Below are 288,358 nucleotides of genomic sequence, written 5' to 3' on the forward strand. Positions count from 1 at the left end.
TCACCCTGGACATTGTTTTTTTTTCTTTCTGGGAGAAGATACATGAGCTTGAAAGGCCGGGCATGTGGACCTACTCCCTCCACATAAGATCTTTGCTCCACACTGTTGTCATACTTTGTCAACCAATACAAAGGACCCTGATCTTGAAGCCAATAATAAATGTTCTCGAATATAAAGTTGCATGTCTGTGGTGATTTCTCGAGAAGGAAGTCTGCTGTTTGCACAACGCCTGACTGACTTTTTGACCCCGGTATAAAACAGCAGCAAAGTATGTCATGGCTTGGGTGTCACAGTCCATCACAGGGTGAGATAACTTCTGGTGGGACGCACAAGTAGGTGGGATTCCAGCTAAACGGAGTCATCCCGCTGCCGGAAGTAGGTGGGAGCTTATTTAAGAAAACTTTGGAGAGCAGAAACGGATCGTCGGCGAGCCGTCAGAAACAAGCCGAGGCTGCAAACTCAGGCAGCGACCGTGTCACCCGCAACATGCTCCTCTCTCTACTGAGCGCCGTCTTCCTCCTGCTCATCGCGGACAGCGGCACAACAGCAGGTACAACACACCCGGGGGACACGGTGTAAGGGAAAGGGGCATTTGCTAGTTTGCTTCCACGCTGCGATCAAACTTGTTGATCGGTCGGAATGGGTGGCTTCTGTGTTAAAACACCGCGCAAGGTGCGCCAGCCCTTCCCACTTTAGTAATGTGCTGGGATTGGAATGCTGTTGGGATTGGTTTGATAGTGAAACCCCCAGGAGTGTAGCAACTACAGACACGTCCATAGCAGAAACATTAAAGAGCCACAAGGAACTGCAGATGCTGGAATCCTGAGGAAAACATAACGTCTGAGCTATAGGGAGAGGTTGAGTAGTCTGAGCGAAAGGGAGAGATTGAGGCTGGGACTCTATTCCTTGGAGTGCAGGATGAGGGTTGATCTTATAGAGGTGTATGAAATCATGAGAATACGTTGGGTATGCAAACAAGAGGGGAATCGAGGACCAGAGGACATAGGTTCAAGGTGAAGGGGAAATGATTGAATAGGAATCTGAGAGGTAACTTTTTCACACACAAAGGGTGGAGGGTGTATGGAACAAGCTACCAAAGGAGGTAGTTGAGGCAGGGACTATCCCAACATTTAAGAAACAGTTAGACAGTATAAGGATAGGACAGGTTTGGAGGGATATGGAACAAACGCGGGCAGGTTGGACTAGTGTAGCTGGGACATGTTGGCTGGTGTGGGCAAGTTGGGCCGAAGGACCTGTTTCCAAACTGTATCATGCAATGATGCTATGATTCTAAGTGCTAGAGGAACTCAGCTGGTCAAGCAGCATCTCTGGAGGGAAATGGACCTGTGACATTTCAGGTCAGGACCCTTCTTCAGACTGATTGTGGGTGGGGGGAGGGAGAAGAAAGCTGGAAAAGAGAGGTGTGACAGATAAAAGCCTGGCATGTAGTTGAGGGGGGTGGGGGTGGTGTTGAATAGCAGGTGGGTGGAGAAAGTAACAAAGGTTAGAGGTGAACTGGAGCCAACGGGGTGTCAGAAGAATATGGCTGAAATGTAAAACCAGAAAGAGGGATATGTGGAATGGGACAAGGGGGAGGGGAAAGAGTAGAAGGAATGAGTGACTTGGGGATAGGAAATGGGTGTAAAGCATATTCGAGCACTGGTTCACATTTTATGAAACTTATTCACTGTACACCATAATGTAGGGATTAGAAGTACAGAAAAGGGCACAAAGTGCTGGAGTATCTCAGCAGGTCAGACAGCATCTCTGGAGAAAGCAGTCAAGATGTGGAAACAAGAGACTGCAGACGGTGGTCAGGTAACCTCCAGCTGCCTGCCCCGCAGAGTTACTCCAGCACTTTGTGTCTATTTCGTAGGGCTTCCTCAGCATGGTGACAAAAATACTTGTATTTAAATATTGCCCTTTAAGGGTGACTTGAAGGGCTACACATGCACTGGTGTACTTTTTGAAGACTAGTCACCTTATTGATGTAAGGATTATCATGGCCAGTTTGCTCATAGCAAGTTCCCACTGACAGCAAAATGACAATGATCAGGCAATTTAGTGACATTGATGGAGAAAGGAATATTGTGCAAGATTTTGGGAATAATGCCCCTGCTTTTGTGAATAGCACCATGGAAATGTCAAAATCCACCATGAAACAGCCTGAGTTAAATGTCTGGTACAAAAAATAGTATTCCCAAATGTGAAGTATTTCCTTTTTACCACACTGGAGACCGACTATAACTGAATTGAATTGAATTGAACGGAATAAATCTTATTAACCAAGTACGTAAGCATACAAGGAATTTGCCTTGGTGCTTTGCTCGCAAATAACAACACGATATACAGTAGACAATTAAATATCAAACATTATAATTTAAACATGTGAAGAATGAAATAAAATACTAGAGCACAAGGAGGCTGCAGACTTTTGGCTGTAGAGTAGAGCTGCTGCTCATGGAAAAACAGCTTGTTATTATGTCTGGCTGTGGCGGCTTTGACAGTCCGGAGTCGCCTTCCAGAGGGAAGTGCTTCAAAGAGTTTGTTGATAGGGTGAGAGTGGTCAGAGATGATCTTACCCGCTCTCTTCATGCCTACTATATTCTGTTGTGCTGAAGCAAAGCAAGAATTTCATTGTCCTATCTGGGACACATGACAATAAACTCTCTTGAATCTTGAATCTTCCTGGCCCTTGCAGTGTTAGTTCGTCGATGGGGGGGAAGGTTGCAGCCAACAACCTTCTCGGCTGATGGAATGATGTGCTGTGACAATTTCCCTGCCCTGAGGCAAAACCACAACCTTCTGACTCAGCAATGAGAGTGCTTCCAATTGAGCCACAGCTATATTAATACATACATCAATGGCAGACTTCATACTTAGGACTAAATTGTCTAGTTTGAAGCAATATGGTTTGGCATTTTTAATTACACTAACAATATGATCCATATTTGGCCAACATTAAGTTAAAGGAAAGTCCAAAAACCCTCCTTCTTAAGTACTTTTTATGACCATATCATGTGAACATTTCTGGATATTTTACAGCTAAAGAAATACTTCTGAAGTGGGGTTATTTTCCAGTTTCGCGAATTATTTGTCCAGTTGCCAATTGCAAACTGAACTATCTGCTGACTATGGCTTATTTTTATCAAGAGGAAACAAAAACACATTTAAATCCTTTGGCCCTGTATTGGTATGCATATTTAGTAAACTCCCTGTGAACTATGTATTTTCAATCCCAAATGTTTTCCAACAGCTAATGAAACTGCCCATGGAAGTATCAAAAGGAGGGATGGGTTTGGGAAAGATAAAGAAAGGTTGGATAAACTGAGACGGGTTTCTGTTGGAAGCTGAAGAGAGTCCTGATAGCATATACAATTATGTGAGACATAGGTAAAATAGATAGAGACTTTTCCCATGAGTGGAAAAGGCCTAGAGAATGCTGCCTAGAACATACTGTCAGAAGAGGTTTTGGAAGCAGATATAATAGTGAAGTTTAAAAGGCATTTAGACACTCGTGAACAGGCAGAAAATGAAGGGATATAGACCTATAGTTTAGCTTAGTATCATGGTTGGCAAAGGCATGGTGGGCTGAAAGGCCTATTCCTGTGCTGTATTATTCTATGTGTAGAAAGAAACTGCAGATGCTGGTTTAAACTGGAGATGTACATAAAATGCTGGAGTAACTCAGTGGAACAGGCAGCATCTCTGGATAGAAGGAATGGGTGACGTTTCGGGTCGAGACCCTACATCAGACTCTTGACCCGAAATGTCACGCATTCCTTCGATCCAGAGATGCTGCCTGTCCACTGAGTTACTCCAGCATTTTGTGTCGATCTTTTGTACTGTTCTAAGTTCTATGTTTGTTCTATAATGCTGTGTGGAAAGAGGAACAGAGATAATGTTTCAGGATGAAAATTCTTCAACAAATTCAAGGATAAGCTTGGTAAATATGTCAGGTATAAGGAATAACTTGTATGATGAAATGTGGTGAATATTGTGGACCAATTGAGCCGACTATGACACTGCCCCAGTTATTAACACTAACATTGTGATATGTATGGTTTTGCTGTTTTAACTAAATGTCTATTTTGTCATTTGTGTGAAATTTTCAGGTCAGATCTTGTTGGACCAGTATGTCACTCGTAACCCTGCATGAATGTGCTTACCTGTGCTGGGTTTGGAGGGATAGCTTTATTCCCCCCGCCCCGCCTCAAAGCCATTTAAGGCGGCATGGTGGCACAGCAGTAGAGTTGCTGCCTTACAGCACTAGGTTCGATCCTGACTACGGTTGCTTGTCTATACGGAGTTTTACATTATCTCCGTGACCTGCATGGGTTTTCTCCGAGATTTTCGGTTCCCTCCCACAATCCAAAGACGTACAGGTTTGTAGGTTAATTGGCTTAATATGAATGTAATATTGTCCCTGGTGTGTGTGGGATAGTGTTAGTGTGCGGGGATCGCTGGTTGGTGCGGACTCAGTGGGCTGAAGGGCCTGTTTCCATGTTGCATCTCTAAACTAAAAACTAAACCTCCCATCTCCTGATCTCCAGGTGATGACTGGACATTGGGTGGCAGAGTACATAGGCCCCCCACCGAAACATCCAGTCAGGCCTTGACAACATGCAGAGCTACATATGGAACTTCTTTATAATTGATATTAACAGTTTTTAGGTGAGACATTATGGAAGTAAATAATTAAAAGGAATAACACTGTGAAAAGGTTGAAGCCCCATCTAAAATATTAAACCATATTATTAAATAATTGTTCAGAGAATAGCTTGAATTTTTCTAAGTCTCCAGTTCTGCAGCCCCGAAATTCTAATTAATTTCACTGGAGTCACGGAACTTTTGATGGGTGAGTTGTTGCATAGAAACATAGTTTTTCTGCAATAGGGTCTGGTGTTCCTGTTCATGGCGAGTCATAATACCGGGGAAACCATCCCAATCATTTGTTGGCCTCGGCAGAAACACGTAGAACGATGTTAAAATCCACAAAGGTTTCCTTTGACATGCGTGACATCAATCTGATTTTTTTTCCATCTGCGCGTTAAGCAATGAACAGGAACACCAGACCCTATTGCAGAAATGCTGTTAATGAGTTAACATGGAATCATAGCTGAGGAAAGTGACACTATTATTACGAAGAGGTCTACTGAAAGGTTGTCAATGACTGTGCATTAGTCTTCCTTGTGTTGGTGGTGTACTAGTCAGCTTTATATATCATTCAGTTTCAGGGCACCTTGAAAATCTTTCTATTTCTGAAGATCAAAATAACTTTATGCTGGCTGCCAATAACGTTTCACTCCAGAAATACTGGAGTTCACAGTTCAGAAATTTTCCTATCTGCAAGTCATTCGTTCCTACTGGCAGGCCACGAGAGGTCAAAATGATTTTGTTGTACAGTACCTTTGAGAATTATTTCAGATCTGTCAGAGATAACCCCATGAGAAACAGCAGAGGACTACACACAGGAACTAAGGCACATATGTTGGGGAAAGGAAAGGGAACATTCATAAATCAAGGTCCTTCACATTTAAAAAATATTAATTATATATAATTAACAGCGCAACCTTTTCACGCAGATGGTGGTGGGTATATAGAATGAGCTGGTAGAGGAGGTATGTATAGGAAGGAACTGCAAATGCTAGTATAAACCAGAGATAGACACAGATTGCTGGAGTAACATCAGTGGGACAGGCAGCATCTCTGGAGAGAAGGAGTGGGTCAACGTCGCCCATTCCTTCTCTCCAGAGATGTTGTCTGTCCCGCTGAGTTACTCCAGCATTTTGTGTCTTTGGCAGAGGAGATAGTTGAGGCACATACTATCATAACATGTAAAAGACATTTGAACAGGTACATGGACAGGAAAGGTTTAGAGGGATATGGGCCAAATGTGGACATTTGGGACTACGAGTGTAGATGGGGCAGCTTGGTCAGCATGGGCAAGTTTGGCTAACGCGCTTGTTTCTGTGATGTATGATTCCCTAAGTCTCCTTATTATGCATCTGCTTGGGATCAAGAATAACACGCTTCCAGAGTGATTCTGTGGGTTCTGAGGTGACTGATGAGGATGAAGTGGGAAGCGCAGACACTTCCATGAATGGGGCAGGAGCTGCCTTGCTACCCAAGCCCCATTACATTTTACAGGGCTTCTCTGTGTTCCCAGTGATTTGACTAAAGCTTTTAAATTCCGCACTGAATCCTTCATCTCCATGTGGACTGGTCAGGGGCCAGGATTCCCAGGAGTCAGTGGAAGCGCAGCATTATTTTTAGAGAGATTTTGTGCATATCCTTGAATCTTTTCCTTCGTCATCATGCTAATCTCTTCCTGTGATAGAACTCCATGCAAAGTATCGGGTTCGGACGTTTTGTGTCAGGCCTCCAGAGATATGGCTTAATGGTGGATGGAGAGAGTGCTGGAGGCTCAGCAGTTTAACATGCAGTTAAGTTCTGCAGTGCTGTCAAGACTATCTATGGCCCAAATACTCAAGGCCCTCCCCCACTGGGAGACAGGAGCAGAGGTGAACTTATCGAGGACAAATTGGTGGTCAATGCCCACTGAAAGGATCATTTTAAAGACTCCCAGTTGCGATTGTGTCTCCGAGTAACCTTGACTCCATCCCACAGTCGTCTGTTCAGTCCAGCCTTGCCAATACTCTTGACCTACAAGAAGATGAAGCAGCCAGCCATTAGCTAAACATATAACAAGGCCTTCGGAGCAGGCTGCACCCATGCTCAACAACAAAGAGCTTCGGTCACAGACACCTTGAAGATGACATAATCATGGCCAACTCCAAGAAAACCAACAAGCCTGACTGTGTTATCTATAGAGAAGTGTCCACAGTGCTTGTCACTGTGATATCACTCACAAGTTTCTCCTTGGTGGCTCTCAGTGGCCATTACCAAATTGTAGTGCAGATTCTGGCCATCTAGTGGCACAGGGGATATTTTTCATAAATTGATTGCACCTTGTCTGTAAAAATGAAGATTTCCCCTACCTTGTCATAGAAACAAATTTTGCTCTGTCATCTTATTAATTCTGCATAGGCCTAATTGCTCTACAAATTTTGCGACTTAAAAACGTAAATAGAAGAATTACAAACTCCTTTATAATAATTTAAAGTGTTTTACATTCAAAAATGTTTCAAACCCAGAACACTGCACTTGAAAAAAATCTAAAGCAAAGTAAAAGGTTAGAAATACTCAGCAGATTAGTGAGATAAGAGTAAATGTGTTAGATAACTTTCATTAGGATATCAAAATAATTCATCGGCAGTGAACTGTTTTAAGGTGGTATCTAGAGTTGTTAAAACGTGATATGAGTACAAGGTCTGCTTATTGCTTTAATCAAATGTTGTGTACGTGCTGAGATTGATCCCAGCACAAGAGGTTTCCAAACAGTGCCAGAGACTGGGTCCGATCCTGATCTCAGGTGTTGTCTGTGCAGAGTTTGCGCATTCTCCCTGTCACCATGTGGTTTCATAAGTTCACAAATCATAGGAGCACAATTAAGCCATTCAGCCCATCAGGTTTCCTCCACCATTCAATCATGGCAGATCTATCTTTCCTTCTCAACCCTCTTCTCCTGCCTTCTCCCCATTACATTTAATACCTGTAAAATGACTTACTGCACACACAAGTCTTTTTACTGTAACTGTTTATTAACTGAGAGTTAACACTAGGCTGTAGCTGTCCGTGGTCATCACTGGAGCTAGAGAGCGAGCTAGAGGTGGGGACACTACAATTATACTGGAGACAATGGGGAGTGGTTAGTAATGGGGAGGTCACTATGGTTAAGGGAACATGCACTGATCTACAATACCCTTACTAATCAAGTATCTGTCAATCTCGGCTTTAAAAATACCCAACAGCCTTGGCCTCCCCAACCATCTGTGGCAATGAATTCCACAGATTCTCCACCGGCTTCCCCAAAGATGTACAAAGTTTTAAGTTGATCGTACCGAGAATGTAGGGCGTGGAAGCAAAAGTGGAATAACATCGAATTAGTGTGAACGGGCGTTGACTTGTTGGGCCAAAAAGCCTGTTTCCATGCTGTATCTTTCAATCAATCAAATTCATTTTTTGAAAAACGTTTTTTTATTTGAACATATCATTGAACAGCAAATTTAATACATTCATTGAAATGTAAAACCCCCACCTAGAAGTCAATTATCAGGTATTCTGAATATCACATATTCTGAATATCCTGGTACATCAGTTATTTATGAACATTACCTAATTTTCAACATTCATGTTAAATGTATGTTATTTGTCACTAATCAGTCAGGAATTGGAAGGAACCTGGCAGCCGCATCCTACAGGCAGTCTGGCTTTCAATACCCCCCTCAATCTGCCGCTCCTGGAGTTAAACATTTCATTATCTCTGAGTTTAATTATTTTTCTTTTCCTCAAATTGTGAGTGGGTTATCCCCATCCTCAGAGCAAATGATTGCCTACCTTACAACTTATAATGTCCATACTCAAGGGGAGTCAACTGGTAGGTTAGCACTTTAAGAACTGTGCAAGATGCAGCAGATTGCGACAGATGCAATTTCCCTTGAGATAGTTTTTCTGAGGCATTGATGTGCCTGTGTGTGCATTGTATTGAGAAAAGCTCTGTTAGGGGAAGCCTGACCACTGTATGTTATCAGCATCAGTTCCGACATACAGGAACCCAGAGGACTGAGCCAATTCACTTATTATACCACGGGCTTAAAGATTTTCTGGGCATTCCAGATTCTGCATCTTAAACTGGCAGAATTGTAGTTGAATGCATATCTCTGGAATTAATTTGTCATGGATGGATACTACCTGATAATCATCACATTATAGACTAATAAGAATCAGATTGTGGTGACAACCTGAGTAAGTTGCAGAAATGAAAGCTTGTAGTCTTTAGAAATATAGGCAATTCCATTTTTAATCAGCATCTGTGCTTTTCTATTTGCTTGCCACAATTTTGTGCTTATTTTCTAGTTATCAGAGATAACCAAGATCCCCAAACCAGTGGAAACATTTTTTTTGCTATCAGTTATCCTTAACGTCTTGAACATTTCAATCAAAGGCTATAATCTTCTCAATCCAGAAGATTGGTTTCTGTCATCACTGCTGTAATCTAGCCCTTGGACCTCGGATGTATGTCGAGTAAATCTATGCAGTGCTTGGACTAACAAGTTTATGTTGGACTGCAGTGACCCCAGAAGGCAAAACACCTTCTCAAGGACGATTAGAAATGAACTAAAAGCATCAGGTTTGATTAAACATTGAATATGGTGGCACAGTAGTTAATGTTGCTGCCTCACTCTTCCAGGGACCTGGGTTGAATCGACTTCTGTTTGTACACATTTCAGATTCTCTCCATGATTGTGTTGGCTTTCTTTGGGCGCTGGGATATCCTCCCACGTTCCAATGATATGCTAGTAGCTGAATCAAGTGTCGTACAATGGTCTTTAGTGTGTGTAAATGGAGCAAAGAAAAAATAAAAGGGGAGTTGACTGGCATGTGCGATACAGAGTAGGCTGCAGAGGTTTTGGAGAAATAAAGAGAGGGGGAATGGGCCCCAAGGGAATGTGTCCTTGAAAGGTTTCATGAACTCAGTGAGCTGAATGAGACCTTTCTATGTTGTTAGAAAATCCAAACAGCTTCCTATAAGACCAATAATAAGACTAAGCTGTTGTCAGGCAACTGAATCTTCCTACCACAACCAGTGAGCAATCCTGAACTGCTATCTAGCTCATTTGTGACCCTCAGACTATCTTTGATCAGATTTGCTGGCTTTATCTTGCACTAAACGTTATTCCCTTATCATGTATCTATACGCTGTAAATGGCTCGATTGTAATCATGTACTGTACTGTCTTTCTGCTGACTGGATAGCACACAACAAAAGCTTTTCACTGTACCTCGGTACATGTGACTATCTAAATCGTAGCTGTAACTGTAGCAATATTTCCTTCATTAGATGTGTCAGTCAGAGAACTAAATTTCCAAATTCCAGTTGTGGTTTAACCACAGTTTTGTATAGTTGGAGCATGATTTTTTTTTTGCCTTATCTTGTAGCTACTTGGATGAAAAGCCCAGCATCCCTTTAAACTTTGATTGTAAAAACACGATGAGAGGTTTTAATAAATCCATTTCGGCCACCATGTAGTAGTAGGAATAGAATGGTTAAATAGTTTCCCGAATCCTCCCAGGAAGTCTTCAAAATATTTTTTTCCCCTTTAAAATTTTGCTTCTCCTCATTTTCGGTGCTGCAGAGAATAGTTCACAATGACATTGGTGATGTTTAGGGGCTGGCAACAGGTTTGGACATTTTCATCAAGAATCCATGCAGTAGAATATTGAAAGCTGAATTCAGAAAATAAGATAAGTCCAACAATGCCAAGGTTGTAATTTATTATGGTCAATAAATGCTGACTGTGCCAACAATACTCCCTTCCGCAAAAACTACTTTTAAAAATGACTGAGAATAGCTGTTCTCGTGTAACATTTTCTGGCTTTGGTGCTTTGTGGTTGACTAGTTTGCGTATCAGCCTGGGTAGTATTCTCAGCCTGCTCATTTCACTTTTCTTTACCAAACCAAACAGCTTTTCCTCAATACCTACACATTAAGGGGAGAATTATCAGGTGTTAAAAAGGCCCAGATGAAGTTTGTACATAACATGGGCGGCACAGTTGACATAGTGATAGAGGTTCAACCCGGGTTCGATCCTGACCATATAACCATATAACAATTACAGCACGGAAACAGGCCATCTCAACCCTTCTAGTCCGTGCCGAACACGTATTCTCCCCTAGTCCCATATACCTGTGCTCAGACCATAACCCTCCATTCCTTTCCCGTCCATATAACTATCCAATTTATTTTTAAATGATAAAAACGAACCTGCCTCCACCACCTTCACTGGAAGCTCATTCCACACAGCCACCACTCTCTGAGTAAAGAAGTTCCCCCTCATGTTACCCCTAAACTTCTGTCCCTTAATTCTCAAGTCATGTCCCCTTGTTTGAATCTTCCCTACTCTCAGTGGGAAAAGCTTATCCACGTCAACTCTATCCCTCTCGTCATTTTAAAGACCTCTATCAAGTCCCCCCTTAACCTTCTGCGCTCCAAAGAATAAAGCCCTAACTTGTTCAACCTTTCTCTGTAACTTAGTTGCTGAAACCCAGGCAACATTCTAGTAAATCTCCTCTGTATTCTCTCTATTTTGTTGACATCCTTCCTATAATGCGACCAAAATTGTACACCATACACCAGAATTGGCCTCACCAATGCCTTGTACAATTTTAACATTACATCCCAACTTCTATACTCAACTTCTATACTCTGACTGTGGGTGCTATCTGCACAGAGGTTGTATGTTCTCCCTGTGGCCATGTGGGTTTTCTTCAGGTGCTCTGGATTCCTCCCACATTCCAAAGATAGAAACATAGAAGCATGGAAAATGAGTAGGCCATTCGGCCCTTCGAGCCTGCACCGCCATTCAATATGATCATGGCTGATCATCCAACTCGGTATCCCGTACCTGCCTTCTCTTCATACCCTCTGATCCCTTTAGCCACAAGGGCCACATCTAACTCCCTCTCCATTGACAGTCTCACAGCCTTCTGTGGCAAAGAATTCCACAGATTCACCACCCTCTGACTAAAGAAATGTCTCCTCATCTCCTTCCTAAAAGAACGTCCTGTAATTCTGAGGCTATGACCTCCAGTCCTAGACTCTCCCACCTGTGGAAACATCCTCTCCACATCCACTCTATGCCTTCCATAATGCCATTCACACCTGAGGCATCACCCATGTACTTGGGCAGCTGATCGATTTAAATTATTCCAAGCATGACCCATTCTGGGTCCCTATTCTCCCGACCATACAGAAACATAGAAAAATAGGTGCAGGAGTAGTCCATTCGGCCCTTTGAGCATGGCTGATCATGGCTGATCATCTAAAATCAGTACCCCATTCCTGCGTTCTCCCATATCCCTTGATTCCTTTAGCCCTAAGAGCAAAATCTAACTCTCTAGTGGAAACATCCTCTCCACAACCACTCTATCTAAGCCTTTCACTATTCTGAATGTTTCAATGAGGTCCCCCCTCATTCTTCTAAACTTGAACTTATAATTTACATAAAATATGACAGAATGCAATTTTACCTTGAAACAAATTATCTGATTTGTTTAATCTCACCAACCCTTTCTTTTTATGCAGAAGACATGCTTCCTGATCTGCCATACGGCAATGAAATATGTGTATTCCGTGCGGACCCTGGACGCTGTAATGGTTTGTTCAAAAAATATTTCTACAACATCTCAACCCTGAAATGTGAAGAGTTTATCTACGGTGGATGTGGTGGAAATGAAAACAACTTTGAAACCAAGAAACAATGTCTGGCCAAATGCAAAGCGAAAGGTAGGTGAACTTATCTCAATGAGATTTTTAAGTTGGTGAATTAAGGTCTTGAATCTGGTTATCTAGGTGCCACTGAGCTGAAGGCCTGTAGCCGGTAGTGTAAACTTCTGTAGATTCTTACAGTCGCTCCTGTCAGCCTCGAACAAGGTTCACTGCTGTTTGCTAATCAAACCTGTGGGAATTAGCAAACATGTCCGTGACTCGTTAAGTCATCTGATTAAAGAATCATTATACAGCCTTGCAGACTCTGAACCAGGAAGTTATAATATTAAAGTATAATGTCAAATCTGAACAGATCTGAGCAAAATATTCACGGATTACAAAATCACGAGAAGGAGAGAGGAAAGGTATTGGGGGAAATAAACAGAAATGAAATAAACGTAAGGTCATTCAAATGTTAATTAAATCTATATTTAATTATCACTAAATAAAATCTGAAGGAATAAGACTCTGTATCTGTCAAAATTAATTCTCAAGATCGACACAAAAAGCTGGAGTAATTTAGCGGGACAGGCAGCATCTCTAGAGAGAAGGAATGGGTGATGTTTGGGTCTGAAGAAGGGTCTCGACCGAAACGTCACCCATTTCTTCTCCAGCTTTTTGTGTCTATCTTCGGTTTAAACCAGCATCTGCAGTTCCTTCTTACACAAAATTAATTCTCAGTACAGTTTGGCAATTATTAAGACTTATATTGTTGAAAGTTGCTTATTTTGGAATGAAAAAACTAGAACCTTTTCTGGCAGGTATAACTTCTATATAAAGGTCCCTGATATACAGTATCCACGGGATAGGATACAGCTTTTGTGGGGCTTTAGGATAGGATGAGCATCTCAGAGTACAACTTTTTTTTTTTCTGTGATTTACAGAGGCTTGCATTTAGTGTTTTAAGCCCTGTTAGTCTTATTTTTATTTCTACCACAAAATCTAGCACCTACTTTTAGAGGGATTTATGGAAGAATAAAAAAATAAGCCAACGTTTGCTATCAAGGTAATGGTGAGAATACAAGAAGATGCCTTATTCTGCAGCAACAGTTCTGCAGCGTTTGGTGGAGCCATATATGTAAATGGCTAGATGTAATGTTGCAAAAATAAAAACATTGGGCAATATTTTCTGCTGGCCCATTAGGTTTTAATAGAGACTGTTTACAGCAAGCAAACAGGTCATTCAGCCCACATGTCCTTGATCATGTTTATGCTCCTCCTGCTAGCCATCTAGTTTCCTTTTTCTCTTTCACAATTAATTTTGTGAAAAGAACCAATGATATTCCTTCCTATGATATGTAGTCTATATTGTGGTTGCCATATTGATGGCATGAATAGCAACCACCTTGATATAAAAGATCAAGTCATGTTCACCCCTCTCTAAAGTGTATTTTAATGTGTTAACTACTGTCAGTCATTCTTTCCAGCACAAAAAATACTTAACCGCAAGTGTGAAGTTTTAATCCTACAGGTTTAATACCTGTTTTTTTTAATGTGATTTTTATATTAGGAACCTTTTCATGGAAAGGAAAGGTTAGTGGGATATGAGCCAAACATGGACAAATGAGACTTGCTTCTAAGGGGCATCTTGATCGAGTTGGGCTGAAGGGCCTGCATGGCTATGACTCCATGATTTTTAACTTTTTGTTTATCTCCTTTTTCTCTGCCTTCTAAGAGTGCGTGACTCTTTTCTGATTACTCAGCGTCTTTAGCCTTTGGGAATAGGTGGGACGAGGCAGGCAAATTTCAACCAGTGGGATTGTTGTGCACTCTCATCAGACTCTCAACCTTAAGATAGATGCTATTTAACTTAACATCAATATGTTTAAATGTCTCTTACAAAATAGAATCAAGCTGTTTTATACTCGGTCAGCTTAAAATATCCATGAGCAAAATGCCCATTAATATATTCACTGGGATGTTGACAAAATGGATAGGTTATTTGGCTGATGTTGTTCACATGTACATGTGCTCTCAGCAACTAGCAATTATAGATATTGGGTTATTACTATCACCTATACGGCGATACAGTGTAAAATGTTGTTTGTTTGCTATTCAGTCAATTCTTAATATACACGAGTACAATGAAGCCACACGCAGGTACAATACGTGGTGCAAGGAGAACAATGCCAGAGTGCAGAATATAGTATTGCAGCATAATAGTGTTAGAATAACAGGAAAGTGCAGATGACAAAAGTGCAAGGGCCACAATAAGTGATAGGAAAGGAATTTGGCCATTCGGCCCATCAAGTCTACTCCACCATTCAATCATGGGTGATCTCTCTCCCTCCTAACCCCATTCTACTGCCTTCTCCCCTTAACTCCTGACACCAATATTAATCAAGAATCTATCTACCTCTGCCTTAAAAATATCCATTGATGGCCTCCACAGCCTTCTGTGGGGTAGGTTAGGAGATCGGGACCATATGCTTTGCTTAAGGGAGGATCGGTCAGTAGTCTGATAACAGTGGGAGAAGAGGTTGTTCTTGAATCTGGTGGTATATGCTTTCAAGCTTTTGTATTTTCTGGCTGATGGAGCCAATACATGCAGGGTTCCTTTCAGTAACCAAACCACTGAAACCAAGCATGGCCAATCAAAGTTATTGATGGCCCCTGGAAATGGCTGTTCGCATTTCTTTTCCGCTGGATGCAAGATATCCTATTCTTGTTCTTGCAGTAGTATTGCTAAATAAATCACCATAATCCAATGCTTGTTGCCTTAGATGATTAACCCATCAATCTTATCCAGCAAACAATTACACCGAGGCACATTTAGCAAAATGGGTAAAATTGAAAAACACTAATTTTAATTTTATTATATTGAGCGATGTAAGCTTCTTCTGCCCAAAATCAACAACCACCCCCTTCCCACCACCACCCCCACAATTAAATAATTAAAAAATAATGCAACAATAGAAATTTGGATGTAAATGAAGAAACTGCTCATTTTATTAACCATTAGAAATGATCTCCCACAGATGTCTCTTGCCTCATCATCATGCAATGACTGAGCAGTATAAACTCATGTATAAATAGAACAGATAATTCCAGTCATGTTGCTTCCCTCATCGTAGAAAAACAACAGCCACTGGCGTGTTTCTGCTGACCATTTGCTTTTGCTCTGCTAATCAGTGGTATTGCAACAGGACAATAATGTTGGAACTTACAGTTTGAAGAATGTGAAGAGACAGGGGAAGCTGGATCAATACACAATCTGAAACCTGTGGAAACACATTTAGGAACAGAAAAATTCTGCATCCCATGAAATTGATAGAGCAAAAAAAGTTGATTATGGCGCAGACACAAACCTTTTCAATTGCACAACTTAAATTTTGGCAGCGAAACTGAACTGGAAATGTGAGTGAAGGAGAAGCAGCCAAGATTTTCACGTGTATAAACAAAATGAACAAACTGCGCAGACTGGTAGTACATATCTATCTTAAACCAAGATAAGTCACTTGTGAATATTTAGGAAGAAACATAAACCAACGCAAAGCAAAGAAAAGAGGCTTGTGATGGCAGTTTAGGTTAGTTTAGAGATACAGCACAGAGACAGGTGCTTTGGCCCACCGAGTCCGCACTGACCAACAATGCCCGCACACTGACACTATTCTATACATGCTAGGGACGTTTTACATCTATACCAAGCCAATTAACCTATAAAGCTGTGCATCTTTGGAGTGTGGGAGGAAATCGGAGATGTCGGAGAAAACCAATGCAGGTCACGGGGAGAACGTACAAACTCTGTACAGACAGCACCCGTAGTCAGGATCGAACCCAGGTCTCTGGCTTGTTAGGCAGCAAGTCTACCGCTGCACCACTGTGCTGCGGTAAATAATTTCCGTTTGTCATGCCATCTTGATTTATTATGGTTTTTATGTCATTTGATGTTATGGTTGCTATGGTTATATCACGGGATCATGTTGAATATGTGGGTGACTGGTATGCGAAGACTGACGCATTTTACTGAGTCAATTGATGTAACACCACAGTAACATCGATAGTTAGTAATTGTTCCCACCCAAATATTCATCCTTAGTCAGTTCACGTCATACAGTAATTGCCATTGCTGTTCCAATCCCAGAGTGTTAATGTAGCATTTTGGCTTTCATCCTGAGTTGATGTGAAAAGACAGGTTCTGTCAAGAGCAGCTATACATTGTCAGTGAGGTTCAGAGGAGTGATTCATTGAGTTGAGTTAAACGATCAAAATTAATATCTGAGCCCTTTTTTAACACTGGTTGCTGCACTACTAGTGCTCATCCCAGCAACTCTCACCCAAGGATTATAGGAATTGTTTTCTGGGCCACATCAGCATACTCGGGGCAGCTGCAAGCTGATGAGTCTCTTGCCTCTACAGCAGTGGCTGTCAGGTACAATTTGGGGCAGACTTCACTTCCGAGGAAAGTGTTTTCAAAGCCAACAGAACACTGATGAACGATCAATCTTCTCGGATCTCCGTGGGAAAAGCTTTTATGTACAAAAATCTTTAGTACTTGACAGTCATTGAACTTTGTTTCATTTATTGTATCACTTACCAAGAGATCCTACAATGATCTTTCCCGTTATTTATGGGATTCCCTAGTCCACTCATTAACATTTTCAAGTGATGCTTTGAATAGAACGGGTGTCAGGGGTTATGGGGAGAAGGCAGGAGAATGGGATAGAGAGGAAAAGATAGATCAGTGTTGATTGAATGGCAGAGTTGACTCAATGGGCCGAATGGCTTAATTCTGCTCTTAGAACTTATCATAAGCTGAATTCAGAGTCTCCTAGGAATGCATTCAATGGGTCTCACAGGCTACAGAATGGGGTTAAGACCTGACGGAAGATCAGTTAATGATGGGACAAGAATTGTTGATGTGACTGAACATCAAGTATCGCTCACTCAACCATCCCAGAGCCATCATGTATTCAGCCAAGCAATTCTACCTGGGTTTAATAGTGAGAACCCTCTGCCTCACTAAAGAGCTCAGTACTTTCTTTGGATCCCAGATGGTGGACAGATTGTGGCTCAACCTCTCACATTGAGAAGTTTGCCAGAATATGAAATATTTCCATGATCACATTCTTTCCGAACTATCACTGGTGATGCATGGTATCTTAGACAATTGCTTCAAAGTGAAATGCATTCCTCACTTTAACCATTGCATTCAGGCAATGTATCAATACAGCTTAAAACATATTCTGAGAAAGAGAACATGAGAGAGGGGAACATGGCAGACAGCAGCAATATACCATGCAAACTATTCAACTTAATCACGAGCTCCGGCCTAGTATGTTACCTCCAAGTGTTTTTGCTCTCGATCAAAGCACCAAGACATCCATTTTTTCCAGCCATCAATGGCTTCAGGAATAGACTCTGTCTCGTGTTCCACATTGGACTTAATTTCATTTGTCTGTTTTTTTCTGTCACCGTTTCGCCTTTGGCAAATGTTTGAAATCAATTTCTCTGCTTGTAGAATTTGCTTTTATAACAGTTGATGGCACTGAAATATTCTCCTCTTTAAAATGTATTTCTGTTCAAATACGTTATCTGTCAGTACAGCTAAAAATGCAAAACCAGAGCAGAGTGGAGGTATTGCGAATTGCACAGTTAAGGTGACACCAGGACAGTGGGTCCCATCCTCATAGTGCACTGCCGAACAACTGTGGTCTGATCGCCTCTCACACAGTCACTGGGAGAATGTGCAAACTCCACACAGGCAGTAGTGGAGATTAGGATTGAACACGGGCCATGGCAGCTGCGAGTTAGCAGTGACCCAGTGATGCAGTTGTCCCGCTGAGTTACCCCAGCATTCCGTGCCAATCTTCGGTGTAATCCGGCATCTGCAGTTCCTTCCTACACACAATTATATAGTTGTGTAGGAAGGAACTGCAGATGCTGGTTTATACCGAAGATGGACACAAAATGCTGGAGCAATGCTGGAGTGAAATAGATATTGATCCTACACTCGAAAATTGTGCTTTAGGCTTTACAACTACGCAGCTTTAGACCGGAGCATGTGTACTAATGAAGGAGTGGCAAGCCACGTGATGCAAATAAAGCATTTAGAATTTATGGAAGACAGTACATTATTTAAGGCAAAGTTCGAGCCTGCATTGCTGATTCATGGAGTTATACAGCATGGAAACAGATGCCAGGACTCAACCCCTACATGCTGACAAAGATGTCAAAGTTCATCCCTTTTGCCTGTGATTGAGCCATATCTCTCTAAATCTTTCTTGTCCATTTATATGTCCAAATGCTTTTTAAACATTGTAATTTTCCCATCTCTGGCAGCTCGTATATGTACCACCCACATTGTCCCCATAAAATCTTGCCCCTCTCATCTTAAACCTAAGCCCTCTAGATTAAGACTCCCATAAAAATGACCACCCTAGACTGATGCATGCAATGTGCTATATCTTGTCAAAATGTATTTTACTCACTACACAGCCAAACAATGGTCTATGTTCTATTCATATAATATCATATAGCTATCATGGAATCAGTGAATAGTTACAGAAAGAGGCCACTCGGTCCATTGTGTCTGGACATCTCTCTGGTTCCACCACCCGGCCTTTTCTCATTGCCTTGCAAGTTTTTTCTGTGCAAAGGCATTGATATGGTAGCCAGTCAGAACTTTTTTTCCCTGGGTGGAAATGTCCAAAACTAGAGGGCATTTTCAAGAGGTGAGAGTGGGAAAGATGAATGGAGATGAGCAGGACATGTTTTTCTACCCCGAGAGCAGTGGGGGGCCTGGAATGCATTGCCAGGGTTGGTGAAGGCAGGCATGATAGTGGGGTTTAAGAGGCTTTTAGATAGGTACATGGAAGTGCAGGGAGTATAGGGATATGGACCGTGTACAGTCAGATGAGATTAGTTTATCTTGGCATCATATTCGGCACAAACATTGCAGGCTGAGGGGCCCTGTCAATCCTCACCTTGATTCGATTATAATAAATATGCATTCCACACCATTAAATACAAACGTGCTGTTTTATTCCCCCATCAGTTATTTTCCCGCCAACATTTGTCCTCCTGGCCTTTCTCACAAGTACAACATGTATAACATGTGATGCATTTCAATACATCAGTTACCATGACATCCTCTTTCCCATGCTGTTCTGTTCTAGTACATTTCTGAAGGACACAATAGAACCTCCTTTGATCACACATGTAGACTGAGGAATTCCAAATTCCAATCATACGCTGCATAAAAGATTCTCCGGCCACTGTTATGAATTCTCCTCCCCATTATTTTGTACCTGTGACACCTAACCCTCAAACCCTTCACAAAGGAACAAACTGCCCACCAGTCTCTAGGTCCATATTTCTGTCGATTATTTCCATAGCCTTTTCTCCAACTATGAAGTTATCTCAGTCCCTGTCCCTCACTCCAGCAACTGATTTTTTTCTGGATCATCTCTAATTTCTTCACATTCTTCCTCGAATGAGGCAACCAAATTGAATATCCAAGTCAATTTGAGGCTAGACCAATGTTTTATAAAGGTTCAGCATAACCTTCTTGCTTTTATCAAAACCAAAGTGTACCGGAGCAGGTGGAGGGAATGGATTGGAGATGATTTGGGTTGGGACCCTTCTTCAGACCAAAATGTCACCTATCCATTCCTTCCACAGATGCTGCCTGATCCACTGATATACTCCCCCACTTTGTGCTAAGCTGCTAACATTTGCAGTTTCTTGTCTTTCCTTGTTTTTATATTTAAACTTGTGAAATAGGCTTTTCAGCCACTGAAGCTGCTTCACCCTTTAAGCGTCCATTTTTGAAAACTGAACCTACCCTGACTCATTTTAACTCCCTCCCAGATTCTACCATTCATTCTCTAAACTAAATTAAATTTGTGCATTGGGGTAAAATAAAATGGACAGTGAACACATCATTCTGGAGATCTCTGAGAGGAGAGAGGAAGTTGGAGCACACTAAGGAAGCCCATATATTCACCAGGAGGACGTGAAAACTCCACACAGACAGTACCGGAGATCAGGATTGAACCCAGCTGGTTGGAGTTTTGATTCAGCAGCTTCACTACTGCACCACTGTGTTATTGGTGCCAGCAGTGGCTGAGTGGTGTAGATTTTGATCCTGTACTAGAAGGCCCTAAGAGTTACGACCTCGGACAGCAAAGTGGTGCAGTGGTAGAGTTGCTCCCTTACAAGGCCAGGGACCCGAGTTTGATCTTGCCTGCGGTGCTGTCTGTACGGAGTTTATACAGTCTCCCCGTGACCATGTGGGTTTGCTCCGTGTGCTCCTGTTTCCTCCCACATTCCAAAGACATACAGTTTATTGGTTAGACAGTACAGCCAGTACACTATGAACTACAGACATACAGGTTTATTGGAGGAACAGCATCTCAAATTTCGTTTAAGCAGCTTACAACTCAGTGGTATAAAAAATGATTTCTCTAACTTCAAGTAACCCCCGCATTCCTTCTCTCCATCCCTCCCCACCCAGGTCGCACCAGCTTTTTGTTCTCACAGAGCAAACATCTAACAATGGCCTGTTTCCTTTATCTTTGTTACTTTTTTTGCATATCTTTCATTTCATTGTTCTATATCTCACTACATTACTGTCTATATCCCTTGTTTCCCTTTCCCCTGACTCTAATCTGAAGAAAGGGTCTCGACCCGAAACATCACCCATTCCTTCTCTCCTCATATGCTGCCTGTCCCACTGAGTTACTTCAGCATTTAGTGTCGATCTTTGGTTTAAATCAGCATTTGCAGTTCCTTCCTAGACAGGTTTTTTATGTTAATTGACCTGTAATTTGTCCCTAGTGTGTAGGATAGAACTGATGTGTGGGTGGTTGCTGGCTGGCGTGGACCCAGTGGGCTGAAGGACCTGTTTCTATGCTGTATCTCTAAACTAAACTAAACCCTACAGCTTTCGGCTGGGTCTTTATGCAGTAGCGAGGGAGTGGCATGTGTTGAAGGTATCAGCTCTTTTTTTTCAAATAGATTAAGTTGAGACTTCTGCTCTCGTGTTCCTGGCAGGTTAGTTGCAATGTTTTTTTAATTGGTATTTTTTTAATCAACATTTCCTGATGCAGTTTATTTGCGTGATATGCACCTGGAGCTGTGATTTTGAAAATTCATAAATGTTTTAATTAGATTTTTGTTGGTATTTTTCTTATTTGCTAAACAAGGTCATTTCATGATCACCCCGTTTCTGGAGCAGTGTTCCAAGTGACTGTAGTTTAGTTTAGTTTGGTTTAGAGATACTGTGCGGAAACAGGCCCTTTGGCCCACCGGGTCCGTGCCGACCAGCGACCCCCACACATTAACATCATCCTACACCCACGAGGGACAATTTTTCAGTTTACCAAGCCAATTAACCTACAAACCTGGACGTCTTTGGAGCGTGGGAGGAAACCGAAGATCTCGGAAAAAACCTACGCAGGTCACTGGGAGAACGCACAAACTCCATAGCACCCCTAGTCGGGATCAAACCCGGGTCTCCAGCACTGCATTTGCTGTAAGGCAGCAACTCTACCGCTGCACCACTGTAGAAGCTAAAACGTTCTGTTGAACTAGTTCAGATCATATAAAGATTAATTGTTAATCATAACCGCCAACTGTAACTCATCATTACTCCAGTATATTTAGATTCATTGCTTGATATGAAATTGATCTTTTAATTTTTTGCCTTCCCCTGCTTCATGGGTCTGGGTCTAGATGTGTTGCTAAAAGCCAGGCTGAGTCAACAGTGACATATTCCACTCCTCAGGCAAGAGTTAACTGTCTGTCTTAATTCTTCGGTTTATTGGCCAAGACATGAGTCCCAATTCGTGCTGTGCAATAATGTTTTAATAATTAAACAGTTATGGTGAAAACATGCATTACTAATTCTTTCCTGATGGAGGCTCTATGTGTCCGGATCTTGCACAATATCAAGCAACATAACAACCAGAAAATTGAAAAACCACTAACCTCAGCTTTTAGTTTAGTTCAGTTCAGAGTTAGTTCAGAGATACAACACGGAAACAGGCTCTCAGCCCACAAAGTCCGCTCCGACCAGCGATCCCTGCACACCAACACTATCCTACGCACACAAGAGAGAAATTATAATTTTACCAAGTCAATTAACCTACGAAACGTGTGAGTCTTTGGTGTGGGATGAAACCGGAGCACCTGGAAAAAAGCCACGCAGGTCACGGGGAGAAGGTACAAACTACATACATACAGGCAGCAGGATTGAACACGGGACTCTGGCGCTGTAAGGCAGCAATTCTACAGCTGCGCCAACCTGCCACCCATTTGGTTTAGCTATGTCATGCTTCATGCTCTTCATAAAAGATCATTAAAAACAGGCACGACACCAGGGCAGCAACTGAGACAGAAGTTGGACTGCTGGCTCAGAGACTTGGTTTTGATCCTGACCTCAGATGCTGTCTTGGTGGAGTTTCCATGATCCTCCCTGTGGCCCCGTGAGATTACTCAGTGCTCCGGGTTCCTCATGCATTCCAGTTAATTGGCTATAGTAAATGTCCCTAATTTACAACAAAACTATCAGGAGTTTATGCACTTGAAAGAGAGAATAATTTACTAGACTACGGGGAGATAAGAGGAGTAGGATTAATAGGATTCTCTGTTGGGACTCAGTCTGGACTTGTTGGCCTATTAGGATGCCCCATCTAAACGAGCCCCATTTGCCTGGGTTTGGCCATATTCCTCTAAAACTTTCCTATCTAAAAAAGAGTTTGTATGTTCGTATGTTCCTGTCCGTGACATTTAAATGCTGTTTTTGTACCTGCCTCAACTACCTCCTCTGGCAGCTTGTTTCATATACTGACCAGCCTCTGAATGAAAAGTCGCTCCCCAGGATTCATTAAATCTTCCCCCTCTCACCTCAAACTTAAGTCCTCTGGTTCTTGATTCCCTTACCCTGGGCAGAATGTTCTGTGCCTTCACCCTTTCTATTCCCCTCATGATTTGATGCACCTCCAGAAGATGCTCCCTCAGACTTTTGTTTTCTAAGGAATAAAGTCCTAGTCTGTCCAACCTCTTCCCATAGCTCACTCCTTTGAGTCCCAGCAACGTCCTCGTAAATATTTTCTGCACTTTTTCAGGATTGATGGCTGAATATTAACACATAGTATATATATTTTAATAAATGTTAAAGTTATTGTTGAGCAATATTAGTAATATCATCGTGTATTTCTTTAACAGATCAGCGAAACCCCTGTGATTTGGAATCTATTAGTGGCCCATGTCGAGCGTATTTTCGTCGGTACTTCTATAATAAATCTACTAAGAAGTGTGAGCTGTTTATATATGGAGGTTGCTTGGGAAACAGGAATAACTTCAGAACTGAGAAACATTGTCTGAAAATATGCCAAAAGAAAGGTAAGCAAAATTATCCTCAATTATTTGACAATAGACAATTGGTGCAGGAGTAGGCCATTCGGCCGTTCGAGCCAGCACCGCCATTCAATGTGATCATGGCTGATTATTCCCAATCTGTACCCCATTCCTGCCTTCTCCCCATATCCCCTGACTCTGCTATATTTAAGAGCCCTATCCAGCTCTCTCCTTAAAGTATCCTGCGAACCGGCCTCCACCACCCTCTGAGGCAGAGAATTACACACTCACAACTCTCTGTGTGAAAAAGTGTTCCCTCGTCTCCGTTCTAACTGGCTTGCCCCTTTTCAAGCTTGCTATCATTTGGAGATTTGGTGTATTAAAAGTATTTTTTTTAATATTTATTTTATTTATTTTATTTTTTTTGTTTATTTTATTAGAAGTTAATACAGTACAAAACAGTACAGTGGAACCTAATTTTAGGTGCCAACTATGTCATACCATAATCCATTCCATGTACAACCTCTAGTTTTATGTTATGAGATGGAAGTAAGCAAGACAAGAAAAAGAAAACAATAGAAAGAAGAAAAAGTGGAAAAATAGATGGTAGAGAGTAGAAAAACGTGAAGTGTGTATATAAAAAATAAAAAAGGAAGAGAGAAAGTGAAAAGTAGAAATAGAAGAGAAGGCCTCTTAAAAGAGAATTTTTCAAATCTGTATTCGGAGATGTAGATCTATCCACGTCATGAACTGAAATCAGCAATCTTTACGGTACCGCTGCATCACATGATTCCAAAAAGTCGATGAAAGGAGACCAACTCCTTAAGAATTGGTCATATTTATCTATTAGTCGGAGTCTCATTTCTTCAAGGCGTGCTTAGTCCATCATATTCCTAATCCACATTTTAACAGTTGGTATGGTTGTATTTTTCCAAAATTTAAGTATCAATTTCTTTCCAATTATTAACCCATAATTAAAAAAAACATTTTGGTCTTTATTTAAATTGATATCTTCTCCTATTATTCCAAATATAATCCATTCCATTTTGGGTTCTATTCTTGACTTGAAAAGCTTTGTAAATATATCAAATATATCACTCCAAAATGTATTCAACTTTGTACATCCTACAAATGAATATGTTATATTAGCGTTTTGAAACAAACATTTATCGCATCTGGGAGAGACGTTTGGATAAAATTTATTCAACCTCGTTTTTGAATAATATAGTCTATGTAATAATTTGAATTGAATTAAATTATGTCTTGCATTAATAGAAGTTATGTGTATTCATCAAATACTTTTCCCATCTATCCTTCGAGATCTTTATCATTAGCTCATGTTCCCAATCTTCCCTTTGTGCTTCTGTTGAGGGTGATTCTCTATTTAATATATTATTATAAAAGTATGATATTAATTTTTGTGAATCAGCCTTAATATTCATTGCTTCTTCTAAAGGGTCTAAAAATATATTTTGAAATCTATGTATATATTTCTTCATAAAGTCACATACCTGTATATATTTAAAATATTGATTATCCTTCAATTTAAATTTTAATTGTTGAAATGATAACATGATATTTATTTTATTAGAAGCAATTGTACAAGAATAAAGCAATCGGCATGAGTTATACAATTGTCGTACAGCTTCATTTTTAACGTTTTATAAATTGATACGTAAATTGAGAAAAAGTGGAAAAAGGAAAGAATGAAGAAAAAGAAGAAAGATGCAAAAGAGAGAAAAGAAAGACCCCTGATCTACCAAAGAAGTGCAAGAAGAAAAAAGAGAAAAAAAAAATTAAAATGGAGATGTGCCCCACTGTCCTCCCCCACCCCCGCTCACCCATCCCAAGCATCGGTTTTAAATTTGTGTTCAACCATTCTGTTGTTGAAGAAATTCAGTGACAGGAGACCATGTTTTGAAGAATTGGTCTACTTTATCAGCCAAAGCAAGCCTAATTTTTTTCTAAATGTAGTGTCTCGGACATTTCAGTAATCCACATCTTCACTGTGGGGACTGTTATCTTTTTCCTGAATTTGTGTATTAAAAGTTGAATAGATATGTCAAAGATATTCCCAAAGTACCTTATAATTTTGATAAGGTTTTAAGAAATAAAAATGCATTTATGTGGATTGTACCAAACCCTCATTGACTTAAAATGCTTTGCAGACACAAGAAGTAAAACATATTATGATGGTAGGTCACTAAATAATGGGGGTACGTATTATGTCTTGTCTTTCATTTTGATCACAGAGGCAGATTCGTTAGATCTGGTTAGATTTTAGAGTTAGTTGTCTTTCATTTTGATGGCAGAGGCAGATTAGTTAGAGTTTTGGTTAGAGTTAGATTTATCTCTTCGGGCTAAAGGAATCAAGGGATATGGGGTAAAAGCAGGAACGGAGTACTAATTTTTGGCTGATCAGTCATGATCACATTGAATGGCGGTGCTGGCTCGATGGGCCGAATGGCCTACTCCTGCACCTATTTTGTTTCTATTATGGGGCTCCGTATTTGTCTAAGATGGATTTCCTTCAGATCCAATTCTTTCTGAGTAACATGTTTAAGCACTAGTCAATGTAGTGAGCCAGATAATTTATATAGTAAAGTTCTGTAACATTATTTGTCAATTGAAAATAATGTTGTTTAACTTTAATTAAGACCATGGTAAAATATAGCTTAAGAAATGAATGTTCTTTGCGCTGTGTAAGGCAGATGGCATTGTGTTAATGTAGGCATGGATTAACCAAGCATCAATATCTAGTCAGTGTTAATTCCTTTCCATCTAAATCGATCAGGAAATAAAAATTGCCTGCGGATGAGTGTATATTCTCTAATGAAAATACACTTGGGCCAAAAGCAATGGTTGCTGACACCTAGATACAAATGTTTACAAAAGCAAGCTACATGTTGAAGCTATGGGTCACTTTAACACTTTAAGATGCTATTCTCGTGGGCATTCCTCATAGTTCACTTTTGCCAAGTTGAAAGATACAAAAATGAAACTGATATTGTTGAATTGATATTGTTCATGCAGTAAAACTGTACCAAGTATGCTTGATTTAAACACTGGAGTGTTTCCAATTAAATTATAAATACATTTCTTTTGACTTGAATCTAACAATTAATCATTTAATTCCTGGCTCTGAACTTTTCCAACACCAAATCCCGAGATGAAGTCCCAAATGAAGTTTGCACTAAAGTTTACAAGGGAAAAGGGATCAGACAAGGTGACCACTGAGCTGGTGGTGCTGTTTTACATTTGGTAATGAAAAAATAAAGTATCCCAATGACTTAAAAATTAAAGTACCCAGGGCTATATGTATATATTTATGTATGTACTTAATCTATGAACCACTGTTGCATAATGTTAGTACCTCCACCAATGTAAAGCACTTTGGTCAACGAGAGTTGTTTTTTAAATGTGCTAAAGAAATAAAAGTGACATGACCTGACTTACAACTGAATGAGGTAAACTGGGTTGAAATTTTATTTGACTTCTGAAAGGATGATGTAAGTGGGAAAAAATAAAGAAGAGAAAGGATTGTTATATTTTCTCTGCAGATGTTGGGGGTTTCTATGGTTACTGACCATATGAATAATCATGTGTCATCCTGTTGTTGCTTTTATTGCACCCATGCTTACTCCCATCCAGAATATTCATGTGTGGACAATTCAAACATTGGCCTGTGCTGTTTTTGTGAATCATCATGCTCCTTTCTCATTGAAAATCATGTGAAATAATCAGTAGGGTTCATAGTCTGTGGTGTCACAAAGTAAAAGACTCCTCAATTTCCTTCATTGCATTGAGCACAAGACTAGGGAAGTCATGTAGCTCTGTAGGACTTTGGTTAGGCCGCTCTTGGAATATTGCGTGCAGTTCTGATCTCCCCATAACAGGAAAGATGTGGAAGATTTGGAGAAGGTGCAGAGGACATTTAACAGAAGGCTGCCTGGATTAGAGGGCTTCAAATACAGGAAGAGGTTGGATAAACTTGAATTATTTTCTTTGGAAAGTCGGAGTTTGAGAAGTGACTTGATTGAAGTATATAAAATTATGGGAAACATAGATTGGGTAGACAAAATCTTTTTCTCAGGGTAGAAATATGTAGTTATAGCTAAAAGGTGAGAGGGGTAAAGTTTAATGATGTGTGGAACAAGTTTTTAACGTAGAAGATGGTGGGGACATCGAACACATTGCCTGGGATGATGGTGGAGGCAGATACAATTGTGGCGTTTAAGAGACTTTTGGATAGGCGCATGGTAATGCAGGGAATAGAGGGGCACGGTTCATGTGCGGGCAGATGAGCTCAGTTCAGCTAGGCATCATGTTCGGCACAAACATTGTGGGCCAAAGTGCCCATTCCTGTGCTGTACTGTTCTATGTTTCATTATATGTAACCTGTTTCACAACAATTGAATTAGGGATCAGCTGTGGTGGGCAAGTAGTCCTTTATCCAGGAAGGCCATGTGCATTGTGCTGGTACTTTATTGACATTTTTCAGTCAATGATTTTGCAATCCTAACTCCCAAAGGTAGGAGGGTGCTGCTCACAGTGAAACTGACACTCACCATTGAATTGATTCCTCTATGCTCCTTGATAGTGTTGAATTCAATTGGGATCATCAGCTCATCTTTTTTAACATGGTGGCACAGTGGTGCAGCAGTAGAGTTGCTGCCTTGCAGTACCTGAGACCAGGGTTCGATCCTGATCATGGGTGCTGTCTGTATCTAGTTTGTACCTTTTCCCTGTAATTGCATGGGTTTTCTCCTGGTGCTCTGGTTTCATCCCACATTCCAAAGATGTGCAGGTTTGTAAGTTAATTAGCTTCTGTAAATTGTCCCTTGTGTGTAGGATAGGAGGATTATACGGGTTATCGTTGATCAGCGCAGACTCAGTGGGTCGAAGGGCCTGTTTTCACGCTGTACCTCTAAACAATCCAGTTGTAATGTATACCTTTTTATGTTGGCAGCAGCCACATACTGAGATTGGACAGAATTTCAAGATCATCACCAAGTTTGTATACATTTCTTTCACTGCAGTCACATTTTGTACTGGGAACTGAGAGATGATGGAAGAGTTCGAGGTGGGAAATGATTCAGGAGACAACTGCATGAGTGGCACATGCCACATCTATAAGTGATAGTAACAATAATCTATCACACTAGCTTCTGCTGCTGTATTACATTAAACACCACCCTTAGCTTTCATCTAAGTTTGCAAGAGAGCTGAGGATTTGTGAATTTCTGTGATAAACGATAGAATAAATCCCAAGCACAGTTTAATCGATTCCATTTCCAACAGCAACATAAATGCGACTCTGCTTAATACACAATAAATTAATGACTTAAGAGGAAAGTATTTTGATTTATTTTGAAATCAAAGCTTCATTAATTTCTGATACAAAATTTAATATTCTAATTTAAATGACATTCCACTAGGAAATGATTATCTCAAATTCAAGTTGTTTTCTGTGAAGTTTTTTAACTATTTTATTTACAAAGCATACACCCCTTACTCCCATTCAGAACAGTCCTTTCTATAGCATGGGCAACGATTGCTAATGATGATACTGAAAATACAAATGGCAAACTAAATTTAGGAATATGCAAGTGGGAACAGTAATTTGCAAATGGAAACAGGCACTGAGATAGAAGATGGATCTTGCCAGTGCCGATTTTACAAGCACAAAGTAATCATAGTGTTGAACTTTAAAATAATGCTGGCATTGTGAGAAATAAGATTTAGGTTTATAATTGTCCTGTCTAAGGAGGTGCAATGAAAAGCTTTGTTTTTCATGCTATCCAAACAGATCAGATACATGACACATATTACAATATGGTCAAACTCGAGCAATAAATGGAACAAAGGGGAAGATACAGAATGCAGAATACAATTCTCAGCATTGTAGCACATCAGGTCCATAGACAAATTCCAATGTCCACATGAGGAAGAGGTGAATTGGACAGTACCGCAGTTTATGGAAGGACCATTCGGAAGCCTGATAGCGAAGGGGAAGTAGCTGTTCCTGAGTCTGGTGATGGGTGCTTTCAAATAAGGACATCCTGGAATACTAAATTAGTTAAAATAAATGTTTCCAGGTTTTAAGGTAAGGATGTCTGAACAGTTATAAACGAAAACTGACTTGGCCATTATATAAGTATCCTAAATAGTTTGCAGACTTTGTATCTCCACAAATGAAGATTGAGTGTTTGCTTTAGGAACCTTCTATTTTCAGCCAGATCAACAACAAAGATGAGACTGAGATAGGAAATAAATTGGGAATCTTGTGTCTTGGTGTCCGAATAACAATCTAATCCTTAACGTCAGCAAAATGAAATCATTGTTTGTTGAGATAAGGCAGGGTGGAGAGTGGGATGAATTCAACCCTGTCCTTGCCAACCCTGCCCTCATCAATGGAGCTGCTGTAGAGATGGTCAACAGATTCAAGGTCCTAGGCATGTTTGTCACCAGAAACCTAACCAGCTCCCTTCATAATGATGTGGTGATCAAGAGAGCGCATCAGTGAATTTACTTTCTTAGGCATCTGAGAAGATTTGAAATGTCAGAGGATTCTCTTGAATGTCTACACATGCGCTGTGAAAGTATTCTGATAGGGTGCATCTCTGCCTGGTATGGCAGTTTTGCTACCGTCTGACCTAGCACATAGTGGTAGACATTGTCCAGTCCATTAGAGGCTTATTGCTTCTTTCCATCCAGTCCATCGTGACGGCACGATGCATCACCAAGGCTGGATATATCATAAGGTCATAAGGAATAGGAGTAGAATTAGGCCATTCATCCCATCAAGTCTACTCCGCCATTCAATCATGGCTGATCTATCGTAGACACGAAATGCTGGAATAATCAGCGGGTCAGGCAGTATCTCTAGAGAGAAGGAATGGGTGACTTTTCAGGTTGAGACCCTTCTTCAGACTGATGTCATGGAAGGCCAAAGAAAGAATCGGAGACAGTAAGACTGGTGGGAGAATTGGGAAGGGGGAGGGGATAAAGAGAGAAAGCAGGGGTATCTGAAGTTAGAGAAATCAATGTTTATACCGTTGGGGTGTAAACTACCTAAGCAAAATATGAGGTGCTGTTCCTCCAATTTGTGCTGGGCCTCACACTGTTAATGGAGGAGGCCTAGGACAGAAAGGTCAGATTGGGAATGGGAGGGGGAGTTGAAATGCTGAGAACCGGGAGATCAGATAGGTTAAAACGGACTAAGCGGAGGTGTTCAGCGAAAGATCGCCGAGTCTGCGTTTGGTCTCGCCAGTGTAGAGAGGTTGACACCCGGAACAGCGGATACAATAGATGAGGTTGGAGGAGGTGCAAGCAAACCTTTGCCTCACCTGGAAAGACTGTTTGGGTCCTTGGATGGAGTCGAGGGGGAAGGTAAAGGGACAGGTGTTGCATCTCCAATAGCTGATCTGTCTCTCCCTCCTAACCTGTCTGAAGAAGGGTTTTGGCACGAAACGTTGTCTATTTCCCTCGCTCCATAGATGCTGCTGCACCCGCTCAGTTTCTCAAGCATTTTTGTCTCCCTCCTAACCCGTTTCTTCTGCCTTCTCCCCAAATTCATCAAGGATGTTTGCCATCCCGGCCATTCCCTTTTCTCTCTTCTATCTTGGATAGAGTTTGGATACCCAGATGCCCAGACTTAAGAGCAGCTGTTCCCCCACTGCTATGAGACACCTGAACCTATCACCTTTTTCACACCCCCTTCCCGGAGATGCTGCTAACGGACTCTTACTCTTAATTCTATCTAATTCACTTATTCAATTATTGCACTTTAGTATTGTAGGGGATCAGAGGGTATGGAGAGAAGGCAGGTACGGGATACTGAGTTGGATGATCAGCCATGATCATATTGAATGGCGGTGCAGGCTCGAAGGGCCGAATGGCCTACTCCTGCACCTAATTTTTAGGTTTCTATGTTTCTATGTTTTACCCTCCTTCAGATTGCACTTCAATCTTTATACAATTCTACTGTTTTGCAGTATGATGGAACTGTATGATGAGTACAGTTTATCATATTGCTGTATTTATCATTAATATAGGTATACAGCTTACTCTGTGGGCTTCATGCAAATCTAGAATGTCATTCTACGAAAATGACAGTATACTCATGTGAATCTAAATCTACTGTGAAATTCAGTAGCAATAAGTGGTGCGAAGACTAAGGAGCCTTGACTCAGGAGTCCTCTGAAGCTGCAGCAGCCTTTGACAAATTTATTTCCTTGAACTCCACATCCATTTATTTTCCCCCTTGTCAACCTGGCTTTATTGCTTAATTGAAATCCCAGGGAGCGAATTTGGGTGATGACTAATGAGACAACTGGCACTACAGTGACAATGTTCAATTAGAACATAGACCAGTGCAGGATAGGAACAGGCCCTTCGGCCCACAATGTCCATGCAGAACATGGTGTTGTTAAATTAATCACCACTGCTTGCATGTGATCCATATCCTCCCATTCCCTGCATATCCATGTGCCTAATAGCTTCTCAAATGCCACCGTTGTATCTGCCTCCACCACCAGCAGCACATTCCAGGCACCTATTTCTCTCTGTGAAAAAACTTGTACCACACATTTCTTTTATATTTTGCCCCTCTCACCTTAGAACTATGCCCTCCAGGTGATGATGGTGATAGAGCCGAGAAGCATATTGAAATGACAAAAACACTTACACTGCGCAAGTATAAATATACCGCAAAAGATACGATGTTAATGAGGGCCAAAGCCCAGATTCTTGGACTTTGCATGTTATTCAGGGTTTGTGCAGGCTTCCTTAGGAAGATATCCATTGAATTTTTCGATTTTACCTTTAGTTGAGGGAGCAATCTTAACTCTTTCTGTACGGTGGCCATTTTCATGATCAGTATGGAGTCAATGGAATTGACTTTTTAATTGACTGCTGTACCTTACCCGAGAATTATTTGTGTATTCATCGATTCCTCATTAAGAGTCTTTCTCAAACACAACCATGAAAAAATGCTACGACGGTCCCATGCTATTAAGGGATAACTATCTGAAAGTAATCTTGAAATCGTGTCGGTAATTTTTCTGCAATTGCCACAGTTGGGGGTTTGACATTGTGGATCCTGTTGTCAGCCTGCAGATATCAATACAAATATGCTTCAGCAGCAGACAACTGCCTCTGTCTTCAACCTCTGTCATTTTGTTTTCTACCCGCTGTAAATTGGAAGGGAAGAGATAGATACGGTTTAAATGGAACACTGCAGAAGGTATTGAGTGACAGCATTTATGAATCCAACACACCAACTGCAAAGTTTTTTTTGAAACTCAACATATTCAATGTGTTTAAGATATTTGTAAAACACCCAGTCAAATGGATGGCATTGTGTTTGTTGTCTACTGCGACAAACTCGGTTGATTCAATGTTGCGCTGTTGACCTGAGTTTCAATGTTGTTGCTTCGTCATCCTTCATGAAAGGGGAGTGGACTTCTCCCACGTCTAATGGAATTCCACCAGATGTTGGACATTTATGGAGAATGCTCTGCCTACAATCTCTCTTGAACTGAGGAGAATTTCTTTGGCCAGAGGGTGGCGAATCTGTGGAATTCATTACCACAAACGGTTGTGAAAGTCATGTCACTGGACATTTTGAAAGCGGAGATTGATAGGGTCTTCATTGGTAAGAGCATCAGAGTGGAGAAAGCAGGAGAATGGGGGTTGAGAGGGATAAATAGATCAGCCATGATCGAATGGCGGAGAAGACTTGATGGGCTGAATGGCCTGATTCTGATCCTATGTCTTGTGGTCCCATGTAAATAGCGTAAATACAGAGGAAGATTTTGGCAAATGTGGATAATGAGGTCCACTGCTGGACTGTTGTCTCCCCCAATTCTTCTAACCCCACCTCAGAGCAGCACTGGCTGCTCAGCACTGTTTGCCACATACACTTGGTAATGGCGATAAATGCCCAGATCATGGGGATTTTTCCTCCTTTCCACCTCACTGACCACATCAGTGGAAGCTAGTGCAGGCACCAGCAAGTAGACTCCCCAGGCATAGGAGACACATTTATTGTTAGCCTCTTTTTCTGCTACTTTATCCCCCAAAAAATGTTTTTGGATGTGCCTCTTCCTACTTTGAGGTTATATCCCATCTATTGCAGTGGAACTAGAGCCACATTTTTCTCCATAATGCGAAATGCCCATAAGAATATGCAATTGTCAGTCAGTTCTTGGGGGTTTGCTAACAGCATCTATGGAGCAAAGGAAATAGGCAACCTTTCGGGCCGAAACCCTTCCAGGTACGAGATGGAGGCGCAGGCAAGTCCCGAGGAAGCAAATGTGGCTGTGGTATCGGGTCTGGGTTAGGATGTGGCTGTAGAGTTGGAGGGAAGGGGGAATCACGCAGTCAGAGAGGAGGTTGTAAAACTGTGCTTCGATTGGAGGAGGAAAACTTCTTCAAAGTAGGCATACCTTGAGGAGATTTTGCAGTGGAGTAGACAAAGTATTTAAGAAGGAACCGCAGATGCTGGAAAATCGAAGGTAAACAAAAGTGCTGGAGAAACTCAGCATGTGCAGCAGCATCTATGGAGCGAAGGAAATAGGCAACGTTTTGGGCTGAAACCCTTCCCGAAGGGTTTGGCCTGAAACGTTGCCTATTTCCTTCGCTTCATAGTTGCAGCTGCACCTACTGTGTTTCTCCAACACTGTTGTCTACCTTCGATTTTCCAGCATCTGCAGTTCCATGCTAGCAGTTTAATACTTGCATCTCATTTCTCAGTTCTACTGAGAATTATAGAGTGATACAGTATGGGAACAGGTCCCTCGGCCCAACTTGCCCACACCGGCCAACATGTCCCAGCTATACCAGTGTCACCTGCCTGCCCTTGGTCCATATCCCTCCAGACCTGTCCTATCCATGTACCTGTCCAACTTTTCTTAAACGTTGGGATTGTCCCAGCCTAAACTACCTCCTCTGGCAATTTGTTCCATACTTCCACCACCATTTGTGTGAAAAGGTTGCCTCTCAGATTGCTGTTAAATCTTTTCCCTTTCACCTTAAACCTATGTCTTCTGGTCCTCGATTCACCTACGCTGGGCAAGAGACTCGGAGCATCTACCCGATCTATTCCTCTCGTGATTTTATACACCTTTATAAGATCACCCCTCATCCTCCTGCTCTCCAGGGAGAATGTGCAGGCTCAGCACTGACAGTTCCTGAGGTCAGGATGGAACCCGGGTGCATGGTAATGTGAGGAAGCAGCTCTATCAGGTGCATCACCGTGTCGCTATAACAAGAGAGTATTTGGACAGAATAGCTGAGACATTTACCGTTTCCCATTAGTTTTGTGTGGGAATCGAGATATGTTGCTGATGTCGGGATGATTTGCTCCTCTCTTTGTGTCATTCACATCCAAACATAATTCCCACCACTTTTAAGCTGGCATCTGGTTCTGTTTGCAAAAGACGAGATTAAACATTCACTTGAACAAAATGATAAATTTCAGCATTGTTTAACATAGATCAAAAAAGTATTTTAATTAAGATGAGACCTGGTGATGGAAGAAATGCAGGAATGCTGCCCAAAGTTATCGGATCCTTCTTGGTATTTCTTCATATGTGTATGCTGTTAAAACTGGTTTATTTAACTCATGCCAGGATAATCAATGGAGCCTGTAGAATCTTACCGAGTGCAATTAATTTTGGAATGGAAGATCATTTCAGTGCCAACTTCTGGTTTTCAAATACATCAGGCTTAATTTTTTCTGTATCTTTGCCTTTGAATTCAGATTACCAGAATATCTGCATGGCCCCGGCAGATAAAGGCAACTGCTACAAACGCATAACTAGACACTTCTACAACAATTCCAGTCTCGTCTGTGAGACCTTTACCTACAGTGGGTGTGGTGGAAATCAGAACAATTTTAGAAACAAAAAGCAGTGCAAACGGACGTGCAGGAAAGGTAGAAACTGTAATGTCTGTTCTTGTCTGACTTAATGTTGTTATTGAAGCTAGTGTGGATAAAGGATCTGAAATAGAAGATGATGAGCTACGTTGATGCAATGAACACAAACTTCTTAAAAGTAATAATAATGATGTGATAAAGACTGACAGTAATAGACCAAGCATGTGTTTAATGGGCAGCCCAATTATTCTAAGCAGTTGTAATGAATTTTCATATTGACTTGAACTTTGTGGGAAATATATTGAAACTGCTAATGTCAGCCCTGCAAAGTTGCCAATGTGCCTCGGATTTCTGCATATGTACATACAAGCACACATATCTTTAGGATTCTATCACCAATTCCTTTTCTCCAGTGATGCTGCTTAACCAGCTGAGTTACTCCACTTTCTGTGTCTATATTTGGTTTAAACCAGCATCTGCAGTTCCTTACTACACTTACATCTTAAAGTGGCTGTCAGTGGTTTGGTGCTGTCTGTCAGACAGTTTATATTCGTTCCTACGGGAGGATTACTGCAGATCCATTTGGATTTATTTATAAAATCATGAGAGGAATAGATTGGGTAGATGTACAGTCACTGCAATGCCCAGAGTAGGTGAATCGTGGACCAGAGGACATAGGTTCAAGGTGAAGAGGAAAAGATTTAATAGGAATCTGCGGGGAAACTTTTGGTGGCTGTATGGAACAAGTTGTCAGAGGAGGTAATTGAGGCTGGGACTATCCCAACGGTTAAGAAGCAATTAGACATGTACATGGATAGAACAAGTTTGGAGGAATATGGACCAAACGCGGGGAGGTGGGACTAGTGTAGCTGGGACATGTTAGCCGGTGTGGGCAAGATGGCTGAAGGGCCTGTTTTTACACTATGACTCTATGACTAGCAGTGAGTGCGAATGTTCAACTACAAATACTGTCCTGATAAAAATAAATCTAAACAGGACACACCAGGGAATTTGGCTGCATCTCCCTAAATGCAAAGTAAGTGTGTTTTGTTTCAGGTAGTAACGGTTTACCTAGTGATCTGCATTTTTTCGCAAGCCAACAGCTCCCTCTGCTGGTGGATGGGAAAATCACTAAAGCTTTTGGCTGCCGTATTGTGTATGTGCCTTTTGCTTGTTGCCAGCAAGGTCGATCCACTTACAAGATCTTGTAAGAATCACAAATGCTATATTTTAATGTGGTGCACTTTCAGCAGATTGGTCAGGATGCCAGCCAGTCATGAATGGTGGACATGTTTGGCAGATTAAAGACTGATCTTGCAAATCTTTTATTCTGACGCCAAATTAGGTTGCAATGACCTAGTCATTCAAGAGTCAAGAGCATAGGAAGGAACTGCACATGCTGGTTTACACCTAAGATAAACACAAAAAACTGGAGCACTCAGCAGGACACGCAACAAATCTGGAGAGAAGGAATGGGTGACGTTTCTGAAGAAGGGTCTTGACCTGAAACGTCACCCATTCCTTCTCTCCAGAAATGCTGCTTGTCCCGCTGAGTTACTCCATTTATTTGGGTCAAGAGTGTTTAAACGAGAACTTACCGTTTGAAGTTTGATCTTTATTTTATGAGAAGTTAGAGTGAGAGGCTACGTGAAGAACCCATGCGCGTCAATCTTCAAAGCAACTGTATGAAACCACAGACCACTTGCATGAACTTAAACTATAGAAAGATTAATAATGCTTTTACCGAATAATCTTTATGAGAATGAGGGTTGGGAGTGGAGGGCACGTAGTCTCTTACTCCAACTTCTCATAATATAAAGATCAAACTTCAAACGGTAAGTTCTCATTTAATCTTTCTATTTTATATCAAAGTCTCATGATGAGACAACATGAAGTTTTCTGTGGTTTCATGCAGTAAACCAATCTGTATGTGAAAAACACTAAACAGATAAACCATAAATGGTAGAAAAGACATGGGCCATTAACAACATGATGCTAACTTTACATACATGTACATTGCCCTTAATCGGACCACAGTCCCAAGTGCCTTTGGTTAGACAATAGCTCATGCAACACTGCACAGAACTCTATCTGCAATCATCCAGTCATGTTCAACGAAATTTTATAACTTCTGGAAGTCCGCTCATCTGAGCCTCCTGCTGTTGCAAGATGATCAAAAGGAAATATCCATTCTATTGGCTGCTAAGGAGCCAGCCCCCCCCCCCCAGTAGAGTAAGACTTGAAATTATTTGAATTCACTCCCGCTTTTAGCTGCTTACACTCTATCCATATTGAAATAGTCTGCAGCAACAATCTCTTGTGAAACTATTAAATGACTATGAAGAAACTACCCTTCATCTCATAGGTACTAGTAAGCTCAATGTACCTTTTTACATAATAAACACCCCCAATCTCCGATCTGGTGGGTATGTTGTCAACTCCAACTTGTACACAACCGTGCCCGTTTGCTATATGAGTTTATTCCCATAAATAGCTACCCTTATGTCAGAAATGACCCAGAGATCCGGACGGAGATTGTGCTGAAATCAGTTGTCATGAGCATAATTAACTTAAAAGATACTGCTTCAACATTTAGAATATAGTTGATGAATATCTGCATAATAATTTATACTGATTACACATTCCACACTACTTTGAATCTAGGCTTTAGAGTGTTCATATAAAAGACACTTTCATAACCTTCGTTAACAGTGGGTGAATAACCAATCATATGTTGTCCCACTTATAGAACTAGACACAATGACAAAACAGCAAGAACAGTGTCAATTGCGCTATAACATAATCGTTTCTCTTAAACCCAAACTAAAAACCACAAACCTCTGCTACTTCTATTTAAAGTAGCTCACATGTATCTCTTCACAAACTTTCCATACAACCATGCAGTGATAGATGTACGAGAAATAGGCTGAACTGGCTACCACTCGTGTCTTCGAGCAAATATAGGAGATTCTTTCAGCAGATGTATCTACAATGGAAGCCCTGGGTGAGTAGGCCAAAATGGCACTACCATAATTCATGTCGTCTATAACCTCCGTGTCAAAATGCCCTTTAGATCTGAGTAGGGCAGCATTAACTTTAGAATCTTTATAAATAGCCTAGGACTGAAGTCAAGCCCCTAGGTAGAACCTAAAATTTTCAACACTGGCCTTGCCTTAAAAGACCAGATATATCTGTGCCTCTCATGTATTGATATGGAAAAGTATGCATCTTCACGATCAATTGAGGCCCTAAATCCTCTGTAATCAGCTAAATTGCTGAATGACAATTATCCATCTTTACCAACCACATGATCAGACCAGCCAAACCCAAGCCTGATTTGGCATCCTCCATTTTTCTTCAACCTTGAGAAAATATTATAAATATACCCCTCTAGTTCTTGGGCAGACTGCTCTTCCATTGTGAGATGTCTCTGTTTCCACTTGGATAGCCATAGTTTCCTCTTTGAACCATAAGTACGGAAATCTTGGCTCCTCTTGCCACGGAGGAATTATTCAACCAGAAAACTGAATCTTACAACCGTTTATGATTTGTAAAGTGGAACATTTGGAGGTTATCTGTCCCCACCTGTTTGTCGAACCGTTTTACCTATCTCCGATTTGAATATAGACAGCACATCTCATGCGACTGATGTAATAATATTCCGACACTCAACAGCCTCCACCTCATTGTTGCTTTGCTGTCCATGACGAGACAGACGGTAACTAAATGTGATCAAGGCAGTTTCTGAGAAAGCACTTGCTAATAAAATAATCGACAAAAGGTGATTATCACCCCCCCGCCATGAAGATCCAGCAATCCCTGAGACAGACACCACCAAAAAATGGCCTCAGACAGAAGACTAATAGTCAACTGATCCTAGACTTTGCTCTATCTCCTTGCACAGACATCATGACCCGCTGGGAACAATACTGAGTATGAGCAGAGCGCTGCATCCATGGTGATCGCTGAAACCTGCGAGTAAAAGCCCTCTGGCTTGGTTAATTGTGCGGGCCTGGTGCTCCAAACCAGCCTCAGTGAAGCGGTATCTGCCACTCACTTGGTAGAGATGATATGTATGCATGTAAATGGGAACCTTACCCCCAAAGGGTGTATTTACCACACCCACCGCAGCCTTGAAACTCTCTTCCACTAAATTAACATAAATTGGGTAGACCTCCGGCCTATACCATCCTAACACAATTGGGTTTAGACTGCAAACTACACAAAAGTGCTAAGGTGTCTACTGTAAATCAGACAGCAGAATTTCCTCTACTGACCTTGCAAAAGCCAAATCCTTCCCTGAGAAAACCCAGAACTTTCTGGGGTATAAGGCTTTTTGACTCAACCTGTTCTTCTCCAGAGACCATGAAAGATACTAGACAGTCTATGCTGCCAGTAAATCCAAACCAGACTGCTCCATTTCGGAGTTTTTACGGAGGTTAGTATTCAAGAGACCTTACCTGCCAGCGTCTCTGAGCCCAGGTCGACCTCCTTGTTGGAGCTTCAGCGAATTTCCATTGCAGACCATGTCTGACCACATCTTCTGCATGCGGGCTGACGGGTTCTTCACGTAGTCTCACCCTATTCTGACCCTATTCTGCCTTCTCCCCATAACCCCTGACACCCGTTCTAAACAAAAATCTATCAATCTCTGCCTTAAAAATGTCCATTAACATGGCCTCCACAGCCTTCTGTGGTGATGAATTCCACAGATTCATCACCTGGAGGCTAAGAATCCCACAGTAAATGAATCTATCACTACATCCCAACGCTTTTACATGATCCACAAATTCAGGAAAGGATGAAATACTCTACCGTTACTTGGATAAGAGCAGCTCTATAAGAAGCTCAACAACATATTGGGTGCAATGACCCACTTGATTAACAACCCTTGAAAGATGCTGAATGTTGGCACCTTCCACCCACTGCAGCCCCAGTGTGTGCCAGGTACTAGGTAGATAAGTCTTTGAAAGGGAAATTTTGCAGGTCTATTGGGACAGGCTAGGTGATTGGGACTAGCTAGATTCCTCTGATACAACGCTGGTATGGGCTAGTTAAACTGAATGGACCCCTTTTCATGCTATAATCTTTATATAATTCTGATTTGTGCATTGGATCTATTGCAAACAGCGGAGAGCCAATCTTCAAACCTGCAAATTCTTTTCACTGCACCTTCGGGTGTATGTGACAAATAAAATTGACTTTGACTTTGCACAGTCCACCAAGGCCTACAGGATCTCCCAGTTGCTCACCATTTTAACTCCCCTTCCCATTCCTTCACTGGCCTTTCTCCCCTGGGCCTCCTCCATTGCCACAGTGAGCCCACTGGCAAATTGGAGGAGCAGCATGTCACATTCCTCCTAGGCAAATCTCAACACAACAGTATGAACTTTGAATTATCTGATTTTAGGTAATAATTCTTCCTTCCCCCCTTCCGTTTGTCGCCCTCGTCCTCACCCCTTTCTTCTCCATCCTCCCCTGTGCTGCACCTGGACTTGCACCTATTTTTTGTGTCCCAACCCCCCCCCCCCCCTTGTTACCTAAACATCTTGCTTCAACATAATTAAACAGAAACAAATGTAACTGTCTTATAATATTTAATGTATAATTATTGTGTGGTTAATGTACCCACATCTATTGTGCCATATTCCTCACTAGCCCATCCCTCTCTCACACACATACACACTGTGATTCCCTTCCTCTATCACCGACTCAGCAATGGAATTAAATAGTTGATGATAAATGTAAAAATAATTTCAGTGGTTTCAATGGTTTCTTTACAGTCACATGTACCAGGTACAGTAAGATACATGTTTTGCGTGGAGCAAAATCCTTGTACACAAGCACAATCACCCGGATCAGTACATTATGCACAAAACAGCCCACTGAGTCCATCTGCAAGTAATTTAGTGAATAACATTAAAAAAAATAGTATATGGAATAAACTTGTATTTCCCAAAATGGTTCTTCCCATTCCCAGGGTATGGACCACATTGGAATAATACATGCTGACTTGTTTTAAAGGCAGAATTTATTTGTAAATGCAAATGCTTTATCACAGTTAAGTAAGTTGCATGTGTTGCTTCTTCATTGTTGCTTTGATTTGAGGCATTTTTATTACTTGGTGTTTTTGACTTCCACAAATTTGTAAGTGTGGATGTGAAGAATACCCTGTGTAAGGACTGCAGAGGGCTCTCTGACCTTGCTGCTCAGTTCTACCGAACATATTATTGCGTATGGTACACAAAAATCCTGGAGAAACTCAGCGGGTGCAGCAGCATCTATGGAGCGAAGGAAATAGGTAACGTTTCGGGCCAAAACCCTTCTTCAGACCTGAAGAAGGGTTTCGGCCTGAAGCGTTACCTATTTCCTTCGCTCCATAGATGCTGCTGCACCCGCTGAGTTTCTCCAGCATTTTTGTGTACCTTCGATTTTCCAGCATCTGCAGTTCCTTCTTGAACATATTATTGTGTATATCTGTTTTTATGTTTCTCAATGCAATGGTGATCACCTCAAACAAGAAGAAAGAACCTTGTGTATTTCTTCGAGCTGGTCAAAATAAATTTCACAGTTATTTTTTTTTTATCTTTCAGGAACTAGATATCACAATCCTTAAAGTTGGCTGAAAATATGAACAACTTTCAAACAAACTTCGATGAGAATCAGATTGTCACAGGAAGTCTTGCAATCGTTTGGAATTAGAGATGCAATAGTTTGCACTTTTAATATTTTTGTTTTAATATTTCTGCTCAATCTGTTTAACCAGTGTAATTTAACCCAATGCCACAACCTTGAAACTAGTTAACAATATTTGTAAGCTTAAATCAATCAAAAAGGACATGTTCCCAAACCATGCAGGCAGTGAAAAAAAGATGCAACTACTATTGGGTTTGGGACATTCCTCAAAAGTGCTGCAAATACTTTTAGGGAATTAGACATGACACATTTTTGGGCAACTGGCATCAGATATCAGGTGGCTCAGTGGTACAGTTGCTGTCTTACAGCGCCAGAGACCCGGGTTCGATCATGACTATAGGTGCTTTTCTGTACAAGTCTGTATGTTCTCCCTGTGACCACGTGGGTTTTTTCCGGGTGCTCCGGTTTCCTCCCATGCTCCAAGGACGTACAGGTTTGTAGGTTAATTGGCTTTGGTAAAGATTGTAAATTGTCCCTAGTGTGTAGGATAGTGCTAGTGTATAGGGATCGCTGGTCGGCGCAGACTCGGTGTATTTCCTCGCTGTATTTCTAAACTAAACTAAACTAAATCATGCAAAGCCATGTGTGGCATATCTGGACAAAAACATTGACAAATGGCCATCGGATACCTCATTCACTTGAAATTATCCTTTTGTGTTCCACAAAATCAGCATTTTTTTTGTCAGTAATAAAGTGGCACAATAATGTTTATGTGTCTGAATTATATATTTCCATGTAAAATCCAAATTGCATTCATCATCCAATGAACAAACAAAAATAATTGTCTAATTACTGCTTGTAAATGCTGTGACCTTATAATTGTGAAGGCTGTGATTAAATAATTTGGCTACACAGTGATCTCTGTTGTAACCTACAGTATTAGACTTCATGTTTTTCCTCTGTACTCATCCTCTTGTTTCAACACAAAGATCCTTCATCTTTTTAAACAATGTGATAAAATAATTGAGACCTGTTTGTTGCTGGTATTGCCATGTGGTAGCATTATTTCAATGTAACAAGCATTGGAATAAATAAGCATGATCACACAAATACAAGCTGCTGTTACATCATGAGCTTAAGGTTGTTGGCCCTTCCAACTCATTAATGTTTTACTTTTATAAGATTGTAATTCTTGAAAAATAAAAGTCATCATATTATCAATGACAATGCAGTTTAAGGATGTGGAGCCTGATAACTACAGACTTGCATTTTGAAATGAACTGACTTTCTTTTAATATATGTGCATATCAGGACAGTCGTTGCCATATTGATTGAAGATCAAAAGCATTCTATCATGCATTAATAACACACTTAATATGTGCAATGATCCCATAGTTTACATGAAATAAAGTATTTTAAAACCAATCAATGTGTGTTTAGCTTTATTTATTTTTTTTATTTAAAATTTTTATTAGAAGTAAGCACAGTCATATGGCACCAAAGTGCCTAATATATATTTTCATAATACATTTTATGTACAACTTCTTTTTTTTTTGTTACATTGAAAAAAGATGAGAATAAGAAAAAGAGGTTAGATAGTAAAGGATAGAAAAATGTGAAATATATAGTGTGTGAAGAAAGAAAACGAGTAAATGAAGAAAGTTGAGAGAGAAAATAGTGAAAAGAAAAGGAGATCATTATTTATAGTCTTGACCAACCCTCGTCCAGTCCTGAAACAGTTATTTTTTACAATTGTGTTGCACCATATGATTCCAAAAAAACGACGAATGGAGACCAACTCGTTATGAATTGGTCTGATTTATCCATTAGGAGGAATCGCATTTCCTCAAGATGAGCGGTGTCCAACATACTTGCAATCCACATTTTAAGCGTTGGTATTGATGTACCCTTCCAAAATTTAAGTATTAGTGTTTAGCTTTATTAAATGTTCTTGGTATTTCATCTGATTTACTGAAAAAGTTGTGAGATAACTGAACAATCAGAGTAAGAAGAATGTTATCGTGAAACCTAGCCTATCCTTTTTCTCCAGAGATGCTACCTAGCCCGCTGTGTTACTCCAGCACTTGTGTCTATCTTTCATAAATTCATAGGGGATAGGATCAGAATTGAGCTTCGACTAGGTCATAGGTTGTTGCAGCTTGTCTTAGACATAATCGTAGGATGGGGTTTTTCCGCGATCTGACAAGACAATGACAGCCGTCGGCAGTCGCCTAAAAAACACCTAAGTGAACCAGGCCCATTAGGCTATTCAGCCCATCGAGTCTGCTCTGCCATACGATCATGGCTGATCTATTATCAACCCATTCTCCTGCTTTCTCCAAGTAACCTTTGACACCCTTACTAATCAAGAATCTATACATCTCTGCTTTAAAAATACCCAATGACTTGGCATCCACAGTCATCTATGGCAATGAATTCCACAGATTCACCAGCCTCTGGCCTCCTCATCGCCACTCTAAAGGTACGTATTTTTACTCTCTCCTCGTGTATGTTGATAAGGCCCCCGGGGTTCTATATGTTCAATCAAGTCACCTCACATTCTTCTAAACTTCAGCATATAGTCAGACTCTCCAGAGAGGCACCTATCTCCAACCTTTCCTCACAAGATAAACTGCCCCTTCCAGATGTAGGCCCAGTACACCTTCTCTGAATTGCGATCAATGCATTTACATCCTTCTTTAAATAAAAAGTGTACACTTCTGCACGTTTTTTTTCTCTACCAATGCCCTTATTTATTGACCAATAATCCTATTACTGATGTTTTTCTTTCATTCCCTTGGCAGCAAACAAATAGTATATTGTTAATTATTGACAGCATGCTAAGCTTTTATGAATTGTGCACTAGAACACCCAGGTTTTTCAATATCCCAGAGCTTTAGATAGCATAGGTTTTCATTTTATTTTCTATCAAAATGGATAATTTCACATTTTCCCACATTATACTCTTTGCCAGATCATTGCCCTTCCACTAAACCTATCAATATTTCTATCTAGTCTCCGACATCCTTCTCACACTTACTATCCTACCTATCATGTTTGGTCAGTATTCGTTGGGTCACAATCTCAGTTTATTGTCACATGTACCGAGTACAGTGAAAAGTTTTGCCAATGTCACCTACGTCAATAATATAAATTGTAAAAAGTTGTAACTGCAACAATGATCCATCCCTCTGGCATACCACTGGTTACATCTTGCCAACCAGAAAAATTCCCAATTACGTTTTTTTTGTGTTTCCTAGTAGCCAACTAATCTTCCATACCTTGAACTTTTATTTTCTGAATCAACATTTGCGGTGGCACCTTACCATTGCTTTCCTGATATCTATATTTAGTACATTCAGAGGTTCTCTTCTATCCACAGCATATGTTATCAACAACTCCAATAAACTGGCCAAACATTTTTATCCTTTTATAAGATCACGCTGGTTGTTTGATTACGTAGATTTGATTTTATAGCCCTGCTAAACATAGCTTCTAACATATGTTCCAATACAGATGCTTTGCCAACTGACCTGTCTATTCCTGCTCACTGTCTCCCTCTCTATTTGAATAAGAGTTACATTTGCTATTTTTCTGATCATCTGGAACTTTCCTGGATCTAGGGGAATTCTGGAAAAATAAAACCAATCCATGACCTACCTCTTAATAGTCTAGGACAAAATTTACTTGGACACAATTTGTCAGCTTGCAAGCCTCCAAGAATTTGCTCGGTCAGTTTCCCGGGATGTTGTAGTTTTCGAGAGATTTTCCCTCCCTTCCATTTCCTGATTTACAGCTATTTAAGAAATAGTGCAAATTCTCCTACATAGTGAGTACTTTTGCAAATTACCAGCTTCACACATATGCTGTGTCCTTGCTTTTCATTATGAACTCCCCATGCTCTCTTTCTACAAGAGCCATGCTCATATTGTCAAAACTTTTTAAAATACTTGTAGAAATTGTCACTGTTTTTATATTTCACTTCAGTTTAGTTTATTGTCACGTGCATTGAGGTAAAGTGAAAGGCTATTTGTGGTGTGCTAACCAGTCAGCAGAAAGACAATACATGATTACAATCAAGCCATTTACAGTGTATTTAGTGTTTAGTGCAAGGTAAAACCAGCAAAGTCCAATCAAAGATAGTCTGAGGGTCACCAATCAGAATCAGAATCAGAATCACACTTTATTCACCAAATATGGTTTGCAACATACGAGGAATTTCATTGACCAGGTCAGCCATACAATTAAAAGCAACAGATCACTCAAAACACATTTTAACATGAACATCCACCACAGTGACTGCTACACATTCCTCACTGTGATGGAAGGCGAAATAAAGTTCAAGTACTTCCTTAGTTCTTCCTCGGTCGTGGGCCTCGAGCCCCCGTTGACGGGATGATCTTAACACCTGTAGCCAGTGGCGTTCAGGCCCTCCGCGTCGAGGCGATACGCTCCCGCATCAGGGGGGATGTCAGCTCCCTCGCGCCGGGCGATGGAACCTCGCGTCGGGGCTGGTCGAACCTTCCGCAACGTTGGAGCTCCCGACTCGGTCTCACCCGAGGCTGCGAGCCCTTGGTGTTGGTTACACAGTGGTCATGGAGGTCGCGATCCCAGGCAAGGGATCAGCTCCAATGTTAAGTCCACGCCCCGCGGTGGGGCTCACGACAGTCCCAGGAGGCCTCCAGCTTCATCGATGGTAGGCCGCAGAGCCCAGAGAATGTCATCCGAAAATCAATCACAACTCCGGGAAGGTAATAACCTGAAAAAAAGTTTCCCCGATCCCCTCTCCCCTCCCCCCACATAAAACAAACCAAAGAACATTAAAACAAACTTTTAACGCACTAAAAAATAACAAAAAGAAAAAAAATATTAACAGACTGCCTGCAGGGCTGCCATCTTCCCGGAACCCATGGTGGTAGATAGTAGATTAGCTCTGCTCTCTGGTTGTGGTAGGATGATTCAGTTGCCTGATAACAGCTAGGAAGAAACTAACCCTGAATCTGGAGATGTGCGTTTTCGCACTTTTGCCTTTTGCCTGATGGGAGAAGAGAGAAGAGGGAGTGGCCATGGTGTGGCATTGTTGATTTTGCTGCTGGTCTTGCCGAGGTCTAAATGGAGTCAATAAAAGGAGGTTGGTTGGTGTGAAGGTCTGGGCTGTGTCCACAATTCGCTACAATTTCTTGGCTGCACCAAGCTGTGATGCATCCTGATAAAATGCTTTCTATTCTGGTCAGCTTTGGTTATTCTGGGCATTATTGCTTTGTTGGCAGGTGTCAAGCAGAATCATGTGAAAACCATTGACTTGCAGTGTACAATGTTATTCTTTGAACCACAGTTTACTTACCCTGGGAGAAAAGATGTACTTCATCTCATTCAAGGGTTAAGAAGAAATAACATCACCTAAATTGGTCCTCACACTAACAGTGCCATGACCACAGCTCTACCCTATTAACTACATGTATATTACCTTCTAATTAAAAAACAACCAAGTTAGTAATGCAGTAAGTAGTCAGCTGTATTTGAAAATATTAAAGGAACAAGAATTCGCACAACCTCAGAATGAAAGGACATACATTTAGAATGGAGATCAGGAGGGATTTCTTTAACCAGAGGGTGGTGAATCTGTGGAATTCATTGTCACAGATGGCTGTGGAGGCCTTTTTATGTTGAAAGCAGAGATTGATAGCTTCTTGATTAGTAAGGGCATCAAAGGTTATGGCGAGGACGCAGGAGAATGGGGTTGAGAGGGAAAAAAGATCAACCATAATTCATTGACGGAGCAGACGATAGATCGAATGGCTTAATTCTGCTCCTGTGTCTTATGGTTTTATGGTTATCACAAATAATACATTAGATATTATTTAATATTTCTTCAATAGTATTCTCTTGGTTTTACTGGAAAACATTATCTATTGCATCTGACAGGTTGAATCATAAGATCATAAGTGATTGGACCAGAAATAGGCCATTCAGACCATCTAGTCTACTCCATCCATTCAATCATGGCTGATCTACAGTACCTCTCCCTCCTAACCCCATACTCCTGCCTTCTCCCCATAACCTCTGACACCCATGCTAACCAAGAATCTATTTATCTCTGCTTTAAATACATTCACTGACAGCCTCCACAGCCTTCTGTGGCAAAAAGAATCCACAGATTTACCACCCTTTAGTAATGATTCAACAAGATAGGTTCCTCACCACAAATGAAGTTAGATTCTAGATCAAGAGAAGTGTTTAAGAAGGAACTGCAGATGCTGGAAAATCGAAGGTACACAAAGTTTCTCCAGCATATTTGTGTACCCTAGATCAAGAGAACATTTTAAAAGAAGAACATCTATGAGTAAGAATTATCCTTCCTTAAACCAAAAAGAACAGATGAAGTGAAAGATTTTAGTATTTGAATAATGTTGCATTTTGATTGTGTCTGAATTTCTTAAAGTGTTTCGAACTATGACAATGCCAAATGATATTTTCCTCTATCAAGCTTTAAAATGTATTCATTGTGACTACACATTAATTCATCAAATATAGCTGACAGATAAGAAAAAGGTTGTAGGTATTTGACAATATTAAACAACATTAAAACAGAAAATGATGAAAGCATTCAGCAGGTCAGACAGTTCTGTGGAAAGATGAACAGAGTTAATGTATCAGGTCAAAGACTGGGGTGGGAGATTGCAACCTTCACGTGATCCGCCCTGTTTCGACGAATGCAATCAACCTGGCGTGCACAATCAAATAAGATCAAATGGAACAAGTTGTCCTACAACTTTAGGCTGCGCACACCATTGGCAAGATGAAGGAGAAGGCCAAAGACTCTTGATCAGAGCACATTTGTGAAGTAAGACATCCAATATCAATGAAATGCAGTTTGTGACCTAGAACTTTTAAAGTCTGCTAACATTTATATGCATGTAAATTACAGGAACCTGGTTTAAAATTCATTCATTGAATATGCAGTTCACATTGCATTTGCCGTTAGTGCTCTGTGTATAATTAGACACCAGAGGGCACTCTCTAATAACTTTTTAAAATTTTAATAAATTCATGCAGAATAAGTTGTGCGCATTAAGTAAATTTTGGTAAAAATAGGAATATTTCTATCTTTTGCATAATGTAATCCAATCACCTCCAACATTTGGCACATATTCAGAATAAATGAATTATTTAGATTCAGATTTATACATTCATGTCGTTCCAATTTGTATGAACTTCAGGCTGTGACCTAGAGAGGGAGAAATGTAATCTAAAATCATGGATAAGTAAGCCTGATGTGTTTTACATGATCTCTGCTGGTTGCCTTGGTAATCAAAGATGCTGGTAAATTATATACGGTTCTAAAAGCAAGCAGATAAAGGCCAATGTGGCATACCAATATGAGAATGGCCGACACTATACGTGCAATACAATCATATTAGTAAGAAATGTACATGCCCAAGCCAGTACGACATTCACCTCTGCGTAGTTATATGGTTGTCAGAGTCAATTTCCCAACGATTGAGATAAACGCTTTTGAAATTGAACCAAAAAAGCAAGAACCACTCGCGTCATCGCTGGCAATAAATCAATGTGTAATTGTGGCAATCGTCTGGTTGTCAATTTCCAGGTTTCAGTGAAAGATGGATTCAGGAAAAAAGATATGCAAAGCAGTTACATGGCTTTCTCTTCCCTAATTCAGTAAGGATTTAACTGTCAGAGCTTTTGGAAGGGGACTAATATCAGTCAAAGAACGATCTGTTTCTCAATCATAAATTTCCTGTATGAACATTCAGTGGGAATCTGCAGAAGGACTTGGACAGGTTGGGAGGGTGAGCAAAAAAAAAGGCAAATGGAATACGGTGTAGCAAAGTGTATGGTCATGCACTTTCATAAAAACATATACTATTTTCTAAATGGCGAGAGGATTCAGAAATCATAATTGTAAAGGGACTGGGGAGTGCTGGTGCAGGATTCCCAAAAGGTTAATTTGCAGGTTGAGATGGTAGTAAAAGGGGCAAATGCAATGTTAGCATTCATTTCGAGAGTACTAGAATATAAAAAGCAAGGATGTAATGCAGAGGCTTTATTCTGTAAGATGCTGGTCAGGTCACATTTGGAAAACTGTGAGCAGTTTTGGGCCCCATATCTGAGGAACAGTGTGCTGGCGTTGGAGAGAATCCAGAGGAGATTTATGGGAATTATCCCAGGAAAGATTGCGTTAAGGTATGAGGAGCGCCTGTACTCACTGGAATTTAGAAGGATATGAGGGGTGGATCTCATTGAAACCTACCAAATAATGGTAGGATGCCTGGATATAGTGAATGCAGAAAGGGTGTTTCCAATAGTGGGAGTGTCTAGAAGCAGAGAGCACAGCCTCAGAATAAAAGGATATATCTTTAGAATGGAGATGAGGAAGAATTTCATTAGCCAGACGATGGTGAATCGGTGGAATTCATTGCCACAGACGGCTATGGAGGCCAAGACATTGGATATTTTTAAAGCAGAGATTGATAGGTTCTTGATTAGTGCGTCAAAGGTTACGGGGAGAAGATTGGAGAATGGGGTTGAGGGGAAGAAACATATCAGTCGTGATCGAATGGTGCAGACTCGATGGGCCGAATGGCCTAATTCTTCTCCTATGTCTAATGATATCCACCACCTTGTGCGTGAAAAAAATCCACGATACAATCCGTCTCTATGTTTTATGATGCTGTAAAAAACGCTACAAAATACAACTCATCCGGACGCAAGAATTCTGCACAGCCTCATCAAATCACCCCTCTCCTCCCATCCATATTATATCTAAACATCTTCAAAAGCGTTAATGCTTTACTCAGGTCCTCGTTAACTGTTCGCAAGATAGACACAAGATACTGAGGTAAAGGGCCTGTCCCACTTGGGCGTAATTTGCGCTTCACTGCATACGCCACTGCGCCTCACCACGTGCCATGCGCGCGTCATGCGCGTGTCACGAACTGCCAACCAATTTTTAGGATTTTTAAATGAGGCGCAAATGACGCCCAAGTGGGACAGGCCGTGAACTCAGCGCGATAGGCAGCATCTCTGGAGAAAAGGAATAGGTGACGTTTCGTGTTCTCCAAAGATGCTGCCTGTCCTGCTGAGTTACTCCAGCTTTTCGTGTCTATCTTCGGTTTAAACCAGCAACTGCAGTTCCTTCCTACACAACTGTTCGCAAGAGGTCGATGGCAAACTCGAAGCAAACAAGATGCTTGGTAAATCTGAAATCCTTTCAAACAAGTGACGATGGTCTCCTCGAAAACCTCGTGTTAACGCGATAATTTTGAACAACAACCCCGCGAGGAAGAAGGGGGGTGCGGCGAGCTTTGGACATAGAGTGGCTTCCCAGACTTGGAGGCTAGCGACACTAGGAGGCGCCAGTCACCACAAAGTGGTGGGAAGCTTGGGTGCGATGGCGAGGCGGTGGCCGGTGGAGTAGAGTGGCATTTCCACCTGCTGCAAAAGTTACCAAGCCCCACTTTATTACAGGATTGTTCAGTTAAAACCAGTCGACGGCACATTCATTTTCCCTATTAAATGCAATGCTTTTCTGGGGGGAAAAAAACAGATTATAATGCAGTCTGGGCAATTCGTCAGTAAAATAGACTGTATAGTAATATATTGACACTGGAGATAGACACAACGTGCTGGAGTTACTCAGCGGGCCAGACAGCATCTCTGGAGAGAAGGAATAAGTGATGTTCCGGGTCAAGACCCTTCTTCAGGCTGTCCTGCTGAGTTACTCCAGCATTTTGTATCTATCTTCGGGTGTAAACCAGCATCTGCAGTTCCTTCCTACACAATATATTGGCACTGTTTGGATGAATATGGATTATATTTTGCAGACAGGTAATATCTCTGGAGAGAAGAAATGGGTGACATTTTGGGTCGAGGCTGAGAGTCAGGGGAGAGGGATAGTCTCCTTCTCCCCTGACTCGCAGTCTGAAGAAGGGTCTCGACTCGAAACGTCACCCATTCATAACATTCTCTCCAGGGTTGCTGCCTGTCCCGCTGAGTACCCCGGCATTTTATGTCTATCTTCAGTGTAAACCGAAGCATCTGCAGTTCCTACACATTATATTTTGCAGGGTTGAATCAGATTTCTCTGAACAAGTGTCACAATGTCTATCCCGCGGTCCAGCTCCCAATAGTGCAAGGAAATGCCCGGCGTAGTTTTAAAACTGCGGCAGATGGTGAATCTGTGGCCGCTGTGTCTTTAAACAAGAGCAGAACCGTGTAGAGAGAGTTGCGCGGTCCCCGGGGCGGCGTCTGTGGAAAAACAAAGCGCTTCCTTAAAGCCAGTGTATCATTCAGTGCGGAAAGTCGGCACAGCAGAGAGGGTGGGATGGGAAGGAGGTGGGGAGAGACGAGCGGTTTCCGAATCAGCTTCACCCTTTGCCGACAGGAAAGCTTCCAGCACGTCGAACTGTTTCTGAGGCTGAAATCATAACTCACAGCAGAAATGGTGACATCTGCAAACAGATCAGATGAACCGCTCAAACCTGTATCTGTGGAATAGGAACCGTTTAGCTTCTGATAGTTGGTGTAATGTTCTGATGCTGCGGCTCTGTGAGCCCTTCTCCACCTGTTCTCAATGCTGGGGCGTCCTGCAGAGCGCTCGGGCGGGTCAGTCATCACAGTGCATTGCCGTATTGCACAAATTCACACAAGTTATATGAGTAAAACTAGGCCATTCGGCCCATCGAGTCTACTCCACCATTCAATCATGGCCGATCTCTGACTCCTAATCCCATTTTCCTTCCTTCTCCCCATAACCTTTGGCACCCATTCTAATCAACAATGTGTCTATCTCTGCCTTAACAATATCAACTGAGTTTGGCCCCCACAGCCCATTGGGGAAATGAGTTCAACAGATTAACCATCCTCCTGACAGTTCCTCCTCACCTCCTTTCTAAAAGAATGCCCTTTAATTCTAAATAACCTCTGGTCCTAGACTCTCCCACCAGTGGAAACATCCTCTCCACATCCACTCTATCTATGCCTTTCATTATGCCTTTCACACCTGAGGCATTGCACATGTACTTGGGCTGCTGACTGAGTTAAAGAAATTCAAGCACAACCTACTATGGGTCCTTATTTTCCCGAACATATAAATGATTTTGGATAAAAACACTTTAAACGCTCAGAAAAGTACATCTGCATTTCGACGTGAGGTCAAGATGGTGATCAAGAGGAAGTCAAGAATCAACTGTTTTATTGTCATATGAAATGAAATGGAACAATTAAAGGTCTTGCAGCAGCACAACAGGCTTGTAAACACTGTACTCAATAGAAAACATAATGAACAAAAATGGTTCAATTATATTTATAGTGCAAAACAAAGCCCTAATTCCCTGGTCCGCCCAAGATAGTTTGTAGTTCGGAGTTTAGTTAGAGTTGCTAGTGTTTAATAGGCTCATGTTTATTGGGAAGAAGCTGTCCTGAACCTGGAGGTCATAATGGAAAGTGAGACTAAATTCCACCACTGAAGAGGCTACAGATGGTGGAATTTAGTCATGATGCGATGTCTCAACCCAAAACATTGAGCACCCTCTGCCTCCATAGATGCATAAATCCTGACCCGCTGAGTTGGGATTTTTTGCAGCAGTTTGGTTATCTTTTTGCAAGGAGAGAAAGAGACCAGCAGAGATGGACACCAGCAGATGGGAACAGCAGCAGAGATGGACAATAGCAGAGATGGGGTTCAGCAGAGATAGCAACAAGCAGAGATGGACACTAGCAGCGATCCACATCAACAGAAATAGACACCAGAAGTCAAAATAGCATGGGTGTACATTAGGGGATGTGGACACCAGCAGAGATGGACATCAGATGATGTGACACCAGCACACGTGAGCACCAGCAGAGATGGACAATAGCAGAGAAGGGCACCAGCAGAGTTCTACACTAAAGCAGAGAATACCATCATAATTGAGCACCATCAGAGTTGGGCACCAAAGCACTAGGCTTTCTTTTGTCACATTTAGATATTATAGAATGTTCCAGACCACATATACGATCAGATTACTTTGATACTGTGAGAGGGTGGAGACTCATTGTATTGACCCTGAAACATGAATTGGTTGGTGTGTGCTGTTGGCTTACTGTCCTTCCAGAGGTTAGTCAGTGGCAGTTCCTTTACTTCAGCACATTGCACAATGCCAGAATTAATGGTGCATATACTGGGAGTTAGTATAAAATTATAAACTTCCCAACTGGGGGCCCTTGTCAGAGAAACTGCCCAATAGACTCAGTATCCTAATTGTACTGTTCCCCTGTCAGCCAGCAGTGATGTTGCCACATCAACACTGCACTGCAGTAAGGTGTCACAACTGCCCACTGGCTTGGGAGCCTGGTACCACCTTTATCAAACAGTGAAGTGATACATGTGGGAATCATGGTTTATAGTACTGTGTAAAATGAGAGGGAAATCGGGAAATACAAAAGAAGAGCATGGCAGATGAGATAAAGGGGAATCGAAAGATATTCCCCATATATATTACAAGCAAAAGACAAACTAAAGCGAGAATAGCTCCACTTCAGGATCAATATGGTTGTCTATGTGTGAAGCCACAGGAGATGTGTGAGATCTTAAATAAATAATTCTTGTCAATAGATATGGTGGAGAATGTTATGGAAGCTGGGGACCTCAGGAATGAAAATATTAATGGATACCTTGAAATACGACCATATTAAGAAAGTAGAGTAGTGGTGTTCTTATAATGGTGGATAAATCCTCAGGGTAATACCATGTGTATCCAAGGATATTGTAGGAGGCTCATGAAGAAATAGCTGAGAACCTTGGAGAAATATTTATATCGTCTTTAGCCTCGATTGAGGAACCAGAAAACAGGAGGTTTGCTAATGCTGTGCCTTTATTTAAGAAGGGCTGCACAGCCAAGCTGGTAAGCCTGACCGAAGTGGTGGGAAAGTTACTAGAGGGGGTTTTGAGCAACAAGATCTACTTTCATTTGGAAATGCATAGCCTATTCATGGCTTTGCAGGTGGTTGATACATATACATCGATAGATGCTCCTGAACACATCATCAGTGATGTAACCTAGGGTCATTGGGTGTTTCGGGTCTTTCAACATCAGACACCCTCACTCAGGCGACCCAGCCGTGGTTGATCAGACCACGACTTGTGTTCAGGTGGCATTCGCTCCTCCCCATGGACCTCCTCTCCTGATCTAGAGCCATCTTGATGCCTTCTCCATTGCCTCTGCGGTTTTCTTGATGGCCCTTCTCCTTGCCACTCCGTTGATGCCCAGTGCATTCAAGGCTTTGTAGAGCGATTGCCCTGCAAAACCTCTGCAGCCAACCTCGATGGGCATACACCTTGCCTTCCAGCCCTGTTTACGGCAGTCTATGACCAGCTCTTCATACTTGGCCATCTTCCTCTCGTGGGCCTCCTCCAGACGGTCCTCCCACGGCACTGTCAGTTCCAGCAAGACGATGTTTTTGGTCGCCTCTGAGACCAGGAGGATATCTGGCCTCAGGGTGGTCGTGGCAATGTGCTGTGGGAACTTCAGCTCTTTCACCAGGTCTACGGAAAGCTGCCGGTCCTGCGCAGTCACCAGGATTCCTGACTGATTCCTGGCTGCTGTGGTTCTTGGCAGCTGCACTCCGGCCTTCACGAAGTGGGAGAATGTATCTTGTGAATTTGATTTAGTTATTTGAAGAGGTGACCAAGTGGACTGACAACGATAGGAGAGTAGATGTCTACATGAACTTTAGCAAGGCCCTTGTAAAGGTCATGCATGGTAGGCTAGTCTGCAAGGTTAGGCAATAGACAATCGGTGCAGTAGTAGGCCATTCGGCCCTTCGAGCCACCACCTCCATTCACTGTGATCATGGTTGATCATCCACAATCAGTACACCGTTCCTGCCTTCTCCCCATATCCCTTACTCTGCTATCTTTAAGAGCTCCTTCTAACTCATTCTTGAAAGCATCCAGAGAATTGGCTCCCACTGCCTTCTGAGGCAGCGAATTCCACAGATTCACAACTCCCTGGGTGAAAATGTTTTTCCCCATCTCCGTTCTAAATGGCCTACCCCTTATTCTTAAACTGTGGCCCCTGGTACTGGACTCCCCCAACATCGGGAACATGTTTCCTGCCTCCAGCATGTCCAATCCCTTAATAATCTTATATGTTTCAATAAGATCTCCTCTCATCCTTCTAAATTCCAGTGAATACAAGTCCAGCCGCAGAGATATCATGGAATCCAGGGTGAACTGGCTATTTTGCTTGGTGGTAGGGTGGTAATGGAGGGTTGTTCTTCATGTTGGAGACCTATGACCAGCAATGTGCAACAGAGATCCATGTGCAACAGAGATCCACTGTTGTTTGTCATCTATATTAATGATGTGGATGTTGGTGGCATGAGTGGTGAGTTTATTGGATGGCGTCAATATCGGTGGTGTATTGGACAGTGTAGGTTGCTTAAGATTACAAGAGGATTTTGATTAAAACTGAAAAAGCGAGTCAAGAAATGGCAGATGGAATTTAACTAAAAGTGTGAAGCGTTGCATTTTGGCAAGTTAAACCAGGATATACCTACAAAGTCAGTGGCAGGACCCTGGGGAGTGCTGTTGAAGAGAGAGCAACTTAGGCCGCATACATACATTGTTCCCTAAAAGTGATCACACAGGCAGATAGGTTGGTGAAGTTACAGTCTTCATCAGTCAGTACAGTACAGGAGTTAGGACGTCATGTACGAGACATTGGTAAAATCACATTTGGAGTATTGTGTGCAGCTCTCAGCACCAAGCTATAGGAAAAATGTCATTAAGCTGGACAAAGTGCAGAAAAGATTCATACGGATGTTGCCAGGATTGGAGAGCCTAAGTCATAAGGAGAGACTAGATGGGTTGTGACAATGGGTTGTTTTCCCTTCTTCAGACTGATAAATGTTATAGTCTATATTAATAAACTAAATAATAAACTAAACTCAACGAAATCTTGAACAAAAATACTCTTCATGAGTCTGAAGAAGGGTCCTAACCCGAAAGATCCTCCTAAGCTTTTTCTCCAGAGATGCTGCCTGACCGCTGAGTTACTCCAGCACTTCGTGTCTATCTTTGATATGAGCTAGCACTTGCAGTTCTTTGTTTCTACATTTGTTCCCCTTATTGCATTCGGGAACATCGGTTAACATAACCCATGAAACAACCCAAGTAGGTGATCTGGAGACTTAAGATGCTGCAATCTTGATGAAAAAGACCTTTCATGAGTCTGAAGAAGGGTCCTCGCCCGAACTTTGTTCATTTCCCCACACAGATGCTGCCCGACCCACTGGGTCCTCCAGCACTTTGTTTTTGTTTTGCCCTCACTAGTTGAGCGCATGAGGGGGAACTTCTTTACTCAGAGAGTGCTAGCGGTGTGGAATGAGCTTCCAGTGGAAGTGGTGGAGGCAGGTTCGCTGGTATAATTTAAAAATAAATTGGATAGGCATATGGATGAGAATGGAATGGAGGGTTATGGTATGAGTGCAGGCAGGTGGGACTACGGGAAAAAAAGTTGTCGGCACGGACTTGTAGGGCCGAGATGGCCTGTTTCCGTGCTGTAATTGTTATATGGTTATATGTTAACGCTCGCCGGCGACTCCCTCTCTCTACTGGCAATATCGCCTTTCTGGTTATTCTCCTTTCCTCTGGAATTAATATTTCCTGCCGGTGAGAGCGACTGTGATGCCAAGTCATGTCGCACCCTCTGGACAACTCAATCTCTGCCCGGTTGTGTGCAGGCTTTCATTGGTCAGGGCTAATTGTGTTGGGTGAAGGGTATTGGCAGGGACCCGCTGTTGCGGCTGATCATGCTGCCGCGGCGCCTTGTTTCTCCGGCAGCCGAGTGGGGTGAGGGTTTGCAAGCTGCATTTTGGATACAGAGGGGCTCCCGAGCAAAGATCGAGTTTCAGCTCGCTGGAGACTGATGGTGAGCTGAAGGCGGGGTGAGAGTGATGTAACAGGAAGCCGGAGGCTTGGCTGTTAACGATGATGCCCTTGCCCTGATCACTCACTCGCCCGACACTAAACTTAAAGCAGGCAGCCCGACAAGAGCTGTCCCATTGCGAGAGTGCACAGCGAGCTGACTGACTGGCAGCCTCTGTTCTGGATTACCCACTCGGTATCCTCTAAACAGATCAATTTCCACATCCGAGGCAGGGGGATCAACTTGGAAAGAAGCACAAAAATTCTCCGCCCTCTCCCCACCCTAACCCCCTTCCTTGAGGATCCAGTACTGCTCTGGTTGGTAAGTACAGCACACACACACTTGTTTGTTCTGTCACCTAAAACCAGATTTATCCGGAGATCCAGGATCTCCCACGAAAGCCATGTCTTGATATATTATACACAGTATGTTGACTGATCTTCCGCAGCGGAATTAGCATCTGTAAAAATAACCGCAGTTAGCAAAGTGAGTCGCGGTTCACTAACTCGTCCCCCGACTTGCAAGCACGCTGGTTCCTCACGTTTGGCGTTTGACTTGTAGGGGACAGATTATATCGTTTGTCTGTTTTCTGCAGACTGTGAGGCAAACGGGTTGTGTGTCTATGTTTTTTTTTCTTTGCGTTTGTGAAAGGAAACAAGGGTTGACTGTTGAAAGCGGTCGGGATTGTAACATACCTTTCTATTTTAGACCCCAGACCGTATTCTCCGCCTGTCCTGGCAGAACAAGACTTTAGCGACCTATAGCAAACAGTAACGGATTTCCACCCCGTCCGTCCTCTGTGCAACAAAACAACACGCTGCAGTAAACGCTAACACATCGCTTCACCGAAACAAATAGGTTATTCCTGCATATAACACTTTAATCTGATCTAAGGTTGCGCCAAAATTACAATATCCGTATACATCCATGCAAGTATTTGTTTATTTAAAGGAAACTGCGCGAGTGATAGCAATTGTGTGCCACTTTCACTTTTATGTAAATATTGGTGCGAATATAATACCATTGGCTTTGCAATCTGCCCAAGCTTGAAGTATTAACATGCGGACAAGCATGAACGAAGTGTTTAACTAATTTGTACGCTGCCAATGGTGTGTCTTTAAAAAGAAAAACAGCGTGGAACACCCACTATAAGTCTCTTGGGTCGGAACTTAGACGCTCGAATTAGGTTCCCAATCGACGCGGATACAGAACAGGAGATGCCTAGAAAGAGATCGGGGTAGGATTCATTGCTTAAGAATAACATTCAGAAAATGCCGGAGTAACTTCACAATTAGTCCATACTTTTGGCAATCAGACTGGAACTTGTGTTTACTTTAATTTATGGTGCTTGTAATCATCCTCATCCCAATAGTAACGCTTTAATGCTTACACGGAAGCTTACTTTTCTCGTTGCATGACTGGAGTAAACGGAATATTAATGCAATTATAAAAACAAAACATGACACGCTGGTTGAATATAATGGCAATTCTCACAATTAGAGCCGGTCGTTTTTACAGAGAGATTGGGGGTGGCTGCAGAACGCAGTCTACAAAGCATTGGTGAAGAAATTGGTTTAGCAATAGAAGCAAATGTTGACTTGTTTCAGTTGAGATAAATCTGCAGCAGCTTTGGTCCGGATAACTATTTAACTCTTCACGTCATGTAAGCATTCCCAATTGCGTTGCAGTACACGCTGCGACCTCGAGGGGGAGTCTAGAGGTTTGTTTTATGAAAATACCCCAGATAATGTGTGATGCCCTTCGTTAACATGTGAAGAAGTAGCTCTCGGCAGGAAAGTAATATACATGTTTATTGGTGTAATCTTCGCTTTGTAGCTTTGAATTGATGGCACACCATATTTGTGAGGGATGATTTTAATCTATTTTTTGAATTAATTAAACTTTGTGTTGTTTATTATGGTATCTACTGAATTTTGTTTACATATTAATTGTGCTGCTGCAAGTAAGAATTTAATTTCGGTTTCGGGATAGGTGGTAATAAAATACTCTTGACTACAGCAGGTCTTAGTGAGAGTTCACACCTAATACACTCTGATTGCAAAATGCTGTTATTATATAAGGATAAATGTAAAACATATCTATTTCTATTAAGAAGAAAGGGGTAAACTAAGTATATATTGCGTGATATGTCTTTCAGTCACGGCTCATGTGATAGCACTCAATACAATCTGCAAAACTTGATGCACAACTTGTTACGCAAGGCTCAGGAATGTTAGTGTAAAAGATATTACCAAGCACAAAAATAACTTTCATTTGCATAGTACCATTGCTCGAACTGGATATTTCCAGGAATTTCATGGAGATATCATTTAAAAGCAAATGATTGCCAAGCCAAAAACCAAGATTGCTGGGGTTGTTTAGCATGAGCAGGATTGTCAAAGTATTCAGTGGGCTATAAACCAGCTACTGAAATGGGCAGAGAAATGACAGATGAAGTTTAATACAAGCAAGTGTGAGGTGTTGCAATTTGGGAGGTCAAATGAAATGGGGGAAATATATATAATTAATAGCATGACCCTTAACAGTATTGATGTTTTAAAATATCTTGTGGCCTAAGTCCATAACTCTGTGAAAGTGGCAACATAAGTAGATAGTGATAAATAAGTCGTATGATATGCTTGCTTTTGAGCATTGAGTGTAAGAGTCGGGAAATCACGATGCAGCTTTTTAGGACTTTTTAGGTTGGGCTGCATTTGGAATATTGCTGCAGTTCTGGTTAGCCCATTACAGGAAGGACGTAGAGGGTTTGGAAATGTTACAGAGGAGGTTAACTAGTATGGTACATGGATTACTCTGGAGTTTAGAAGGATGAGAGGATATCTTATTGAAACATATAAGATTATTAACGGTTGGGGCACGCTAGAGGCAGGAAACATATTCCCGATGTTGGGGGAGTCCAGAACCAGGGGCCACTGTTTAAGAATAAGGGGTAAGCCATTTAGAATGATGAGGAAACACTTTTTCACAAAGAGTTGTGAGTCTGTGGAATTCTGTGCCTCAGAGGGTGGTGGAGGCTGGTTCCCTGGATACTTTCAAGAAAGAGCTAGATAGGGCTCTTAAAGACAGCGGAGTCAGGGGATATGGGGAGAAGGCAGGAACGGGGTACTGATTGGGGATGATCAGCCATGATCACATTGAATGGCGGTGCAGGCTCGAAGGGCCAAATGGCCTACTCCTGCACCTATTGTCTATTGCCTATTAGGGGGGCATTAGCTACAGGAGGAGGTTGGGCAGACTTAGATTATTTTCTCTGGAATGGGTAGGGTACAGCTGACAAAATATATCATTATGAGAGGCATAGTTAAGGTTGACTATCAGAACCTTTTTTCCCAGGATGGAAAAATCAAATATTATTACAAATAACAAGAAGAGGAGCAGTAAAGTTTCAAGGACATATACATGGTATGTTTGATTACACAGATGGTCTGGGAACATGTTGCCTGGAGTGGTGGTTGAGGTAAATACAATAATGGCATTGAAGAGACTTTATAAAGGGATATAGATATGAAGGGAAAGGATGGCTATGGATTATATGCAGGCAGATCTTGGTATCATGATCGGCACAGACATTGTGGGCAGAAGTGCCAGTTCTTGTGCTGCGATATTCTATTTTCTATAAAATTAGACAATTTAGTTGAAGAGCTGGAGTCTAATCTCGTAAAAGATGAGTTAGTTGCAGAACATTATGCTTCAACATGGTGGGGTAAAGGGGGTGAAGATATGAGTCGGGAAGAGGGAGATCTGAGGGAGGGGAAGTTGTATTGCCTGGGGAAAGGGTGTTCGAGTAGATGAGGAAGTAAAGTGTTTTAACTATGGGGATCACATTTTAAATTGTTTGCCTTGGTAAGTAGGAGTGCGGGGGTAGATACTGAGGGCCCTGGATCCTGTATATGTCAGGATGCGGGGTTAATGAGTGTGTAGTATGGGTGCAAGAAGGCTCGTGCATAGAACCATTTACATGACAGATAAGATAATCAGAATGTTTTCCCCAGCTTCGAAATGTCAGAGAATTGAGGGCATGGGCAAAGTTTAAAGGTGATGTGTGGAGCAAGTTATTTTTTACACAGAGAGTGGTGGGTGCTTTGAACACGCTGCCAGGAGTGGTGTTGAAGGCAGATGTGATAGTGGCATTTAACAGGCATTTAGAGAGGTGCATGGATATGGAGGGACATGGATCGTGAGCAGGCGAGGGACTGGTTTATCATGTTTGGGATGGACATTATGAGCACCGTTCTATGTGTAGGAAGGAACTGCAGATGCTGGTTTAAACCGAAGATAGACAAAAAAGCTGGAGAAACTCAGCGGGTGCAGGCAGCACCTATGGAGGGAGGAAGAATAGTGATGTTTCGGGCCGAAACTTCTTCAGATATTTCTATTCGCTCCATAGATGCTGCTGCTACCCTCTGAGATAAGATTCTTTAGAAATGTTTGGGATGGACAGAGAGACCACCGTTTATCCTTTGGATTGTATTTAGGAACTGCAGATGCTGGTTGAAAAGGGTAACATAGCATGAGACAAAAAAGCTGGAGTGAACTACAGTCTTGTTCAAGAATGCAGTAGAGGCAGTAATTGGCAGAATGTAAAGTCTCACAACTGAAGTGCTCACTGTAGGATGCAGGCAGAGACTTGCTGTGAATTTGGCTCCTGGCAGTGGGTGTGCATCAAGCTTCCTGCAAGTGAGGCGTGCACCAGGAGCGGAGGTGAATGGGTTTGTGCGACTGGGTCAGCAATGTCCTGTGACACTGAGGTGGAGCTGCGCTGGTTCATTATCAGGTAGGATAAAACAAACGTTGCCATCGATTTACTGGTAGCTTTCACTGTTCCTTTTGAAACACAAGCCTGAAACAACAAAATAAGTGTAACATGCGCACTAGATGTTCCACCCAGCCTCGGCTGCATAAAATAAAGTCTCACAACTGAAGTGCTCACTGTAGGATGCAGGCAGAGACTTGCTGTGAATTTGGCTCCTGGCAGTGGGTGTGCATCAAGCTTCCTGCAAGTGAGGCGTGCACCAGGAGCGGAGGTGAATGGGTTTGTGCGACTGGGTCAGCAATGTCCTGTGACACTGAGGTGGAGCTGCGCTGGTTCATTATCAGGTAGGATAAAACAAACGTTGCCATCGATTTACTGGTAGCTTTCACTGTTCCTTTTGAACCACAAGCCAGAAACAACAAAATAAGTGTAACATCGCACTACATGTTCCACCCAGCCTCGGCTGAATTTGATAGCAGAATCCTACTATTGCTAGTTGGGTCCTGATTGCTATAGCTGGGCGTATTGGGCTCTTGGGAATTTATGCCTATTAGTGCGTGGGTTTTCTCCACCTGCTCTGATTTCCTCCCACACACTAAAGACGTACAGGTTTGTAGATTAATTGGCTATGGTAAAATGATAAATTGTCCCTAGTGTGTGTAGGATAATGTTAGTGTGTCGGGATCATTAGTTGGCTTGAACTCGGTTGGGCCAAAGGGCCCGTTTCCACGCTGTATCTCTATACTACAATTTCGCATCTGTATGGATTTGATCTGATGAAGGAAGAATTATGCTGCTATTAAATAAATATTCAAAATACTAAAACAATTGATAATCATTTGGAAAAATGTCAGATTGATTCTTTGAGGTTTAATTATTCACCAGAAGCTGATTTTCTGCATTTATGTTAGATGTGCGAGTTTAAACCTCTGGTTTTGAACCTTTGTTACATTTTATTCTAAAGCCTCAGTCTGCTATGAATCACAATATTATTGTGGCTGTTGTAAGCTTTAGACATTCGTTTGTGTTCAGTAGAATGATTTGCCTATGTAAGTGGCGGAATAGACTCTCTTTGCCAAATATCTAATTATAGCTAAGCCCAAGGGTGAAACAATTCTATGGTCACATGATATGAACCAGATATTTGTGTTTTTGGCACCTGTATAGAATGCCTTCTAATTTTTCCAGTTCTGGATTTAGGCAAAAAATATCCCGTGAGATGAGATTGTTACAATTATTTATATTTTAGAATCTGCTTGCAATAGCTAATCAAATAATTGGACTGGTTTCCACTGTAAATAAGAGATATGCACCTTGAGGCTACTCTGACATTCAATAAGGTTGTGGCTGATCCAATTTTCTTCAAGTCCACTCCCCCCTCTCTCCCCAAAACCCTTGATTTTCTGACTAAATTAAAGTCTACATCAGCTGAAAATATTATCAGGGAATTAGCTTGCAAATATATCGAGGGCAATGAATTCAAAGGACTCAGATCTTTCAAGAGTTTGTTTTTTCTTTTTTCAATTTGAAATAGTTTCCCCTTATTCTGAGACTCTGCCCACTGGTCCTAGTATGTTCCATGAGACTGAACATCCTCCCAGCATTTAACCGACACAGTGGCGCAGTGGTAGAGTTGCAGCCTTACAACGCCGGAGACACGGGTTCAATCCCGACTAAGGGTGCTTGCCTGTATGGAGTTTGTACGTTCTCCCCGTGACCTGCGTGGGGTTTCTCCGAGGTCTTGGGTTTGTAGATTAATTGGCTTGGTATAAGTGAACATTGTCCCTACTGTGTGTAGGATAGTGTTAATGTGCGGGGATCGCTGGTCGGTGTGGACTCGGTGGGCTTGTATCTCTAAAACAAAACACTCCTATATGTTTCTTTAAGATCACATCTCATTCAAATAATCTTCAATGTGTATATATCCAATCAGTTAACCTTCCCTCATTGCACAATGTGTTGATACCCAAATACATCCACGTTAACCTTCTCCAAACCGACTACAATCATGAGTCTGAAGAAGGGTCTCGACCCGAAACATCGCCTATTCCTAGGCTCCATAGATGCTGCCTCACCTGCTGAGTTTCTCCAGCATTTTAGTCTACCTTCGATTTTTCCAGCATCTGCAGCTCTTTCTTTCATGATATATCTCTCCTTAAATAAGGGAATTAAAACCATTTGAGTACTATGCATGTACAGTTGTAGCAAGACTTCCCTAATTTTATAGTTTCCTTATAATAAAACCATAATTGAATCTGTCTTCTCATTTGCTTGCTGCATCTGTGCTTATATTCCATGCTTCGCATGTGAGGACTTTGTGCTGCAGCTTTCTCTTACCATTTAAATAATGATCGTCTTTTATCATTCTTACTTCCAAAGTGAACAACTTCACAACTTCCCAAATTATACTCCAGCCTTTTACATGCTCACTTAGCCTATCAACACCTCCCTCTAAATCATTCATGTTCATTGCCATAAGTTATAGGAGCAGAATTAGGCCATTTGGCCCATCAAGTCTATTCCACCAATCAGTCATGGCTGATATATGTTTCCTGATCAACCCCATTTTCCGAAGAGCCTTCTCCCCATAGCCCCAGAATCTGTCAATCTGCACCTTAAAAATACCCAATGACTTCGCCTCCACAGTTGTCTGTGACAATGAATTCTACAGATTCACTACCCTCTGACTAAAGAAATTCCTCCTCATCTCCTATCTAAAGGTATGTGTGTTTTTATTGAGGCTATGGCCCCTGGTCATAGACTCTCCCACTGGTGGTAAAATCCTCTTCACATCCACTCTATCCAGGCCTTACACTATTTGGTAAGTTTCAATGAGGTCCCCCCTGGGATGGACCACCAGGGGGCGCCGTACGATGGCTGCCTCACCAACGGTTTGTATTTGTCTTTTTCCTTTTTTTTTGTGTTTTTAGTTTGTTGTAAAATGTATGTTTTAGTTTATCTTTAGTTTTGTATTTGTGGGGGGCGGTGGTGTGGTGTGGGGGGGGGGTTCAGGGGAAACATTTCTTATCTCTTTCCTCGACGGAGATGCAACTATTTCCGTGTCGTATTTCCGTCTGCACTGCGGTCTAACATCTTGGAGTTGGCGGCCTCTTGTTTGGGACTTCTAGAGCTTGAAAACTGCAGAGCCTGTGGATTTTAACATCTTCGAGCAGGCGATCCCTTTACCAGGGGTCGGCCTTTGGTGCTCCAACCTGCGGGAGCTGTGGACTTTAAAATCCTGGAGCTCGCGGTCCCTGGTTAGGGACCGACTTTGGGTCCGCAGGAATATCGACTGTCCCAACGCGGAAGCTTAGATCGCACCGATGTGGGAGCTTGATCGCCGGCTGCAGATGGTTCGACTCCCCCGAGGAAAGGAGGAAAGAGATAAGACTTTATTGCTTTCCATCCATCACAGTGGGGAATGTGGAGGAGCCACTGTGGTGGATGTTTATGTCTTTTTTTTATGTAGTTGTGTGGCTTGTTGCTTTTTTGGTATGACTGTATGACAAACCAAATTCCTCGTATGTTGCAAAAAATACTTGGCTAATAAATGACGATTATGATTATGGATATGATCCTTCTAAACTCCAACGAGAGATTGTTTGTATTCACAGCCTGCATCTCACTTATTTTTGGTTTCTTTCTTTAAATTATGAATGTAGGCTGCAAACGGCCACTGTCCAAGCTCAGATTACCCTGTATACTGCATTTCGTTGCAGTATTGAAAAAAGTAATTTGACTCATCGAGTCTATTCTGACTTTCAGAGAATTCTCATCAATCCCTTCCCTTCACTTATTTTCCTGTAACCTATTCATTCCAACATGTCCATTTCGATTCAACTATGACTAGGTAGGACTAGCTCATTTTATTTGACAGCAGGGCAAATGAGTGAGAAAGATTGCTGGGTTTGCAAGAGTGATTGTAACACGACTAAGTTCCCCACACGTCCGATAAATCAAGTGAAACAAAAGAATGTGACCAGATATTTCTTCCCTCGGTATCCAGTATACCAGAAATTGCCACCATTTCTCTATCCTTCAGCACTCCAGCATTAAATAAGGTTTTCCTGCAGGTGAGATATGTTGAATACTTCTCTAGCAGTTAACACCATTTAGATGGACTTCCAGTGAAGTGGAAAATGCCACAAAAAAAAAACAAATTCACAGTTGGAATCAAGTTTGAGATATTTTTCACACAAGTGGTGGGTATATGGAATAAACAGCCGGAGGAGGTCGTTGAGGAAGAAACTATAACACCATTTAAAGGATAGGTACATGGATAGGTAAGGTTTAGGGGGATACAGGCCAAATGCAGGTGGGACAGGTGTAGATGCACCGCTTTGGTCAGCATGGGCAAGCTGTGCCAAAAGGTCTATTTCCATGCTGTATGATTGTATGACTCTGTTGGATTACGTAAGATGAATACTTGGCTTTCCAGTCAGATTTGAGGGCTCCCACAAGTAAAGCCCTGATGTTGTCTTGTGAATTGATATGACGTTGTGGCTTTCGTAGTTGGTTACTCAACAGAAACACTTAAACAGGGATGCTTAAAATGTAAACAGATTTACAACTGCAGCTCTTGGGACTGAAGAAGCTGGACATTGAGAGGCCACTGGAAGGTCACGACAGCTGCTGGGAATGAGCTCAAAGCCAAACCAATTCGGGAGGTCTTGAGGAATGTCTGATCCAATTCGAGTTCCTAAACATCTGCAATAACTAGCATAGTCCACACAATTTAAGTCAATGGCCTTTCAATGTTGAAAGTTCAAGTCTCCTGAGCAAACCCGTGCCTACAAACATGTCAATTCAAACTCCCCTTAGTTTCAGCAAAACACATGAATATCTCAACAATATTTCTCACCCCAGCAACGATGTTAGAGTTCTGAAACCTGATAACATTGCAAATGTTATTTTTGTTCCCATTTGGATTAAGTGATGCTCAAATGTTTGCATTCTGGGATCTGGGCAGCTGCTCCCAGCCTCTGACTTTCTTGGGATGGAGATGCTTGTCATAAAAACATAGAAATTAGGTGCAGGAGTAGGTCATTCGGCCCTTCGAGCCTGCACCGCCATTCAATATGATCATGGCTGATCATCCAACTCAGTATCTTGTTCCTGCCTTCTCTCCGTACCCCCTGATCCCTTTAGCCACAAGGGCCACATCTAACTCCCTCTTAAATATAGCCAATGAACTGGCCTCAACTACCTTATGCGGCAGAGAATTCCAGAGATTCACCACTCTCTGTGTGAAAAAAGTTTTCCTCATCTCGGTCCTAAAAGATTTCCCCCTTATCCTTAAACTATGACCCCTTGTTCTGGACTTCCCCAACATCGGGAACAATCTTCCTGCATCTAGCCTGTCCAACCCCTTAAGAATTTTGTAAGTTTCTATAAGATTCCCCCTTAATCTTCTAAATTCTAGCGAGTACAAACCGAGTCTATCCATGCTTTCTTCATATGAAAGTCCTGACATCCCAGGAATCAGTCTGGTGAACCTTCTCTGTACTCCCTCTATGGTAATGTCTTTCCCCAGATTAGGAGACCAAAACTGTACGCAATACTCCAGGTGTGGTCTCACCAAGACCCTGTACAACTGCAGTAGAACCTCCCTGCTCCTATACTCAAATCCTTTTGCTATGAAAAAGGGATTTACGAAGGGATGAAACCACAACAGATTTTTCTACAGCTTAAAACTTTGTCTTTATCCCGTCTGCCCTGAATTATATCTGAGCAGAAAACCTTCTAGTGCTTTTAGAAAATAAGTCTTGGAAAGAAGCACTATCTTCAAGGAGCCATTTACGGCATCATATAGAATGCACAGCATGGGAAGAAGATAATTCTGTTCATACACAAACATCTTCTGCCCTGTTTAGTTAATCCAATTTATAATCTTTGTTCCATTTCATATTTTTGTATTCATCCATTTCTCCTTAATCGCAAGTTATAGGAATTAAAAAAAAATTAATGTATAAAACCTATGAGAAAGTGCATGCTAATATTTTAGATATTTGGAAAAGGACACAGTGGAAATCCGATAGATATTATAGGTAACAGCATAATAATTTACCTACAGACATTTTTATTCTGTGTACTGAGAACAGAGATTCTGCAGCTGCCACTTGCAACATTGCCCACTCCGTGCTGTTAACAAACTTTCCTTGTGACACGGATGTTGGATAATGCCACCAACGAGCCACATGTTCTTCAATGTAATTTTAAATCCACTTCCACCTCCTCCCTATTTTTTTTACTCTAGTTTGACAAGCATCACCCAATATTTGCTAACATGCGATAAGCTAGCTCTCCAAGATGATTGGTGAGATTTTGTTGAAAATGCCAGCATGATAGTGATAAAACAAAATTTGGCGTTTTAGCTCTGGTTTATAAATTACATGCACAGCATTTAAAAATATAAAAGAGCACGGTATACATTTATCCTGCAATACACTTCATGAATTATTAATTAAACATAGAACAGTACCGTACAGGAACATGCCTTTCAGCCGACAGTGACTGTGCTGAACATGATGCCAAGAAAAAATAATCTCATCTGCCAGCACATGATCCATTCCCTCCATATACACGTGCTAATTTAAAAGCCTTGCAAACGCCTCGTACAGTATCTCCTTCCAACCCCACCCAAGGCAGCGTGTTCCAGGGACCCACCACCCTCTGTGTTTAAAACAACAACCTTTTGCCCGCACATCTCCTTTAAACTAAACCCCTCTCACCTTAAAGCTATGCCCTCTAGTCTTTGGCATTTCCGCCCTGGGAAAAATGTAGTATTTCCGACACTATCTGTGCCTCACATAATTGTATATCCATCTAGCCTGAAGCCTTTATAAATTAACAAGAATTATCATAGGTTAACATCTAAACATACTTTAAAGCCAAAGCCTTCACATCCTTCCTGTACTGCGGCATCCAGAACTGCACACTATTCCCTAAATGTGGACTGACAAAGATTTTACACAACTGCAACATGTGTTGCCAAACTTTTGCCCTCATACCTTGATCAATGAGTATACTTTCTTTATAATACACTTGAACTGTGTTGCCACTTTCAGGGAGCTGTGGACTTTCACCCCAAGAACCCTCTGTACATCAATGCTCATTAGGATCTTGCCAAGTACAGTATTCTTTCCTCTTGCAATTGAACTTCCAAAGTATAACACATCACACATGCCCTGATTAAAGTTGACATTTCTCTGCCCGTATTTTCATTTAGAAACATAGAAACATAGAAAATAGGCGCAGGAGGAGGCCATTCGGCCCTTCGAGCCAGCACCGCCATTGATTGTGATCATGGCTGATCATCTGCAATTAGCAACCCATGCCTGCCTTCTCCTCATACCCCTAGATTCCACTAGTCCCAAAAGTTCTATCTAAAGGGTGGGGCCGGTCCCACTGAGAAGCGCGGAGGGGTATGTAGTTGTGTGCGACATCGCGTGGGGCTCCGAAATCTTTGTAGCGAACAAAATCTTTGCGCGTCAATGGCCTGTCGCGTTATGGACGGCCAAAGTGGGACAGGCCCAAGACTCTGGCGCAACGCAACGTCTCACCTCCAACAGCAGCAGAAGCGGGCAAACGATCGCTGAACTCGGCCTGGGGCTCATGGCCGTTGCGGTCCAAATCGCCCCCACTCCTACTCCCAGAGCTGGGCCATGAAAATTGAAGATAGACACAAAATGCAAGAGTAACTCAATGGGACTGGCAGCATCTCTGGGGAGAAGCAATGGGTGACGTTTCGGGTCAAGACCCTTCTTTCAGACTGAAGAGTCTCAACACCTAACGTCACCCATTGCTTTTCTCCAGAGATGCTGCCGGTCCCGCTGAGTTACTCCTGCATTTTGTGTCCATCTTCAAATGACGTCACGCGTTCCAGACACAGTGCGGGCGCATGAAATCGCGCGCGAACATCGCAGGACCGCGCCTCAACGCGACCACGAGGTTGCATAATTAGCATGCCAAGGATACGTAAGTGGGTCAGGGGCTTCACTCTCTTTTAAATTAATCCAATGAATTCGCCTCCACTGCCTTCTGTGGCAGACTATTCCACAAATTCACAACTCTCTGGGTGAATTTTTTTTTTCTCATATCTGTTTTAAATTGCCTCCCCTTTATTCTTAGACTGTGGCCCCTGGTTCTGAACTCCCCCAACATCAGGAACATTTTCCCTGCATCCAGCTTGTCCATTTCTTTTATAATTTTATATGTTTCTATGAGATCCCCTCTCATACTTCTAAATTCCAATGAATACAAACCAGTTTTTCCAATCTTTCCTCATATGACAGTCCCGCCATCCTGGGGATTAACCTCGTGAACCTACGCTGCACTCCCTCAATAGCAAGGATATCCATCCTCAAATTAGGAGACCAAAACTGCACACAATACTCCAGATGTGGTCTCACCAGGGCCCTGTACCCTATACTCAAATCCTCTTGTTATGAAGGCCAACATGCCATTAGCTTTCTTCACTGCCTGCTCTACCTGCATGCTTTCTTTGATCTGTATCCTTTGTATCTATATCCTGATGTATCCTGCTGCATCCTTTGACAGCCTTCTTCACTAACCACATCTGTAACAGTTTAAGTTGTCTGCAAACTTACGAATTGGCCCATTTTCATCACACATATATATAACAAGCAAAAGATCCCAGCACTAATCCTTGCAGAACACCAATGGTCACAAATCTCCATTCAGAGAAACACACTTCCACCATTGCCCGTTGTCTTCAATGGCAGGTAAGGTATAACATGGATAAATGTGAAGATATCCACTTTGGTAGCAAATTCAGAGAGACAGCCTATTTTTAAATGGTGTTAATGTACAAGAATATGTGGTGACCTGCTGTATCAGTCACTGAGAACAAACATGCATTGACAGTGAGTAGTTAAGTAGACAAATGGTATGTTGCCCTTTAATGCAATTGGATTTGAGTACAGGAGCAAGGATGTTTTATTACATATACAGGGAGATCATACATGCTGAGGACATACATGGAGAATTGTCTGAAGAAGGGTCTCGACCCAAAATTACACCCATTCTTTCTCTTCAGAGATGCTGTCTGGCCCGCTGAGTTACTCCAAGAATTTTGTGTCTATCATCTATTTAAACCAACATCTGCAGTTCCTTCCAACACACTTGGAGTATTGTGTACAGTTTTGATCTCCTTTTCCAAGAAACGATATTTTTTGTCATCAAGGGAATACAACACAGGTTCATCAGGTTGACCTGGGATGGTGGGATGCCATATGAGGGGAAATTAAATCAACTGGAATTTAAATAGATATGAGGGGATCTGATGGTAACTAACAACGTTCTGGGATGGCTGGGCATATAGAATGTGGGCAGAATGTTTCCTCAGGCCCGAGTATCTGGAATGATGTGTCATAATCTCGGGTCAGAGGGCAAGAGATTCAGGACAGAAGTGGAGACACATTTCTTCAATTGGATGGGGTGAACATTTTGGGATTTCCTTCTAAAGAGAGACTGCAGAGGTCAATTTGTTGAATGGCCTATTCCTGCTCCTATTTTCTAATGCCCCTTTGTCTTTGTGTGGTTAAAAGAACATGGTAGGTATAATCTTGCGTTATGATTATAATTTTAATTCTGAATGTATTATATTGACATTGTGGCTGGGAAGCCGTGTAATTTTGAAGCACAACGCATCTGTGTTTACAAACCCCTGTGGCAAGGCAATAAACGTGGCACTTACTCAATTACCAAAACAAAGCAATTGAACTTTCCAGGGATATGATTCCACCAGGATAATGGTAAATTGTGTGTTCTGCGCCTTCCGAACAAAGTTACGATTCGCCAACTAAAGTGGTCAGAGAGAAGAATCAGCAGTGACAGCTTTAAATTGTAAATGGAAACTTGAAATTGCCAATGTATCACCAATGTATCACATTAGTTTCCAGCATTGCATCGGGGCTGTGAAGAGTGCAGTTGACTGCCCACAAGAATCCATCTCCATCTTGAGTTTGCTTCATGACACCATCCCGACCAACAATGCCACATGTGCCAGTCTCCGGGCACTCAGGAGTCAAAGAAGATTGGGTCATGGCCCTGACTCAGTTCAGTTTAGTTTGTTGTCCCATGTACCGAGGTACAGTGAAAAGCTTTTGTTGCATGTTAACCAGTCAACAGAAAGACAAAACATGATTACAATCAAGCCATTAACTCTATACTGTAGATACAGTACATGATAAAGGAATAACGTTTAGTGCAAGGTAGAGCCAGCAAAGTCCAATCAAGGATAGTCCGAGGGTCACCAAGGACTTTTTTGTTCAACCTTCCTTGCTACAATATAACATCTGACACAAGCAGCTGCAGGAGGCCAAATCTGCAGGATCTTGCATGAGACTCTCCAGTCTATCTGTCTCCAAGATCATCCATCCGCAGTAACCAAGACGCTGTGTGAAGACATCGCCTGCAATTGCACACATTCAGAGGACGACCTCACCAGGTCATGGGAGGCACGGGATCATGAACAAAGATTTTATTTGTTGAATTATTTCTTCATGCCGTAGTGTACATTTTTGGAACATTCCTAAACTCGATTTAAGCCGTGAAATGTCTCCCAAAAGAAACTCCAGCTGCTGCAGCCACAGCTGTGACGATAAAGCACAGATAAACACAACGTGCTGGAGTAACTCAGCTGGTCAGGCAGCATCTCTGGAGAAAATGGATAGGTGACGTTTCGGGTCGGGACTATTCCTCAGTCTGGACCTGAAATGTCACCTATCCATTTTCTCCAGAGATCCTGCCTGTCCAACTGAGTTACTCCATCATTTTGTGTCTACCTTTGGTATCGGCAACTGCAGTTCCTTTTTTATTACATGATAAAGCAGAGAAGTCAGCACAGTGGCGCAACAGTAGAGTTGCTGCCTTACAGCGCCAGAGACCCGGGTTTGATCCTGACTATGGGTGCTGTCTGTATGGAGTTTGCACGTTCTCCCTTTGACAGCATGGGTTTTCTCCGGGTGCTCCGGTTTCATCCACATTCCAAAGTCGCACAGATTTGCAGGTTAATTGGCTTCGGTAAAATTGTAAGTTGTCCCTAGTGTGTAGGATAGTTCTAGTGTGCAGGGTGATCGTTGGTCGGCATGGACTCAGTGGGTCGAAGGGCCTGTTTCTATGCTGTATCTCTGAAGTCTAAAGTCAGAGCATTGCCTGACTGCAATACAATGCGCTTGGCTCTTTCCAGATGGCTGCTGGATATGGGAGTAACATCTTGCTGCAGATCAAACCGGAGCAGAGGAGGTTACTGTGAGTTATTTTTAATCGCATACCCCTTTGCCAGTGATGAAAAAGTGTAGTATGTGCTGGATACCTCTATAATGTATGTTGCCATTCACTGTCTAGGTATTGCCTTGAGTGAGTGCCTCATGTGAAGGCTGTGCAATTAGTCCGGTCTCAGGCAGTGACTTCAATTCATTTGGCAGCAATCATGGCAACTGCTTTGGGCACACCAAGGCAAGTCGAAAGTTGCCGTCTGGCGATCCATACATAACATTGCTCAAGCCTCAAGTTGAGAACCCTCTGTCATTGGTAAATTTGGAAACAAAATGAAAAGGAGGAAGAAAGAATGGAAAAAAGGAAGAAATAATGAAAAAGGGAAGAAAGATTTATACGGTCCTTTCCATTACATTAAGATATCTCATAGCGGGGCTATAATGAGAGCTGTGCAGCCATAAGGAACGTTATGACTTTGGTTCCTCAAGCAATGGTGCTGCTGCCTTGACTGCTGTGGAGGATGCTGTGGAGGATGCTTTCTCAGCTGAATGGGTCTCTGGATTCCCAGCAGCATATATTACTGCAGAATTATGTATGAGGGTTTAGGACTAAACATTATTTGTCAGATAGTAAGCTGAGGAGAAGCAGTACGAGAAAGAGGAAGATATGGAAGTAGTATTCACTACTTTGAAAATAAATAAGAAAGTACAGCTGGAAGTGGAGAAACAGGAAAACAATGGACTGTTTGCACCGTCAAGTTTACTGTCATAAGTACAAGTGTGGTGAGCTACATGTGCAGTGGACAATCTTGTTTACAGCAGCATTGCAGAAACATAGACACAAACACACAAAAACCTACATAAATTACAGTGCCCTCCATAATTTTTGAGACAAAGACCCATCATTTATTTATTTGCCTCTGGACTCCGCAATTTGAGATTTATAATAGAAAAAAATCACATGTGGTTAAAGCGAATATTGTCAGATTTTATTAAAGGGTAATTTTATACATTTTGGTTTCACCATGTAAAAATTACAGCTGTGTTTATACATAGTCCGCACCATTTCAGGGCACTATAATGTTTGGGCACATGGCTTCACAAGTGTTTGTAATTGCTCAGGTGTGTTTAATTGCCTCCTTAATGCTGGTATAAGAGAGCTCTCAGCACCAAGTCTTTCCATCACCTCTGGAAACTTTTATTGCTGTTTATCAACACGAGGACCGAAGTTGTGCCAATGAAAGTCAAAGAAGCCATTGTGAGACTGAGAAACAGGAATAAAACTGTTAGGAACATCAGCCAAACCTTAGGCTTACCAAAATCAACTGTTTGGAACATCATTAAGAAGAAAGTGAGCACTGGTTAGCTTACTAATCGCAAAGGGACTGGCAGGCAGGCCAGGGAAGACCTCCACAGCTGATGATAGCAGAATTCTCTCTGTAATAAAGAATTATCACAAACACCTGTCCGGCTGATCAGAAACACTCTTCAGGTGTGGATTTGTCAATGACCACTGTCTGCAGAAGGCATCATGAACAGAAATACAGAGAACAATTTCTGAGGAAGAAAAAGTGGAAAATGTAATTACTGCAAGATAGCAATTATTATAGATCATTTATTTGTGTGTTTGAGGTAAATATTAATTTGTATTGCGGAAGCCTGCTATTGATTCTTAAATGACGTTTGGCATTATTAGTTTTGTGTCTGAATTTTGATACAATTCTGGAAAAAAATGTTCTATCAATATTGTTGTTTCTGTGGGAACGCGATACAACATTTAGGCAGCATATCGCTGATCGCACTCATTCAAAATGCCTCCAGTGTCATTTGTGAAATGGATCTAAAATTGGTCCATCTGCTTTCTCCAGAGATTCTCCATGAACTTTCTTATTTTACTGATCCACTGGCTAATTTTTAAGTTTAAAGTTGATTATATTCTTTAAGGCTGCATGTGGTTTATGTTTTGTAGATAAAATAAACAAAAGAGAGAACTGCAGATTTTAGCTATAAACATTTGCTCTAAATAAGAACACAGCAACATTATTGTACTGTGAATACATAGTACAATGCTGAAAGTCTCTTCATTTTTTAAGTTTTCAGTGATAATATGCATTTTTTTACAGAGCTAATATGAAAAATATACTAATTGAAAATACAAAATGAGGTGCTGAGATAGAGGAGGAATGAAAGAAGGAAGGACTGAAAAGGTGGATTTATAAAGTGGCTTTTAGTATCTTAGGATGTCCCAACACACACTGCAAACTATGAAGACCTTTTGTAGTGGGTTCATTTTGTAACATAAGAAATGCAACAGACAAATTACAGACAGTAATGTCTCACAAATATTAATGATAGCCAAATAGTCTTTTAAAGTCTAAGAAGGAACGCACTGAAGATAGACACAAAATGCTGGAGTAACAGACAGCATATCTGGAGAGAATGAATGGGTGATGTTTTGGGTCGAGACCCTTCTTCAGAATCTTTTAAAGTGATGTTGGAGAGTGAAGTACGTCAAGATACCAGAGAAAACTCTCTTGTTGTGGAATCATTTAAGTCTACACGAGAGAACATCCAGACCTTAGTTTTTCCATATCCAAAGTGACAGGCTTGCAACAGTTTGGAATCAATACCCACCAAGTGCTACGCTGAAGTATCAGCCTAGATTATGTATTATTTCTCAGTGAAACTCCAATTGGTGTTGTCAAGGTTGGGCCACAAAATGTCAGAGTTCATATGTACAAGATTTGACTGCATCCTTTTGTTGACAATGTGCATCAATGATTTACTTGATTTTTCCAATTTAACAATGTTCTAGTTTCCAAGTTTTGTTATTAACAGGTTAAAAGGGAAGGTCTTTTACAGCAGTTAAGCTTGCCAGCACCAGCTGCTTTCACCACCCATGCACTAATGCAAACCATCTGCATTAATTGAGACAATTTGACATATTGGACTATTTTACATTACAATCGGCATCTGATTTTCAAATGTTGCTGTGCGTGGGAAATTAATTAGTTGACTTTTACATTACATCAGACTTGTAGAAGCACACCCAGTCTAACAAATCAAATTATCGTGTTTATTAACTCCAATCTCTTTCATAAATATTAAATCATTAATTATGCTAGATTATCAGAATATCGGTACTTTACAACATAATTGAACTTCAATGAAAACCATGTGTGTTAATTTAAGGAGTGAAATCCATGATCGAGATTTTCAAACATACTGTATAGTCCTGGGCTGTTTGTAAGAAGAGAGGTGCACAGAGACCGATAATAGTTGCATTTGTGGCACAAGAATGTATCTTATATTGTTTATAAAATGGTTTCATATTGAAATGATCTGTAGCCAGGCAGCTCAGCAATTCGTTCCATTTGCCATCAACTTTAAAACACTTGTGACCTCTTGGTCATTCTCAAATTGTTGACTCTGACTTTGGAAAATTCAAAGTGCGTCACAGATGTGTTTTCTGTGAAGGAATAATCACATTTAAATGCAGCTTCCTGTCGAGTTCAACAGATTTATTTATTGATTTATTTTTGCATGTGATGATCAAGGTAAGGGGAACGATCTACTTTTCCGTTTCGCAATTAGGGTCAAGTTGCATTAATCAAAAGCAATTATTCAGTGGTCCTCGTGTGTGTTATACAATGACGTCTGGCTTTTCATCTTGCAAATTCTGGGAGATATTCAATATAGAGGTAGTCCGTGTGTTACACCAATTGGAATAATGGCAATTTGCCCCTACAGAATACATCAATCAACACACAAAAAATTGAGATGTGCAATATAACGTGCTAATTCATGCAAACAAAAAAAGAGCACAAAATGTAAATCTTGATTTCAATTTTTTGTTCATTTATCGATTTTCCCCACAAGTTCCTCAAGACCTAGTTTTACCCCAAAATAAAAGTAAATAAATTAACACAAAATATATTTTGTTTCAACATACTTTGTGATCCCCCACTTAAAAGGACTTGCTCCTGTACAATGGGGAGGCTCCTGTACTGTCTAAGCATTCATGTATTCTGTAATTCTAATGGGACTGCAAGGCTCAGATTGCCACATGTAACGTACATCCAAGTGTGACAGTGCCCTCATTTACACTATTTCAACCAGATTACACTACCAGATACAGATTTCCCCTTCCCCTTTCAGCTTTCTGAAGTGAGCGTGGCTTTTGTCATTTGGTAGCATACTTTAACCAAGCACTGCCCTTCGCACGGTACTTTTTGAAGGAGATGCAACCTCTTCCCTTCCCGTTCATCAGCCAGGGAGCCGTACAATCCTGCAGGGTCATTGTGACAATATCCATGTAATTTATGCATTTGAGAAGTACTCATTCTCGCATATGCTCAGTAAATCAGTCGGTGACATTTGACTTGGAAATAAATCATTCCTGTTTTTGATCCCAACATGAGCGTGTGTGCAGCCATCTTTCTCCGTATATTATGTGCTAGTTTACTTATTTTGTAAGCAGGCATATATCAAAACATCTATGGAGCGAAGGAAATAGGCAACGTTTCGGGTTGAAACCCTTCTTCAGACCTGTAGAATGAGTCTGAAGAAGGGTTTCGACCCAAAACGTTGCATATTTCCTTCGCTCCATAGATGCTGCCTCCTCACCTGCTGAGTTTCTCCAGCATTTTTGTCTACCTTCGATTTTCCAGCATCTGCAGTTCCTTCTTAAACATATATCAAAACATGGTGGCAGCGGTGAAAGTGAACAATTGTGAATCAAATAGACACTATGATGATTAACAAAAACGTTTTGAAAAGCTTCCAGAATCAGTGATTCAATGCTCAGCGACCGGACTAGCTGCATGCGTGAGAGGAATGCAAGTCAGTGAGCACACAAAGATAAGACGCTGCTTGTAAATCAGTGCCGTGGGAGTGGAAGTTTAAAACCACGTGCTCTGGGAGACTGCCTGGCGAGGTCAAGTTGGTAACTAGGATGGAGGATGTGACCCCGTCACAGTGTTCTGCAAAGCCTTCACCTGTAGCCATGAAAGAGAAGATCATGAATGGTCTCATGAAGCTGGTCGAGCAGGACATCTTGACTAAAGTCGAAGAACCAACTGAATGGTGTAGCAGGCTGGTCGTTACGGAGAAAAAAGACAGCACAGAGTTGAGGTTCTCCATAGATTCTAGACCCCTCAACAAAGTTCTAAAAGGGGAGATCCACAGGCTACCAGTCATAGAGGACGTACTCTCTGAGCTGTCCAAGGTGAAGATTTTCTCCAAATTTGATCTGAAGTCAGGATACCTCCACTGCAAACTAGATGAGGAGAGAAGTTTCTTAACAACCATGAACACCCCTTTTGGGAGATATCGCTGGAAAAGGTTGCCATTTGGACTGAAAGTAAGTGCAGAGATCTTCCAGAAGAAGCTGCAACAAGCCCGAGAAAGATTAAAGGGAGTAGAATGTGGTGTAAATGACATCATCCTATTCGGAGTAGGGGACACCAGAGAAAATGCGGAAGGGAATCACGATACAGGACTGCAAGATCTTCTTCAGCGATGCAGAGACAGAGGCATCGAGCTGAACCTGAATAAGTCGGTAGTGAAAACCACTTGTATCACATTTCTAGGACATGTAGTTACAGATCATGGCTTGAAACTAGATCTGAAGAAGATCCAAGCTATCCTAGAGATGCCCAACCCAACCAATCCAACAGAAATCCAAAGATTACAAGGCAGTGTAAACTACTTAGCAAGATTCCTGCCACGGTTGTCAGGCACATTCAAGCCTTTGAGGAGATTGGCCCACAAGGAAGCAGAGTGGGAATGGTCATCAGAACATGACATGGCAATGTCAATGATCAAAGAGCTGTTGACAAGGGCACCTATCCTGGCATACTACACACCAGACAAACAGCTGACCTACAATGTGATGCAAGCAAGGCAGGTCTAGGTGCAACACTTCTGCTGAAAGGACAACCACTGTCCTATGTGAGTCGAGCATTGACGCCAACCGAGCAGAGATATGCTCAGATTGAGAAGGAAGCACTAGCAATAGTGTTTGCCCTCGAGCGCTTCCATCAGTACACCTACGGACACAGAGTGTTGTTGAGAGTGATCGCAAGCCATTGGAAGTCATAGTCAAAAAGCCTCTGCATAGAGCACCAACGTCTTCAGGGCATGATGATGAGGATTCTACACTATGACATTGAGATCAATTGGGTAAAGGGAAAAGACATGCATCTAGCAGATATGCTCTCCCGAGCATACCTCCATGACACCACAGGATCAACCAGATTCACTGATGTCAATGTAGTTGAGTCCTTGAGCATGGGAGAGGACAAGGTCAAATGCATCCAAGCCCACACCAGGGAAAACGAAACACCACAAACAGTTAAGAGGGTAATCCAAAAAGATGGCCAGATAACAAGGCATAAGTTCCAGAGGCAGCACAACCGTACTTCAAAGTCATAGTCGAGTGTGCAAGACGGCCTAGTATTCAGAGGAGAGAGAGTTGTAATCCCTGTCACTCTACGCAGAGATATGAAGGAGCCACTCCGCACCTCTCACCTGGGAGTGGAAGGAACCCTCAGACGTGCTAGAAAATGCATTTTCTGGTCCGGAATGAACTGATGTGAAACAGTTCATTTCAAACTATGAAGCCTGCAGGATGTACAAACAACAGAATCAGAAAGAAACTCTGATGCCCCATGACCTCCCAGATCGACCATGGGAGAAAGTGGGAACCGATATGTTTGAACGAGGGAAAGCAATATTTAATCACGGTTGACTATCCATCTAATTTCTGGGAAATAGACAGACTGTACAACCTGAGCAGCAGGACAATCATTGTGCAACTCAAGAACCATTTTGCAAGATACGGAATTCCCAGCACTGTAGTGGTAAGCGACAACGGGACACAGCTCTCATCAGAGGAGTTCGCCAAATTTGGCAGGAAATGGGAATTTGACCACTACACAATTTCTCCAAGACATTGCCAAGCTAACGGTAAGGTGGAATCGGCAGTCAAGGCAGCTAAGCGAGTGCTGAAGAAAACTAATCACTCCAAGACAGATGTTTACTTGGCAATACTGGAATTGCGCAACACCCCTGCGCTAGGATTGAACAGTAGTCCTGCACAAAGACTACGTGGAAGGAGAACAAGGACGACACTTCCAACTACAAGATCTAACCTCCTCAAACCACGTGGTGCTGAGATACTCACAGAAGAGAGGAAAAAGATGAAGGATTTGCAAGGAAAACAGTCAAAAATCTACAACCGACATGCCAAGGATCTGCCAATCCTGGAAGAAGATGCTGTTGTAAGACTCAAACCCTATAAACTAGGAGATACCAGGTGGAAGAGAGCAACGGTTCAGAGACGACTGGATAAGAGATCATACGGTTGAGATAGAGCCAGGACTTCTAATCCAACATAATCGAGTGGATCTGAAGTAGACCGGAGAACTACCCCCACACATAACTCCAGAGAAACCACCAGACGTGGAGAAGACTGGGACATCTTTGCAACCTCAGCTGACACGGAAAAAACCAACACAACATGCATCACCGGAAAAAGACGCAACTCGTGTAACTCCTAACACAGAGAAATCTAAACAAAAACAAGGTGACACAAGAGAAGAAACTAGAAGTGATGCACAGAGTGTACCTACTGAAACTAAGGACACATCTGAAAGAAACACCATCACAAAGACTAGGGCAGAAAGAACTGTCAGACCGCCGGAAATGTACGGCGAGTATGTCACAAAGTAATGTGTTTGGTTGTGATGTACCGACATGCTTATGAGAAGAAAGCATGTGACCATTATTTTGTATTATTGAAATGTCACAAGTGGGGCTTTGGTTGAAATTGTACAATAAGACAGAACAGTTGTTTTATTCTGATAAATTAAACCATATTACTATGGTGCAATATTATGAAAAGTGTTTAAGTTTACTTTGTTTTGGGATCATTGTAATGTAATCCCAAAATGTCAAAAAGGAAAGGATGTGACAAATCCATGGAATTTATGCGTATGAACTGTACTCATTCTCGCACATGCTCAGTAAATCAGTCAGTGACCTTTGACTTGGAAATAAATCATTCCTGTTTTTGATCCCAACATGAGTGTGTGTGCAGCCATCTTTCTCTGTATATTATGTGCTAGCTTACTAATTTTGTAAGCAGACATATATCAAATATATCAAAACTTTTTTCAACTTTGTGTACTGGGTTCATTATCCACAATGTGATCTCCTCTTCATTGGAATGACCAAAGACAGATTTCAGGATAGTTTGGCGTTTGATTCATCGGAACACCGTTAGGATTCTGATTGCCTTCCATTTTAATTTGTCATCCCATTCTCACTCTGGCCTATCTATTGCTTTCTATACTATTACAACGAGGCACAAAGCAAGCCTGAGGAACAGTGCCTCATCTAATGGGCATGTTGCAGCCTTCCGGATTCAATACCAATTTCATCAACTTTGAATTAATTAGTCTCTGATTTTTGACTTGTTTTTTCTCCATTAGCACAGTCGGACTTGCAATGCATTTCTTCCATCCTGCTGTCAGCAACAATAACACAGACATAGAAACATATTCACTCTCCATCTACCTTGTTTAGCTTAGTTTAGAGATACAGCACGGATACAGACCCTTCGGCCCATCAAGTCCGCACCGACCAGACAGGAAAAGGCAGGAACGGGGTACTGATTGTGGATGATTAGCCATGATCACAGTGAATGACGCTGGCTCGAAGGGCCGAATGGCCTACTCCTGCACCTATTGTCTATTGACCAGCGATCTCCACACATTAACACAAGCCTACACTCACTATGGACAATTTACACTTATATCAAGTATATAAACCAAAGCCAATTAACCTACAAACCTGTATGTCCTTGGAGTGTGGGAGGAAATCGAAGATCTCGGAGAAAACCCACACGGTCAAGAGGAGAATCTACAAACTCCATACAAACAGCACCCGTAGTCGGGATCGAACCCATGTCTCCAGCGCTGCAAGCGCTGTAAGGCAGCAACTCAACCGCTGCACCACCGTGCTGCCCACTTATTGATCCATTTAACTTCTCTGCAACATACCATTTATTTTTCCTCTTTCTTTTTCAATGCATATAACTGGTTACTGACCTAAAGTATTAATTGTTGCACTTTCTATAGATGCTGCCTAACCTGCCATGTATTTCTGTTTTAATTGTTACACTGCCCTATTCAGGTTGCTGCCTTTCTGTAGCGCACAATCAAATTCTATGTTCCAGAAATGTATATTTAAGTTATCAGTGATCATGCCCATTGGCTCCAGGGTCATATAAAGTTTAGTATCTGCAGATACCAGGATCCACATATGCTGGAATCTTGCATAGTTCACAAAGTGCTGGAGTAACTCAGCGGGTCAGGCAGCATCTCTACAGAGAGCACCGTGGGAGAGGAAAAAGAGAGGGTCTCCTAGAACCCGATGGAGAGAGGTAGAGAACGTAGGCATACTATGAAGAGATTTCCCAGTGGAGCAGCAAAATAGAGACACAAGGATCTGCAGATGTTAATCTGGGATCTCAAGGACCTATCCACATCCCTGAGAGATGCTGCCTGACCTGCTGGCTCCAACACTTTGTGCTCTTAGTATAGCTGCATGTGGGTTTGGCAAAACCATCTATGGTGAGCATAGATCTTCCAAATCCAAAAAGAACTCTGTAAGCGCACTAGATTACAAGCAGAAGTGGGCCTTGCAAGCCTTTAACACACTCTGTTATTTAATAAGATTGTGTCTGACCTGATTGTAACCTCAACTCTGTATTCTTGTTTACCCATGACAACCTTGTATCCCCTTGCCTCATAATTATATAGCTATCTCTGCCTTAAAGTAAATTCCACAATTCTGCTTCCACCTCTACTTGGGGCAAAGAGATCCAAAGATTCATAAGCCTATGAGATAAAATTGACTTCCTCTCTGCCTTAATTCAACAACCCCTCATTTTCAAGCAGTGACAAATTTTTATTGAGTCATAGAATCATACAGCATAGAAACCAACCCTTCACCTTGCAATGGTTCAATGGTTCTGTATGGTCACATGTACCAAGGTACAGCAAAATTCCTTTTTATTCATTTCAGTTCAGAAAAAGTATTACCATACATAAGCACACTCGTAATTAAGCACAAGTGTATAGGAATAGTACACCGAGACAGTATACAAGAGTCCCATGTTTCAAGGTTGAAATCTGAACGTTGTTTTGAAAGTAGAGTTCCTAATCTGTCCATAAAGGGCCATTGCTCTAGGGGTGTTGCAGGGTCGCCTGGCCAAGCAAAGTTGTTGGTGTCCTAATTTGAAGACCAATTGCGTATCTGTACTAATCCTATTTACCAGCACTTGGTCCATACTCTTCTATGCCTTGGTGATTCAAATTCTAGTTCAGATGCTCCTTAAATATGGCAAGTGAGTTGCACTCATCACCTTCTCAGGCAGTGCATTCCAGATTTTATCCAGCCTCCTGGTGGGAAGAAAAAGTCCTCAGATCTCCTCTTTAGATCTAACAACTCACTTTAAACATGTGCCCTCTGATCTGAGATGCCTCTGCCACGGGAAAGATTTCTCATCATTTTGTATATCCTTATTAGGAACCCCCGCCCCCCCTTCCTTAGCCTCCCCTGCTCAGATTTATACTATTCAGACGCTTGTCACCCTGGCAAATCTCCTCAACACCCTATCTAGTTAAATCTTGTCTTTCCTACAGTGCAATGACCAGAACTGCACACAATATTCCAGCTGTGGCCTAACTAACATTTTTGAAAGTCACCCAAGTTCACAAGTTATAGGAGTAGAATTAGGCCATTCGGCCCATCAAGTCTACTCCACTGATCTCTGGCTCCTAATCACATTCTCCTGCCTACTCCCCATAACCCTTGACACCCGTTCTAATCAAGAATTTGTCAATCACTGCCTTAAAAATATCCACTGACTTGGCCTCCACAGCCCTTTGTGGCAATGAGTTCCCCAGATTAACTACCCTTTCTCCTTACCTCCTTTCTAAGAGTGCTCTTTAATTCTGAGGCTATGACCTCTGGTCCTAGACTCTCCACTTGTAGAAACATCCTTTCCACATCCACTCTAAGTAATACACAATCTCCCTGCTCTTGTATTCTGTGCCGAGATGCTGAAGGCAAATATACTTCATGCCTTTTTCACCATACTGTCACACTGTGTTTCCAATTTAAGGGATCTTTGACTATAAAACCATAAGACATAGGAGAAGAATTAGGCTATTCAGTCCATCAAGTCAACTCTGCCATTCAGTCATGGCTGATCTATTTTTCCCTCTAAGCCCCATTCTCCCCATAACCTTTGGCCCCCTTCCTAATCAAGAACCTATCAATGTCTGCTTTAAAAAATATCCAATGTCGTGACCTTCATAGCCATCTGTGTTTGTTACCTCATCTCCATTTTGAAGTTGTGTCCTTTTATTCTGAGGCTGTACCTGGGTTCTAGACTCTCCCATTATGGGAAACATCCTTTCGATAGTCCAATCTATCGAGGTCTTTCAGTATCTGGTAGGTTTCAATGAGTATATTAACTTGTACACTATCTTCTCTATCTTCAACACCACTCCCTCTGGCCTTACCATCCCTGTTATATGTCCTAATTGACTCCCCAAAATTCATCATTTCATGCTTGTCAGTATTAAATTCTATTTGTCATTGCACTGCTCAATGTCTGGGCCTCCATAGCTGATCAATATCATTCTGTAATCTAAAACTGCCCTCCTCATTAACAACTCGACTGATTTTCATGTTGACAGCAGACTTACTAATTATATCTGCTGCATTCACATCCAAGTCATTCACGTGTATAACAAACAGCAAGGTTCCCAGTAATGAACCATGTACATTGCAGGTCATATAAAGCAGCCCTCTACGTCACCCGCTGGCTCCTATTACCAGGACAATTTCCAGTTGCTCTTCCTTACCCTTCGAATCTTTCATCATGAGGCAATACCTCCCCCAACCCCATTCCAGTTTCCAGTTTAATAAATGCTCACTGGACTGCCTCCAATGCACTAACTTACTTCTTTAAATAAGGAGATTAATACCTTAATCTGAATATGGTTCGAACAATGCTCTATCTAATTGAAGCCTCGATTACCTGCCTTGGCTTTGTCCTGCTCCTCCTCTCTTCCAGCTTTCTCCTCCCTCCCCCTCTCCCTCCCCTTTCCCACCTTCCCCTCCCTCCTGTTCCCCACAATCAATCTGATGAAGTGTCCGGACCCATAATGTCACCTATCCATGTTCTCCACAGACATTGCCTGACCAGCTGAGTCACTCCAGCACCTAGTGTCTTATTTTGTAAACCAGCATCTGCAGTTCCTTCTTTCTATTTAACTTCCCTATTTTGCAACGAGAAAAGATCTGCAGTAAAAAGTGTTTACTTTCATTACAAACTTCATTTTTCTTGGAAATGGAAGATTCTTTATGATTTTTAACTAATATCACCCCTACTAAGATCACGACAGACAGTATATTGGATCCAACTGCTAATGATACAGAATGAAAACTCATCCACAAATTGTAGAGTATATCTTGTAGTGAAATAGAGTTTGATATCACTACAAACTGTGTTTTGTAACTTGATGATGAGGTATGTACAATCAAGGAGCCAAGTGGCATGAGATCATGCAAAGGTAGTTTTGCACCATGGGGAAGACTCCTAACGACCATCCTAAGGGAAATGCTTAAACTTCTCTTTGCAGCTATTAAATATTCACTGGCTTGCAGATGTCAGTGGGACCTGTTTTTTCCCAGCCGTTGTCTGATGTGAAGTGGCATTTCACATATTGCACAATACAAGTTATCCCAGCAATAATGTGATCCTAGATTATTACAGTGTTTATATTTTAGTTTTAATTTTAGAGATACAGCGCAGAAACAGGTCCTTCGGCCCACCGAGACCGCACCGACTAGCGATCCCCACAAATTAACTATCATACACACATTTACACCAAGCCAATTAACCTACAAACCTGCACGTTTTTGGAATGTGGGAGGAAACCGAAAATCTCAGAGAAAACCCACGTGGTCACGGGGAGAACGTACAAACGTTCAGACAGCACCCTTAGTCAGGATCGAACTCGGGTCTTTGGCACTGCAAGCACACTGTAAGGCAGCAATTCTACCGCTGTGCCACCTTGCTGCTCTCAAATATAGGATGCAATATTGTATGAACATTTAGGATTCTAATTCTATGGAACATGTACCTTGTGAAACACATAATAGTCTCACAACGTTTGACACATTTAGCAAAATTGTGGGTGGAATATCTCACTTGTTTCTGTTGTATTCAACTGTTCAGATGAAAGTTCAGAGACAAAAGATACAATGAGCTGATACATTGAAGAAAACTAATTAATGTGAATAAAATCTTTTTTACTCAATGGATGCAATTACTTTATGAAAATTGGTAGGTGATGCATTAATGAATTGGAGTTTCGTGAACACTTAATTTGCTTAATAACTAATTAACTGGTGGTTTGAGAATGAGCTGCACGCTATCAATTTGTATAGTTGCTCAGACCCTGTTGCAAGTTTGCTGGTAAATAGTCAGAGCTATTTTGAAATACGTCAAAGGTGTAAAGCACGTTATGCTATCTTAAACTGTTCTGTGGTGCAGTTGCACTTGACATCTGAAACCCTTTCTGAAGGGTGACCCATGCTCCTTGAAGCTTCAATTGCCATCTGGTAGTGATACTGCACAAATTAAACAAAGCCTCAAATGTTAGATTTTCAACAGATGCAACCCAAAGTTACATCGGGAAGTTGTTAGGGTAAAATAAAATATAGATGTTAAACCAGCTGCTCACATTTTTCTAATTTAAACTGATTGTATTTTGTACATTGGTATTCATTATTTCCGATGGAACAATAATACTCAGGTTAGAAATGTGATTTCAAAGTAGGAAATATACAAAGCGATCATTGCTCAAATTTCTTGTCCATCACGTGAACACATTTATGTGTTATCAAATCTGAGCTATTCTGGCTGCTTCATTTGATTGCCATTCCAGTGATATCGAGGAAGTCAGTTGATTTTTGCAGATGAGATGTTAACCCAATGCCCATTTTCTCTTATATATTGTTACAAAAGATCGAATGGCTCTATTTAGAAGAAGAGCAGAGGGTTACCACAATATTCTCCATCAATCAATATTATTAAATCAGATTAGACTTTACTTTAGATTTTTGAGATGCAGTGTGGAATCATCCCCTCCACTAGCATTATCCTAGACATTATGGATAATTTACATAACCCAATTTCACTACAAACATGTACATCTTTAGAGTGTGGGAGGACACTGGAGCACCCGGAGAAAACCCACGCGATCACAGAGAGAATGTACAAACTCCGTGCAGACAGCACCCATAGCCAGAATTGAACCCGGGTCTCTGGTGCTGTAAGGCAGCAACTCTACCACTGTGGCACTGTGCCACACAGATCATTTGATTACCATTCCAATGCTGTTTACCGGATTATGCCATGCACAAATTGACTGTAACATTTCCGACAATATTGAAATGTGTTCCTTGGCAATAATACACTTTGGGGTGATGTGAAAATGTTTTATAAATTCAGGTCTCCCTGTTCCTCATCCATATCCATTACTCTGATATTGCCTTTCCAGCAATTTGTGGGTATTCCGTAGCTTCTGTTCCTTACTGTATCTCTATAAATGCCTCCTTAAGAATCTTTCTAGCTCTTTCAAAATTGGGATATTCTTAAATTATACATAGTACAGTATAGGAACAGGCCCTGTGGTCCACAATGTCTGTGCCAAACACGATGTCAAGTTAATTACTTCTGCCTGCACGTGATCCACATGCCTCATATCCCCGCATATCCATGTGCCTATCTAAAAACCTCTTCAATGCCACTATCATCTGTTTCTGCCACCACCCCTGGCAGCTCATTCCAGGTACCCACCACCGTCTGTAAAACCAAACTTGTTCTGCACATCTCCTTTAAACTTTGCGTCTCTGACCTTAAAGCTGTACCCTCTCGTCTTTCCCATTTCCACCCTGGTAAAAAAAAAAGGTTCTGACTGTCTATCCTCAACCTCCAATGCTCTGGAGGAAAAGCCTATGTTTGTCCAGCCTCTCCTTATGGCTAATACCCTCTAATCTAGGCAACATTCGGGTAAACCTCTCTTGATACCTTGAAATTCCATAAATATTTCCACCAAAATGAATGAGATTCACTTCACGTGAATGAAAGTTGTTAGATTTGTTCAACAGAGAGATAGGTAAAATGTTCATCATGCAGCAAAAACAAGTCGAAGATCATGAATCACTGGTTTATGGTATCCAAATGAAATCCAAATCTGTAAAGAGATAGCCATCAATGAAAACTTAAAGAGCAATGCATCTTAAACGGCTTTGGTGAAAATTAAATGGAATAATGGAATTGAAAGGCTTCTTTGTAAATGGAGCTAGACATTTTAATTGAAGTCTTTGGTTCAATGCTAATTAACTTGTTGCCACCTACCAATAGCTTGACATTACAAGAACACCACTCCATCACGGGGAATCTTGAAGAAAATTTGTTCTGCAGAATGTTTCACTCTCGTTGAATGCAATACTTAATCTTACTTGTAATTGTTTGGAAATCAGATAGAAAATATCACGGCACTTTACTGGAAAAAAGCAATTGCCCATCAAAGAAATTCAGTTAAAGATTAATTTTAAGTAACAGCAGTAATGCCCCTGTCCCACTTAGGAAACCTGAATGGAAACCTCTGGAGACTTTGCACCCCACCCAAGGTTTCCGTGCGGTTCCCGGAGGTTGCAGGTGGTTGCCGGAGGTTGCAGGTAGTGGAAGCAGGTAGGGAGACTGACAAAAACCTCCGGGACCCGCACAGAAACCTTGGGTGGGGCGCAAAGTCTCCAGAGGTTTCCGTTCAGGTTTCCTCAGTGGTACAGGGGCATTACTCAATTGTGACAGAGACAAGAGGATGAGGTTGCACGAAAATAAAAATTTAAACAGTTCTTTACAGTGCAAACAGAAAATGCACTCGGCAGATCCAGGACTGAGAGGCAAAGATGGTGAACAAAAATGTGATGCCTTTTAATTAGAATTTTGTTAGCAGGTTTGTCAGCATTTCCTGGGCAACTATCACTGCCATTGCGATTTCTGCACATGCATACATGAGAGCAGACATCCCTGAGTTGCAGTCAGCTGTTTTCTGTGATCTTTCAGATCATGCTGTTCCATCAGACGCCATGCAGAGCTCAATGTACAATAAGAAATTGCCGTGAGGAAGCTGTACAGAGTTCCTGCATCAGGTTTGACCCAGCACAAAAAAACAACAGGGTTGGAATATCTCTTCTCTGGAGGATGTGAATAGACAATGCTTAGGGTCAGGACCTTGCTTCAGACTGATAAATCTCTTCCCCTGGCTTCACATTTCATGCCTCTTTTCTCCTTATCTCACAGCCTTTGCACCCTTGCTTCTAGCCTTTGCCCAACTAACTGCCAATTTAACCCCCCTCACTGGTATCCATCTATCACTTGCCTGTCATTGTCCTACCCCCATCTCTCTTCCCACGTTCTCCTCCTTCAATCAGTTTGAAGAAGGATTAACCTAAAATATCATGTGCTGATGTCCTCCAGATATGCTGTCTGACCAGTTGAGTTACTCCAGCACTTTGTGTCTTTTCTTGTAAACCAGCATCTGCAGTTCCCTTGTGCCCACCTTGACCTAGCACAAAGATGGCTCCTCCATCTATTTCAACGAGGGCAATGACCATAAGGGAATGAGGTACATATTTATCATTTTGTTATTTTTAATTATTTTGTGAGTTTATAAATATTTTAAAGCATATTCAATATTGTTTGGTTTTCAGAGTTGTTGAAAAAGGATAATTTGGCTTTTTTTAAAATAGTTTTTGATTGCAGATGAGTTTCGTAGACATTCAGTCCATGACTGTTCTGGCTATGCGAGGGGGAAGTCTTAGTCCACTGTCACACTTTATTTCACCCTTATTATGGGTGGGGTTTGTCCTAATTCCTCTCAGTCCCCGACCACATAATCCCATCACCATGTGGAAGGCTGTTTAGCCATGCAGGGGCTCAGCCCAATGACTTCTGGCTTTCCACCACAAGTTGGCATTGTCTGGATTACCTGAGAAAACTTTGCCATCTATATGGAAGTCAGCAATGGGCAAAGGAGGTTTTCTCCAAAGATAGACACAACATGCTGGAGTAACTCAATGGGTCAGGCAGCATCTCCAGAGAACCTGGCACTGAATTCTGATCTGCAAATTTGCTGAGCACTTATAGTACTGCCTATATTTATGTTGTAATTTATTTGTCTGCAGTATTTTGCTTTTGTTTTGTCCTTTTTTTTTTTATAGCGTTTATCTTTTTTTTTCCTTGCTATTCTACTTTGTTATGTGGGCACCTCATATTTTACGCTTGATATTTGCGTTTTGAATTTTTGGAATAACATGCTCATATTTACACCTGGCAGTGTAGTCGCATGCATGTTTGATTCACACAATTTGAAATACGTGCTGCATTTTAAGGAAGTAACTCCTGTGGAAAAACATGAACTGTCTGTACACTGAGTTTGCATTTTGCATAGATTTATTTTTAATGGCAGTTAGATTCTCATGAAAACGTCCATTTGGTTGTAATTTAAATCCAGGGCAGATGACGTATATCAGAGCCATTGTTTTATTTTGTTTAGAAGTTAATCACCACTTCAAGCGCAAGAGTGATTTACCCAAACAACGTCAAATTACTCTAAATCATGCATGTGGACACTGGCCTGTTTATCAGCTGTTAGATCCAACAGATGTGGAACTTCTGTGCTTCTGAATGCAACATTTCGAATAAGATAAACAGTTCTTGGATGGGATACAAAACATATAAATAACGTAGGTTACACAAAAAAGCTGGAGAAACTCAGCGGGTGCAGCAGCATCTATGGAGCGAAGGAAATGGGCAACGTTTCGGGCCGAAACCCTTCTTCAGACGTTATAAATTATAAATTTATTTATTATAATAACGTATCTGCTTAAATGCTGTTGTATGCACTGTTTATTCACTAGCAGATCTCCCTTTAGGCAATCTATAGTGGGAACATTATATGGTTGTGCTGAAAAAAAGATTTACGTTTGATGCCAAGAACATGTATTGCACTCTTCTTATAAAGGAGGAACCCACGGTACTTCTCCAATAGATGGAAGGCTATGGGTTTAGAGTTTGGGAAGGAAAGCTTTGAAATAAGTGTGGAAGTTCAAGTTTTGTTCATATGTTCATAAGTTATAGGAGCAGAATTAGGACATTTAGCCCTTCTACTCCGCCATTCAATCATGGCTGATCTATCTTTCCCTCTCAATTCCATTCTCCTGCCTTCTCGCCATAACTACTTAAACGTGCCAATATAACAGTGTCTAAACACTACGTATCATATCTGCCTCCACCACCATTCCAGGCAATGCTTTCCAGGCCATCACCACTTTCTGTAGAAACAGAACTTCCCCTTCACACCTTATAGCGATGCTTTCTAGTGCTGGACCTTTCCATTCTGGGAAAAAAGTTTTAACTGTCTACCCTATCCATATTGAGTCATAGAGTCATATGACGTGGTAACAGGCCCTTTGGCTCAACTTGCCGACACCGACCAACATGTCCCATTTATTCCAGTCCCATCCGCCTGTATTTGGCCAATATTCTTCTAAACCTGTCTTCTCCATGTACCTGTCTAATCATTTCTTAAACGTTACAATAATCCCTGCCTCATCTACCTCCTCTGGTAGCTCGTTCCATAAACCCACCACCCTTTGTGTAAAATAATTACCCCTCAAATTCCTATTAAATCTTTCTCCTTCACCTTAAACCTATGTTTTCTGATATGCCCTTTATTCTGAGGCTATTGCCTCTGGTGCTAGACTCTCCCACTGGTAGAAACATCCTCTCCCCATTCACCCTAGCCAGGCCTCACTATTCTGTTTCAATGAGGTCCCCCCTCAACCTTCTAAACTCCAGCGAGTGCAGGCCCAGTGCCATCAAACCCTTATCAGATGTTAACCCAATCATTCCTGGGTTTGAGAACTATTTTGGTCCTGGAGGTATTTAGGAAAACGTTCTAGAGAATTGGAACAAGAGGCATATGTTATAAAGGATAAATAAGATAAGGGATAACGATCGTAAACTGAAGGTTTTATATAATTGAAACAGAGTAAATCATAGATTTCATTGCCATAATCCCATTGCTCACATTTGTTGTTCCCATGAACTTACTTCAGCTGAATTCAGAATGGCAAACTTGCTTATTCAGAAGGTTCTGGAATTGAGGATCTTGAACAAAAAAATGGAGTAACGGGCTGGTCAGGCCAACTGACACCCCTGGAAAAAAATATTAATTTGTACCATAACTAACTCAGTTGCAGTTTAACAGATAATGTAATGAATGAATAAAACTACATGGGTTACCTGGTGCCAACCTCAGCAGCATGCAAGGCAACATTTCCCCCCCCATCTCCCCCTATTCATCACCTTTGTACATAGTCCTCATTAACATCTGTGGACAAGGATACCCCTATAAACATGAAGAAAACATAGGAACAATGTCACTTGCATGCTCCATGTAACGCACCACCCTAGAACATAGAACATAAAACTACAGCACAAGAACAGAATCTTCAGCCCACAATGTTTATGCCGAACCTGATGTCAAGACCATATCTTATCTACTTGTGCATAATCCATATCCCTCCATTCCCTGCAGATCCATATGCCTATCCAAAAGCCGCTGAGCGATATGCCCCACTGTCCATTGTCACCGTGCCTTAATCCAGTAACTCTATACCCAGTAGCCCTTTGAAAATATCATTAAGGGCCTGTCCTACTTGGCCGTCATTTGCGTGCCATTTACGCACCTCCAAAAATGTGGTTGTCACGTTGTGACGCATGGGTAGGGTGTGGGTAGCGTGGGACGAGCGCATGGAGAGGCGTGGAGGAGTGTGGAGTTGCGCGCGGTATCACGCGGCGCTGCACGAAATCCTCACGTGCCACCTGCATGATGTATCGCGTACGCATGCTGATGCATTGGGTATGCATGCTGACGCATTGGCGTATCACACGCTGGCGTCCCGACGTTTCACGTGTTTAGCGTGGTGACGCATGGTTACGTCACCTTGCGTAACCACGCATCACCACACGCCGCAGGGTATTCTAATGACGTCACGTGCACCAGACGGCATGATGACGCGTGATTTGCACGTGACGTCGCACGTAACGACGCGTCACCTATTTTGCATATGATGCGTAAATGAGGCGCAAATGACGGCCAAGTGGGACAGGCACTTAGATTGCATCTGTTCAAAATATGTCTCACCAGTATATTTTCTAGGTCAATTCGGGATGACAATAAATGCTGGTCATTACACTAATGCCCGTTTCCTGAGAAATGCATAAGTCTAGATAAAAAAATGATGCCAGCTGTTGAAGTCTGGCCCAGGTTTTGCTGGGTGACAAAGACATTAAAGCTATAGATATTTCTGAATTCATCTTATACTCGGGTATGTTTAAGAATTAGGATGTAATACAAAATTTAAAAAATAACTTAAAACTCCAACAATTAGATAAATGCTTAACAATTAATAAATAACTATTTAACCCCATTAAAGTCAATGAGCTCAGGGTCCTCTGGGTCTAACCTGACTCGGGAGCCGTAAGCAAGTTCTCAAGCACGAAGAAAGGCCTCAACCCAAAACGTCACCTATTTCTTTTCTCCAGAGATACTGTCTGGCCTGTTGAGTGGCTCCAGCTTTTTGTGTCTATCTCAAGCATGAATGTTGTAGATTCTCAGCATGATTCATCTCTGCATCTGGGCTCCAGGGAGAATCTCGCTGTGACTTGCAGCCAGGAAATTATATTCCCAGATTGACCTGTACGTTGGGGATTTATTCACTCACACAAACTTACTTGGAGAAATGCTGAAGCTCCTGTGTGAAGCTGTTTGCATTTAAATATACAATCTAGACCAGTGCATCTGATGATAAGGCACAGGTATTTTTAACGGGACTTTCTCTAAACTAGTCCAACTTTATAAGTTGATCACTCACTGCATATAATTCAAACACAATGCAAAATTGTACTGAAAAATGGGTACAAATGCAAAGGAATTATGATTTCATTGATATTTTGATATCTACTTATTTTGAGCAGTCGACATAACGGAAAATTCTATTGCAAAATGTGTAAAGGACTTGTGTTGTAATGAATATTTATTTGATATTTGCTTTCTTTGAATAATTGGTTTTGACGAGCTGCCGGTGAATTAAACCATGGGAAATGTATGACTTTCCCAGTATTGCTTCCTTACGATCTCTCTAAGGTCTTTCCATATTCTCACCAATCGTCAGTTTCCAATTTCTAAGACATCAGCTCGCAACTGCCTGGACTGACATATGAAAATCTTATTTGTATGCGTAAGGCTGGAGTTCTCATGAGAAAAGTCTATACATTTGACAAGAAGAAAACCTATGAAAGTCTGAATTGCGTAATGAGGAAAATAATCAAACATTATGGGTGGGTTTGAACACTTCGTCATGTAGTTCAGCAGCCGAATAAGTCTTCTTTATGGAGTACATTTCACATTGTTTATTTTATTTTATACTCAATGGCTTTGGTAGTTAATACACGTGAATTGTACATTCACAATCTGTTCTTGGTCTGTTGCAACGGGGGAGATTGATACAGAGATAAAGATTATTTGTTTGTCATATGCACTAGATATGAACCAGAAGAATAAAATTCGTACTTGCTGCGAATCAAACACGATGACAACAACAAATATACAATACATTATCTATTATTGCAAGTAAACCAGTCCATGATAGTGCTGAGGCAGGATTGTGATTAGGGTTGTGCAGGGTGCTTCAAGAACCTGAAGATTAATGGGAAGAAGTTGTTTTTGAAACCTGGAGGTAACAGTTCTCAGGCTCCTGTACCCTTCTCTCAATGGTTGCAGTGAGATAAGAATGTAGCCAGGGTGGTGTGTATCCTTGATGACATTAGCTGCCTTCTTGTGGGAGTGTTTCTGGTAGATCCGATCGATGGTTGGGAGCTCAGTCATTAAGAGATATTAATCTAGGTCGTCGGTCCTAGACCTCCTCCATTGCCAGAGTGAAGACACACACAAAATGGAGGACAGGTACTTTCCCATGCAACTGCTGGATATGTAACAGCTGTCCCTATACTTCCTCTCTCATCCTCATCCAGAGACCCCAGCAGTTCTTCTGGGTGTGACAGAGGTTTATGTGCACCTCCTCTAAACCTATCTACTGCATCCGGTGTACCTGTTGTGGCATCCTGTACATCAGCGAGACCAAGCGTAGACTTGGCTTAACTTGTTACTAGCATTGTATTCATTCTTGTTACTGAGAAAGTTGTATCTTATTAAATTGATTCATGACTGCTCTGACTCTTGAACAGTAGTTGATTCAGACAGGAATAGATTTATTTATGATAAGTTGTCTTTGTGGCTACAAATGTGAGGCCTGCTCTGTAGTAACATAGATCCAGATGCAAAGTATTTCACTCAGTACCATATGAAGATTACTGCATAAGATATGAGTGCATGGGTTGCCATTAATCTAAAGATATTGTACAAGACATTGGTGAGACTACATTTGGAGTATTGTGTTCAGTTTTGGTTACCCTGCTATAGGAAACATGCTGTTCAGCGGGAAAGAGTGCAGAGATAATTTATGAGGATGTTTCCAGGGCTTGAGGGTCTGAGCTATAGAGCGATGTTTGGCAGGCTAGGACTTTATTCCTTGGAGCGAGGAGGATAAGGGGTAATCTTATAGAGGTGTATAAGATCATGAGGAGAATAGATAGGGTAAATGCACTGAGTCGTCTACCCAGAGTAGGAGAATCAAGAACCAGAGGACATAGGTTTAAGGTGAGAGGGGAAAGATTCAATAGGAAACTAAGGGCAAATTTTTCATACAGAGTATGGTGAGTATATGGAATGAGCTGCCAGGGTAAGTAGTTGAGGAGGGTACAATAATAATATTTAAAAGACATTTGGACAGGTATGGATAGGAGAGGATGTGAAGGATCGTGGCCAACCGTGGGCAGGTGGGACTTCTGTAGAGTTAGGCTGAAGGGCCTGTTTCCCTGCTGTATGACTCTATCACTCAATTATAAATTCAAAAATGATCATTATTTAAATGGATTGAGACCACAAAATGTTGCGCTACAAGGGAATCGAGGAATCCTGATGCATGAAACCCTAAGGTGCCTGCCTTGGAGATTCAGCAAATTGGAAAGCTGATGGAACGTTGGCCTTTATTGTAAGATCCAAGGAATATAACAGTAGGGAATTTATGCTGCAGTTTGACAAACCCCTGTTGAGACAGTCCCTGGTTTTAGATCCATATTTAAGGATGTACCTGCTTTGAAAGTAGTGCAAGAAAGGTTCACTCTATTGACTCCTGGGAATGAAAAGGTTAACAAATGAAGACTGGTTGAGAAGGTTGGGCCTGCACTCATTATGCAAGACATAGAAAGATATAGATTTTGAGGTCGATGGACACGGTGAGGATGTATTTCCTCAGTATCTAAAAATATGAAGCATAGTTTCAGAATAAGGAATTGACCATTTACAATAAAGATGACACGGGCCTGGAGAAGATTTACATAGAAGCATAGCAACATTGGCCCTTTGAGCCAACACCGCCATTCAATATGGCCGATCATTAAAAATCAGTACCCCGTTCCTGCTTTCTCCCCATAGACCTTGATTCCGTTTGCCCCAAGAACAATATCTCTTGCAAACATCCAGTGGATTGGCCTCCACTGCCTGCTGTGGCAGCAAATTAACAACTCTCTGGGTTTTTCCTCATCTCAGCACTAAATGACCTACCCCTTATTCTTATTTCCAAGGATCTTGCTGGGACACAAGGGCTTGACCTACAGGGAGCAGTTGAATAGGCTAGGACTCTATTCCTTGGAGCGCTGGAGGATGATGGATGATCTTATAAAGGTGTACAAAATCATGAGAGGAATAGATTGGATAGATGCACAGTCTCTTGCCCAGAGTAGGGGAATCAAGAACCAGGGGACATAGGTTGAAGGTGAGGGGGAAAGATTTAATAGGAACGTGAGTGGTAACCTTTTCACACAAAGGGTGGTGGGTGTGTGGAACAAGCTGCAGGAGGGTGTAGGTTGACACACAATTCACTATCGCAACGTTTAGGTAACATTTAGACAAATACATGGATAGGACGGGTTTGGAGGGTTATGGGCCAATGCAGACAGGTTGGACTAGTGTACATGGGACATGTTGGCCAGTGTGGGTAAGTTGGGCTGAAGGGTCTGTTTCCAGGCTGTAACTCTATGGCTCCAAGAGGAGCTTATGCCCTCAGTTGGTCATACCAATGACGGTCTGAGGGCTAAAACAGCCATCACAGAGGGGAAGAAGTAACCTAGCGGATAACTTAACAAAATGCTGGAGGTAGTTACATGAAGGGGTAATTAATGATCTGTGAGGCTTTATCACAAATATGGAGGTTGACAGCATGTCAATGAATTGTCTAAGGCACACAAAAATGCTGGAGAAACTCAGCGGGTGCAGCAGCATCTATGGAGCAAAGGAAATAGGCAACATTTTGGGCCAAAACCCTTCTTCAGACTGATGGGGGGTGGCGGGGAGAAGAAAGGGGAATGAATTGTCTAAGCCTGATTGATCATGGAATTCTGAAATGGGATTTGCTTTGAAGAGCAACTTGAGGCAAATAAAGACTCTGAAAATAAACAAACCGGGAATGGACCTGCGACAAGATCAGAGACAACGTGTTTAATCTGAAAATATTTTTGATATAACCCATGGGTACACAACATGCATAGGCCTTTTCCATGCTAAAGGAGATAACCAGAAACCTGGGCTAAGACTAGTAGTTGTGCTGACACCCGGGCACAAGGGCGGAAAATCGATGGAGAGACTGAAGTCCTTGTATGAGATGAGTAGAAAGGAACTGCAGGTGCTGATTTAAACCAAAGGTAGACACAAAATGCTGGAGTAACTCAGCGGGACAGGCGGCATCTCTGGGGAGAAGGAATGGGTAACATTTGGGGTCGAGACTCTTCTTCAGACTCTGTTTCATCTGCAGATATTATAATGTCATGCAGATAGTCTGAAGAAGGGTCTCGACCCGAAACGTCACCCATTCCTTCTCTCCAAAGATGCTGGCTGTCCCGCTGAGTTACTCCGACATTTTGTGTCTATCCTTGTATGAGGTGATCATCTTGGCTTAATGATAACAGGGCAACAATCATACCCTCCTCTGTAGCCAGTTGCTTTTAATGAATCTGCCCTTTCATAAGCGGGATAATAACCTCTAAAGGAGCCAAATAAATATGATGAAACTATCTTCCCTGTTTAGACACCAATTCTGCTGGTATTCCATATATTGTAGATGTCTTAACACCTTCCAAATCTTATCTGAGAAAAGATTTAAAACTGGCTCTGATTCCGACCAATGTTGGTGATTGTGCTCTTCATCAAGTGATCCGTTCCCCGTAATGGAACTGTTTATGGCCGGGTTAGTTACAGCTGTTATGACTTTCCATGAATCGTGGCTTAAAATCTTAATGCCTTATGGTACAGTTGCATAAGTCTGATGTTCATCTGACATCTGCAGAGATTATAATATCGTGCAGATGACACATTCCCTTATTATGACTTGGTACGAGAAATTAGTTTCTGCTGAATAGTTTATGCTGATGACAGATCAACAGATACACCACTGCTTTGCCCTGTGTTTTGATGTGCATGTCATTACCTAGTTTCTTTATTCTGACATGATTAGCTATTAGACTCTTTAAATGAATAGGCATGAAAGAATCGTTTGGTACATTTATAACCATGACTTGTGCCTTTTGCAGTGTATTAGACAATAGACATAAGTCTATTGACCTCTATGCAGGTCAATAGACTATAGGTGCAGGAGTAGGCCATTTGGCCCTTCGAGCCAGCACCGCCATTCAATGTGGTCATGGCTGATCATCCCCAATCAGACCCCGTTCCTGCCTTCTCCCCATATCCCCTGACTCCACTATTTTTAAGAGCCCGATCTAGCTCTCTCTTGAAAGCATCCAGAGAAACTGCTTCCACCGCCCTCTGAGGCAGAGAATTCCACACATTCACCACTTTCTGTGTTTCCTCGTCTCCGTTCTAAATGGCTTACTCCTTATTCTTAAACTGTGGCCCCTGGTTCTGGACTCTCCCAACATCGGAAACATGTTTCCTGCCTCAAGTGTGTCCAAGCCCTTAACAATCTTATATGTTTCAATGAGATACCCTCTCATCCTTCTAAACTCCAAAGTGTACAAGTCCAGCTGCTCCATTCTCTCAGCATATGACAGTCCCGCCATCCCGGGAATTAACCTTGTAAACCTATGCTGCACTCCCTCAATAGCAAGAATGTCCTTCCTCAAATTAGGGGACCAAAACTGCACACAATACTCCAGGTGTGGTCTCACTAGGGCTCTGTACAACTGCAGAAGGACCCATTTGCTCCTATATTTGATTCCTCTTGTTATAAAGGCCAACATGCCATTCACTTTCTTCACTGCCTGCTGTACCTGCATGCTTACTTTCATAGACTGATGAACAAGGACCCCCAGATCCCGTTGTACTTCCCCCTTTCCCAACTTGACGCCATTTAGATAGTAATCTGCCTTCCTGTTTTTGCTACCAAAGTGGATAACCTAACATTTATCCGGATTAAACTTCATCTGCCATGCATCTTCCCACTCCCCCAACCTGTCCAAGTCACCCTGCATTCTCATAGCATCCTCCTCACAGTTCACACTGCCACCCAGCTTTGTGTCATCTGCAAATTTTCTAATGTTACTTTGAATCCCTTCATCCAAATCATTGATGTATATTGTAAATAGCTGTGGTCCCAGTACCGAGCCTTGCGGTACCCCACTAGTCACTGCCTGCCATTCTGAAAAGGATCCGTTAATCCCTACCCTTTGTTTCCTGTCTGCCAACCACTTCTCTATCCATATCAGCACTCTACCGCCAATACCATGTGCCCTAATTTTGCCCACTAATCTCCTATGTGGAACCTTATCAAATGCTTTCTGAAAGTCCAGGTACACTACATCCACTGGCTCTCCCTTGTCCATTTTCCTAGTTACATCTTCAATAAATTCCAGAAGATTAGTCAAGCATAATTTCCCCTTCGTAAATCCATGCTGGCTCGGACCGATCCTGTTACTGCTATCCAAATGTGCGGCTATCTCATCTTTTATAATTGACTCCAACATCTTCCCCACCACCGACGTCAGGCTAACTGGTCTATAATTCCTCGTTTACTCTCTCCCGCCTTTCTTAAAAAGTGGGATAACATTAGCATCACGTATTGATGCTCCCGTTCCTTGTTCCTGAACCCGAGCTTTAGGAGATGTTGATCAGCTATGAACTATTATAGCTGTGGCTGGTGGTGCATGCTATAGCCTAGCATTCTGTGCTGCCTTCTTCAAGGAACAATCTAACACATCTAATCAAATATAAACCCTTTTCTCACTTTATCTGTTTTGATGTGTGGGATTGCAATTTTCTTGATGGATACGTTCGTCTGTTAGTCGACTGTGGGATATCTTTCACTGAGCCAAAAATGAACCCTTTTAATCTAAAATACCTTTATTGAGTGTCTCGTGTGGGCATAGGAGCAGATGTAGGCCATGCAATAGATCAAGCCATACCTGATTGCAATTGCAACTTTGTGTGTTGTATAGAATAAGAAGTGCCGGAGTAACTCAACAGACCAGACAGCATCTGTGGAGGGAATGGACAGGTGATGTTTTGGGTCGGGACTATTCTTCCGAGATAAAGTCCCAACCCAAAACATCACCTATTCATTCGCTCCACAGATGCTTCCTGACCCGCTGAGTCACTCCAGCACATTGTGTTTTGTTTAGGATTGAATCATCTGCAGTTCCTTGTGTCTGCATTCCGTCTATCTTTGGTATTGTTACACCCTTTTACTTACTATGCATCTATCTACATCTGCCTTAAAAAATATTCAATAACTACTTCCACTGCCATTTAGCCAAAGGATGGTGAATCTGTGCAATTCATTGCCACAGCTGTCTGTGGAGGGCAAGTCTCCACTTGGTATTTTTAAAGCAGAGGTTGACATGTTCATGATTAGTAAGGTTTGCAAAGGTTATAGGGAGATGGCAGGAGAATGAGTTAGAGAGGGAAAGACAGATCAGCCATAATTGAAAGCAGTCGACTCAATGGGCTGAATGGCCTAATTCTGTACCAATGACATATGAGATTCATGGCCTCCCAAGAGAAAATTTTTACTTTGTACTTATCTAAAATGGTGAGGTGAGCGTAGCTCTAGGTTCAATGGCAAGAGGAGACAGCTTGTCCTCCTCCCCCCAGAAACCTCTCAGGAATGTGCTCCTTTCAACTGTTTCGTCATCTTTTTAAGTTCTGGTGGATACAATCCGAGTTTGTCCAACTTTTCCTTAGAAAGTCAACCCACTATCCTGATTTTAGTCCAGTATATCTGTTAATGCATTAACACCATTCTTTGAATAAGGAGACCAATGCAATGCAGAGTGCTCCAGATATGGTCTTGACAATAGTCCATACTAATGAAGCATAACAGGATTGATGTACAAAGGGATTTTTCGGTCCAAGTCCACAGTTCCCTGAAAGTGGAAACACAAATAAAAAAAGTGGTAAAGAATGTATATGGCATGCCTACCTTCATCAGTTGGAGATGGAGTTTAGGAGTCAGGAAGTGATGTTGCAGCTACATTGGGAAGTACTATGTGCAGTTCTTGTCACCCCCATTTCAGAAAGGATGTGGAGAGGGTGTAGAAGAGATTTACCAGAGTGTTGCCTGGATTAGAGGGTATTAGCTATAAAGCGAGGTTGGACAAACTTGGATCGTGTTCTCTGGAGTGGCAAAGGCTGAGGGGAGACCTGATAGAGGTACATAAAATTATGAAAGGGTAGATGGGGTAGACAGTCAGAGCCTTTTCCCAAGATGGAGATGTCAAAGACCAGAGGGCATAGATTTAAGTTGAGAGAGGGAGATGTTAGTGGAGACATGCTGGGTAAATCGTTTACACAAAGAGAGAGATGGGTGCACTGCCAAAGGTAACGGTGGAGGCAGGTACACAAGCAGCATTTAAGAGGCATTTGGATAGGCACACGGAAATGGAGGGATGTGGCCAAATGCAGGCAAAGGTTTGTGTCCTGCATAGATATTGTGGGCCAAATTGCCTATTCCAGTGCTGTACAGTTCTGTGTTCTATAACCTCTCTTCACTGCAATAAGAGTAGAAGAGCAATATAAATACAATCTTTCAGTATGAGCTTTATTCTGTTGGGGAATTGCAGAGAGTTTTATGGTTCTAGCTGATCTTCCCTACTGAAATGATGATATCTGTATATTGAAACTGCTGGTAATGATATTAGAATGCATTCTATTCCCCTGCCAGTAAATGATAACTTTTTTTTAGCTTTCTTAATTACTTGCTGTACCTACACACAAACCTTTGGAAAATCACGCAGTAGATCAAACCTCTGCAAACTCTCGCCATGTAGAAAATATGTTTTTTTTTATACTATTCTTGACAAAGTGGACAATTTCATGTTTTCCCACTTCACACTTGGTTTACCAGATCTTTACCCAATTGCATAACGTGACTATATCCCTTTGTAGATACCAGGGGCAGCAATGTCTCAGAATAAAAGGATGTACCTTTAGAAAGATGAGGGGGAATTTCTTTAGTCAGAGGGTGGTGACTCTGTGGAATTTGTTGCCACAGACTGCTGTGGAGGCCAAGTCATTGGGTATTTTTAATGTGCAGGTTGACAGATTATTGATTAGTAAAGGTGTCTTGGGTTATGGGAAGGCAGGAAAATGGGGTTGAAATGGAAAAATAGATCAGCTATTATTGAATGGTGGAGCAGGCTCAATGGGCTGAATGCCCCAATTCTGCTCCTTTGCCGTATGGTCTTAAAGTCTAGTGGAGTAACTCAGCAAGTCAAGCAGCACGACCCACTGAGTTACTCTGGCACATTGTGTGGTTTTCCATATCCCTTTTGTATTTTTCTCATTTTCTTTTCACAACGTACTTTCCATCTTTGCGCTATCAGTGAATTTATCAACCATAACTTTTGGTAGCTGCCTTCCAAGTCATCACTGACAGATCCTCCCAGCTTTTGTTGCACGAGCTGCATTCATAGCTTTCTCAATCTCAAACAGCTTGGATTGTTTTGGACTGTTTCCATGCTTCCACAAACACATTTTTCCAAAGAGCTATTAAATTAATGAATGTGCAGCACACTTTGGGACTAATTTCTGTTAACAATGTTGCTTGCTTTCTTTCTTTCTCTCGCTCACTGCTGCATACAATATCTGCATGTTTTCAATTCTATGTTCCAGCTTAAAAATATTATTGGACATGCCAAACGTGTTCCTTCCCACTATCGGACGTGAATGACTCATTGTACAATGGCCTCGGGACGTTCATTAAGCCTGCTTGTACTTGTGCTGCTATTATTTTGTCTACCCATTAAGACAATGTCACAGCACTCAAGCCACGTGTGTGTTTGCCCCTTTCCTCTCAGTTCATCTCTTTAATACATTACGTACTTTGGTCAATTTGAGTAGCATGAAGAATAACTGTTGTTCTCTCACAGGATAAATTAGTTTTATACTGACCTAAAGGCACAAAACCTCCCTCACTGAATTGGGAAATTCAGCTGTGGGGCCCATGTTCTTCTGTGTTTTTGCCAGTATTGCCTGCAGCTCTGGAGTTTTTAACAAGAGCACTTGAATAAATAAATTTGCTGTTAAAGATATACTCATTCCAGCTTTTTTTTAAACCAGTTTTAATTTCAAGTGGACTTTTCTGATCCACTCCACCTTTTATGGACCATGGATACTGAACTCTGGTAATACCTGCTTCCAATAACGTTGCAGTGCAAAATAACTTAAAACAAGGTTCTTTAGGAAGAAACCGCAGATGCTGGTTTACACCGATGATAGACACAAAATGATGGTGTAACTAAGCGGGACAGGCAGCATTTCTGGATACAAGGAATGGGTGATGTTTTGGGTCGAGACCCTTCTTTATACCAGAAACGTCATCCATAACTCAGTTGCCTGGCCGCTGAGTTACTCCAGCATTTTGTGTCTGTCTTTGGTTTAAACCAGCATCTGCAGTTCCTTCCTACACATAGACGTAAAATGTTTGAGTAACTCATTGGGTCAGGCAGCATCATCTCTGGAGAAAAGGAAAAGGTGACGTTTTGGGTCGAGTCAGAAGAAGGGTCTCGACCTGAAATGTTACCTATTCAGTTTTTCTTGAGATGCTGCATAACCCTACTGATTTACTCCAGCGTTTTCTGTCTATCTTTGCTTCCAGCAAATTCCAGCTTGCTTTACACAAATTTACCCAGCAAGAAATTCACTTGCATCATCAATACATATGATATCATTATCATGTACTCGTAAAAGACAATTACATCATCTTATACTTGCTGTTGTCATTACCATCATGTGATGACCATGTGAAGTTCACAAAATGATCATCCAATACTCCCAAATGCATTATTAGGTGATAGTTTGAAAAATAAGTTTCATCTGAAGGAAGCAGGAGTGTGGTGTTTAAAGGGAAATAGTTTAACACTACTTTTTGGTGATTGTATTGCTGAAGAGGTTGATTGCTTCAGCTTGAGTAAAATGAGGGAGCAGATTTCTGGTCATTATTTTGATGAAGCCACCATTTGATTTCTCTAACTTCAAGCAATCCTTGATTTCCCTCTCTCTCCTTCCCTCCCCAACCTAGTTCGACTAGTTCTACTGTCCTCCTGATTAAATATTACTGATTCTATGCCTCATTGTCACCTTCCCCTCACCTAGCAATAAACCATTCTACATTTCCATTTCAACATCTGCTTTAATCTGTCATTTTCACACTTTACTCTTCCACATCTCTAAACTCCTTTTCTCCTGACTCTGTCTGAAGACGGGACTCGACCCGAAACGTCACCCATTCCTTCTGTCCAGAGATGCTGCCTGGCCTGTTAAGTTACTCCAGCATTTTGTGTTTACCTATATTTTTCGTTCAGAGAACTTGTAATCTTTGGAGTTCGCTTCCTCAGCTAATCCTCCAGTTCTGTATGGGAGGAGCAGATGCCTTCTCCAACATTGGTTATCAATTCCGAGTGACCCGACTAGACTTGATTAGTACGGGTGTCAGAGGCTATGGGAAGAAAGCAGGAGAATGGGGTTAGGATGGAGAGAGATAGATCAACCATGATTGAATGGCAGAGTAGACGATGGGCCGAATGGCCTAACTCTTCTCTCATCACTTATGGCACGATCTTATGAAAGTATCGCCTATCCATGTCCTCCAGGAATGCTGCCTAACCCACTGAGTTACTCCAGCATTTAATGCTTTACTGGGTTATCACTTCACCTGAGATAACTCTTAGATTCAACAAGGGTTTGGAAATGTTACTAAGAGATCTAGCCAGCACGTCACAAAGGTTAATTTGTGACTCCTGAAATGACGTAAAGCCTGTTTGTGCATCAGTGTGTACGTGTACAATGCTTTAATGTACACCCACGAAAATATTCTGCAGTGATACCGAATCAAGCTAACAAGGTTCCCACGCACAGTCATAATGCTTTAAGAGGCCATGAATTTCTAGATATAAATTCCTTTAATATTCCATGAAGCTGTCATCCTCATTTATAACATTTTAGTAGTTGCAGGAGTTTAAACAATGAAATATTATGTTTTTTATAAAAATCAAAATTTCTATTGTACTAACTTATTTGTGATCCATCACAGAAGCTGCTTACATTACACTGAAGCTAGTTTATAATACTTTATAGCTGAGAGTTACATTAATTATTTGCAACGTTTACCCGTTATGTAACATTGAATGTGTTTATCAGATTTATGTGCATTTTTACAAAGTTAAACTTTTTCTATCCACGTAACCCTGTTTAGATATTTTTTAGACATTGTAATGTTACTTGTTTTAGTTTCCCCGATCCTGTGAAAAAATCTATGACTATCTACCTAATTTATCCTTCTCTTGGTTTTATATACCTCTGTAAACTGTGTATACCCCACAGCGTCTTACATTCCAGGGGGAAAAAAGCCTCGTCCTGTTTTGCCTCTCCTTATAACACATACCTTCAGTCATAATACTATCCTCATGAATTCTTTCTCCACTCTTTCTAGCTTAACACCATCCTTCTTAGAGCTGGGTGACCAGACACAGCCAGATGAACAAAAGGCCAATGTTTGTTTATTTTAAACATAGTAATTGTGCTAATTTTGTTTGCTCAATCATTAGTACAGCTAAGGCTTGTATGTAAAAGTAAATTTTAATCTTGCATGTTATGGCTAATTAAAATAACTAGGGCTGATTAATCATGCAGATAAGTATAACCAATTATATAAAGATTAAGCAGTCAGTAAATAGTCTGCTGTGCAACTTCTTGGCCAACACACTGTGCTGTGATGCAATTGACCCAGACTGAAGTAGATAATAAGGTTCACTATTGGAGATTCAATATTATTGGCACAAGGGGTTGAAGGAACACGTTTCCTAAAATATTGTAATTCATACATGTTAGTTTTAATCGCACTGATTTTAGATGACCCCTTGAGATTATATCTGGTGATGGATTTAGTATCACTACATGAGTATTATAAATATCTACAAATAACAGAGCAAGCACTAGTGTAGAAGGTATGAACAAAGTTCGTATTGCATAGAATCCAATGTGTGACATCTTTGTAGCTGTCACATTCACTTGACAAAGCAAGCACCAATATATGCTGGAGTAACTCAGCGGGCCAGGCAGCATCTCTGGAGTGAAGGAATGGGTGACGTTTTGGGTCGAGACATGTCTTCAGACCCGAAACGTCACCCATTCCTTCTCTCCAGAGATGCTGCCTGTCCTGCTGAGTTACTCCAGCGTTTTGTGTCCATCTTGGTGTATAACCAGCAGCTGCAGTTCCCTCCTGCACACGTACCACTCTATATTTTTCTTACAGATAGATTGAAGTAGATTTTTTTAATGAAATGTACGGTTTGTGATTAAAGATTCTAATTCAGATTAATATGACAGAAGCTATCGAGGAAAGACATTCATCAGTGGAAGAGATTTAAGCAAACGGTGCCAGTGAAGGTGTCCCTAAGATTTGAGTTCATTAGGAAAATCCTGGGTGAATTGTTGAATACTTTACCAGAGTTATCCATATAAACAGTTTTGGGCCCAATTCAAATATGAATTACATTAGAAAGGAATAATAGGAATGCTTGGGATTTTGTATGCTTATCTGAATCCCCATAATAACAGGTGTCACAGTGGCGTAGTGGTAGAGCTGCTGCCTCACAGCGCCAGAGACCGGGGGTTTGATCCTGACTACAGGTGCTGTCTGTGCGGAGTTTGTACATTTTATTTCTGTGAGTGGGTTTTCTCCGGGTGCTCTGGTTTACTCCCGCATCCTAAAGCCATGTAGGTTTGTAGGTTTGGCTTCTGGAAATTGCCCCCAGAACGCATCGATGTGAAAGCAGGATAACATTGACAACATAGTGTACAAGTGATCGATGGTCGACAAAGTCTCAGTGAGCCGTAGGGCCAGTTTTTACACTATTTCCAAACCAAACTAAACAGACAGCGTATGCAACATTTCATCGGGTTTTAATGGATGATCGTCTCGTATTCATGTTTGTACATACACAGCTCAGTTTCAATCTTGCCATAAATCATATGAAAATGAATTTACTACTTCAGATTTCAGACTCTTGAATGTGCGGCATTTCTTGATTGAATATTTTGTAATTATGCCAATTAATTCTAGTTTTTCATGCCCATAAAAACTCGGCACTTAGTAGCTGTCACTCTGTATCACTGCGGCAAGTTTCTTTTAGCCCTTGGGTGCAGTAAAATTGTAAGACTTTCCTTATAGAAACATTTACGATTTTGAAGCAATTGGTGGATAGAGCAAATTCTTTTTTTATTGATTGCTTTTATAACTGCCCAAGGAAAAATAATCCGATGAACCACCAGAGTAATATCAACAAACTGCAGTAAGAGGCTCCTTTAATTTTTTTTTTTTGCAGTTTCTGAATAGCTTGAAAGGCCTTGTTGAACTATTTGCTGTTCTGTTTTTTTCCTAGAAACTTAATTTGCAGATCCAGTGTTTATAAACTCTGTGCCAATCTTACTGTGACTTTTGGCACAAGGAGAAGCAGAAAGCACCAGAGGGAAATCATTATGTGACATTTTGTTTCTGGTCCATATTTATCATTTGCTATTCTTATGCTGTATTGGTGGGTGGGCAATTTAGATTTCAGTCTCTGCTAATACCATTCCCTATTTATCCCTCCCCGTCCTGTGGGAAGTGATGAACGTTTCCGTGATGCATCTCGCAATATCTGAGGAGATACTCCAACCCTGCTTAATTTATAGTATTAGAGATACAGCGCGGAAACAGGCCCTACGGCCCACCAAGCCCGCGCCGACCAGCAATACCTGTGTACTAACACTAACCTACACACCAGAGACAATTTACAATTTTTACCAAAGCCAATTGGCCCACAAACCTGTACGTCTTTAGAGTGTGGGAGGAAACTGGAGCACCTGCAGAAAGCCCACGTGGGCACGGAGAGAACGTACAGACAGCAGCCGTAGTCAGGATCGAACCCGGGTCTCTGGCACTGTAATGCAGCAGCTCTACCACTGCACCGTTGTGACGTGTGTCTCGCAAATGACAGTAAGCTGTCGCATCAACTAACTCAGCTTTATAATTTTCATTAAAAAAGACACAAAGAGCTGCCATAACACAGCGGTTCAGGCAGCATCTCTGGAGAACATGGCTAGGTGATGTTTTGAGATGGGACCGGGGTGGGGTAGGACAAAGCCTTGCATGTAATAGGTTAATACAAGCGAGTGGGGGGGAGGGGGGTTGTGGTTGTTAGACAGATGGTGGACAAAGGCCAGAAATGAAAAGACGGACGGTGGGAGACAAGGGTCAAGAAAAGTTGCAAATTGTGAAGCTAGAGGAAGGAACAAGGGGTCACAGCTTAAGGATAAGGGAGAAATCCTTTAAAACCGAGATGAGAAGAGCTTTTTTCACACAGAGAGTGGTGAATCTCTGGAACTCTCTTCCACAGAGGGTAGTTGAGGCCAGTTCATTGGCTATATTTAAGAGGGAGTTAGATGTGGCCCTTGTGGCTAAAGGGGATCAGGGGGTATGGAGAGAAGGCAGGTACGGGATACTGAGATGGATGATCAGCCATGATCATATTGAATGGCGGTGCAGGCTCGAAGGGCCGAATGGCCTACTCCTGCACCTAATTTCTATGTTTCTATGAATGTAGGTGGAAGGGGATGGAGAGGGGAGAAATTGGTGTGAGTCCATGTGGAGAGTCAGTCTACCCCCTGCCAGAAGGGGGAGGAGTTGTACAGTTTGATAGCCATGGGGAAGAAGGATCTGTATTGGGTATATGCCGATTTTATTAAAACAGCATTGATGAATGATATTCAAACCTCCAGAAACAGCTCTGAGGTCTGCAGGGAGAAGCTTGGCCAGTTGGCTGGATCAGTGACAAAGGATTCTCAGTAGAATAGAGGAGCTGCTTGGGGTCAGGATAATGTTAGTTGGCTCTTTGGATTAGCCATTGGCAGCTGCTGTTTTAATATGTATTACAGGCCGAATCACTTGTGCCACTGAAGGCTGCATCATAAGGCAGATACATAGCATTTTATCTATTGGTCGTCATTGTTCAACTGTCTTAATGTAGAAACCAGGAACTGCAGATACTAGTAAATGCACAAAAGGACACAAAGTGCTGGAGTATCTCAGCAGGTCAGGCAGTCTGAAAAAGGGTCTTGACCCAAAACGTCACCTATTCATATTCTCCAGAGATGCTGCCTGTCCCGCTAGGTTACTCCAGCACTTAAGGTCCTTCAACTGTCTCAAGATCGGTAACTTGTTGTCATGATCGGTAACTTGTAAATAAGCTCAGGATTGAGGAGCACTTCAACAACAACTCCGACCCCCGACGCATGTGGCAAGGCATCCAGGCCATCACGGACTATAGACCCCCCACATCCAGCGACGCCTCCTTCTTTAAGGAGCTTAACCACTTCTATGGCCGCTTCGACAGGGACAATCTAGAGACAGCCATCAAGGCTGTGCTCCCTGCTGATCACCAACCCCTCACACTCACCCCCTACGACGTGTGCGTGGCACTGAGTAGGACTAATGCACGTAAGGCTGCTGGCCCTGACGGCATTCCCGGGCGCGTGCTCAGGGCCTGTGCTGCGCAGCTGACAGACGTCTGGACTGACATCTTCAACGTGTCACTTGCCCAAGCAGTTGTCCCCACGTGCCTTAAAACCACCTCCATCGTGCCGGTGCCAAAACACTCCACTGCGGCAAGCCTCAACGACTTCCGCCCAGTTGCACTTACCCCCATCATCACCAAGTGCTTCGAGAGGCTGGTCCTGGCAAACCTCAAAAGCTGCCTACCCCCCACATTGGATCCCTATCCGTTTGCCTACCGCAAGAACAGGAGTACGGAGGATGCCATCTCAACGGCACTTCAGTCCGCCCTCTCCCACCTCGACAACAGAGACACTTACATAAGAATGCTGTTCATCGATTACAGCTCAGCATTCAACACCATTATACCCTCTAAACTGATCACCAAACTCGGTAACCTGGGCATCGACCCCTCCCTCTGCAACTGGATACTGGACTTTCTAACCAACAGACCCCAGTCTGTTAGGTTAGACAAGCACACCTCTTCAACCCTCACCCTGAACAGTTCCACAGGGCTGTGTGCTGAGCCCCCTCCTCTACTCCCTCTTCACCTACGACTGCACACCTGTACATGGTACTAACACCATCATCAAGTATGCAGACGATACAGGTGATTGGCCTCATCAGCAACAACGATGAGCTGGCCTATAGGGAGGAGGTCCAGCTCCTAGCAGCATGGTGCGCTGACAACAACCTGGCCCTTAACTCTAAGAAGACCAAGGAGCTCATTGCAGACTTCAGGAAGTCTAGGGGCGGCACGCACACCCCCATCCACATCAACAGGTGGAACATGTTTCCAGCTTCAGGTTCCTGGGGGTCAACATCTCCGATGACCTCTCTTGGACCCACAATACCTCAACTCTGGTCAAGAAGGCTCACCAGCGTCTTCTTCCTGAGGAGACTGAAGAAGGTCCATCTATCTCCTCAGATCCTGGTGAACATCTACCATTGCACCATCGAGAGCATCCTTACCAACTGTATCACAGTATGGTATGGCAGCTGCTCTGTCTCCGACCGGAAAGCACTGCAGAGGGTGGTGAAAATTGCCCAACGCATCGCCGGTTCCTCGCTCCCCTCCATTGAGTCTGTCCAAAGCAAGCGTTGTCTGCGGAGGGTGCTCAGCATCGCCAAGGACTGCTCTCACCCCAACCATGGACTGTTTACCCTCCTACCATCCGGGAGGCGCTACAGGTCTCTCCGTTGCCAGACCAGCAGGTCCAGGAACAGCTTCTTCCCTGCGGCTGTCACACTACTCAACAATGTACCTCGGTGACTGCCAATAACCCCCCCTCCCCGGACACTCCTCCCACAGGACTATGTCTGTATACATGTAAATAGATTTATTTATTGAAATCATATTCTATGTCGCTCTTCCAGGGAGATGCTAACTGCATTTCATTGTCTCTGTACTGTACACTGACAATGACAATTAAATTTGAATCTGTATCTGAATCTGATCTGAATCTGAATCTGAACTTGACTCCTAACCTGGGAACCACCTGCAGTGTTCAGGAACCATCCCCCTGGAAATAATCAAATACTAGATGGCAAGATGAGAGGGGGAAAGATGAAAGGTGATGTATGGAGCAATTATTTTTTACACAGAGGGTGGTGAGATCCTGGAACATGGTGCCAGGGGCGGTCGTGGAGGCAGATGCCATAGTTGCATTTTGGATAGGCACATGGATACACATGGATACACAGGGAATGGAGAGATATGGATTATGTACAAGCTGGTAAGAGTTGATCTTGGCATCATGTTTGGCACAGACATTGTGGGCCGAAGGGCCTGTTCCTGTGCTGTACTGTTCTAACTGTTAATAATTTTGATTATGGCTTGAAAGCCCACAAACACGATATCTAACATTTTGTTAGTTGCTTTAGATAGGGAGCAGGGGTAAAAAAATATGGTTAAGATAAGAGTCATTAGGTCATCAGCAAACCCGTGATTGTGATGACAAAGAAATATTCTAAATCCCCACAGTCTTCCTCACCTCCTCTGCAGTCAGGTTATCAGCTAATGAAGGAGAAAGTCAAAGTCAAATTTATTAGCCACATGCACCAACCAAGGTACAGTGAAATTAATTTGCCAGCAGCAATACAATTGGGGAAAAAAGAACACACACTACACAATAAAATCTAACACAGACATCCAGCACAGCATTGTCGGGGCGGTCGAACAAACTCCGCAGCTTGGAGTGCCACTTTCCTACCAGAGAGCGCGGCTTCAGGATGCTATCGGCTGCAAGCTGGAGGTCGGAGATCTTCTCCAGTGATCCCCGGCAAGGGATCCCAAACTCCGGATGGTAAGTCCACGCCACGCCTGCAGCTAGAAGCTCCGCAGACCACAGCCCCATGATGTCAAAGTCACCAGGCCAGCGATCGGAGCACTCCTGCAAGGGTTCGCCCCTGCTGCATGATGGAAAAGTCCACGCTGCGCCCGCTGCTGAAGCTCTGAGCCGACTCTGAGAAAAATCGCTCCAATCCAAGCTGTTAGGCCGCGAGAGGGGAGGTGGAGAAACGACATGGAAAAAGTTGCATCTCTGTCGAGGAAGTGACTAAAAAACGGTTTCCCCCTTTTCCCCCCCCCACCACCCCCCACATAAGACACATTGAGAGACACTAAAACAAACACTCGGACACACCAAAAAAAGTTGAAATAACTAACATGCTGCCGGTCGGGCAGCCGATTCACAGAGCCCCCAACTGAAGCTGCAATGAAACTCAGGCAAGTGAAGGCAAGGAAAGACAAGTGGAACCCTTTTTCAAAAACTCCCCAGGCAATTAAAACCAGTCCACAATAGGGCAACTAGTAGAGTCTGAAGTTAAACTGGAAAGGGTGCACAGGACATTTGCAAGGATGTTCCCAGAAATCAAGGGCCAGATCTATGGGGAGAGGTTGAGCAGGCTAGGACATTATGCCTTGGAGCGCGGGAAGATGTGGGGTGATCTTATAGAGGTTTATAAGATCAAGATAGGGTAATAGATAGGGTAGACAGACACAAAATGCTGGAGTAACTCAGCAGGTCAGGAGCATCATTGGAGAAAAGGAATAGGAGACCTTTTGGGTTGAGACCATTCATCAGACCAAGAGATAGGGTAAATACATTGAGTCTTTTACCCAGAGGAGAATCAAGAATCAGAGGACATATATTTAAATGTACACCATTCCTCCATGGCTCAATAGAAGCAGTGATTATGTTTACTTCTGGCTGAAATATCGTAGTCATAAAATAAGAGATTGACCCCTCGGAGCAGAGATGAGAGGGAAGTTCTTCTCACTGCGGAAGATTAACTATCTGAAATTCTCCGCACCAGAGGGCTGTAAAGGATCAGTCACGGAGAGATGGCATTTTTGTTAGATATTAAGGGAATTAAGGGATATAGGTTTAGTGAAGTAAAAATGGCAATGAAGTAACAGATCAGCTATGATGATATTGAAGGGCAGCACAGGGATGAAAGACTGACTCGCTTCCTTCTTACGATTTTATATTCTACTAGACCAAGTGCAGACCCGTCGGGTCTGTTCCCCCAACGTGCGGTTGTGGGGGGGGAGGTGGCATGCAGCGTCACACACACTAACTATCTCTCTCCCCCCCCCCCCCCCCCCCCCCCCTGCATTCACGCTAATTACCCCCCTTGATATTATATGAATATTATTCATTTGCTCCTTTTACCCCATAAACACCCTATCTAGGAGAGGGGGGGGGGGGGGGCAGAGAGGGGGAAAGAGGGGGAGAGAGGGTGTGCTGAGAGGGGATGGGGAGAGGTGGGGTGCAGGGAGGGAGGGTGGAGGGAAGGGGGTAAGGGTGTGTGGAGGAGAGGGGGGTTTAGGGGAGGAATGGTGGGGGAGGGGATGGAGGAGAGGGGGGGAGGAAAAGTGGAGTGGGGAGGGAGAGGAGAGGGGGGAGAGGAGAGCGGGGGAGAGAGAGAGGGGGTGGGGGGGGAGGGGGGGGGGGGGGAGGGGGGGGGGGGGAAAAGGGGGGGGGGAATCAAAAAAAAACACATTCTGCAAGCATTGTAGAACCAAAAGAGACACTTTTTGCAAGCATTGTAGAACCAAAAGAGACACTTTTTGCAAACATTTTAGAACCAATAGACACATTCTGCAAGCATTTTAGAACCACTAAGGACACTTACATTTGAGTAGACATGTGTTCAGTGTTATTCACAGCTCAGAGAAACGTGACCCTCTGCCTTCCTCCATCTTGAAGAAACTGTAAAGCACACCACTTCCTAGTTTTATAGTCCCTCCCCCCTGCTGCCAGCGTGGGCCGCAGAGAGGATGGGGAATTTTGTTAAAACATTAATATATCTGTCATTTTTCATCAACGGGAAAAATCCTCGGCACACATGCGGCGGAGGGGGGCTCTGAGCAAGGTGGCCAAAAATGACAGCCGTAGGTGGTGGCGTTCTCTCACAAACCGCAGCACAGATGGCCAAAACCGGTCAAGAACAGACTTTTAGTAATATAGATATTAAAACAGGCATTTAAAAAGATGAGAGGGAATCTTATAGAAACATATAAAATTCTTAAGGGATTGGACAGGCTACATGCACGAAATATGTTCCTGATGTTGGGGGAGTCCAGAACCAGGGGTCACAGTTTAAGAATAAGGGGTATGCCATTTACGGTTGAGATGAGGAAAAATGTTTTCACCCAGCGACTTGTGAATCTGTGGAATTCTCTGCCTCAGATGGCAGTGGAGGCCAATTCACTGGATGTAGTCAAGGGACAGTTATTGTAGATATCGCTCTTAGGGCTGACTGAAGCAAGAGACATGGGGAGAAAGCAGGAACGGGGTGCTGAATTTGGATGATCTGCCATGATCATACTGAATGGTGGTGCTGGCTCGAAGGGCTGAATCGCCTACTCCTGCACCTTTTTCTATGTTTCTAAAAGTCCTATAAGACTTGTTGCTAATATCACTTAGACTTGCTGTAGCTACATGAAGAGAGCAGGGTTCTACGCATATCTAAAAAATTAATCATTATTTAACTTATTAATAATAACTTATTATTTGTTGATTATTTGTTTATTATTGGCAATAATAAACTAATATGCAGTTCAGTTTATCTTTGTCACGTGTACAGTCAAATCCTTTTTGCTGCGTGCTATCCAGTCTGGGAAAAGTCTATCCATGATTGCACTCAAGCTGTCCACTGTGTGAAGATACTTCTTGGGTTTTAACGTAAATTGACATCAATATCCTAAGATGTGTGTTAACGGGAACCAGGGATCCAAGGATGCAGTGCAGTACAGTACAGTACGGCAAACTCTTTAAGCGTAGCGGGTGGCCACTGATTTTCCCTTTAACTGAAGAACTGAAACTCGGTCTTCCAAATACTATTTTTAGTTTTTCTCAGTAGAAATTCTGTATGAGAATCTCTTAATCCTCACACTTCTCAGATCTTATTTCAGAATCCACTCCGAGTTTAAATTACAATCAACATCTCCAGCATCGCATGACCAAGTTCATTGCCACTAGCACAGAGAGAGAGAGAGAAGAGAAAAGTCTGCTGCACTTCTTTAAGAAACCTTGTAAATAGTGCCACTTGTTTACAGCGGACATGCTTGGGGGAAACCTTTGGCCCTCGGTGCATCAATCACACATTCTGGAGTACTCTGACATGTCTCCCATCCTATTTTAAAAGATGCTACCGATCCTGTGCTTTAAAATATATCTTTAAAAATACTTTCTAAATGAGGGAAACCATGTAAAATAAGCGCATGCATTTGTAAATGCTTCAAATGTTCTTCTTTTTGAATGTGCAAAATAATTTGGGCGTGCAGCCAAGTTATGTGCATGTATTTAGAATGTAACATGAATCATGAAGTTAGGTGATTTGCTGCTAGGCAGCAAGAGGATGTCAACATTCTGGTGTACAGATTATAGAATTGGTTTTAGGGAGTTCCGGGAGGGGTGGATTATGCAGTAGATTTAATGATATGGATGACAAGACAAATGTCTGGAAGTGTTTGGAATTCCTCCATGCTCAAAAACAGGTGCATCTGTGCATAGTGATGAACAATCAGTTGGACAGCTAGACCGCTGTGTTGGATTAAAGTTATTCTGCTGCATTATTCAAACCATCAAGATAAACACATTTCAAGACAACTATGACACTTGGTCTTCTACTATGTTTTCCCAGAGGGTTGTGGATGTAGTCCAGTCCATCACACAGACAAGTCTCTCCACCAGTGACTCCATCGGCACTTCACACTGCCTTGGAAAAGCAGCAAAGACAATCAAAGCTTTGTCCCACACCGGTCATTCCTTCTTCTCCCTGCTCTCATCTGACACAAGGTACAGAAGTTTGAAAGCATGCACCACCAGACTCAGGAACAGTTTCTTCCCCTGTTCGCAGACTTCAGAACGGTCCTTCCATTAGCTAAGGTACTGTCCGATTCACCTCTACCCCACTGTGGACATTGGACTTTGCCTCTGGAACTGATGTGCTACAATACTGAGAACTATATGCTGCACTCTGTATCTTTTCCTTTGCTCTTATACCTGAGTTTGACTTGATTGCATTGTATTATCTGAACTGATTGGGATAGCGTGCAAAATGAAGCTTTTCATGTACCTTGTAAGCAAAAGATGTACATTGGTTTTGTTGAGCAGTAGAGCATTTATGAAATATGTCATGTGAAATTACACCTGAATGTAACATTTTAACAATAGGAAAAGTGCAGATGTAAAAATCTGGACACCCCAAAACATTTAAAATTCTACGTACACCGCAAACTCAACTCCTTACCTCTCCCATCAGGATCCCGCTGCATATCATCCCCTCCTGACTCACCTTTCCATCTCACCTCCTTTTACTTGCCACCTTCCCTCTACTCTCTCTGCCCTGATGCAGGGTCTGAACCTGAGATATTGACCTTCATTCTGGCTCCACAGATGCTGCTTGATCCATTAAGTTCCACCAGCAGTTTGCTTTTTACATTTGTGCGCAGGAACGGGGAAGTAGGAGGCTGGGGTAGAGGGTCTAATGGAACAATTTTAAAATGCAGATTGACTGCCACATGGAAATATATTCCATCCTCGGGCATGAATAGAGTGAGGATATCTCCGCCATTGTGTTCATGCTGTTCCATTTAGGAGTTAACTCAAGACCCAAGCCTGTGTGTTGCACTTGTGTTAAACGTAATTCATCTTTTCTCATTTCACCTTCATATCTTCTACTTTAGTATGCTATGTATAAATAGTATTATTGTAATCATAAGGCCATAAGTGATAGGTGCAGAATTAGACTATTCAGCCCATCAAGTCTACTCCGCCATTCAATCATGCCTGATCTATCTCTCCCTCGTAATCCCATTCTCCTGTCTTCTCCCCATAACCCCTAACACCCATACTAATCAAGAAATCTGCACGTGCATATGGACAGTGATGTTCGAATAATGCAGGAGATTTGCATCATTTTGCGTAGAAGACACACATCGTTAATATAATGTGGACTATTTATATGCCAGATTTACGGTTTGAGATGTAAACACATCTGACTGCACGCTTGCAGGTTTTGCTTGTAATGTCCCTAAACTGCAACATCTTTATTTAAATGGATTTATAGTTTCACACTTGCCTAAGCAATTATCCAACAACTACTTATCCAAACAGCTATACTAGAATGAACGCATGCTATATGTCAGAGGTAATATGTCTGGGGATTTACTTTTGTTTCGTTTCTCAGTGTAAACTTTACAGAAGATGAAGGTGACAATGTTGGGGTTGCTGTAGGAGTAGGGTTTGGTTGTGGAATATAGTAGACAGTATAGTGGAATATAGTTTAAAACAGCAAACTAATAAACTCATTTAGAGTCATAGAGTGATACAGCATGGAAAAAAGGCCCTTTACCCCAACCTGCCCACACCAACCGACATGTCCCATCTACACTAGTCCCACCTGCCTGCGTTTGGCCCATATCCCTCCAACCTGTCCTCCTCCCAGAGGCTCAACCTCAAAAAATAACATTTATTGAACAAGTTTTTTATTTGCTGACTGACAAGGATGATCACTGAAAATAATATTTAGCCCACTGTCATTTTCAGATTTAGGTTTAGATTTATTATAGTCAGATGTACCGAGGTACAGCGAAAAACATTGTTTTGCATTCTATCCACTCATATCAGGTACTACTATACATAAGTATAATCAAGTCAAACTCAAAGTGCAATAGGTAGTGCAAAATGAAAGATACAGAGTGCAGAGAATAATTGGCTGCATTGCAGTGCTCCAGTTCTGAAGACAAAGTCCAATGTCTGCAATGGAGTAGAGGTGAATCAGACAGCACCCTAGTTTATTTTTACATTGGCGTGAAACAGAAAACACTTCAACCCTCAAGCAGATGCATCTTTAAATAGGCAAGTGCCAGCCGTCTTTCCTGAATTTAAATGAGAATCAACTTCTGGTACTTCAAACAATTGAAGTGGCATTCAGTGTTTAAGTTGCTGAACCCTTTTTGCTATGTAATGCTAAGTTGGAAAAATAGACTCGCTTACCTTTGTAATATTAAGCAGGAAAATGTAGCATCTCTGACATACGATACGTTAAAATCAGCAGAAAAAGTGTACAATCCCAATTCATGGCGAGTGTTATTTGAATGTATTCCAGTTGCTGTTTGTCACTCAAGCTACATTCGCCTTTCACTTTTACAGGCTGTCATTTTCAAGTGTGAATTACTCAAGACGGTGCCTTCGATGGAAGGAAAACTGGTGTTTCAGATTCTGTTCTTTATTTTGGTTTCAAAGGTGAGTCCTAAAGATTCGTGCAGTTAACTGAATTTGTAGGTGTAATTAAACTTAATTTAGCTTAGTTTAGCAATCGTCTACTGTAGTGTACCGTGCATAAATATTGTTAATGTAAGGTGCATATAACGCAGAAGATTTGGATCATTTTGTGTAGAAGGCGCACATAATTTTTATAGTGTGCACTATTTGTATGACAGATTTACGGTTATGAGATGTAAACACATCTGACTGCATGCTTGCTGGTTTTGATTATAATTTCCCTAAACTGCAACATCGTTGTTCGAATGGTTTTTTAGCTTTGCTCTTGCCTAGTCAATTATCTAGTAACTACTTATCCAAATAGCTATATTTGAGTGAACGCATGCTATGTGTCAGAGGTAATATATTGCACCATGTCTAAGGGATTACTTTAGTTTTTCAGTGTAACCTTTACAGAGGTTGAGGGTGACATTATTGTTATTGCTGTTCGAGTGCGGTATGGCATGTGGAATGTAGTCTACAGTTTAAAACGGCAAACTGATAGACTAATTTCCCGATGCTTCAGAGTATTGTTGTGCAACCTGAAAAAATGTCATTTATTGAACAAGTTTTTGCATTTGGTGACAGACATGCATGATCCCTGGGAATGCTATTTAACCTGCTGTCTGCTCCACAAACCCATGTAAGCAGTGCACGAGAGCGCAATTTGTTTTTGGCTACTTGCATTAAGCAACCAATGTAATAGTCTCTATGTTGAACGTTTAAATCCACTTGCAAAGTTCAGCTCGATTGAAATCAATAGAATTGAACTTCAAAAGCAGGAAAACAATATGCCGTACAATATGCATATATTGGTATATTGAGTGTTTTGCATCACCAATTATGAACAAATTTCCCACTCTTTTATGTCTCTAATATTGTATTTGTTTTATAGCAGCTGTTTGCAGCCGCTCAGACGAGTAACAGTACAAGGAATGTGACAATACAACTATACAATGGACTTGGCTTCACCAGGGAAAAAATAATGATTGCACAATATGAGTGCTATCAAAAGATCATGAAGGTGGCCGTGTACAGCAGAAATGGTAAACTGCTGACCTATCCTTCGCGTGATTTTGTGCACCTCTTTAGGATCGCACCTCATCCTCCTGTGCTCCAAGGAATAGAGTCCCAGACTGCTCATCCTCTCCCTGCAGCTCAGAGCCTTGAGTCCTGGCAACATCCACATAAATCTTCTCTGTACCCTTTCCAATGCAGTTGAGTCGCTGAATTGCTTTTATAACGTAGAACGCCGAACACTAAATGTTATTCCCTTTATCATGTAGTTGTTCACTGTGGATGGCTTGACTGTAATCATGTATAGTCCTCTGCTGACTGGATAGCACGCAACAATAAAATGCTTTTCACTGTACCTCAGTACATGTGACAATAATGCTAAACTAAACTAATCTAATATAGCATAGAAACAGACCCTTTATCCCACAATGCTTGTGCCATAAATTATGTCACATCTGCCTGTACATGATTCATATCCCTCTATTCCTTGCATTTATAAGTTCATGAGCTCAAGGAGCAGAATTAGGCCACTCGGCTCATCAAGTTTAATTCCTGGGTTAATTCCCAGGGCTGTCGTATGCTGAGAGAATGTAGTGGCTGTGCTTGTATACTCTGGAATTTAGAAGGATCAGAGGGGATCTTATTGAAAGATATAAGATTATTAAGGATTTGGACACAATAGAGGCAGGAAACATGTTTCCGACGTTGGGGGAGTCCAGAACCAGGGGCCACAGTTTAAAAATAAGGGGTAAGACATTTAGAACGGAGATGAGGAAACACTTTTTCACACAGAGAGTTGTGAGTCTGTGGAATTCCCTGCCTCAGAGAGCAGTAGAGGCAGGTTATCTGGATACTTTCAAGACAGAGCTAGATAGGGCTCTTAAAGATAGCAGAGTCAGGAGATATGGGGAGAAGGCAGGAACATTGATTGTGGATGATCAGTCATGATCACATTGAATGGCAGTGCTGGCTCGAAGGGCCGAATGGCCTACTCCTGCACCTATTGTCTATTGTCTCTTGTCTACTCTGCCATTCAATCATGAATGATTTATCTGTCCCTCTCAACCCCATTCTCATGCCTTCTCCCCATAACCACACCCGTGTGCCAATCTAAAAGTATGTTAAACACCACAATCATATCTGCTCCACCCCCACCCCTGGCAATGCATTCCAGGCCACCACCACTGTCTGTATAAAAAAACTTGCTCTGCACATTTCCATTAAACTTTTCCTCTCACAGCTTCTAGCTATACTCTCTAGTGTTGGTCATTTCCATCCTGGGAAAAAGGTTCTGACTCTCTACCCTATCTGTATAAAGTCATAGAATCATATGACTGGAAACAGGTCCTTTGGCCCAACTTACCCACCCAACCAACATGTCCCATCTACACTAGTCCCACCTGCCTGCATTTGGTCCATATCCCTTTAAACCTGTCCTATCCATGTACCTGTATAATTGTTTTCTTAAACATTGCAATAGTCCCTGCATCAACTACCTCCTCTGGCAGCTTGTTCCATACACCCACCACCCTTTATGTGAAAATGTTACCCCTAATATTCCTATTACATTTTTTCCCCTTCACCTTAAACCTACTTCCTCTGATTCTTGATTCCCCTACTCTAGGCAAGAGACTCTTTGTGTCTACCCGATCTATTCCTCTCATGATTTTATACCCCTGTATAAGATCACTTCTCATCCTCCTGCGTTTCAAGGAATAAAATCCCAGCCTGCTCAACCTCTCCATATAGCTCAGACCCTTGAGTCCTAGCAACTTCCATGTAAATCTTCTCTGTACCCTTTCCAAATTGACAACATCTTTCCTATAACATGTTGCCCAGAATTGAACACAATACTCTAAATGTAACCTCAACAATGCTTTATACAACTGCGACATGACCTCCCATCTCATAATCTCAAAGTAATTATCTCTCAAAAATCAAGTCTCAGAATTCAGGGAAACCACCTCTGCACCCTCTCCAAAGCCCCCAGATCCTTCCTGCAATGGGTGACCAGAACTGCATGCAAAACTCCAACATTTCTCGGGCTGCATCATGATCTTTCAGAGCTGCGTTATGTTCACATATCTGCCCCGCAATCTGCTCAATTAATGCAACGGACATTCTCAATGTTACAGCAACAGGAACGAGAGTCATTTAATAATATCACAACAGTCAAATAGTCTGTTGGCTTCATGCTCAAAATTTGAAGGATCTGCAACAATCTAGGAGTTGAGAGGAGATAACGTTAAAGGCTATTTCTGTGGTGCTACTCGCAAGGATAAGAAGTACTCGTCCATCTTTTGCAACTTGTTTTTAAGGCTTCATGAATCAGATCCAGGGAACAGGTATGAAGCAAGCTTGGGAAATGCTTTGTACACAGAATGGGACAGGTGTAAGAATATCACGTGAAAGGCAAATCTTTTAACCATTTTTATCTATTAGTAAAACAATCAATCAGTCTGGGCTCGTAATGAGCACCCAGTTGTGCACCGAATTAAGTGAATGTGTTCAGAACACTGAGTGTTCAAGAGTCAAGAGTCAAGTGAAGAGTGTTCTATTGTCATATGTCCCGGATAGAACAATGTAATGCTTACTTGTTGCAGCACAACACGTTTAATACTTGACAGATAACATAATAAATGACTAAAAGAAGTTCAATACATAAAAAAAACCCAATGTAGTGCAAAAAGAAATCCAAAGCCCAAAGTCCCTAGAGCGATCAAGGCAATTTGTCGTTCACAGTTTAGTTGGCGTTTGTAGTGATCAATATGCTGATGTTTGGCGGGAATATGCTGTTTCTGAGGAATTTTAAATTAATTGGTTAAAGAATAGAGGAAACAGAACTTTAGGTTGAAACTACCACGACTTGTCTTAATATTTCCTGCAGAAAGAATGCAGCAAGTGAAGGGCAGTTGTGCACAAAATCATTCTCTGTCTCTTATAGGGTGTACTTGCCATGCTTAGCAAGAGAGTGCAATACCTCCATCATTTTCATTGTGACTGAAAATAGCTTTGGCACCATTTGTAATCTCTTTTATTTTTGGGAAGCAGCCATTAAAATATCAACTGGCTTGAGGTTGCCACTGAATGAAGTTCCGGCTCTTATTTCAGATATATTTAATTTCCTTAGAGGCCGGTGCCTATCTCAGCCTAGTTAAACTGGAACCTAAAATAATTATACGTAATGTACATCACTCAGCTCCCTGTACCGTTGTTTCCAAAGGCTGGAAAAAGTGATCTAATGTGGAAGAAAGTGCTGTAGTCATGGATTCAACTCTGCAGAGCCTCCTTTGTAAATAATTGTTGGTTCAAATACTAAAAGTATCATGGCAGCATTTATGCTCTGCCTATGTCGATAACTAGCAGTCGTGCTGATGATGATACTTTATTGTAGCTAGCTAGGTGCAGTGAAATTCTTTGTTTTTGCACATAAAGTACACAAAAGAGTCACCACAAATGTGCCAACAGAGTTTTAGTGTGAACTCTTCACCACCACGAAGACTTATTTTCCTTTTAAACACTAAGATCAATTTATTCTTCAAATATTAATTAAACATTTACTTATTACTTATTTAGTGTATTTGCTTTTATTATGCAGTATTTACTTGTGTTTTATTGGCATTAATGTAATTTGTTACAGTTGTTATAAGCAGTGCGGTGAATATTTGTGCTGTGACAAAGGTTATTGTGTTTTGTGCTGCGGAGTTTGGGAAGCATTTGTCTGATGAGATGCAGGCGAAAGTCTCGTTCCAGTTTTTCAGGCCTGTCTTTCCTTTCGGATCAGGGAAAGTGGCACTTTGCCCTCAGAAATCTAAAACTGATTCCCGATGTTCCCGATGTTGGGGGAGTCCAGAACATGTTCCTGATGTTGGGGGAGTCCAGAACCAGGGGCCACAGTTTAAGAATAAGTGGTAAGCCATTTAGAATGGAGACGAGGAAACATTTTTTCACACAGAGAGTTGTGAGTGTGGAATCCTCTGCCTCAGAGGACGGTGGAGGCCGGTTCTCTGGGTACTTTCAAGAGAGAGCTAGCTAGGGCTCTTAAAGATAGTGGAGGCAGGGGATATGGGGAGAAGGCAGGAACAGGAACTGATTGGGGATGATCAGCCATGATCACATTGAATGGCGGTGCTGGCTCGACGGGCCGAATAGCCTATTCTTGCACCTATTGTCTATTGATTTTAAAATTTATCTCATTTAGAATTCCTGTGGTTGGCAAGAAGATGTTTATTAAACAGATTATCTGTAATTGCTGGTGGTAGCTTGAATAAGAAGAATGATATGATTCCGCATTACCTTAGTATGATGTATCTTCCTAAAATACAGGAATTGCACCTAAATGTGGTACTGTGCCAACATTAGCGTTATTGAATAATACAATGCAGAAGTCCCCGACAACTGATATAGTTCCTCCTTATTTACTTTTATGAGTGAACATTGTGTACAATGTTATTCTTGCTTGGAGAGGCAGAAAATAACTGACCCACAATGTCATGATAATTCTTTAACATGATACATCCCAGCAGGTTACATGTTGTGAGGTCTCACAAAAACTGGAGAACGTGCATGGATGAATTTTCAGGTTCAGTCCTTTCTTGAGGCTGATGGTAGTAGGGAGTAGGGAAAGCAATGGAAGTGAGGTGGGGGCAGGACAAAGCGAAGCGAGTGATAGGTGAATACAGGTGATGGGAGTTGATTGTCAAATGGGTGGACAAAGCCCAGAGATGAAAGGGAGACACAGGGCTGTGAGACAAGGAGTGTGAATTGTGAGACCCAGATGAGGGATGAAGGTGGAAGGGGACGGGGAACAGTAGGGGAAAGGACTGCCGGATAGTGAGGGAAATGGGTGGTTGGTGTACCATTTCATGAATGAGAATGTTTTGTATAAAATAAAATGTAATTCCGCTAACAACTGCGCAAAGGTTGTGAAAAGGTTGTAGTTAATAATTGTATGGGTTGGAAACATTAGTAATTACTAGACATGTCAAACATACTTCCTCTTTATCAGCTACGAGCCCCGTATGTAGCAGGACGTGGGACGGGTGGCTATGCTGGGAAGATACTCCTCCTGGGGCAGTGGCTGTGCAACGATGCCCCGACTATTTTCAAGACTTTGATCCGCAAGGTATGAATACTCATTCCTCACTGAAGTAATCACTGTACTAACATTTGGCAAAGTTCAGGCTAAGATTGATCATTTTAGATTTTACTTTGGCCTTTAGAGTTACATCGCGGAAACAAACCCTTCAGCCCACAGAGTCTGCACTGACCAGTGATCACCCCGTACACTAGCATTATCCTACACACTGGGGACTGCACGTCTTTGGGAGGAAACCGGAGCACCCGGGGAAAGCCCATGTGGTCACAGGGAGAATCTACAAACTCTTTACAGACTGCAGCCGTAGTCAGGATCAATCCCGGGTCCCTGGTGCTGTAAAGCAGTAATTCTACTCTGCCGCCCACCTGATATACAATCACATCAGAAAAAATATATATATTATCTCCATCTTAAGTAATATATGCTGTGTAGCCCTCCATTCACATGCTGTGTAACTCTCCATTCGTTTTGCATAATCTCATCGGCAGCTGTGCCACATATTTCCTTTCATAACTTCTCCTTCATGTGTGACAAGCATGAACAGAGGAAGTTCAGAGCTGAAATGTGCTGGCCCTGAATTAAATGCATTTTTAAAAATTGGCAAATGTATCACAGGAAGGCTGTTTCTTTGGCCGTACCGCCAGGTTAGTTCAGAGCTGCAAGTTGAAAGAAGCAGCTTCTGAGTCAATTTATTGAACAAAAGGAGGAATTGCCATAAAATATTGTGAAATTGTAGGATCTCTGTGAATGCCTCCCTTGCATTGCCAGACCACAAACACTACGCTTCACACCGCCCACAATTCAAATGCTGTCAGATAGGGATGATGTGGGTTTTGTCCCTTGAGCATTCATCAGACTTAAAAGATTAATTCAAGGACAGAATGGATCGTATTTATTTTATTTATTCACATGAGTTATTGGATTTCATTTTGATCAATCGTCAGAGTGCTTACAGTATTTAACAACATTTCAGTTATGGCAAGAAGTATATTATTAGAATTGCAAACTAAGGATGAACTCATTCTTTGTGCAGCACCTCTGATTTAACTCCAGCAGAAAAAGAAATACAACTTGGAATCTTAAGCAAGCATTAGACAAGGTCTTAGTAATCCAGAGCAAAGCAAAATATTGCATTGGGCTCAACTTAAGCTAGACAGTCACGTTATTCAATTTTATGTTAAAAGCTCTGTTCGAGTTTGACAATAATTTGAGCATGAGAACAGCACCAAGAATTTGCTTATGGCTGAATTTAATTGTAATTGTATTATTAATGTTGACTTTTACCAGTAAATGTCATCTGCCAGTAAGAAATTACCTTTATTGGAAGGTAGACAAAATTGCTGGAGAAATCCAGCGGGTGCGGCAGCATCTATGGAGCGAAGGAAATAGGCAACGTTTCGGGCCAAAACCCTTCTTCAGACAGGGTTTGAAGAAGCGTTTGAAGAAGGGTTTCGGCCCGAAACGTTGCGTATTTCCTTCGCTCCATAGATGCTGCTGCACCCGCTGTGTTTCTCCAGCAAATTTTGTCTACCTTCAATTCTCCAGCATCTGCAGTTCCTTCTTGAACATACCTTTATTGGAAATTCACCTTTCCATATTGTGTTCCTAAAATTAGAAAAACCGTACACTGAACAGAGTGAAGACTTTCAATGTAAATCCAATATAGACACTCCCCGGCTTACGCAAACGGGTACTTACGTAAACTTGCATTTTCGTAAACAATTCTGTACTCAGTCCCTAGTGCAATCAGGGCAGTTTATAATTTCCACAACACTTTACTCAAGCACAGAACTCATTGGACACAAGCCGACAAAGGCCAGCCAGAAGGCCAGCCAGCACAGACAGTGCCCCAATGGCAAGGGTCAGTGATTCCGACTTACATGAAATCTGACTTGCGTGAGGTTTCATGGAATCTTATGTAAGTCGTGGTGTGCCTGTTCCATAAATTAGTTGATTAGAAAGATAAACTACAAAAAAAAGCCCACATAACAATCATCACAATAATCACAATTATCACAAAGTAATATTTTTTAAATGATTTTGATATATTTCAGGCTGAGAAGCGGAATATATGTACATACTTTAAGAAACATTGTTTATTATTTGATACCTGATGGAAACTGAGGATATCATATTTTCTCGTTCCATTAATAATGTACAGCTAGAGAAATTCAATCTGTGGCTTCAGGCCATTTTTGGATGATTAGTAAATACTGCTCTTTGTCAGTAGATACTTGTGACTGGAAAGAAGAAAGTAGTAATGTAATTACTATTTATCCAACATAAGGTGGTTGCAGCAAACAGCACATTCAACATTACTTTTTTTGCTTATCTTTCATTCATTGTTCTTTATCTCTCCACATCACCATCTATATCTCTCGTTTCCCTTATCCCTCCCCAGTCTGAAGAAGGGTCTTGACCAGAAACATCACCCATTCCTGCTCTCCAGAGATTCTGCCTGTCCCACTGAGTTACTCCAGCTTTTTGTGTCTATCTTCAATTGAAACCAGCATCTGCAGTTCCTTCTTACACATTATAGTTAAACCTGTAAACTGCTCCTTAGCCTACTGGCTTACTTGCTGATGGAGTTCACTTGTAATGGACTGTTCGAACTATTTCCACCGGCAGACGTTACAAGGCCTTCTACGCCCGAACCTCCAGACTCAGGAACAGCTTCATTCCCAGAGTTATAGCGGCTCTGAACCGGCCCTGCTGAGTGCCCCCCACCCCCATGGACTGTCTCCCTCGAATGGTCACGTCGCACAGACACATCTGCACTTTAGTCTGTTTGAACTGCTTTGAATATTTTACTGTTGTAATGTTCTTTTTAGAAACCATGTTCTCGGGGTATCTAAATCTAAATTTTATTAGTTATTTAAGTTATGACATCGGATGGAAGCTGCATACCAAATTTTGTTGCGCTTATGTGCAATGACAATAAAATATATTATTATTATTAATATTATTATTATTATTTAACCTCCCATTTCCATTTAGTGTAAGTCTGCAGAAAGTTTTGGTTTGATACATATTTTATGGTTTGGAGATATTTATTCTGACTGTTTGTCAAATAGAGAAAGCAATAAAGATTTGCGATGAAACTGGGAAATGGTTTCGACACCCGGAGAGCAACAGAACCTGGACAAATTACACACTGTGTACTGCATACACAAAGGAAAAGCTCAAGGTAGAATTTCTGGTTATGATTCATTGCATACATGATAAAATAACAAAAATAAGTACGTAGCAATCAACCTTTTTTTTGTGTTTTCGCAAAACAGACTGCATTGAATTTATTGTACCTGGCAGTGATTGGGCAAGGATTATCAATGGCTTCTCTGCTGATTTCTCTCAGCATCTTCTTTTACTTCAAGTAAGTATTTCACAGTTCATTTTACTGACATAATATACGTTAAGTGGATTTTCTTTGAGGTTGAACTAAAAATAAGTGCAGTGTCATATACTGGAATGGTAGATTAAGTATCCAAACATAAAGACTGCTCATGATGTGATATTGAAACTAATCAAATATAAAACTGATTTCTTTATGAAACATGAACTCCAATATATGCCACTTTCCTATTTTAATATTATTTAAGTAGCAAGCTAAATATGGAGTGCAGTATGTATTTCGCTTGTACTCAGTGCAGAAGGTGACAGGTCAGCGGGCTGTTCCCAGAGGAGCAAACTAATCAGTTTACAAAGTCATAAATGATAGGAGGAGATTTAAACCATTCGGCCCATCAAGACTACTCCGCCATTCATTCAATCATGGCTGATCGATCTCTCCCTCCTAGCCCCATTCCCCGCCTTCTCCCCCATAACCATCGTAGAAACAAGGGAGTGCAGCTGCTGATTTACAAAGAAAGAAAAGACTGAAGCAGTCTAAAGAAGGGCCCTGACTAGGAAAATTACCCATCCATGTTCTTCAGGGAGTCTGCCTGACCCCACTGATTTACTCCAACATTTAGTGTCTTTTTGTTTCATCAATTTCATTTCCTCTCTTATTTCCCTGTGACCCAGTTATTTATTTTCTACACACATGGCCATTAACTAACTCCCCATTTGATTCTTGTTGCCATTTACCTGTACTAAGGCTAATTTACAGGAGCCAACTAACCTGCTAACTTGAAGATAGACACAAAATGCTGGAGTAACTCAGCAGGACAGGCAGCATTTTTGGAGAGAAGGAATGGGTGACGTTTTGGGTTGAGACACTTCTTCCTACTAATTTGCACGCTTGTGGGATATGGGAGGAACCGGAGGAGCCGGGAGGAAACTCACATGGTAACATGAAAAATATGCCAACTTCACACCTTCAACCTGGAGGTCAGGATTGAATCCAGATCCTCGGAGCTGTAAGGCATCTGATATATCAGTTGAAAGTAAAAAGGAAACTGCATTAAAATTAAATTGTGAGTTTGTACTCCCTAATAGAATGCTACACCATTAAGGTTTGTAAAGGCAAAAAACTGCCTGAGTTTACTTGGTGTCCCCAAGATAGGTACAGAAGAGTGTGCGAACTTTGCTAATTAAAAGAAGAGGAAAGACAATGGGTTAAGACACCAGAATTATTTGCCAATAATCTCATCTGAGTGAAGGGTCAGAGATTACTATTCACTCCCATTGAAAACAATGATGGTTGTTTACTTTAGATTTATCTGGGGACATCATTTCCTTAAAGTAGACCTAGAGAGGAAATGCTGCAGCATGTCATTTGTAAAAGTCCAATGGTCATCTTTAGACACTGATTTGTTTCCTGACATTTGCTGTGTTGAAAGGAAAATGTGTTTTTAAAGATTGAGTCAAATTCTTTATTGCTCCAGTATTTAGAAAGTCAGAGGAGTTATTAGGTACGATCCCCATCACCAGGCAAAACAATGTGTTTTAATTCATTCAGGAAGTGGGTGTCAGTAGCAAAGTGAACCTTTATATCCATTGTTAACTGACGCTGAGTTAGACATACAAAGCTGGAGTAACTCAACGGGTTAGGCAGCATTTCTGGAGAAAAGGAATAGGTGACATTTCGTGTCAAGTTCCTTCTTCAGACTATTGAACTATTGCAATTAGCTTATTTTTTAATAGTGAACTTTGATATTTGTACCCAGCATAATAACAATATGTTTTACATGTTAGGATGCTGCACAGCTTGGAAGGTAACTTGTAGGTGATGGTTTTCCCATTTACCTCCTGCCCTTGTGCTGGAGGTCACAGGGTTGGAAGTTTCTGTTGGAAAACCATTGGTGATTTGCAATTGTACATATACAGATAACACACAGAGTAGCCAATGTACAGCCTGCTGCTGGAGGGAGTAGATAGTTATGATGGGCTGATTGGGTGCCAATCCAGAATGATGTGGTTCTGTCCAGAATGGTGCTGAGCTTCTTGTGTGCAACGTTGGAGTGGACTCCATTTTATAAATTGAGAGTATTCTGTTGTACACATGGACTATGGATTGTGAATGTTGGGAAGGTTTTGTGGGGGTGAGTAACTTGGTTCAGTTATATTTGGCCTTTCACTCATATTTTTGGGAAGATGCCAGTGATGTAACTGAATTAGAACAACTTAGCTCGATCTAAAGATAGTTCTAGAGCGCAACTCTTCAACACCACAGCTGGAATATTGTCAAGTCTCATTGCTCTCAGCTATTTCCTAATATCATGCGTAGTGAATCAAAATGGCTGAAAACTGTCTTCTGGTGTAACATGAAGCTCAGGAGTAGGCAGCAGTGCCCAGTCCATCATCGGCTCTGACCTCCCTACCATCGAGGGGATTTATCACAGTCGCTGCCTCAAAAAGGCTGCCAGCATCATCAAGGACCCACACCATCCTGACCACTCACTCATCTCCCTGCAGCCTTCAGGTAGAAGGTACAGGAGCCTAAAATCTGCAACATCCAGGTTCAGGAATAGCTCTTCCCCACAGCCATCAGGCTATTAAACTCAACTTAAACGAAACCCTGAACATTAATAGCCCATTGCACTTTATCTGATTATTTAAGTGTGTGTGTATATATATATTCAATGATATATGGTCACACTGATCTGTTCTGTATTTATTTGAGCCTACTATATTCTGTTGTGCTGAAGCAAAGCAAGAATTTCATTGTCCTATCTGGGACACATGACAATAAACTCTCTTGAATCTTGTATATCAGGCTCAGGAGTAGGCAGCAGTTGATTACTTGATTAGTCTATCTGGCTGAAGATAGTTGCAGGTTCTTCAGCCTGGTGGTCTGCACTCATGTGCTGGAGTCTACTAATGTTATAAATGTTTTTTTCAATGGAGCTTTCTTTACCCATTAATCGCTTAATGATCCAGTGCCATTCCTGGATGAATGAAGCCGAGATCCCGTGTAATTAATGGAAACAAAGTGCATTCTGGTTAACACACAAAGTGCGAGAGGAACTCAGCAGGTCAGGCAGCATTTCTGGAGAACCTGGTAGGGGAGATCTCAGATCTGAAGAAGGGTCTCAATCTGAAATGTCACCAATCCATGTTCTCCAGCCATGCTACCTGACCTGCTGAGATGCTCCTGCGCTGTGTCCAGTGTTATTTGGCTCGTTTGTCTTTGTGTGGTGTTTTTATTGTTTAATGTGGAAATGGTTCTGTGTAATAGTTTGATCGTTTTGATACATTATTTAAATTTGTTCCGTGAGATTGCGAAACAAATATTTTACATTTCTTCCAGAAGACAACACCAAAGCTATAAATGGAGGAATGATAGAAACATAGAAAATAGGGGCAGGGGGAGGCCATTCGGCTCTTCGAGCCTGCACGGCCATTCATTGTGATCGTGGCTGTATTGCTTTTTTTTCAACCAGCGCTGAAATTATAAACCAAATAGTGGCCCATAGGCACATGGGCAGCGCATGGCTACCATCCAGTGCCAGAGACCCAGATTCGATCCTGATTATGGGTGAGGTCTGTACGGAGTTTATATGTTCTCCCTGTGACCACATGAATTTCTACGGGTGCTCCGATTTCCTTTCACACTTCAAAGACCTATAGGTTTGTAGGATAATTGGCTTTGGTAAAATTGTCCCTAATGTGTGGATAATGTTAGTGTACTGGGTGATTGCTGGTCAATATTGTCTCAGTGGGCCAAAGGGCTTGTTTCCATGTTATATCACTGGTCTAAAATATGGCCTCCATCCATGTCATAAATATTATATTATTTTATGAATTAGGGTTAGCTCCCTGACTTGATAGTAATGGTATAAAATGTTCAAAAATATACAGACCATGTTGAAATAGAATTACATTTTTTTGGTGTTGGTAGACTGTACTCTATTAGCTTCCAAATCTGTTTGTAATTTAATTTACCATGGTCTATCAAAGGCATCCAAACAGATATATCAACAATACGTAAATTGGTGGCAGAGAATATGTAGTTTTATCCAGCGGTACAAATATTGACTTCTCTAACTTCAAGTAACCCTTGCTTTCCCTCTCTTTCCATCCCTCCCTCCTTCCCAGTTCTCCAATTAGTCTGACTGTCCTCATTTGCATTTTATCTCTGTTTGCTTTGTTGTTACCTCTCCTAGCTAACAGTGACCTATTCCTACATGTTCATTGATCTCCTCCCCCCCCCCCCCCCCCCCCCCCCCCCCCCACCCCTCCGTCTCGTTTAAAAAACTTTGCGCTTCCTTATCTCTGTATCTGCCACTCCTGGACTCAGTCTGAAGAAGGGTCTCAACCCAAAATGTCATCCATCCCTTCTATCCAGAGATGCTCTCTTTCCCGCTGTTACTCCAGCATTTTGTGTCTATCTTCGGTTTAAACCAGCATTTGCAGTTCCTTCCCACACAGGTATTTTTATCCCTTGTGTTGATCATCTCACCACCTATTTTGGCAGCCATGGTCAAGGCTACACCAGCCTTTGTCAGCAATGTTGCCACATAGACACTGTTCAGTCATGGAGTTTCAAGTTCCCCAAGCAGAGTACAATAGAGTCACAGAATCACACAGTCATATGTTTTATTCTGAATAAAGTTTACTTTTGAAATTTAATAAATCTCGGCCATGATACAGCATGGACAAATACTGGGGGAGGACAGAAGGTGGTAATCAGAAGGAAACTTATTTGCCCATGTTTGACTTAATGCCAGGAAGACTGCGGCAATGAATATAAAACAAGATAAATCAGCATGTTAGACAACAAGATATTATCATAGTTAAGGAATGGTGTTTTTTTGTAGAATTGCAAGTGGAAGTTTGATGCTTTTTTATGTCAAAATCCATAGGCAGAAATACAGGAACTGAAGATAGACACAAAAGGCTGGAGTAATTCAAGGGGACAGGCAGCATCTCTGGGAGAGAAGGAATGGATGACATTTCAGTTCAAGACCCTTCTTCATCACCCATTCCTTCTCTCCAGAGATGCTGCCTGTCCCACTGAGTTACTCCAGCATTTTGTGGCTATCTTCAACCAAAACCAGCATTTGCAGTTCTTTCCAACACAATAGAGTAGCTGTGTCCACTATGAGCAAGGCGTTGCTAGGATGTCAAAATGAGTGATCTTAATGATAACATTCATAGAACACAGAGAATAGATGAATTAATCCATTTGCTTTCATTTTTCTTTCGTAGGAGTTTAAGTTGCCAGAGGATAACACTTCACAAAAATCTATTTTTGTCATTTATTTGTAACTCCATTGTCACCATCATCTGGCTAACCGCTGTGGCAAATAATCAGAAATTTGTTGCAAGAAATCTGGTAAGTTTATCAGATATAAATGCAGTAAACCACAGAAATTAATTTGATACCTGAACGAAAGCAAAAGTTGGCTATACAATGTTTACAGCTTCAGAATATGGTAATGCACTTCACACTTCATTGAAATGTGGTTGTCATGTAAGAAATCCTAATTTGCACACAGTGAGATCCCACAAATAAGTAACCGATGAAGTGTTTTTAAAGATAACAATTGAACGATAAATGATTTAGAGGGGATTACTTGTAAGTAGAGTTTGAACAAACTTGATATGTTTCTTTTAACAGAGACAGATCCTGGAATGGTTTCCAGGGTTGTGGTGGAGGCAGATACGATAGTGGGAATTAAGAGGCTTTTAGATGGGCAAATAGATATGTATGTAATGGAAGGATGTGGATTACGTGCAGACAGAGGAGATTAGTTTAACCATGCATCATGTTAAGCACATACTTTGTGGGCCAAAGGACCTGTTTCTGTGATGGAAGGTTCTATGTTCTAAATATAGCATTACCCAGGAAATAAGGGAAGAGTCCAGTTTAATTTAGTTTCATTTGGTTTGGTGATACAGTGTGGAAACAGGCCCTTCGGCCCACCGTCTCCGCATTGACAAATCATCACCCCTGCACAAGTCCTTTCCGACACACTAGCGACAATTTACCAAAGTCAATTAACCTACAAACCTGCAAGCCTTTGGAGTGTGGGAGACAACCGGAGCATCCGGAAAAACCCACACGGTCACAGGGAGAACATTCAAACTCCGTACAGATAGCACCTGGAGTCAGGAACAAACCTGCATCTCTGTCGCTGTAAGGCAGCTACTCTACCACTGCGCCACCGTGCCACACACTCTGCAGACCTCTGCTCTTTTTGATATTGAACTAGGGCATCTCTTACATGCACCTGAGAGGGCAGATGAGGCCATTGTTTAATGTTTTGTGTTAAGGGCTTGTGAATCCCAAAATACTGAGGCGCCGCATGCGACCGCGTAAATGATGTCAAGTCGTGCGTCGTGACGTGTAAATGATGTCGCGTAAATGACACGCAAATAACGCCAAAGTGGGACAGACCCTTTAATATTCTTTAGTTTAGTTTAGAGATGCAGCATAAAAGCTGTTGAAAATGAAGATATACACAAAAAGCTGAATTAGCTCAGCAGGTCAGACAACAACACTGGAGAAAAGTAATAGTTGATATTTTGGGTCGAGACCCTTCTTTAGACTGAGAGTCAGGGGAAGGGGAAACGAGAGAAACATCAAAAATGTTGATTTGGTAATTGAATGAAAACGCAAGGATATTAATTTAATATTAAATATAATTTAATTTTAAGAATGGCACAGTAACAAAGTTGGTAGAGCTGCAGCCTAAGGGCTCTAGAGACCCAGGTTTGATCCTGATCTCAGGCGCTATTGCGTGGAGTTTGCATGTTCACCCTGTGATCCTCCGATTTCCTCCCACATCTGAAAGACGTACAGGTTTGCAGGTTAATTGGCCTGTGTAAAATTGCCCCTAGTGTGCTGTGTGAGCTGATGCAAAAGAGACATAGCATAGAACTAGTGTGAATTGGATTACTGTGTCTGCATATCTCATTTCAGCAAAGAATGAAATCATACAGTGCAGGAAAAGACCTTTCAGCACCTTTAAGTTTCATTGGATCTTGGAAAGGACATCTTAATTAGTCTCTCTCGCTTGCACACTCACATATTCCTACATTCTTTTCCCTTTCAAGTACATATGTGTTACCATGACAACCAAATCATGTTAAACAACTTAAAAAAATAATTGTTGTGAACTTCTGTTTGGAGGTCAAGGTAACAAGCTATGTATAATTGCAATATCCTAAGGCGCCATTGAGACTCAATGCACATGACTTTGAAACTCCCAGTAGGTTATGAAAAACATTACTCAATGTTAGTGAAGCAAACTAAGAAAATAAAGGCAGTCAAAGTGGGCTCTTGTTACGAGGAGGCAGACCAACGCCCCTGTCCCTCAATCGGCGAGGGGGATGATCCAAGGAGTGGCCTACCCCCCAAGGACCGCCACAGGACCCCCCCCCCCAAGTACCCGAGGCACAATAGACTCAAAAAGCTGGAGTAACTCAGAGCGACACCCTTCTTCATACTCAACCTGAACCATCACCCATTCCTTCTCTCCAGAGATGCTGCCTGTCCCGCTGAGTAGCTCCAGCTTTTTGTGTCTATCTTCGGTTTAAACCAGCATCTGCAGTTCCTACTTACACAAAGAAGTAGAGAAGATCTGTCCACTTGTTGGGGAAACCAAAACTTAGGGCCAAGGTAAAAATTACACCATTTAAAAGATGTTTATTAGTACAGGTACATTGATGGGAAAGATTGAAAGAGGTAATGGCCAAATGTGGGCAAATGGGACTAACGTAGAGCATCTTGATTAACATGGGAGGTTGGACCGAAGGGCCTGTTTCGATGCTGTACAATATGAAAGAGTAATACAAATGTTTCCACAAGGAAATTTAGGAAACACTTCCTTAGATGGAGAGTTGAGAGAATACAGATATGTGAGATAAATTGTATTCATGTATTTAAGGGACAGAAATTTATTACATGAGGATAAGAAAGGAAAGATCTGATGAAGGCTGAAGCATCCTGTGTAGAATAGAAATATTGGTGTAGACATGATGGACCAGAAAATGTGTTCATTGAATTTTGCTTATTGACACAGTGGCCAACATCCTTCTACATTTCTTTAGGGGTCATTTTCAAAGTTTTCCACTTTTTTCTTCAGATTGCAAATTACATATGTGAAAAATTGCACCACACTTACAAATCTGTGGTACACATTTGCTTTTAAAATGTATGTAGGCATGCACAGGTGCAGTACAGTTAAAGAGATTGGGATGAGCAAAATGCTTGATTCAATGCATGGTTAATGAGAACAAGGGAGAATTGGACTTGTATATATTACTTTAACTTTGGAAATCAGAATCATTCAAAGCCAAACGTTTTGGTGAAATGCTCCGTATAGTTGCAAGAACATTGAGAGGCACTAGAACACATAGTTCTGGCTAAGGAAACATAGTTGAGCTATGTTTCACTGACACCAAGTTCAGTGAACTTGAAAGTGTTTTTGAGCATATATTAGCAATGTTACAAAATTTTGAGATAAAAAAAATTAAGTCTGCAATTTATGCCATCAGATAAAGCATAAAAAGAAGTTTCATTTGACACTTAATCTACTTTCATATCTTCAGTATTAATAAAGTTATGGCCATTTTCATACTCTGAAATTAGCATCTTGTTCCCTATTGCTTTTCCATTGACTTAACTCAAAAGCTGTGATCGAGGACAGTCAAAAGCCCATAACTTTCTTAAAAATTAAGAGAACTGAATGAAATTTTCAGTTATTATAGATTGAAGCATTCTGAAACAAATATAAAACAATCTTACTTGGATGACCTGAAATTAAAGTATATAATTAGTTAGTTACCTAATTTTAGCTAATTACAAAATTCAATTACTAGATCTAAACATCTATCCATTTCTTAAGAAAAGGTTAACATTTTTAAATAGCCTAAGTGTCCAATAACATTCACAATAATTCACAATATAACGATTTTTAAATCTCATTGTCATGAATTTATAGGCCAAATGGAAGGAATTTAATGTTTAATTCCCGTAAATTAATGGGCATTTTAATAATCTTGCGAGTGGGTTTTTGTGGAACGTGATTGATTAGAACGTTGCGGTTGCAGTGAATTTGAACCCCATATCGGCAGGAAAAACACTGCCGGTTCTTATGGGGCCAAAATCACATTATCGCCAAGGAAATTTTGATTAAAGTCATCCTAAGAAGCAAGTTTATATGAAAAATAAACGACTTACATTTTGTTTTGTCCCCTACGTGAGATCTGTCCCATTGTAGGCGTTGACGGCATTAGAAGTAGCTTTTTATTTTACTCCAGTGATTAAATTGTCCTGCGATTTTAAAAAAAACTTCCGAGAACGGAAGTCGGAATGATTTTTCTGCATCAGCTAGCAGCCCGAGAAAATATATCTCGGCCAGGCAGGAGAAAACGGCATTTTAATCCTCCCCTCAAAGGCGCCAAATCCACGCACATGGCCAGTGGCAGAACTGCGGCGCCGCTGAAGGTAGGTATTGTAACATCGCTACATATATTGAAGTGAAATGTTTGCCTCAACAGCCAGCAAATGGAATAGCCAGTAGTTCTAGTTGAATATAATAACTGAACTGGGTAGAAGTACCCTGTGTGGATTACTATTGGGAAGTTATGCCACAATTTTCAAAGTTGCTCACATGGATATTACAGATTTTAATGAAAATATTCATATAAAGCCGGATACAAATCCATCTGGTCTTATCCTACACATTTTGTTCTTATCCTTAAAAAATTCCATATCGATTAACTTCACTTATACATTGGTTCACTTGCACCTTCTCCAACCTCATCTACTCTATCTGCTGTTCCAGGTGTGGATTCCTGTATATCGGCGAGACCAAGCGCAGGCTCTGCGATCTTTTCGCTGAACACCTCCGCTCAATCCGCCTAAACCTAGCTGTTCTCCCGGTGGCTCAACACTTTAACTCCCCCTCCCATTCCCACACTAACCTTTCTGACCTGGGCTTCCTCCATTGTCATAGTGAGGCCCAGCACAAATTGAAAGAAGAGCACCTCATATTGCGCTTGGGCACCTTACACCCCAGCGGCATGAATATTGACTTCTCTAACTTCAAGTTGCCCTTGCTTTCCCTCTCTCTCCATCAACCGACCAGTCTTACTGTCTCCGACTACATTTTATCTCTGTAACACCCACTCCCCTGATATCAGTCTGAAGAAGGGCCTCAAACCGCAACGTCACCCATTCTTTCTCTCCAGAGATGCTGCCTGTCCTGCTGAGTTACTCCAGCATTTTGTGTCTATTGTCAATTTAAACTAGCATCTGCAGTTCTTTCCTACACACCATATGCATTGAACGTATGGATCATGGAATAGTTGGATAAATCAGGTCGCAGTGACAATCAAGTGAAGACAGGAGCAGGCAATACAGATTGAGATTCTGAATGCCTCTGAAATTCTTGTTGAGAATGAAATCAAGAACTTCAAAACAAAATGCAATTGCAAATGCATTGAAGCTACCATGATAAAATACATACATAGAGAATGAAAACAGGATTATTTTAAAACATAAATATTGGAAGATGATTTCATCAATCAAGACAGTGAAGAAGATACAAATGACATAAATCTCAGATGACTCTTGGAAAAATTTTTGAGATCAGATAAACGTCAGAAAAACCAAGAACTGGGCCTCATGCATGGGAGGAAGAAAACAATCTCACAACCAACAGATCAGATCAAAACTTTGCAATCCAACACCTCATATTAGGAATTTGTCAAGGACAATGAAATAGAGAGGGAGGCTGTAGGTTTACCAAAGGGAATATGTGGTGCTGCTCTGGATTGTATTTGGCCTCACCATGGCAGAACAGGCAGCAGAGAACTGGTAGGTTGGTGTGGGATTGGGAAGAGAAGTTGAAATGTCACACACGCAGAAGCTCAGGAGGGCCATTTCAGATATAGCGCAGATGCCCTGAAAATTAACTGCCTGGTCTACACCTGGTCTTACTGACATGGAATGGGCCACATCGTGAGTGTTGAATGCAATGTTGGAGGAAGTGCATGTGAATATTTGCCTCACCTGGAATAGCAAGCTGCTCATATCCCTGGATGGTGGTGAGGGAGGAGGTGTAGGATCAAATGTTGTACCTCCTCCATTGGAAATAAATGATACACCATTTTTCTCACTGTCACTGTATGTCGTTGTCCCTTGTGGGCGGAGCAACAAGGCAAATTCCTTGTATGTGAATACTTGGCCAATAAACTTATTCATTCATAAATTGGTTCAGGAAGTTATATCACCCTGGAGTCAATGCCAATAACATAGGTCCTTCTAAGACGATCAAAGTGATAAACACGGATAGGTTAAATCTATAAGTCTATCTCTTTAAGGGCCTGTCCCACATGCGGTTTTTTCGTCAACTACTCATGATCAAAGAGGTGTCACCCCGCAACATGTCGCCTGTATGGTCATGAGTAGTTGCTCAAAGAGCCGTACATTTTCCTGTTCACCACTGGATTTTCAACATTTTGAAAATTTTCTGCTGTGGCTATGACGGGTGCCGGCAAGTCACTGAAAAATATTGAGTAGGTAGGACAGGCCCTTTAGTCAGAGGTTGCGGAATCTGTGGAATTCATTGCCACAGAAGGCTTTGGAGACCAAGTCATTGGATAGTTTTTTAAGGCAGAGATTGACAGATTCTTCATTAAGGGTGTTAGGGGTTGAGACCCTCTAATCTACAATTTGAGAGGGAGAAGGGAAAATCGGAAGTGTCAGTATTACAGTTGAGCAAAGGGGACTATGGAGGCATGAGGGAGGAGCTGGCCAAAGTTGACTGGAAAGAGACCCTAGCAGGGATGACAGTGGAACAACAATGGCAGGTATTTCTGGGAAAAATACAGAAAATGCAGGATCAGTTAGTTCCAAAGAGGAAGAAAGATTCTAAGAGGAGTAAGAGGTAACTGTGGCTGACAAGCGAAATCAGGGACACTATAAAAATAAAAGAGAAGAAGTATAACGCAGCAAAGATGAGTGACAATGTTCAATAGATTCAGGATCAGTTCCTGTGGATTGGAGGGTAGCTAATGTTATTCCACATTTGAAGAAAGGAGGAGAGAGAAAACAGGGAACGAAAGACCAGTTAGCCTGACATTGGTGGTGGGGAAGATGCTGGAGTCAATTAGGAAAGATGAAATAATGGCACATTTGTAGAGCAGTAACAGGATCGGCCCGAGTCAGCTTGGATTTATGAAGGGGAAATCATGCTTGACTAATCTTCTGGAATATTTTGAGGACATAACTAGGAAAATGGACAAGGGAGAGCCAGTGGATTAGTGTACCTGGACTTTCAGAAAGCATTTGATAAGGTCCCTCATAGGAGATTAATGAGCAACATTAGAACACATGGAATTGGGGGTAGGGTACTGACATGGATAGAAAATTGGTTGGCAGACAGAAAGCAAAGAGTAGGGATTAACGGGTCCCTTTCAGAATGGCAGGCAGTGACTAGTGGGGTACCACAAGGCTCGGTGCTGGAATAGCAGCTATTTACAAATACATTAATGATTTAGATGAAGGGATTAAGAGTAACATTAGCAAATCTGCAGATGACACAGAGCTGGGTGGCAGTGTGAACTATGAGGAGGATGCCATGAGGATGCAGGTTGACCTGGGCAGGTTGGGTGAGTGGGCAGATGCATGGCAGATGCAGTTTAATGTGGATAAATGTGAGGTTATCCACTTTGGTGGCAAGAACAGGAAGACAGATTATTATCTAAATGGTGTCAAATTGGGAAAAGGGGAAGTACAATGTGATCTGGGTGTCCTTGTTCATAGTCACTGAAAGTAAGCATGCAGTTACAGCAGGCAATGAAGAAAGTTAACAAGAGGAGTTGAGTATACAGTAGGGGCAAAGAGGTCCGTTGGCAGTTGTACAGGGCCCTAGTGAGACCACACCTGGAGTGTTGTGTGCAATTTTGGTCTCCACATTTGAGGAAGGTCATTCTTGTTATTGAGGGAGTGCAGTGTAGGTTGATAAGGTTAATTCCCGGGATGGCGGGACTGTCATATGTTGAAGAATGGAGTTACTGGGCATGTATACACTGGAATTTAGAAGGATGAGAGGGAATCTTATGAAACAAATAGGATTATTAAGAGTTTAAGAGGGAACTGCAGATGCTGGAGAATCGAAGGTTACACAAAAAAGCTGGAGAAACTCAGCTGCACCCGCTGAGTTTCTCCAGGATTATTAAGAGGATTGGACACTTTGAGGCAGGAAACATGTTCTCTGCTCCTGCACCTATTGTCTATTGTGGAGAGAGGGCAGGAGAATGGCATTGAGAGGGAAAGTATACTAAGGGATAGTAAAGAAATTACTAGTATATGAGACCGTTTCATGTATGTGTATTTAGTATGCTCACAAATGTGTAGTTCTTAGAGAGTGCAATAAAAATGATGCATAGTTAATAGTTCTCCACATCTCATTGTGATTTCTTGCATACCAGGCACTTCACATGTTTGGAATGAGGACCCACAAACACATTACAAAAGTCCAAGCCAAACTGTTTTATGATTTGCAATGACAAAGTTAATGCTGAAACAGTGACTTGGCACTGCAAAAAGCAACGAAGGAAGGCCAACAAATTCAAATTAGATCATTCTTGTTTGAACAGAGAAAACGTGTTTTCGAAATGTTTTTGTGGTGTTGCTGTTTGACGCATATTTGCTCTCAAAAATCATCGCTGAATGTTTGTTATATCATAGGAGAGTAAATCTCATGAGAAGGTGATCTTTCAGATATTTGGAATGGGCCAGTTTTTCTTGACACTGGTTCTTTACTACTTAATGTGCTGAAAATGTTACACAATCGCAGAATCATTATATATTCTATGTGCTTTTTATACTATTTAAAAAAAAAATTGTGGTAAGCATATGTATATAACTCACTGTTTTTCCAGTGAAAGACAATTTAAAGGAGAAAAATCCATATTACTAAAATGCCTTTGTGTTCATATCTTCTATTCATGCTTTTTTTCTCTCAACCATTGGAAAAATCGTTCCCAAGTGTTGTTCAGCTGCATTGAAATACAGAGGGAATTTGCCTGCTGTCTGATTTAGGTCCTCCTCTTTGCTTCAATTGAGCGGCCCAACTAATTACAGAATATTTTCCGGTGTAATTAACCATGACCCACTGCTTCACATTACATTAATCAGCAAGAAAGAACTTGCTTGAATAGCACTGGCTGCGACCCACCCCCTGAATAAAGTGTTCTGCTACAAACATAGACTATATTTAGTAGTGGAAAAAATCTGACTTTGGTTCTCAAAGTTCCCATGGTTTCAGCTTGTGCCTTGTGTGGTGCCCAATGAACGCACAGTCTCACTGTAAGTCTTCTCCCTTGTTCCTTGCAGGTCAGCTGTAAAGTGTTACAATTCATCTCTTTGTACTTAATGGGCTGCAATTATTTCTGGATGTTATGCGAGGGCATTTACCTTCACACGCTGATTGTTGTTGCTGTATTCGCTGAGAAACAACACTTGCTATGGTATTGTCTTCTTGGATGGGGTATGTACTTTCTAAAGCTCAATATTGTCAGTTACTTAACCCATGAAATGCAGCCCATAACTTAAACATGTATTTGTAATACATTAATACTTGTGCAATACTAACACAGATTTTACTTTGAGTGTAAGTAGAAACATAGAAACATAGAAAATAGGTGCAGGAGTAGGCTATTCGGCCCTTCGAGCCTGCACCGCCATTAAATATGATCATGGCTGATCATCCAACTCAGTATCCCGTACCTGCCTTCTCTCCATACCCCCTGATCCCTTTAGCCACAAGGGCCACACCTAACTCCCTCTTAAATATAGCCAAAGAACTGGCCTCAACTACCTTCTGTGGCAGAGAATTACACAGATTTACCACTCTCTGTGTAAAAATGATTTTCTCATCTCGGAACAATCTTCCTGCATCTAGCCGGTCCAACCCCTTAAGAATTTTGTAAGCTTCTATAAGATCCCCCCTCAATCTTCTAAATTCTAGCGAGAAGTACTATCAAGAGAAAGCTTGCCATTTTGAAAATTATAATTTAACTGAAATTGGATACTCAGCACTAACAATAAGATTGTAAAATTGTAAAATTGATTTGTTTCAAATTGTTATGGAGATGCTTTTCCATTCAGTTGAGTTGGGTCTCTTCAAAATCATAATGCTGTGTTCAGATAATACAGCCTTATCTGAAATAATAGTGTATTTCAGACGTTATTTTTTCTCTGGCAGAAAATGCTGTCTGATGTGTAGAGAATAACATGAGTGAGATACAATGTAATAAAGACCAGTACAGTCAATGGGAGACCATTGTTGAGCAGGACACCTTTCCCATTGATTCCATAAGTGCTTCTCCCCAAAACCAGCTACTCTTCTGGTAACCCTTCTGGTTTTCCACTTCTGGTAACATTCTCAAGATCAATCCTTCCTTCAACTTTTGCAAAAAGTTTAGTTGTAAAGTTCACATCTTTAATATGGACTTTCATTCAGTTTAGTTTAGTTTAGTTTGGAGATACAGGCCCTTCAGCCCACCGAGTCTGTGCTGACCAGTGATCCCCGTAAACTAGCAATATCCTAACACGGCAGGGACAATTTACAATTTTTACCAAAGCCAGTGAGCCAACAAACCTGTACGTCTTTTGAGTGTGGGAGGAAACTGGAGCATTCGGAAAAACATACGCGGCCACGGGGAGAACGTTCAAACTCCGTACAGAGCACCCATAGTCAGGATCGAACCTGGGTCTCTGGCGCTGTAAGGCAGCTACTCTACCGCTGCGTCACTGAGCCATCCACATTACGTGAAATGGACTTTCATAGACATTGATAGACAAGTCACACCAAAAAGCTGTCGTGCTAAAAAGCTTTGCAGAATGCACAGCGCTGGTCACAGATGCTGCCTGTCTATTTTGTTAAATGGCATTAAGTTGCGATTTGCAGGACAGTGATTAGCATCCTAGCAAAGTTCAAAAACAAAACAAAACATGCAGATTCTTGTAATCCAAATTAAAAAAAACTAACTAACCTTTTCAGACCAATAACCTGTGAGATTATGAAGTGAAACATTGAGTCTCTTTCTTTCTCCACAAGCGCTGACTGGCCTGCTGAGCAATTCCTGCACTTTTTACTTTCATCCAGAAGAGTCTTTAACTTTGTTGCCCCATTATTGGAAGGCTCAGCAAAATTCAAGGCTGCGTAAGGGTGGGTTGAAGGGACCAGTTGGAATGTGGTAACCTAAAGGGAGAACAGCCCAGACTGGCATGGGAAGAAGCACTTCTGGGACTGGTGAAAAAGAGACAGTCTCACCAGTGTCTTTGCTCTGTCTGTTGGCAGCTGATGTCCACTGCACACACATGCATCTCACACAGGTCAAACTTCACACATTACTCAACATTCTTTACAGACGGGTTATTGACAACATAGGGATTTTGATTTTATGGGGGACTAATTGAAGCTGTCTAGTGGTATAACATTGTAATGGCCAAATACTGTATTTCCTACCATTTCTGCAGCTTTGTAGAATCTTGCATTTCAAATCTTGAATTTAGAAGGATAAGCGGGGATCTTATAGAAACAATACATTTCTTTAGGGATTGGATAGACTAGATGCAGGAAAAGTGTTCTCGATGTTGGGGAGTCCAGAAACAAGGGTCACAGTTTAAGAATAAGGGGTAGGCCATTTATCACTGAGATGAGTAAAAACATTTTCACCAAGAGTTGTGAATCTGTGGAATTCTCTGCCACAGAAGGCAATGAAGGCCAATTCACTGGTCTATATTCGAGAGAGAGTTAGATATCATTCTTAGGTCTAATGGAATCAGGAGATATGGGGAGAAAGCATGGACGGGGTAATGATTTTGGATGATCAACCATGATCATATTGAATGGTGGTGCTGGCTCGTACCCCTGCACTTATTTTCTATGTGTCTATGAGTCTGGTGATTGATGCCAAATGTGTAATTAGTGGCCACCAGTTTGCATGCCTGAGGTTATCTGCTGCACCAGGAATTAAACACACCAAAGTGCCAATTCTATTTCTATAGATATCCTTGCAACATTCAAGGAAATGGGTCATTATGGATACAATGACAGTTTCTATGGAGACATGGTCATTGTATCCAGTGGTGTTCCTGAAGGCTAATGCATTAGACAGTGCTCTATTAACTTTACATTACACAAAGGAAATTACAGGCTGCCTTTTGCATCCCGTACAGAGCAGTATCAGTAAAAACAATCTATGTCAAACAGCTTTGTTTCCGAATCCATTGATCACTTAGGCTAATTGATGCTCCATTTTACAGGGTTTCCACTCATTCCTGCCACGATACACGCAATAGCAAGAAGCATATATTACAATGATAAGTAAGTGACTTACGCGTGTGTGTGTGTGTGTGTATATATATATATGTGTGTGTGTGTGTGTGTGTGTGTTTGTGTTTAATGAGAAATGTATAGCTTATCAGAAAAACCTACTTACTATTTAAATCGAATTTCTTCCACCCAGCTGCTGGATTAGTTCTGACACTCATCTGCTGTATATCGTTCATGGTCCTACCTGTGCAGCCCTGTTGGTAAGTTTGAATATCAAATAAGTTCATGGTAGTTATACACGTCTACCAAAAGGAAGAGGCAACATGAAATATCTGTTATGCTCATACATTCGAGACCGGGGTTTGATCCTGACCTTGGGTGCTAGCCATGTGTGGCTAGCTCATTCTCTCTGTGACTGTGTGGGTTTCTTCCCACTTCCCAAAGACATGCGGTTAAGAAGGTTAATTGGTCTCTGTAAGTTGCCCCTAATATGTATGTAATGGATAACATAGAGCTGGTGTGAATAGGTGGTCGATGGTCAGGATGGGCCATAAGGCCTGTTTCCATGGCCTATCTGTAAACTAAACTAGACCCCGATTACAAAAAGAAAACATTTATCGTATCAACTGCATAGACAGAAGTTATAAAATATCAAGAGTTAGCGTATAACATCATTGGGGAAGTTGGTGGGATGAATGCACAGACTTGAATCGGGCGACTAGAAGTGGGGGGAGAGGAATTGGTGGGAACCTGGAGGGGGACTTTTTCACTCAGTTGGTGGTAGATCAGGAACAAGCTGCCAGTGGAGATGTTTGGAGCAGATAGTGTAGCAGCCTTTGGGGCACATTCGAACAGGTAAATGAATAGGAGGGGTTGGAGGGTTGTGGGACAAATGTGGGCAGGTGGGGGTGGTTTGGATGAGGCATCTTGGTCGGCTTGGATGGTTTGGGCTGAAGGGCCTATTTCTGTGCTGTTTTGATGTGAATTTTCTGGTTAAACATGGACACTCAAATGAGAATGCATTTTGTGTCAGAACTGAGCACCTATGAGCCAGAGCTAAAGTGCATTGAGGACGTTATTTCCAATTACTTTTGTTTAAGGTACAAGATGCACAATAATGTTTAATGATAGTTATGAACACCTCTGCTCATTAAATGTGTGACTCACATTTAACTTAGTTTAAACTGAAGGCCCTGGTGGCTCACTGGCTCGATATGGTTTTGGGGGAGAAGGCAGGAGAATGGGGTTGAGAGGGAAAAATAAATCAGCCATGATTGCGTGGCGGACTAAACACGATGGGCTGCATGACCTAATTCTGCTCCTAATTGCAGGGAATGGATGGAAGTGGATTATGTGCAAACAGATAACAGTTGGTCGTGGCATCATGTTTGGCATAGACATTGTGGGCCGAAGGACCTGTTTCTGTGCTGTATTGTTCTATGTATTTGCATCTGAAGAATCCTAACAATCACTTTTATTTCTGTAGGTTAACTTGTTTTTCTTGCTAAATATCGTCCGTGTCCTTATAACCAAGTTAAAGGTCACGCACCGAACAGAATCAAACCTGTACATGAAAGCAGTGAGGGCGACCCTGATATTAGTTCCACTGCTTGGGATCCAGTTTGTTCTGTTCCCATGGAAGCCGGAAGGCCAAATAGCTGAAGAGGTCTACGATTATGTGATGCATATTTTAATGCATTATCAGGTATGGAACCTTTTTAAGCTTAATATACTTTTTTTTTAACGTGCCACATACTTAAATTCAAAGAATGAATATATTTCCAGAGAAATAATTAAACTCCCAGACGAACTTGGCAACATTTTAGCCTGATGCAAAGTCCTCTCAGGGGTAATTGTAAGCTCGGCCAAGAGAACTAAACATGTAATCAGTCTGAAGAAGGGTCCCGACCTGAAACGTGCCTTTCCATATCCTTTGGAAATGCTGCCTAATCAGCTGATTTAATCCAGTACTTTATGCTCTTCACAATATAGTTGCAGCTACTGTTAAAGTCAGAGGTACAATATTTTAGAAGCAGATTGTAATGGCTATCCATGTCATTCTGCCTGTTTACAACATCTGATGGATTAAAACAAAATTGAGCTAACTACGTTCACTTTTTAATATTGCTCTTTGGTGAGAGAACGGACAGGACCCACAATTAAAGGTGTGCAAGTAAAAATGTCGCATTTCCTAAAGAGTATCAATGAATGAACATCAATTAATTGTCATTATTTTTTAGAAATCTATCCGCAGTAAAGATTTTGAGCAACCATATGTTTTCATCATGGAACACAAAAAGTGCTGGAGGAGTAAATCAGGGAATTAGGCAGCATCTCGGGGATCTCCGTTCAGTCCGCCTAAATCTACCTGATCTCCTGGTTGCTAAACACTTAAACTCCCCCTCCCATTCCCATATTGACCTTTCTGTCCTGGGCCTCCTCCACTGTCAGAGTGACGCCCTGCGTAAATTGGAGGAACAGTTCCTCATATTGCGCTTGGGCTGTTTACACCCCAGCGGTATGAATATTGACTTCTCTACTTCAAGTAGCCCTTGCTTTCCCTCTCTCTCCATCCCTCCCTCTTTCTAGTTCTCTGACCAGTCTGACTGTCCCCCTGATTAAATTGCATCTCTGTTTGCTTCGTTGTCACCTTCTCCTAGCTAACAATGATTTATTCTACATCTTCCTTGAGCTTCACCCCCTTTGATGTCTCATTTTCACACCTTACCCTTCCTTATGTCTGTGTCTTCCTCTCTCCTGACTCGCAGTCTGAAGAAGGGTTTCAACCCGAAATGCCCCACATTCCTTCTATCCAGAGATGCACCCTGTCACACTGAGTTACTTCACTTTGTGTCTATCTTTGGTGTAAACCAGCATCTGCAGTTCCTTCCTACACATGTCTATCTCAAGGTATACTAAGATATATACTGGGGTATAGGAGATACTGCCTGACCCGCTGAATTCCTCCAGCACTTTGTAACCTTTTGTGTAAAACAGGAACTACAGTCCTTGTTTCTATATTTTTCATCGTCATGAAGTGCTGAAGGTTTTTGATAATTGTTAAACCGTGCTTGTGCTAATACAAGGCTGATTCTGTGCAAAATTTAATTCAGTTGCCAATGGAGGTAATTTGAAATTTGCTTCCTATTTAAGAAAACTATCCTTCATGTTGATAGAATTTGCACACAATTTAATAAAGTATTAAACAGCAACATCCAGTGAAACACTTGTTCTGATTGAGTTTACTTGAAATGGTGTTAATCTGCAAATCTCTCTTTTATTTGTTTAGTTTATTGGCAACAGTTTATTCTGCATCTTTTATGTTGGTTAAAATTCCACTGAATATCATTCAGTATATGTAGCATTTCTCACAGAACCAACTACTGGTCCTTGAATGCAAGCCACCATCTAATTGCACACGTAATGATAATTTATTTGACATAAGACCAGTCACTATGCTTGCTTGTAGTCTTGCTTGTGAATGCTTCCAGCCACCTACTCAGATGACCTTTAATAATGAGTCCTGCCTGTTGTGCCCAACATTCATTCAATGCAAATGCCGGGAAGTCAATTGAAAGATACATTTCTCTCTTTTGCAACTGCTTTCCATTCACTATGCTGGTGAGTAAATTCTGTTCCACCTACCCCATATACTATGGAAATATGCCTGGGAATAGCCATATCCTCTTTTCACAAGCTCACAAGTAATAGGAGTAGAATCAGGCCATTTGAACCATCGAGTCTACTCCACCATTCAATCATGGCTGATCACAGCCTCCTATGTCTACAGATTTTCCACCTCAAAATCTATCCACTATTTTCACTTATTACCTCCCAACCTCTGTCGCCATCTCTACCCATCCCTACCCTCACCGACTCCATCAGCCAATCAACTCCTCCCCATTTGGATCTTCCTATCGCTTGCTAGCTCTTGTCCCACCCACCTTCCTCAGCTCTCTATGCAGATTATCTCCCCTTTACTCTTTCAGTCCAGATCAGAGGCCCAGATGAAATGTCGACTGTCCATTTTCCTCCACAATTGCTGACGGACACACTGAGTTCCTTCAGCAGTTTTTATTTCTCTCTTTTCCACCTTGCCAGTCTGCCACAGATACTACTAAGCATTGTTGGTGTATGAACACAACGTCGAGCTATGTCATTAAGCCTGTTTAATTACTACTTGACAATGAAATATATTTTGCTCATATTACGATTCTTTTTTCTTTCCTCAGGGTTTATTGGTGGCAACAATATTTTGCTTCTTCAATGGAGAGGTAGTATATTTTCATTTAATCTGCTCTTTTAAATATAATTTTTTGCAAGATAATTGAGGCAAGGCCTTTGGGCCTATCAAGTCATGTCATAAGGTCATAAGTGATGGGAGCAGAATTAGGCCATTCGGCCCATCAAGTATACTCCGCCATCCAATCATTGCTGATCTATATCGTAGACATGAAATGCTGAAGTAACTCAGCGAGACAGGCAGCATCTCTGGAGAGAAGGAATGGGTGACGTTTTGGGTCGAGACCTTTCTTAAGACTGTTGTCAGTGGAGGGGGTGGGACAGAGATAGAATGTAGTCAGAGACATTAAGACAGGTGAGAGGAAGGGGGAGAAAATGGGTCGAGAGAGGGAAAGCAAGAGCTGTCTGAAGTGAGAGAAGTCAATGTTCATACCGCTGGGATGTAAGTTACCCAAGCAAAATATGAGGTGCTGTTCCTCCAATTTGCGCTGGTCCTCACTCTGACAATGGTGGAGGCCCAGGACAGAAAGGTCAGATTGGGAATGGGAGGGAGAGTTAAAGCGTTGAGTAACCGGGAGATCAGGTAGGTTAAGGCATACTGAGCGGAGGTGTTCAGCGAAATGATCGCCGAGCCTGCGCTTGGTCTCGCCGATGTACAGAAGTTGAGACCTGGAACAGCGGATACAGTAGATGAGTTTGGAAGAGGTGGGAAGATAGACACAAAATGCAGGAGTAACTCAGCGGGACCGGCAGCATCTCTGGAGAGAAGCAATGGGTGATGTTTCGGGTCAAGTCCCTTCTTTTCAGACTGAAGAAGAGACTCGACACGAAACGTCACCCATTGGTTCTCTCCAGAGATGCTGCAGGTCCCGCTGAGTTACTCCGGCTTTGTGCCCATCTTCAAATGACGTCACGCGCTCCAGACGGCTATGCGTACGCATGTAATCACACCCGACCTTCGCTCGACCATCTCGGCTCAACGCGACCACGAGGTCGCGTAATTTGCGTGCCAAGGACACGTAAGTGGGACAGGCCCTTTACTGTCTCTGATTACATTCTATTGCTGTCCCGCCCCCTCCCCTGACATCAGTCTGAAGAAGGGTCTTGACCCCAAACGTCAACCATTCCTCCTCTCCAGAGATGCTGCCTGTCCCGCTGAGTTACTCCAGCATTTAGTGTCTACCTTTGATTTAAACCAGCATCTGCAGTTCTTTCCTACACATGGCTGATATATTCTTTTCATTTTACAAACTTTCCAGTTCTCCATTTGCAGTCGTCTTTTACAGTCCCATCATATTGCCACTCAATTTATTTAATCTGTGGAAGCAAATTCTGTAAAATGGAGATCCTTTGAGAAACTTGAAAGGCTAATTCCCAGAAATTAAAGATTATCAGGCATTGTGATCCTAGTGGAAGGTGTAATTAGTTAGGACATGCTTTTTCATGCATTGCATGTTGTAGTTTATTTGATATGGCTTACAATGCAGAAATTTTAAAATTAATAATTCAATTTTTTGGAGAAAAAAGTTTTAAAATAGATAGCATCCTCCTTACAAACTTCAGAAATATCCATATGATATGATTTCAAAAACTTGGGCAAAGTGAGTTTATGGGGTTAAAAGGAATATATATGGTTCAAAATGCTTTGTTGAATGTCCTGTATGTTACCTAACCTCTTTGGTATCACACACAATAAAAACACATTATTGAATCAGTCTTTTCTGCCCACTGAATCCACACCTACTATAAATCACCCATTCACACTAGTTGTATGTTATCCCACTTTCTCTTCACTCCTTACACAATAGGGGCAATTTTACAGAGGCCAATTAGCCTACAAATCGACACATCTTTCGGATCTGGGAGGAAACCCATGCAATCACTGGGAGAACGTGCAAACTGCATACAGCCAGCACCCGAGTTCCAGCACAGGATTGAACGTGTCCCTGTTGCTGTGAGGCAGCTGCTCTACCAGCTGCGCCACTGTGCGGCACGGTTATTTGTGGTCAGAATTAACCTGATGTGCTCTGATCTGAACTAAATAGTTCAGTCAACTTCCACTGGATTTATTCTATGAAAATTGTGACTGAAGGGGAAGAGCAGGTTAATTTACACAAATGATGGATCTTTTGTTCTTCTTGTAATAGGTTCAAGGTATATTAAGACGCCACTGGAAGCAGTACAACATTCAGTTCGGGAACAGCCTGACCCACTCAGAAGGCCTGCGCTCTACCTCTTACACTGGGACTTCTATCACGGAAGTACACGGGAGCCTGTATAATCATGATCCCAGCAGCGAATATGCAAATGGAAAGAATTTTCATGACATTGAAATAATTGGCGTGAAAGCAGGAGAAATACATACCTAAAGAGAATCAAAAGTGCCTGCCAGCGATGAGGATTTCAGTGACCATAAACTTTCTTCTTTCACTTTATTGGAAGAGCTAGTTCAGTCTTTACTAAAGGTTATTTTCATCCTCAACCATCATCTTATTACTACCCGATTGTTCATTGCACAATTGATAAAATAAATACTAGAATTGTTAAGCTATGTCCTTGGCACTGTTCGAAAGACATCCATTGAAATAGGAGACTTGTAAATATTCTTCTATTTCTGGTCTTCATACCACCAGCCAATATTATCCCTAAAAACCATCAGGCGGTGAAGGTAGGTGCAATAGTAGATTCTAATTTCACAGAAGGATGGTCTTTGTCATCAGATGAGTAATATCCTGATTACTGATTCACTTGTGCCAACATTATTATACACCTGATCAATTCCAATCTCCGTCATTGGTGGAACTTCAACTGGTGAAGAGTGAGATCTTCTTAACATTCCCTCAGGGTTTAGGCGCACTGCCCTAATGATATATTAGTTTTATGTTTTCTATATTTTATATTAAAACAGGCTCTTATAATTATCATATAAGGAAACACTTATGTCATAACTATCTTGCAGTATTGAATTTTTGAATTTCTTAATGCTGGAAAATAAAATAGTATTCAATCATTTTAACTTGTTTTTCTCTGTAAATATGATTTGTGAAATTTCAATGTATTTATTGCTTGGTGAGTAAAAGTTGTAATAAAATGTGCAAAGTGTTCTTTTCACATTTTGCTCTTTTCCAGGTAGTGTGATTGTATTTCATATTTGACATGTGCAATGTGTGTTGAGGTTATGTACCAAAAATGGAATAAACTTTTGCCTTCCACGTGCCAAGTTTCTCACAGATTTCAACATGATTTGGAATCTATACTGAATGTGCCACTTCAATTAGTTTGTAGTTGGAAGGAGGGGATAATCTTTGCCAATGTCTCCATGGAAAATGTGGGTTGTAACTTCCTGAAGGTTGGTTAAAATTAAATATGTATCAAAATACTCACTTTAGATAATTTTTTATATTTATAAAGCAAGCCCATACAACCAAAGCCAGGATCTATTCACCAAATTGTACAATATTTCAGCACAGATTAGGTCCTTGGTCTATTAAGTGTGTATAATTGTTCAATACCACTCATTTGCTGATTACTCTGGTTTATATATACTTGAGGATTCGTCGACTATCAATTATCCCATCCCTTTCATCATTACCTCTTATCAGAATTTACTTCAAGAAACCAAACATCACGAGGAAAAGATTTAAAGTGGGAAAAAGAAACCTTTGTTTCCTTTGCAAATGTAAGATTAAAAAAACAAATATATATTTATATTGAGGAAAGATCTTTCATGATACTAGAGAAGAGGTTTTTTTGAGTGGTTTATAACAAAATATCGACGGAATATTGAAAATGCAAATTTCATATTTAGTGATAACAAATAGTTCTGATTAAGGTGGTGCAATTGTCATAATCTGATCTGTTTGACAGGTGCCACCCAGAGGAACCAGTGCACTAGATTTCTCCACTGTTGTGCAATGGTTGAAACATACACATATTCTGATGGGGGAAATTGTTCTGGGGAAAGACTTAAAGAGATGATAGTGGACAGATTGTTCCTCTAAGATTGGTTTTCAATTTAAAGTGTGTTCTGTAACAAATATCATTAAAATACAGCTTTCATCTAAACCAAAGTGGATCTATTCTCCTCAACCTATTATCTGCTGTATGAATGTCATGGCTTACTTTAGGCTGTTGTGGTTTCCATGTTTATTAACATCTTCACTGAAATGAATGTGGCCACGGCTGCTGAATGTTTTACTTTGTCACAGAGAGAGTCATTTGTTAAGTTTGTGTGATAATGTATCTGAAGGTCAAAGACTTAATAAAAGAGTGCTTTCAGCATAATAAACTAAGCAATGTGTTTTGTGTGTCTAAATGTGATGCCAGATCTGTGTTCCTAAAGGGTGCTGTGACCATAACATTTTGAAAGGGTTATATAAAGTTTTAAAATACTTGGAAAAATTAAAAATAAAGTTATTCATGTTACTTTGTGTGGGCATGTGTTTCATTTTCATGGATTGCAAAGCGATCCTTCAAAGCCAAACTTTGCAGCAAGCGATAGGGTACGGGTTCTCCCAGCTCGATATACGGGCAGCCTGAATGTACGATTGAACATTCAGAAGAACAACGCTATGAATTTACTGTGTAGGAAGGAACTGCAGATGCTGGTTTAAAGACATGCACAACATGCAGTATCTCTGGATAGAAGGAATGGGTGACGTTTCGGGTCTCTCTTTGGATCTGAAGAAGAATCTCGACCCGAAACGTCACTCATTCCTTCTATCCAGAGATGCTGCCTGTTGCGCGGATTTACTCCAGCATTTTGTGTCTATCTTTGCAGTGAATTTACTGACTGCTGGTTGTGTAGGAACAACAGCCGCATTTCACATATGCAAAATGAGCGGAACCCTGCTGTACCCTGTAGGACAAACTAAATGTTTAGAATATGCTCTATGCTTCAGTTTAGTTTAGTACAGAGATGCAGCATGGAAACAGGCCCTTCGATGCACCAGGTCCACACCAACCATCGATCACCCGTTTCCTCTAGTTCCTCACCATCACAGTGAGGATGTGCTTGGTGAACTCACTGTGGTGGATATTTAATTTGTGTTTATTGTACGTTTTGTTATTATTGATTCTGTGTATGACTGCAGGCAACATAATTTTGTTCAGACCGAAAGGTCTGAATGACAATAAAGGAATCTAATCTAATTCTATGTAATCCTACTTACCCACTCACCAGGGGCAATTTTGCAGAAGCCAATTAGCCTACAACCTTGCATGCCTTTGGGGTGTGAGAGGAAACCAGAGTAGCCGGAGAAATCCCACGCGGTCATGGGGAAAAGGTGCAAACTCCACGGCTGTGGTCAGGTTCAAAGCCTGCTCTGGATATGTGAGACGGAAGCTCTATCTACCTATCCAACTACATCACTGTACCACCCTATTACAATGAGCCCTTAAAGCAACACGCTTTCAATTTTCTACTTGGAAAAATACTAATAATCTTTTCTGTGACGCAGTCCAATAATGGAGGGGTCTTCAATCTGCTTTGAGTAGTGATGCATTCAATTGTTGGCAACAACCCGGATCTTTTGTGACATTGACACTTACATTCTGCATTTGCACTGGCAATTTTGCCACGTCATAACTGAGCAACCAAAGCTACTTTGAACCAAGAACGACAGATGACGACAGATGGCGCAATGGGCTAAGTGTTCGGCTGGCGACCGGAAGGTAGCCAGTTCGAATCCCGCTTGGAGTGCATACTGTCGTTGTGTCCTTGGGGCAAGACACTTCACCCACCTTTGCCTGTGTGTAAATGTAATGTAATTATGTGAAGCACTTTGGGGTCAATGCAAGTTGACTAAAAATGTGCTATATAAATAAGATTATTATAAGAACAAAAACATGGTCAAGATGACAGAGCAGATGACAGAGTATGTGCAACCTTATCATTCAGTCACATAGCACAGAAACAGGCCCTTCGGCTCAACCTGTGCAGGCCGACCAACATGCGCCATCTACACTTGTCCCACCTGCTCATGGTTGGCGCATATCCTTCTAAACCTTTCCTGTCCATGTACCTGTCCAAATGTTTTTTAATAGTATCTGCCTCAAGATTCATCTACTCTGGCAGCTCGTTCCATATGCCAATCACCCACTGTGTGAAAATGTTGCCGCTCAGAGTCCTATTAAATCTTTGCCTATCACCTTAAACCTATGTCCTCATTTTCTTGCTTGACCTAAGACACTGTGAATCAACTCTTATCTATTTCCCCCCATCTTAAACACCTCTATAAGATAACCTCTCATCCTCCTGTGGTCCAAGCAATAGAGATCAAGCCTGCCCAACCTCTCCCTACATCTCAAGCCCTCAATTCCTGGCAGAATGAAGTCTAATCCTCCAGGTATCTGGAATAATGAAGCAGAAGACTAAAATCACTGAGCTAAGATATTTGTTCCATTTTATCAAAAATTATGAACGAGCTCAGCAACACCAACACTAATTTTCCATTCACAATTGCCCCAAATCAGGGTATTAACATGGGGCTACTGGGGCTTTTGACCTAGAAACAATTAGGATGTTGCCAGGAATCCAGGGTCTGAGCTATGGGGAAAGGTTGAGTAGGCTGGGACTTTATTCCCTGGAGCGCAGGAGGATGAGGGGTGATTTTATAGAGATGTATAAAATCATGAGTGGAATAGATTGGGTAGATACACAAAGGTTCTTGCCCAGAGTAGGTGAATCAACAACCAGGGAACATTGGTTTAAGATGAAGGGGAAGAGATTTATTAGGAATGTGAGGGGTAACTTTTTCAAACAAAGGGTGGTGGGTGTATGGAATGAGCTGCCAGAGGAGGTAGTTGAGGCAGGGACTATCCCAATGTTTAATAAACATTTAGATAAGTACATGGATAGGACAGGTTTAGAGCGATATGGACCAAACGCAGGCAGGTGGGACTAGTGTAGCTGGGACATGTTGGGCGGTGTGGGCAAGTTGGGCCAAAGGGTTTGTTTTCCCACTGTATCGCTCGATGACTCCAAGCAAGGATGGCAACATGTTTCCAAGGCACTCATGAGAAAGGCTGTACTTTCTTAATTCTTTTATTTGACTTAAATTATTTATAGATTATATCATTAATAATAGAATGAATATAATTAATAATAATTTAAAGAATTACTTTAATTCTTGCCTTACTGCCCTGGTAGAAACAGGCCCTTCGATGCACCATGTCCACACCAACCATCGATCACCCGTTCCCTCCAGTTCTATGTAATCCCACTTACCCAACCACCAGCGGCAATTTGAGGTGACTGTTTGGGGCAGGTTATACGGAAGTCTTGGCAAGCTACTGCAATGGGTCTTAAGGATGATACACACCCAAACTACTGTATGTGATGAGTGAGGGGAATTATGATGGAGGACTGGGTACCAACTAAGTGGAAGATGTTGTCCTGGTTGATGATGAGCGTTTGAATATTGGAGTAACACAAATCTAGACGAGGAAAAGCAATATGGAGTTCCTAAGTGAGTCTTTATTGCAGAATACCCAGCTTCTGAACTTGTGGCCTTTGTGGCTCAATATTTAATTCTCAATCACAGATCATTATAAATATTGCACATGCCTGGAGGTCAAGTTGCAAGGAAGCAGTTTGAAACATCTCTTCTATATTGTGCCTTAGCAGCAAACTGATATCATACTGAAATTATGATTGTTCATAGGGAGCATTGCAAATGCACATAAATTACTTGTGTGCCCCTTTGTAGATAGCACAAACATTTTAAGCTGCTGACACCGATCTAGATCTGCAGAAAACCTGAAAACATCGCAAAACATTGGACGGAATCCAGGAACCAATTTAATACCAATTAAAAAAATGTGACAGAAATACTCCATTCAAGTTCAGCAGTCAGTTCTTTTAACAAGATCAAGGTGTAGCTGGTGATGGTCTGAGCAAAGAAAGATTACTTTGGATACCAAAAAGGGCTCCATATATTCCTCAACTTTTAACTAACAGTCCCCTTTCAAAGGGTAACAAAAAGGAACTGCAGGTGCTAGTTCATACCCAAAGATAGACACTTAATTGGTACACGTGACAATAAAATACCTTTGAAAATGCTGGATTAACCCAGTGGGTCAGGCAGCATATCTGGTGAAAATGGATAGGTGACGTTTCGGGTCGTGAACCCTTCTTCAGACTGATTGGAGGTGGAGAGTAGGGGGAAAAACCTGGAATTGAAGAATAATACAGGACGAATTGGGGCCGGCAACAGATGACCTCAGGCAAGGAATTTCCCTGATAGATTGACTGTTGGCTAGTTGTGAGCCCAGGAGGGATTCATAGTTGTGAATTGTGGAACTAGTTAACCACCTTTTAGTGGTGGAAGACTTTTAGTGAAGTCCTCTTTCGAAACAAGTTTCCACCCTACACATACACGGAACTCCATAATATTTGGGACAAAGACCCATCATTTATTTATTAGGTTCTGTATTCCACAATTTGAGATTTGTAATAGAAAATAATAAATCACATGTGGTTAAAGTGCACATTGTCAGATTTTAATAGAGGCCAGTTTTTAATATTTTGGTTTCACCATGTAGAAATTACAGCTGTGTTTATACATAGTCCTCCCAGTTCAGGCCACCATAATGTTTGGGGCACATGGCTTCACAGCAGTTTGTAATTGCTCAGGTGTGTTTAATTGCCTCCTTAATGCAGGTATAAGAGAGCTCTCAGCACCAAGTCTTTCCTCCAGTTATTCATCACCTTTGTAAACTTTTATTGCTGTTTATCAACATGAGGACCAAAGTTTTGCCAATGAAAGTCAAAGAAGCCATTATGAGATAGAAAAACAAGAATAAAACTGTCAGAGACATCAGACAAAACTTTGGCTTCCAAAATCAACTGTTTGGAACATCATTACGAAAAAAGAGAGCACTGGTGAGCTTACTAATCACAAAGGGACTGGCAGGCCAAGGAAGACTTTCACAGCTGATGACAAAATAATTATCTCTATAATAAAGAAAAACCCCCAAACACCTGTTCGACAGATCAGAAACACTCTTCAGGAGTCAGGTGTCAATGATCACTGTCTGCAGAAGATTTCATGAACAGAAATACAGAGGGGACACAGCAAGATGCAAACCATTGGTTAGCCGCAAAAATAGGATGGCCAGTTTACAGTTTGCCAAGAAGTACTTAAAAGAGCAACCGCAGTTCTGGAAAAAGGTCTTGTGGACAGATTCAAGATTCAAGGTTCAATTTAATTGTCATTTGGACCCCTTGAGGTCCAAACGAAATGCTGTTTCTGCAGCCATACATTACAAACAAAAAGACCCAAGACACAACATAATTTACATAAACATCCATCACATCGCTGTGATGGAAGGCCAAAAAAAACTTATCTCTTCACTGCACTCTCCCCCCCCCCCCCCCCCCCCACCGATGTCAGAGTCAAAGTCAAAGCCCCCGGCTGGCGATGGCGATTGTCCCGCGGCCATTAAAGCCACGCCGGGTGGTGCGAGGTCGCACATCGGGTCTTGGTGTTAGAGCCCCCGGCGTGCGCTCGCAGAGTCCCGCGGCCATTCCAAGCTGCGTGGGGCGGTGCTGTAGGCCCCGCTCCAGGGGCTCTTCGACCCCGCAACTCGGGCGGGAGAAGTCGCCGTTGCAGGAGCCCTGAAAAGTGGTCTCCCTCCAGGGACCCGTGGGCTCCCGGTGTCGCTGTCCGCCAGACCCGCAGTTGCAGCCTCCGAATCTTCGGAGGTCGGGCCGCAGCAGCAGCAGCGCTCCACCACCGCTCCACCCGCTCTGGACTCGGCCAGCTCCGCGACGGTGATGGTGAGTCGTCGGCACCAGAGTCCCCGGTCTTTTCCTGTTGGAGGCCGCTCCTCGTTGCAGCCCCAACGACAACGGAGACCCGACAAGAAAAGGTCGGGTCTCCCGTGCAGGGAGAGATTTAAAAGTTACTCCCTCCTTCCCACCCCACCCCACCCGCACCCCCCCACACACACACCCCAACAAAAAATAACAAAAACTACATAGAAACATAGACAAAAAATAATAAAAACGCGGATGGGCTGCAGAGGCCGCTGCTGACGAGAGTCGCGCCGCCTACCGGATGAGATGAAGGTTAACATATCGGAGTGATGGAAAGAGCAAAATAAGGAGGAGAGAAGGAACTGCCCAAGGTCCAAAGCATACCAGCACATCTGTGAAACACGGTGGTGGGGGTCTTATGGCCTGGGCATGTATGGCTGCTGAAGGTACTGGCTCACTTATCTTCATTAATAATACAACTGCTGATGGTAGTAGCATAATGAATTCTGAAGTGTATAGACAAATCCTATCTGTTCAAGTTCCAACAAATGCCACAAAACCCATTGACCGGCGGTTCATTCTACAGCAAGACAATGATCCCAAACTTACTGCCAAAGCAACAAAGGAGTTTTTCACAGCTAAAAAATGGTCAATTCTTGAGTGGCCACCCAATCTGAACCCAATTGAGCATTCCTTTTATATGCTGAAGATAAAACTTGAAGGGGACTAACCCCCAAAACAAACCTAAGCTAAAGATGGCTGCAGCGCATCACCAGAGAAGACACCCAGCAACTGGTGATGCCCATGAATCGCAGGCTTCAAGCAGTCATTGCATGCAAAGGATATGCAACAAAATACTAAACATGACTACTTTCATTTACATGACATTGCTGTGCCCTGAAATGGCGGGATTATTTATAAACATTGCTGTAATTTCTACATGGCAAAACCAAAATGTATAAATTTGGCCTTTATTAAAATCTGACAATGTGCACTTTAACCACGTGTGATTTTTTTCTATTACAAAATCGCAAATTGTGGAGTACAGAGGTAAATAAATAAATGATGGGTCTTTGTCCCAAACATTATGGAGGGCACTGTACATCATATCTATACATCAATAAGTATCATGCTTATCTATCTGAAAATCTCTTAGTTGGAACAATTGGAATCAGAATAAGGTCATAAGGAATAGGAGTAGAATTAGGCCATTTGGCCCATCAAGTCTACTCCGTCATTCAATCATGGCTGATGTATCTCTCCTTCCTAACCCCAATCTCCTCTCCTCCCCAAAACCTCTGACATCCGTACTAATACGATACGATATTACTTTATTGTCAGAACAAAGTCTGAAATGTTTTTGCATCGCAGCAGCTCCATTCACAGCATCACATTGAATTGAATCCTTTATTGAATTGAATCCTTTTTTTGTCATTCAGACCTTTCGGTCTGAACAAAATGTTGTTGCCTGCAGCCATACATGTAATAATAACAACACACAATAAACACAAATTAACATCCACCACAGTGAGTTCAACAAGCACCTCCTCACTGTGATGGAGGCAAAAGTCTTAGAGTTACTGTCTCTTACCTCCTCTTCTCCCTCTGCGCTGAGGCGATACCACTCCCCCGGGCGATGGTAAGTCAGTCCCGCGGTTCAAGCTCCGCAGCCCGGGGGTGGTCGAAGCTGCCGCCCTCCAGTCCAGCGGACGCAGCTGTTGCCACGGGAGCTCCGGAAAACAGGCACCAGCCTGTGACCTGCGAGCTCCCGACGATGTCGTGCACTGGCCCGCGGCCGAGCCCCGGTTTCAGGTCGCTGCCGCCAGAATGCCGCCTCAGCCACCGGAGCACCGTCTCTGCCCCGCACCGGGCCGCCCACATGGGAGCATCTCAGCCCCGCACCGGGCTGCCCCCACGGGAGCACCTTCCAGCCGGGAGCCGGTCCGCCCACTCCGCCCCAGTCTGAGGTCCAGAACACTCTGGAGCAGGTTTTCATCAAGGATCTCTCTGTACTTTGCTCCGTTCATCTTTCCCTCAGTCCTCACTAGTCTCCCAGCTCCTGCCACTGAAAAACATTCCCACAGCATGATGCTGCCACCACCATGCTTCACCGTAGGTATGGTATTGGCCAGGTGCTGAGTGGTGCCTGGTTTTCTCCAGACGTGATGCTTGGCATTCAGGCCAAAGAGTTCAATCTTGGTTTCATCAGACCAGAGAATCTTGTTTCTCATGCCATTTGGCAAACTCCAAGCGGGCTGTCATGTGCCTTTAACTGAAGAGTGGCTTCCGTTTGGCCACTCTACCATAAAGGCCTGATTGGTGGAGTGCTGCAGATGTAGTTGTCCTTCTGGAAGGTTCTCCCATCTCCACAGAGGAACTATGGAGCTCTGTCAGAGTGACCTTCGGGTTCTTGGTCACCACCCTGACCAAGGCCCTTCTCCCCTGATTGCCCAGTTTGGCCGGGCGGCCAGCTCTATGAAGAGTCCTGGTGGTTCCAAAGTTCTTCCATTTAAGAATGATGGAGGCCACTGTGCTCTTCGGGACCTGCAATGCTGCAGAAATTGTTTCATACCTTTCCCCGGATCTGTGTCTGGACACAATCCTGTCTCGGAGGTCTACGCACAATTCCTTTGTCTTCATGGCTTGGTTTTTGCTCTGACATGCACCGTCAACTGTGGGAACTTATATAGACAGGTGTGTGTCTTTCCAAATCATGTCCAATGAAATTAATTTACCACTGGTGGACTCCAATCAAGTTGTAGAAACATCTCAAGGAAACAGGATGAACCTCAACTCAATATTGAGTGTCCCAGTAAAGGGTCTGAATACTTAGGTAAATGTGTTATTTCAGTTCTTTATTTTTAATTACTTTGCAAAAATTGCTAAACACCTGTTTTTGCTTCTTCATTCTGGGATATTGTGTGTAGATTGATGATAAAAAAAATATACTTTAATCTGATAATGAAAAAAATGAATGATCAGCCATGATCACATTGAATGGCGGTGATGGCTCGAAGGGCCAAATGGTCTACTCCTGCACTTATTGTCTATTGTCTAATCCATTTTAAAGTAAGGCTCTAACGTGACAAAATATTGAATAAGTGAAGAGGCCTGAATACTTTCTGAATGCACTGTACATGATTATCCACGTAATTATCAATGTTATGTAGATGTTATGCAGTGGGATATCTATTACATTACATAGAACCTTAAACCTTGCCTCTTTCATGTCAGTAACATATCTGCAATGCACTTTCTCCATATAAAGGAGACTTGTTCTTCACAGTGTCCATGTAGAAATACAAAGTGTTGTATTAACTGCATCTCCACAGAACTAGAACTATACCGTTTCTCATTCTTGTATGTGAAAAATGTGCTATTTTCACCTTTTTAATTTCTGTTTTCTTGCTCATGTGTTTCTGTGGTTGTTTTAGATCTCTACCACGAGCCCATATATCTCTAAGGGGTTTGGGAGGTTTAGAAGGTATAAAAAAGTATGGGCATGCCTCCCACCACTCAGCAGTCCTAATGCTCTGGCACTCATCGCTGAGCCTGGGCTGTGAACGTCATAAAGTGTCTGCCAATACCAAGGACAGGGATACCAGTCCGATCGGAAAATAGGCAAACAGGCCAGTGAGTGCTGGCAACTAGAACTATGCCAGTTGCCCTTAAATACAGTAATTCCTAAAAATAAATCTCTGAACCATTATTATGTCAAAACATAATTTACTTCATTGCAACATAACCAACATGTATCGGCTGTTCAAGCAATAATTCACTACAATCTTGTCATCTACACTGTGCCTCTGCAAACTCAATTTTTATAAAAATATGTGATGTCTAAATTTGCATTTTTGCAACACCATGATTATATTTCACCCCAGTGTTCACCTCATATAATTTAATCTTTGCGGATTGCATGAACTCTGTAGCAGTGACCTTGGTGTTTTCCAATCCTCTCTGCACTAAATATTCAGCATTTTGAACACGAACGTATAACGAAAATGAAAAATAAGATATATGGATCAAGATACTTATATTTAACAGATGGCCATGATTTAAGCTCGCAAACTTTCTTTGACACTGACTGAAATAACTTTAGCTATAATTGCATACATTATACAAGCAGGGTTGCAGTTGCAAAATATTCCTGAACTCAGGGTGTTTTCACTGCCTAATTTTAGCAACCAAGGATTAGAGTGAGCTCAAAGCTTTATTACAATATTTATTCTAAGCACTGTTCATTTTTTTCAGAACTGTTAGAAATTACTTGGACATTATTTAGTGCTATATTTAACTGCATAACAGCATGATTAGCTACACAGACCTGATGTTAAAACGGTTCAATGAAATGTGTTACCTAATGAGGAACCGGTGTTAGGAGCAAAATACTTCTGCATTGAGAGCCCAGCAATGCCCTGTAGTGAATGTACATTATTTCTATGATTTAAAATTGTGAAAACTAGCTTTTTCAATGGAGACAAACACAACAGGTATCTCTGGATCATTCTGAAATCCCTGGATTTCAATCCGAACCTTTGGAATTATTATCTACTGATGGTTTTAATTGATATATTTAAGATATATTCAATGATTCAAATATATTTATTTAGCAATCATTTTGAGAGGACCAGAATATAAAAGCAGGGATGTAAGCTGAGGCTTTATAAGGCACTGGTCAGACTGCATTTGGAGTATCATTAGCAGTTTTGGGCCCCATATTTGAGTAGTGATGTGTTGGCTTTGGAGAGGGTCCAGAGGAGCTTTACGAGAATGATCCTGGGGATGATTAGGTTGACGTATGATGAACGTTTGATAGCTCTGGGCCTGTACTCACTGGAGTTTAGAAGGATGAGGAGGAATCTCATTGAAATTTAACAAATAATGAAAGGCCTGAATAGAGTGGATGTAGAGAGGATTTTTCCACTAGTTGGAGAGTCCAGGACCAGAGAACACAACCTCAGAATAAAAACACGTATCTTTAGAAAGGAGACAATGAGGAAGTTCTTTCGTCAGAGGGTGGTGAATCTATGCAATTCATTCCCACAGATGGCTGTGGAGGCCAAGTCTTGGAGTATTTTATCACAGAGATTGCCAGGTACTTTATTGGTAAGAGTGTCAAAGGTTATAGGGAGAAGGCAGGAGAATGGAGTGGAGAGGGAAAGATAGATCAGGCATGATTGAATGGTGGAGTTGACCCAGTGGGTTGAATGACCTAATTCTGCTCCTATGACTTATGAATTTATGAGGACCAAGATAGATCCACCTTTGGACTAAAAGATGAATCAAGGATTATTAGGAGCAAGCAAGAAGATGAATTGCAATTAATAATCGATCAGCTTTCACCTTAGGTAGTTGAGGAACAGATGCAAGGAGCAATTTGGCCAACTCTTACTTCTGTCTAGGTTCTTAAATGTTAATATAATTGAAACAAAACATCTCAGGGTAAATGGTGACCCAGGGAACATTTAAACTTACACAGCTGTTGAGAAGTTATAACACTGGCTTGATAACTTATCCAATTTTATTGTCCACCAGAGTAAGAGGGAAATATTATTAGATAGGATGTAAAACTGCAGTTCCGCCCAAATCCATGTGTTTCCTGTCCTATGAATTAAGTTCAAGACACCCCATGCAACTTATCTTCTAATTTTGACAGTGTAACGGGCCTCTCATGGTAAGCACTTCACAAGCGATAACAATTAGTCCGGTTTATCTTCAACTTGCCGAGCCCGTCTGCTGGAACTGTCATCTTGTCTAAATAAATTACAGCATTAATACGTGAAGCAGAGCACAGCATTTGCTATGGCTATCACATCACAGGTGTTGCATCTACAAACGTTATCCTGCTGCAGGAACACAGCAGCCATTCACTGGAAATACTAGGCATTAAGTTAAGGCTTCACTTCAATGCTGGGATATGAATGTCTGTTTCCCAAGGTGCTCTTGCTGATTCAGTGCAAGTGTACAAATCAACGTGGTATAGGTACAGTAGGTACCACCACTACAGTTGAATTGCATTCCAGTAAAATTCTGGTAAAATCACAGACAGCATAATCCATACTGCAATCAAGCAATGATCCTTAATATAGGGCTGTTGGTATAAATCCTTAATACTATAAATACTTAAAATTAGTAACTAACAATTATTAAACAAACATGACAAGATTCATCAAAGTTTGAAAATGTAAAATCAGACTCCATTTGCATATGAACATTTGAAAGTATTCTCTGATATCTGTGATTTTGTGGAGAAAAAGCTGTTCAATTATTGGATCAAAACATGTAATCTTCTTGTCTCTCTTACATTTCCTGTACAAAACATATCTTGTAAGGTTCTGGTTTGTGGATAAGTGTTGTGGAGAGATTTTGAATGTGCACTAAAAGTTATTTTGCTCTTTCGTGATGATTACCACTACAATAAAAGCCCACCATCAACTTTGAATCATTTTAACTGGTAACGTTTTAAATTGTCGGGTCGGGAACAATTGATATCTATATACAGGTCACCTTCTTTCCAAGTTCTTTCTTCAGAACAAAGCCAGTCTTCTAACATATTAACACTTGTTGTCATACAACAGAATCCGACACAACCTCATCCTCTACCTAGTAAATAACTATGGATAATTGCTTAATTTCCGGCTCAATTATCCATGTAACAGCTGGAAGGACAATATTACATTGAGAACATCATACTCAGAATCAGATTTGACAGATTATCAGTGGTTTCCTGAGAATTCCAACTTGGAAGCTGCTGGCCATTTGACGTAGTGTAATTTTGGATTTCATTAAGCCTCCCCCCCAGAAACGCCCAGGTTTTAGGTTTTAATTTTTGATCAAGAATGAAAAAGTATGTCCACTGATTGCGTGGAAATATCAAAAAACAGAGGACATAGAGCATGGAACACACAGCAAAGAAACAGGCCCTTTGGCCCACCATGTCTGTGCCAACCACAATGCCATTCTAAACTAATCCAATCTGTCTGCACATTGTCTGTATCCATTTCCTTCCTGTGCATACAGTACATTCAGAAAGTATTCAGACCCCTTCACCTTTTCCACATTTTGTTACAGCCTTGTTTTAAAATGGATTAAATTCATTTTTTTTAATCAACAATGTACACACAATACCCCAGAATGAAGAAGCAAAAACAGGTGTTTAGAATTTTTTGCAAAGTAATTAAATAACTGAAATATCACATTTACATCGGTATTCAGACCCTTAGCAATGACACTTAAAATTGAGTTTAGGTTCATCCTGTTTCCATTGATTATCCTTGAGATGTTTCTACAACTTGATTGGAGTCCACCAGTGGTAAATTAAATTGATTGGATATGATTTTTGAAAGGCACACACCTGTCTATATAAGGTCCCACTGTTGATAGTGCATATCAGAGCAAAACCAAGCCATGAAGACAAACTAATTGTCCATAGACATCCGAGACAGGATTGTGTTGAGAAACTAATCTGGGGAAGGGTATAAAACAATTTCTGCGTCATTTCAGGCCCCGAAGAGCACAGTGGCCTTCGTCATTCTTAAATGGAAGAACTTTGGAACCACCGGGACTCTTGATAGAGCTGGCCGCCCGGCCAAACTGAGCAATCGGGGAGAAGGGCTTTGGTCAGGGTGGTGACCAAGAACCCGATGGTCACTCTGACAGAGCTCCAGAGTTCCTCTGTGGAGATGGGAGAACCCTCTGGAAGGACAATTATATCCGTGGCACTCCAATAATCAGGCCTTTATGATAGAGTGGCCGGACAGAAGCCACTCCTCAGTAAAAGACACATGACAGCCACTAGCTACTTGGAGTTTGCCAAAAGGGTTGTTTTCTCTGGTCTTATGAAACCAAGATTGAACTCTTTGGCCTGAATGCCAAGCGTCACGTCTGGAGGAAGCCAAGGAAGCCAAGTGAAGCCTGGTGGTGGCAACATCATGCTGTGGGGATGTTTTTCAGCGGCAGGAACTGGGAGGACTAGTCAGGATTGAGGGAAAGAGGAACAAAGCAAAGTACAGGGAGATCCTTGATGAAAACCTGCTCCAGAGGGTTCTGGACCTCAGACTAGGGCGGAGGTCCACCTTCCAACAGGACAACAACCCTAAGCACACAGCCAAAACAATGTAGGATTGGCTTCGTGACACGTCTGTGAATGTCCTTGAGTGGCCCAGCCAGAGCCCGGACTTGAACCCGATCGAACATCTCATGAGGAACCTGAAAATAGCTGTGCATCGATGCTCGCCATCCAACCTAACAGAGCTTGAGAGGATCTGCAGAGAAGAATGGGAGAAATGACCCAATTACAGGTGTGCCAAGCTTGTAGCGAGCGACATATCCAAGTAGACTTGAGGCTGTAATCGCTGCCAACGGTGCCTCAAAAAAGTATTAAGTAAAGGGTCTGAATACCTGTGTAAATGTGATATTTCAGTTATTTCTTTTTAATTACTTTGCAAAAATTTTGAAATGCCTGTTTTCACTTTTTTATTATGGGGTATTGTGTGTAGCTTGATGATAAAAAAAATTGAATTTAATCCATTTTACAATGCTGTAACGTAACGAAAATATGGTAAAAGTGAAGGGGTCTGAATACTTTCTGAATGCACTATGTCTGGATGAATGCCTATTAAACTTTGCTATTGTATCGGCTTCTACAACCTCCTCTGGCAGTGTTCCCGGCATCTTCCACTATCTGTGTGAAACATTGCCTCGTCTGACTACTTTAAACTTTCCCCCTCTCATCTTCAATCTATGTTAGATATTTTCATCCTGAGGAAAAAAAAAGTATTTGACCATCTCCCCAATCTGTGCTTCCTCAAATGATATAAACTTCTATCAGGTCTCCCCTCAGCCTCTGATGCTCTCCACTTTTGTTCAATCCCTTCTCATAGCTATAATCTCTATACCTCTTCTGTATCCTCTTCAAAGGCTCTAGATCCTGCCTATAGCATGGCAACCAGAAATGGACAGAATACTCCAATGTGATCTAACAAAACTTTTATACAGCAGCAAAATGTCTTCCCAACTGAATGCCCTGACCAATGAAGGTAAAAATGATGTGTGCCTTTGTTACCACCCTAAAGCAAGGGGCCACCTGTGTTGCCACTTTAATGGAGCTATGGGCCTGCACCCTGAAATCCCTCTATACATAAATATTCCTAAGGATCCTGCCATTTACTATATGGTTTCCATTGCATTATATCCCCTCACAATCTGGTGGATTAAACTCCATTGGCCCTTTCTCTGTCCATATTTTAAATTGATCTATATATTTGCTGCATCCCTTGATAACCTTTCTTACTGTTCATGACTCCACTCATTTTCATGTCAACTGCAGACATAAAAAGATCTTCTATATTTTCATCCAAACTGTTAATATGCCTTACAACCTAGAGTTCCTAACACTGACCCTTGTGGAACACCACTGATCACAGACCCAAAACATCTCCTCCCCAGATGCTGCCTGATCATCACCTATTGAGTTCATCTGGCGTTTTGTGTTTTCCTCTACCACAACTTTGTCATACGACAAAGCCGATTTTTGATCTAATTAACCATGGATCGCATGCAATTTAATCTTTTGGAATAGACGATCATGAGGAACCTTGTGAAATATTTACTCCAGTCCAGGCTAACAACATCCATTTCCCTAACCATGATCACTTCCTCAAAAAACTCAATCAAGCTTGTGGTACAGGACCTCCACTGCAAAAAGCCATGCTAACTGTTTAGTTTGTAGTTACAGCATGGAATCAGGCCCTTTGGCCCTCTGTGTCCATGCAGACCATTTAGCTATTTCCACTAGTTTAAAGCTATTCCATTTCCACATGAACTCCCAACGCACTAGGGTTAAGGTTAGGGTTAGGGACAATTTCATAGAAGCCAATTAACCTACAACCCTATGTACGTTTGCAAATGTGAGTAAATTCTGTCTCTCAGAATCTTCTCCAATAATTTCCCTACTACCAATGTAAGGCAACTGTTTGTGAGAAAATGACTGAATGGCTTAGATCTACACTGCTCTAGCCCAGAATTCACCTTTCTCCAGATCTTAATCCATCTCCTAACAAACTAGTCTTAGAGCTCTGTTTGTCAATAAATTTTACCTCTGGGTACCTTCTCCCTACTCCTATATTTCTCACCACAAAATTGCCATTCAGGCTGCCATGTGATCTGATGATGTTTGTGGTTCCCTTTCATACGAGATTGTTACTCTCCCCATTCATTTGAATTTGAATATGAATACATTATATTAGCCAAGTATGTATACATACAAGGAATTTGCCTTGGTGGTTTGCTCACAAGCAACAACACAATATACAGTAGACAATTAAAAATAAAACATTATAATTTAAACATGTGAAAAACTAAATAAAATAACAGAGCAAAAGAAGGCTACAGACCTTTGGCTGGTGAGTTGAGCTGCTACTCATGGAAAGAAGCTGTTTTTATGTTGGACTGTGGTGGCTTTGACAGTCCGGAGTCGCCTTCCAAAGGGAAGTGCTTCAAAGGGTTTGTGGCCAGGGTGAGAGAGGTCAGAGATGCTTACCCACTCACTTCCTGGCACCTTGCAGTGTACAGTTCATCAATGGGGTGAAGGTTGCAGCCAACAACCTTCTGGTTGAACGATGCGCTGCAGCCTCCGGATGTCATGCTTGGTGGCTGAGCCAAACCAGACCATGATGGAGAAGGTCAGGACAGATTCTATGATGGCAGTACAAAAGTGGACTATCATTGCTTGTGGCAGATTGTGTTTTCTCAGCTGCCACAGGAAGTACATCCTCTGTTGCGTCTTTTTGACTGTGGAGTCGATGGTGGCCTCCCATTCAAGGTCCCTGGAGAAGATGGTTCCAAGGAACTTAAATGACTCCACAGATGTGACTGTGGTGTTGTTGATGGTGAGTGGGGTGAGGGGACGGGGAGCTCTCCTAAAGTCGACAATCAATTCCACTGTCTTAAGAGCATTGCTCCAGGTTATTGCGATGGCACCAGGATGCCAGCTGTGTCACTTCCTGTCTGTATCCTGCAGATTCCTCCCCATCCTGGATCAACACTCTCCTCATAAATAACAACCCTGAAACTTCTGAACTTGCACACTATTTCCCCAGTTTCCTGCCCCATCTTTCTTCTCCTATTGTACCTGCATGTGCTCTCTTCCCATAAATCTGTGCTTAACTTACCAGAAATTCCTCACTTCTTCCAAACAGATATTGTTCCTGCCACAGTATTAAAGCAACATTATCAATGTGGTGGCACGGTGGTGCAGCAGTAAATGTACTGCCTCACAGCACAGATGCCCGGGTTTGATCCCGACTATGGGTGCTGTCTGTGCGGAGTTTGTACATTATCCATGTGACCCTGTGGGTTTTCTCCGGGTGTTCCGGTTTCCACCCACATTTCAAAGACGTGCAGGTTTGTAGGTTAATTGACTTCTGTAAATCGTCCTTAGAATATAGGAACAGTGTGGATTTGGTGGACCGAAGGGCCTTTTTCCATGCTGTATCTCTAAACTAAACTAAACTAATCAATAATGACATTCCACCTATCTTTGACCCCTCTTCGTTCCCCTTTCCCAATCTCTAACCTTGAACAGAGTAGACCACACACTCTTCCCCACTCTCCTCCACCCAACAGAGTGCATCTTTCAGCTGTCTTCATTCCTTTCCATTGAATACAAGCACAGCTCCTGAAGTATTCCAAGGATCTATCTTTGTTCCCCTTCCATTAGACATCTACTTGCTGCCTCTTCACAGCATTATCTTTAAAGATAGCATTTGTTCTCAACTATCCATCATTCACTTTGCCCAGTATTACTTCTATTCAGCTTCTCTTGTATCTTCCACTGTTTCTGAGCAAATATTGTCCACAGATAAATATTGCAAAAATGAAACACATTGACTTTGGTTTTATTGTCTCATCCCTGTCCATTATTTTCACATTTCTTCATGCAACTGAGCACAATACTCCACATGCAGTCATACCAATGTTTTGTACAACTGTAACACACTATTCCAACTTCTATACTCAAGTTCCTACTGATGAAAGCCAATGTGTCAAAAACCCTTTTCACCACCCTGCCTATCTATGATTCCACTTTCAGGGAACTATCGATTTGTATTCCTTCCATACTTAACAATGAACATATCAAAACAAAACCACAGTTGCCAAGCTACTAAAAGCCGACAAATCCCATATGGAGCCCCTTTTTATTGAATTAAGTTAACAATCACTCTTATTAACCCAGTTTAAAGAAAGAGGAATAATTTTCCATTGACTGTAAGCACAATTGAACCGTGTTTTGACAAGTTTTGTCTTCTTTAATGTCAGCAAGTCAAAAGTGCAAGATTTGATAATATCAAGAATGTGATGAGAAGGTTGCATTTTTTTCCTCTGCAAAATATGTGCTCTGTATAACTCTAATACACACCCGATACTCAAAAAATTCCCAATGTCAGTTAATTCACTCAAAATGATTGCTGGCCAAATCTGCATGTAATTTCTGCATGTTAACTTTTTACAAATGGGTCCAATTTCTTGACATTGATTTTTCTGTTGTATTAGCTTAACTCTCAATGGCGAAAGAAAAACTGAAAGGAAACAGAACTTATTCCTATAATAGCAGTACTTATTGTAATGGGGCTATGTATGACATAATGGAAAGGACACAGACTCAATATAACGTGACTATTTTCTTTATTTGAAGAACATTTTCTTTTTTAAAAGAAGTGGTTTATCAATAATACTAACTAGCATTTCGGGGAGACCATTCATTGATATCCATTGAAAATAATTGGGGAAATATAACGTCACACAATCTATAAAATCCTTGAGGCTGTTTTTTGTGTATATTATTACCAGGGGTCAACCGGAAAAATTTATAACTGTTGTAATCGTGTATTAGCCAAAAGATTATTACTACCCTCTCCTGAGCATCATTCTGACTCTATGAAACTGTACAGATTTACTTTAAAACTGGACATCACATTTAAGGTATAAAGTATGATCAAGTCAGTTGATCAATAGGGCAGCACAGCAGCGCAATGGTAAAGTTGCTGCCTTACAGCGTCAGAGAACCGGGTTCGATCCTAACTACAGTACTGTCTGTATGGAGTTTGTATGTTCTCCCTATGACTGCATGGGTTTACTCTGGGTACTATAGTTTCCTCCCACACTCCAAAGACATACAGGTTCGTAGGATAATTGGCTTCGGCAAAAATTGTAAATTGTCCCTAGTGTGTAAGATAATGCTAGTGCTTGCAGTGATCGCTGCTCGGCGTGGACTCTGTGGGCTGAAGGCCCTGTTTCTGTGCTGTATCTCTAAAAAATATAACAGCTTGAGACAAATTCTTTAACTCTTTCTAGATTTGATAGGAATGATTTGAGGACAATTTACGATTACTATATTCTTATAGAAATATAGAAACATAGAAAATAGGTGCAGGAGTAGGCCATTTGGCCCTTCGAGCCAGCACCACCATTGAATATGATCATAGCTGATCCAAAATCAGTACCCCGTTCCTGCTTTCTCCCCATATCCCTTGATTCCATTAGCCATAATTGCCATATCTAACTCCGTTAGCCCTCTAAGCTATGTGGCATTTTCAGAATCCAGACAAGTCAACAGCTTTAATTTTAAAGAATCTAATAACTGGTTTACTGCATAAGGATTTTGCAGGTATTTCCACCCTAAGCATAATAATACACACTTTATATTAATGACTATCACAGATGGTCATACAAGAATGTTTTGTGCCCCACCCTCTCTCCCTCCCCCCTCCAAAACCACACCTCACCATTAGCTTAATTGTGTTTACGGAAATTAAAAGGCATTGTATCAAATCCCTTGAGTCAGAATATGTAACCCTCCAATGTAATAGAATTGGTGCACAACAAATCCAATGTAGTGAATGTTAATGCCTGAGAGTAGAGATTTCAGAGAACTATGCAAATAACCTTTTGCTGCATTTCCCAATGGATCTGTTGCCCTCTACACTACTGACGATGAACTACATTGCAACCTATCACCATTATTTACATTGGATTGATTGTTCAACAGTACAACTGGATGCCCTGAATTGTCTCAAAGTATTGATTCCCTTTCTGTATTCAATCTCAATGATCTGAGGTCAGGCTGCTCCCTCAAGATGTGTTGCATTTGACAAAACAGACAGATCTTGAAAGGTTTGGGCTGATACAGGCACATGGAAAGGACAGGTTTAGAGGGATATGGGACAAACACAGGCAGGTGGGACTAGTGTAGATGGGACATGATGGTCAGTGTGGGCAAGTTGGGCCAAAGGGCCTGTTTCCACGCTGTATGACTCTATGACTCTATATATTGGATGGCAAGTGTGGGTCAACAGCGGGTAACAGCCACCTATATGACTGGGAATAAATGTCAGGCAACCAGCATCTGCAGTTCCTTCCTGCACAGTTTGGATTGTCTTGCAGGTAAGCAGGAAAATGGTTGAGCAAATAATAGTGGTGGGAGGAATTAGTTAGACTATTGGAGTATGTGATTGCAAAGATGACCAGAATTTGTGTTTGAGAAGATGATGACATGTGTTTAGAAAGATCATCACCTAAATATAGAAATATTACAGACGAGCTGAGTATAAAGGATTCAGGTGTTATGGTGCATATGTTGCAAAAATTAGCCGTCTTTCCATTAACAACACGTTACATAAATTGAGAAGCTCAATGGTCAGGCTGTGTAATACGACACCACTGAGTTCCTCCAGCAGTTTCTTTTTTGCCTCAACTCTCAGCATCTGCGGTTTTGTGTGTCCGCAAACATAATGTGACGTAACTGCCTCCATTAAGACATTTCATCATGCCCTGTCACAGACATTCCTTCTGTTCAACACATCCCTCCCTATCTCCTCTCTGACTGAATTCCTACTTGTTGTCTTGATCCCAGTTCTGGTGAAAGGTCAAGGACCCAAATATTACTTCTCTAATATCAAGTAACCCTTGCTTTCACTCTCACTCCATCTCTCCCCCATCCTAGTTCTCCAACTAGTGTTTCTGCCCTCTGATTAAATTTTACTGATTGTATGCCTCATTGTTACCTTCCCCTCAGCTAACACTGATCTATTCAACATTTTTACTTGATTTTTGTCTCCTTTGATCTCTTATTTTCACACCTTATCCTTCCATATATCTATGTCTACTTCTCCCCTGATTCTCAGTCTGAAGAAGGCTCGATCCAAAACGTTGCCCATTCCTTCCACCCAGAGATGCCTGTCCTGCTGAGTTACTCCAACGTTTTGTGTCTATCTTCGGTGTAAACCAGCATCTGCAGTTGCTTCCTACAAAAAGTTGACTGTTTCTCTTTCCAGCTTTCATTTTCTTATATTCTTATGATCAAAGTGTTTGTGAGAGGAGATGCTCAGTGTGATTTTGGGACAGTATTTGGAGTGTTCTTTTGAAACATGATCAGAGAGCATGTTTGAGGAGCTGTTTGCTGAGTGAGTATGTGAGGATAATGCAAGTTTGTGGAAGTTAAAAAATGTGTTGATGCTGGATATATGAACTAAAGAACAGAAAATAGCAGGAAGCAGTCAGCGGGTCATGCAGTATCTATAGAAAAACGAACCTCTGTTGAAAACTCTAGCCCGACCAGCTATCTGTTTACAATTGATCTTTTTAGACTAAACTTTAGAGATACAGTGGGGAAACAGGCCCTTCAGCCCACCAAGTCCACGCCGACCAGTTATCACCCTGTATACTAGCATTATCCTAGATGCTAGGGACAATTAATATTTACAGAACCCAAATAACCTACAAACTTCTATGTCTTTGGAGTGTGGGAGGGAACCAGAGCACCCAGAGAAAACCCACAGGGAGAATGTATACAGGCAGTATCTGTGGTCAGGATTGAACCCAGGTCTCTGGAGGTAGTAACTCTACTGTTGTGCCACTTTGCTGCTGTGCTTGTTTTTGTTCAGAGTGTAGGTTTAGGGAGATGGTTGTGATGGGAAGCTGAGGATATTGGCAAACAGTAATGATGGAAATTTAAAGATGAGTCTTGGTCAGATGATGCTCCCTTGGATTCTGTGGCAGTGATCCATGATAGGAAGGACCCATAATTAACAGCAAAACCGGCATCAGCCTTGTAGTTAAGATCTGTGGTGTGTTTCTTTGGACTGCATGTGCAGAGAAGAATTTACACAGAGAAATGCCTGAAACAATCTTACACCACAGACGTCAACTCAGAACTAAAAGCCGTGCTCCCAATACATTACTAGTGTTAATCATTCCTTTTTTGGAATAGTATTCAAAGGAGAATAATTTGGCTTTATCAAATTTTGTTTTGGTGGGGCTGTGAATTTTCTGTATTTTTTAAATAAATGCGACTTACAATGTAATTTATTTTTTGAAATAAATGCTGGCCACTTTTTTTTTATATTCCTACATTTTGTGGAATTCTCTACCCCAGAGGATGGTGGAGGCTGGTTCTCTGGATACTTTCAAGAGAGAGAGAGATAAAGCTCTTAAAGACAGTGGGGTCATGGGATATGGGGAGAAGGCAGGAATGGGGTACTGATTGGGGGATGATCAGCCATGATCACATTGAATGGCAGTGCTGGCTCGAAGGACCGAATGGCCTACTCCTGCACCTATTGTCTATTGTCTATTGTCTCCTTCTGAATGGAGAAAACTCAGGCTGCCTCGGGTCCTCCAGCACCACATATCTCCTAACATTGCAGCTCAAGGGCTTGATTAACAATGTCTGGATTTACTTGACAAATGGACAATTATTTTAAATGTCCAAATGACCAGAGGGCAGTCCTGTGTATTCGCAGTATGAGGTGAATCAATGCCTTCAAGAGAGTATCAGTTAAAGATAAGCCGGAGGATAAAACAGTATATTTTACATTATTTAATTAATTCATCTGAATGCTGAATTAGTTTAATTTTCTGTGTGTTACCAGGGCAACGATGAATCTCTGATCAGATTCCCCACAAGCCCTAGTATTCACTGTAGCACAACTTATGGATTGATCAATGGTCCCTGCTTTACATCCTGTTGAATAAGGCCACGAGCAGGTGCTTCGTTGCGGCCTCCGTGACAAGACTGACAATCCTTTGGCTTTGTGCTTTTGTGCTGGGCCGTTAAACAAGGCATCACCTCATACTGCCTTACATGCCCCGCTCCAGGAAGGATTCATCAGTAAAACAAACAGGGCAAAATACTTACTCCACAGCATCAGCCCATTGGTTTTTGATCTGTTGCAAATGAAGGTGACCGGAGATCATTTGAACTTGGGTTGTTTTAAAAAAAATGTATGTGCTTTGATGTGTGCTAAGAATACAAAATAGTGAAAAGCTGCATTTTACCCATGATCTTAATTATTACTGGCAAACACTGATAATGGCCATGAAGTGATGTTCCCACTCTTATTAAAGCGGTTGAAAATAGATCAAAATCTCCAAGGCTAATCTGTGTAATGTTCCTGATTATTAGCATCATTCTGTTGCTCCACATCTACCCTTTATGCTTCACTGAAAAGGCTGCCCACATGTTGTTATCTATTGCGATGAAACTTCTGCTGCATCTGGCATTTTTGTTTTACATTTCTGTCGAAGAGTTTGTTATATTCCCAGTCAAACAAATGGGTTATAAAATGTTGCACAGTAAATTCAAGCTGATATATAGTAGGGACAAAATGTATAGTGGACAAGGGAGGAATCCCATATAATGCAGATTACAAATCCACTTAGCAAATCAACCCACACGCCACAAAAAGAATGGTCAAGACCTTAACACTATTTAGATTATTTGAAACAAGCATATTGTGTAGCATTTTCAGCCACTGTCGTACCTTGCATGCTTTGTGGTTGGAGATTGTGTGTTAAAATAAATGTGTGACTACAGGGTAATATATGCCATTAGTCTTCCAAAGGAAACTGTACCATGTCTAAAAAGCTGTAGAAATTGGATTACCTGACAACCAGCCATAACTTGTGAGGGGTAGATCAAGCTATCTCTTCCAAATAATGCTTTTTAATATCAGCTTGGAAATTTTCTTCATAATCCGTGGCACATTTTGCTCCTTAATAGTGTTATAACAACCAAGCTTCAGTTATCAAGTTTTTAACTGTTGTTTCCAAATATATCAAGAATTCTTGCAAGCAAAAATGAGAACAAGATGACTAAAATTTTATTATTTCAGTTATTGGTGATTTAGAGATTCGGATGCAGAGAAGCAAAAAAAAAAGTAATTAAAAAATATGGCAAGCAAGAGATTGGGGCTAGTTTCAATGGGTATGACTTGGAAATGTGGAAGTTATCTTAAAGGAAAAACATGAACTGCAGATGCTGGAATCTCAACCAAAACAGAAAGTGTTGGAGTAACTCGGTGTCTGTGGGGACATGGATAGATTTCGGGTTGGAACCTTCTTCCGCCTCCAAGGTAACTTCTTTGGATGTCTTCGCAATTTGGATCTCTTCACAATTACGAAGTTTGATAAGGTAGATACAGGAAATATAAAGAAGACAAGAAATAGATGCCATAAATACTCAAGAATAAATACAAAAGTGTTTTGTAATGAACCTCCTTTACCAAAAATGATGTTTAGAATGAACAACTTCTTACCAGCCTGAGCAATTAAATGGAACAGCATCTAAGGAGAAGGTGGACACACATAGAAGTTGGAAAGGAATAGAAGGGTACGTTTAGACTCAAAATGGAAATAATGTTCAAAGAGAATTCCACCCACGCCCACCCCCACTCCTTTTATTTTTGTCTTGTTAGATGAATGTTTTAGTCTATTTGTATATGTGGGGAGTGGGGGAAACCTTTAAATAAACCTCTTCCTTCAACGGGGATGCGACCTTTTGCTTCTCGTATCTCTGTCTGCGCTGAGGCCTAATATCGTGCAGCTTGCGGCCTCCAACTGGAATCGACCTTGAGGGCTGCGGTCGCAAGGCCTGTGGACTCACCGTCGCAGAGCTGGCTGACTTCGGAGGTGTGGTGGCGCTGCGGCTGCGACCTGACTTCGGAGCTTCGGAGACTTCGGCCTGCAACCCCTGAGGACGGTAACATCGGGAGCTCCCAGGTTCCTGCTTGGTGACAGATTTTCAGGAGCTCCCGCAACAGCAGCTTCGCCTGCCCCGAATCGTGGAGTTTGAATCAGCCTGTTATTGGAGCTTAAAATCGGCCACGGGATTTACCATCACCCGGCGGAGGCTTCTGCATCGAGAGCCTCGATCGCCTTGACGCAGCAGTTTGACTGCCTGACCGCGGGAGAACGGGCAGGGAAGAAATGACTTTTTGCTTTCCATCGCAGTGAGGAGGTGCTTGGAGATTCACGGTGATGGATGTTTGTGTTAAATTGTGTTCATTTTGTTTTGTCGCCTTTTCTGTCATGACTGCATGTTACGAAATTTCGTTCAAACTTGTTTGAATGACAATAAAGGAAATTCAATTCAAATTCATATTCCGTTTTATTTTGCATTGCCAGCATCTATTCTTAAAAATAAAATGATTCTCAGGACATTCCAAATTACTCTACAGCCAGTTATGTACTTTTGAAGAGTAGTTGCCATAATAATGAAATAAATGCAGCAGCTAATCTGCACAGTGATGTCCCTCAGTAGCAATGCTAAAATGCTGATCAACAGTAGGAAAAAACTGTCTCCTGCTTTAATGGGCCTTCATTAAAATTATGGCATCTTTCTCTGTCATCAGAGAGTATTGAGGGCAGCTAGTGAATATCTTGTCCAAAAAGCAACACCTCTAATGCCCCTGTCCCACTTAGGAAACCTGAACGGAAACCTCTAGAGACTTTGCGCCCCACCCAAGGTTTCCGTGCGGTTCCCGGAGGTTGCAGGTGGTTGCCGGAGGTTGCAGGTAGTGGAAGCAGGTAGGGAGACTGACAAAAACCTCCGGGAACCGCATGGAAACCTTGGGTGGGGCGCAAAGTCTCCAGAGGTTCAGGTTTCCTAAGTGGGAAGTGGCATTTAACAGTGCAGAATGCCCTCGGCACTCCACTGATCTATCAGAATGTTAATACTGGATAAATTAAAGACACCAATAAATGGAGGATCCCTGCACTTGTCAGAATTGCTTAACCTTTGTCAGCTGAAATTTACAGGCTTTGGATAGGCACTGGCTGGTATGCAAGATGGTGAGGGGTCCAGGTTTTCTCCTAAATTGATAAAATGTATAGCAGTTTTGTAAATAAACCCTAAACGCATCATTTTGATTGGATCGCTGCAAGTGCATTGTAAATAGTATAAATAATGTTGCGAGACGGTCATCCTGTTGGTTGATGATTGGTCAAACTGTTGAGCCTTGGAGAACACATTTGAATCTCAGGGCACACGTTTCAATGTTTATTCTTGTTTGCTTCCTTCTAGAACTTTCTTTCAAATACATTGTATTAGTTACTGTATTATTGGGTTAGGGAAATGTCTATCATGTATGTACCATATGGTTCGGCCCCTCAAGGTTCGGGGACCTATAAAAGGTAGCTCCCACGAGGTCTTGTGTCGATCTTCTGGGAGAACTTTTGGGACTGCGTGACCTTTTGGAGTGTCTCTGCTTGCACGAGGCTAGGAGGGTTTGGACAAGCAGATACAAGGATCGAACCTGCGGTGGTTAGATATAGTAGTTGGGAACTGTTATTGTGTTTTTCCAAAATAAAGTTTAGATGCGCAAGCGCTTGACTCAGTATTTTATTGACTGAAACTAGACTGGGGGGAAGCTTAGAACGAGCTATTTACACGAATAGATAGCACTGTTCGTGTCTGCATTATGCTTTGAAGATTGGTGGGTTGACAATTTAGAGACACTGTGTGGAATCAGGCCCTTCGGCCTATCGAGTCCATGCTGACCAGTGATCCCCGCACACTAACACTATCCTACACGAATGACAATTTGCAATTTTTACCAAATCTAATTAACCTACTAACCTGTACTTCTTTGGAGTGTGGGCAGAAACCGGAGCACCAAAGAAAATCCATGAGGTCACAGGGAAAACGGACAAACTCCCTACAGATAGCACATGTAGTCAGGATTAAACCCATGTCTCTGTTGCTGTAAGGCAGCAACTCTACTGCTGCACCACTGTGACACCCTCCAATTGAAAAGCTTCTGACACCTGTAAGATCAGATCAATTCAATGATTGCAATAAAGAGCCCCAACTGCATTCTTTAAAGGAGCGAGATATGCCTGACAGCAGCTTCTGAATTTCCACATGAAACCATGCATATGCAGGGGTTCCTGTCAGATTCACAGGGTGATGATGATGAAGCTGACAGTTTCACAGACATGATTACTGTCGTTCATAGTAGTAATATATTACTTGCAACCTTGATTGAGCTCTAATAGGATTTTAAAATAAATTCTATTAAAGCTATTCAGTCAAAAACATATGGTTCAATATTCCCAAAGTCATCTTTAGCAGAGTCACGTGCTTGTTTGTTTTAAATCACGTGAACTACACTTCGTGCTACCACATAGAGTCATAGAGTGATACAGTGTGGAAACAGGCCCTTCGGCCCAAACTGCCCACACCGGCCAACATATCCCAGCTACACTGGTCCCATCTGCCTGTGCTTGGTCCATATCCCTCCAAACTTGTCCTATCCATGTACCTGTCTCTCTGTTTCTTAAATGGCGCCGACGTACGAGAAGCCGAAGCAAAGAAGAGGAAGCCAAATAACTGGATGGAAACGAGGCCGAAACGCCCAATAACGGAAAGCATACGAAGCCGAAACGCCAGCCAACCAAAAGGGTGGGAAGCCTAAATGCAAACTAACCGAAAGGGCGGGACACGTAAAAGCCAACTAACCGAAAGGCTGTGTCATGTAAAAACAAACTAACTGAATGGCCACTCTGCCGAAATGCTACTTATCGAAAGGCCTACAAGCCAATGAACCAAATGTGGCTCAACAGAAAAGTCAAATAACAGACATGACGTTGCTGGGGGATGGGACTTGTCAGCGATTGGTCCAGACCCCCGTGTCCATCACATCACTGTGGAGCGATGAACATTGTCCAACACCTCCGCTCCACCCGACTCACAGCCCATCACACAGCCCGTCACAGTTTGGCTGCATGGGGGAGATGAGGTGGAGGGTGGCCGTGGGAGAGTGGGGGCTGTCCCGGGGAATGGGCACCTTCGGCCACTTACAACTTGGTGCTTGGGTTCAGATTGCCCAGTCACCTATGGCTTGTGCGGGAAAATAACTCCCACCCTCCCGTTGGTGTAGACTTTTCCCACACAAGCCATAGGGACAGGCTGGTCCCTCCACCCACCCAGAGTCACTGACCATGATGCACCGCCATCGGACCCCAATCCCCACACAGCTAGTGCAGAGAAAATTTACAATCTTGATGAATCATCCCACTTAGGTGACTTTTTAGGCGACTGCAGGAGACTATGCAGTCACCACATGGTCGCCGAATCGGAATCACACTTTATTCGCCAAGTATGTTTTGCAACATACGAGGAATTTCATTGGCCAGGTCAGTCATATAATTAAAAACGACAAATCACTCAAAAACACATTTTAACATGAACATCCACCACAGCGACTCCTACTCATTCCTCACTGTGATGGAAGGTGAAATTCGGGCCCTCTGTATTGAGTTGTTCAGCTCCTGCACCAGGGAAATGTCAGCTCCCCCGCGCCAAGCGATCGAACCTCGCGTCGGGGCTGGTCGAACCTTCCGCGGCGTTGGAGCTCCCAACTAGCCTCTCCCGAGATTGCGAGCCCTTGATGGTAAGTCCACGGTGATCACGATGGGAGCGATCCCAGGCAAGAGATCCGCTCCGATGTTAAGTTCGCGTCCAGCGGTGGGGCTCACGACAGTCCGAGGAGGCCTCCAGCTCCAGCGCTGGTAGGCCGCAGAGCCCGGAGAATGTGATCCGAAAATTGCTAGGTAGAACTTGAAAAAAAGTTTTCCCCAATCCCCTTCTCCTGCCCCCACATAAAACATACCAAAGAACATTAAAACACACCAAAAATAACAACAACAGAAAAAAACGGACAGACTTCCGGCAGGGCTGCCATCTCCCTGCCACATGTTCGCAGGTGGTTGCTGAGGTGCGGCCTTCATGGTCATGAGGAGTTCCCACATTCTGGGAACTAGTCGCGGCCTCATTATGGTCGCCGCAAATTTTTCAACGTTGAAAAATTAACGGCGTCTAGAATGAAGCCGCCATGGAGAGTAGCGAGAATTCTCGTGCCGTAGGTGGGTCGCCAGGAGGTCCTAGTCGGTTGCCAGGAGGTCGAAGTTTCTCATAGATTGTAGGCAGTGCTGACCGGTGAATTTCATTGGCTCAATGGGGAAAAAAATTACTGACCAGTGATGTTAAATGTCCCCCGAGCTTCACAGCCGTGTATCTCTGGCTTCTTAAAAGTTCTCCACTCCTTCTTCCCACACCATCTCCCCCTTCTCCCGCTTCTCCCCCTTTCTCCCCCCCCCCCCCCCCCCCCCCCCCCCCCCCCCCCCCCCCCCCCCCCACTGTCTCTCCGACCTCTTTTAAAGGACTTAACGTACACTGTGCTTTAGCCGTCTTAATTACAGAGCCAACCTTCCTGTTCATCGCGGTATTACCTTGGCTTTGCATCGTGTGAATTTCCCTCAGACAGTGCTCCCCTCTGTCCCTGCCTGTATAACGGGCTGGTGAAGGAAGTGATGTACGTGTGTGTTCCACTCTGACAGTCGCCGTTCCAGTTGCCGGTTTTTCAGGGAATATGGATATGCAGGGAATGGAGGAATATGGATTTTATGCACGTTGGTAAGAGATGTTTTTGGCATCTTATTCTGTATAGACATTGTAGGCTATAGGGCCTGCTCTTGTGCTGTACTGTTCTATGTGCTATTTCTGTTGCGCCAGCAGTTGATTGTCAGTCAAGTTTAAATGAGGACGTATGTAGAATTCAATGGGCAATAGTCTCTCTCTGCATACAAAGCAAACATGTTATTACCAATGGCTGCAAAATCCCACATGAATGCCTCGATCCATTTCCAAACTGTGGTGATGGATTACTCCACTGTATGGGTGAGATCATCTTGTTCTAAAGTACAAATTTATGCACATCTATAGTGCTTGGATCCTTTGCTCCAGCAACATCCGCCCGAGTTGATTAATTCATCTCTCAAGATCCTGGCCTTTTCATACATCCAGTTCCCTTCCCCTCTATTTTCGGTCTGAAGAAAGGTTCCGACCCGAAACATCACCTATTATTTTTCTCCGGAGATACTGCCCGGGCCACTGTTACTCCACCATTTTGTGTCTATCTTTGGTATAAAATCATCTGCTGTTTCTTCCTAAACATGTTTAAGATCCAGAAAAGATTTGGGTGTGGTCCACCTATACTATACAGGCTGAGATAACTGCACCAGTCTAATTAATTTTTCATAAAGTGAAGGAAAAAAAAATCATCCTTATATTGTGTCTATCACAATATCCACATTCCTTTACATGTATAATTACAGTTTGATGTTAGAAATTGTCATCCATTTTTGCATAACTATATCTCGCGCAAAGAAAAATTGAAATAATGCCATAACTAACATCAAAGTGGTGAAAATAAAAGCGTACTATTGTTTAAGATGGGTGCCAGTATGCACCAAATGCTTGTTAATTTAATTTGGCTTTGAGACCAGAGAGAATGGTCCTTGTTTTTCTCAGTATTTAGCTGATGAGAATTACATTGCAGTGGTAGGTACAGGAGAGCTTCCAACAAAGAATGCTGAGAAACCTGGTCATAGGTTAGGGCAGTGCTTCTTAAACTGGTAAATGGTTCACCCAAGGGTGAATGAAATCATTTTGGGGTGAATGAAACTAGAGGGGTGAATGAAGGGTGAATTACTTAATTTATTCTGATTTTTTTTCTATACTTAAAAAAAGGCATTGCCATTAAAGTGGAGCTAGAAATTTGATGTTTTTTTCTCTCTACCAATGATTTTCTAATTTCAAAGTAGCAGGATATTTCCCAAATTTACTGTAATATAACCTTTTAGCGTTGGCCAGATGAGCTAGTGAAATCATAAATTTATAATTGGCAACACTGGAGGATCGCTGTTGGCAACAATTGAACTGTAACTTTTGAATGATTTTCCAACTTTAGTGGTAATTAAACTTTTTTTTTCACACCTAATTTTCTTTGCATATTTTTAGGATGTTCAAAACGTTGAATAAAATGAACACTTAAGAAATTAGTTAATTTATGTTTGTTGCTCATGTGACAAAATAAATTATATATAAAATTATACAAAAGGGAGAATAAGATGAAAATTACCAAAAAACATAAGACAGTTTAGTCGTGTGAATGAAATGTTGTGATAAATGCTCAAGGGCGAATGACACTGAAATAGTTTATGAAGCACTGGGTTAGGGCACTATTTGTTTTTAGTTTAGCTTAGAGGTACAGGGCGGAAACAGGCCCTTTGGCTCATCGAGTCCGCCACGAACAGCGATCCCCACACACTTGTACTAACCTATGCACGAGGGACAATCTACAATTATTACCAAAGCCAATTAACTTACAAACCTGTACATCTTTGGGGTGTGGGAGGAAACCGGAGCACCAGGAGAAAACCCATGCAGTCACGGTGAGAACGTACAAACTCTGTACAGACAGCACCTGTGGCCAGGATCAAACCCGAATCTCTGGCACTGTAATGCCCCTGTCGCACTTAGGAAACCTGAACGGAAACCTCTGGAGACTTTGCGCCCCACTCAAGGTTTCCGTGCAGTCCCCGGTGGTTTTTGTCAGTCTCCCTACCTGCTTCCACTAACTGCAACCTCCGACAACCACCTGCAACCTCCGGGAACTGCACGGAAACCTTGGGTGGGGCACAAAGTCTCCAGAGGTTTCCGTCCAGGTTTCCCAAGTGGGACAGGGGCATTACTCGACCGCTGCGCCACCGTGCCACCCACTGATTCAATGATATTGCAAAGAAAAAGGTTATGGTTTGCAAGCTGTTTTGTCGAACAGAGGAATGATGTCAGGCAAATTGGATTAGTGATGGAGAGGAGGAGGCAGATACAGTATAGTCTCAGTGTGTTAATATCAGCTGTGACCTATTTGAAGCATTCTTGCACCTGAGTAGGAAAGCTATAGACCGACGTTCCCCTCCAGAGACATGTATATAGTCTGGTGTAACAGTTTGCAACACAGTACCAATGGAGTGCTGTATTCCCTTCCTGCTGTGATATTAAACTGAGGAATCACTTGTTCACATGTGGATATAAAAAATATCACTATTGCAAACTGACTTCTGAGACATTGAAATTCCCCACCTCGCTACCCTCATTTAAAGTCCTTCTTAAAATCTAGGTTATCAGCCATAATATCGCTTGGGAGGCTTGATGCCAAATCGTATTTGACAAGGCTTCTATAAAGATACCTGCTGGTATTTAATTGTGTTGAACCCGTTGAGGATTTTAGCTAATTTGTTGAAGATGTGAAACATTCTCCTATGACGGCTTATATTCTGTTGCAGGTACATCACCTTAAATCAGACAAATATCCTACCTTATAATGTTCCTTGAGAGAGCGCCGTAGTGGCGCAGCAGTAGAGTTGCTGACAGAGACACAGGTTTGATTCTGCCTCTGAGTGCTGTCTGTAAGGAGTTTGTATGTTGTCCCTGTGATTGCGTGGATTTTCTCCGGGCTCTGAAGATGCACAGGTATGTAGGTTAGTTGGCTTTCATATAATTGTAAATTGTCACCAGTGTGTAGGATAGTGCTAGTGTACGGGATGGTCACTGGCCAGAGTGGAAGGGCTGAAGGGCCTGTTTCTGTGCTGTATCTCTAAAGTCTAAAGAGCACAGTTTAGGCCACATAACCTTTCTGTGCTGCCAAGCATGGTGGAGAAAAGGAATGGAGAGCAGGAAAGAAGAGGTGACAGTGAGAGTCATAGAGATATACAGAATAGAAATAGACCCTTCGGTCCAACTTCTCCATGTCAACCAAGTTGCCTCTTGAGTCCAATTTTCCTGCATTTTGCCCTCTAAACTTTCTCATCACTGCACCTGCCTAATTGGCTTTTAAACATTGTAATTGGAGCTGCCTCTACATTATAATTGTAGCTGTCCTTCCTCAAATTCTTCACTGCCTGCTTCACCTGCGTGCTTACTTTCATAGACTGATGAACAAGGACCCCCAGATCCCGTTGCAAAATAACATGTGCCCTAATTTTGCCCACTAATCTCCTATGTGGGACCTTATCAAATGCTTTATGAAAGTCCAGGGACACTACATCCGCTGGCTCTCCCTTGTCCATTTTCCTAGTTACATCTTCAAAACATTTCAGAAGATTAGTCAAGCATGATTTCCCCTTTGTAAATCCATGCTGACTCAGACCGATCCTGTTACTGCTATCCAAATTTTCGGCTATTTCATCTTTTATAATTGACTCCAGCATCTTCCCCATCACCGATGTCAGGCTAACTGGTCTATAATCCCCTGTTTTCTCTCTCCCGCCTTTCTTAAAAAGTGGGATAACATTAGCTGACCTCCAATCCACAGGAACTGATCCTGAGTCTATAGAACATTGGAAAATTATCACCAATGCATCCACGATTTCTAGAGCCACTTCCTTAAGTACCCTGGGATGCAGACCATCAGGCCCTGGGGATTTATCAGCCTTCAGTCCCATCAGTCTATCCAACACCATTTCCTGCCTAATGTGGGATTTCCTTCAGTTCCTCCGTCATCCCAGATCCTCTGGCCACTACCATATCAGGAAGATTATTTGTGTCCTCCTTAGTGAAGACAAATCCAAAGTACCTGTTCAACTAATCTGCCATTTCCTTGTTCCCCATAATAAATTCATTTTTTTCGGTCTTCAAGGGTCCAACGTGGGTCTGAACTAATTTTTTCCCCTTCACATACCTAAAGAAGCTTTTACTATCCTGCTTTATATTCTTGGCTAGCTTACCTTCGTAGCTGAAGAACTACCAAATGTGGGTCTCTACTCCTTCAATGGAAGAGGTCAAGGAACTATCAGTTGATTGTGCCACACAACCAACAGGAGGTGAGAAATAGAAGGGCCAGTATCTCCCGAGTTTATAATGTATGGTACTTTGGAATTTCGAGAAGAACCCATATTCATATCTGTTATTAAGAAGGAACTGCAGATGCTGGAAAATCGAAGGTACACAAAAAAGCTGGAGAAACTCAGAGGGTGCAGCAGCATCTATGGAGCGAAGGAAATAGGCAACGTTTCGGGCCGAAACGTCTGAAGAAGGGTTTCGGCCCGAAACGTTGCCTATTTCCTTCACTCCATAGATGCTGCTGAACCCGCTGAGTTTCTCCAGCTTTTTTGTGTACCTTCATATCTGTTATATCAGGTAGTCACAGGAGGGAAAGATAGCCGCTGGATTTGGAGTGTCAAGACAACATTCACCAGTGTGGAAACAGGCCCTTTTACCAAACAAGTCCAAGTAGTGCTGCCACCCATACACTAGTTCAACCCTACGCTCTCGGGACAAACTAAAGAGGCCAATTAACCTACAAACCTGGATGTCTTTGGAGTGTGGGAAGTAACCGGAGCTCCTGGAGAAAACCCACACAGTCACAGGGAGAACGTACAAACTCCTTTCATAAAGAAAATAATTCCAGTCCATACTTCACACAAACATGGGAGATCTGTGATGCAGCCACAGGAAGCTGGTGTTGTGGTGAAGCCCATGGAAATTCTCTGCGCCAACATCCACGGCAAATGGAGGCTAGGAGCGTGTGCAAATACCTCACATTACAAGGATTGCCTTGGAAGTGGGTAGAGATCAAAAATGTCTTGCAAGATAATATTTAAGGCTCCCTTGATTTTGGTGGAGTTGAAGATCTGGATGTTGGTACAGTTAGTAGATGACTCATTTATATATCTGTGGCTTAGATTTTATGAAGGACCCAAAAGATGGTTCAAAGAAAGCAAGCGATAAACCTGTAAACTTGGTTCGATTTTTATGACTCTGTAAAAGGGGTTTCAAGGGGATTTCAAGGGTCAGTTTACTGTCAAAAACCTTTTGATAGGTAATGCAGAATAAAAATCAAAGGACTTTCTGTCAGACATAATCAGTAAAAATCTATCCTGTTATGTCTACCATAATATCACCAACATTCAGCATGTATGGCTTTATCACTGATGACCAAGGATCACTTTCCTAGTGACCGCAATGAAGTAAATGTATTTCCTTATGCAAATCATGAATGATACAGCATGCTGAGACTTAACAATTAGACCCGGAGGACTTTTTATTGATAGATTCTGATTGCCATTCTTTTGGAAGTTATAAGGTACACGATCTCCATGAAGACCCATACAGTCCCCTCGAGTCAAACTTCTACTTATCGAGTCCACATCACAAGATTAGAAATTGTTCAGCCAGATCTGAACACATTTTTCGGCATCTGCATTCAATGGTGTCTTGCGCTTCTTGTGCGTAGTGGTGGAAAGATTGGTGGAAACAGGGCCGCGAGCCCCAGGATTGTATACGTTTTATAAGCATCTTTGCTTTTGATGCATCAACAATCCCTTTTAAAGGCTTGGCATTTGAAAGATAATACATGAAAGCAAAGCAAAACTTCAAACAGTGAATATCGCCCTTATGGTTTCACATCTTCAAATACAACGGGTGAAACGCACTGTAAAAAATCAGATGATATTCTATGATTATCCCACCATTCCTGGAGGCTAGCAAGAAACTGCTCTCATTAGAATAGGGACAGCTCTCTGCCTCTGAGTCAGATCACATTTAATTGCCATGCAGAGACAGAACAAAGGAATTTCTCACACTATTCCCACAACTACCCTGACTAACTGACATCTTTTGCGTAAAATAAAAACATTAAGTACTCTTTCTATCACTCAGGGGATCAAGAGAGTGGAAGAGGAAATAGTAATGAGCTGACAGATATAATTCACAATTTCTCCCAAACCACTGCATTTAAATCTTCCACAGATCTAAATATCATCCAAACTTGAATCCAGCAATAACAAGGTCAATTGACATTGAAGAATCCATAATGGGAAGAGGAAGTTAAAAACAAATTCAGACTTGAGGGCATTGTTGAAATATATTAAGGAACTTTATTTGAATTTGAAGAACCATTTGGTGAAATTACAAAATAATTGTCCGAAGTGGTGGCGCTGCCTTGCAGCTGCGGCTCGGCTGCAGTCCGTTTGTCTTTTCTGTTTTTTGTTTTCTCTTGTCCCGTTTTTACAGTTTATTTCGGTTTATTTAGTTGTGTATGTGTGGGGGGTGTGGGTATAACATGTTTTTGACTCTTCCTTCAGGGGGGATGCGACCTTTCCTGCCGTATACCCCGTCTCCGTGTCCGTCTGCGCTGAGGCCTATCGTGGAGCAGGCGGCCTCCAACTGCGACCGACCTCGAGGCTGCGGAGGCAGAGCCAGGACTTACCAACGCGAGGCTGGCCGACTTCGGGGCTGTGGTTGCGGTGCGACCCAACTTCCGACCCGACTTTGGAGCCTCGGAGGCTGGGCCGCGGGCCAGTGGACGACATCATCGGGAGCTCGAGTTCTGCTTTCCGGAGCTCCCGCAACTACAGCTGCGTCCGCTGGACTGGAGGACGGCAGCTTCGGCAGCTTCGACCACCCCGGGCCGCGGAGTTTGAACCGGCCTATTTGCGGAGCACGGATTCAGCCGCGGGACTTACCTACCATCACCCGGCGGGGTCACAACATCGGAGGCTTGGATTGTCTCAGCGCAGAGGGAGAGCAAGGACGAAAGAGACAATGACTTTGGGACTTAAACTGTGTTGAGTGTTTGTTATTTATTCTATGTTATGACTGCAGGCTAAACCATTTCGTTGCACTGAAAAATGCAATAACAATAAATTGAATCAAATCAAATCAAATCCAGGAGACTATTACTAATTCTAGTATGACATGAATTTATGTTTTACTTTGGAGTCACGTGAGTGACTACATGAAGACCCCGCCGGCACGCATGCGCGACATATCGTCTATCGCATTGCGCAACGACTGGCTGGCAGGCGCGATTCTCCTGCCAGCAGTCAGACCTGAAGGTAAGTTTTTAAAAACTTTTTCCAGGTTTTATCTTCCTGCAGGAACCTCTAGTTAAAGTCCTGCTAAAGCCAGGGGCGAAGTCCGGAGGACCCAGTCAAGGGAATACCGGTCACGACCTCGGGGAAACCCGCCCACGGACCAAGGGATCGTTTGGAGACCATGGAATGCGGGAGCGGGCGGCGGTGAATTCGCCTCTCGGGCCGCTGGCGTTGGAGCCAGCAGCTTCACAAAGGATACCCCCCGACAATGTATATCGCAGCTATCTCTTTCACAAGGAACGCGGGGATATCCCTGCTGCAGGAACCGCGGGGATACCCAACTCGGCGGGGGGGGGAAGCACAACAGGTCGAGTCATTGCATACAGGTTGACTGGACAGGATGATTATCTGCAGGCTAAATAACACTTATGTTATGGTCAAGCAGTATAGACCAGGGGCACCAGGTATCAAACTAGATGTTCACATATCCCATGAACCTTAGATTGTGTATGGTCACACATCTACACCAGAATGTTAGATCACTAGAGCCTAGAGACTCTGAACTAGCAATATTGTTAGTTACATCTAGCCTCAAAAGAAGGTACCACTACAGACCATCTTCAGGTGGTTATCGGTCTGGCTTGTACAGGAGTAATACTGACATTTCAAGTCACTCCACAAAGGCTGCAACAACCTCAGCAGCAAGGTTATGGAAGTTAGCGGGACCACATCCTAACGGTTGCAGAATGGTTAATCTAGCAATTTTCCACACATTTAGTACTAACCCATTACCAGATTGGGAGTATTTATGAACTCTATGTTAAGTTCTGTTCATAGTTCCTCCCGGGTGAGGGAGGTTACTATTGTCATTATTCATGTCTGAATACGATAACATACTTCCTCCCTTGGTCAACTAAGGCAGTGAGTGAAGCATGGACTGGTTCCACGGCATGAAATCACAGATCTTTAAAATCTTCACGTAGTCACTCACGTGACTCCGAAGTAAAATCGTAAGATTAATCGAGAACTTACCAGTTTAAAGTTTGATCTTTATTTTATGAGGAGTTACGTCGAGGGATTACGTGCCCTCCACACCCACCCTCTATCATAAAGGACAACTGGTACTCTAGTTCTTATCTTACTATGTTTATTTCATCTACCGTTTGTGATTTCACACCGCTGCTTTGAAGAATGGCGCGCATGCGTGCTGGCGGGGTCTTCACATAATCCTTCGACGTAACTCCTCATAAAATAAAGATCAAACTTCAAACTGGTAAGTTCGCATTTAATCTTACTATTATCAACCACAACTTTCACTCTCTCCACACAAGTGTATTTTGCGTGTTACATGCGCCCTCTATCCCAGAGGAAATGTGTGTGAAGGAACAGCAGATGTTGGTTTAAACTAAAGGGCCTGTCCCACTTGGACGACATTTACGCATCACGCAGATGGCGCGCAAAGATTTTGTACATCCCAAAGTCCTGGGGCGACCGTGACCGCGTCATTGCCTACGTCACCACGCACCATGTGTGTGTAATGCGCACCATGCGCGCATCACGTGCGCGGCACGACGTGTGCATCATGTGTCGTTACACGTAAATGATGTCGCGTAAATTACATGTAAATGACGCCCAAGTGGGCCAGGCCCTTTAAAATACTCAAAATGGAGAAGGAATGCGTGACGTTTCAGTTCGGGACCCGAGTCTGAAGAAGGGTCTTGACCTGAAATGTCACCCAAAACATCACCCATTCCTTCTCTCCAGAGATGCTGCCTGTCCCACTGAGTTACTCCAGCATTTTGTGTCTATCTCTATCCCAGAGTGTTGTGTATGTGAGTTAATGGTGATATAAACTGATGGTAATTGCATGTTTGAGCACCAACAGAACAAAAGAAAAATGACGAAGGGTTCTGACTCAAAACATCACCTGACAATGTCCTTTGAGGTGCTGCCAGACCCATTGAATTACTCCTGCACTTTGTGTTTATTTTTTACAAAATGAAAATGGGGATTGGGCAGGATATAAGCGAGTTCGGTATTCCGACTGCCCATGTACAGGTCATAGGTCACTAGTTATAATCAGTCTTGGCAACGTTACTGCTGCATTGTGTGCAGGCTTGCGTTTCATCCATGGTCAGGGTCGGCTCTTCGTCGCTGCGACTGCTGTTGAGTTGCTGCTGGGCCGTCCCCGTGCCCTCCCGGATGTCCCGTTCCTGTCCGGGGGGGAGGGGGGGGGGGGGGGGGGGGGGGGGGGGGCAGGGTGGCCCTGGGCTGGCAGGGCGGCCCTGGACTTGCAGCCGGTGCTGCCGCCGCTGGCTAAAGCTCGGCTCTGCCTGTCCTGCCGGGTCGTTTATAGCGAGTATTTATAGCGTTCGATCTTTGACAAATCCCATGATTCCTTGCGTTTTTCGGAATACCAAATTTGTTTATTAAAGTAAAGTTTTAGCATCAGTCATGATCTCACTGAATGATGAAATAGATGATATACTCCAGCATTTCAAAGTTTGCAGAAGATGCAAATATGGCCGTGTGACACAACATGCTGGAGTAACTCAACGGATCAGGCAACATCTCTGGAGAAAAATAATGGGTGACATTTACGGTCAAGAGCCTTCTTCAATGTGGTTGTGAGATCAATAATGAGAAGAAGAACAATTAAGCTGGTTGAATGTGTGAATATATGCAGATCAAATATAAAACTGAAACATGGTGAGTAATCCATTTTCTCAGGAAGAACTAGCAAAATCATTTTAAGATAACATTATTCTACCACAGGTAAGGGATGCAAGCAGAAGCCTCCACGTGGCGTATGCTGACAACAGAAACTGTACCACAGCGACTGACTGAAATATCCAATTCTGCAACCGTCACTGACTGACCGGAAAGACGTGATGTAGAAGATGGCCGGACACGAGGAAGAAGGCAACAGGTAAAAACATTTAGTCTCATCCAACAGCAGGTTCAGGATTTGATACAAATGTGCACATGGTAGGACATCTTGTGAATGTGATTGGAAAGGCTTAAGAGTTGCTATGCCTTATAACCATAGTTTAAAAAAACAAGGACATTCCGTTTCAGTTGCAACAAGAATCTCACAACTAAACGTGATAACCACACCGAAGAAAGGATGGGAAGACATGAGAAAAGTTGGATAAAATATTTGTTCAAATGAAGGGTGAAGAACTTCAATTACATGGCTAGTCTGGAGAAGCTGGGATTGTTTTCATTAGAGTAGTGAGGATGAGAGATGACTTGGTGACTTAAAAAAATCAAGTGCGGATGAAGCAAATAAACAGGTTTCCACTGGTAGAAAGGTTTACAACAAATAAGCATATTCAAGGTAAATGGGGGCGACATGCAGCAAATAGTTACAGTAAAAAAAATCTCAGCATGAGAGGATGGTGGAAACAAATTCAGTCAATCTTTTCAAACGGGAATTGGAGAATGGAACTGGCAGTTATTTCAGGCTCATTGCTTCTAATGGCCTGTAACAGTCCGATTACCTAAAAGCTCTGACCACTGCAGTAGTTTAAATTTGAATATTGGTCTCCGGACACGAAACAGTCTTCTTGTTGTATTTTAATACCACACGCTCCAGAATCCACTGTAGCGACACAGTGGCGCAACGGTTGAGCTGCTGCCTGACAGTGCCAGAGACCCGGGTTCAACCCTAACTACGGATGCTGTCTGTACGGAGTTTGCATGTTCTCCCTGTGAGCACGTGGGTATTCTCCAGGTGCTCTGGTTTCTTCCCATACTCCAAAGTTGTTTAGGTTTGTAGGTTAATTGGCTTCTGTAAATTGGCCCTAGTGTGTAGGGTAGAATTAGTGTACGGGTGATTGTTGTACAGTACAGACTTGTTGGGCCGAAGGGCCTGTTTCCATGCTGTATCTCTAAACTAAACTAAACAACACTACACTATCAACTCTTTGATGGGTCATTTGATATATTTAAACTTTTCAATTTCAATCAACTATCTCTCAGTTGCCTCACGACTATCTCTATGGTTTCTACTAGAAACAAACAAGGGCAGCAAGCACATGAAAACATCGGCACCTTGAAATTCTTACACTATCCTTACATGGAAGTGTTATTTCACCATCTCTGGATCTAAAAACAGGAACTCAATACTCAACAGCACTGTGGTAATATCTTCCTTACATGACCTGCCATGGCTCAAAAATATTGTTTAATTTTGTTTAGTTTAGTTTAGAGATATAGCATGGAAACTGGCCGTTCGATCCACCGAGTCCGTATCGACTGGCAATCCCATACATTAGCACTATTCTACACACTAGGGACAATTTATAACTTTTACCGAAGCCAATTAACCTACAAACCTGTATGTCTGGAGTGTGGATGGAAACCAGAGCACCCGGGGGGGAAGCCATGCATTCACGGGGAGAATGTACACACTTCATACAGGATTGAACATGGGTCTCTGGTGCTGGAGGACAGCAAGTCTACCATTGCGCCACTGTGCCGTCCCTCCACCTTCATCTTCTCGAGGGAACCTCATAGAGAACAAGAAGTTTAGTTTTGAGATACAACCCAGAGCTTTGGCCCACCGGGTCCATTCCGAACATCGATCACCTGTTCGCATTAGCTCATGTTATCTCATTTTTTCATCCACTCCCTCTTTATCAGGGGCAATTTACAGAGGCCAATTAATCTAGGTCAGGATTGAATCCGGGTCCCTGGTGCTGTGAGGCAACAGATCTTCCAGCTTTGCCGCTGTGCCATCCTGCTCAATATTGCCCTTGCCAGTGATGCCCAGGAGCTACAGTAGGCAATCATCCTCTTAATCTTTCCCCATCATTCAATATGATCATGACTAAACAGTCCCAGGCCTCATCTCCTCTTCTGTGCCACTTCACATCCCCTATTCCCTGATCTTTCAAAACTTTATCTGCTTCCTGTTTAAATGTCCCCCATTGTTGCATTTCTTAATCGTTAAAATGATAACTGCTGATCAACAGGATTAACAACCTCATCAGGAAGTCCTGGGGGTGGAGTTGGATTCATAGAAGGTGGTCTTGGAAGGGAGGATTCCTCAAACTATGGATCATTCTGGACAATACAGCTCACTCCCCCCATGACACACTGGTCAACCTGAGGGGTACCTTCAGCAACAGACTGGTTCCACCAAAATGCAGCACAGAATGCCACAGGAGATGCTTCTTCACTGTAGCTATCAAACTGTACCACTTCTCGCCCTAGACTGAACCTCCCCCCCCCCAACCAATCTTTGCACATCCCCAATCTTTTCCACTCGTCATTTTAATTTAATGTTTCAGGTATTTTGTGTTTTATGACTGTTGGCAGATCAATTTCCATCCTGGGATAAATAAAGTGTTATCGTATCGTATTGCATATTGCAAGATCCAACTTGGTAGAATCAGAAGGCTGCTCATTCACTTTTCAAAGATCGCAAACATTAGGGGCAATTTTACAGAGGCTAATTAATCTACAAACCCACATGTCTTTGGGATGTAGGAGGAAACAGGAGGGAGCACCCAAAGGAAACCCACGCGGTCACAGGGAGAATGTGCAGACTCCAAATTTTGGCTTGGAATTACTCTTTCCACGGATGTGTCATTAGTGACACTGTTAACGGAATGCCACTGTCAATATTCAAAGTAATTCAAATTCAAAATAACAGTCAGGAAACAAAATCAAAACTAAATGGCAGTTTCTGACTTGGTTTATCATCAGTCAATATCGTTCAGGATTGATGAGGGTCTCGACCTGAAACAATTACCACCCCTCTGTCCCCACAGTTGCTGCCTAACCCACTGAGTTCCACCTGCAGTTTGTTATTTTTGTTCCAGATTATAGCATTTGCAGTTTCTTGTCTCTCCTACCTCTTCATCTGAATTTGAAATGACATGGAATTAAATGAGGGATGGATATTGGACACAACCTCTGAAAAGATATCAAGTAGATGTGATGAGGACCAATTTCAATGTCTGACGTTACAGGAGAGGCAGGCATTTTGAAGCTCTTTTCTATAAACACTTCCTGTGATATTAAGTTTTAAGAAAGAACTGTTGATGCTGAAAATCTTTCTACTACAAACCCACTGACTCCCATAGCATCAGAGATGTCCTCATTCTTTAGGGAATGGGGGTTCCCCTCTTCTATTATAGATGAGGCTCTCACCAGGGTCTTCTCTATAACCCCGAGCTCCGCTCTTACTCCCCATCTCCCCACTCGTAACAAGGACAGGGTCCCCCTTGTCCTCACCTTCCGGCCTATCAGCTGTCACATACAACATATAATCCTCAGACATTTTCGCCAACTCCAACGGGATCCTACCACTGGCCACACCTTCCCATCTACTCCCCTCTCTGCTTTCCGCAGAGACCATTCCCACCGTAACTCCCTGATCAATTTGCCCATTTCCACCCAAACCACCCCCTCCCCGGGTACTTTCCTTTGCAACTGCAGGATATGCTACACTTGTCGTTTTACCTCCCCCTTGTTTGTGAATGGCTGTTCCCTTTGCTATTGAATTCTGATTCCCATTATTTCTGAACAACTCAAAATTCTAGTTCTTTATATCTATTTTTGGTTCAATGAACACCTGCAGAACCGGATGTATTGTTGATGAATTAGGTGGGACATGTGCCATCTGGCAGTCATTGGAATATAGTTTTGGCACAACCATTACAAAAACCTGCAGGTGATGTTTATTTAAGCAAAGTATAAATGCAAAATCTGGGTTATTTTCCCCTGAAACCTAGCAAGCGGCCTTGAATTCTAATACACAATAATACGCAAATGCTTCAGTCATCTTCTATTTTGTAGTAGTTTTAACACTGCAAAACATCCCAGATATTTAAACAAAATGAATGTGAATTAAGCAATGAGATATTAGGCAAATGGCCAAAAGCACGTTCAAGGAGAGGTTTTATAAGCAGTGTTCAGTAGGATATACAGATGTGTTTTTGGAGGGAGGCCTAGAATTTAGAAGTTTGGATATATAAACATTACAGATCAGAAGTTTATGTTTTAACACTTTTATTTCACACTTCTCAAATGCTCTTACATGCTTCCACACTGCTGTGCTCTCTAAGAGGGTGGGGCGGTTTGGCTCATTGACCTGGCCATCATTAGCATCAAAACCACTGTCATCGTTTAACAGGAAGTACACTTGTGAGGTGGGATCCAGACTTCCTCTTCACCTCTCCCAAAGGATAGAACAATTTATTTGCCTTGCAGTAACCCTTGAATCAAAATGTTCAGACCTGACTGGGATTAATGCAGATGGAATGGGTGGCAGAAATGAAAGTTTCCTGCTTTTTGCTTTAAACTCAGTGCTTTAGGCTTTTCACACATCTTTGATGTGACCTGAAATATCGTTAACTTAATGGTGGCAACAATGTCACATTAGAAATCGGAGATGGCTGAGGGGTGATCTTGTGGAGCTGTATAAAATCATGAGCGTAATTGATAAGGTGGATGCACACGGTTCCTTACCAAGGGTAGGGACATCAAGAACCAGAGGACATAGGTTTAAGGTGAGAGGGAAAAGATTTAGTAGGAACCTGAGAATGACCTTTTTACTCAGAAGGTGGTGGGTGTACAAAATGAGCCGCCAGAGGATGTAGTTGAGGCAGGCACTATAACAGTATTTAAAAGATACTTGAACAGGTACATGGATAGGGAAGGTTTAGAGGGATATGGGCTAAACACCAGCAAATGGGACGAGTTTAGATGGGACATCTTGGTCAGCATGGACGAGATGGGTTGAAGGGCCAGTTTCTTTGCTGTATGACTAAAAGTCATATTCCTATACGTTAAAACTATGGATCAAGCATTGAATGGTGCCACAATTGCCAATTTTCAATGACTGATGGGATTACTTTAAGCCGAACCATAGCTCTGAATCACAGTGAACTTGCACGTAAATGGTCACTTTCACAGCTGTTTTTATTGAGTTAGTGCCAGTAGCTGCCAACCCAGCTTGAACATTGCAAATAATTTCTGAGAATTTCCCCGTAACTGAGCATATTAGTCTGCTAATGTGCCCACTTCAGTGTGTGAGGACATTGGCTTTTCACTACTTGTTAACTATTATTGAGACTTCACTGTGTCGTCTCGGGGAAGTTCGCCTCTATGTAGGAAAGTGGAAAATTACAGGGTCAGGTCATGCAATCATTTAATCAAGTAATAATCACAGGACACTTTATTACAAGGTAACACCCTGACTCGAAGATGAAAATACCTCCCAAAATGTTTGAATCCATCAGCTATCTCCAGTGGCAATAATGTTAACTCATGGTCTGAACAGTGTTATTGAAGTGTCTCTGCTGTCACTCCATCACCATTAATAGTGAGAATAATTACAGACAGTTCTGTCTCTACCATGGTCAATACTTATGGCGGTCTTCGATTAGAGATCCCATTATACACTCTATTATCAGGCAGCAATTTTAGGAACAAGTGGCCCATAAGATTGCTCCCGATGTTGGGGAAGTCCAGGACAAGGGGTCACAGCTTAAGGATAAGGGGGAAATCCTTTAAAACCGAGATGAGAAGAACTTTTTTTCACACAGAGAGTGGTGAGTCTCTAGAACTCTCTGCCGCAGAGGGTAGTCAATGCCAGTTCATTGGCTATATTTAAGAGGGAGTTAGATGTGGCCCTTGTGGCTAAGGGGATCAGAGGATATGGAGAGAAGGCAGGTACGGGATACTGAGTTGGATGATCAGCCATGATCATATTGAATGGCGGTGCAGGCTCGAAGGGCCGAATGGCCTACTCCTGCATCTAATTTCTATGTTTCTATGTTTCTATAAGTTTTGCCCATTGGTACTTACTTTGTACTGTGGTACTTACTCCTCCAACCTCATCTACTGTATCCGCTGTTCCAGGTATGGACTCCTGTATATTGGCAGAACCAAGCGCAGGCTCGGCGATCGTTTTGCTGAACATCTCTGCTCAGTCCACCCAGGCCTTCCATATCTCCCAGTTGCTAAACAGTTTATCTCTCCTCCCCATTCCCACACTGACCTTTCTGTCCTAGGCCTCTTCCATTGTCAGAGTGAGGCCCAGTACAAATTTGAGGAACAGCACCTCATATTTTGCATGGGCAGTTTACAGCCCAGTGGTATGAATATTGATTTCTCTAACTTCAAGTAGCCCTTGCTTTCCCTCTCTCTCTGTCCCATCTCCATCCTAGTTATCTGACTAGTTTCACTGTCCTTCTGATTAATTTTACTGATTGTATTCCTCCTTGTCACCTTCCCCTCAGCTAACAATGAACCACTCTACATTTCCGTATCATCACCTGCTTTGATCTGCTGTGTTCACACCTTACCATTCCATATCTCTAGATTCTCTTCCCTGACTCTCAGTCTGAAGAAGGGTCTCGACTCAAAACGTCACCAATTCCTTCTCTCCAGAGATACTGCCTGTCCCACTGAATTACTCCAGCATTTTGTGTCTATCTTCGGTATTTACTTTGCGCATTCTAATCAGAGCTACAAACAGGATTTACTACACGACCCTTATAAACAATAAGGTCCAGCACCTTTTTAGCATCATGTTCCGCATAGGCATTGTGGGTCGAAGGACGTATGTAGTTTAATCTCAATAATCTAATGTGAAATTAATACATGAATGTAGTGTGGTTTACAACATAAAAATGCAATTATTTTAGTTTGACCATCTTGTTTTATTTCAGCTGATTGTTATCCTGCCCTGGGGGAAATGCGGCCTCTACAAATGCATCACCTACTACCTGGTAGGCATGGCAACAGCAGACCTTCTCGTCATCATCACAGGAGTCATATTATATAGGATTGTTGGCATTTACTTCCCAACAAGCTACATGGCGATTTATAGATTCTTTATTACATAGAAAATAGGTGCAGGAGGAGGCCATTCGGCCATTCGAGCCACCGTGATTGATCTGTGAGAAGTATAGACATGAAATAAAAGTATAAATTAATGCAATTTGGAAATCCAGATTTGTTTTTCACTGCTGCTGGATCCTGCTCATTTTACTTATTGAATTCAATTTTATTTAGTATATTTCAAGTGTATCTAACACATTTGGTCACTTATTGTATTGTATTGTATTGTATTGTATTGTATTGTATATCTTTATTGTCATTTCCTGAGTATTCGCATACCCAGAGGAAACAAAAAAAACGTTGCTCAACCAGTGTCCATTCAGTGTACATTAAAAATAAATAGAAATAAAAATACATATATCATGAACAAATTTAACACTCTACAAAACATTCAACAGGCGTTCCGATCGGCAGCGGCAGGTGCACCAGGATGTTACCTGGGCTTGTGGGCTTGAGTTACAGGAAGCAGTTAGATAAACTGGGAGTTTTTTTCTTTGGGGGTAGGATGCTGAGGGGTAGGACTGAGATGTGCATGATCATGAGGGTATGGTTAAAGTGAATGCTCGCAGTCTTTTTTCCCCCAGAGTAGAGGATTCTAAAACTAGAGGGCATAGGCTTGAAATATGGAGGGACCTCAGGAGCAACCTTTTCACTCAGCGAGTAGACGATATCTGGAATGAGCTGCCAGGTGAAGCTATATAACTGCAAATAATTACATTTCAAAGACAATTGGATAGATATACCGGTAGAAAGTGTTTAGTGGACTAGGAGCCAAATGCCGCTAAATGGAACTAGCCGAATATGCCAACTTAATCAGCATGGACAAATTGGGTCAAAAGACCTGTTTCAAGAGAGAGCTAGATAGGGCTCTTAAAGATAGCTGAGTCAGGGGATATGGGGAGAAGGCAGGAACGGGGTACTGATTGGGGATGATCAACCATGATCACATTGAATGGCGGTGTTGGCTCGAAGGGCCAATGACCTACTCCAGCACCCATTTTCAATTGTCTATTTTCCATTGTCTATTTTCAATGCTTAATAGCCTGGTGACTCAATGACTCTATAAGTCTGTGGACCAAGCGTTGTGAAGTGAAGTGACCGAATAGATACATTTTTGGTTGATATGGTTGACATACTCTATCTTTTACCTTTAATATCCACATTTGTATGATACCTTCCAATCAACAATAGCAAAACAATGTTAATATTGATAAAAGGTTATCTGTTAAATTCTGCTTGATATCAGCTCTGATAATTAAACATTATTCATCACAATATGAGGCGAAGATTTTCCCATTGTTACACTGCAGCGTTGGGCAGACAGAGCTACATTTCAACTTATGTCTGCATTTTATGCATGTTATATTATAAAAGATATATCACACATGAGGCAACATTGTAGCACAGCTGCAGAGTTGCTGCCATAGCACCAGAGACCCAGGTTTGATCCTGATGTCCTCCTCCCTGTGACCATGTGGATTTTCTCTGGGAGCTCTGGTTTTCTCCCACACTCTAAAGATGTACATGTTTGAAGGTTAATTGGCTTGATAAAATAATAAATTGTCCCTAGAATATAGGATAGTGTTAGTGTGGGGATTGCTGGTCACCACAGACTGTGGGTTGAAGGGCCTATTTCTGTACAGTATCTCTAAATTAAATTAAACTAAACTATACTGAACTAAACTAAACTAAACTAAACTAACCTAACCTAAACTAGGTAAAACACGATTTCTAAAAAAACTTTTTTGATAGATGCAGATTATCCACTGTAGACAAAAAGACTCATTTTGTTAATTGTGCCAAATTTGAATGGTTAAATTAACATCCTGTTTATAATCTAACTTCCTACAAAAAGTTAGTTTCGGAAGGGAAAAAAACTAGTGTCTTTAATTTCCTTTTTTGTTAAAGGAAGTAATGTGATGTATTGGCAAAAACCAACATATTTTGTTAAAACCACTTTCCAACTTCTTTTGGTTTGATTCTGTTGGTGATTTTATTACATAAACTTTGTAGGAAATTAGATTTTAAACAGGAAGTTAAGTTAACCATTCTCTTTTGGCACAATTACCTGAATGAATGTTTTATCTGCAACGCCTATTATCTGCATTAATAAGTTTTTTTTTTTGTAATTATTTCTTTTTTTATTTGTTAAGATCTGGTGCTTCAAGTGAAATCCTGCGTGTACAACATTACAGTGAGTTTCTTCACTAAATTATATTTTTCCACATGACTAAAGATGTACATGTTTCAATCAATCAATCAAAACCTTTATTGTCCCTGGCAAGCATAGTGTTGTGGAGATTGCAAAATGAAAAGACTGAGTGTTTCCCATGGTGAATAGCTGGCAGCATCGCACATGAAATTTAAAACATTTCACACATAACTAAACTAAACTAAACTAAAAACTAATCCAGTCCCTGATGGAACAGTATAAATAGTTAAAAGCAGGTAAAAAAACAATGTTGAAAATATTATCCAATAAACCAATCATAAAAAATTAATTGGGGCAGCTAATGGTTGAGTGGCCAGTTTGCCAGTCTATTACAAAAATGTAGTTTCGCCAGCCGCAACTAGTGTCTTTAAGTGACTGTGAGTTACAGAGTAATGTGACTGTATTAGCAGCCTCACAGCCTGTGGTAGGAAGCTGTTTAGCAGTCTTGTAGTCCGGTGCTTTGATGCTTCGATATATCTTGCCTGATGGCAGGAGATCCAGGTGTATGTGGAGGGGGTGCAGTTTGTCCTTAGCAATTCTCTGAGCTTTTTACAGACAGCGGCTCTGGAACAATTCTGGTACCGAGGGTAGGGAGACGCCAATGATCCTCTCTGCTGAATTGGAAGACAGATCCTGAATTGGAAGACAGATTAAACATCACTGAAAAAAGAAGGCAAGGTGATAAGGGAAGAAACTCTTTCCTTAGAGTGAGTAGATATTGCAAATTATAGACTACAGCTTGGCATTTAACACCATCATCCCCTCCAAGCTGGTTACCAAGCTCACAGAACTGTGTCTCTGCGCACCCCTCTGCAACTGGATCCTCGACTTCCTCCTCAGCAACACTTCCTCCTCGATAACCATCAGCACAAGAGTACCTCACAGTTGTGTGCTCAGCCCCCTGCTCTACTCACTCTATACTCAAGACAGTTTGAACCCTATCTTCAAGTTCACCAACGACATTAGCATTGTTGGGCGAAATACGCATGATGATGAGTCAGAGTATAGGAGGGAGATCATTCGACTGATATAATGACGCAAGAGCATCAACCTTGCTCTCAACATCAGTAAGACTAAGGAACTGATGGTGGACTTTGGAAAAGGAAGGACAAGGATCCAGTATCCTGTCTTCATCAATGGGATGGTGGTGGAGGGAGATAAAAGCTTCTAATTCCTGGGCATGCATATCTCTGAAGATCTGTCCTGATGCAATCCTAAAGAAAGCCCATCCACTTCCTTAGAAGATTGAGGAGATTTGGTCTGTCAACAACAAATACTCTCTTGAACATCTACAGATGTACAGTAGAGAGCATATTGAATGGTTGCATCACAGCCTGGTTCAGCAACGTGAATGCCCTGGAACAAAGGATATTGCAAAGAGTAGTGAGCACTGCTGAGTCCATCACAGGTACTGACCTCCCTACATTGAAGGGATCTACAAGAGATGCTTCCTCAAAAAGGCAGCCAGCATCATCGGAGACCCATAACACCCTGACACACTCTCATTTCACTCCAGCCATCGGGAGGTAACTATAGAAACTATAGAAGCCTGGAAACTATAATGTCCAGGTTCAGGAGCAACTTCTTCCCTAGAACCATCAGGCTATTAAATACCACAACCTCCTGGGCTCAAATAGGGTCAAAACTATTGGGCTCAAAATGATTTTACTCTCAATACTAGATATTATTCTTAACTTTACACTATTTGTTTGCCTGTTAGTATATATATATATATATATATTTATGAGATTTCTGGAATTTTGAAATATAAACAGAAAATTCTGGAAATACTCTCTTCAAGCATCGAGCAGATGATACAAAAGCACAACTGGGTTCAAGGACGGCTTCTTCCCTGCTAGTTTTATTTTCTTCAGGTCTTGAGGTAGTTTCTACTTGAAACCAACAGACTCTGGAAAGGACTTCTCATGTACTGAGTATAAATATATGGATGTATTCATATACAAAGGATGTATTCCTAATCTTCCAATCTACCTCATTGTGACCTTTGCATCCTTTCATCAACACTTTGGCTGTAACACTACATTCTGTATTGTGTTTATATTCTATTTTGCATTACCTGATGTTTTCACTTTGTGGTATGATTTGCCTGGACAGCAGGTGAAACAAAGTGTTTTGCTGTTTCTTGGTACATTACGAATCAGCACAACAGTTGAAGGACTTTTAGTTTAATTTAGTTTGGAGATACAGCACTGGGTCTGCACCGACCGGTGGATCCCTACAAATTAACACTATCCTACACACACTCCAGACAATTTTTACATTTACCAAGCCAATTAACCTACAAACCTGTACATCTTTGGATGTGTGGGGGGAAACCGAAGATTTCGGAGAAAACCTATGTATGTTACGGGGAGAATGTACAAACTCTGTAAAGACAGCACCCATAGTCAGGATCGAACCCGGGTCTCCGGCACTACATTCGCTGTAAGGCAGCAACTCTACCACTGTGCCACCATGCCACCCCTACATTTGACTAGAAATGTTAGCAGTTGTTCCTTCCCCAAAAGCTGCCTAGTCTTCCAACATTTCCCATTTTGAAACGGGAGAACTGGATTATTATGTAAAAATTGGCTAAATCGGTGCCCTCTAAATACTGCGATTACAACTTTTGATATTCAAGCTCAGAGATATTTGGTATATATTAAGTGTTTATTTCATTTATTTTACTTGTTGCTGAACTTCTCAGCTCGGGGACATTTTGAGAGATTTTAGTGCTGGAGAAAGGACAATTTTCGCATAAGTAGTCTAGTGAGGGCAAAACCTGAAAAGGAAGGAAAATCTATGCTCGAAAGCGAAGCTGCGATGGACATACAATGGGTTGCATCTTCTACTGCAGGAAATTCCACTCCAATGAGTTTTTTTCCCTTTACCTCTGCAAACTTACACAAACTGATCTCATGCCTTTGAAGACTTCTGTGTGGTAGTTTGCATTGAGCTGGAACTGGCTTGAAGATCAAACTCACAGTGGAAGTGGGACCTCTGCAGCTGACAGATAGAACTGTCCCCATATCAGCCAGCCACCCAACAGCACCATGAATAGATCAGCATCATTTTCTTGCTAACATCGCTTTGATTTCAGGAACCACAGATCGATGAATTAACTTCAAAGCGACTGTGTCTTCTGAATAATAAAGTCACTATCAATTTATTCACTTACTCTAGGATGTAAAACATAATTGCTCAGACGTCAGTTTCAAATGAATGCTATCCTATTCTGCTGCAGAGGTTTATTGAAATATGTATGAACCAACAGCAATTATTGGGGGTGGAAATATCAACATAAACTAGATTAAAATTGATTTGAACATCTTAATTTTCCATGGATCGAATCAAGAAACCTTCCCTATTCAAATCCAGTCTTCCTCAACACATCAAAGCTGTGCAACTGTTTTAAAAACAGTGCAAGAGAGAGCGAGTATAAAAGGTTATAGGATAGAGAGACCCCAAGATCTGTGGCCCATAGGTCTGCTGTGAGGTGACCATCTAATGAGTATTGCAGCTTTTCGTTCCTCTCACTAAAGGCTATGGTCTGCATTATCTACCAGTGAAAGACTTATATAACCAAGGTCAAGTTTGCGGGTATGAAGTAGATTGAAGATTATAATTAGATAATCAAACAATTGGAAAATAAATAAATGAAGTAAATAAAGTTAGATAGAGTGCATAATAAGCAAGATAGTAAGAGGCTGAGAGACTATACTGGATCAGTGTTTGCCACTCAGGAGGATTTAGTTTTAACAGAACATGAGGAATTTGGAGTTAGATAAATTGGTTGGCTCCTGGGCATTACAGTTTGATTTTGAATTATTGCTAAATTATGATAAATAATTAAATTGGGAGTTTAACCAACACGTTGACAGGTTTCTCAGAGAGGTAACAGAGAGGCAGCTGAGGCTTTCTGCTTGCAATTCTGTGGCGTGTAGGAATTTGAAAACATTTCATGTGTCCTGTGGGATCACAGTTATGGGGAATGATTCCAGCTGCTTTAGCTGGAGCTTAGAATCCCTGGCAGCTGGAGTCACTGTAGAGCATAATGGAGACTGAGAGTTCGTAGAACATAGAAAAGCACAGCACAGAAACAGGCCGTCCAGCCCGCAATGTCGAACACGATGCCAAGATAACTAATCTCATCTGCCTGCACATGATTCCATATCCCTCCATTCCCTGCACATCCATATCCCTATCTAAAAGCATCTTAAATGGTACTATCATATCTGCCTCCACCACCATTCCTGGCAACGTATTCTAGACACCCATCACGTTGTGTGCAAAATGAATTGCCCCGCACATCTCTTTGCCGTTTTGCTCCTCCCATGTTATGCTCTCTAGTCTTTGACATTTCCAACTGGGAAATAGGTTCTGACTGTCTACCATATCAATGCCTCTCTCAATTTTATATATTTCTATCGGGTCTCCTCCTAGCCTTCGATGCTTCAGAGAAAGCAATCCACGTTTGTCCAACTTCTTCCTTGTAGCTCACACCAAACGCACACCACCAGATTCGGGGACGTTTCTTCCCAGCTGTTATCTGGCAACTGAATCATCCCATCACAACCAGAGAGCAATGTTGAACTACTATCTACCTCTTTGATGACCCCCGGACTATCCTTGATTGGACGTTGGATTTACCTTGCACTAAATGTTATTCTAGTATCATGTAACTATACACTGTAAAATGGATCGATTGTAATCATGTATTGCCTTTCTGCTGAATAATTAGCATGCAACAAAAACCGTTCCATTGTACCTCGGTACACTCGGTGACAATAAATTAAACTGAGCTAAAACTCTCTAATCTAGGCAGCATTCTGCTATGTTTCTTCTGCACCCCCTCCAAATCCTCCACATCCTTCCTGTAATGTGGCTACCAGAACTGCATGCAATTCTCCAGATGCGACCTAGCCAGTCTTATAGATCTGCAACTTTGCTTTCTGACTCTTCCACACAATGCCCGGACCAATGATGGCAGGCACTCCATATGCCTTCTCTACTGCATGGCATGTTCCAGGAGGTGGACGCATTGCAGTCAGAGAGAATGAATTATAAATAGTCTGAAGAAGGGTCTTGACCCGAAACGTCATCCATTCCTTCTTTCCCGCTGAGTTACTCCAGCATTTTGAGTCTATCTCCGATTTAAACCAGCATCTGCAGTTCTTTCCGACATAAATAATTGGACATTGAAATGAATAGGAAGTGCAGGGATCGTGCAGGTGCTTTGCATCCTCAAGCTGGTGCTCAGCACTGGAGGTCCTGAGAGTGGCAATGCTTTGAAGAAATGCTGTCCATAATTTAACACCAAAGGAGATGCGTTGTAGTTGTTATGGGGGAATCGGTATTACAGGAAGAGGTATGTTTTTTGGCATCATTATTATGTGGCATATATTTTCTTGCTTTTCCTATGCCTGAGTAAAGGACATCTCATTGAAACATACAAAATTCTACCGTGGCTCAACAAGATAAATGCAGGGATGATGGATCTCTTGGCTGTAGTGTCCAGAATAAGTTGCCACAATGTCAAGGTAAGGATTTATCCTCTCAGGATTGAAATAAGAAGTAATTCAAGTTCAAGTTCAAGTGAGTTTATTGTCATGTGTCCCTGTATAGGACAATGAAATTCGTGCTTTGCTTCAGCACATAGAACATAGTAGGCATTTACTACAGAACAGATAAGTGTGCCCATATATCATAATATAAATATATACACACATGAATAAATAAACTGATAAAGTGCAAATAACAAAAAATGGGCTATTAATAATCAGAGTTTTGTCCGAGCCAGGTTTAATAGCCTGATGGCTGTGGGGAAGTAGCTATTCCTGAACCTGGTTGTTGCAGTCTTCAGGCTCCTGTACCTTTTACCTGAAGGTAGCAGGGAGATGAGTGTGTGGCCAGGATGGTGTGGGTCTTTGATGATGCTGCCAGCCTTTTTGAGGCAGCGACTGCGATAAATCCCCTCGATGGTAGGAAGGTCAGCGCCACATATATGCCACATAATAATGAATTCCTTCACCCAGTGGGTAGTGAATCTTTGGAATTCTTTACAATTCTCTATCACAAGCTCACGTTCACGTTTTCAGAGTAGATTTAGGCCATTCAGCCCATCGCGTCCACTCTGCCACTCAATCATGGTTGATCGCTGCCATTTTCCTCCCTTCTCCCCATAACAATTGACACCCATTCTAATCAAGATTTTGTCTCTCTCTGCCTTAAAAATATCCACTGACTTGGCCTCCACAGCCCTCTGAAGCAATGAGTTCCACAGATTAACTACCCTCTGACTAAAGCTGTTCTTCCTCACCTCCTTTCTAAAAGAGTGTCCTTTAATTCTGAGGCTATGATTTCTGGTCCTAGACTCTCCCACCAGTGGAAACATCCTTTCCACATCCACCATATCCAAAAGGGCTGTGGAGCCTCAGTTACTATGTTACCAGAAGCAAAATGTGTTTAGTGTAAGAGCAAAACCCAATTCCTCACCATGTATTCTTCAGCAGCCACAGTTGCAGTATCAACAAGATTAAGTATGAGTCAATGGAAATGGTGTGTATAAACAGGGAGTGAAGCACCTTCATTACCAATTGATGGTGGGATCTCATTTTACAACCAAGCCAAGGCAAGACACCAAAGAGTGTATATTGAAGCACTGATATTTGTTTTTGAATGATTCAATACCTAGTCATCTGATACTCAAAATTATGGTCACATTAGCCTATAAGTTCAATAGTGCCTCTGATGGCCCATTGTTTTGTGGCACATCAAGTACTTTGATCACAAGCTTAACAGGTAATTGGTGACTAAGGCCCAAAAGATATGGAGGTTATTGAACCAGCCTCCATATCTTGATTCGATGGTTAGGGTTTTATTTCCTCACTTCCAATATGGAGAGGAATATGGAAAACTGGCAAGTATAGGTATGAGGCCAAATGTAAAAGCATGAAAGGGAAGACATTTCCTATGAAATGGGGGCTTGTTGGGCATGTATAGGGGTGAGGGCAGGCTGCTAGCAGTTCATGATGATGGCATCTACAATTGCCTGTTAGAGGCTGGGGATCATTACTGAGTTGAAGGGCTGTTATTGAGGGCAGCTGGTTTAGACTTTATACTTCAGACTTTGGAGACACAGCGTGGAAACAGGCCCTTTGGGCCTGTTTGTGCAGACTGGCGATCACCCAGTACACTAGCATTATCCTACACTCTGGAGACAATTTACCATTTACAGAAGGCAATCAACTCACAAACCTGCATGTCTTTGGAGTGTGGGATGAAACTGGAGCACCCAGAAAAAACTGCACAGTCACAGAGAGAGTGTACAAACTCCGTACAGTCAGGATCGAACCCGGGTCTCTGGCGCTGTAAGGCAGCAACTCTACGGCTGCACCATTGTGCCATACTGTCTCATTATGGTGGTGCTGGTGGGATGGATTCAAGAGTCAAGTCAAGAGACGCAAATGTTTCAGTGGAACAGGCAACATCTGCAGCTGAGTTGCTCCAGCATTTTCTGTCTATCTTCGGAAGCATCTGCAGTTCCTTCCTACAGACTAGAATATTTCATTGCTATATGTACTGTAAATGGAACAATGAAATTCTTACTTGCAGCTTCATAACAGGTCTGTAAACACACTATTTATAGATAACATAAACAAATAAGTGTTTAATTGATTTTTTATTTTTAATATTAGGAAAGAGGGATGAGAAACCAAAGGAGAGGCAGGAATTAGATAAAGTAAAGGGAACTGACTTGTGTTAGATCTCCAGACTAAGCTGGGACCTACTCAGGAGGCCCTTTTTAATTTACAGTTCTACTTGCATGGAACTCTATTAAAACTGATTTGTCATAAGTAATAAACAGTGAAATAATAAATAGTAAAGGTGCTCTTTGACTGACTTTTAAGGTAACCTGCGGCCCCAAAAGATGTTTTGCAGCAGTGATTCTAGTTTTGCAGCAGGGATTCAATTCTAGTCAAATTCTTGGACATTCTCTTTCTGCAAGAACACACCAGTTTTATTCATGTTCTAAACTTATTAAAGAAGGGAGAGACAAGATAATATATAGACTGATATTGAGATAAAAACAGCTTGGTTTGGGAACAACTCTGTCCAAGACTGCAAGAAATTGCAGAGTTGTAGATGTAGTCCAGTCCATCACACAGACCAGATGTCCCACCATTGACTCCATTTAAACTTCATACTGCCTCGGAAATGCAGCCAACATTAAAAGATGACCCACCCCATTCATTCCTTCTTCTCCCTACTCCCATCCAGCAGAAGTTACAGAAGCTTGAAACTGTGCACCACCAGATTCAGGAACATCTTCTTCCCCTCTAGCAGGCTTCAAAACAAGCTAGTGTACTGTCACCTCTCTCCATTGTGAACATTAAACGTTGTCTATGGTACTGAAGCATTACGATGTTGAGAACCATATTCTGCACTCTGTGTTTTCCCATTTGCTCAAGTATTTGACTAACGATTGTATTTGAATATGGTATGTCTGATCTGTTTGGATAGCATGCAAAACAAAGCTTTCCACTGTACCTTGGCACGCATGACATTAATAAACCTAAACCCAAACCTAAAAGAAGAAACATCTACAATAATCAACCAGCAAGACACCTACGCACAGAAATCTATACACAGAGTTTGTACGTTCTCCCTGTGACCTATGTGGGTTTTCTCTGAGATCTTCGGTTTCCTCCCACACTTCAAAGACATACAGGTTTGTAGGTTAATTGGCGGTAAATGTAAAAAATATCCCTAGTGGGTGTAGGATAGTGTTGATCCGCAATAGCGGAGATCGCTGGTCGGCGCGGACCCGATGGGCAGAAGGGCCCGCTTCTGTACTGTATCTCTAAATTAAACTAAACTAAAAAAACCGATCTCATCACTAATAGCAATCTCTTGCATCACAATCTACATCTGGAGTTTAACGACTGTGAGGAGGCGGCACTGTCTAAGCCAAAACAGACAAGTGAGAGCACATACAGTATAGGGAGTCCAACAGTTGGCTCCAACAGACAGCGCAGTGTAGTGACATTAGGCCCAGATTCTGCTGCTCATCAATAGGAAGGGAAATGAAAATTCTGGGTTTACGCACTCTGCAGATATCACCTCTTTGATGCATATGCAACTAGCACACAACTTGTTATGAAGACATTGATCTGAAACAAAACTGACACTGGAAACATCAGAGCATTGGTGATCTTAATTGCCACTAATATCGCTGTGTGGTGAATGGCCCAAATAGGAATACTGATTGCAGGGTCTGCCACAAAACTATAACATTAACTCATCTGGATTATAGCAGTGAATAATCACCACGGTATGTCGTATTACATTTGATATACTGGCCTGACTGCAGTATTTGTGATGATGAAATAGAAGCTTTCTAGTGATAAATAAGGGTGAATCTTTGAAAATATGCATAAAATCTGCATCACTACACCATTTAATTTATAGACATTTTTCAGACCTTGTCACCTTTGCTATTTCATAAAAAGATCAGTATTAATTCATATTAATACAAGTGCTGACATATTTAAACATGAAACATTAAACAAGCAATTGCTTTAAATCCAAAGTAGTTGCTATAGAAGCTGCTTCTAAATTATTCAGCAAATATCTGAATATGTTATAATAATAATACATTTATTTATTGGCGCCTTTCAAGAGTCTCAAGGACAAATAACATTGGATACATCACAGATAATATCTGGTTAATTAATCACTCCTGAAATTCAGTTCGTCAAGTAATCAAAACAAAAAGAAAATCATAATTAATCTAATTTGCAGACTTCCCAATATGAAAAATATATTATATTTGCTTTACCTGTTATAATAATATCATTTATTTTATTTTTCTCGCTTGAGTTTTCCTGAAGATTATATCATCTATTTTCAGTCATTTTAATACATTGTACATTATTCTCTGCAACTGATCAGCAGCGTTCCAAAGAATTTTGCAGCAGAAAAGGAGCAACAATATTAATCTTATAAATAGTATAGCAAAATTATGTTACATTGTTGTTGTACCTGAATTCGTGTCAAAGTGCATGACCTGAGAAAAACCTCAATAAAAGCCCACAAAATAAAATTATCCACCTTTGTGCAAGTAATGCACAACAACATCGAGGGTATTTTCATTCAGATGTGCATTAAGAATTGAGACAGATTTTTAAAATATTTGGCAAAAACAGTTTAGTTTAGTTTAGAGATACAGCACGGAAACAGGCTGACTGAGTCCGCGACGACTAGCAATCCCCATACATTAGCACTATCCTACTAATCCTACTAAGGGTCAATTTACAAATTTTACCGAGGCAATTAACCTACAAACTTATACATCTTTGGAATGTGGGAGGAAACTGGATCTCCTGGGGAAAACCCACTCAGGTCACAGGGAGAAGGTACAAACTCTGTACAGATGAGCACACGTAGCCAGGATTGAACCCGGGTCTCTGGCACTGTAAGGCAGCAACTCTACAGCTATGCCACCTTGCTGCACCTTTTTAGATTTGGATGAAAGAGAAGGAATGGAAATTAGATTGGTGGATGGCCTCACAACAAAAACTGCGATATTCAATGAGGAGGTAAGTACTTACTAAGTGAAGAGTGAAGCAGTGTATGGGAAGTGAGGGCATCTAGTGGAGAGCCCCTGTTTGGTGGTGATCCATTGCATGGACCAGTTGTACTTTACCATTATTCTCTATCTGGCCAGTGATTTCCTGCAGAGGATTAGGCATGAATGTTAGGGCTAGAGTTATTGAAGATGCTGCAATGATGGTATCCTGGATGTGCATAATCATGGCTCAAAGCCTCTAAGTAACAAGGTTCAAAATTTTGAGATTGCAACAATCAACTGCAATTTACCACATAATAAGCATAACATCACAAAGTGAGAGATTCACAAGAAAGTAATAAAAAGGTTATGGCCCTTCATAACTCGGAAATTAGCATCTTGAGTTGATTTTCTATGGACATAACAAAAAAAGCTGCGATTGTGGACAGTCAAAAGCCCATAACCTTCTTAAAAATTAAGAGAACTGAATGAAATTTTCAGTTATCATAGATTGAACCATTCTGAAACAAATCTCCAAATTTGACTTGATGAGGAAATTCATGCTGCTATTGAGGAGCGCAGCGTAGGTTCATTTGAACTTCAATTACTAGATCTAAAGACGGGGCTGTCATAATGTTGATAGAATTTTTAAATAGCCCAAGTGTCCAAATAATATTCACAAATAATTCACAATAAAAAATTTTGAAATCTTATTTACATCAATTTTATATGCCAAGTGGAAGGAATTTAGTGTTCAATTGCAGGTAAAACAGGGGATTTTCCACGGCTTTCTAGTGGGTTCCTGTGGAACGCGCAGTTTAGAAGAATAAGTGGATTTGTGCCCTCAAATGCCCAGAAAAATTTAAAAGCCCAAAATGAAGATGAAAACTTTAAAACAGGGTTTTGTACAAGCAGAGATTTTGTAAAATTAAGGTGACAATTCTCTGCCAGAAGCTGCAGAGGTTGGAGGTGAGAGTGATTTTTAAACTGCTATAAATATTATCAAGGATAAAAACTAATAATACCTTTAGGCGACGGGGTCTTTCAGCGATTTTCCGTAATGATTTACAGCTGAACATTTCGATTGGAACAGCCTAGTAAAAACGCGTTTTTAAACCCGCGCCCCTCTAATCAGCAATGATCAAGTGAATGAGGTGGTTGTTGCCGGGGTAGGGCAGATGGCCAGCCTGCGATTCAGGTAGGTTTTGTAATATACCTACTCTAAGGACTCAATTGATGCAACAATTCACGTACCACATAATCACATCACAAAGTAAAGATTCACAAGAAAGCCAATGGCCTTCATAACAAAACAAGTTATAGGAGCAAAGAGGTCCTTCAATGATGTACAATTTCTAGTGTGACAACTTTTTGTGCAGTTTTGGTGTCCATTTGCTCAGGACATTCTGGCTTTGGAAAGAGCGCAGCGTCCTTTGAGGTTGACTGGGAACCTGTCCCTGTCCATATGCTGATAGAATCAGTCACCAGGTGTAAATCTGGAAACCCAGCTGAAACTATCGAGATTATTAAGGGATTGGACCTCTAGGTGCAGAAACAGGGGGGTCCACAACCAACACAGTTTGAGAATAAGGGGTAGACCATTTAGAAAGGAGATGAGGAAACAATTTTCACGCAGAGAGTTGTGAATGTGGAATTCTCTGCCTCAGAAGGCAGAGGAGGCCAATTCTCTGGATGCTTTCAAGAGAGTTAGATAGGGCTCTTCCCACTGTCAGGGGATATGGGGAGAAGGCAGAACAGCATGAATGTGGACGATCAGCATGATCATAGTCCCTTCAGCTGTTGCCACAAAGGGCCGAATGGCCTACTAATGCCAACTTATTTACTAATCTCTGTGTATTATAGGAACTGCAGATGCTGCTCTCTACAACGATAGACAGGAAATGCAAAAAATTTCTCGGAGTAACTAATAATTTCTCGTGACATTTTTGGCAGTCCAGCTCAGGGGGTTTGGAATGGATGATCCTTTCATGGTACTTTAAAGAAGAGTCCCTCCACCAGCTGTTTGTGCTCACCCAGGTGGAAATCTGAAACCCAGCTATCTATCGAGCCGGTGCCTCTAGGTGTGAGAATGAATGGGTACACGGTCTGCATAGTAGCAAAGCAGCAAGGACTGTTCACACTCAGAAGCAATCGCCGCCTCTCTGTGTGGCATCAATGTCCACACACATTGATTCCCACTGCACACTGCACATAGAACATAGAACAGCATAATACGGCATCATTCCCTTCAGCCCACAATGTATGCCTAATCCAATTAAACTTTTAAATGTGTACCAATGAACTGCTGCCTTACACCAGACAGACTGAAATTCTCAGTAACTCAACGGGACAGGCACTCTCTGGGGAAAGAATGGATTCCGTTTCAGGTATAATGAAAGTCTGTCCCTTAATTCTGAAGTCCTTGTCTCAAGTTTTGACTAATCTCCTCTGTCTGCATAAGATCCATATCCCTCCTCTCCCTGCGTATCCACGTACCTATCTAAGAGTCTCTTAAATGCCACTTTTGTTTGTCTCCACCACGGTCCTGGCAGTGAACACAATCTGTAAAAAGTGAAGAAGTGAAATATATAATTCACATGTGAATGGGTGAATTATATTTCATTTACTTTGAGGTGGGAGGTTTCCCATACACAATGACCAAGCATGTTAAAGTGCCGCAGCAAACCATCACTCCCTCCTTAGCAGTGGTCAGGTGCAGGTTTATGTCTGATTCTCTCACCCTAGAGGACTCTGCTCCTTTGTACAGAAGGAAAGAGCAGATGTATGGGTGGCTTAAGCCACACGTGGATGGGTACAGAACAGTTTCTGAGGATGAGTATTAGGGAAAGGCGAGATGTTGGATAATGAAGTGAGCAACAGAGGAGGAAGGATTACTGGGGACAAGGATATTGCACTGGACCAGGCTTATGCTCATTCATTCATCCAGTGCAGCCAGGACACAGTGAGATGTATAAGAATCAGCACTGCTCTCGCTTGATATCTCTTGATCCTTTCCCCTTTAAGAAATATATCTACCTCCTGCTTGTGCATGTTTAATGGTTTGGCTTCCACTGCCTTCCATGGTAGAGAATCCCCCTGATTCAGCACAATCTGAATGAAGAAACCTATCCTGATCACTGTTTTACACACCAATTTCCCATATCATGCAATTCTGATTCCTGGTTCTGGACAGTCAGGTGTTTCTGTGAGTTAGGGCAGTAGAGTTGCTGCCTTACAGCACCAGAAACCCCGGGTGCCAACCTGTCTGTGCAGAGCTTGTACTTTCTTCCCATGACCTGCGTGCGTTTTCTCCAGGATCTCCTGTTTCCTCCCGCAATAAAAGGACATATAGTTTTGTAGGTTAATTGGCTTGGTATAATTGTAAATAGTCCCTAGTGTGTGTAGGATAACGTTAGTGTGTGGGGGTCGCTGAAGGGCCGGTTTCCATGCTGTATCTCTAGAACTAACACTAAAATTAAAATTGCATACTTAGGCTACGTCAGATGTCTCAGAGATTTGGAAGTTGCAAGATGGAAGCAGAACATGGTGACTCTGCATGCTGTTCCAGAAGAGGATGCATTGTACTAATGTATGGTAAGATTTGAAGGATGGCATGCAGAACACGCATTTCACTGTATCTCTGTACACGAGACTAAAGAGACCATTGAAACATTGAAGACAAGAGAACTTCTTAAGCCTGCTCCTTGACTTAAGATCTGGTACTTGAGGGCTAAAGAAATAGTTTTTATTCTTTGGACAACACAAGGTTAATAATTTACATAAACATCCATAGAGGCATTTTGTGATGATGGAAGGGAAAAACAGAGTTCTCTGGATAAGCTCTTTTCCATTGAGAGTAGGTCAGATTCAAACAAAGCCCCCGATTTGAGATGGCAATTGGACAGAGGTTTAAAGCCACGGGTAACATGAGGGGGAACTTCTTTACACCGGGTCTTGGGCTGTGTGGAATGAGCCCTCGGCGTGGAAGCAGGTGGCGGCAGGTTCAATTTTATCGCGGGGTGGTGCTGTAAAGGCCCCGCTCCAGGAGCTCCTCGAAAGGAAACTCGGACGGGGGAAGTCGCCGTTGCGAGAGCCCTGAAAAGAAAAGTGTCTCCCTCCACGGACTAGAAGGGCCGAGATGCCACCGTCCGCACCTGCCGTTGGAGCCTCTGACTATGGTTATATGGGCAGCATGCAGCATCAGCGCCCTCCACCGCTCCACGCGCTCCGGAGACTAAACTTTCCCCGCGACGGCGACGGTGGGTCGTAGCACAAAGTTCCGGTTTTTCTGTTTTTGGCTTTCCTCGTTGCCACCCCAACGACAACGGAGTCCCGACACAAAAAAGTTGTCTCCATTGCAGGGAGAGATTTAAAAAGTGTCCCCTCCCTCCCACTTTATCTATTCAGTTTTGTACACTCACACCGTCTCAAAAAATCAACACAACTACATTCAAAACAGCAGACAAAAAATTTTAGAAAACTCTTTATTTTACATTTCTTTTCGAGGTCCAGCTGCTGACGAGAGTCGCGCCGCCCACCGTATCTCTGTACACGAGACTAAAGAGACCATTGAAACGTTGAAGACAAGAGAACTTCTTAAGCCTGCTCCTTGACTTAAGATCTGGTACTTGAGGGCTAAAGAAGGGGTTTTTATTCTTTGGAGTGCACAAGGTTAAGGGGGGACTTGATAGAGGCCTTTAAAATGATGAGAGGGAAAGACAGAGTTGACGTGGATAAGCTTTTTCCATTGAGAGTAGGGAAGATTCAAACAAGAGGACATGATTTGAGAATTAAGGGACAGAGGTTTAGGGGTAACATGAGGGGGAACTTCTTTACTCACGGAGTGGTAGCTGTGTGGAATGAACTTCCAGTGGAAGTGGTGGAGGCAGGTTCGATTTTATCATTTAAAAATAAATTGGATAGGTATATGGACGGGAAAGGAATGGAGGGTTATGGTTTGAGTGCAGGTAGATGGGACTAGGGGAGAAAAAGTGTTCGGCACGGACTAGAAGGGCCGAGATGGCCTGTTTCATTGCTGTAATTGTTATATGGTTATATGGGTTTATGGACATCAGCCAACTCAGATGCACAACTCAGAGACTAAACTTTCATAAGCCAAAGGGTACTATCACAAATTTCTGTTTTTCTGTTTTTGGCTTTCTAACAGCCATAATCCTTGCCCGAAGCCCACATCAGAGTTGAGATTCTTAGGAGAAACTGTGACTTCCACTACACTTTATCTATTCAGTTTTGTAACTCTTCGTCTCTGCACTCAGACAACTTTTTCAAAAAGCACAACGGGTTGCAAATTTTAGAAAACTCTTTATTTTACATTTCTTTTCACAGGTCCAGCTCAGATGTGTTGGAACAAGCACGTCGGTGTGAAATACTCTCAGGTCACGGCTAATACATGCTGTCTAAAGCTTAGTGCACTTTCATCCACCAATGTACTTCATACATTTGTTCCTGTCAAATTGTAACTTTTTCATTTCCCACAAATGCCACCTTTGCAACCTCACTGAGTCAGGCTGACAATTTGGTGCCAATTAGTATAACAATATAAGTAGGATTTTGCCACGGGTTTACATTAAGTTGGAATTCCATTGAGGCTGATAAACCTCATATCAATTAAGATCATCACAAAGTGGAGATGGTCATCCAACTAGCAACCCACTAATTTCATCAGTATTAAACCGAGGCCACGGATGAAAGAAACACATACTAAACTCACACTGGCATCCAATTTATTTTTATTGTGCATTGGTAAGTACAAAATAACTTTGACATCTGCCAAAAGAACAGCTTTCACAGCATAGAAAGCAATCGCATGGCCCAATGTTTCTCTGCCATTCCAAGCTTTTCATTTCAAATTCTTTATTTGAATCGCACGGAAATGTCAAGCAACTTACACACACACACACACACACACACACACACACACACACACACACACACACACACACACACACACACACACACACACACACACACACACACACACACACACACACACACACACACAGACACACACACACACACACACACACACACACACACACACGCACACACACACACACACACACACACACACACACACACATCCACACACACACACACACACACACACACACACACGCACGCACACAAACGCGCAAACACACATGCACGTGCACACACACAAGCACATCCATGCACACACACGCACACATGCACACACGTGCTCGTGCACACACGCATACGCTCACACACACATGCATACATACATGCACGCACACGTATGCACGCACGTACACACACACATACTAGCATACATGCACCAGCATGCACACACGTGCACATATACATGCACACACACACACGCACACACACACACACATATACACACACACACACACACACACACACACACACACACACACACACAAACAAACACACACACACACACACAATCATCTCAAAATGTTCAACTACATTAATCTGTTCTTGAGGAATCTATGTCAACCATCCAAGATTTATGTTTACTTTTTTAGATGATGAATTCTGAATCTTGAAGGTCCGGATGGACAGCTCATGTATCTTTTTTTATATCCTTGGGTTCAGGCAGCTTGTCAAATTGAATGAATACTCAAACACAAATTCTAATGATGAGTATTCCTTGAGCAAGCACAGGGAGTAATAAAGCTCCTTCAACAATGCATCAATTATATGCCATGAGCACTCTCGCATTGCAGGACAGACAATTGAGTGATTTATTTATGTAGAGAACCCAATTCAGAGTTGAAATATGAGCAGATTATGGAGAACTGAAGTGGTGCATTCTCATCGAACTTGCACAACTAATACAATTATAACAAGTCAATTAACGTACAAACCTGTACGTCTTTGGAGTGTGGGAGGAAACCGGAGATCCCAGAGAAAACCCACACAGGTCACGGGGAGAAGGTACAAACTTGTACAGACAGCACCCGTAGTCAGAATTGAACCCGGGTCTTGGGCGCAACAAGACAGAAAGTCAACCGCTGTGCCACCTTCCCAAACCAAGTTGCGATCCATGCCTCTGGGATGCTTTATATGATGTTTCTGTAGAAATTGGTAAGAGGCTTTGGATAGGTGTTGAATTTCCTTCGACTTCTGAAGAAGTAATGGCAGTGTTGTACTTTCTTGGCCATAGTGTCAATCTGGTTCAACCAAGGCATCATCATCAGTTGACCATCATCACATGACCCAGGAACCTGGGTCCATTGACCATCCCCAGTTCTGCACCATTGATACTCCCTGGGTCATGTGCACCACCACGTTTTCTGAAGATGATGACTAGCTCATTCATCTAGCTGATATTGAGGGAGAGATTGTAGTCCTGATGCTATATTACTAAGATCTCTCGGTCCTTCCTTTCACAATCTCATCATTGTTTGAGATCCGGCACACTACATCTGCAAACTTGTAAATGAAGTTCGAGTAGAATTTTGTAGCACAATCTGAAGGTTGGAGTGGGGTATTGTAATGTGCTGAGGCTTGGACTTGCAGGAAACTACTGTTGAGATTTAGAGTGTAGTGTGTTTTGTTGCCTTTCATTACTGATTGTGGTTTAAGGATGACCAACAGTAGAATACATGTTCTACATTAAAGCACATGTTCTACATTCAAGCATCTATCATCCTTATTACCAGTCATCTTCTTAGGAGCCTGCAGAGCTGTATCTCACCATACTTGTGCAGATGATAATCCAGCCCACTAATATACATGGCATGTCCACCACCTCTCATCATTACTGAATCATCTGGAGAACCCTTTACCCTCACAATTTAGGAGACTTTAAGAGAGCTCCCACTTGTTCCTTAAACCATAATCTCCAGGGACCTTAAATGGGAGGCCACCATCGACTTCACAGTCAAAAAGACACAACAGAGGATGTACTTGATGCGGCAGCTGAGGAAACACCATCTTCCACAGGCAATGATGGTCCAATTCTACATGGCCACCGTAGAGTCTGTCCTCACCTTCTCCATCATGGTCTGGTTTGGTTCAGCCACCAAGCACGACATCCGGAGGCTGCAGCGAATCGTTTGATTAGCTGAGAAGATTGTTGGCTGCAACCTTCCCCCCATTGATGATCTATACACTGCAAGGGCCAGGAAGCGAGCGGGTAAGATAATCTCTGACCTCTCTCACCCTGGCCACAAACTCGTTGAAGCACTTCCCTCTGGAAGGCGACTCCGGACTGTCAAAGCCGCCACAGCCAGACATAAAAACAGCTTTTTTCCATTAGTAGCTCTACTCAATAACCAAAAGTCCGTAGCCTCCTTTTGCTCTGGTATTTTATTTCATTCACATGTTTAAACTATAATGTTTTATTCTTAATGTTTTAATGTTTTAATGTTTTATTCTTAATAGGCTATTGTATGTCGATTTGTTACCTGCGAGCGGAGCACCAAGGCAAATTCCTTGTATGTGTACATACTTGGCCAATAAACTTATTCAATCATTCATTCATTCATTCATGCATTCACTCAATCATGAATTCTACATTCAATCATTCAATCATCATTCATTCATTCATTCAATCATTCATTCATTCATTCAGTGCATTGATCTATTTAGTAGCAAATAAAGCATTAGGCTACCATCAACAAGCTTTTAAATGCCACTTGGTTTCCATAACAGCCGTAACAAGAATCCCAATCTTTCTCACCTTCATGATTCAGTCTGTCCAATGCTGACACTTAGCCAACCTACCATTTTGTTGCTAAAGATACCCATAGCATTTGCATGACACCGTGGCACAGTGGTAGAGTTGCTGCCTTACAGCGCCAGAGACCCGGGTTTGATCCTGATGATGGGTGCTGTCTTTACGGAGTTTGTATGTTCTCCCCATGACCTGCGATGCTCCAGTTTCCTCTCACACTCCAAAGGCGTACAGGTTTGTAGGTTCATTGGCTTGTTATAATGTGAATTGCCCCTAGCATGTGTCGGATAGCGTGTGTATGTGTGCTGGAGAGTCAGGTCCTGGGCAAAACTGCCTCACATTCATCTTTCAACTGCTTTCTGTGCCCGTGCCTATTGTGAACACATCCTTCAACATCTAATCCAGCATCTCAAAGAGGGCTGTTTGAATTTTCACATTTGACAGCTTGCATACCATGTCATCGCAAAGTGACTGAACTAAAGAGGTCTGAAAGTTACACTAATTAGCTAAACCTTTAACATGAGGACATTTTTGCTCTCTTTCTCTTCTGCCCGCACAAAATATGTAGCTGATAAATATCTTTGAAGGCTCAGGATTAAAATACCCCGTCAGATTTCTTTAAAAAGCTTCATGAGATGAGAAACATATTCCATGTTCGGTGTTACTAATAAATCACATATTTTTATGTCTCTATTTTTACTATCAGTAGAATATCACCAAATACTTATACCGTGGGAAGTATCCTGACTGGTTGCATTATGGACTGGTACAGCAATTCCATCACACATTCCAGGAACGGAATGGCAGCGCAGCCTGTTCTATCATGGGCACAGCTCGCCTCAACATCAAAAGTATTAACATGGGCACTCCCTCAAGAAGGTGGCATCTATCATCAGGGATCTCCACCATATAGCCTATGCCCTCTTCTTGGTGCTACCATTGGGCAGGAGGTACAGAAGCCTGAAGTCACACGCCACCATGTTTGGAGACAGCTACTTCCCTACAACTCACAGGCTCTTGAATAAAAAGAACACAAAATGTTGGAGTAACTCAGCAGGTTATCATGTCTGGAGAACATGATTAGGTGACATTTCAGATTGAGACCTTTCTTCAGGTTCTGTAGGCTCTTCAATCAACCCTTACAGCCCTAATCCTATCTTGACAACGGAACACAATAACCCAACTCTGACATTACTCTGGGGGATTTTTTCTAATTGTGTTTTCCACTTTTTTTTGTTATTTTTTGTTTGCTTGGTCTATTTTTTCTTTACTGTCTTTCTGAATTTAACATGTATTTTATGTATAATTTATGTGTTACTGTGTTTAGTGAGATGTCCGAGATGCTGCTGCAAGCAAGATTTTCACTGTACCTGCACCTGTACCTCACCATACTTGTGCAGATGACAATAAACTCAATGTGACTGGACTATTGTCTTGCTCTTTTTCTGAATGGCCACCTTACTCATTTCCTTGTCCATCCCCAGGAGCTCGACAATATTAATAATGTTCCCATCCATTCTACATACAGAGCAATTGGCTGCAGCCTCGCAGATTCTTCCAGCCCATAATGTACATGGCATGTCCACCACCACTCATCATTAATGAACCACCCTGGAGAACCCTGCTCCCTTTACCCTCACAATTGGCCACCACCTTGCTTTATCCCTAGCAGGAATACCACAAACTCGTCACTAATGAATCATTTGCTGTTGCTGCTCCAAAAGCACTACTTAGCAAGTCAACAGAATAAAGGTTACTGCAAGTATGCTTTACTGATGGGTTAGAACACCTTACTGACAACAACGACTGATATAATGTATCAAAACTATTACCACATGCTGCACATAGGTTTGATAAATAAATACATCTCTGATATAGTATAATACATAATAGCCCCAAATTATTGCAGTGAGTCATCAGAAAAAGGTCAAATAAATCTCCCTTCCCATTTATTAGTTAGTCTATTGAAATTAGATCACACAAAGTAACTATGGTTCTGCCGGTAGTTTTAAATGGATTAGTAATTCAGAAATATCGACTGAGACACTGACCTTACATCTTACGTAAAGGGATCTGGAAAAAGTATGTTTAAGACATTCAGTTTAACTAATTTAGGTCTTGATATTAACCACCCTCCCCACTCATAACAATTGGTAGGTAAGAATAATAAACAGGAAAGTTTATGCAGCCTTTGCAATTTCTGTGTGTTTCATAAAGAGTGGACGGGCGAGGAGAGGGATGTTGGGTCGCTGGACAATCTGGAGGAAGGTGACAGCTGGAGGCCCTATAGCAGCCTGGGGCTTGCCTGGATCAGACTCCGCTCCATAAGACCTATAGCATGGACCGGACTGGACTTTGGATGGTGACTAACCTGGCACGTCTTGCTCAGAGTCACAGTGCTAATCAGGGATTGTGCTTCATAAACATTCACGACCATCTGAGTGAAACAATTTATTTTCATTTCCATCCTGAATGACCAATCTGATTCCAGTTGTCACTACCAAGGGGACCATTATCCCCACATTGACTGTCAAAATTCAGTGGGTTTCATTGAGATTATCGCTCATTCTTTTGAACTCCAGAGTGTCCAGATCCTGTGCTCAATCTCTCTACATGCAACAAACTCTCCATCCCTGGATGTGAAGGAAGGAACTGCAGATGCTGGTCTAAATCAAATTGTCCATTGTCAGGGTGAGGTCCAGAACAAATTGAAGGAACAGCACCTCATATTTCGCTTGGGCAGCTTACACCCCAGCAGTATGAACATTGACTTCTCAGACTTCAAGTAACCCTTGCTTTCCCTCTCTCTCCATCCCCACCCCCTTCCCAGTTCTCCGACCACTTACTGTCTCTAACTACATTTTATCTCTGTTTGCTTTGTTGTTACCTTCTCCCAACTAACATTGATCCATTCTACCTTTTCCTTGAAGTTCATTCCCTCTGTCCTGTTTTCACACCTTACACTTCCTTGTCTATACAATTCCTTATCTATGCACCACCCACTCCCCTGACATAAATCTGAAGGAGGGTCTCGACCCGAAACATCATCCATTCCTTCTCTCCAGAGATGCTGCCTGTCCTGCAGAGTTCTCCAGCATTTTGTGTCTATCCCACAAATCAGTCTTGTGGACCGATACTGCACTCCCTCTATTGTAGGAATATGCTTCCTCAGGCTGGGAGACTGTACCTGTGCTCAATATCCCAAATGCAGTTTCACCCAGGGTCTATATGATTACAGTAAAGCATCATCACTTTAATGTTGTCCACCATTCCATTTGCTTTCCCAATTACTTGATTGATCTGAAAGTTAACTTCACATGATTACAATGCAAAGACACTGAGCTCCCTCTGGACACTAACAAATTTCACTCTCGCAGCTGAGGATATTTTCAAAGCAGAGATTGATAGGTTTTTGATTAGTAAGGGTGTCGCAGGGGTGAAGGCAGGAGAATGGGGTTGAGAGGAAAATATAAATTAGTGATGATTGAATGGCGGAGTAGATTCGATGGGGCAAATGGCCTATTTCTGTTCCTCCATCTTATGAACAGTGGCGGACTGGGTCTAAAAATATTGGTTGCCAGGAGACAAAGGGGGCCCACTTCATCAGGGGCCCACTTGATATAGGGGGCCCACTTCATCAGGGGCCCACTTGCCATCAGGGGCCCCACTTGATCAGGGGCCCACTTGCCAACGGGCAAGCTGACACCCTGGCCAGTCCACCACTGCTTATGAACTTATGTACATAAACTTTTTACATTCCTATTTGTTTTGCCAAAATAGATATCTTCACATTTATCCACATTATATTCCATCACAATACCCTTCTCTGCTTACTTAAACTTGACGTGAGGCTTCCATCTTCCAATAGATGTGTTCCTCTGACATTATAGTGAGAACAGAACTTGGTTCTGCCACCTGCGATACCTACTTCATGTCGCAATCTGGACCGATTCCAATCAGAGTTTAGATGTTGAAACAAAGAACCACAGATGCTGGTTTATGAAAAATGGGCACCAAGTGCTGAAGTAACTCAATTGGTCAAGCTGCAAACCTGGAGAATATAAATAGGTGACGTTTCAGATCAGGAGCCTTGTAGCCACAGCCCCCCCCCCATCTCAGTCTGAAGAAGGGTCCTAATCCTTCCATGTTCTCCAGGGCTGCTGCCCAACAATACTCTTTTTTGAGTATTGATGTCTAAGGTTACAAGAACAGATTTATACGTGTATTTGATTCATGATCTGTAATAATAAAGTCCCACCTGTGCATTAAAATAAGGATTCCACAATAGATCTCTGGTGCACTGAGATAATTTATTTTCCAAATGAAATGTTCCATTATAACCATCCTGCATTTGCTGTTACTGAGCCTTTGTCCAGTGCACTAGTTTACCTCATGTTATATGTAAGAAGGAACTTCAGAAGCTGGTTTAAACTAAAGATAAACCGAAGATAGACACAAGAAGCTGGAGTAACTCTGCAGGACAGGCAGCATCTCTGGAGAGAAGGAATGAGTGACGTTTCAGATTGAGACCCATCTTCAGATTCTCGAAGACTTCTTCGATAAGTTCTTCAGACTTCAGAAGGGAGTCACCTATTCCTTCTCTCCAGAGATCCTCTCATGCTATAGTTTGTTATAGTTAACTGAAGTTGTTTCACACATCTATAAAGGGCTATTTAACATATTACTTAAATGCCAATCTAGAAAACATTGAAACTAATTTTATAAAGTACAGGTATATAAAAGCAAAATTCCTCATAGTTTCAACATTCCTATTTTAAAAATGCCGTGCTTCACTGCATTGACATTTGAATATCTTTGTTTTTCACTCAGAATTGTTTCAAAGACACTGCTAAATCACACTTTAATCTCAACAGTCCATAATATCTGGGTAGGTTTCTTGGACCTTCTGCAAATAATTAGGCTGATCAGTCATATTTTTTATTCTCGGGAAACTTTACTTAATTTAGCAAATATAATGTTGGTAAAAGCCACCGGTGGGAAAGGTAAACTGGTGCTGTAAGACACAGGAGAGGCAGCAGGAGCAGGGGTTGCTGTGGACTGCCATTGGTAGGTCCATTCGCAATAACCTAAATACATTATAAAGAGGTCTGTTCAATCGAGGGTTTACTGTAAATGAAAAAGATATAAATTCCCACATACTAGCCACAAGAGCTTAATAAATTCCATCATTTACTACCGTACTAATAAGTATCATCAATATTTTGCACATGAAACATGGATGACACAGTGGTGAAGCAGTCTGTGGCGCTGCTGCACAGTTTCAATGACACGTGATCCATCTTGACCATGAGTGCTCACTTTATGCAGTTCGAGGTTTCTACATATGACCACGTGGGTTATCTGGGTATTCTAGTCTATTTCCACCTAGATGAAATGGCTCCCATGGATTTCCTTTCAAGTAGGATGTTCTTCAGTCTGAAGAAGGGTCTCGACCTGAAACGTCACCCGTTGCTTCTCTCCAGAGATGCTGCCGGTCCCGCTGAGTTTCTCCTGCATTTTGTGCCTATCTCCAATCATCTTGGCCCCGCTCTGGGAGTAGGAGTGGGGGTGGATCCGCAACAGCCGTGAGCCCCAGGCCGAGCTCGGCGATCGTTTGTCTGCTTCTGCTGCTGTTGAAGGTGAGATGTTATGCCGCATCAGGGTCTTCGGCCTGTCCCACTTTGGCCGTCAGTTACGCGACAGGCCGGTGGCGTGCAAAGATTTAGTGCAGGACGAAGTCCACACTCCTCCACACCACTCCACACTGCTCAACACCACTCCATGCGCCCGTTTCGTGATACCCACGCGCTACCCACACGCTACCCACATGCTAGCAGGTCGAATAAATAGCGCGCGAATGACGGCCAAGTGTGATAGGCCCTTAAGGCAGTAGCTCTACCACTGCGCCACCATATCACTCAAATGAGAATTGACACCTACTTGTAAAGTTTACATTGCTGGTGAAATTTTAGATGACTGAACATTTATACTTCAGCAGGTCAGAAGAACCTTATCTACAAACAGAGGTAATCAGCATAACTTCCAAATTAATACAATTCTTTGCATTTCATAGAAACATAGAAACATAGAAAATAGCTGCAGGAGTAGGCCTTTTGAGCCAGCACCGCCATTCAATATGATCGTGGCTGATCAGTACCCCATTCCTGCTTTTCCCCCATAGTTAGATAGAGCTCTAGGGGCTAGTGGAATCAAGGGATATGGAGAGAACAGGCACGGGTTATTGATTGTGGAAGATCAGCCATGATCACAATAAATGGCGGTGCTGGCTCGAAGGGCCGAATGACCTCCTCCTGCACCTATTTTCTATGTTTCTATGTTTCTATCCCTTGATTCCAATAGCCCTAAAAGCGATATCTACAGTAACTCTCCCTTGAATAAATCCAGTGAATTGACCTCCACTGCCTCTGTGGCAGAGAATTCCTTTGATTCGCAACCCTGTGGGTGAAAATGTTTTTCCTCATCGCAGTCCTAAATGGCCTACCCCTTATTCTTAAACTCTGACCCCTGGTTCTGGACTCCCCCAACATCGGAAACATTTTCCCTGCCATCTCCTTATAGTTCACTGAACTGTGGACACTTGCTGATTGAATAAAGCCAGACCAAAGGAAAAAAATCATCATTTAATGATTTAATCCAGGGTTCAAACATCCATTAAGGGCCAGGTCAGTCGAGGAAATGAGCAGAGCAGAGCACATCTATAACATTTGTGTTTGGAGACTTGGCACTTCTAACTCCCTGGTGTTTTCTTGGAAATGGTGTGTCTACTGTGGTAAGCCACCAGTTTGCCAAGTAGGATTAAAAACAGGCCTTTAACGATTTTATCTGCAGTAAAATTGACCACATCATCACTTTCCAAAGCACATTTATTGACTTTTTCAAGCCTTCACCTAAATAAACAGTGGTGCAGTTGCTTAATATGCACAGCACATTTTTGTCCCAAAACAACCTTTATGAAATGTGAGGCAGGGGGAGTACAGATTGTCCAAGCATTATTTATCTTTACCCGTTGTTTGTACAACAAAGAACAGTACAGCACAGGAACAGGTCCTTCGGCCAACAATGTCCGTGCCGAACATGAAGCCAAGTTAAACTAATCTCCTCAGCCTGCACATGATCCATATCCCTAAATTCCCTGCATATCCCTATGCCCATCTAAAAGCCTCTTCAATGCCACTATTGTATCAGCCTCCACCACACCCCTGGCAGTATGTTCCTGATACCCACCACTCTCTGTGTATAAAAACTTGCCCCACTCATCTCCTTTAAACGTTGCTCCCTTATATTAACACTATGCACTCTAGTCTTTGATTGGGAAAAAGACCTACACTATCTATAACTCGCATCATTTTACATAATTCTATCAGGTCTCCCCTCAGCCTCCAATTTGCCAGACAAAAACAAATTATGCAAGATCATCCAACCTCTGTAGAGCTAAAACCCTCTAATGCAGACAGCATCTCTTCTGCACCCTCGCTAAAGTCTCCTAATCCTTCGTGTATTGGGGCGACCAGAACTGCACACTACACTCTAAATACAGCCTCACCAATGCCCTATAGAAACATAGAAACATAGAAATTAGGTGCAGGAGTAGGCCATTCGGCCCTTCGAGCCTGCACCGCCATTCAATATGATCATGGCTGATCATATTGAATATCCCTATAAACCGGCAACATAACTTCCTAACTCTTATACACAAAGCCCTGACTGATGAATGCAAGCATCCCATACACCTATTTTATCACTCAATCTTCTTGTGTTGATACTTTCAGAGAATTATTGAACTGAACCCCGAGATCCTGCTGTATATCTTGCCGTTAACTGTATATTTTCCCCTTACATTCGAACTTCCAAAGTGCAACACTTCATACTTGCTCGGATTAAACTCCATCTTCCATCTTTCAACCCATTTTGGTAGCTTTGATAGCCTTCCTCAGCCTGAAGAAGGGTCTCGACCCAAAACGACACCCACTCCTTCTCTCCAGAGAAGCTGCCTGTCCCACTGAGTTACTCCGGCTTTTTGTGTCGATCCGGTTTAAACTAGCATCTACAGTTCCTTCCTACACACACCATCCCAAAGCCTCGTTTGAGGCCACAGAATCTCCACTCAATCTCCGTAACTGTTGTACTTTATCCTGTCCCTGTCCCTGTTGCTCTGTCCGACTTCACCACTTCCCCACTGTGCCTCAGATGCCACAGACCTGTCTCCTGTTGCTGCTCTCTCTTGACCGGTCATCCCACCAAACAGTATTCAAAAGGGCACCCTTTTTTGGAGGAGATTGGCCTCAGGAAATTCCTCCTCTTTCTGCCAACCCTTTCCTAATGACCACCTCACTGCAGCTCCTATCCATTAAGCTCTCATTCTCCAGAACGAACCTGAGGTCGTCCAGTTGCAGCTCCAGTTTCCTTGTGCGATCAGATAAGATCTGCAGCTGGACATACTTCCCTCAAGTAAGTTAATTGGTTTCTATAAATTGCCCCAAGGGTATAGGGAGTAGATGTGAAAGTGGGATGACATAGAACCAGTGTGATCGATGGTCAGCCTGGACTCGATGGGCCGAATGGCCTATTTCCATGCTGTCTCTCCAAACTAAAATACTTTTCCTCAACACATAGCACTTCACCTTATGATATGATTTGTGTTGTAATGTGTATTAATGTGAATGTGTATTAACTAACTGTGTATTAACTAAATTCTGCAATATTTTTCATTGATATTATATCTTAACCTACAGAAATAATCTGTGCTATCAAAATAAAGATTAATCCAGATATCGACCACAAACAGGAGACTGAAGTGAAGCATATAATGCTGACCCTGCAATTTTCTATATTTTGCAACACAATATCATGCATCTTGCCAAAGTGCACTGCTTTCCTGTTCTGGTTCACATCATGCAATTACTGTAAGTTCCATGGAACATCGTGTTCACTGTACTTTAATGATTTTCCTTGTTTGCCAAAGATAAACATATTGTCAGTTCACTTGCACCATGAAGTAGATTTAATGTGCTGCTTTGAATATTAACACAACACTTACTTACCATGGATTAAATAAATAATAACAAAAATCACACTGCTCACTCATCACAGGAGACTTACTACTGGATGTGGCGATGAAAGTAACACTTCAAATGTAATAGTCATGACAAATTACACAGTCATGACAGATTTTATGAAGGAAACACAGTGAACAAAATGGTATTGATTGCCACAGCTCAATCGTAACAAATCTGGACCTTGGTGCCTTAACAATGGTGAGGTTAACAGTGCAACAACTTTAAGCAAGAAGCAAACACATGGCTTAGTGCCAATATCAAAATGTTCATGTTCAAATCATTCCACTCCACTGTTGTTTCAGGAAAAAACAACATCTTACTGTTTGCACCACTGCTGATATAGTTATTGAATGGTGTGAAGTTGTTGTATTTGTGCAATGAATATGAAAGAACCATAAATAGTTTAGTTTTGCTGCTAGAAACATAATCAGTGCTTTAAAAGTATGATGATTATTAATTACTGCTATAAAGTTTTCTACCAGTGACAATGAGTTGTTACAAGAGTGAAATTCCATTCTATCAGCATTTTAATGCCATTTTTTAAAAAAATTAAAAAAATTTGAGCAATGGTCTGGATTTTGCAGTAATATGGAAGAGCAAAGATTTCTGTAAGAGTTGACATGATACTCCATGAAGTGGTCTACTGAAATCTCATCAATAAACTCTGCAGTGAAATGACTACAAGAACATGAATTTACTATGCTTGCCAATATTCTAAGAAAGGCTGAAAAAATTCAGGGCAACTACCTCAGGCGGAATTGAGTTTATGACAATAAGCAGAATCTCTGCTACCCAACCTCTCTAGACCTGAAAAAAAAGACATGTAAGTATAGAATCTCATTCCCTCAGAAGAAGAAGAATGCAGATAAAAGTAACTGCAGGTGTTGGTTTTCACGAAAGGGCACAAAGTGGTGAAGTAACTCTGCGAAAGACACAAAGTGCTGGAGTAATTCAGCCAAAGTGCTGGAGTAACTCAACAAATCAGGCAGCATATCTGGAGAAAAAGGGTTGGTGACGTTTCTGTTGGGAACCTTCTTCAGGTTGAAAATGGGAAGTGGGGAGTGGGGATGAAGAGCTGGAGGCGAGGCCACTGATTTTGTGTCTTTGGTATAAACCAGCAACTGCAGTTCTTTGTTTCTACATAATAACTCAGCAAGTCATGCAGCATCTCCGAAGAACATGAATAGGTGACTTGTCGGATGGGGACCCTTCTTCAGGCTGAAAGTAGGGGGTGGGGTTGAAGAAACGGGAGGCGAGTTTGCTAAGTTAGTGTCTTTGGTATAAACCAGCAATTGTGGGGGTGGGGGGAGGGGGGTGGGAAGGGGGGGGACAATTAAGAAAGGTGATAGAGATAAGGGAAGGACATAATGTGATAGGTGGCAGTGATATGTAACAATTTTTAAATAAGTTATTTTCTTTTGTCTGTTTCTTTGTGTCTCCGTTATCCCTTATACATCTGAAGAAGGGTCTCGACCCGAAACATCACCCATTCCTTCTCCCCAGAGATGCTGTCTGTCCCACTGAGTTACTCCAGCATGTTGTGTCTTCCTTTATACTTCTGTCTGTTTACTGAAACCGGATTTTGCAAAATGCATATTACGTACAAATCTATATTTCTGACTTTAAGATTCCCGTTTGGGAATCCAACTGGTTGAAGAGTCTCCCTATCCCTTTTTGTGGCTCAAGTGACTCAAAGATGCCATAGATCTCCTCCAGCAGAGGGCATGGCACCGAGAAAGTGATTAGATAAGAAAACCAACGATCTTGATGCCATGCATTAGAACTCTATATCTCCCGTTTCCCTTTCCCCTGACTCTCAGTCTGAAGAAGGGTCTCGACCCGAAACGTTACCTATTCCTTTTCTCCAGAGATGCTGCCAGACCCGATGAGTTATCTTCAAAAGAAAATAAGAGATTGAAACTCCATGCAGCTCCTTGGTCTTGCTGGTGTTGAGAGTTAGATTGTTGTTCTGGCATCATTCAATCAGATTTTTACTCTCCCTCCCACACTCTGATTCATTATTACCCATTACATGTCTAACAACAGTGGTATCATTGGCAAACTTATACACAGCATTGGAATTGTGCGTGGCTGCACAGACATAGGTCTTGGGTGGAGTTGTTCCAAAACCATGCTGTGATGAATCCCGATAAAATGCTTTCGACAGTGCATCTGTAGAAGTTGGTGAGGGTTGCTGGGTACATGCTGAACATCCTAAGCTCTTCTAAGAACGTGTGTCTGTCTAGGTCCTTACTAAGATTCGGGTTATGCCACTGGTAAGTGGTCATTGAGGTATGTCATCTTACTTTTCTTGTAAATGACCTTTTAAACTAAGTGGGATCCTTGGACCTTGGTAATGAGAGGTTGAAGATGGCTGCAAAACCTCCAACCAGTCGGTCCATCTATGAGAATGTGGCCAGGCACACCATCAGGTCCAGATGGTTTCTGAAGTTTCACCCCCATGAAGGATCTTCTGAAGTTGATCTCGGTGACTGAGATTACCTTGCCAAAACTAAAAACGTCTTTATTTATTCTATGTGTAGGAAGGAACTACAGATGTTCAAGAAGGAACTGCAGATGCTGGAAAAACGAAGGTAGACAAAAGTGCTGGAGAAACTCAGTGGGTGAGGCAGCATCTATGGAGCGAAGGAAATAGGCGATGTTTCGGGCCAAAACCCTTCTTCAGACCAAGGAACTGCAGATGCTGGTTTAAACCGATGATAGTCTGAAGAAGGTCTCGACCCGAAAAGTTACCCATTCTTTCTCTCCAGAGTTGCTGCCTGTCCCGCTGAGCTATTTTGTGTCAAAGATGGACACAATTTATTATGTCCTTGTTTGCTTGATTCATTGCTCTATTCATACAAATGTATTACTCACAAATACATGATGCCTCACAGAGCAAATTTGTGATTGCTACCCAATCTACTACTGTAACTATAACGTCCAACTTCTTTAGTTTAGTTTAGAGAGATAGCATGGAGAAAGGCCCATCGGCCCACTGAGTCGTAATCAACCAGTGATCCCCGCACGTTAACACTACACTACACATATTAGGGACAATTTATACATTAATACAAAGCCACTTAATCTACAAACCTGTACATCTTTGGAGTGTGGTAGGAAACCGGAGATCTCAGAGAAAATGCATGCAGGTCATGGAGGTATGTTACAAAACTTACCTTCAGCGGCGCTGCAATTCTGCCACTGGCCGTGTGCGCGGTTTTGGCGCGCTTGAGGGGGGGGGGGGGGGAGGGGGGCGGGGTTAAAACAGGGTTTTTTCCCGACCTGGCCCTGAATTATATTTGTTGGAGTGCAAGATTTTGCTAAAGAATCGCTCCTACGGCCTTTTGTGTGTTTTAAAAAAAAAAAAATCACCCAACAAGTTAATCGCTGGAATGATTTTAAAAGCAGCTTTTGAAGCCGTCAATGCCGACAACTGGGACGGATTTTATGGAGGACCAGGTAAAAGAAAGTAGTTTATTTTTATGTATAAAAGTGTTTCTGAAGATGTATTTAATTCACATTTTAAGTTGCGAAACGGTAATTCCCCCCCCCGAAGAACTGGCAGTGTATTTGCTGCCAATATGGGGGACTAAATTCACCGCAACCTGAACGTTACAAATGGTCCCGTTCCAGAAAATCCCACTCGCAAGCTGATTTAAATAGCCATTAATTTACAGGTATTAAACATTAAATTCCTTCCATTTGGCCCATAAACCCATGACAATGAAATTTTAAAATTATGTTATATTCTGAATTCTTGTGTGAATGTTATTTGGACACTTAGGCTATTTAAAAATGTTAATCTATTCTTAAGAAATGGATAGATGTTTAGATTTAGTAATTGAATTTTGTAATTAGCTACAATTAGGTAACTAACTAATTATATGCTTTAATTTCAAGTCATTTAAGTAAGATTGTTTCATATTTGTTTCAAAATGCTTCAATCTATAATAACTGAATATTTCTTTCAGTTCTCTTAAATTTTAAGAAAGTTATTGGCTTTTAAATGTTCTCGATCACAGCTTTTGTGTTAAGTCAATGAAAAAGCAATAGGGAACGAGATGCCAATTTCCGAGTATGAAAATGGCCATACCTTTTTTAATACTGAAGTTATGAAAGTGAATTAGGTGTCAAATTAAACTTCTATTTATGCTTTATCTGATGGGATAAATTAAAGACTTGATTTTTAAAATCTCAAAATTTTGTAACATTGCTAGGTCATGGGGAGAACGTACAAACTCCGTACAGACAGCACCCGTGGTCAGGATCGAACACAGGTCACTGGCGCTGTAAGTCTGCAAATTTACCGCTGCGCCACCGTGCTGCCCTAAACAACCTCTTCTCAACAACCATCAGGCACTGCGAACTTCAACTAAACTCCAAATTATGAACTGCCTCAATTGCACTACGATTTTGGACTTTGTTTTTGTTTTAGCACAAATTTTTATTTTAATTAATTGAAATTATTTTTTGTTTTTTACTATGGTATCTACTGAGTATTGTATGTGTTGTGTTGCTGCAAATAAGAATTTCATTGTTGTGGTTCGGGGACATATGACATTAAAACACTCTTGACTCTCTTGACTCGTAAACATCGTCTCACCACCGGTGCAACACTGTAGAAGCATTGTGAACCATCTGCAAAATGCAGTGCAGAAACATGGCGATTCCTCTTCTAAATCACTTCTTAAGCTCATAGAAACATAGAAAATAGGAGCAGGACAAGGCCATTTGGCCCTTCGAGCCAGCACCACCATTCATTGTGATCCACAATAGTAAGATTAAACGAGAACTTACCAGTTTGAAGTTTGATCTTTATTTTATGAGGAGTAACATTGAGGGAATACGTGAAGAACCCCGCTAGGACGCATGCGTGTCATTCTTCAAAGCAGCGGTGTGGAATCACAGATAACTGTAATGACTAAACATAGTAAGATTAGAGAAGAGATACCAGTTGAGTATATGATCAAGGGTGGGAGCGGAGGGCATGTATTCCCTCAACGTTACTCCTCATAAAATAACGATCAAACTTCAAACTGGTAAGTTCTCGTTTAATCTTACTATTTTACTTCGGAGTCACGTGAGTGACTACGTGAAGATTTTAAAGCTCTGTGATTTCATGCCGTGGAACGAGTCCATGCCTCACATCTGCCTTGATTGTGGGGATAATAGTGTTAACATCATTAGATATCAATACGATATTGAAACAACGAAAAAATGTTATTAACTCCAAATCATAGCCCCTATTTATGGGGTAAAATCATATTACAGAACTTAAAAGTGTTTCTGTAAATGTTCCAGGTTCTATGACCGGTTTATTATAAAATCGTTGGAATGTTCTTTCCGTTGACCACCCTGCAGTCTTGAGGATTTGGTCCATAGGAACATCCAACTGTATTGCTGCCGATGTAGCTGCAGCCCTGGTGGAGTGAGATTTTAAAATGTTAGTATCTACTCCTGCCTTTATTAGGACCTGTTTCAGCCATCGTGAGATGGTCTGGACTGTCACTTTTTTGTGTGGCTGTTTGTGGCTGATTAGCAGTGCCATTTCTTTCCCTCTGATGATTCTAGTCTGTTCCATGTATAATAGTAAGTGAGTTGCTATACAGAGGCGATCATCCGTCGGGTGGGCCCTGAACTCTATTTTTTGCCCTGCTGTTCCCTGTCTGTTCTGTTTAATTAATTCATGGATATGAAAAGTCAAATTCCCAGATAAAATAGTCAAGTTGTCCAGCCTTAATTTTTGTAGCGACTGGACCCTTTGTGCTGTGACCAAAGCCATCAGCATGACAATTTTCATGGTTAGTTTCTGTAGGGACAGAGCTGTAGGTGGAGACCAGTTTCTCAACATGGTCAATACAATGCTCACATCCCAAATTTGGGTGTACCTGGTTCTTGGGGGATTCGTATTGAAGATGCCCCTCATGAGTTTGGTTACCAGGGCGTGTGTCCCTACAGAATGCCGCTCTGTTCCTTGCCACAGGTAGTTAGACAGAGCACTTCTGGCGCAGTTGATGGCACTACAGCTGAGCCCCCCATCGTAGTATAGGCTGGCCAGAAATTCCAGAACAGACGGAATGTTGTTTGATCTGTGGTTCAGGTTATTGTCGTGACAGTACTTCCCCCATTTCTTGATGAGCATCAAGTACTGTTTCTTGGTGGACTGTCTGTGGGCCGATGCAATCATGTCCATTGGTCAGTCCGTCAGTCCCAGATGTTGTAGAGGCGCTTTCAAACTCTACCAATCAATAGGTTTGTATGATTATGACAGGGGTGACTTTCCTGTGTTACTGGATGGACCAGTAAATTTGGTCTATGTTGGATGGTGATGCACGGTTCTAATACCATGTCTAGTATCACCGGGAACCATGGTTGAGTAGGCCAATCGGGTACTATCAAAATACCAGACGCAGAGTCTTGTTGTATTTTCCTTAATACCCGACTGATGAGGCAGAAAGGAGGGAATGCATAAATAAACAATTTCCCCCAATACAGCGGAAATGCGTCTGTGGCTGCTGCCCCAGGGACTGGTTCCCATGAAACATAACTTGGTAACTGGTGATTGAGCCTGGATGAGAAAAGATCGATATCTGGTGTTCCATACCGTGCTATAATTTCAGCAAATACATTTTTATCCAACATCCATTCAGTGTTTTCATTGAATTTGCGTGACCTGGTGTCTGCCACTAAATTTAGTTTACCTGGTAAGTAGGTAGCTGATATCCAAATATTTCTCTGGATACACCATTCCCAAATTGTGTTGGCCAGATTGTCACATGATGTTGATTTGTTTCCACCCATATGGTTGATATATGCTACCATGGTGGTGTTGTCAATTTGTAGTCTAACATGCTGGTGATTTAACTCAGAACAATATGACTTAAGGCCATGGAATGCACTTAACATTTCCAGGTAGCTTTTAATAATGATGCCTCCTGTGCATTCCATCTCCCTCCACAGCTGGAGATGGAATTGGTGGCTCCCCAACCAAGTGCACTGGCATCAGTTTGTAGTACCATAGACGGGTTGCTGATAATTATTGTGTTGGAACAATACTTGATGTTGTGTTCCCACCATTTTAGTTCTATTATGGCCTCTGTAGGCAGCTTCATTTGTCTGTCAAAATGGCCACCATTAATTTTGAATGCTCTTTTTTTGCTCTCTGTAAATTTCGATAGTGTAAAGTTTGGGTGTGTTCAATTACTCCTTTTTTATATAGTCGTTGTAGTTCAGCATGTGCTTTAGATTTTTCTATGCCTGTGAGCACGAACATTCAGTTCAGTACATGCTGTACTGGAGGGTTATGTTTTAATATAAATTCTATGGTATAACCCTGGATACTGCTTAGAATGTAAGTGTCAGTAGTTATCTTATTCCATGCATCCAAATAATAACGTAACCTCCCACCAACTTTCATGCTCCCTTCAATTCTTCAGGAACCAGACCCACCTACCTCCATGGTTACCAGTGGTAGGTGTGTTATTTCTTCGGCATCCTCCGTGGACGTTGAGGTGCCGTTGTCTGGGTATGTTGTTGGGTTGAAGGCTTGCGCATTTTCCAGGGCGGTCGGTCTGGGCCATGGCCTAAAAAAGACCGCTGTTGGGTGCTCCTGGTTGTTGCGCTTGCTCCGATTTGTGTTGACCATCTGGGGGGTCCGTAGGGTTGATATTTTTGGCCGTAGTAGGTTTTGGTTGCTGCTTTTATGAGCCCCAGTGTTTTCGCCTCTTCATCAAGTTCCTTGACTTGTTTAGGTAAATCCCCTCCAAATAAGAGAATTGGCGGTTTGGAGGTTCCTGGTTTACAGAGGCCGGCAAATTTGGGGTCTAATGCTGGTTGGATTGCACTTTTCCTAATGTTGTTCAACTCATACTGTGAGTTGCACAGTAAAGCCAGTGCATCCTGGTGGTCTTGGGTCATATTTTGCTCCTTCAAAGTGCGGGCAAAAGTTATTATTCCTGCCGTTAACACTTTTTGAATTTTTAAATCACTGGTTCTAATTGATGACCCCACATATTTCCAGATGCACTGGTTTACACTGGGAACATTTAATGACTTGCAGTTCCCTGGAGGTAAATGCCGTGCCATGGTGTCTGATAGAGCCAGTGCCTGTAATTGATTAAATGACATATAGTCAATGCTAGCCGCTATTTTCGGCTCCAGGTCTTGGCCAGTTTGGTCTGGTTGGAAAAACTGGGACACCATGTCCAGCATGTCTTCTTTTACCCCAGGCATACTGGGGGTATGTTGTTCCCTGCCCTGTTCAGGGTCAGCCCAGAATTGATCCTCCGTGCTCTCCTCTGATGAGGGAGAGACACTGTGCAGCCCCACAAGGGGTACTGCTGTGGGCTTATTGATTGCCCACTGTGGCTAGCCTCCATCTCCCGGAGTCTGCCACTTTGGAGTATTTCCTCCAGCAGCCGCTCCAACTGGCTCTTATGCTCTCGGGCATAGGCCGCTCGCGGCTGCTCCAATTCCTGCAACCGCTCCAACCGGCCCCGGTGCTCATGGGCATAGGCCACTCGTGGTTGCTCGTCATCCTGCAGCCGCTCCAACTGGCCCCGATGCTCACGGGCACTGGTCGCTCGCGGCTGCTCGTCATCCTGCAACCGCTCCAACCGGCCCCGGTGCCCACTGGCACTGGCCGCTCGCAGCTGTTCCTGGTCCTGCAGCCGCTCCAACCGGCTCCAATGCTCAAGGGCACTGGCTGCTCGCGGCTGCTCGTCATCCTGCAACCGCTCCAACTGGCCCCGGTGCTCACGGACACTGGCCGCTCGCGGCTGCTCAAAATCAGACTCTCCATCGGAGTCTGGCATTCGGTCCGTTTTCTGCTTCGCTTTCCCGCCCGGCCGAGGAGTGGATTTGACCAGTGCGGGAGCGAAGTCGGGCACAGCTGTTCCCATTTCGGGAGATTGGCGTGCCGTCGGCTGCTGCTGTTGCTGCTGGCTGCCTGCAACTTTTTTGCAGCTTTCCTTCTGGTCGCTCTGTCCATCTTTCCACCTGCAAGGTAAGTTGGAAAAACGCAGAGTCTTCTTACCTGCTGTTGTCGGCTTTTTAAATCTGCCGCTTCAGGGGAACGTCCTTCCCCCTGCTGTGACTTGTTGCAAAGCGTGTAGCGATATGACACGCATGCGTCCTAGCTGGGTTCTTCACGTAGTCACTCACGTGACTCCGAAGTAAAATCAGTAACCGTGCCTGTCTTCTCCCCATAGTCATCGTTTCCACTGGCCCCTACAGCTCTATCTAACCCTCTTTTAAATTCATTCAGTGAATTGGCCTCTACTTGCCTTCCCTTTATTCTTATACTGTGGGCCCTGGTTCTTGACTCCCCCAACATTGGGAACATTTGTCCTCATGGCTGCAGCAGCTTAAAATGTCTAAAGACACTGAGCATATGGGAACACCAGCATCCTCAAGTCACATGCTTTTCTCACTTGCAAAAATATTGCTTTTCCTGCATCATTATTGAGCAAATATCCTGGAACTCCCAAACAATGGGAATCTTGTCAGACAGGCTACAGCAATAGAAAATGGCACTTCTGTAGGGCAACAAGCAGTGGGCACTAAAACCTGACCTGACCTGACCACCAATGCTACGTCTCATGAACTAATAACATTATATACAGTACATTTTCCACTAATAGTAAAAGGATTTACACCAAATCAATAATGTACTCGTCTGTAATTTACAGTTAAATGAAATAGAAAAATGGCCAACAAACATAAAATCAATAAACATGTTTTGAATACTAAGCAGTCTATTTGGTCATCTGCATTATTCATCAGAGCCGATAGATTCTCGGGTTAGGATAGAAAAATATAGATGTGAAAAAGAATCAAGATATTAATTACATGATTTGTCAGAATTTAACAATAACAAAAGCACACAGCTTTTTTGATCAACATGAATTGAAGTGTAACATCAAGTCTTCTGCTGCAGCTGGTTGCAAGAATAAAATCTGGCAGTGCCTGTTTGGATGGTACAAGCCACTTTTTTTGCCAATCAGGACTAATCCTGGCAGCTTTTCCTTGAGAAACAGAACACGTTCTGACTTTGTAACACTCTGATGTCTGGGTTACCCTGACAGTGTTCAAAATCTGGCTCTCCCTGACAAGCGAGTCCTGTGTACTGTTTGATCTCATTCTCCACTTTGTGAATTCAGTGTTTGTCGGCTCGATCACTTGGGCTATTTTGGCAGCTATTTATTCTTATTTGTACTGGTTCAACTGCAATTCTACTTGTGCAAAGTACTGGAGCAAGGACAAGTTTAATTTCACACTGTGTCACCAGGAACAACCCCAAAGCTCTTTAGTGAATGCTTTCCACTGTGTAGCAGTGAATATTTATTTATTTATTTATTTATTTTTGCAATACAATACAATTTATTTGTCGTTTGGACCCTGTTGAGGTCCAAATGAAATGTCGTTTCTGCAGTCATACATACAAAACGAAAAAGACCCAAGACACAACACAATTTACACAAACATCCTTCACAGCGCATCTTCTCCTCGCTGTGAAGGAAGGCAAAAAAATAAAAACATATCTCTCCCCTGCACTCCCCTCTCCCCCCCATGTCAGAGTCAAAGACAGAGTCAAAGCCCCCAGCGGGCGATGTTAAATGTTCCTCAGCCATTAAAGCCACGCCGGGTGATGCAAGGCCAAGCACCGGGTCTTGGTGTTGGAGCCCCGCCGGGCTCTTGATGTTGGAGCCCCCGGCGGGCGCTCACAAAGTCCCACGGCAATTCCAAGCCGCGCGGGGCAGGGATGTAAGGCCCCGCTCCAGGTAATCTTCAACCCCGCAACTCGGGCGGGAGAAGTCGCCGTTGCGGAAACCCCGAAAAGCGGTCGCCAACCAGGGACCCGCGGGCTCCCGGTATTTCCGTCCACAGACCTGCGGTAGGAGCTTCCGAAACTCCGGCGGCCAGGCCACAGCAGCGCTCCACCACAACTCCACACGCTCCGGACTCGGCCAGCTCCGTGAAGGTGAGTCGTCCGCAGCTCCGTGACTGGAGCCCCAGGTCGTTCCTGCCGGAGGCCGCTCCACGTAGCAGCCCCAATGACAACGGAGACCCGACAAAGAAATGGTCGGGTCTCCCGTGCAGGGCAAAGAATTTAGAGTTTCCCTCACCCCCCGACCCCACACACATACCCCGACAAAAAATTATTAAAAACTACATTTAAACGAAACAGAAAATAATTAAAAAAAAACAGACGGACTGACGAGAGTCGCGCAGCCCACCGATTATTTTCCCTTTGTATTTTATTAAAGGTCTACCTAATATAGGAAGAAAACGTACTTGGCATTATTTAGATCCAACTGTTATTATGCTTTGCAAGACCCTTTAAAGGAAAAGGCAAATAAGGCTGCAGATAACTAACCTACAAACCCTTTCTCCCCTCCCCCTTCTCCCCTCCCTTTCTCCCCTCCCCCTTCTCCTGCCCTCTCTTCCCTGTGCCCCACCTAGATTCACAGTCATTTTTCGTCTTCCCCTTCCCCTTCCCCTGCTTCACATTTCATACCTCGTCTATCCTTATCTCACACATTTTGTTTTTTCACCTCTAGCCTTTGTCCAACCATCTACATCTCGAAAACTCTCCTCACCTGTATCCACCTATCACTCACCAGGCATTGCCCTGTCCCCAGTTCTAGCTTTCTCTCCCCTCCCAACTCCCCACCACAATCAGTCTGAAGAAGGGTCCCAACACAAATCATAACCAATTTATATTCTCCAGAGATGCTGCATGACCAGTTAAGTTTCTCCAGCACATAGTGTTTTTTTTTTGTAATCCAACATCTGCAGTTCCTTGTGCGTACATAATCCTTGCTTGTTTTCTCCTGCTTGCTGCAGAACTTCTGCCAGGTATTCAACCTGCTTTGCCAAAATTGTCATCAGCTTTTCATTTTCTCTTACAGTGATTCACATTTACAATGACCAGTCTTTATGAAATGGACTTCCACCATGCAATGGAAGGGCAGTTCAATAAGGATCTCGATTCAAAACTACCAGTGAACAAAAGCAAGAATATAAACAATTTCACAAACTATTAGCACCTGGAAAGAACTGGCTGCGGTATTACCTGAATTCATAAGCCATAAGCATAAAAATTAATTGTAGCCATTGAAATGGGGGCATGTCCAGTTAAAATAATTTCCAAACTCAAAAGCAAATGGTAGTCATTGTGAAGGACCTTCACTTCTCATCTATTTGATTAAGCTGGCAAATCTATGCCCTGATAGCTCAGAGATGAATGAATGAAAATCTACTGCCAAAGTAACTTTGCAAAATAAAATGACTAGCTATTCCTCTCATGATCTTATTCACCTCTATAAGATGCACTGGAATTTGATGGCCTTGCACCCTGCTTGAAATGGTAGGAAAATGGATTTGAATTTGGTGGCCTTGCACTCAGCTTGAAATGGAATTTCAAGGAATTCAACTGCCAGCCCACCAGCCGTGTGTGAGCTGCCAGCACATCAGGCTTGAGGGACTGAGCTGCCACCCCAAGAATCCATTTGGCCCACAATATCCATACTAGCCCCTCTGGAGACCAGTAGTCCCTGCAGCCAACAACACCCATACCAGCTCTCCAGACACCCCCCCCCACTGGCCACCAATATTGGAATTGGTGGAGAGGTGGAATATTGCATCGGGGGACCAGCCCTCCTGTGTGAACATGGGACCCAAAGGGTCCCACTTATCTATTGCCTATGACAGGGTGACCAAAACTGAATGCAGTACTCTAAATGTGGTCTCACCAATGCATTGTACAACAGTAACATGACCTCCCAATTTCTATACTCAATACTCTGACTGTTGAAGGCAAATGTGCCAAAAGCCTTCTTGTCCACCTTAATTACCTGTGATGCTACTTTCAGGGAACTATGTACCTGCACTCCTAGATCCCACTGTGCCACAACACATCTCAGAGCCCTACCATTCACTGTGCATGTCCTGCCCTGGTTGACATCACAAAATGCAACACCACACACTTCTCTGTATTAAATACCATCAACTGTATTAAATTCCATCAGCCCACATGCCCAACCGATCAAGATCCTGTTGCAATTTTTCACAACTATCTTCACTGTCTACAATACCACCCACTTTTGTGTCATCTGCAAACTTGCTAATCATGTCTTATACGTTCTTATCCAAATCATTGACATTTCTTATCCAAATCGGTGATATGGTAGTCCAGTGGTTTATTGAACACGGAGTTCCAAGACTTAACATGGTGATGCAGGAAAAGTGATATATCCTCAAATCAGAATGTTATGGGTCTCCAACCTCTGGCATCTGAAGCTCCAATCCCACTCACTGTTAGTGGTCGTCGATTTGCAAGTTGCTTGCAATGTGAACTGGGTGAGTAGCTGTACAAAGTAAGCATTGAAGCCTTGAATGGGACGATATGGTAGACTGCTTTGTCCTGGATGGAATTGATCCTTTTGAGTATTGTTCAAGCTGTACTTAGTTGGGCAAGTGGAAAGTATTCCCCTACTTTATAGAAAGTGGAGTCAGGAAGTGAGTTGCGAGATTCCCAGGCTTTGTTGTGAATGTTACTTGCCATTTATCAACCCACGTCTTAATGCGGTTTTCAGGTATGGACCGATTCATTTGCTGAGGAATTGATCGTTACATTGATCTGTACATAATTGTAAGCAAAAAATCCTACTCTTTACATTATGATAGATAGTATGGCATTAATGAAGCAGCTAGAGATAAGAAGGGACATCACCGGGACCTGAGCGATTCAGAAGCTGGCCTTTGCTTCAATAATGACCTACTATCCATCATAATGTCCGAAGCAGGAATTTGTGCTCATGATTATGTAACGATTATGTAGTGGATGTCGGTCAAAAGTCTATCACCTGCGATGGAGATAGTGAGGTCAAGGAATGGTAGGGAAGTGCTGATATTATTATTGGTGCCACCACCAAGATGCACATTCAATGTCCTTGCTCCCCAGTCCTTCTTTCAAGTATGGTTCAACATGGATACGCACAGGTTTCTAACCCCATGTATGACCTGGTGCCTTTAAGTTCATGAGATAGGAACAGAATGAGACCATTCAGCCCATTATATCTGCTCCGCTATTTGATTATGCCTGATCTATCTTTCCCTCATAACCTAATTTTCCTGCTTTCTCCCCGTATCATTTGATGCCTTTGCTAATCAAGATATTATCAATCTCTGCTTTAAAAATACCCAATGATTTGGGCTCCACAGCATCTGTGGCAATAAATTCCACAGATTCACCACCCCCAGGCTGAAGAAATTCCACCTCATCTTCATTCTAAAGGCTTGTCCTTTTATTCTGAGGCTGCGCCCTCTGGTCCTGGATTCTCCTTACTAATTCTGCAAATTATGTAAATTAACTTCCTACGGTAAACAAAACCTCCATTTCATCACACTATGGTGTCCCAAATTCTTAGAAAAACAGCTTGAAATGTTCAAATCTGCTCAGCAAACTGGAACCACAAAGTACCTTCTCAATTGATTCATATCTTTTTCAAAAAGCATGAAACCCAAACGGCCACGGTTTATGAAATTGAAATTCATCTTTGGTTTTACATCAATTTACCGTTGACTTTCCAAATTCTATCGTACCTGCCACATACAAATAATTAGCATTTCAATAGCTTTTAATGCTCCTGCATATCTGACACATTGCTTTTAATGTACTCTGGGGATAAAATTAGTGTTATTCATCATAGAGCCAGGTACAGTACATGAGTTGAGAAGCACATTTGAGATGCCTTTTCTCATTACATGTGATTCCCAGTACTATGTAACACGAAGCAAAGAGGAATATTTTCCCTGAAGAAGCAAAGAACAGCTCTGAGATGCGAGGTGAACATTACTGTAGTTTTTGATATAGCATTGCACTCATCAAAATGAAATAGAAGCAAATAAAGGCACAGCATTATCCTGCTAAATTTAATGAGCTGGTTGAAAAGTATGTGGGTAAATTGTATTCTTAATTGCTACATTTAGGAGTTATCGCAATTGACAGTAGTGTCTTTTCACACTGTTTCTCGTGTGTCCATAATGTTACATTTCTTGGAGTGGGATTGTTATTTTATACTCTATTAGCAAACTTATTTTCCTAAGGAACTTCAATATTATATAAATATTTGTGCTGGTGAATTATCAGTGATTATTCATCCACCCCACGTGAGTGAACAATTCTCCAGAGCCTAAATCGGGAAATGCTGCTTTTTAAATTCCTGTTCATAGCCAAAATGAACTGTTTTGACAGTAAAGTTACAAAGGACACAGCATTTCAACATCACATAATGGTAATAAGGAAATGGGGTAATGGGAGCTCCAGTAAATGCAGTGGGATAATGAGAGTGTGGATAAAGTAATGCTCATAAAGCAATCATCTTGAACTACAAAGGCTTGCTATCGACACTGATGTTAATTAAAATTACATTCCCACTGTATGTGGTGAATCAGTGAAATGTAATGATGATAAAGAACAAAAATATCCATTTGAACAAATGGGCAAAAAAAAACTTGCTATCAATTTGGAGTAAAAACTGTCATTTATTGCTTTGAAGTTTTGTTACTAACATCTTATGATTTCCCCCTTGTTTGTGTGCTGGTCATGGCCACTCTTCAAGGATACACATTATTAAATCATTAAATATAAAAGTCAGAAGAATGGTCCCAGCCTGAAATGTCACCTATCCATGTTCTCCAAAGATGCTGCCTAATCCGCTGAGTTACTCCAGCACTTTGTGTCTTTTTTTTTTGTAAACCAGCATCTGCAGTTCCTTGTTTTCCCTAAATAGAAAAGTGATGATAATGCCATTATCTGAAATACCAAATGTGTATTTTCTTCACCAATGGTGAGATAATTGATTAAAAACACCAAAAACTGTTCACAATTCTTTAATAAACTGCCTATGCCTCAATTTAACTAAAATGATTTAATTTTTCTTAATCAAGTTTACGGATTAGAAGAGAAGGATTAGGAAAGAGAAGGATTGCTGAACAATAAAATGAACAGATTGCTGTAATATTCCTGTAAGTTCTGTGCCCAGGAAGGATGACTAGGTTGACCAAGAAAAGCAGAGTGATAAAAGAGGTATATTGAGACAGGATCACATACAATGCACGGGCCATGACCTGTAGTGCTCTCAACTGAGACAGAGGAAGATAAAGGACGGGAAGGCGCCAACTAGTTCACTTTCCTATCTGATTCAACTGCGATAGTGATAATATGAGGAAATAAGCTAAGGAGGGAGGTGGTTTGAATTTGAGAACAATTGGAATAAATAGAATGAAAAGATATTTGTGATGCAGCCTCAGGCAAAAAGGTCAATTGTTAAGCCAAAACAGAAATCAGCTACTGTAAATGAATGACAGAAACAATGCGGACAAGTGTGTCTCTTGAGCCTTTCACAGACACAGAGAAATTGTATGTGAAGTGTATCTTCGGAAACGTTTTGCAGCTGTGATAGTTAGATGATCACTCGGAAGGATTTGTTTGTGAGGATATATTTCATTATTGCTGTATATTTCATTAATTTATTGCCAATTTTTATTCTTTCACTAATCATGTTTTTGCACAGCAAATTATTTGACACTTAAGAACTCAAAAGAATAGTTCATTCACAAACACATTTGCATTGAGCAAGTACTCAATAGTTTATCATGAAAGTTTCTAGTTTCTAAACAGGTTGGCACTGTGACACAGCGGTAGAGTTGCTCCCTCACAGCACCAGAGACCCGAGTTCAATCCAGCCGCCTGACTCATCACCCACACCAAATCTTGGCATCACATCACTGCAGTCCTCAAACAACTTCACTGGCTTCCCATCTCCCACCGGATCAACTACAAAATCCTGATCCTCACCTACAAAGCCTTCCACCATCTGGCCCCCCCATATCTCACTGACCTCCTCTCCCCCTACCAACCCTCACGGTCCCTCAGATCCACATCAGCCGGTCTCCTCTCCATCCACAAGTCCAACCTCCGCAGTTTTGGGGACAGAGCCTTCTCCAGGGCAGTTCCCAGGCTCTGGAACTCCCTCCCCCAACTGATCCGCAATTCTGTGTCCCTCACCGTCTTCCAGTCCCGCCTCAAGACCCATCTCTTCACCTCTGCCTATCCTTAGCCCCACATCCCCCTCCCTTTTCATCTGTGCATTAATTGCCTCATATTGTGTTTTGTATTGAATTCTGTCTTTACTTTGTGTACTAGTCATGTCTCTACTATTTATTTCATTCCCCTTACATGTTTTTCCTCTACCTGCTACATTTTTGTACGGTGTCCTTGAGACTCTTGAAAGGCGCCCATAAATAAAATTTATTATTATTATTATTATATGAGTGTTGTCTGTACGCAGTTTATACGTTTGCCCTGTGACCACGTGGGTTTCCTCCGGGTGCGCCGGTTTCCTCCGACATTCCAAAGACTTGCAGGTTTGTAGGTTAATTGCCTTCTGTAAATTGTCCCTAGTGGGTAGGATGGAACTAGCTTATGGGTGATCGTTAGTCGGTGTGGACATCGTGAGCTGAAGGACCAGTTTCCGCGCTGCACCTCTATATTAAACTATATATTTTTTCATTGACAGATAATTTCTGTTTGGTCCCGCAGTCTTTAGCACCAAAAACCAACGGTAATTTTCATAAGCTGCATGTTTACGCAAATAATCTTCCTGGTTAAAAAATACATTGCCAGTCACTCAGGATGACTTGCTTCAAATACCAATTATATTTTAAATGCTGTGAATCTAATTTGGTTGGTGCTGGCATTTCCAGTTTGAAGAATTAGCTTTAGGCCATTGAAATAGCAAAATCCCAGATTTTGTCACGTCTGTCATGAAAGTCCGAGACTGCTGATAAATTTGGAAGGCCAGCTCCGTACGTTCACCCAGCCACTGAACTCCCTGTGGAATACAGCGATGGAGCCAAGTTTACTGGGACTCCTGCCAAGAGGATAGTAAATTACTTTGTGAAAGTATTATTGTCTACTTCAATATTTTAATCCTCTATCTGTTTTCAGTTAACTTTTTTAATTTTCTTTCTTCTATTTTTTTTTTCAATTCTTTGGTTTTTATGCTAAGGTTCTAATAAATCTTTAACCATCTACAATCTTTAATTATTTTTTATGTGCTGCTGCAAATCAGGTATTTAAAAGCCATTAAGATAATTTATAACTATCCAAGCTTGATCCCTAGATTTTCAGCTGTCAAAACATTTCAGGGAGAAGATAGTCACAAATTGCATTGGCCAAGTCCTGTCACCAATAAGTCCGGGTCATTGGATGAAGAGCAGGCAGGATTGGCTCTACACATCTAGAAAAGCATGGGTCTTGGCACACCATAGGCCACCATGATCCAATGCAATGCTTGAATGTGGTTAGACTTTGATTGGATGCACCATGAGCAAATTCAGTAACAGCTTCTTCACCTCTGTTTTCAGACTACTGAAAGGTCCTCTCATAAGGTAAGGATGCAGTCCCAGTCACCCAACCCACCTCATTACAGCCCGTGCACTTTTTATTTTATCTGCACTTTCTCTATGGCTGTAACGCTATAATGCTTTATATTTGGCACTCTTGCATTTTTCTCTTATTCCAAGTGGTCCTAACCTCCAAGCTTGTACTTTTGTTCTGAAATCTGATGCTATTTTCATTCAAGATTCAATAATGCCATTATTAGAGTGTTTGCTTAGTCCGTTTGCATTATTAAGACACATGTCTTGGACATTTAAAATGTAAGTTTATGTGAAAATGTAGAATTATAACTTACTTGAGATGAAGTGTGATTCCATATTATCGCTGAGTAATGTGAACAGGCTGATCACTTAAATATTTCGGTGCCGGTAAATGCAGGCAAATAAGATGTAAAACCTTTACTACAGGTAAATAAAATGTCTGTCTTCAAGATCAGAGTAAATGCTGAAAATAAGCTGGATAAATAGCACTAAGAAGGGTGTGGATCAGATTTGTTTACATTCAGTTGATGGGTGGAATATGAGATAAACTAGGTTTTATGTTGCAATAAGAAGAAACATTATCTTTTAATAATTCAGAAAACCGGAGCATTTAATCAAAAATAATTTATAATTTTTAATTGGTTCTCTCTTTCTTATGTGAAGATAAAGATTCCATGCTCATTGGGTTAATCAGTTCAAAGATTTATGTTATAGGAGCAGAATTACGCCATTTGGCCAATCAAGTCTACTCTGCCATTCAATCATGGCTGATCTATCTTTTCATCAACCCATAACCACAGACACCCATAGTAATAAAAAATCTGAGCACCTATTACCTTGCATTTGGAGCACCAGTAGCTTCTGTTCAAGTATGAGCTTTGATAGTGAGCATTGGCAAGCTGTGTAACATTGGCCACAACCTGATATCTTTACTGATTAGGGAGGTGGTTAGTGATGATTAGCAATAGATATGCTGGCTCAAGAATGCCTATGGTCAATGGTGGTGTTTAAGTTACCAACACACAGCACTTTTGCCGCACAGAACTGAAATGCAACATTCCTGGACCAAATGTAACAGCTGCTGGATGAATAGTTTTTGTTAAATTCCCAAGATGAAATTGTGTATTTATTGCATTTTATTAATATAAAACAATATTCCACTCTGATCAGAACATGTGCACTTTATTCGAGTTAAGTTGTAAAATATACATTTATTTTAATTCTTTCGCATTAATGATATGCAATATTTCACTTTTACCCAAAGGCAAATGGCTTTCAAATCTTTTGCTTGATAAATCTTGGCCGCTGACGTGATAATTATACCAAAGACATACAAGCCGTTCTTTTAATCCTCATTTATGGAAGCGTTATTTGCATTGTACCATCACAGTCTTTTTACTGTTTTCCTTCCAGTTACAACAACCTCATTAAGAAACATTTCACCACCTCTTATTACTAAGTGATATTATATTGAATATAAGAAAATGAAAAAGGATTCTGTCCAGTCTATGATCATTTTTACACTGGAAAGGCAGCCGAATAATTTTACATGGGACCAGGAAGTGAACCATTAAAACATTCAAAAAGGAAGCAGTAATAATGATATAATGTAAAAACAAGGAACTGCTGACTGCTGGTTTACAAAAAAAAAGCCACACAAAATACTGGTAGCTATGCCGAACAACATATATAGGTGACATTTTGGGTTGGGACCTTTCTTGGAAGAAACGTCATCTACCCATGTTCTCCAGAGATGCTGCCTGATCCACTGAATTACTCCAGCACTTGATGTAATGACATCATGATGATTTTATAGTTATTCAAACTATGCTACAGCTCAACAACTGTCAATCAATTAATCGATCAGAATTTGTACCCACTCCACAAGATACTTATATTTGAATTACTGTAAATGGTTTGGCACCTCCTTCAGACATGTGACTGAAGAAATATTGGCTTATATTTGATAATATTACATTGAAACAAAACTAGGGGATATTTTCACTATTTGAGGATTGTCCTTTAAAACCCATTGATCTTAAAAATGTTATACCAGCCAAAATACCATCTGAAATTTATCACTGCTCTTGTCAACCTTTATAGAACAGCACAGCGACGCACAGGGTGGCACAGTGCCTGAGACCAGGGTTGAATCCTGACTACAGGTGCTGGCTGAACGGAGTTTGTACATTCTCCCTGTGACCGCATGGGTTTATTCCAGGTGCTCCAGTTTCCTTCCACTCTCCAAAGACTTACTTCTGTAAATTGGAAATTGTCCCTAGTGTGTAGGATAGTTCTAGTGTACGGGGTGATTGCTGGTCGGTGTGGACTCAATGGGCCGAAGGACCTGTTTGCTGTATCTCTATAGTCTAAAATAAAGTAAACTACACATATCATCCTCAGTAAACAAGGACGTTGCAACATCAGTATAACGATTGAAACCTAAATAAAGGAGGAATAGATAGGAATGTGGCCTTGAGTCGTTGACACAGATCTATTTATTCCAATCTTTCTTTTATCAGTTATTTGTTGTGGTGGGAGATTGTAACCTTCACGTGGTCCACCCTGTTCCGACTAATGCAATCAACCCGACGTGCAGCAACAAATAGATCAAATAGAACAAGTTGACCTCCAACTTTAGGCTGTGCACCCCAGACGCAAGAAGAAGGTTATTTGTTCATTGCTGCAAAGTCTTCAATGTTCAAAACTGCAATTGAGTGTAAAATGGCATCTGCATAAAATGACAAAACATCCATTTGACTCTGTTGAATGAATATAGACAGTACAATATGTATAGGTATGTTGCAAAACTTACCTTCAGCGGCACTGCAGTTCTGTCACTGCCCGTGTGCACGACTTTGACGTCTTTGAGAGGGGGGCGGGTTTAAAATGCCGTTTCCTCCAGGCTGTTTAAATCGATGTTCATCAGCCTGTTTAATTGCTCAATAAAAATCGCTCCGACTTCCGTACTCTGCACTTATTTTTAAACTAAGTTGGATGATTTAATTGTTATAGTAAATTAAAAATCATCTTCTAAAGCTGTGAACACCGACAACGGGACGGATTTCACGTAGGGGACAAGGCAAGGTAGGCTGTTTATTTTTACATTAAAAAGTACTTCTTCAGATGCCTTTAATCAAAATTTTAAGTTGCGAGAAGGTGACTTGGAGCCCATCCGAACCGGCAGTATTTTTCCTGCCGACATGGGGCTCACAATCACTGCAACCGCAACGTTCCAAACCATCGCGTTCCACAAAAACCCACTCGCAAGATGATTTAAATGGCTATTAATTTACAGCAATTAAACACTAAATTCCTTCCATTTGGCCTATAAATTGAGATTTAAAAATCATGTTATATTGTGAATTCTTGTGTGAATGTTATTTGGACATTTAGGCTATTTAAAAATGTAAATCTTTTCTTAAGAAATGGATAGATGTTTAAATTAGTAATTGAATTTTGTAATTAGCTACAATTGGGTAACTAACTAATTATATGCTTTAATTTCAGGTCATCCAAGTAAGATTGTTTAATATTTGGTTCAGAATGCTTCAATCTATAATAACTGAACATTTCTTTCAGTTCTCTTAATTTTTAAGAAAGTTATGGGCTTTTGACTGTCCTCGATCACAGCTTTTGTGTTAAGCAAATGGAAAAGCAATAGGTAACAAGATGCTAATTTCCGAGTAAGAAAATGGCCATATCTTTTTTAATACTGAAGATATGAAATTAGGTGTCAAATTAAACTTCTTTTTATCCTTTATCTGACGGGATAAATTGCAGACTTGATTTTTAAAATCTCAAAATGTTGTAACATTGCTAATATATATCCTCAATTGCTTGATTCAGATGCAACAGTGTTAGACATTCAAGGCAACTCTGACTGCGTCAGAACTAGCTAATCGCTTCTAATTTGCTTTAGGATAACCAGGGGATCTAATAACCTGACACAAAATCTGATGATTTTTTTGTCTTTTCCGTATGAGTTCACCACAAAGGTATAATCATAAATGTTATTAAATTGTGTTGGGATCCATTATAAGCACATTTTAAAAACATAGGAACATGGAAAAATAGGTGCAGGAGTAGGCTATTCGGCCCTTTGAGCCAACACCACCATTCAATATGATCATGGGCCTCCACTGTCTTCTGTGCAGAGAATTCCACAGATTCACAACTCTATGGGTGAAAAGATTGTTCCTTATCTCAGTCCCAAATGGCCTACCCCTTAATTTTAAACTGACCCTTGGTTCTGGATCCCCCCCCCCCCCCGACATCGAGAACATTTTTCCTGCATCTAGCCTGTCCAATCCTTTAGGGATTTTATATGTTTCTAATCCTCCTAATTTGAGGAAGGACATCCCTGTGATTGAGGCAATGCAGCGTAGGTTCACGAGATTGATCCCTGGGATGGCGGGACTGTCATATGAGGAAAGTTTGAAAAGACTGGGCTTGTATTCACTGGAGTTTAGAAGGATGAGGGGGATCTTATAGAAACATATAAAATTATACAAGGACTGGACAAGCTAGATGCAGGAAAAATGTTCCCAATGTTGGGCGAGTCCAGAACCAGGGGCCACAATCTTAGATTAAAGGGGAAGCCATTTAAGACTGAGGTGAGAAAAAAAAACGTTTTCACCCAGAGAGTTGTGAATTTGTGGAATTCCCTGCCACAGAGGGCAGTGGAGGCCAAGTCGCTGGATGGATTTAAGAGAGAGTTAGATAGAGCTCTAGGGGCTAGTGGAATCAAGGGATATGGGGAGAAGGCAGGCACGGGTTATTTATTGGGGACGATCAGTCATGATCACAATGAATGGCGGTGCTGGCTCGAAGGGCCGAAGACCTCCTCCTGCACCTATTTTCTATGTTTCTATGGGATCCCCTCTCATCTTTTTAAATTCCAATGAATACAAGCCCAGTCGACCCTATACTTCTATGCAAACCTATTTGTTCTAATATATCTCAGCGGTTGCTTCATTCTTAACTGATTTCTATCACAGCCGAGTGTTTTTTATTTTTTGAAAGGTTTTGTCAAGTGTAAAACATGCCTTTGCTATTTGATTATTGTTAATGTTCGAGCATGCTATATCCAGTTAGTTAATGTCCTTAGCATACATTGGTATATTTAGTTTAGACAGTACTTTATCTTTGGGCTTGGTTGTCTTAGTTGAAAGCTTATCCTGGTGTTATAACCATAGTACTTTGTGTTTTGATTGTAATTTAACATCTAGTCCAGCTAGTGTCCTCTGTGACCAGAGCAGCTGACAACTAGGGAAAGACCATGTGACAGCTGACAGGAGTGAATAGACCAAGATGGGTTAGCACCTCATTGCAGCAGTGGCATAGATTGTAAACAGTTTCGCTGCACCCCTAAAAAGCTATGACAAATAATAGAAAGATACCCCTAGAGTCTGCGAGGGCAGGGGCGGAAGAAGACTCACAGGTGGATTACCCGATTACACACCACGGAACGGAAAAAACTATGGGTAGGATTAACGCATCAATGAAGGACAGCAGCTCCGTGATAGAGGGAAAGAAGCTCCACGTCTGTCCTTGTGGTTGGCAGAAAGTAACAACAGCAAAGGGCCTCAGAATACATCAGGGAAAGAAGAAGTGATTGAACAGTGCAGGAAAGTGCAGGGAAAAGTGTAGGAAAGTGCAAGAAAATCACATTTACTAAAATCGCTGTACTTTATGGGCTTATGGGGAGAAAGCAGGAGAATGGGGTTAGGAGGGAGAGATAGATCAGCCATGATTGAATGATGGAGTAGACTTGATGGGCGGAATGGCCTAATTCTACTCTTATCACTTAAGAGCTTATAACTACTTTTTGAGGTCAGTCAAGTGAAGTCCAGCGACGGGTAGCAATCCACAGTTTGCAGAATATCTTACCCCTGTTACTGATGAGGAGGGAACAAGCGCTGTAGGTGATGGCGAGGTTAATCTGCCAGTCGGGGAGAAGAATGGTGGGCTGAAACCCACAGCGAGACTGAGTCAAATGGCCCTGGGCAAGTGAAAGGAAGGAATGGGAAACTGTTAATATAGATTTAATAAAGGTGTTAGAGAGTCTGAAAGTGGGAGAGATTATTTATCAATATGGTGCGGACTGGTTTGGTGTTATTGAGGAAAAGAAGGTGCAGGCTCTACAGATGGTTAGATCTAGATGAGTGAGAGAAATTGAGAGGTTAGTGAAGGAGAGGAGACAGTTGCGAAAGCAGTGGAGAAAGGCTGCAGTTGATGAGAGAGAGAGAATTACTGTTTTGCAAGAGGAGTTAAGAATCGGTTAGTTGAGTTTTGGACTGCATATTCAAGCCTTGATAAAAAATATCTATTTGCAAACATAATGATGCTTCACACTGTTCTTCACCGCAGCTTACAGTGTGTGCTGCTGAAAAACATGCCTAAATGGCCACTTGATGATTCTAACAAATTCCGAGCTGAACCTCACTCATTCTATCCTCAATAAACTTGTGCTCATCCAAGTCACTGCTGTCCATGTCCTAACTCATATTAACTTCCATTCTACCAACATCCCTGTGCTTGGTAATTTGGGTTTAAATCAAAGGGAAAAGAGGTCAAAGTCCTTTCAAATTCTACATCCTCAAAGGATGCACAGACAAGATTGTAGTATTATGATGCTAATTCTCCATCCCTGTTCCTTTGGAACTACTCTCATGGAGTAACAAATGATTTGTTCCTTCAGAATTACTGTTAGTGAGTAATTAATTATTTATTCCTTTGTTAGCGTGTAATAGATAATTAAAGGAGTGGGAGTGATAGGTATCTTGGTCGGCATGGCTGAGTTCGGCCAAAGGGCCTGTTGTGATTCTACGATTCTTGATCCTTTTAAATTTCTTATTATGAAGCAATCCTTGTGGACCCAAAAATATTTGACATAATTTTAAAATTGCAGATAATTAATAATTTGTTATGAACACAATGTTTACTGCCCCAGGCATATTATATTGTAATAGACGTTGCAAGAAGCAATACATGCATGCTCTTCAGATTATTTTTTACAATTCAGAAATAGTATAACTTTTACTGGGGAATTGTCTGGGGAAACCTTTACTGGGGAAACACTGGGAAAAGTGTTTGCTTTTAGTGACAGATTAGTCTATCACTTTTATGAGCTTATCTTAAGATGAAAGCGAGAAAATAAAGATTAAGTGCAATTATGAGAGAGCCCATGTGGAAACATAACTTGCATTACACTAATTATTAATTTCTTCAAACAACTATTCATCAAGAAGATGTTTAAGAAAAACTGCAATGCTGGAAAAATTGAAGGTAGACAAAAATGCTGTAGAAACTCAGCGGGTGAGGCAGCATCTATGGAGCAAAGGAATAGGTGACGTTTTGGGTCGCGACCCTTCTTCAGACTGATTGAGGGGGGGTGGGGTGGGGGGGGGGCGGAACGAAGAAAGGAAGAGGCGGAGACAGTAGGTTGTAGGAGAGCTGGGAAGGGGAAGCAGAAGGAAGGAGAAAGCAAGGACTACCTGAAATTGGAGAAGTCAATGTTCATACCGCTGGGGTGTAAACTATCCAAGCGAAATATGAGGTGCTGCTCCTCCAATTTGCACTGGGACTCACTCTGGCCATGGAGGAGGCCCAGGACAGAAAGGTCGGATACGGAATGGGAGGGGGAGTTGAAGTGCTGAGCCACTGGGAGATCAGGTTGGTTAATGCAAACTGTGCAGAGGTGTTGGGCGAAGCGATCGGCAAGTCTGCGCTTGGTGTCACTGATGTAGAGCAGTTGACACCTGGAACAGCGGATGCAATAGATGAGGTTGGAGGAGGTGCAGGTGAACCTCTGCCTCACCTGGAAATACTGCTTGGGTCCTTGGATGGAGTCGAGAGGGGAGGTAAAGCAACAAGTGTAGCATTTCCTGAAGTTGCAAGGTAAAGTACATGATGTTCTGTCCAAAATTCATATCTCAGCAATTGTAAATATAAATGAAATAGCTATTCAAATAATTTTCCTTGTTGAGCAGTAGAGTAAAATATTAAATTAAAATTGTACCATCCCAAGCTGTCTTTTCATGTTCTCCCCAGAATCTTCATCCAAAGGAATAGGGAAATATAAAAAAATACAAAGTATTTATCCATTCATATATTAGATTATTATTTTTTATAAAGTGTGGACCCTAAACTCAATTAATTTATGTGAGAGGGCACTGAACCCTCTGCAAATTTCAGATATTTCTGTCTGACTTTGGTTATCTGGCATTGCATCTGTTGATTGAGCAGAATATTACTTCTTTACATGCAAGAAACTGCAGATGCTGGAAATCTGAAATACCCCTTTGGCAAAACCACCACTCTCCCACTTCTTCAAGCATCTTCAGGAGATTAGACTATGTTCACCCTCAGAAGAGAAAAATGTGAAAACATGGTAACAGACTGTTACTAACTTGTACCAAGATTTTGCCTCCACCAACTGCATTGCCGTGGCAGAGGATGGAATACAATTAAACAATGTAGATACAAAAAATTAATGTAAACCACCGGGCCACTAAGCTACTCGGGCTGTATCTGGAAAGGGAAAGAATGAGTCGGGAGTCGTCAGGATTGGACATTGATCATTATTCATGATGAAAATTATACAATGAAAATGTAATAGTTACTGAATTGCTTTACACATTTTGATAACCTGTCAATAATCCGAGGTAATCTGGCACTTTCAATATAAATGGATTTCAATGCACACGTGGAATCAATTGGATAATGTAGACTGCAACCAATTTTCTCATCATAAATGAATATTTAATAAAGTCAGTTCCAGGAATGAATGTTGACCTGTTGGAAGCTTGTGTGCACTTCCTCCAATTGCTATAGATCTCAGGTAGATACAAAATGCTGGAGTAACTCAGCCGGACAGGCAGCATCTCTGGAGAGGAGGAAGGGGTGACGTTCAGACTGAAGAAAATTCTCAACCCGAAACGTCACCCATTCCTTCTCTCCAGAGATGCTGCCTGTCCCGCTGAGTTACACCAGCATTTTGTGTCTACCTTCAATTTAAACCAGCGTCTGCAGTTCTTTCCTGTCATAAATCTCACACTGGTAGTGATACTTTCCCACAACTGAAATGCGGCTGAAGTGTTTTTGATTCTTTGCGACTTTACAACAGAGCACGAACGTGACTCTTTCCTTGTTGATGCTCAAATCATGCAAACAGTAGGTATGTTACAAAACCTACCTGAATCGTGGCTGAGCATCTGCCCTACTCCGTGTGCGCGATTTTGGCGCTGTTTTAGAGGGGGCGGGTTTAAAACGCGATTTTTACTAGGCTGTTGCAATCGAAAATGTTCAGCCTAGTAAATCATTAACGGAAAATCGCTGAAAGACCCCGTCGCAAAAGGTATTATTAGTTTTTATGGCCTTGTATAATAGTTATAGTAGTTTAAAAATCACTCTCTCAACCCGCAACCTCACGCAGCCCCAGGGTTTTATAAAGCAAACAATTAAAGGTATGTACCTTATTTTTACATTAAATGGGGCTTGTATATAACCCTGTTTATAAAGTTTTCTATAGCGAGTAGTTCATTTTGGGCTCTTTATATACCGCAGTATTTTTCTGGGCATTTGAGGGCACAAATCCAGCGCAATGTGAACGTTCTAAACCAGCGCGTTCACAGGAACCCACTAGAAAGTTGATTTAAATTGACTTTAATTTACAGCAATTGAACACTAAATTCCTTCCATTTGGCCTATAAATTGATGTAAATGAGATTTAAAAATCATGTTTTATCGTGAATTATTTGTGAATATTATTTGGACACTTGGGCTAATTAAAAATGTTAATCATTTATTAAGAAATGGATAGATGTTTAGATCTAGTAATTGAAGTTTGAAATTAGCTACAATTGGGTAACTAACTAATTATATGCTTTAATTTCAGGTCATCCAAGTAAGATTATTTTATATTCGTTTTAGAATGCGTCAATCTATGATAACTGAAAATTTCATTCAGTTCTCTTAATTTTTAAGAAAGTTTATGGGCTTTTGACTGTCCACGGTCACAGCTTTTTTGTTATGTCCATAGAAAATCAATAGGGAACAAGGTGCTAATTTCCGAGTATGAAAATGGCCATAACATTTTTATTACTTGAGATATGAAAGTGAATTAGGTGTCAAATTAAACTTATTGTTATGCTTTATCTGATGGGATAAATTGCAGACTTGATTTTTTAAATCTCAAAATTTTGTAACATTGCTACAAACAGGAACTGAAGCAATGCATCTTCAACTGTTCACTGATATTGTGAGGCATGAAATAACTTTGCATCTATCTAGACTTAGTTAAGCCAAATAATGCGGCTGTTGTTATGGAAAGTGTTAAGAAGCTTTCCCACAGTGTTACAAATATTGTAAATTGTTCAACCATGCTGCATCTAATTATTTTTCAGGCTGAGAATGTGAGTGGCATATAAGCTAAATGCACTTTTAAATCTTAAATTAGCACTTTAACCCATAACCCATAGCTTTTTAAGAGTTTAGTTTAGTGCAGTTTTGTTTAGTTTAGTTTAATTTATAGTGCGGAAACAGTCCCGGCGGCCCACTGAGTCTATGCTGACCACACTAACACTATCCTACACACAGTTTCATCATTTACAATTTTACCAAGCCAATTAACCTATACGTCTTTGAAGTGTGAGAGGAAACTGAAACAGACAGTACCCGTAGTGGGTCTCTGGCGCTGTAAGCCAGCAACTCTACCGTTGCACCACCGTGCCGCCCCTAACAGGTTCGGGAAGTCGCCCTCTGAAGATTGTTGGTTCTTAGAACATAGAACGCACAGCACAGGAACAGGCCCTTCAGTCCACAAAGTCCGTGCCGAACATGATACCAAGATAAACTAAACTCCTCTTCCTGCACATGATCCATATCACTCTGTTTCCCACATTTCCATCGTGCGACATAATGGACAGGTAACTGCTTTTAAAAGGCAAATTAAAATATCATTCAAGTGAATTATGAATCTAGATTTCCAATTTCTAAGCTGACCTTCTAAACTGGACAGCAAAAAGCCGAATTTATGCTCACAGCATTTTAGAGTTTGAAAGGCCTACTTATTTAAATGACCTTGACGGGTGTGATTGGGCTGCACACTGGGAACAGAGGCATGCTTAAAAAAAGGTTGTTGCTGTCATAATGAGCTGCATGCATTTTGAGATTCAATATTGTCGCCTGAACTGGAAGTTATTCGGCCTAGAAAAATAATTTAAAAAAAAATAACATCTCCTCTATGAAAGAATAATTGACAGAGCAAAAGATGCCTAATGCTTAATGTCTAAAGGTCTTGCTTGCGTAGAGTAATACACAGGAACTACGGAGAATTCTGAAAAGTGTGTCATATTTATCCAAGATTATTCTCAGACTTTACGCACATACATCAAAGCACACACATGATCAACAATGCCACATGCCACAGCGTGATCTTATACTTCTTTCTAACAATATTTGTTTTAAGCATTTACTGGCCAATCTGCAGAAGCCCCTTTAAAAAAAAAACACTCACTAGGTTCAAAAACCAATGAGCAGAACCAGATTTTCACAAGATAATGAGGTCCTTGCCACTTTATGATGAGCAGCGGGCCCAATTATTTCAAGACCACAGTTTATGAGTCAGAGATCCAGATAGCAACAAGGACGGCTTGTGCATTCATTACTTCTATTCCACACACTATTCCCCGTCGGCTTTCTATGATGCATAGGACTGATGTCAAGTCAGAGAAATGTAATGTTAGTTCATACAGATGCTGCCAAAGATCATTTTGTTCGACAAAACAATAGTTGCTAAACCAAGGCAATGCATCCATTAAGATGTTTTCCATGATACATTGTTAGAAATTCGTAAGAGCAAGTGGAGACTTGCAAGTTTCTGTAGTCTTATGGGCCTGTCCCACTTGGGCGATTTTTCAGGCGACTGCCGGTGACTGTTATGCAGGCGGGGGACAGGGCAAGCGGGGGAGTACTGTCTGAGTGAAATTCCAGCAGTGCAAAGCCAATGTGATACAGACACACACCGCGATGAACAGGAAGGTTGGCACTGTAATTAAGATGGCTAAAGCACAGCGCACAGTAAATCCTTTAAAAGAGGGGGGAGAGGAGGGGTGAGATGGGGGGTAGAAGTGGGGGAGAAGTAATGGAGACAACGTTTAAGAAGCCAGAGATACACGGCTGTGCAGCTCGGCGAACATTAACATTACCGGTCGGTTATCCTTGGTTCTGAAAACTGTTGCTGACGTTTTTTTGCCCCAATGAGCCAATGAAATTCACCGGTCAGCACCGGTTACAACCTACAAGAACCATCGACCTCCTGGAAACTCACTAGGACCTCCTGGCGACCCACCTACGGCACGTGAATTCTCGTTACTCTCCATGGCGGCTTCTTTCTAGTCGCTGCTAATTTTTCGACATGTTCAACATGACCAGTTTCCAGAAAGCGGGAACTCTTCATGACCATGAAGGCGACTCCCCGGCAACCACCCGCGAACATGCGGTGACCAAGTGGCGACTGCATTGTCTACTGCAGTCGCCTAAAAAGTCGTCTAAGTGGGACAGGCCCAGTATGAGGAAATAGAGACGTTGGTGTGTTTTCTTAGCCGTATTATTAATAATTATTGTACCTGAAGTTCTCAACTCCCTCCACTTCAGCATCATTCATGTTGAAAGGAGTTTATACACCACCTTGTTTCCTGAAGTCAATGACAAGCTCTTTCATCGTGTTGACATTGAGGGAAAGGTTGTGGTCTTGACACGTTAAGGTTAGTAAGCTCTCTATCTCCTTCCTGTATCCCATCTAGTCATTGTTCAAGATCCTGCCCACTACAGTGGTGTCATCTGCAAATTTGTAAATGGAGTTACAGCAGAATTTGCTTGCACAGTCTTGAGTGTATAGTAGTCTAGTAAGGGCCTGAGAGCAAATCCTAGTGGGCCACCAGGGTAGAGGATATTTTGTCACTTATCCTTGCTGATTGTGGTCTATGGGTCAGGAAGTCGAGGTTCTATTTCCAGAGAAGGTGCTGACTCCTAGAACCAAGAGTTTGGAAATGAGTTTAATTAGAGTTATGGTGTTGAATGCAGAGCTATAGTCAATAAATAGGTGTCTGACATCAGAGTCCTTGCTATCCAAATGTTCCAGGGATGAATGCAGGACCAGAGGGATGGCTTCTGCCATGGAACTTGTGAGGATAGGCAAATTGTAGTGGACAAAGTCTGTCTTGGGAAACTGGAGTTAAGGTTACCATGATCAGCCTCTCAAAACACCGCTTGATGGTGGATGTCAGAGCCACTGGGCAGTTGTCATTGTCATGTTACCTTGCTGTACTTCGGCACCGCGGTACATGAATAGGATAGGACAGGTTTGGAGGGATATTGTCCAAATGCAGGCAGGTGGAACTGGTGTAGCTGGGACATTGGGCGATGTGGGCCAAAGGGCCTATTTCCATGCTGTATCACTCTATGACTCTATGACACTATGAGATGATAGTGGTTTTCTTAAAGTAGGTGGGAACCCCAGATTGGGGATGAAGTTAAAGATGTCTATAAACAGTCCTGCCAGGTGCATTAGGATTCTGTGCTGGTACTGAGGATATGGCCAGGGTCTCGGTCGGGATCAGTTGCTCTCGAGGAGTTCACTCTCAGGAAGACCGATCTGACATGAATGATGGTGATTGTGGGTAAAGGGTCAACCAACGCTGCCGTTCAGCTGCTGTCATCCCGCCGACATTCTGATCAACAAAGTGAGCATAAAATGCATTGAACTCGTTGGGGAGGGTTGTGTTGTTGCAGAGATACTTTCTGATGGCCTGGCTCGGTGGTTGTTTACTTTCAGGAAACTTTCCATAGGGTGCCGTGTAACAAATTATCGTGCAAAATTAAAGCTCATGGGATTGGATGTAAGGTGCGGCATGGACAGAGATCCAGTTAGCTGACGGGAACAAATGAGCTTGAGGATGTTGCAGAGAAGCTCCAGGTTAAATTGGATAGGTTGAGGTAGTGGGCAAATACATGTTAGACGTGTAGGAATGAACTACAGATGCTGGTTTACACTGAAGATAGACACAAAATCCTGGAGTAACTCAGTGAGACAGGCAGCATTTCTGGATCGAAGGAATGGGTGACATTTCAGATCGAGGCCCTTCTGAAATCTGAAGGAGGGTCTTCACCCAAAACGTTACCCATTCCTCTATCCAAAGATACTGCCTGTCTCGCTGAGTTAATACATGTTAGGTGCAGTACAATGCGGAAAAGTGTGAATTTAGCCCCATCGGTGACAGTAACAGGAATTGCGACAGATTGGAAAAACTGGAGGTCGAGCTCTATATGCCCTTGTGCACCCATTGCTGAATGTAAATGTTATAACACAGGGAGCAGCTGAGGTCAGATTTGAAGCTGTATCTATGGTGCAGCAGCTTTACTGGGCACAGTCTATCTGTGCAAAATCCTTCTTCTAGGGGCAGTACGGCGGCAAAATGGCATAACTGCTGCTGCCAGAGCGCCAGAGACCCGGGTTCATCCCTGATTACTTAAGCTGATTGGATGGAGTTTGTACCTTTTCACTGGGTTCTCCAGTTTCCTCCCACACTCCAAAGACATACAGATTTGTTGGTTAATTGGCTTTGGTAAAATAGTAAATTGTCCCTTGTGTGGAGTATAGCGTTAGTGTAAAGGGTGATTGATGGTTGTCACAGACTTGGTGGGCCTAAGGGTCTGTTTTTGTCTCCAGTCTAAAGATTTCCTCTTACTCCCACACTCCTTACCCTAACCTACAGTATGCCTTCTGTTTTTTAAACTCCACTGCTGTGGGGAAAAGCTTCATATTACCTGACTAATATACTGTATAGCACTTATAAATTGGTACAACTCAGCCTCCAAAGAAAACAAACTGATAACTGAATGCAATAAATAATTGAGCTGCAATAATATTGCAATTTAAAGTAAGCTGGTGAAAGTGAATTATTTTTCTCACTTACATACACTATTTTTGTTTTAATTCAAACTATGAAGAACTAGGTAGTGTAAAGTAAAATGTGTCATGTTGCTTAAATATTCATTCTTGTGGTATGTTACTGCTTTAAAATGTTAGTATGTTGAAAGGTTCAACCATTTTTAATGAATTTTGAAGGTACATCCTTGCAGAGTCATTTCGCTAGTGGAATTATTGTTCAAATTTTATTTGATCTCAGTATATGGATGAGGCTTATTTATTACCCGCTCGGAGAAAGTGGGTGTGGGTCTTCTTCCTGAGATGCTGTGATACGGGGGCTTTCACAATGATCATGAATTTAGAACATTGATGTCACAATGAATAAGGGGTGGCAAAATGTTTCCATGTTTGAAGCTGAGCCTTTAACAATTGATCTCAAAGTTACTTTGTTGGTAGCTGCAGTGCATCCTATTGAAGAAATATACTGTATCATAACCACAAGCTGAAGTGATGATTGGAGTGGAAACTGAAACAGATGAAGAGAGGAAACATGTCCTGGCCTCAAACTTACTGAGTTTTGTTGCAACTGCACCCATCCAGGTTGTTGCTAATATACAGAGATGAAATAGCATCAAAAATATTGTGAGCTTATGAAAGTGTACCCTTTAATGTTATTGAGGCAATAAAGGCAATAATGAAGGCAAATTGAATACAGATTTGATTTTATCATTCATTTTTCACTTCATTTTTTGAAAAAATCTGTTACTTTTGAAGAGTTTACTTTTTACTTGGCCTAAAGGAAACGACAGATGGCCCTCGAGTTACTTGGGTTTGTCTTCCTCGAAATTGGCCCAAAGCACGTGTTCTGTAATGCGAAGCCACATCATCTATGCGTGTGACAAGAAATGCAAGATGGAAAATACATTGTGGGGTTTTCTTTCACTTTCTCTCACTTAAATTCCATGAGAGCAAATTTAATTTTGCCTCTCAAATTTTGCATTTGTGATTTGTGAATGCTGTGAGAGTGAATTTTTACCCGTTACCCGAATGGCCGTAATGTAGTGGTTACGTGTACTTCTTTTATAGCAATGTTACAAAATTATGAGATTTTAAAAATCAAGTCTGCAATTTATCCCATCAGATAAAGCATAACAATAAGTTTAATTTGACACCTAATTCACTTTCATATCTCAAGTATTTAAAAAGTTATGGCCATTTTCATACTCAGAAATTAGCATCTTGTTCCCTATTGATTTTCTATGGACATAACAAAAAAGCTGTGATCGTGGACAGTCAAAAGCCCATAACTTTCTTAAAAATTAAGAGAACTGAATGAAATTTTCAGTTATCATAGATTGAAGCATTCTGAAACAAATATAAAACAATCTTACTTGGATGACCTGAAATTAAAGCATATAATTAGTTAGTTACCCAATTGGAGCTAATTTCAAACTTCAATTACTAGATCTAAACATCTATCTATTTCTTAATAAATGATTAACATTTCTAAATAGCCTAAGTGTCCAAATAATATTCACAAATAATTCACAATAAAACATGATTTTTAAATCTCATTTACATTAATTTATAGGTCAAATGGAAGGAATTTAGTGTTCAATTGCTGTAAATTAAAAAAAGTCAATTTAAATCGGCTTTCTACTGGGATCCTGTGAACGCGCTGGTTTAGAACGTTCACATTGCGGTGGATTTGTGCCCTCAAATGCCTAGAAAAATACTGCGGGATATAATGGGCCCAAAATTAGCTACTCGCAACTTTAAACTTTGTATAAAGGGATCTTAAGAAGCCCTTTTTAATGTAAAAATAAACAGCCTACCTTCTGTTTTCCCCTGTATGAGATCCGACCCGTTGTCGGCGGTCGGGGGTTTAGAGGTTAATGTTTAAACTACTATAACAATTATATAAAGCCCTTAAATGTAATAGTAGCTAAAGCGACAGAATCTTCCAGCGATTTTCCGTTAATAATTAACTAGGCTGAACATCCTCGATTTGAACAGCCTAGTAAAAATCGTGTTTTAAACCCACCCCCTTCTAAACGGCGCAAAAATCGCGCACACGGGCTGGGACAGATTTTCAGCGACGCTTCAGGTAGGCTTTGCAACATACCTATCTTTTATTATTGTTTGTGTTTTATTGCCGTCCAATTCTTCCCAATTTGGTGTTGAAAATGTATGCATACATTTGTAGTTGAAGTATGGCCCAAGGAAGAATGACAGCAGGTGCAAGCAGTAATATGCAAAATAAGCAGATTTCTAAATCAATTAGCAAGTGGTCAACACTGTCACTCTGGATCGCTGTAATGTAGCCAACACTATGTGTTCCTTTTACACACCTGAGGAAGCATTGAAGGTTTAGTTTAGTTCATTATCATCACAGTGAAAAAGCTTTTTGTTGTGTACTATCCAGCCAGTGAAAACATAGAAACATAAAAACATAGAAAATAGGTGCAGCAGTAGGCCATTTGACCCTTCGAGCCTGTACCGCCATTCAATATGATCATGGCTGATCATCCAACTCAGTATCCTGTCCAGTGCTTTGGGCCAATCCTCAGCCTTCTCTCCATACCCCCTGATCCCTTTAGCCACAAAAGCTATATCTAACTCCCTCTTAAATATAGCCAATGAACTGGCCTCAACTACATTCTGTGGCAGAGAATTCCACAGATTCACCACTCTCTGTGTAAAAAATGTTTTTTCTCATCTCGGTCCTAAAAGATTTCCCCCCTTATCCTTAAACTGTGACCCCTTGTGCTGGACTTCCCCAACATCGGGAACAATCTTCCTGCATCTAGCCTGTCCAACCCCTTAAGAATTTTGTACATTTCTATAAGATCTCCTCTATCTTCTAAATTCTAACGAGTACAAGCCAAGTCTATCCAGTCTTTCTTCATATGAAAGTCCTGACATCCCATGAATCAGTCTGGTAAACCTTCTCTGCATTCCCTCTATGGCGAGAATGTAGATGATTCCAATCAAGCCAGCCATAATGTGCTGATACAGGATCAAGGGTGTAATGTTTAGTGCAGGAAACAGCCCAGTAAAGTCTGATTAAAGATAGTCCAAGGGTCTCCAATGGGGTAGATGGGAACTCAGGATCACTCTCTTGTTAGTGAGAGGACAGTTCACTTGCCTGATAACAAGCTGGGAGGAAACTGTCCCTGAATCTGGAAGTATCCAGTGTGACTTGATTGGATCAGCAGGTGCTTTCACGTGTGGAGCTTCTTTACTTCTTAGTGCTTAGAACTTTGTAGCCTGTAGAAGTCGCAAAATATTAAACTTTAGTTTTTAGTTTAGAGACACAGCCTGGAAGCAGGTCCTTTGGCCCACCGAGTTGGCACCGACCAGCGATCCCCGCACATTAGCACTATCCCACACACACTGGGGACAATTTACACTTATACCAGGCCAATGAACCTACAAGTTAACATAATCAGTCTGAAGAAGGGTCTCGATCCGAAACGTCACCCATTCCTTCTCTCCAGAGATGCTCACTGTCCCGCTGAAAAACTCCAGCATTTTGTGTCTATCTTCGGTTTAAACCAGCATCTGCAGTTCCTTCATACACAGAACCTAGAACCCTACTGAACTCAGTGAATCTGCAATAACCTGGATACTTTTGTAATCAGTCTGCTGGCAGTGCAAAAATGACAGCATGCATAAAATGTGGGACTAAATGCTTGTCGTAATAGGAGGAGCAGGAAGAAGAGAAGGGCTACCCTCAGGAGGAGATATCTGTGTTGGGTCTTCCCTTCACGTGAGGAGAACAATTTTTGAGGTGTCTGCTCCTCAGTAAGATTGTCTTTACTGAGATTGTCTTTACTGAGATACGTTACACTTCCAGCCTCAGAGATGAGTGAGGTTGAGGGGGCAAAGTAAGAGCAACTGAAACGGGCCTCTTCTGCCAAGGTTGTCAATGACAACCCCATCAGAATACACTGAATAACAAGGGGTGGTAGTGGTCAGTGACATAAGGAGTGTGTCCCATCCACAAGGATTCGGCAATAACATAGAAACATAGAAAATACGTGCAGGAGTAGGCCATCCGGCCCTTCAAACCAGCATGGCTGATCATCCTAAATCAGTACCCCATTCCCGCTTTCAACCCATATCCCATGATTCCTTTACCCCTGGGAGCTAAATCTAACTCTCTCTTGAAAAAGAGATAGTGCACTTTGGTTAGGTGAGTTAACTAATGGAAATATCGAGGAAGGAGCTACAGATGCTGGTTTACACCGAAGATAGACACGAAATGCTGGAGTAACTCAGCGCGTCAGGCAGCATCTCTGGAGAGAAGGAATGGGTGATGTTTCGAGTCGAGAAACTTCTTCAGACTCAGTCCCGCTGAGTTACTCCAGAACTTTGTGTCCATCTAACAGAAATTACCCTCAGTCAAAGAAGGTAAGATGCATGGTTTTCAAATACTGGCATGGGTAAAGACACAAGACCATACCTCTCCATTATCTAGCTCTCAGTCAGGATGAGTTTGCTGCTGAAAGTGAACTAGATCAATGGTCACCCATTATGACCCCTGTATCTGTTTTACAGCACAGTCCCATCTAGGCCTATTATTTTATTGAATGACTGAGTCCTCTACCCAATTGTGTGAGAGAAATGCAGGTTTAGAAATATAGGTGGAAAATGCATAATATATCATACAAAAAATAACAGCTCTCTCCGTTAGCCAACAAGAAACAAGGAGCCCCGGGAAAAGTTAATATCCAGTTAATTAGAAAACGACCTCCCTCTAAAATGTGTTGACCATGTGCAGTGTTTCTAACACAGAGAGCAAGTCATGCATCGTCAAAATCAAAGTAGTGGAGAAACTCATCAGGTCAGGCAGCATTTGTGCAAGGAAATGGGCAGATTACATTTTGGGACAGGACTATTCTTCAGACTGAGAGTGGAGGGGAGACAGCTGATTGAAAGAGGTGAGGGGAAGGGGAGGAGCAAGAGGTAGCAAGTGATATGTGGAGCAGGTGAAGAGGGGTTGATTTTCAGGTGAGTCAGGGGAGAGAGAAGGGTTGAGATAGAAAAGAGGAATGGTGAAGAAGATAAAAGGTGCAAATGCGAAAAGATGAAACGGGAGTGAAATGAAGAACCAGAGCTGATGCAGAAAATCTATAACATCTAATCAAGTGAAAGGTTCCAGTTATTTAACAGTGACACATGTAACCATTTAAATACATTTGATCCCATTTTAGTAAGATGCGAACTGTGTTTGATAAATTGAACTATTAAGCAAGGTGAGATAGCCAGAATATCCTTGCCAGCTCTTGTCAGGAATCCCAGATTATCGTGGATATTGTTTTTCCATTCAGTGCAGTAACGAGTGAGGAATTCACTTTATTGAATTCTATCTTTAATTGATAGAAAGGGCGGCACAGTGGCACAGCGGTAGAGTTACTGCCTTACAATGCTAAAGACCTGGGTTCGATCCTGACTACGGGTGTTTCTCTGTATGGGGTTTGTACGTTCTCCCTGTAACCTGCGTGGGTTTTCTCCGAGATCTTCGATTTCCTCCCACACTCCAAAGACGTACAGGTTTGTAGGTTAATTGGCTTGGTATAAATACAATACAGTATGTCCCGAGTGTGTTGGGTAGTGTTAATGTGCATGGATCGCTGGTCGGTGTGGACTCGATGAGCTGAAGTGTCTGTTTCCACGTTGTATCTCTAAACTAAACAAAATTAAACTAATCTAAACTAAACTAAAGAAAGCATTCTGAACAAATTCAGGGTATCATGGAGAGTAGATTATTTTTTAAACAGCCATTGTTGCACTGATGGAAAAATGACACAAACAGTCCACCAAACTGTATTGTGTGTTTATAGTTAATACACGGACACATAGAACAGTTGAGTTAAGTTTATTGTCACTTGTACTGAGGTACAGTGAAAAACTTTTGTTGCATGCTAACTAGTCAGTGGAAAGACAATACATGATTACAATCAAGCCATCCACAGTGTACGGATACACGATAAAGGTAATAAGTTGTATAATGTTTAATGCAAGATAAAGCCAGTAAAGTCTGATCAATGCTAGTCCGAGGATTTCTAATGAGGTAGATAGCAGATAACTGCTCTCTTAGTTGTTGTAAAATGGTTAAATTGCCTAATACCAGCTGGGAAGAAACGGTCCTTGATCTGGAGGTGTGCGTTTTTATACTTCTATAACTTTTGCCCAATGGGCGGGGGGAGAAGAGGGCGTGGCCAGGGTGTGACTCGTCTTTGATTATAGAAACATAGAAATTAGGTGCAGGAGTAGGCCCTTCGGCCCTTCGAGCCTGCACCGCCATTCAATATGATCATGGCTGATCATCCAACTCGGTATCCCGTACCTGCTTTCTCTCCATACCCTCTGATCCCCTTGGCCACAAGGGCCACATCTAACTCCCTCTTAAATATAGCCAATGAACTGGCCTCAACTACCCTCTGTGGCAGAGAGTTCCAGAGATTCGCCACTCTCTGTGTGAAAAAAAAGTTTTCCTCATCTCGGTTTTAAAGGATTTCCCCATTATCCTTAAGCTGTGACCCCTTGTCCTGGACTTCCCCAACATCGGGAACAATCTTCCTGCATCTAGCCTGTCCAACCCCTTAAGAATTTTGTAAGTTTCTATAAGATCCCCTCTCGATCTCCTAAATTCTAGAGAGTATAAACCAAGTCTATCCAGTCTTTCTTCATAAGACTGTCCTGACATCCCAGGAATCCGTCTGGTGAACCGTCTCTGCACTCCCTCTATGGCAATAATGTCCTTCCTTATGCTGCTGGCCTTGAGATATAAATGGAGTCAATGGAAGGGAGGTTTGTTTGTGTGATGGTCTGGACTGTGTCCATAATTAACTGCAATTTCATACAGTCTTGGATGGAGCAGTTCCCAAACCATGCTGTGATGCTTCCTGGTAAAGTGCATTCTACGACACATCTGTAGAAGTTGGCGAGAGTTTTGGGGGACTTGCCGAACTCCTATGGAAGTAGAGGCATTGGTGGGCTTCCTTGGCCTTTGCTTCAATATTGGTAGTCCAGGAGAACTTGTTGGTGATATTTACTCCTAGGAATTTAAAGTTTTCAACCATTTCGACTTTGGCGTTGTCAATTCAAACTGGAATCTGCAGCACTTTTATAACTAGTATGCCAGACATAACATATGGATGTTGCAGCTTGTAAAACACTGTAGTGACAGATTGTGGCTTCTCTATTCTTAGCCTGAACCTATGAAAGAGAGGATTTCACTCATGTCTGTTAGTTTTGAACAGGCAGTTGTCTATTTAAGATTCAAATGCCATGAATGCAAATCATTTTACTTTGCTTGACTTCAAATTAATTTTAAGATTAAATTGACAGCTGGAAATGGTGTAATTCAACATACTTGATAGGAATCCCATTAAAATGAGAAAACTCTGTTATTAAATCAAGGCTGAATAATTAAATGTTTAACTTTCTTACAGAATAGAAATCGCATACTATTGAGTACAGGAAAATGTGCCAATTAATATTGAAATTTTAAGGTTAGTTCTGCAGAGATATAGTTAACTGAAAGAAATGACATTATACATTTATGGGTCAATGATCATTTGCATGCCAAATTAGCTTTTATGTGCATTAGAATTTTGAACTTAATTGCATGGTTCTTTTTATGGATGGAAATTGCCATTCTGCAAATCTAAGACAATTAATTGGAATATATGACATTCATTTCCAAGCTGTAAGTCTGAGCACAAAGCATTCAGTATTTGATAGTGCACACCACATTTGTGCAGCTTTTTTATCCACTGTGAATGGAGAGGAGAAGAGCCATCAAGAACACCACAGAGGCAGTGGAGAAGAACTCGAGATGGCTCTGGATCAGGAGAAGAGGTCCATGGGGAGGTGTGAATGCTACCTGAACACAAGTCGTGATCTGACCAACCATGGTTGGGTCGCCTGGGTGATGGTGTCTGATGTTGAAAGTCCCGAAACACCCAATGACTCCAGGTTACACCACTGATGATGTGTTCAGGAGCATCAATAGATGTTTTTTTTTTAAATCAATCAATTGGTTTCTTTGCAGGCACCCCAGCTGAATACTCAGAAAGGCAATAGTCAATTTAAATACATGACGGATTAATGCCTGTAGAAAGACCTATCAAAAATTAGGTTAAGAAAGGTAAACGGTGAGTTTACCCAACTCATGATTTTTCAACAAGAATTATGTTACACATTTTGGTCCAGAAAGTCAATGTTATTACGAGTGTTTTGATCATCACAGATTAAATTGTAGAAAAATTTGAAAATAGATTTTTTTAATACAATACCAAATTGCATGAGGAGAGGGACATTGGGCCATGGGTCTGGGGCTTACCTGGGCTTACTTGGATCGGTGGCACTCCAATACTTGCAGCATGTGGACCGGGCTTTGGACTTTGAACTTTTTCTTTGTAAATGGCTCCAAAATATGCCGACTGCATTTGTGGGTTGTGCAAAAGAATTTCACCATCCTGTGCTTACATGACAATGAAGAACTATTGAAACATTGAACAATGAGGATCTTGCAACAGCATATCTCAGACTGAAACATTGGATAGCATGTTTTCATGTGCCTAATGTGCATCTATTCAAATAATCTTGGACTCAAGATAGACACAAAAAGATGGATTACTGTAACTCAGCGGGACAAGCAGCATCTCTGGAGAGAAGGAATGGGTGACGTTTCGGGTCATGACCCTTCTTCTTCTTGCGTATGGCATGCACAGCCTAAAGTTGTAGGTCAACTTGTTCCATTTGATCTTGTTTGTGCACTTCCGGTTGATTCCATTAGTCAAAACAGGGTGGACCACGTGAAGGTTGCAATCTCCCACCCCATCTTCAGACTGATGATACTGGTTTGACTGTAATCCCCTCCCATCACGCCATTTGCTTTTCTATTAACTTTAATGGTCACGGAGGGGATCTGACCTAACAAGGAAACTGAAAAGAAGTGAAAAATGTTTTTTTTGTACAATTACTGTATCCACTCAGCTAACCAATGTTGCTGACAGGGATGGTCCAAAATTGAGAAACTATAACAAAATCAGGGTTCAAACTAGAAAAAGCAAACTGCAACTGCACAATTGAAAATATTCTCCCTGACTTCAAACAGTGTGTCCACAATTCTCTGCAATTTCTTATGTTCTTAGATGGAACTGTTCCCAAACTATGCTGTGATGCATCCCGATAAATACGATATTTTCCATTTTCCATTTTGATGCCAGGACCAATACTTTGAACAGCATGAATGGCAAAAGTGTTTTCTTTACAGATAGGTGCAAACACTACTGAGTTTGACACTGTTGAATGTATAGACATGGAGAATGCATGAAGAACTTTGGCACAGTTTTTATTTTGTTTATAATTTTTCTTCTGAATAAAGTTTATTTTAAACATTTTTAAATCTGCAAAGATATGTTTTGGACCATAAAGGTTAGCCTAACTGAAGAAAGCAGACAGAAAGCATTATATCATTGATTGGAATATGATTGGTGTTTTCCGTACTGATGATATTGATGTGGTCAGCTCTGCCGTGATAATGGACCTTGTAGGTATTTAATAAGGTATTTGATTATTCTTTGGTTGAGGACTTCTGAGTTTTTTTGGAAGGATCCCTGAGGGCTTCCATCATCACTTCCATGCATCCAGACCTGCAGCCATAGTCTGTAAATCATTGCCAGGGAAGTGGAGTGTTTACTCCCCTATCCATCTACATCATTGTCAGAGAACTCCTCCAAAGCTGACCAACATCTGCTTGCTGAAGCTGAAACAGAGCATTGCCGCATGAGAAGCATCAGCTAAGATGGCAGAATCTGGCTCGTGGAACGAATATATTACATTTTTGATACTAATGCTGTATAAAGTTGTTAAGCAGTATTAATGCACTGATGGAGATTGAATTGCCATCTGATTTGAACCAACATAACATATTCTTCAGACACTGGGTTACCATGTTATATTGTGCTGGTAGTATTATAAATAATATAGTGGTGTTTGGAGAAGGCTGATGTGACAAAATGGAGAAAGGCAATGAGGTAACCTTGCCCATGTAACACATTATTTGATAATTAGAACAGAAAATAATTTTGTAAAGAACATGCAGGTAAGCTGTTGTTAATATGAACATAATGATTTTCTCACAATGAATTAAGCCTAAAAGTACTCCAATTACCAATTTCTAATGCAGGAAGTACTCTGTGAAAACTAACATTTGCTCATTCAACTTCAAGCATCACACCTTTATACAAAATGGAACGTGTGTCCTCAGCACAGCTTTCAACAGATTTCAATTTGGTTCAAATAGTGGTTTTGGCTTATCTTAATGGAACCTTTAGGACATTGAAAGACATTTTTGTCATGACAGAAAATGAATAAAATCTATCTCTGTTGAAAATGTGTTCCTTTGAAAAGGACAGTTATTTTCTTTTGTTATATTTCTATTTATATTGGGCATAGTGTGAGCTATTGCTGAATTCTGAATGTAGCAGTTTCCAGATCTGGTCAAAATGTCTCTGGACTTGAAGGCAGCAAGACACACAATGTCCAGGACTGGCCTGGTAATTGTCTAGTAACGTTTCCATTACGATGGCATGGCATTCACTCAATTCCCCTCAATCAACATTCTGCAGTAAGCTTAAACTGAAGCACAATTAGAGTCACATTGCCACAGATGGCTGTGGATGCCAAGTCATTGGGTATCTTTGGCACAGATTGATAGATTCTTGATTTGTAAGGGTGTCAAGGATTATGGGGAGAAGGCAGGAGAGTGAGATTGGGAGGGAAAGATAGATCAGCCATGAGTGAATGGTGGAGTAGACTTGATGGGCCTAATGGCATAATTCTGGTCCTATAACCTATGAACATGAACATACACCATTTCATTATCAAACATAGAAATTAGGTGCAGGAGTAGGCCATTCGGCCCTTCGAGCCTGCACCACCATTCAATATGATCATGGCTGATCATCCATCTCAGTATCCCGCACCTGCCTCTCTCCATACCCTCTGATCCCCTTAGCCACAAGGGCCACATCTAACTCCCTCTTAAATATAGCCAATGAACTGGCCTCGACTACCCTCTGCGGCAGAGAGTTCTAGAGATTCACCATTCTCTGTGTGAAAAAAGTTCTTCTCATCTCGGTTTTAAAGGATTTCCCCCTTATCCTTAAGCTGTGACCCCTTGGCCTGGACTTCCCCCAACATCGGGAGCAATCTTCCTGCATCTAGCCTGTCCAACCCCTTAAGAATTTTGTAAGTTTCTATAAGATCCCCTCTCAATCTCCTAAATTCTAGAGAGTGTAAACCAAGTCTATCCAGTCTTTCTTCATAAGACAGTCCAGACATCATGCCCAATTCTACACGTTCTAATTTATTCTCCACATTTCCACCAACTCCCCCTCAGATTCTATCACTCACTCGGACGATTTATAGGAGATAATAGTCAGGGGATGAAAAGTTTATGTTCATAAGTGATATGGGCAGAAGTAGGCCATTCAGCCCATCGCGTCTATTCCATCATTCAATCACGGCTGATCTATCTCTCCTAACCCCATTCTCCTGCCTTCTCCCCATAACCCCCTGACACCCGTACTAATCAAGAATCTATCTATCTCTGCCTTAAAAATATCTAATGACTTGGCTTCCACAGCCATTTGTGGCAATGAGTTCCACAGATTCACCATCCTGAACTGTTGCTAGTGTGGACGAGGCAATTACATGGGTAGAACAAAAATGAGGATAAGATTTTTAAATTCCAAGTATAGGAGAAGATGGCTCAGCAAGACTGTTGATATAAGATGGAAGTCAGCAAATTAGATATGTTGCAGGTTTGCAGTTGTGGGTGAGTTGAAGACTGTGTAGGAAACAGACTGGAAACCAATTGGATGGATATATGGATGGTCAAGCCTGGAGATGAGGAAGAATCGTCATAGTCAAAGAGCTGTAGCAACCGGAATCCCATTAGCAGACAGAAGGGCCTCGACCTGAAACGTCACCCATTCCTTCTCTCCAGAGATGTTGCCTGTCCCATTGAGTTACTGTCCCGTTGAGCTTTTGTGTCTATCTTCAGTGTAAACCAGCATCTATAGTTCCTTCCTACACATTATCTTTTCCAACGCAGGTTGTTGTTATGCTTTTACTGAGCTAACTAAAAACATAACACCAAACGGAACCTTCAGTATACTAAGAGCACAAAGGCACAAATAATGACCACAACATCAACGTCAAAAAAAAAAATTATTAAAAGGAAATCGTTTGAAAAGTCATTATCTGACATCTGCTGGAGAAACTCAACCTTTGAGCAACATATGTGAGGGAAAAGAAACTGTCAACATTTCAGGTCGAAACTGTGTATAAACCAGCATCTGCAGTTTCTTCCTGTACATTTCAAAACCAAAGGACTCGTAATTGCAATGTATTTGGACTAAATCATTCAAAAAATGTAATTGCATATTGGGAATGGTATATCAGCATAGATTGGTTACTGTCGAGAAAACATATAAAATTAATAAATGGGTTTGTTATGATTTGGTCATGTCATAAGGAATAGGAGTAGAATTAGGCCATTCGGCCCATCAAGTCCACTCCACCATTCAATCATGGCTGGTCGATTTCCTGCTTTATCTCCATTTGGTAGTTTGTATCTTCTTGGATGCAACAAGTATCATTACTTGATTGTCAGCTGTTTATAATTTTCATCAATGGCCTCGATAAAGGGACAGAATGTATTATATTCAGAATTGCTGGGGATAAAATGCAAGTTTACTTGAGAGTGGAGAAATTTAGAAATAGTTATTATTTGTACATAGTGACACACGATCTCTATTCTATTTGCTCAAGCTTTTATTATTTCAGAAAAGTTTATGTCACTACCCTTGGCTCATCATATGAAAGCTGAAATGCCTATTACAGTTTCTCCTGAGTGTGACCTGACTTTATTTTAGTTTAGTTCAGAGATACAGCACGGAAACAGGCCCTTTGGCTCCGTGTGCGGAAGTGGTGCCGACGGACGAGAGGCCGAAGCAAAGAAGTTGAAGCCAAAGAATGGAATGGAAATGAGGCCGAAACGCCAATAAACTGAAAGATTACGGACGAAATGCCTACTAACCGAAAGGATGGGAAGCCTAAATGCAAACTAACCGAAAGGGCTGGACGCCTAAAAAGCTAAGGAACCGAAAAGCTGCGTCGCCTAAAAGCAAACTTACCGAATGGCCGCTCTGTCGAAACGCCACCTACCCAAAAAGCTGCATCGCCAACAAGCCAAAGGACCGACTGCCGCTCAATAGAAAAGTCTAATAATGGACTTGATGTTGCCGAGGGGTGGGCCTTGTCAGTGATTGGTCCAGACCCTCGCATCCATCACATCACTGTGAAGGCATGAACATTGTCCCAAACCTCCACTACACCAGACCCGTAGCCTGTGGAGGGTGGCCGTGGGAGAGTGGGGGCTGTCCCGAGGGATGCGCACCTTCGGCCGCTTTCAACTTGGTGCTTGGGTTCAGATTGCCCAGTCACCTATGGCTTGTGTGGGAAAATGAACTTGATGCTCCCGTCTCTGCCTTCTCTCTCTCCCCTCTCTCTCTCTCTCTCTCTCTCTCTCTCTCTCCCTACTCTCTCCTCCTCTCTCTCCACACTTCTCTCTCTCTCCTCCTCTCTCTCCACTGTTCTCTCTCTCCTCCTCTCTCCCCCCCTCTCTCCCTTCTTTCTCCCTCCCTTCTTTCTCCCACCTCTCTCCTCTCCCTCTCCCTCTCCTCCCCTCCTCCTCTCTCCCTCTCTCCCGCTACCTCCCCCCCCTCTCTCCCCCCCCCTCCCTCCCCCCCCCCCTCTCTCTCCCCCCCCCCTCTCTCCCCCCCCCCTCTCTCTCTCCCCCCCTCTCTCTCCCCCTCTCTCTCTCCCCCCTTCTTTTTCTCTCTCCCCGTCTCTACCTGTGTGTCTCTCCCACAGTCACTGATGACAGTCGGAGGGAGGGGGGTGGGGAAATCGCCCTGGTGTAGAGGTTAGGGTCCGATGGCGGTGCATCGCGGTCAGTGAATGTGGGACGCTCCAGCAGGTGGAGACGGAGGAGAGAGAGAAGGGGGGGAGGGGGGGGGAGGGGGGGGGAGGAGAGAGAGAGGGGGAGAGAGAGAAGGGGGGAGAGAGAGCGTGGGGTTCATTTTCTACACAAGCCATAGGTGACTGGGCAATCTGAACCCAAGCACCAAGTTGAAAGCGGCCGAAGGTGTGCATCGCTCGGGACAGCCCCCACTCTCCCACGGCCACCCTCCGCGGGCTGCATGTCGGGTGGAGCGGAGGTGTGGGATAATATTCATCCCTTCACAGTGATGTGATGGATACGGGGATCTGGACCAATCGCTGACAAGTCCCTCCCCCCGGCAACGTCATGTCCGTTATTGGACTTTTCTGTTGAGCGGCAGTCGGTCCTTTGGCTTGTAGGCAAAACCACCATTAGGGCAGGTGGAGTTTCAACAGAGCAGCCATTCGGTAAGTTTGCTTTTAGGTGACGTGGTTTTTCGGTTCCTTAGCTTTTAGGCGCCTGCCCTTTCGGTTTGTTTGCATTTTCGCATCCCATCCTTTCGGTTTATTGGCCTTTTGGCCTCATTTTCATTCCGTTCTTTTGCTTCGACTTCTTTGCTTCGGCTTCTTGTCTGTCGACGCCACGTGCGGGTACCCTTCGGCTCACCAATTCCTCGCTGACCAGCGATTAGCACGATCCTACACACTAGGAACAAACATTTTTTTTTACCAATCTTGCATGTCTTTGGAATGTGGGAGGAAACCAGAGCACCACGCAGTCACGGGGAGAACATACAAATGCCACACAGAGAGCACTCATAGTCAGGATCGAATCCGGGTCTCTGGCACTGCAAGGCAGCAACTCTACCGCTTATGAAAATCCGACATCGCACTAATTCCCCATACATTTTTGAAAAATGTTTCAAGCTAGAAATATTAATGGTAAAATGTTTCATGCTAATCGTTAATAACTTGTTACAGTATATATTCCATTAGTTTAATTATGGGTTATGCTAGGATGATTATTCAATGGAACTTTAAAAATTATAGCAAATGTATGATCAATGGGACATTGGTAGTTATTAAAAGCAGATTTATTCTGACTCGTGGACATTTCATATACATAGAACCCTTACAGAATCCTGGGACTGGCTATACTGACAAAAAAAATGAATGAAGATAAAAACATGTCTTATGTGTACCTGAATTTTTTTATTAGTCTTATTTAAAAGATTTATCTTGAATTATTGTTACAACTTGCGGTAGGGAAAATAAAGACGTCTCATTTTCTTTATGAAGTACTTTTTAATAATACAGGATTCAGAATTTATTCTGGATTTATGCTAGCAATGGGTAATTGATTTTGCCTGAGTTTCAAGTCTGAAATAATAAATTAGCTTCAAGGCTACAAACACTGTAAAAAGGATGTGTTTAGACTGCTTATTGAACTATGTCAGTATTTTCATTTCTCAGTTGAAAAAAATACTAACAACCATCAAATTGTTCAATAAGACATTTTCTTCAAATTATAGTTTATGCAGAAGGCCCTCATATTCGTAAACAAAATGTCATTCAGCAAAATGCATTTCATGGTAGTTTGCCGCACAGAAGAAATCATGATGTGCCCAATATTGCAGTTTACTAACTCCACACAGTTCCTAAACAAAGTTATGCCTGTGTCAAAAAACAATGCTTCAACATCCAGCTTTTGTGGGTGTAGGTCGATGGCTGTCAGCTTCTCTACAGTTCTGCAATGATGCTTATTTTGGAGCAATCTGCTGGAGAAGTTCAACAGGTCAGGCAGCATCCGTGGAGAGAAATGGACGGTCGATGTTTCAAGTTGTGACATCTCGACAACCTCATTTTAGTTTCTGTTCATTGGAATCGGAAACAAATTTAATCCAAATTCCTATGATTTTCTTATTTTTTTATGTCTTATCCCTTTATCTCTAAATGCGTACGATTGTCTTTGGAAATCTACACCCTGATCTCCAATCTCTTTCTTGCTATGTAAACCCTTTGAACTTAGTCTTTAATAAAAATGAAGAAATGGTGGAAATGCACAGCAAAAGTCAGGCAGGATCTCTGAGGAAAGGAACAGTTAATATTTCAGCTCCGTGAACTTTCATCAGAAGCATGAAGAATATAAGATACGCATGTTTTAAACTGCGAAAAGGGAGGAAGGATAGAAAGAACAAAGTGATATGGTGGTGGCTAAGAGAACCTGAGTGACACTAATGGTGTTGGTGCTGGCTGGAAAAGAGCAGTGAATGTTTGCTAATTGCAGATTATCTCTCTGGAGGATTTGTAAATGAAGTGTGCGAAAAGATAAAATAAACAAGTCTGGAACAATAAGATATAGAACTCAGTGATTACTCGGCATCCAGAATGATGGAGAATAATGAACATTCCCCAAATAGACACAAAAAGCTGGAGTAACTCAGCGGGACAGGCAGCCTCTCTGGAGAGAAGGAATGGGTGACATTTCGGGTCGAGACCCTTCTTCAGACTAGTTAGGGATAAGGGAAATGAGAGATATAGACAATGATGTAGAGAGATAAAGAACAATGAATGAAAGATATGCAAAAAAGTAACGATCATAAAGGAAACAGGCCATTGTTAGCTGTTTGTTGGGTGAAAACGAGAAACTGGTGCGACTTGGGTGGGGGAGGGATAGCGACAATAGACAATAGACAATAGATGCAGGAGTAGGCCATTCGGCCCTTCGAGCCAGCACCACCATTCAATGTGATCATTGCTGATCATCCCCAATCAGTACCCCATTCCTGCCTTCTCCCCATATCCCCTGACTCCGCTATTATTAAGAGCACTATCTAGCTCTCTCTTGAAAGCATCCAGAGAACCCGCCTCCACCATCCTCTGAGGCAGAGAATTCCACAGGCTCACCACTCTCTGTGAGAAAAAGTGTTTCCTCGTCTCCGTTCTAAATGGCTTACTCCTTATTCTTAAACTGGGGCCCCTGGTTCCAGACTCCCCCAACATCGGGAACATGTTTTCTGCCTCCAGCATGTCCAAACCCTTAACAATCTTATATGTTTCAATGAGATCTCCTCTCATCCTTCTAAACTCCAGAGCGTACAAGTCCAGCTGCTCCATTCTCTCAACGTATGACAGTCCCGCCATCCCGGGAATTAACCTTGTAAACCTACGCTGCACTCCCTCAATAGCAAGAATGCCCTTCCTCAAATTAGGAGACCAAAACTGCACACAATACTCCAGGTGTGGTCTCACTAGGGCCCTGTACAACTGCAGAAGGACCTCTTTGCTCCTATACTCAACTCCTCTTGTTACAAAGGCCAACATGCCATTTGCTTTCTTCACTGCCTGCTGGCCACTTCTCTGCCTCAGAGGATGGTGGAGGCGGGTTCTCTGGATGCTTTCAAGAGAGAGCTAGATAGGGCTCTTAATAATAGCGGAATCAGGGGATATGGGGAGAAGGCAGGAATGGGGTACTGATTGGGGATGATCAGATCCTGTTGTACTTCCCCTTTTCCCAACTTGATGCCATTTAGATAGTACCCAACTTGATGCCATTTAGAGAGAGAGAGAGAGAGAGGGAATGCCGGGGTTACTTGAAGTTAGAGCAATTAATATTCATACCACATATCCAAAAGGTCAGTCCAGTTACCGAGCAGTACTTGCAAAAACTGAAAGGGTTCTTGGATGTCGTGGGAAACAACATAAAAAATTACAGAGGCCCTGGCAGTGATTGTTGGGTCAGGATCTTTCTTGGAGTTGTTCCCAAACCAAACTGTGATGGAATCCGTAGTGCCAAGTAACCTGAAACACTCAACCATTCCACTCTGCACCATTGGTACTGATTGGGACATGCATCTCCATCACGCTTCCTCAAATTGATAACTGATAATTGTTTTGCGGACATTGAGGGAGAACTTATTGTCGTGACACCATGTTGCTAAGTTGTTAATGGAAGGCATAGATAGGGTGGATGTGGAAAGGGTGTTTCCACTGGTGGGAGAGGTCATAGCCTCAGAATTAAAGGGCATTCTTTGAGAAAGGAGGTGAGGAGGGACTTCTTTCGTCAGAGGGTAGTTAATCTGTGGAACCAATTGCCACAGAGGGCTGTGGAGGCCAAATCGGTGGATATTTTCATGGCCGAGATAGACAAATTCTTGATTAGAACAGGTGTCAAGGGTTATAAAGAGAGGGCAAGAAAATGGGATTAGGAGGCAGAGATCAGCCATGATTGAATGGGCCAAATGGCCTAAATCTACTACTACAATCTCGATGGGCCAAATGGCCTAAATCTACTACTAAACCTTGAATTTGTGAACTTGTGAAGTTCCCTATCACCTCCCTGTACTTTGCCTCATCATAGTTCATGATCCGGCCCACTACAGTGGTGTCATCTGCAAACCTGAATCCAAGTTTTGAATGGGAATGATGTCACCTCTTGTGCCCTGATGAGGAAATTGTGTTTGAGCTTAATTAAGGGTGATTTGTTCCCTGAAGTTAAATTCCACAATGATGCAAAGCTAACTGGAAATGGTCACAACGATATTTCACAAAGAAGACAAAAACGATTTCCAATTGCCTATCACAGAAAAATAGCATTACGCAGTTCAGTTTGTAGCAAGAGAACTCTGAAGGTACACAGCACAAAATGAAGCCATTCAGTCTAAATTAAACTTGTCAATGACTGCCAGACAGATCAAATGATTTTGAAATCAATATCAAGACCATTCATTAATCTGCCATTTACCCTAACCTTTATCTGCTGCTATCAACATTCAATTGATGTCTTTCTCATATGCAATGCACTGTTTACATGCAGCAATCTTCCAGCAATTAACCTTGTTGAATTGTTATTAAAAATCCAAATGGATTGGGGATCTCTTGAAAAAACATTAACATTTGCCAAATAATCTTCCACATCCTTTTCAAGTTTTCAAATGATTTCTTGTTCTTCCAGAAGAGGTTTGAGGTGAGTGTCTAACATATTTTTTTTTTAACTATCCATTATAAAGTAAATACATCAGTCATAGAAAGTCCATGAGCTGATCTTTAAACTTGGCATTCATTGAAAGTGTTTTGGATGTTCTCTATTGTATCTATATTTTTACTGTATCATTAGGAAACGTATGTTTGAAAATGTTACTGACCACATTGCTAAGAAATCAAATTGTTTTCATTGATAACATTTGTGCATCCATAATCGCATAATGGATACAGTGTGCTTGGCTGTATGAACAGGATGATTCTTTTTTTTTTTGTTTATTTTATTAGAAGTTAATACAGCACAAAACAGTACAGTGGAACCTAATTTTAGGTGCCAACTATGTAATACCGTAATCCATTCTATGTACAACCTCTAGTTTTATGTTATGAGAAGGAAGTAAGCAAGACAAGAAAAAGAAAACAATAGAAAGAGGAAAAAGTGGAAAAATAGATGGTAGAGAGTAGAAAAACGTGAAGTGTGTATATAAAAAATAAAAAAGGACGAGAGAAACTGGAAAGTAGAAATAGAAGAGAAGGCCCCTTAAAAGAGAATTTTTCAAATCTGTATTCGGAGATGTAGATCTATCCGCATCATGAAGTGAAATCAGCAATCTTTACGGTATCGCTGCATCACATGATTCCAAAAAGTCGATGAAAGGAGACCAACTCCTTAAGAATTGGTCATATTTATCTATTAGTCGGAGTCTCATTTCTTCAAGGCGTGCTATGTCCATCATATTCCTAATCCACATTTTAACAGTTGGTGTGGTTGTATTTTTCCAAAATTTAAGTATCAATTTCTTTCCAATTATTAACCCATAATTTAAAAAAAACATTTTGATCTTTATTTAAATTGGTATCTTCTCCTATTATTCCAAATATAATCCATTCCGTTTTGGGTTCTATTCTTGACTTGAAAAGCTTTGTAAATATATCAAATATATCACTCCAAAATTTATTCAACTTTGTACATCCTACAAATGAATGTGTTATATTAGCATTTTGAAACAAACATTTATCGCATCTGGGAGAGACGTTTGGATAAAATTTATTCAACCTCGTTTTTGAATAGGTTGAATAAATTTTATCCAAACGGGATGATTCGAACAATTACGGGGAGAAGAAAATACAAATAGCTGGAGTAACTCAGCGGGTCAGGCAACATTTCTGGAGAACATGGATAGTTTAGTGACGAGACACAGTGCGGTAACAGGTCGTTCAGCCCACCGAGTCCGAGTTGACCACCGATCCCCGTACACTAGCACTATCCTACACACTAGAGACAATTTACAATTTTTATCAAAGCCAATTAACCTACAAACATGTACGTCTTTGGAGTGTTGAAGGCCCAGAGGAAAATCCATGTGGTCACAGGGAGAAAGTACAAACTTTGTACAGCCAACACCCACAGTCAGGATCAAACCCAAGTGACTGGTGATGTAAGGCAGCAACTCTAACGCTGTACCTCCATGTCACCGTGTTAACTGGTTTAAAATCTCACTCTCTCCATGTTCCACTCTGCCACAAAATGAGGGTAAAGGGGGGCGGGGGAGGTGGGGGGGAGGCTGACTTGCAAACAGTGAGGTCAGAGTAAGGTAATGACATTGAGGGGAAAACCACTGCTCCCCACAATGAGCATAGACAGAACTAGTTGTGTGCTCGGGCCATTAGTGATCCCGAGTGCTTGTAATGAGCAGGGGCATTAGCTCACTTACAGAGGGAAGTGTGAGCTGCATTTATCATGCCACAGAAGACGCAATCTGTCTGAAGGGTTACCAGCAATAAAGTTTAATGCCATTAAAAATTATAGGGGAAATTATTTCTAACACATGAAATGAATATCCTCCTGGATGGGGAGGGAGGAGCTGGGTGGGATATTGGAACACTTCAATTAACAATAGCCGCACACCCTCACATCATGAAATGAGTCAATTACAAACATAATTAATACTAAAAGTCATAATCTTACGACCCAATTTCCACCAGTATGTAATTAAAGAACATCTGCCATATTACTAACATCAACATAAAGAACAAAGCCGTTTTTTTTTAAATTGCATATGGATCCCATTCCAATAAATAAATTAGTTAAATGTAGCAGAGTTTAGATACTCAAATTCTTTTTATCTGAATATAAGAAACAAACTCAGTCAAAACAGGAAGTACATGACTAGCAAAGCACATGCTTGAATTTGTTGTAAAACATTGTTAAATATAATTGATTTGTTAGTAGATTTTGATGATTACCTGAAATAATTAAATTGCATGAATCATCATTTGAAGGTCATTACAATAATAAGTCAGTCAGCCGTTCATGGTCAATAGATCCAGAGTTTTATTCAGTATTATTTAGCAACAAATTGCTTACTTTTAGTGAATTAAAGTTGGCAACTGGAAATGTTTACTTTAAACCCATAATTCCAACTTCATTCAATCGTTAAGATTGTAAAATTCACAATAAAATTAAGCATTTGGAGTGGAAGTGTTTTCGTAGAACATTAGCCAATGTTTCTGGCACATATAGAGACTTGGTTCATAACTTTAAAAAATCTTGCACTCAGTGGCCCCTACCAATTCTCATCCAAAAGCTTCAAACTTTTAGCAAATCCCTATGAGATTATAATGCAAAAGTAATCACGTTTAAATGTTGCTTTAAGATATTTTGCAATAACAGTGAAATCTACAGAAACGTCCATTATAAATATCAGCACCATCTTCCAAAGATGTGAATACCAGTACTTGTAATATCCAGCCTTATCATCACTTCCTGGAATTGTGCTGCTGTGGCATAGTTTCCATTAGCTTTCCTGACCTTTATCTGTGAATAAGCTAACCCTTTGTGTGTTCTTTTTTGACAAGAAAAAAATACAGTCTAGACTCATTTGGTAATGGCCTATAATGTCTAAAAGATAAACATACTGAGCTTCATTCCTCTCTATGAATCTTCTGTGAATCTGATACCACATGTTACAAATTTAAATGAAATATGGTAACAGTTAGCGCAGGTTGAAAAGTTTAGTTTAATTTTACATAACTTTGATTTTTTTTTGAATGGTTTTGATTGGGTGTGAGATTAAAGCAGGCTGTGATATTCCACCCTTGTGTTGCAATGGTGCGATTTGTCTTTATACCTCCCCTTTTAGCAGTGACTCTGGTAACTGTCAGGAAGCAGTGAACTCCACAGTGTCCCTCCTTTTCCGAGACCGAGCCATCGCTTTTTCAGCTTTCTCCTGAACAATTGCAGGAAACTGCGAAAGATGGAAACTCGTACCTCGAAGGGGTTTAGAGAGCAAGCACGGACACACCTAACTCAGTAGTAACTGCTTACATGGTCATGAATAGGAGGAAACTGCATGCATCAAGTGTGTTGTTATGATTGATGACATTGAAGCAGCCTAGATTGTCATTTCCTTCACTTAGTGGATCCACACAC

General features: G+C 41.8%; 2 protein-coding genes across 3 annotated transcripts; both read left to right on the plus strand.

Moving 5' to 3' along the window:
* Positions 1 to 276: 276 nt before the first annotated feature.
* Positions 277 to 43,639, plus strand: LOC129698670 (carboxypeptidase inhibitor SmCI-like). The gene is made up of 5 exons (XM_055637823.1): positions 277 to 550; positions 12,208 to 12,408; positions 23,563 to 23,739; positions 35,462 to 35,635; positions 42,172 to 43,639. The coding sequence occupies exons 1-5, from the start codon at positions 487 to 489 to the stop codon at positions 42,192 to 42,194; spliced, it is 639 nt and encodes a 212-aa protein (XP_055493798.1). The 5' UTR covers positions 277 to 486; the 3' UTR covers positions 42,195 to 43,639.
* A 14,417-nt stretch (positions 43,640 to 58,056) lies between these two features.
* calcrlb (calcitonin receptor-like b) lies at positions 58,057 to 155,653 on the plus strand. 2 transcript variants are annotated; one of them, XM_055637825.1, is made up of 13 exons: positions 58,057 to 58,467; positions 120,210 to 120,302; positions 121,219 to 121,366; positions 126,346 to 126,462; positions 129,510 to 129,622; positions 129,717 to 129,808; positions 135,028 to 135,154; positions 144,173 to 144,326; positions 147,110 to 147,170; positions 147,313 to 147,379; positions 148,606 to 148,824; positions 151,352 to 151,393; positions 153,509 to 155,653. In XM_055637825.1, the coding sequence occupies exons 2-13, from the start codon at positions 120,252 to 120,254 to the stop codon at positions 153,728 to 153,730; spliced, it is 1,413 nt and encodes a 470-aa protein (XP_055493800.1). In that variant the 5' UTR covers positions 58,057 to 58,467; positions 120,210 to 120,251; the 3' UTR covers positions 153,731 to 155,653. The 2 variants fall into 2 exon arrangements, with proteins under 2 accessions (XP_055493800.1, XP_055493799.1); XM_055637824.1 differs by having other exon boundaries at positions 58,059 to 58,467; positions 121,216 to 121,366.
* The last annotated feature ends 132,705 nt before the right edge of the window (positions 155,654 to 288,358 follow it).

Source organism: Leucoraja erinacea, chromosome 7 (assembly GCF_028641065.1).
Source record: "Leucoraja erinacea ecotype New England chromosome 7, Leri_hhj_1, whole genome shotgun sequence".
NCBI classification, from domain to species: domain Eukaryota; kingdom Metazoa; phylum Chordata; class Chondrichthyes; order Rajiformes; family Rajidae; genus Leucoraja; species Leucoraja erinaceus.

What these genes read in the sequence shown, in the direction of transcription:
- calcrlb (XM_055637824.1), top strand. Translation starts at nt 120,252, where the DNA reads ATGGAAGGAAAACTGGTGTTTCAGATTCTGTTCTTTATTTTGGTTTCA. An exon ending in AGCATATATTACAATGATAA is followed by an intron (nt 147,171 to 147,312) that starts GTAAGTGACTTA and finishes TCTTCCACCCAG; the next exon opens with CTGCTGGATTAGTTCTGACA. An exon ending in TTTGCTTCTTCAATGGAGAG is followed by an intron (nt 151,394 to 153,508) that starts GTAGTATATTTT and finishes TTCTTGTAATAG; the next exon opens with GTTCAAGGTATATTAAGACG.
- LOC129698670 (XM_055637823.1), top strand. Translation starts at nt 487, where the DNA reads ATGCTCCTCTCTCTACTGAGCGCCGTCTTCCTCCTGCTCATCGCGGAC. An exon ending in GGACAGCGGCACAACAGCAG is followed by an intron (nt 551 to 12,207) that starts GTACAACACACC and finishes CTTTTTATGCAG; the next exon opens with AAGACATGCTTCCTGATCTG. An exon ending in GGCCAAATGCAAAGCGAAAG is followed by an intron (nt 12,409 to 23,562) that starts GTAGGTGAACTT and finishes TTTCTTTAACAG; the next exon opens with ATCAGCGAAACCCCTGTGAT.